Here is a 288,358-nt window from a genome sequence, read left to right on the forward strand (position 1 = left end):
AGTTATAGATTCCGATGCTTCACTTCAGGTTTACAATATCCCTTGGACCTTCTTATTGACGATGAAACACAGAAATTGCTTCGGAATTAAATACAAAAGGCAAAATGCCGACTTAACTACCAAAGGACTGACTCTTCTTACTGTCTATGATTTGAACCATTCCTGTGACACTAGTTATAGATTCCGATGCTACACTCCGGGTTTACTGTATCCCTTGGACCTTCTTATTGACGGTGAAACACAGAAATTGCATCGGAATTAAATACAAAATGCACAATGCCGACTTAAGGACAAGAAGACTGACTCTTCCTGCTGTCTATGTTTTGAACCATTCCTGTGACACTAGTTACAGATTCCGATGCTACACTCCAGGTTTACTGTATCCCTTGCACCTTCTTATTGACGATGAAACACAGAAATTGCATCGGAATTAAATACAAAAGGCACAATGCCGACTTAAGGACAAGAAGACTGACTCTTCCTACTGACTTTGTTTTGAACCATTAGTGTGACACTAGTTATAGATTCCGAAGCTTCACTTCAGGTTTACTGTATTCCTTGGACCTTTTTATTGATGATGAAACACAGAAATTGCATCGGAATGAAATACAAAATGCAAAATGCCGACTTAAGTACAAGAAGACTGACTCTTCCTACTGTCTATGTTTTGAACCATTCCTGTGACACTAGTTATAGATTCCGACGCTTCACTTCAGGTTTACTGTATCCCTTGGACCTTCTTATTCACGATGAAACACAGACATTGCATCGGAATTAAATACAAAAGGCACAATGCCGACATAAGTACATGAAGACCGACTCTTCCTACCGAATATGTTTTGAACCATTCCTGTGACACTAGTTATAGATTCCGATGCTTCACTTGAGGCTTACTGTATCCCTTGGAAGTTCTTGTTGACGATGAAACACACAAATTGCATCGGAATTAAATACAAAAGGCACAATGCCGACTTAAGTACAAGAAGACTGACTCTTCTTACTGTCTATGTTTTGAACCATTCCATTGACACTAGTTATAGATTCCGATGCTTCACTCCAGGTTTACTGTTTCCCTTGGACCTTGTTATTGACGATGAAACACAGAAATTGCATCGGAATTAAATACAAAAGGCTCAATGCCGACATAAGTACAAGAAGACTGACTCTTCTTACTGACTATGTTTTGTACCATTCCTGTGACACTAGTTATAGATTCCGATGCTTCACTTCAGGTTTACAATATCCCTTGGACCTTCTTATTGACGATGAAACACAGAAATTGCTTCGGAATTAAATACAAAAGGCAAAATGCCGACTTAACTACCAAAGGACTGACTCTTCTTACTGTCTATGATTTGAACCATTCCTGTGACACTAGTTATAGATTCCGATGCTACACTCCGGGTTTACTGTATCCCTTGGACCTTCTTATTGACGATGAAACACAGAAATTGCATCGGAATTAAATACAAAATGCACAATGCCGACTTAAGGACAAGAAGACTGACTCTTCCTGCTGTCTATGTTTTGAACCATTCCTGTGACACTCGTTATAGATTCCGATGCCTCACTTCAGGTTTACTGTATCCCTTGGATCTTCTTTTTGACGCTGAAACACAGAAATTGAATCGGAATTAAATACAAAAGGCACAATGCCGACTTAAGTACATGAAGACTGACTCTTCCTTCTGTCTATGTTTTGAACCATTCCTGTCACACTCGTAATAGATTACGATGCTTCACTTCAGGTTTACTGTTTCCCTTAGACCTTCTTATTGACGATGAAACACAGAAATTGAATCGGAATTAAATACAAAAGGCACAATGCCGACTTAAGTACACGAAGACTGACTCTTCTTACTGTCTATGATTTGAACCATTCCTGTGACACTAGCTATAGATTCCGATGCTTCACTTCAGGTTTAGTGTATCCCTCTGACTTTCTTATTGACGATGAAACACAGAAATGGCTTCGGAATTAAATACAAAAGGCACAATGCCGACTTAAGTACAAGAAGACTGATTCTTCTTACTGTCTATGTTTTGAACCATTCCTGTGACACTAGTTATAGATTCCGATGCTTCACTTGATTTTTACTGTATCCCTTGGACCTTCTTATTGACGATGAAACACAGAAATTGCATCGGAATTAAATACAAACGGCACAATGCCGATTTAAGTACAAGAGGACTGACTCTTCTTACTGTCAATTTTTTGAACCATTCCTGTGACACTAGTTATAGATTCCGATGCTTCACTTGAGGTTTACTGTATCCCTTGGACCTTCTTATTGACGATGAAACGGAGATATTGCATCGGAATTAAGTAGAAAAGGCACAATGCCGACTTAAGTACATGTAGACCGACTCTTCCTACTGACTATGTTTTGAACCATTCCTGTGACACTAGTTATAGATTGCGATGTATCACTTGAGGTTAACTGTATCCCTTGGACCTTCTTATTGACGATGAAACACAGAAAATGCCTCGGAATTAAATACAAAAGGCACAATGCCGACTTAAGTATAAGAAGACTGACTCTTCTTACTGTCTATGTTTTGAAAAATTCCTGTGACACTAGTTATAGATTCCGATGCTTCACTTCAGGTTTACTGCACCCCTTGGACCTTCTTATTGACGATGAATTATAGAAATTGCACCGGAATTAAATACAAAAGGCAAAATGCGGACTTAAGTACAAGAAGACTGACTCTTCCTACTGTCTATGTTTTGAACCATTCCTGTGACACTAGTTACAGATTCCGATGCTACACTCCAGGTTTACTGTATCCCTTGCACCTTCTTATTGACGATGAAACACAGAAATTGCATCGGAATTAAATACAAAAGGCACAATGCCGGCATAAGGACAAGAAGACTGACTCTTCCTACGGACTTTGTTTTGAACCATTAGTCTGACACTAGTTATAGATTCCGATGCTTCACTTGATTTTTACTGTATCCCTTGGACCTTCTTATAGACGATGAAATACAGAAATTGCATCGGAATTAAATACAAAAGGCACAATGCCGACATAAGTACATGAAGACCGACTCTTCCTACTGACTATGCTTTGAACCAATCCTGTGACACTAGTTATAGATTCCGATGCTTTACTTGAGGCTTACTGTATCCCATGGAACTTCTTGTTGACGATGAAACACACAAATTGCATCGGAATGAAATACAAAAGCACAATGCCGACGTAAGTACAAGAGGACTGACTCTTCTTACTGTCTATGTTTTGAACCATTCCATTGACACTAGTTATAGATTCCGATGCTTCACTCCAGGTTTACTGTTTCCCTTGGACCTTGTTATTAACGATGAAGCACAGAAATTGCATCGGAATTAAATAGAAAAGGCTCAATGCCGACTTAAGTGCAAGAAGACTGACTCTTCTTACTGACTCTGTTTTGAACCATTCCTGTGACACTAGTTATAGATTCCGATGCTTCACTTCAGGTTTACTGTATCCCTTGGACCTTCTTATTGACGATGAAACACAGAAATTGCTTCGGAATTAAATACAAATGGCAAAATGCCGACTTAAGTACCAGAAGACTGACTCTTCTTACTGTCTATGATTTGAACCAATCCTGTGACACTAGTTATAGTTTCCGATGCTACACTCCAGGTTTACTGTATCCCTTGGACCTTCTTATTGACGATGAAACACAGAAATTGCATCGGAATTAAATACAAAAGGCACAATGCCGACTTAAGGACAAGAAGACTGACTCTTCCTACTGTCTATGTTTTGAACCATTCCTGTGACACTCGTTATAGATTCCGATGCTTCACTTCAGGTTTACTGTATCCCTTGGACCTTCTAATTGACGCTGAAACACGGAAATTGAATCGGAATTAACTACAAAAGGCACAATGCCGACTTAAGTACATGAAGACTGACTCTTCCTACTGTTTATGTTTTGAACCATTCCTGTCACACTCGTTATAGATTACGATGCTTCACTTCAGGTTTACTGTATCCCTTGGACCTTCTTATTGACGATGAAACACAGAAATTGCATCGGAATTAAATACAAAAGGCACAATGCCGAATTAAGTACAAGAAGACTGACTCTTCTTACTGTCTATGTTTTGAACCATTCCTGTGACACTAGTTATAGATTCCGATGCTTCACTTCAGGTTTACTGTATCCCTTGGACCTTATTATTGACGACGAAACACAGAAATTGCTTCGGAATTAAATACAAAAGGGAAAATTCCGACTTAAGTACCAGAAGACTGACTCTTATTACTGTCTACGATTTGAACCATTCCTGTGACACTAGTTATAGATTCCGATGCTTTACTTGAGGCTTACTGTATCCCATGGACCTTCTTATTGACGATGAAACACAGAAATTGCATCGGAAATAAATACAAAAGGCACAATGCCGACTTAAGTACATGAAGACTGCCTCTTCCTACTGTCTATGTTTTGAACCATTCCTGTCACACTCGTTATAGATTACGATGCTTCACTTCAGGTTTACTGTATCCCTTGGACCTCCTTATTGACGATGAAACACAGAAATTGCATCGGAATTAAATACAAAAGGCACAATGCCGACTTAAGTACATGAAGACCGACTCTTCCTACTGACTATGTTTTGAACCATTCCTGTGACACTAGTTATAGATTCCGATGCCTTGCTTCACGTTTACTGTATCCCTTGGACCTTCTTATTGACGAAGAAACACAGAAATTGCATCGGAAATAAATACAAAAGGCACAATGCCGAATTAAGTACAAGAAGACTGACTCTTCTTACTGTCTATGTTTGAACCATTCCTGTGACACTAGTTATAGATTCTGATGCATCACTCCAGGTTTACTGTATCCCTTGGACCTTCTTATTGACGATGAAACACACAAATTGCATCGGTATTAAATACAAGAGGCACAATGCCGATTTAAGTACAAGAAGACTGACTCTTCTTACTGTCTATGTTTTGAACCATTCCTGTGACTCTAGTTATAGATTCCGATGTTTCACTTGAGGTTAACTGCACACCTTGGACCTTCTTACTAACGATGAAACACAGAAATTGCATCGGAATTAAATACAAAAGGCACAATGCCGACTTAAGTACAAGAAGACTGACTCTTCTTACTGCCTATGTTTTGAACCATTCCTGTGACACTAGTTATAGATTCCGATGCTTCGCTCCCGGTTTACTATATCCCTTGGACCTTCTTATTGACAATGAAACACAGAAATTGCATCGGAATTAAATACAAGAAAGCAGAATGCCGACTTAAGAACAAGAAGACTGACTCTTCTTACTGACTATGTTTGAACCATTCCTGTGAGACTAGCTATAGATTCCGATGCTTCACTTCAGGTTTACTGTATCCCTCTGAGCTTCGTGTTGACGATGAAACAGAGAAATTGCATCGGAATTAAATACAAAAGCACAATGCCGACGTAAGTACAAGAGGACTGACTCTTCTTACTGTCTTTGTTTTGAACCATTCCATTCACACTAGTTATAGATTCCGATGCTTCACTCCAGGTTTACTGTTTGCCTTGGACCTTGTTATTGACGATGAAACACAGAAATTGCATCGGAATTAAATAGAAAAGGCTCAATGCCGACTTAAGTACAAGAAGACTGACTCTTCTTACTGACTATGTTTTGAACCATTCCTGTGACACTAGTTATAGATTCCGATGCTACACTCCAGGTTTACTGTATCCCTTGGACCCTCTTATTGACGATGAAACACAGAAATTGCATCGGAATTAAATACAAAAGGCACAATGCCGACTTAAGGACAAGAAGACTGACTCTTCCTACTGTCTATGTTTTGAACCATTCCTGGGATACCCGTTATAGATTCCGATGCTTCACTTCAGGTTTACTGTATCCCTTGGACCTTCTTATTGACGCTGAAACACAGAAATTGAATCGTAATTAAATACAAAAGGCACAAAGCCGACTTAAGTACAAGAAGACTGACACTTCCTACTGTCTATGTTTTGAACCATTCCTGTGACACTCGTTATAGATTACAATGCTTTACTTCAGGTTTACTGTATCCCTTGGACCTTCTTATTGACGATGAAACACAGAAATTGTATCGGTATTAAATACAAAAGGCACAATGCCGACTTAAGTACATGAAGTCTGACTCTTCCTACTGACTATGTTTTTAACCACTCCTGTGACACTAGTTATAGACTCCGATGTTTTACCTGAGGATAACTGTATACCTTCGACCTTCTTATTAACGATGAAACACACAAATTGCATCGGAATTAAGTAGAAAAGGCACAATGCTGACTTAAGAACATGAAGTCTGACTCTTCCTCCTGACTTTGTTTTGAACCATTAGTGTGACACTAGTTATAGATACCGATGCTTCACTTGAGGTTAACTGTATCCCTAGGACCTTCTTATTGACGATGAAACACAGAAATTGTATCGGTATTAAATACAAAAGGCACAATGCCGACTTAAGTACATGAAGTCTGACTCTTCCTACTGACAATGTTTTTAACCATTCCTGTGACACTAGTTATAGATTCCGATGTTTCACTTGAGGTTTAGCCGTATACCTTGGACCTTCTTATTAACGATGAAACACAGAAATTGCATCGGAATTAAATACAAAAGGCACAATGCCGACTTAAGTACAAGAAGACTGACTCTTGTTACTGCCTATGTTTTGAACCATTCCTGTGACACTAGCTATAGATCCCGATGCTTCACTTCAGGTTTAGTGTATCCCTCTGTCTTTCTTATTGACGATGACACACAGAAATGGCTTCGGAATTAAATACAAAAGGCACAATGCCGATTTAAGTACAAGAAGACTGACTCTTCTTACTGTCTATGTTTTGAACCATTCCTGTGCTACTAGTTATAGATTCCGATGCTTCACTTGAGGTTTACTGTATCCCTTGGACCTCCATATTGACGATGAAACACTGAAATAGCATCGGAATCAAATACAAAAGGCACAATGCCGACTTAAGTACATGATGACCGACTCTTCCTACTGACTATGTTTAGAACCATTCCTGTGACACTAGTTATAGATACCGATGCTTCACTTGAGGTTTACTGTATCCCTTGAAGCTTCTTATTGACGATGAAACACAGAAATTGTATCGGTATTAAATACAAAAGGCACAATGCCGACTTAAGTACATGAAGTCTGACTCTTCCTACTGACTATGTTTTTAACCATTCCTGTGACACTAGTTATAGATTCCGATGTTTCACTTGAGGTTAACTGCATACCTTGGACCTTCTTATTAACGATGAAACACATTAATTGCATCGGAATTAAATACAAAAGGCACAATGCCGACTTAAGTACAAGAAGACTGACTCTTCTTATTGTCTATGTTTTGAACCATTCCTGTGACACTAGTTATAGATTCCGATGCTTCGCTCCAGGTTTACTATATCCCTTGGACCTTCTTATTGACTATGAAACACAGAAATTGCATCGGAATTAAATACAAAAAGCACAATGCCGACTTAAAAACAAGAAGACTGACTCTTCTTACTGACTATGTTTGAACCATTCCTGTGACACTAGCTATAGATTCCGATGCTCCACTTCAGGTTTACTGTATCCCTCTGAGCTTCGTGTTGACGATGAAACAGAGAAATTGCTTCGGAATTAAATACAAAAGCACAATGCCGACGTAAGTACAAGAGGACTGACACTTCTTACTGTCTATGTTTTGAACCATTCCATTGACACTAGTTATAGATTCCGATGCTTCACTCCAGGTTTACTGTTTCCCTTGGACCTTGTTATTGACGATGAAACACAGAAATTGCATCGGAATTAATTAGAAAAGGCTCAATGCCGACTTAAGTACAAGAAGACTGACTCTTCTTACTGACTATGTTTTGAACCATTCCTGTGACACTAGTTATAGATTCCGATGCTACACTCCAGGTTTACTGTATCCCTTGGACCTTCTTATTGACGATGAAACACAGAAATTGCATCGGAATTAAATACAAAAGGCACAATGCCGACTTAAGGACAAGAAGACTGACTCTTCCTACTGTCTATGTTTTGAACCATTCCTGGGACACCCGTTATAGATTCCGATGCTTCACTTCAGGTTTACTGTATCCCTTGGACCTTATTATTGACGCTGAAACACAGAAATTGAATCGGAATTAAATACAAAAGGCACAAAGCCAACTTAAGTACAAGAAGACTGACTCTTCCTACTGTCACTGTTTTGAACCATTCCTGTGACACTCGTTATAGATTACAATGCTTTACTTCAGGTTTAGTGTATCCCTTGGACCTTCTTATTGACGATGAAAGACAGAAATTGCATCGGAATTAAATACAAAATGCACAATGCCGACTTAAGTACATGAAGACCGACTCTTCCTACTGACAATGTTTTGAACCATTCCTGTGACACTAGTTATAGATTCCGATGCCTCGCTTCAGGTTTACTGTATCCCTTGGACCTTCTTATTGACGATGAAACACAGAAATTGCATCGGAATTAAGTACAAAAGGCACAATGCCGATTTAAGTACAAGAGGACTGACTCTTCTTACTGTCTATGATTTGAACCATTCCTGTGACACTAGTTATAGATTCCGATGCTTCACTTGCGGTTTACTGTATCCCTTGGACCTTCTTATTGACGATGAAACACAGATATTGCATCGGAATTAAGTAGAAAAGGCACAAAGCCGACTTAAGTACATGATGACCGACTCTTCCTACAGACTATGCTTTGAACCATCCCTGTGACACTAGTTATTGATACCGATGCTTCACTTGAGGTTTACTGTATCCCTTGGACCTTCTTAGTGACGATGAAACACAGAAATTGTATCGGTATTAAATACAAAAGGCACAATGCCGACTTAAGTACATGAAGACCGACTCTTCCTTCTGACTATGTTTGGAACCATTCCTGTGACACTAGTTATAGATTCCGATGTTTCACTTGAGGTTAACTGTATCCCTTGGACCTTCTTAGTGACGATGAAACACAGAAATTGCATCGAAATTAAATACAAAAGGCACAATGCCGAATTAAGTACCAAAGGACTGACTCTTCTTACTGTCTATGATTTGAACCATTCCTGTGACACTAGTTATAGATTCCGATGCTACACTCCGGGTTTACTGTATCCCTTGGACCTTCTTATTGACGATGAAACACAGAAATTGCATCGGAATTAAATACAAAATGCACAATGCCGACTTAAGGACAAGAAGACTGACTCTTCCTGCTGTCTATGTTTTGAACCATTTCTGTGACACTCGTTATAGATTCCGATGCTTCACTTCAGGTTTACTGTTTCCCTTAGACCTTCTTATTTACGATGAAACACAGAAATTGAATCGAAATTAAATACAAAAGGCACAATGCCGACTTAAGTACACGAAGACTGACTCTTCTTACTGTCTATGATTTGAACCATTCCTGTGACACCTAGCTATAGATTCCGATGCTTCACTTCAGGTTTAGTGTATCCCTCTGACTTTCTTATTGACGATGAAACACAGAAATGGCTTCGGAATTAAATACAAAAGGCACAATGCCGACTTAAGTACAAGAAGACTGACTCTTCTTACTGTCTATGTTTTGAACCATTCCTGTGACACTAGTTACAGATTCCGATGCTTCACTTGATTTTTACTGTATCCCTTGGACCTTCTTATTGACGATGAAACACAGAAATTGCATCGGAATTAAATACAAAAGGCACAATGCCGATTTAAGTACAAGAGGACTGACTCTTCTTACTGTCAATTTTTTCAACCATTCCTGAGACACTAGTTATAGATTCCGATGCTTCACTTGAGGTTTACTGTATCCCTTGGACCTTCTTATTGACGATGAAACGGAGATATTGCATCGGAATTAAGTAGAAAAGGCACAATGCCGACTTAAGTACATGTAGACCGACTCTTCCTACTGACTATGTTTTGAACCATTCCTGTGACACTAGTTATAGATTGCGATGTTTCACTTGAGGTTAACTGTATCCCTTGGACCTTCTTATTGACGATGAAACACAGAAATTGCCTCGGAATTAAATACAAAAGGCAAAATGCCGACTTAAGTACCAGAAGACTGACTCTTCTTACTGTCTATGATTTGAACCAATCCTGTGACACTAGTTATAGATTCCGATGCTACACTCCAGGTATACTGTATCCCTTGGACCTTCTTATTGACGATGAAACACAGAAATTGCATCGGAATGAAATACAAAAGCACAATGCCGACGTAAGTACAAGAGGACTGACTCTTCTTACTGTCTATGTTTTGAACCATTCCATTGACACTAGTTATAGATTCCGATGCTTCACTTCAGGTTTACTGTATCCCTTGGACCTTCTTATTGACGCTGAAACACGGAAATTGAATCGGAAATAACTACAAAAGGCACAATGCCGACTTAAGTACATGAAGACTGACTCTTCCTACTGTTTATGTTTTGAACCATTCCTGTCACACTCGTTATAGATTACGATGCTTCACTTCAGGTTTACTGTATCCCTTGGACCTTCTTATTGACGATGAAACACAGAAATTGCATCGGAATTAAATACAAAAGGCACAATGCCTAATTAAGTACAAGAAGACTGACTCTTCTTACTGTCCATGTTTTGAACCATTCCTGTGACACTAGTTATAGATTCCGATGCATCACTCCAGGTTTACTGTATCCCTTGGACCTTCTTATTGACGAAGAAACACACAAATAGCATCGGTATTAAATACAAAAGGCACAATGCCGACTTAAGTACAACAAGACTGACTCTTGTTACTGCCTATGTTTTGAACCATTCCTGTGACACTAGCTATAGATTCCGATGCTTCACTTCAGGTTTAGTGTATCCCTCTGACTTTCTTATTGACGATGACACACAGAAATGGCTTCGGAATTAAATACAAAAGGCACAATGCCGATTTAAGTACAAGAAGACTGACTCTTCTTACTGTCTATGTTTTGAACCATTCCTGTGACACTAGTTATAGATTCCGAGGCCTCACTCCAGGTTTACTGTTTCCCTTGGACCTTGTTATTGACGATGAAACACAGAAATAGCATCGGAATTAAATAGAAAAGGCTCAGTGCCGACTTAAGTACAAGAAGACTGACTCTTCTTACTGACTATGTTTTGAACCACTCCTGTGACACTAGTTATAGATTCCGATGCTTCACTTCAGGTTTACTGTATCCCTTGGACCTTATTATTGACGTCGAAACACAGAAATTGCTTCGGAATTAAATACAAAAGGGAAAATTCCGACTTAAGTACCAGAAGACTGACTCTTATTACTGTCTACGATTTGAACCATTCCTGTGACACTAGTTATAGATTCCGATGCTACACTCCAGGTTTACTGTATCCCTTGGACCTTCTTATTGACGATGAAACACAGAAATTGCATCGGAATTAAATACAAAAGGCACAATGCCGACTTAAGGACAAGAAGACTGACTCTTCCTACTGTCCATGTTTTGAACCATTCCTGTGACACTCGTTATAGATTCCGATTCTTCACTTCAGGTTTACTGTATCCCTTGGACCTTCTTATTGACGCTGAAACACAGAAATTGAATCGGAATTAAATACAAAAGGCACAATGCCGACTTAAGTACATGAAGACTGCCTCTTCCTACTGTCTATGTTTTGAACCATTCCTGTCACACTCGTTATAGATTACGATGCTTCACTTCAGGTTTACTGTATCCCTTGGACCTCCTTATTGACGATGAAACACAGAAATTGCATCGGAATTAAATACAAAAGGCACAATGTCGACTTAAGTACATGAAGACCGACTCTTCCCACTGACTATGTTTTGAACCATTCCTGTGACACTAGTTATAGATTCCGATGCCTTGCTTCAGGTTTACTGTATCCCTTGGACCTTCTTATTGACGAAGAAACACAGAAATTGCATCGGAATTAAATACAAAAGGCACAATGCCGAATTAAGTACAAGAAGACTGACTCTTCTTACTGTCTATGTTTGAACCATTCCTGTGACACTAGTTATAGATTCCGATGCATCACTCCAGGTTTACTGTATCCCTTGGACCTTCTTATTGACGAAGAAACACACAAATTGCATCGGTATTAAATACAAGAGGCACAATGCCGATTTAAGTACAAGAAAACTGACTCTTCTTACTGTCTATGTTTTGAACCATTCCTGTGACTCTAGTTATAGATTCCGATGTTTCACTTGAGGTTAACTGCATACCTTGGACCTTCTTACTAACGATGAAACACAGAAATTGCATCGGAATTAAATACAAAAGGCACAATGCCGACTTAAGTACAAGAAGACTGACTCTTCTTACTGCCTATGTTTTGAACCATTCCTGTGACACTAGTTATAGATTCCGATGTTTCGCTCCCGGTTTACTATATCCCTTGGACCTTCTTATTGACAATGAAACACAGAAATTGCATCGGAATTAAATACAAAAAGCACAATGCCGACTTAAGAACAAGAAGACTGACTCTTCTTACTGACTATGTTTGAACCATTCCTGTGACACTAGCTATAAATTCCGATGCTTCACTTCAGGTTTACTGTATCCCTCTGAGCTTCGTGTTGACGATGAAACAGAGAAATTGCATCGGAATTAAATACAAAAGCACAATGCCGACGTAAGTACAAGAGGACTGACTCTTCTTACTGTCTATGTTTTGAACCATTCCATTGACACTAGTTATAGATTCCGATGCTTCACTCCAGGTTTACTGTTTCCCTTGGACCTTGTTATTGACGATGAAACACAGATATTGCATCGGAATTAAATAGAAAAGGCTCAATGCCGACTTAAGTACAAGAAGACTGACTCTTCTTACTGACTATGTTTTGAACCATTCCTGTGACACTAGTTATAGATTCCGATGCTACACTCCAGGTTTACTGTATCCCTTGGACCTTCTTATTGACGATGAAACACAGAAATTGCATCGGAATTAAATACAAAAGGCACAATGCCGACTTAAGGACAAGAAGACTGACTCTTCCTACTGTCTATGTTTTGAACCATTCCTGGGACACCCGTTATAGATTCCGATGCTTCACTTCAGGTTTACTGTATCCCTTGGACCTTCTTATTGACGCTGAAACACAGAAATTGAATCGTAATTAAATACAAAAGGCACAAAGCCGACTTAAGTACAAGAAGACTGACTCTTCCTACTGTCTATGTTTTGAACCATTCCTGTGACACTCGTTATAGATTACAATGCTTTACTTCAGGTTTACTGTATCCCTTGGACTTTCTTATTGACGATGAAACACAGAAATTGTATCGGTATTAAATACAAAAGGCACAATGCCGACTTAAGTACATGAAGTCTGACTCTTCCTACTGACTATGTTTTTAACCACTCCTGTGACACTAGTTATAGACTCCGATGTTTTACCTGAGGTTAACTGTATACCTTGGACCTTCTTATTAACGATGAAACACAGAAATTGCATCGGAATTAAATACAAAAGGCACAATGACGACTTAAGTACAAGAAGACTGACTCCTCTTACTGTCTATGTTTTGAACCATTCCTGTGACACTAGTTATAGATTCCGATGCTTCGCTCCGGGTTTACTATATCCCTTGGACCTTCTTATTGACAATGAAGCACAGAAATTGCATCGGAATTAAATATAAAAAGCACAATGCCGACTTAAGAGCAAGAAGACTGACTCTTCTTACTGACTATGTTTGAACCATTCCTGTGACACTAGCTATAGATTCCGATGCTTCACTTCAGGTTTAGTGTATCCCTCTGACCTTCTTGTTGACGATGAAACACAGAAATAGCATCGGAATTAAATACAATAGGCACAATGAAGACTTAAGTACAAGACGACTGACTCTTCTTACTGTCTATGTTTTGAACCATTCCTGTGACACTAGTTATAGATTCCGATGCCTCGCTTCAGGTTTACTGTATCCCTAGGACCTTCTTATTGACGATGAAACACAGAAATTGCATCGGAATTAAATACAAAAGGCACAATGCCGAATTAAGTACAAGAAGACTGGCTCTTCTTACAGTCTATGTTTTGAACCATTCCTGTGACACTAGTTATATATTCCGATGCATCACTCCAGGCTTACTGTATCCCTTGGACCTTCTTATTGACGAAGAAACACACAAATTGCATCGGAATTAAGTAGAAAAGGCACAATGCTGACTTAAGTACATGAAGTCTGACTCTTCCTCCTGACTTTGTTTTGAACCATTAGTGTGACACTAGTTATAGATACCGATGCTTCACTTGAGGTTTACTGTATCCCTTGGACCTCCTTATTGACGATGAAACACTGAAATTGCATCGGAATCAAATACAAAAGGCACAATGCCGACTTAAGTACATGATGACCGACTCTTCCTACTGACTATGTTTTGAACCATTCCTGTGACACTAGTTATAGATACCGATGCTTCACTTGAGGTTTACTGTATCCCTTGAACCTTCTTATTGACGATGAAACACAGAAATTGTATCGGTATTAAATACAAAAGGCACAATGCCGACTTAAGTACATGAAGTCTGACTCTTCCTACTGACTATGTTTTTAACCATTCCTGTGACACTAGTTATAGATTCCGATGTTTCACTTGAGGTTAACTGCATACCTTGGACCTTCTTATTGACGATGAAACACAGAAATTTCATCGGAATGAAATACAAAAGGCACAATGCCGACTTAAGTACATGATGACCGACTCTGCCTACTGACTATGTTTTGAACCGTTCCTGTGACACTAGTTATAGATACCGATGCTTCAGTTGAGGTTTACTGTATCCCTTGGACCTTCTTATTGACGATGAAACACAGAAATTGTATCGGTATTAAATACAAAAAGCACAATGCCGACTTAAGTACATGAAGTATGACTCTTCCTACTGACTATGTTTTTAACCATTCCTGTGACACTAGTTATAGATTCCGATGTTTCACTTGAGGTTAATTGTATACCTTGGACCTTCTTATTAACGATGAAACACAGAAATTGCATCGGAATTAAATACAAAAGGAACAATGCCGACTTAAGTACAAGAAGACTGACTCTTCTTACTGTCTATGTTTTGAACCATTCCTGTGACACTAGTTATAGATTCCGATGCTTCGCTCCAGGTTTACTATATCCCTTGGACCTTCTTATTGACGATGAAACACAGAAATTGCATCGGAATTAATTAGAAAAGGCTCAATGCCGACTTAAGTACAAGAAGACTGACTCTTCTTACTGACTATGTTTTGAACCATTCCTGTGACACTAGTTATAGATTCCGATGCTACACTCCAGGTTTACTGTATCCCTTTGACCTTCTTATTGACGATGAAACACAGAAATTGCATCGGAATTAAATACAAAAGGCACAATGCCGACTTAAGGACAAGAAGACTGACTCTTCCTACTGTCTATGTTTTGAACCATTCCTGGGACACCCGTTATAGATTCCGATGCTTCACTTCAGGTTTACTTTATCCCTTGGACCTTATTATTGACGCTGAAACACAGAAATTGAATCGGAATTAAATACAAAAGGCACAAAGCCAACTTAAGTACAAGAAGACTGACTCTTCCTACTGTCACTGTTTTGAACCATTCCTGTGACACTCGTTATAGATTACAATGCTTTACTTCAGGTTTACTGTATCCCTTGGACCTTCTTATTGACGATGAAAGACAGAAATTGCATCGGAATCAAATACAAAATGCACAATGCCGACTTAAGTACATGAAGACCGACTCTTCCTACTGACAATGTTTTGAACCATTCCTGTGACACTAGTTATAGATTCCGATGCCTCGCTTCAGGTCTACTGTATCCCTTGGACCTTCTTATTGACGATGAAACACAGAAATTGCATCGGAATTAAATACAAAAGGCACAATGCCGATTTAAGTACAAGAGGACTGACTCTTCTTACTGTCTATGATTTGAACCATTCCTGTGACACTAGTTATAGATTCCGATGCTTCACTTGCGGTTTACTGTATCCCTTGGACCTTCTTATTGACGATGAAACACAGATATTGCATCGGAATTAAGTAGAAAAGGCACAAACCCGACTTAAGTACATGATGACCGACTCTTCCTACAGACTATGTTTTGAACCATTCCTGTGACACTAGTTATTGATACCGATGCTTCACTTGAGGTTTACTGTATCCCTTGGACCCTCTTAGTGACGATGAAACACAGAAATTGTATCGGTATTAAATACAAAAGGCACAATGCCGACTTAAGTACATGAAGACCGACTCTTCCTACTGACTATGTTTGGAACCATTCCTGTGACACTAGTTATAGATTCCGATGTTTCACTTGAGGTTAACTGTATCCCTTGGACCTTCTTAGTGACGATGAAACACAGAAATTGCATCGAAATTAAATACAAAAGGCACAATGCCGAATTAAGTACGAGAAGACTGACTCTTCTTACTGTCTATGTTTTGAACCATTCCTGTGACACTAGTTATAGATTCCGATGCATCACTCCAGGTTTACTGTATCTCTTGGACCTTCTTATTGACGAAGAAACACACAAATTACATCGGTATTAAGTACAAAAGGCACAATGCCGACTTAAGTACAAGAAGACTGACTCTTGTTACTGCCTATGTTTTGAACCATTCCTGTGACACTAGCTATAGATTCCGATGCTTCACCTCAGGTTTAGTGTATCCCTCTGACTATCTTATTGACGATGACACACAGAAATGGCTTCGGAATTAAATACAAAAGGCACAATGCCGATTTAAGTACAAGAAGACTGACTCTTCTTACTGTCTATGTTTTGAACCATTCCTGTGACTCTAGATATAGATTCCGATACTTCACTTGAGGTTTATTGTATCCCTTGGACCTTCTTATTGACGATGAAACACAGAAATTTCATCGGAATGAAATACAAAAGGCACAATGCCGACTTAAGTACATGATGACCGACTCTGCCTACTGACTATGTTTTGAACCGTTCCTGTGACACTAGTTATAGATACCGATGCTTCAGTTGAGGTTTACTGTATCCGTTGGACCTTCTTATTGACGATGAAACACAGAAATTGTATCGGTATTAAATACAAAAAGCACAATGCCGACTTAAGTACATGAAGTATGACTCTTCCTACTGACTATGTTTTTAACCATTCCTGTGACACTAGTTATAGATTCCGATGTTTCACTTGAGGTTAATTGTATACCTTGGACCTTCTTATTAACGATGAAACACAGAAATTGCATCGGAATTAAATACAAAAGGAACAATGCCGACTTAAGTACAAGAAGACTGACTCTTCTTACTGTCTATGTTTTGAACCATTCCTGTGACACTAGTTATAGATTCCGATGCTTCGCTCCGGGTTTACTATATCCCTTGGACCTTCTTATTGACGATGAAACACAGAAATTGCATCGGAATTAAATATAAAAAGCACAATGCCGACTTAAGAACAATAAGACTGACTCTTCTTACTGACTATGTTTGAACCATTCCTGTGACACTAGCTATAGATTCCGATGCTTCACTTCAGGTTTACTGTATCCCTCTGACCTTCTTGTTGACGATGAAACACAGAAATTGCATCGGAATTAAATACAAAAGCACAATGCCGACGTAAGTACAAGAGGACTGACTCTTCTTACTGTCTATGTTTTGAACCATTCCATTGACACTAGTTTTAGATTCCGATGCTTCACTTCAGGTTTACTGTATCCCTTGGACCTTCATATTGTCGTTGAAACACAGAAATTGAATCGGAAATAAATACAAAAGGCACAATGCCGACTTAAGTACAAGAAGACTGACTCATCCTACTGTCTATGTTTTGAACCGTTCCTGTGACACTCGTTATAGATTACGATGCTTCACTTGAGGTTTACTGTATCCCTTGGACCTTCTTATTCACGATGAAACACAGAAATTTCATCGGAATGAAATACAAAAGGCACAATGCCGACTTAAGTACATGATGACCGACTCTGCCTACTGACTATGTTTTGAACCGTTCCTGTGACACTAGTTATAGATACCGATGCTTCAGTTGAGGTTTACTGTATCCCTTGGACCTTCTTATTGACGATGAAACACAGAAATTGTATCGGTATTAAATACAAAAAGCTCAATGCCGACTTAAGTACATGAAGTATGACTCTTCCTACTGACTATGTTTTTAACCATTCCTGTGACACTAGTTATAGATTCCGATGTTTCACTTGAGGTTAATTGTATGCCTTGGACCTTCTTATTAACGATGAAACACAGAAATTGCATCGGAATTAAATACAAAAGGAACAATGCCGACTTAAGTACAAGAAGACTGACTCTTCTTACTGTCTATGCTTTGAACCATTCCTGTGACACTAGTTATAGATTCCGATGCTTCGCTCCGGGTTTACTATATCCCTTGGACCTTCTTATTGACGATGAAACACAGAAATTGCATCGGAATTAAATATAAAAAGCACAATGCCGACTTAAGAACAAGAAGACTGACTCTTCTTACTAACTATGTTTGAACCATTCCTGTGACACTAGCTATAGATTCCGATGCTTCACTTCAGGTTTACTGTATCCCTCTGACCTTCTTGTTGACGATGAAACACAGAAATTGCATCGGAATTAAATACAAAAGCACAATGCCGACGTAAGTACAAGAGGACTGACTCTTCTTACTGTCTATGTTTTGAACCATTCCATTGACACTAGTTATAGATTCCGATGCTTCACTCCAGGTTTACGGCTTCCCATGGACCTTGTTATTGACGATGAAACACAGAAATTGCATCGGAATTAAATACAAAAGGCTCAATGCCGACTTAAGTACAAGAAGACTGACTCTTCGTACTGACTGTGTTTTGAACCATTCCTGTGACACTAGTTATAGATTCCGATGCTTCACTTCATGTTTACTGTATCCCTTGGACCTTCTTATTGACGATGAAACACAGAAATTGCTTCGGAATTAAATACAAAAGGCAAAATGCCGACTTAAGTACCAGAAGACTGACTCTTCTTACTATCTATGATTTGAACCATTCCTGTGACACTAGTTATAGTTTCCGATGCAACACTCCAGGTTTACTGTATCCCTTGGACCTTCTTATTGACGATGAAACACAGAAATTGCATCGGAATTAAATACAAAAGGCACGATGCCGACCTAAGGACAACAAGACTGACTCTTCCTACTGTCTATGTTTTGAACCATTCCTGTGACACCCGTTATAGATTCCAATGCTTCACTTCAGGTTTACTGTATCCCTTGGACCTTCTTATTGTCGTTGAAACACGGAAATTGAATCGGAAATAAATACAAAAGGCACAATGCCGACTTAAGTACAAGAAGACTGACTCTTCCTACTGTCTATGTTTTGAACCGTTCCTGTGACACTCGTTATAGATTACGATGCTTTACTTCAGGTTTACTGTATCCCTTGGACCTTCATAGTGACGATGAAACACAGAAATTGCATCGGAATTAAATACAAAAGGCACAATGCCGACTTAAGTACATGAAGAACGACTCTTCCTACTGACTATGTTTTGAACCATTCCTGTGACACTAGTTATAGATTCCGATGCCTCGCTTCAGGTTTACTGTATCCCTTGGACCTTCTTATTGACGATGAAACACAGAAATTGCATCGGAATTAAATACAAAAGGCACAATGCCGAATTAAGTACAAGAAGACTGACTCTTCTTTCTGTCTATGTTTTGAATAATTCCTGTGACACTAGTTATAGATTCCGGTGCTTCGCTCCAGGTTTACTGTATCCCTTGGACCTTCTTATTGACAATGAAACACAGAAATTGCATCGGAATTAAATACAAAAAGCACAATGCCGACCTAAGAACAAGAAGACTGACTCTTCTTACTGACTATGTTTGAACCATTCCTGTGACACTAGCTATAGATTCCGATGCTTCACTTCAGGTTTACTGCACCCCTTGGACCTTCTTATTGACGACGAAACATAGAAATTGCATCGGAATTAAATGCAAAAGGCAAAATGCGGACTTAAGTACACGAAGACTGACTCTTCGTACTGTCTATGTTTTGAACCATTCCTGTGACACTAGTTACAGATTCCGATACTACACTCCAGGTTTATTGTATCCCTTGCACCTTCTTATTGACGATGAAACACAGAAGTTGCATCGGAATTAAATACAAAAGGCACAATGACGATTTAAGTACAAGTAGACTGACTCTTCTTACTGTCTATGTTTTGAACCATTCCTGTGACCCTAGTTATAGATTCCGATTCTTTACTTGAGGTTTACTGTATCCCTTGGACATTCTTATTGACGATGAAACACAGAAATTGCATCGGAATTAAATACAAAAGGCACAATGCCGACTGAAGTAGATGAAGACCGACTCTTCCTACTGACTATGCTTTGAACCATTCCTGTGACACTAGTTATAGATTCCGATGCCTCGCTTCAGGTTTACTGTATCCCTTGGACCTTCTTATTGACGATGAAACACAGAAATTGCATCGGAATTAAATACAAAAGGCACAATGCCGAATTAAGTACGAGAAGACTGACTCTTCTTACTGTCTATGTTTTGAACCATTCCTGTGACACTAGTTATAGATTCCGATGCATCACTCCAGGTTTACTGTATCCCTTGGGCCTTCTTATTGACGAAGAAACACACAAATTGCATCGGTATTAAATACAAAAGGCACAATGCCGACTTAAGTACAAGAAGACTGACTCTTGTTACTGTCTATGTTTTGAACCATTCCTGTGACACTAGCTATAGATTCCGATGCTTCACTTCAGGATTAGTGTATCCCTCTGACTATCTTATTGACGATGACACACAGAAATGGCTTCGGAATTAAATACAAAGGGCGCAATGCCGACTTAAGTACAAGAAGACTGACTCTTCTTACTGTCTATGTTTTGAACTATTACTGTGACTCTAGTTATAGATTCCGATGCTTCACTTGAGGTTTACTGTATCCCTTGGACCTTCTTAGTGACGATGAAACACAGAAATTGCATCGGAATCAAATACAAAAGGCACAATGCCGACTTAAGTACATGATGACCGACTCTTCCTACTGACTATGTTTTTAACCATTCCTGTGACACTAGTTATAGATACCGATGCTTCACTTGAGGTTTACTGTATCCCTTGGGCCTTCTTATTGACGAAGAAACACACAAATTGCATCGGTATTAAATACAAAAGGCACAATGCCGTCTTAAGTACAAGAAGACTGACTCTTGTTACTGTCTATGTTTTGAACCATTCCTGTGACACTAGTTATAGATTCCGATGCTTCGCTCCGGGTTTACTATATTCCTTGGACCTTCTTATTGACAATGAAACACAGAAATTGCATCCGAATTAAATATAAAAAGCACAATGCCGACTTAAGAACAAGAAGACTGACTCTTCTTACTGACTATGTTTGAACCATTCCTGTGACACTAGCTATAGATTCCGATGCTTCACTTCAGGTATACTGTATCCCTCTGACCTTCTTGTTGACGATGAAACACAGAAATTGCATCGGAATTAAATACAAAAGCACAATGCCGACGTAAGTACAAGAGGACTGACTCTTCTTACTGTCTATGTTTTGAACCATTCCATTGACACTAGTTATAGATTCCGATGCTTCACTCCAGGTTTACTGCTTCCCTTGGACCTTGTTATTGACGATGAAACACAGAAATTACATCGGAATTAAATAGAAAAGGCTCAATGCCGACTTAGGTACAAGAAGACTGACTCTTCTTACTGACTATGTTTTGAAATATTCCTGTGACACTACTTATAGATTTCGAAGCTTCACTTCAGGTTTACTGTATCCCTTGGACCTTCTAATTGACGATGAAACACAGAAATTGCTTCGGAATTAAATAAAAAAGGCAAAATGCCGACTTAAGTACCAGAAGACTGACTCTTCTTACTGTCTATGATTTGAACCATTCCTGTGACACTAGTTATAGATTCCAATGCTACACTCCAGGTATACTGTATCCCTTGGACCTTCTTATTGACGATGAAACACAGAAATTGCACCGGAATTAAATACAAAAGGCACGATGCCGACTTAAGTACAAGAAGACTGACTCTTCCTACTGTCTATGTTTTGAACCATTCCTGTGACACCCGTTATAGATTCCGATGCTTCACTTCAGGTTTACTGTATCCTTTGGACCTTCTTATTGACGCTGAAGCACAGAAATTGAATCGGACTTAAATACAAAAGGCACAATGCCGACTTAAGTACAAGAAGACTGACTCTACCTACTGTCTATGTTTTGAACCATTCCTGTGACACTCGTTATAAATTACGATGCTTTACTTCAGGTTTACTGTATCCCTTGGACCTTCTTATTGACGATGAAACACAGAAATTGCATCGGAATTAAATGCAAAAGGCACAATGCCGACTTAAGTACATGAAGACCGACTCTTCCTACTGACTATGTTTTGAACCATTCCTGTGACACTAGTTATAGATTACGATGCCTCGCTTCAGGTTTACTGTATCCCTTGGACCTTCTTATTGACGATGAAACACAGAAATTGCATCGGAATTAAATACAAAAGGCACAATGCCGAATTAAGTACAAGAAGACTGACTCTCCTTACTGTCTATGATTTGAACCATTCCTGTGACACTAGTTATATATTCCGATGCATCACTCCAGGTTTAATGTATCCCTTGGACCTTCGTATTGACGAAGAAACAAACAAATTGCATCGGTATTAAATACAAATGCCACAACGCGGACTTAAGTACAAGATGACTGACTCTTGTTACTGCGTATGTTTTGAACCATTCCTGTGACACTAGCTATAGATTCCGATGCTTCACTTCAGGTTTAGTGTATCCCTCTGACTTTCTTATTGACGATGAAACACAGAAATGGCTTCGGAATTAAATACAAAAGGCACAATGCCAATTTAAGTACAAGAAGACTGAAATTTCTTACTGTCTATGTTTTGAACCATTCCTGTGACACTAGTTATAGATTCCGATGCTTCACTTGAGGTTCACTGTATCCCTTGGACCTTCTTATTGACGATGAAACACAGAAATTGCATCGGAATCAAATACAAAAGGCACAATGCCGACGTAAGTACATGATGACCGACTCTTCCTACTGACTATGTTTTGAACCATTCCTGTGACAATAGTTATAGATACCGATGCTTCACTTGAGGTTTACTGTATCCCTTGGACCTTCTTATTGACGATGAAACACAGAATTTGTATCGGTACTAAATACAAAAGGCACAATGCCGACTTAAGTACATGAGGTCTGACTCTTCCTACTAACTATGTTTTTAACCATTCCTGTGACACTAGTTATAGATTCCGATGTTTCACTTGAGGTTAACTGTATACCCTGGACCTTCTTATTAACGATGAAACACAGAAATTGCATCGGAATTAAAAACAAAACGCACAATGCCGATATAAGTACAAGGAGACTGACTCTTCTTACTGTCTATGTTTTGAATAATTCCTGTGACACTAGTTATAGATTCCGATGCTTCGCTCCAGGTTTACTGTATCCCTTGGACCTTCTTATTGACAATGAAACACAGAAATTGCATCGCAATTAAATACAAAAAGCACAATGCCGACTTAAGAACAAGAAGACTGACTCTTCTTACTGACTATGTTTGAACCATTCCTGTGACACTAGCTATAGATTCCGATGCTTCACTTCAGGTTTACTGTATCCCTCTGACCTTCTTGTTGACATTGAAACACAGAAATAGCATCGGAATTAAATACAATAGGCACAATGCCGACTTAAGTACAAGACGACTGACTTTTCTTACTGTCTATGTTTTGAACAATTCCATTGACACTAGTTATAGATTCCGAAGCTTCACTCCAGGTTTACTGTATCCCTTGGACCTTGTTATTGACGATGAAACACAGAAATTGCATCGGAATTAAATAGAAAAGGCACAATGCCGACTTAAGTACAAGAAGACTGACTCTTCTTACTGACTATGATTTGAACCATTCCTGTGACACTAGTTATAGATTCCGATGCTTCACTTCAGGTTTACTGCACCCCTTGGACCTTCTTTTGACGATGAAACATAGAAATTGCATCGGAATTAAATAGAAAAGGCAAAATGCCGACTTAAGTACACGAAGACTGACTCTTCTTACTGTCTATGATTTGAACCATTCCTGTGACACTAGTTATAGATTCCGATGCTACACTCCAGGTTTACTGTATCCCTTGGACCTTCTTATTGACGATGAAACACAGAAATTGTATCGGTATTAAATACTAAAGGCACAATGGCGACTTAAGTACATGAAGTCTGACTCTTACTACTGACTATGTTTTTAACCATTCCTGTGACACTAGTTATAGATTCCGATGTTTCACTTGAGGTTAACTGTATACCTTGGACCTTCTTATTAACGATGAACACAGAAATTGCATCGGAATTAAATACAAAAGGAACAATGCCGACTTCAGTACAAGAAGACTGACTCTTCTTACTGTCTATGTTTTGAACCATTCCTGTGACACTAGTTATAGATTCCGATGCTTCGCTCCGGGTTTACTCTATCCCTTGGACCTTCTTATTGACAATGAAACACAGAAATTGCATCGGAATTAAATATAAAAAGCACAATGCCGACTTAAGAACAAGAAGACTGACTCTTCTTACTGACTATGTTTGAACCATTCCTGTGACACTAGCTATAGATTTCGAAGCTTCACTTCAGGTTTACTGTATCCCTTGGAGCTTCTTATTGACGATGAAACACAGAAATTGCTTCGGAATTAAATACAAAAGGCAAAATGCCGACTTAAGTACCAGAAGACTGACTCTTCTTACTGTCTATGATTTGAACCATTCCTGTGACACTAGTTATAGATTCCGCTGCTACACTCCAGGTTTACTGTATCCCTTGGACCTTCTTATTGACGATGAAACACAGAAATTGTATCGGTATTAAATACTAAAGGCACAATGGCGACTTAAGTACATGAAGTCTGACTCTTACTACTGACTATGTTTTTAACCATTCCTGTGACACTAGTTATAGATTCCGATGTTTCACTTGAGGTTAACTGTATACCTTGGACCTTCATATTAACGATGAACACAGAAATTGCATCGGAATTAAATACAAAAGGAACAATGCCGACTTAAGTACAAGAAGACTGACTCTTCTTACTGTCTATGTTTTGAACCATTCCTGTGACACCCGTTATAGATTCCGATGCTTCACTTCAGGTTTACTGTATCCCTTGGACCTTCTTATTGACGCTGAAACACAGAAATTGAATCGGAATTAAATACAAAAGGCACAATGCCGACTTAAGTACAAGAAGACTGACACTTCCTACTGTCTATGTTTTGAACCATTCCTGTGACACTCGTTATAGATTACGATGCTTTACTTCAGGTTTACTGTATCCCTTGGACCTTTTTATTGTCGATGAAACACAGAAAGTGCATCGGAATTAAATACAAAAGACACAATGCCGACTTAAGTATATGAAGACCGACTCTTCCTACTGACTATATTTTGAACCATTCCTGTGACACTAGTTATAGATTCCGATGCCTCGCTTCAGGTTTACTGTATCCCTTGGACCTTCTTATTGACGATGAAACACAGAAATTGCATCGGAATTAAATACAAAAGGCACAATGCCCAATTATGTACAAGATGACTGACTCTTCTAACTGTCTATCATTTGTACCATTCCTGTGACACTAGTTATATATTCCGATGCATCACTCCAGGTTTACTGTATCCCTTGGACCTTCTTATAGACGAAGAAACACACAAATTGCATCGGTATTAAATACAAAAGGCACAATGCCGACTTAAGTACAAGAAGACTGACACTTGTTACTGCCTATGTTTTGAACCATTCCAGTGACACTAGCTATAGATTCCGCTGCTTCACTTCAGGTTTAGTGTATCCCTCTGACTTTCTTATTGACGATGAAACACAGAAATGGCTTCGGAATTAAATACAAAAGGCACAATGCCGATTTAAGTACAAGAAGACTGAATCTTCTTACTGTCCATGTTTTGAACCATTCCTGTGACACTAGTTATAGATTGCGATGCTTCACTTGAGGTTACTGAATCCCTTTGACCTTCTTATTGACGATGAAACACAGAAATTGCATCGGAATCAAATACAAAAGGCACAATGCCGACTTAAGTACATGATGACCGACTCTTCCTACTGACTATGTTTCGAACCATTCCTGTGACAATAGTTATAGATACCGATGCTTCACTTGAGGTTTACTGTATCCCTTGGACCTTCTTATTGACGATGAAACACAGAAATTGTATCGGTATTAAATACAAAAGGCACAATGCCGACTTAAGTACATGAAGTCTGACTCTTCCTACTGACTATGTTTTTAACCATTCCTGTGACACTAGTTATAGATTCCGATGTTTCACTTGAAGTGAACTGTATACCCTGGACCTTCTTATTACCGATGAAACACAGAAATTGCATCGGAATTAAATACAAAAGGCACAATGCCGACTTAAGTACAAGAAGACTGACTCTTCTTACTGTCTATGTTTTGAATAATTCCTGTGACACTAGTTATAGATTCCGATGCTTCGCTCCAGGTTTACTGTATCCCTTGGACCTTCTTATTGACAATGAAACAGAGAAATTGCATCGGAATTAAATACAAAACCACAATGCCGACTTAAGAACAAGAAAACTGACTCTTCGTACTGACTATGTTTGAACCATTCCTGTGACACTAGCTATAGATTCCGATGCTTCACTTCAGGTTTACTGTATCCCTCTGACCTTCTTGTTGACGATGAAAAACAGAAATAGCATCGGAATTAAATACAATAGGCACAAAGCCGACTTAAGTACAAGATGACTGACTCTTCTTACTGTCTATGCTTTGAACCATTCCATTGACACTAGTTATAGATTCCGATGCTTCACTCCAGGTTTACTGTATCCCTTGGACCTTGTTATTGACGATGAAACACAGAAATTGCATCGGAATTAAATAGAAAAGGCACAATGCCGACTTAAGTACAAGAAGACTGACTCTTCTTACTGACTATGATTTGAACCATTCTTGTGACACTAGTTATAGATTCCGACGGTTCACTTCAGGTTTACTGCACCCCTTGGACTTTCTTATTGACGCTGAAACATAGAAATTGCATCGGAATTAAATACAAAAGGCAAAATGCGGACTTAAGTACACGAAGACTGACTCTTCTTACTGTCTATGTTTTGAACCATTCCTGTGACGCTAGTTACAGATTCCGATACTACATTCCAGGTTTACTGTATCCCTTGCACCTTCTTATTGACGATGAAACACAGAAATTGCATCGGAATTAAATACAAAAGGCACAATGACGACTTAACAACAAGAAGACTGACTCTTCCTCCTGACTTTGTTTTGAACCATTAGTGTGACACTAGTTATAGATACCGATGCTTCACTTGAGGTTTACTGTATCCCTTGGACCTTCTTATTGACGATGAAACACAGAAATTGTATCGGTATTAAATACAAAAGGCACAATGCCGACTTAAGTACATGAAGTCTGACTCTTCCTACTGACTATGTTTTTAACCATTCCTGTGACACTAGTTATAGATTCCGATGTTTCACTTGAGGTTAACTGTATACCTTGGACCTTCTTATTAACGATGAAACACAGAAATTGCATCGGAATTAAATACAAAAGGCACAATTCCGACTTAAGTACAAGAAGACTGACCCTGGTTACTGCCTATGTTTTGAACCATTCCTGTGACAGTAGCTATAGATTCCGATGCTTCACTTCATGTTTAGTGTATCCCTCTGACTTTCTTATTGACGATGACACACAGAAATGGCTTCGGAATTAAATACAAAAGGCACAATGCCGATTTAAGTACAAGAAGACTGACTCTTCTTACTGTCTATGTTTTGAACCATTCCTGTGACACTAGTTATAGATTCCGATGCTTCACTTGAGGTTTACTGTATCCCTTGGACCTTTTTATTGACGATGAAACACAGAAATTGCATCGGAATCAAATACAAAAGGCACAATGCCGACTTAAGTACATGATGACCGACTCTTCCTACTGACTATGTTTTGAACCATTCCTGTGACACTAGTTATAGATACCGATGCTTCACTGGAGGTTTACTGTATCCCTTGGACCTTCTTATTGACGATGAAACACAGAAATTGCATCGGTATTAAATACAAAAGGCACAATGCCGACTTAAGTACATGAAGTCTGACTCTTCCTACTGACTATGTTTTTAACCATTCCTGTGACACATGTTATAGATTCCGATGTTTCACTTGAGGTTAACTGTATACCTTGGACCTTCTTATTAACGATGAAACACAGAAATTGCATCGGAATTAAATACAAAAGGCACAATGCCGACTTAAGTACAAGAAGACTGACTCTTCTTACTGTCTATGTTTTGAACCATTCCTGTGACACTAGTTATAGATTCCGATGCTTCGCTCCAGGTTTACTATATCTCTTGGACCTTCTTATTGACAATGAATCACAGAAATTGCATCGGAATTAAATACAAAAAGCACGATGCCGACTTAAGAACAAGAAGACTGACTATTCTTACTGACTATGTTTGAACCATTCCTGTGACACTAGCTATAGATTCCGATGCTTCACTTCAGGTTTACTGTATCCGTCTGACCTTCTTCTTGACGATGAAACACAGAAATTGCATCGGAATTAAATACAAAAGCACAATGCCTACGTAAGTACAAGAGCACCGACTCTTCTTACTGTCTATGTTTTGAACCATTCCATTGACACTAGTTATAGATTCCGATGCTTCACTCCAGGTTTACTGTTTCCCTTGGACCCTGTTATTGACGATGAAACACAGAAATTGCATCGGAATTAAATAGAAAAGGCTCAATGCCGACTTAAGTACAAGAAGACTGACTCTTCTTACTGACTATGATTTGAACCATTCCTGTGACACTAGTTATAGATTCCGATGCTTCACTTGAGGTTTACTGTATCCCTTGGACCTTCTTATTGACGATGAAACACAGAAATTGTATCGGTATTAAATACAAAAGGCACAATGCCGACTTAAGTACATGAAGTCTGACTCTTCCTACTGACTATGTTTTTAACCATTCCTGTGACACTAGTTATAGATTCCGATGTTTCACTTGAGGTTAACTGTATACCTTGGACCTTCTTATTAACGAAGGAACACAGAAATTGCATCGGAATTAAATACAAAAGGCACAATGCCGACTTAAGTACAAGAAGACTGACTCTTGTTACTGCCTATGTTTTGAACCATTCCTGTGACACTAGTTATAGATTCCGATGCTTCACTTCAGGTTTAGTGTATCCCTCTGACTTTCTTATTGACGATGACACACAGAAATGGCTTCGGAATTAAATACAACTGGCACAATGCCGATTTAAGTACAACAAGACTGACTCTTCTTACTGTCTATGTTTTGAACCATTCCTGTGACACTAGTTATAGATTCCGATGCTTCACTTGAGGTTTACTGAATCCCTTGGACCTTCTTATTGACGATAAAACACAGAAATTGCGTCAGAATCAAATACAAAAGGCACAATGCCGACTTAAGTACATGTGACCGACTCTTCCTACTGACTATGTTATGAACCATTCCTGTGACACTAGTTATAGATACCGATGCTTCACTTGAGGTTTACTGTATCCCTTGGACCTTCTTATTGACGATGAAACACAGAAATTGTATCGGTATTAAATACAAAAGGCACATTGCCGACTTAAGTACATGAAGTCTGACTCTTCCTTCTGACTATGTTTTAAATTATTCCTGTGACACTAGTTATAGATTCCGATGTTTCACTTGAGGTTAACTGTATACCTTGGACCTTGTTATTAACGATGAAACACAGAAATTGCATCGGAATTAAATACAAAAGGCACAATGCTGACTTAAGTACAAGAAGACTGACTCTTCTTACTGTCTATGTTTTGAACCATTCCTGTGACACTAGTTATAGATTCCGATGCTTCGCTCCAGGTTTACTATATCCCTTGGACCTTCTTATTGACAATGAATCACAGAAATTGCATCGGAATTAAATACAAAAGCACAATGCCGACGTAAGTACAAGAGGACCGACTCTTCTTACTGTCTATGTTTTGAACCATTCCATTGACACTAGTTATAGATTCCGATGCTTCACTCCAGGTTTACTGTTTCCCTTGGACCTTGTTATTGACGATGAAACACAGAAATTGCATCGGAATTAAATAGAAAAGTCTCAATGCCGACTTAAGTACAAGAAGACTGACTCTTCTTACTGACTATGTTTTGAACCATTCCTGTGACACTTGTTATAGATTCCGATGCTTCACTTCAGGTTTACTGTATCCCTTGGACCTTCTTATTGACAATGAAACACAGAAATTGCTTCCGAATTAAATAAAAAAGGCAAAATGCCGACTTAAGTACAAGAAGACTGACTCTTCCTACTGTCTATGTTTTGAATCATTCCTGTGACACTAGTTATAGATTCCGATGCTTCACTTCAGGTTTACTGGATCCCTTGGACCTTCTTATTGACGATGAAACACAGAAATTGCATTGGAATTAAATACAAAAGGCACAATGCCGACTTAAGTACATGAAGACCGACTCTTCCTACCGTCTATGTTTTGAACCATTCCTCGACACTAGTTATAGATTCAGATGCCTCGCTTCTGATTTACTGTATCCCTTGGACCTTCTTATTGACGATGAAACACAGAAATTGCATCGGAAATAAATACAAAAGGCACAATGCCGAATTAAGTACAAGAAGACTGACTCTTCTTACTGTCTATGTTTTGAACCATTCCTATGACACTAGTTATATATTCCGATGCAACACTCCAGGTTTACTGTATCCCTTGGACCTTCTTCTTGACGAAGAAACACACAAATTGCATCGGTATTAAATCCAAAAGGCACAATGCCGACTTAAGTACAAGAAGACTGACTCTTGTTGCTGCGTATGTTTTGAACCATTCCTGTGACACTAGCTATAGATTCCGATGCTTCACTTCAGGTTTAGTGTATCCCTCTGACTTTCTTATTGACGATGAAACACAGAAATGGCTTCGGAATTAAATACAAAAGGCACAATGCCGAATTAAGTACAAGAAGAATGACTCTTCTTTGTGTCTATGTTTGAACCATTCCTGTGACACTAGTTATAGATTCCGATGCTTCACTTGAGGTTTACTGTATCCCTTGGATCTTCTTATTGACGATAAAACACAGAAATTGCATCGGAATCAAATACAAAAGGCACAATGCCGACTTAAGTACATGAAGACCGACTCTTCCTACTGACTATGTTTTGAACCATTCCTGTGACACTAGTTATAGATACCGATGCATCACTTGAGGTTTACTGTATCCCTTGGACCTTCTTATTGACGATGAAACACAGAAATTGTATCGGTATTAAATACAAAAGGCACATTGCCGACTTAAGAACATGAAGTCTGACTCTTCCAACTGACTATGTTTTTAACCATTCCTGTGACACTAGTTTTAGATTCCGATGTTTCACTTGAGGTTAACTGTATACCTTGGACCTTCTTATTAACGATGAAACACAGAAATTGCATCGGAATTAAATACAAAAGGCACAATGCCGACTTAAGTACAAGAAGACTGACTCTTCTTACTGTCTATGTTTAGAACCATTCCTGTGACACTAGTTATAGATTCCGATCCTTCGCTCCAGGTTTACTATATCCCTTGGACCTTCTTATTGAAAATGAATCACAGAAATTGCATCGGAATTAAACACAAAAAGCACAATGCCGACTTAAGAACTAGAAGACTGACTCTTCTTACTGACTATGTTTGAACCATTCCTGTGACACTAGCTATAGATTCCGATGCTTCACTTCAGGTTTACTGTATCCCTCTGACCTTCTTGTTGACGATGAAACATAGAAATTGCATCGGAATTAAATACAAAAGCACAATGCCGACGTAAGTACAAAAGGACCGACTCTTCTTACTGTCTATGTTTTGAACCATTCCATTGACACTAGTTATACATTCCGATGCTTCACTCCAGGTTTACTGTTTCCCTTGGACCTTGTTATTGACGATGAAACACAGAAATTGCATCGGAATTAAATACAAAAGGCACAATGCCGACTTAAGTACAAGAAGACTGACTCTTCCTACTGTCTATGTTTTGAACCATTCCTGTGACACTAGTTATAGATTCCGATGCTTCACTTCAGGTTTACTGTATCCCTTGGACCTTCTTATTGACAATGAAACTCAGAAATTGCTTCGGAATTTAATACAAAAGGCAAAATGCCGACTTAAGTACCAGAAGACTGACTCTTCTTACAGTCTATGACTTGAACCATTCCTGTGACACTAGTTATAGATTCCGATGCTACACTCCAGGTTTACTGTATCCCTTGGACCTTCTTATTGACGATGAAACACAGAAATTGCATCGGAATTAAATACAAAAGGCACAATGCCGACTTAAGTACAAGAAGACTGACTCTTCCTACTGTCTATGTTTTGAACCATTCCTGTGACACTAGTTATAGATTCCGATGCTTCACTTCAGGTTTACTGGATCCCTTGGACCTTCTTATTGACGATGAAACACAGAAATTGCATCGGAATTAAATACAAAAGGCACAATGCCGACTTAAGTACATGAAGACCGACTCTTCCTACTGTCTATGTTTTGAACCATTCCTCGACACTAGCTATAGATTCAGATGCCTCGCTTCTGGTTTACTGTATCCCTTGGACCTTCTTATTGACGATGAAACACAGAAATTGCATCGGAATTAAATACAAAAGGCACAATGCCGAATTAAGTACAAGAAGACTGACTCTTTTTACTGTCTGTGTTTTGAACCATTCCTGTGACACTAGTTATATATTCCGATGCATCACTCCAGGTTTACTGTATCCCTTGGACCTTCTTCTTGACGAAGAAACACACAAATTGCATCGGTATTAAATACAATAGGCACAATGCCGACTTAAGTACAAGAAGACTGACTCTTGTTACTGCCTATGTTTTGAACCATTCCTGTGACACTAGCTATAGATTCCGATGCTTCACTTCAGGTTTAGTGTATCCCTCTGACTTTCTTATTGACGATGAAACACAGAAATGGCTTCGGAATTAAATACAAAAGGCACAATGCCGAATTAAGTACAAGAAGACTGACTCTTCTTTCTGTCTATGTTTTGAACCATTCCTGTGACACTAGTTATAGATTCCGATGCTTCACTTGAGGTTTACTGTATCCCTTGGACCTTCTTATTGACGATAAAACACAGAAATTGCATCGGAATCACATACAAAAGGCACAATGCCGACTTAAGTACATGATGACCGACTCTTCCTACTGACTATGTTTTGAACCATTCCTGTGACACTAGTTATAGATACCGATGCATCTCTTGAGGTTTACTGTATCCCTTGGACCTTCTTATTGACGATGAAACACAGAAATTGTATCGGTATTTAATACAAAAGGCACAATGCCGACTTAAGAACATGAAGCCTGACTCTTCCTACTGACTATGTTTTTAACCATTCCTGTGACACTAGTTTTAGGTTCCGATGTTTCACTTGAGGTTAACTGTATACCTTGGACCTTCTTATTAACGATGAAACACAGAAATTGCATCGGAATTAAATACAAAAGGCACAATGCCGACTTAAGTACAAGAAGACTGACTCTTCTTACTGTCTATGTTTTGAACCATTCCTGTGACACTAGTTATAGATTCCGATCCTTCACTCCAGGTTTACTATATCCCTTGGACCTTCTTATTGACAATGAATCACAGAAATTGCATCGGAATTAAATACAAAAAGCACAATGCCGACTTAAGAACAAGAAGACTGACTCTTCTTACTGACTATGTTTGAACCATTCCTGTGACCATAGCTATAGATTCCAATGCTTCACTTCAGGTTTACTGTATCCCTCTGACCTTCTTGTTGACGATGAAACGCAGAAATTGCATCGGAATTAAATACAAAAGCACAATGCCGACGGAAGTACAAGAGGACCGCCTCTCCTTACTGTCTATGCTTTGAACCATTCCATTGACACTAGTTATAGATTCCGATGCTTCACTCCAGGTTTACTGTTTCCCTTGGACCTTGTTATTGACGATGAAACACAGAAATTGCATCGGAATTAAATACAAAAGGCACAATGCCGAATTAAGTACAAGAAGACTGACTCTTCTTACTGTCTATGTTTTGAACCATTCCTGTGACACTAGTTATATATTCCGATGCATCACTCCAGGTTTACTGTATCCCTTGGACCTTCTTCTTGACGAAGAAACACACAAATTGCATCGGTATTAAATACAAAAGGCACAATGCCGACTTAAGTACAAGAAGACTGACTCTTGTTACTGCCTATGTTTTGAACCATTCCTGTGACACTAGCTATAGATTCCGATGCTTCACTTCAGGTTTAGTGTATCCCTCTGACTTTCTTATTGACGATGAAACACAGAAATGGCTTCGGAATTAAATACAAAAGGCACAATGCCGATTTAAGTACAAGAAGACTGACTCTTCTTTCTGTCTATGTTTTGAACCATTCCTGTGACACTAGTTATTGATTCCGATGCTTCACTTGAGGTTTACTGTATCCCTTGGACCTTCGTATTGACGATAAAACACAGAAATTGCATCGGAATCAAATACAAAAGGCACAATGCCGACTTAGGTACATGATGACCGACTCTTCCTACTGACTATGTTTTGAACCATTCCTGTGACACTAGTTATAGATACCGATGCATCACTTGAGGTTTACTGTATCACTAGGACCTTCTTATTGACGATGAAACACAGAAATTGTATCGGTATTAAATACAAAAGGCACAATGCCGACTTAAGTACATGAAGTCTGACTCTTCCTACTGACTATGTTTTTAATCATTCCTGTGACACTAGTTTTAGTTTCCGATGTTTCACTAGAGGTTAACTGTATACCTTGGACCTTCTTATTACCGATGAATCACAGAAATTACATCGGAATTAAATACAAAAGGCACAATGCCGACTTAAGTACAAGAAGACTGACTCTTCTTAATGTCTATGTTTTGAATTATTCCTGTGACACTAGCTATAGATTCCGATGCTTCACTTCAGGTTTACTGTATCCCTCTGACCTTTTTGTTGGCGATGAAACACAGAAATAGCATCGGAATTAAATACAATAGGCACAATGCCGACTTAAGTACAAGACGACTGACTCTTCTTACTGTCTATGTTTTGAACCATTCCATTGACACTAGTTATAGATTCCGATGCTTCACTCCAGGTTTACTGTATCCCTGGGACCTTGTTATTGACGATGAAACACAGAAATTGCATCGGAATTAAATAGAAAAGGCACAATGCCGACTTAAGTACAAGAAGACTGACTCTTCTTACTGACTATGTTTTGAACCATTCCTGTGACACTAGTTATAGATTCCGATGCTTCACTTCAGGTTTACTGCACCCCTTGGACCTTCTTATTGACGATGAAACCTAGAAATTGCATCGGAATTAAATACAAAGGCAAAATGCGGACTTAAGTACACGAAGACTGACTCTTCTTACTGTCTATGTTTGAACCATTCCTGCGACACTAGTTACAGATTCCGATGCTACACTCCAGGTTTACTGTATCCCTTGCACCTTCTTATTGACGATGAAGCACAGAAATTGCATCGGAATTAAATACAAAAGGCACAATGCCGACTTAAGAACAAGAAGACTGACTCTTCCTCCTGACTTTGTTTTGAACCATTAGTGTGACACTAGTTATAGATTCCGATGCTTCACTTCAGGTTTACTGTATCTATTGGACCTTCTTATTGACGATGAAACACAGAAATTGCATCGGAATTAAATACAAAAGGCACAATGCCGACTTAAGTACAAGAAGACTGACTCTCCCTACTGTCTATGTTTTGAACCATTCCTGTTTCACTAGTTATAGATTCCGATGCTTCACTTCAGGTTACTGGATCCCTTGGACCTTCTTATTGACGATGAAACACAGAAATTGCATCGGAATTAAATACAAAAGGCACAATGCCGACATAAGTACATGAAGACCGACTCTTCTTACTGTCTATGATTTGAACCATTCCTGTGACACTAGTTATAGATTCCGATGCTACACTCCAGGTTTACTGTATCCCTTGGACATTCTAATTGACGATGAAACACAGAAATTGCATCGGAATTAAATACAAAAGGCACAATGCCGACTTAAGTACAAGAAGACTGACTCTTCCTACTGTCTATGTTTTGAACCATTCCTGTGACACTCGTTATGGATTCCGATGCTTCACTTCAGGTTTACTGTATCCCATGAACCTTCTTATTGACGCTGAAACACAGAAATTGAATCGGAATTAAATACAAAAGGCACAATGCCGACTTAAGTACAAGAAGACTGACTCTTCTCACTGTCTATGTTTTGAACCATTCCTGTGACACTCGTTATAGATTACGATGCTTCACTTCAGGTTTACTCTATCCCTTGGACCTTCTTATTGACGATGAAACACAGAAATTGCATCGGAATTAAATACAAAAGGCACAATGCCGACTTAAGTACATGAAGACCGACTCTTCCTACTGACTATGTTTTGAACCATTCCTGTGACACTAGTTATAGATTACGATGCCTCGCTTCAGGTTTTCTGTATCCCTTGGACCTTCTTATTGACGATGAAACACAGAAATTGCATCGGAATTAAATACAAAAGACACAATGCCGAATTAAGTACAAGAAGACTGACTCTTCTTACTGTCTATGTTTTGAACCATTCCTGTGACACTAGTTATAGATTCCGATGCATCACTCCAGGTTTACTGTATCCCTTGGACCTTCTTATTGACGAAGAAACACAAAAATTGCATCGGGATTAAATACAAAAGGCACAATGCCGACTTAAGTACAAGAAGACTGACTTTTGTTACTGCCTATGTTTTGAACCATTCCTGTGACATATAGTTATAGATACCGATGCTTCACTTCAGGTTTACTGGATCCCTTGGACCTTCTTATTGACGATGAAACACAGAAATTGCATCGGAATTAAATACAAAAGGCACAATGCCGACATAAGTACATGAAGACCGACTCTTCTTACTGACTATGATTTGAACCATTCCTGTGACACTAGTTATAGATTCCGATGCTACACTCCAGGTTTACTGTATCCCTTGGACATTCTTATTGACGATGAAACACAGAAATTACATCGGAATTAAATACAAAAGGCACAATGCCGACTTAAGTACAAGAAGACTGACTCTTCCTACTGTCTATGTTTTGAAACATTCCTGCGACACTAGTTACAGATTCTGATGCGACACTCCAGGTTTACTGTATCCCTTGCACCTTCTTATTGACGATGAAGCACAGAAATTGCATCGGAATTAAATACAAAAGGCACAATGCCGACTTAAGAACAAGAAGACTGACTCTTCCTCGTGACTTTGTTTTGAACCATTAGTGTGACACTAGTTACAGATTCCGAAGCTTCACTTCAGGTTTACTGTATCCCTTGGACCTTCTTATTGACGACGAAACACAGATATTGCATCGGAATTAAATACAAAAGGCACAATGCCGATTTAAGTACAAGAAGACTGACTCTCCCTACTGTCTATGTTTTGAACCATTCCTGTTACACTAGTTATAGATTCTGATGCTTCACTTCAGGTTTACTGGATCCCTTCGACCTTCTTATTGACGATGAAACACAGAAATTGCATCGGAATTAAATACAAAAGGTACAATGCCGACATAAGTACATGAAGACCGATTCTTCTTACTGTCTATGATTTGAACCTTTCCTGTGACACTAGTTATAGATTCCGATGCTACACTCCAGGTTTACTGTATCCCTTGGACATTCTTATTGACGATGAAACACAGAAATTGCATCGGAATAAAATACAAAATGCACAATGCCGACTTAAGTACAAGAAGACTGACTCTTCCTACTCTCCATGTTTTGAACCATTCCTGTGACACTCGTTATAGATTACGATCCTTCACTTCAGGTTTACTATATCCCTTGGACGTTCTTATTGACGATGAAACACAGAAATTGCATCGGAATTAAATACAAAACGCACAATGCCGACTTAAGTACATGAAGACCGACTCTTCCTACTGACTATGTTTTGCACCATTCCTGTGACACTAGTTATAGATTACGATGCCTCGCTTCAGGTTTACTGTATCCCTAGGGCCTTCTTATTGACGATGAAACACAGAAATTGCATCGGAATTAAATACAAAAGACACAATGCCGAATTAAGTACAAGAAGACTGACTCTTCTTACTGTCTATGTTTTGAACCATTCCTGTGACACTTGTTATAGATTCCGATGCATCACTAAAGGTTTACTGTATCCCTTGGACCTTCTTATGACGAAGAAACACAAAAATTGAATCGGTATTAAATACAAAAGGCACAATGAAGACTTAAGTACAAGAAGACTGACTTTTGTTACTGCCTATGTTTTGAACCATTGCTGTGACACTAGCTATAGATTCCGATGCTTCACTTCTGGTTTAGTGTATCCCTCTGACTTTCTTATTGACGATGAAACACAGAAATGGCTTCGGAATTAAATACAAAAGGCACAATGCCGACTTAAGTACAAGAAGACTGACTCTTCCTACTCTCTATGTTTTGAACCATTCCTGTGACACTCGTTATAGATTACGATGCTTCACTTCAGGTTTACTATATCCCTTGGACCTTCTTATTGCCGATGAAACACAGAAATTGCATCGGAATTAAATACAAAAGGCACAATGCCGACTTAAGTACATGAAGACCGACTCTTCCTACTGACTATGTTTTGCACCATTCCTGTGACACTAGTTATAGATTACGATGCCTCGCTTCAGGTTTACTGTATCCCTAGGGCCTTCTTATTGACGATGAAACACAGAAATTGCATCGGAATTAAATACAAAAGACACAATGCCGAATTAAGTACAAGAAGACTGACTCTTCTTACTGTCTATGTTTTGAACCATTCCTGTGACACTTGTTATAGATTCCGATGCATCACTCCAGGTTTACTGTATCCCTTTGACCTTCTTATGACGAAGAAACACAAAAATTGCATCGGTATTAAATACAAAAGGCACAATGCCGACTTAAGTACAAGAAGACTGACTTTTGTTACTGCCTATGTTTTGAACCATTGCTGTGACACTAGCTATAGATTCCGATGCTTCACTTCAGGTTTAGTGTATCCCTCTGACTTTCTTATTGACGATGAAACACAGAAATGGCTTCGGAATTAAATACAAAAGGCACAATGCCGATTTAAGTACAAGAAGACTGACTCTTCCTACTGTCTATGTTTTGAACCATTCCTGTGACACTAGTTATAGATTCCGATGCTTCACTTGAGGTTAATTGTATCCCTTGGACCTTCTTATTGACGATGAAACACAGAAATTGCATCGGAATCAAATACAAAAGGCACAATGCCGACTTAAGTACATGATGACCGACTCTTCCTACTGACTATGTTTTGAACCATTCCTGTGACACTAGTTATAGATACCGATGTTTCACTTCAGGTTTACTGGATCCCTTGGACCTTCTTTTTGACGATGAAACACAGAAATTGCATCGGAATTAAATACTAAAGGCACAATGCCGACATAAGTACATGAAGACCGACTCTTCTTACTGTCTATGATTTGAACCATTCCTGTGACACTAGTTATAGATTCCGATGCTACACTCCAGGTTTACTGTATCCCTTGGACATTCTTATTGACGATGAAACACAGAAATTGCATCGGAATTAAATACAAAAGGCACAATGCCGACTTAAGAACAAGAAGACTGACTCTTCCTACTGTCTATGTTTTGAACCATTCCTGTGACACTCGTTATAGATTCCGATGCTTCACTTCAGGCATACAGTATCCCTTGAACCTTCTTATTGACGCTGAAACACAGAAATTGAATCGGAATTAAATACAAAAGGCACAATGCCGACTTAAGTACAAGAAGACTGACTCTTCCTACTGTCTATGTTTTGAACCATTCCTGTGACACTCGTTATAGATTACGATGCTTCACTTCAGGTTTACTGTATCACTTGGACCTTCTTATTGACGATGAAACACAGAAATTGCATCGGAATTAAATACAAAACGCACAATGCCGACTTAAGTACATGAAGACCGACTCTTCCTACTGACTATGTTTTGAACCATTCCTGTGACACTAGTTATAGATTACGATGTCTCGCTTCAGGTTTACTGTATCCCTTGGACCTTCTTATTGACGATGAAACACAGAAATTGCATCGGAATAAAATACAAAAGGCACAATGCCGAATTAAGTACAACAAGACTGACTCTTCTTACTGTCTATGTTTTGAACCATTCCTGTGACACTAGTTATATATTCCGATGCATCACTCCAGGTTTACTGTATCCCTTGGACCTTCTTATTGACGAAGAAACACACAAATTGCATCGGTATTAAATACAAAAGGCACAATGCCGACTTAAGTACAAGAAGACTGACTCTTGTTACTGCCTATGTTTTGAACCATTCCTGTGACACTAGCTATAGATTCCGATGCTTCACTTCAGGTTTAGTGTATCCCTCTGACTTTCTTATTGACGATGAAACACAGAAATGGCTTCGGAATTAAATACAAAAGGCACAATGCAGATTTAAGTACAAGAAGACTGACTCTTCTTACTGTCTATGTTTTGAACCATTCCTGTGACACTAGTTATAGATTCCGATGCTTCACTTGAGGATTAGTGTATCCCTTGGACCTTCTTATTGACGATGAAACACAGAAATTGCATCGGAATTACATAGAAAAGGCACAATCCCGACTTAAGTACAAGAAGACTGACTCTTCTTACTGACTATGTTTTGAACCATTCCTGTGACACTAGTTATAGATTCCGATGCTTCACTTCAGGTTTACTGCACCCCTTGGACCTTCTTATTGACGATGAAACATAGAAATTGCATCGGAATTAAATACAAAAAGCAAAATGCGGACTTAAGTACACGAAGACTGACTCTTCTTACTGTCTATGATTTGAACCATTCCTGCGACACTAGTTACAGATTCCGATGCTACACTCCAGGTTTACTGTATCCCTTGCACCTTCCATATTGACGATGAAACACAGAAATTGCATCGGAATTAAATACAAAAGGTACAATGCCGACTTCAGTACAAGAAGACTGACTCTTCTTACTGTCTATGATTTGAACCATTCCTGCGACACTAGTTACAGATTCCGATGCTTCACTTCAGGTTTACTGTATCCCTTGAACCTTCTTATTGACGCTGAAACACAGAAATTGAATGGGAATTAAATACAAATGGCACAATGCCGACTTAAGTACAAGAAGACTGACTGTTCCTACTGTATATGTTTTGAACCATTTCTGTGACACTCGTTATAGATTCCGATGCTTCACTTCAGGTTTACTGTATCCCTTGGACCTTCTTATTGACGATGAAACACAGAAATTGCATCGGAATTAAATACAAAAGGCGCAGTGCCGACTTAAGTACATGAAGACCGACTCTTCCTACTGACTATGTTTTGAACCATTCCTGTGACACTAGTTATAGATTCCGATGCCTCGCTTCAGATTTACTGTATCCCTTGGACCTTCTTATTGACGATGAAACACAGAAATTGCATCGGAATTAAATACAAAAGGCACAATGCCGACTTAAGTACAAGAAGACTGACTCTTCTTACTGTCTATGTTTTGAACCATTCCTGTGACACTGGTTATAGATTCCGATGCTTCGCTCCAGGTTTACTATATCCCTTGCACCTTCTTATTGACGATGAAGCACAGAAATTGCATCGGAATTAAATACAAAAGGCACAATGCCGACTTAGGGAAAAGAAGACTGACTCTTCTTACTGACTATGTTTGAACCATTCCTGTGACACTAGCTATAGATTCCGATGCTTCACTTCAGGTTTACTGTATCCCTCTGACCTTCTTGTTGACGATGAAACACAGAAATAGCATCGGAATTAAATACAAAAGGCACAATGCCGACTTAAGTCCAAGAAGACTGACTCTTCTTACTGTCTATGTTTTGAACCATTCCTGTGACACTCGTTATAGATAACGATGCTTCACTTCAGGTTTACTGTATCCCTTGAACCTTCTTATTGACGCTGAAACACAGAAATTGAATCGGAATTAAATACAAAAGGCACAATGCCGACTTAAGTACATGAAGACTGACTCTTCCTACTGTCTATGTTTTGAACCATTCCTGTGACACACGTTATAGATTACGATGCTTCACTTCAGGTTTACTGTATCCCTTGGACCATCTTATTGACGATGAAACACAGAAATTGCATCGGAATTAAATACAAAAGGCACAATGCCGACTTAAGTACATGAAGACCGACTCTTCCTACTGACTATGTTTTGAACCATTCCTGTGACACTAGTTATAGATTACGATGCCTCGCTTCAGGTTTACTGTATCCCTTGGACCTTCTTATTGACGATGAAACACAGAAATTGCATCGGAATTAAATACAAAAGACACAATGCCGAATTAAGTACAAGAAGACTGACTCTTTCTACTGTCTATGCTTTGAAACATTCCTGCGACACTAGTTACAGATTCTGATGCTACACTCCAGGTTTATTGTATCCCTTGCACCTTCTTATTGACGATGAAGCACAGAAATTGCATCGGAATTAAATACAAAAGGCACAATGCCGACTTAAGAACAAGAAGACTGACTCTTCCTCCTGACTTTGTTTTGAACCATTAGTGTGACACTAGTTATAGATTCCGAAGCTTCACTTCAGGTTTACTGTATCCCTTGGACCTTCTTATTGACGACGAAACACAGATATTGCATCGGAATTAAATACAAAAGGCACAATTCCGATTTAAGTGCAAGAAGACTGACTCTCCCTACTGTCTATGTTTTGAACCATTCCTGTTACACTAGTTATAGATTCCGATGCTTCACTTCAGGTTTAATGGATCCCTTCGACCTTCTTATTGACGATGAAACACAGAAATTGCATCGGAATTAAATACAAAAGGTACAATGCCGACATAAGTACATGAAGACCGATTCTTCTTACTGTCTATGATTTGAACCATTCCTGTGACACTAGTTATAGATTCCGATGCTACACTCCAGGTTTACTGTATCCCTTGGACATTCCTATTGACGATGAAACACAGAAATTGCATCGGAATAAAATACAAAAGGCACAATGCCGACTTAAGTACAAGAAGACTGACTCTTCCTACTGTCTATGTTTTGAACCATTCCTGTGACACTCGTTATAGATTCCGATGCTTCACTTCAGGTTTACTGTATCCCTTGAACCTTCTCATTGACGCTGAAACACAGAAATTGAATCGGAATTAAATACAAAAGGCACAATGCCGACTTAAGTACAAGAAGACTGACTCTTCCTACCCTCTATGTTTTGAACCATTCCTGTGACACTCGTTATAGATTACGATGCTTCACTTCAGGTTTACTATATCCCTTGGACCTTCTTATTGACGATGAAACACAGAAATTGCATCGGAATTAAATACAAAAGGCACAATGCCGACTTAAGTACATGAAGACCGACTCTTCCTACTGACTATGATTTGCACCATTCCTGTGACACTAGTTATAGATTACGATGCCTTGCTTCAGGTTTACTGTATCCCTAGGACCTTCTTATTGACGATGAAACACAGAAATTGCATCGGAATTAAATACAAAAGACACAATGCCGAATTAAGTACAAGAAGACTGACTCTTCTTACTGTCTATGTTTTGAACCATTCCTGTGACACTTGTTTTAGATTCCGATGCATCACTCCAGGTTTACTGTATCCCTTGGACCTTCTTATGACGAAGAAACACAAAAATTGCATCGGTATTAAATACAAAAGGCACAATGCCGACTTAAGTACAAGAAGACTGACTTTTGTTACTGCCTATGTTTTGAACCATTGCTGTGACACTTAGCTATAGATTCCGATGCTTCACTTCAGGTTTAGTGTATCCCTCTGACTTTCTTATTGACGATGAAACACAGAAATGGCTTCGGAATTTAATACAAAAGGCACAATGCCGATTTAAGTACAAGAAGACTGACTCTTCTTACTGTCTATGTTTTGAACCATTCCTGTGACATTAGTTATAGATTCCGATGCTTCACTTGAGGTTAACTGTATCCCTTGGACCGTCTTATTGACGATGAAACACAGAAATTGCATCGGAATCAAATACAAAAGGCACAATGCCGACTTAAGTACATGATGACCGACTCTTCCTACTGACTATGTTTTGAACCATTCCTGTGACACTAGTTATAGATACCGATGCTTCACTTCAGGTTTACTGGAACCCTTGGACCTTCTTTTTGACGATGAAACACAGAAATTGCATCGGAATTAAATACTAAAGGCACAATGCCGACATAACTACATGAAGACCGACTCTTCTTACTGTCTATGATTTGAACCATTCCTGTGACACTAGTTATAGATTCCGATGCTACACTCCAGGTTTACTGTATCCCTTGGACATTCTTATTGACGATGAAACACAGTAATTGCATCGGAATTAAATACAAAAGGCACAATGCCGACTTAAGAACAAGAAGACTGACTCTTCCTACTGTCTATGTTTTGAACCATTCCTGTGACACTTGTTATAGATTCCGATGCTTCACTTCAGGCTTACAGTATCCCTTGAACCTTCTTATTGACGCTGAAACACAGAAATTGAATCGGAATTAAATACAAAAGGCACAATGCCGACTTAAGTACAAGAAGACTGACTCTTCCTACTGTCTATGTTTTGAACCATTCCTGTGACACTCGTTATAGATTACGATGCTTCACTTCAGGTTTACTGTATCCCTTGGACCTTCTTATTGACGATGAAACACAGAAATTGCATCGGAATTAAATACAAAACGCACAATGCCGACTTAAGTACATGAAGACCGACTCTTCCTACTGACTATGTTTTGAACCATTCCTGTGACACTAGTTATAGATTACGATGCCTCGCTTCAGGTTTACTGTATCCCTTGGACCTTCTTATTGACGATGAAACACAGAAATTGCATCGGAATAAAATACAAAAGGCACAATGCCGAATTAAGTACAACAAGACTGACTCTTCTTACTGTCTATGTTTTGAACCATTCCTGTGACACTAGTTATATATTCCGATGCATCACTCCAGGTTTACTGTATCCCTTGGACCTTCTTATTGACGAAGAAACACACAAATTGCATCGGTATTAAATACAAAAGGCACAATGCCGACTTAAGTACAAGAAGACTGACTCTTGTTACTGCCTATGTTTTGAACCATTCCTGTGACACTAGCTATAGATTCCGATGCTTCACTTCAGGTTTAGTGTATCCCTCTGACTTTCTTATTGACGATGAAACACAGAAATGGCTTCGGAATTAAATACAAAAGGCACAATGCCGATTTAAGTACAAGAAGACTGACTCTTCTTACTGTCTATGTTTTGAACCATTCCTGTGACACTAGTTATAGATTCCGATGCTTCACTTGAGGATTACTGTATCCCTTGGACCTTCTTATTGACGATGAAACACAGAAATTGCATCGGAATTAAATAGAAAAGGCACAATCCCGACTTAAGTACAAGAAGACTGACTCTTCTTACTGACTATGTTTTGAACCATTCCTGTGACACTAGTTATAGATTCCGATGCTTCACTTCAGGTTTACTGCACCCCTTGGACCTTCTTATTGACGATGAAACATAGAAATTGCATCGGAATTAAATACAAAAAGCAAAATGCGGACTTAAGTACACGAAGACTGACTCTTCTTACTGTCTATGTTTTGAACCATTCCTGCGACACTAGTTACAGATTCCGATGCTACACTCCAGGTTTACTGTATCCCTTGCACCTTCCATATTGACGATGAAGCACAGAAATTGCATCGGAATTAAATACAAAAGGCACAATGCCGACTTAAGAACAAGAAGACTGACTCTTCCTCCTGACTTTGTTTTGAACCATTAGTGTGACACTAGTTATAGATTCCGATGCTTCACTTCAGGTTTACTGTATCCATTGGACCTTGTTATTGACGATGAAACACAGAAATTGCATCGGAATTAAATACAAAAGGCACAATGCCAACTTAAGTACAAGAAGACTGACTCTTCTTACTGTCTATGTTTTGAACCATTCCTGTGACACTAGTTATAGATTCCGATGCTTCACTTCAGGTTTACTGGATCCCTTGGACGTTCTTATTGTCGATGAAATACAGAAATTGCATCGGAATTAAATACAAAAGGCACAATGCCAACATAAGTACATGAAGACCGACTCTTCTTACTGTCTATGATTTGAACCATTCCAGTGACACTAGTTATAGATTCCGATGCTACACTGCAGGTTTACTGTATCCCTTGGACATTCTTATTGACGATGAAACACAGAAATTGCATTGGAATTAAATACATAAGGCACAATGCCGACTTAAGTACAAGAAGACTGACTCTTCCTACTGTCTATGTTTTGAACCATTCCTGTGACACTCGTTATAGATTCCGATGCTACACTTCAGGTTTACTGTATCCCTTGAACCTTCTTATTGACGCTGAAACACAGAAATTGAATGGGAATTAAATACAAAAGGCACAATGCCGACTTGAGTACAAGAAGACTGACTGTTCCTACTGTATATGTTTTGAACCATTCCTGTGACACTCGTTATAGATTCCGATGCTTCACTTCAGGTTTACTGTATCCCTTGGACCTTCTTATTGACGATGAAACACAGAAATTGCATCGGAATTAAATACAAAAGGCACAGTGCCGACTTAAGTACATGAAGACCGACTCTTCCTACTGACTATGTTTTGAACCATTCCTGTGACACTAGTTATAGATTCCGATGCTTCACTTCAGGTTTACTGTATCCCTTGGACCTTCTTATTGACGATGAAACACAGAAATTGCATCGGAATTAAATACAAAAGGCACAATGCCGACTTAAGTACAAGAAGACTGACTCTTCTTACTGTCTATGTTTTGAACCATTCCTGTGACACTGGTTATAGATTCCGATGCTTCGCTCCAGGTTTACTATATCCCTTGCACCTTCTTATTGACGATGAAGCACAGAAATTGCATCGGAATTAAATACAAAAGGCACAATGCCGACTTAGGGAAAAGAAGACTGACTCTTCTTACTGACTATGTTTGAATCATTCCTGTGACACTAGCTATAGATTGCGATGCTTCACTTCAGGTTTACTGTATCCCTCTGACCTTCTTGTTGACGATGAAACACAGAAATAGCATCGGAATTAAATACAAAAGGCACAATGCCGACTTAGGTACAAGACGACTGACTCTTCTTACTGTCTATGTTTTGAACCATTCCATTGACACTAGTTATAGATTCCGATGCTTCACTCCAGGTTTACTGTATCCCTTGGACCTTGTTATTGACGATGAAACACAGAAATTGCATCGGAATTAAATAGAAAAGGCACAATGCCGACTTAAGTACAAGAAGACTGACTCTTCTTACTGACTATGTTTTGAACCATTCCTGTGACACTAGTTATAGATTCCGATGCTTCACTTCAGGTTTACTGCACCCCTTGGACCTTCTTATTGACGATGAAACATAGAAATTGCATCGGAATTAAATACAAAAGGCAAAATGCGGACTTAAGTACACGAAGACTGACTCTTCTTACTGTCTATGTTTTGAACCATTCCTGCGACGTTAGTTACAGATTCCGATACAACACTCCAGGTTTACTGTATCCCTTGCACCTTCTTATTGACGATGAAGCACAGAAATTGCATCAGAATTAAATACAAAAGGCACAATGCCGACTTAAGAACAAGAAGACTGACTCTTCCTCCTGACTTTGTTTTGAACCATTAGTGTGACACTAGTTATAGATTCCGATGCTTCACTTCAGGTTTACTGTATCCCTTGGACCTTCTTATTGACGATGAAACACAGAAATTGCATCGGAATTAAATACAAAAGGCACAATGCCGACTTAAGTACAAGAAGACTGACTCTTCTTACTGTCTATGGTTTGAACCAATCCTGTGACACTAGTTATAGATTCCGATGCTTCGTTTCAGGTTTACTGGATCCCTTGGACCTTCTTATTGCTGATGAAATACAGAAATTGCATCCGAATTAAATACAAAAGGCACAATGCCGACATAAGTACATGAAGACCGACTCTTCTTACTGTCTATGATTTGAACCATTCCTATGACACAATTTATAGATTCTGATGCCACACTGCAGGTTTACTGTATCCCTTGGACATTCTTATTGACGATGAAACACAGAAATTGCATCGGAATTAAATACAAAAGGCACAATGCCGACTTAAGTACAAGAAGACTGACTCTTCCTACTGTCTATGTTTTGAACCATTCCTGTGACACTCGTTATAGATTCCGATGCTTCACTTCTGGTTTACTGTATCCCTTGAACCTTCTTATTGACGATGAAACACAGAAATTGAATCGGAATTAAATACAAAAGGCACAATGCCGACTTAAGTACAAGAAGACTGACTGTTCCTACTGTCTATGTTTTGAACCATTCCTGTAACACTCGTTATAGATTCCGATGCTTCACTTCAGGTTTACTGTATCCCTTGGACCTTGTTATTGACGATGAAACACAGAAATTGCATCGGAATTAAATACAAAAGGCACAGTGCCGACTTAAGTACATGAAGACCGACTCTTCCTACTGACTATGTTTTGAACCATTCCTGTGACACTAGTTATAGATTCCGATGCCTCGCTTCAGGTTTACTGTATCCCTTGGACCTTCTTATTGACGATGAAACACAGAAATTGCATCAGAATTAAATACAAAAGGCACAATGCCCACTTAAGTACAAGAAGACTGACTGTTCCTACTGTCTATGTTTTGAACCATTCCTGTGACACTGGTTATAGATTCCGATGCTTCGCTCCAGGTTTACTATATCTCTTGGACCTTCTTATTGACAATGAATCACAGAAATTGCATCGGAGTTAAATACAAAAAGCACAATGCCGACTTAAGAACAAGAAGACTGACTCTTCTTACTGACTATGTTTGAACCATTCCTGTGACACTAGCTATAGGTTCCGATGCTTCACTTCAGGTTTACTGTATCCCTCTGACCTTCTTGTTGACGATGAAACACAGAAATTGCATCGGAATTAAATACAAAAGCACAATGCCGACGTAAGTACAAGAGGACTGACTCTTCTTACTGTCTATGTTTTGAACCATTCCATTGACACTAGTTATAGATTCCGATGCTTCACTCCAGGTTTACTGTTTCCCTTGGACCTTGTAATTGACGATGAAACACAGAAATTGCATCGGAATTAAATAGAAAAGGCTCAATGCCGACTTAAGAACAAGAAGACTGACTCTTCCTCCTGACTTTGTTTTGAACCATTAGTGTGACACTAGTTATAGATTCCGATGCTTCACTTCAGGTTTACTGTATCCCTTGCACCTTCTTATTAACGATGAAGCACAGAAATTGTATCGGAATTAAATACAAAAGGCACAATGCCGACTTAAGAACAAGAAGACTGACTCTTCTTACTGACTATGTTTGAACCATTCCTGTGACACTAGCTATAGATTCCGATGCTTCACTTCAGGTTTACTGTATCCCACTGACCTTCTTGTTGACGATGAAACACAGAAATAGCATCGGAATTAAATACAATAGGCACAATGCCGACTTAAGTACAAGACGACTGACTCTTCTTACTATGTTTTGAACCATTCCATTGACACTAATTATAGATTCCGATGCTTCACTCCAGGTTTACTGTATCCCTTGGACCTTGTTATTGACGATGAAACACAGAAATTGCATCGGAATTAAATAGAAAAGGCACAATGCCGGCTTAAGTACAAGAAGACTGACTCTTGTTACTGACTATGTTTTGAACCATTCCTGTGACACTAGTTATAGATTCCGATGCTTCACGTCAGGTTTACTGCACCCCTTGGACCTTCTTATTGACGATGAAACATAGAAATTGCATCGGAATTAAATACAAAAGGCAAAATGCGGACTTAAGTACACGAAGACTGACTCTTCTTACTGTCTATGTTTTGAACCATTCCTGCGACACTAGTTACAGATTCCAATGCTACACTCCAGGTTTACTGTATTCCTTGCACCTTCTTATTGGCGATGAAGCACAGAAATTGCATCAGAATTAAATACAAAAGGCACAATGCCGACTTAAGAACAAGAAGACTGACTCTTCCTCCAGCCTTTTTTGAACCATTAGTGTGACACTAGTTATAGATTCCGATGCTTCACTTGAGGTTTACTGTATCCCTTGGACCTTCTTATTGACGATGAAACACAGAAATTGCATCGGAATTAAATACAAAAGGCACAATGCCGACTTAAGTACAAGAAGACTGACTCTCCCTACTGTCTATGATTTGAACCATTCCTGTTACACTAGTTATAGATTCCGATGCTTCACATCAGGTTTACTGGATCCCTTGGACCTTCTTATTGACGATGAAACACAGAAATTGTATCGGAATTAAATAAAAAAGGCACAATGCCGACATAAGTACATGAAGACCGACTCTTCTTACTGTCTATGATTTGAACCATTCCTGTGACACTAGTTATAGATTCCGATGCTACACTCCAGGTTTACTGTATCCCTTGGACATTCTTTCTGACGATGAAACACAGAAATTGCATCGGAATTAAATACAAAATGCACAATGCCGACTTAAGTACAAGAAGACTGACTCTTCCTACTGTCTATGTTTTGAACCATTCCTGTGACACTCGTTATAGATTCCGATGCTTCACTTCAGGTTTACTGTATCCCTTGAACCTTCTTATTGACGCTGAAACACAGAAATTGAATCGGAATTAAATACAAAAGGTACAATGCCGACTTAAGTACAAGAAGACTGACTCTTCCTACTGTCTATGTTTTGAACCATTACTCTGACACTCGTTATAGATTCCGATGCTTCACTTCAGGTTATCTGTATCCCTTGGACCTTCTTATTGACGATGAAACACAGAAATTGCATCGGAATTAAATACAAAAGGCACAATGCCGACTTAAGTACAAGAAGACTGACTCTTCTTACTGTCTATGTTTGAACCATTCCTGTGACACTAGTTATAGATTCCGATGCATCACTCCAGGTTTACTGTATCCCTTGGACCTTCTTATTGACGAAGAAACACAAAAATTGCATCGGTATTAAATACAAAAGGCACAATGCCGACTTAAGTACAAGAAGTCTGACTTTTGTTACTGCCTATGTATTGAACCATTGCTGTGACACTAGCTATAGATTCCGATGCTTCACTTCAGGTTTAGTGTATCCCTCTGACTTTCTTATTGACGATGAAACACAGAAATGGCTTCGGAATTAAATACAAAAGGCACAATGCCGATTTAAGTACAAGAAGACTGACTTTTCTTACTGTCTATGTTTTGAACCATTCCATTGACACTAGTTATAGATTCCGATGCTTCACTCCAGGTTTACTGTTTCCCTTGGACCTTGTTATTGACGATGAAACACAGAAATTGCATCGGAATTAAATAGAAAAGACTCAATGCCGACTTAAGAACAAGAAGACTGACTCTTCCTGTTGTCTTTGCTTTGAACCATTAGTGTGACACTAGTTATAGATTCCGATGCTTCACTTCAGGTTTACTGTATCCCTTGGACCTTCTTATTGACGATGAAACACAGAAATTGCATCGGAATTAAATACAAAAGGCACAATGCCGACTTAAGAACAAGAAGACTGACTCTTCCTCCTGACTTTGTTTTGAACCATTAGTGTGACACTAGTTATAGATTCCGATGCTTCAGTTCAGGTTTACTGTATCCCTTGGACCTTCTTATTGACGATGAAACACAGAAATTGCATCGGAATTAAATACAAAAGGCACAATGCCGACTTAAGTTTAAGAAGACTGACTCTTCTTACTGTCTATGCTTTGAACCATTCCTGTGACACTAGTTATAGATTCCGATGCTTCGTTTCAGGTTTACTGGATCCCTTGGACCTTCTTATTGCTGATGAAATACAGAAATTGCATCGGAATTAAATACAAAAGGCACAATGCCGACTTAAGTACATGAAGACCGACTCTTCCTACTGACTATGTTTGAACCATTCCTGTGACACTAGTTATAGATTCCGATGCCTCGCTTCAGGTTTACTGTATCCCTTGGACCCTCTTATTGACGATGAAACACAGAAATTGAATCGGAATTAAATACAAAAGGCACAATGCCGACTTAAGTACAAGAAGACTGACTGTTCCTACTGTCTATGTTTTGAACCATTCCTGTGACACTCGTTATAGATTCCGATGCTTCACTTCAGGTTTACTGTATCCCTTGGACCTTGTTATTGACGATGAAACACAGAAATTGCATCGGAATTAAATACAAAAGGCACAGTGCCGACTTAAGTACATGAAGACCGACTCTTCCTACTGACTATGTTTTGAACCATTCCTGTGACACTAGTTATAGATTCCGATGCCTCGCTTCAGGTTTACTGTATCCCTTGGACCTTCTTATTGACGATGAAACACAGAAATTGCATCGGAATGAAATACAAAAGGCACAATGCCCACTTAAGTACAAGAAGACTGACTGTTCCTACTGTCTATGTTTTGAACCATTCCTGTGACACTGGTTATAGATTCCGATGCTTCGCTCCAGGTTTACTATATCTCTTGGACCTTCTTATTGACAATGAATCACAGAAATTGCATCGGAATTAAATACAAAAAGCACAATGCCGACTTAAGTACAAGAGGACTGACTCTTCTTACTGTCTATGTTTTGAACCATTCCATTGACACTAGTTATAGATTCCGATGCTTCACTCCAGGTTTACTGTTTCCCTTGGACCTTGTAATTGACGATGAAACACAGAAATTGCATGGGAATTAAATAGAAAAGGCTCAATGCCGACTTAAGAACAAGAAGACTGACTCTTCCTCCTGACTTTGTTTTGAACCATTAGTGTGACACTAGTTATAGATTCCGATGCTTCACTTCAGGTTTACTGTATCCCTTGGACCTTCTTATTGACGATGAAACACAGAAATTGCATCGGAATTAAATACAAAAGGCACAATGCCGACTTAAGTACACGAAGACTGACTCTTCTTACTGTCTATGTTTTGAACCATTCCTGCGACACTAGTTACAGATTCCGATGCTACACTCCAGGTTTACTGTATCCCTTGCACCTTCTTATTAACGATGAAGCACAGAAATTGTATCGGAATTAAATACAAAAGGCACAATGCACACTTAAGAACAAGAAGACTGACTCTTCTTACTGACTATGTTTGAACCATTCCTGTGACACTAGCTAAAGATTCCGATGCTTCACTTCAGGTTTACTGTATCCCACTGACCTTCTTGTTGACGATGAAACACAGAAATAGCATCGGAATTAAATACAATAGGCACAATGCCGACTTAAGTACAAGACGACTGACTCTTCTTACTATGTTTTGAACCATTCCATTGACACTAATTATAGATTCCGATGCTTCACTCCAGGTTTACTGTATCCCTTGGACCTTGTTATTGACGATGAAACACAGAAATTGCATCGGAATTAAATACAAAAGGCACAATGCCGACTTAAGTACAAGAAGACTGACTCTCCCTACTGTCTATGATTTGAACCATTCCTGTTACACTAGTTATAGATTCCGATGCTTCACTTCAGGTTTACTGTATCCCTTGGACCTTGTTATTGACGATGAAACACAGAAATTGCATCGGAATTAAATACAAAAGGCACAATGCCGACTTAAGAACAAGAAGACTGACTCTTCCTCCTGACTTTGTTTTGAACCATTAGTGTGACACTAGTTATAGATTCCGATGCTTCAGTTCAGGTTTACTGTATCCCTTGGACCTTCTTATTGACGATGAAACACAGAAATTGCATCGGAATTAAGTACAAAAGGCACAATGCCGACTTAAGTACAAGAAGACTGACTCTTCTTACTGTCTATGTTTTGAACCATTCCTGTGACACTAGTTATAGATTCCGATGCTTCGTTTCAGGTTTACTGGATCCCTTGGACCTTCTTATTGATGATGAAATACAGAAATTGCATCGGAATTAAATACAATAGGCACAATGCCGACTTAAGTACAAGACGACTGACTCTTCTTACTATGTTTTGAACCATTCCATTGACACTAATTATAGATTCCGATGCTTCACTCCAGGTTTACTGTATCCCTTGGACCTTGTTATTGACGATGAAACACAGAAATTGCATCGGAATTAAATACAAAAGGCACAATGCCGACTTAAGTACAAGAAGACTGACTCTTCTTACTGTCTATGTTTGAACCATTCCTGTGACACTAGTTATAGATTCCGATGCATCACTCCAGGTTTACTGTATCCCTTGGACCTTCTTATTGACGAAGAAACACAAAAATTGCATCGGTATTAAATACAAAAGGCACAATGCCGACTTAAGTACAAGAAGACTGACTTTTGTTACTGCCTATGTATTGAACCATTGCAGTGACACTAGCTATAGATTCCGATGCTTCACTTCAGGTTTACTGTATCCCTTGGACCTCCTTATTGACTATGAAACACAGAAATTGCATCGGAATTAAATACAAAAGGCACAATGCCGACTTAAGTACAAGAAGACTGACTCTTCCTACTGTCTATGTTTTGAACCATTCCTGTGACACTCGTTATAGATTCCGATGCTTCACTTCAGGTTTACTGTATCCCTTGAACCTTGTTATTGACGATGAAACACAGAAATTGAATCGGAATTAAATACAAAAGGCACAATGCCGACTTAAGTACAAGAAGACTGACTGTTCCTACTGTCTATGTTTTGAACCATTCCTGTGACACTCGTTATAGATTCCGATGCTTCACTTCAGGTTTACTGTATCCCTTGGACCTTGTTATTGACGATGAAACACAGAAATTGCATCGGAATTAAATACAAAAGGCACAGTGCCGACTTAAGTACATGAAGACCGACTCTTCCTACTGACTATGATTTGAACCATTCCTGTGACACTAGTTATAGATTCCGATGCCTCGCTTCAGGTTTACTGTATCCCTTGGACCTTCTTATTGACGATGAAACACAGAAATTGCATCGGAATTAAATACAAAAGGCACAATGCCGACTTAAGTACAAGAAGACTGACTCTTCTTACTGTCTATGTTTTGAACCATTCCTGTGACACTAGTTATAGATTCCGATGCTTCGTTTCAGGTTTACTGGATCCCTTGGACCTTCTTATTGCTGATGAAATACAGAAATTGCATCGGAATTAAATACAATAGGCACAATGCCGACTTAAGTACAAGACGACTGACTCTTCTTACTATGATTTGAACCATTCCATTGACACTAATTATAGATTCCGATGTTTCACTCCAGGTTTACTGTATCCCTTGGACCTTGTTATTGACGATGAAACACAGAAATTGCATCGGAATTAAATACAAAAGGCACAATGCCGACTTAAGTACAAGAAGACTGACTCCTCTTACTGTCTATGTTTGAACCATTCCTGTGACACTAGTTATAGATTCCGATGCATCACTCCAGGTTTACTGTATCCCTTGGACCTTCTTATTGACGAAGAAACACAAAAATTGCATCGGTATTAAATACAAAAGGCACAATGCCGACTTAAGTACAAGAAGACTGACTTTTGTTACTGCCTATGTATTGAACCATTGCTGTGACACTAGCTATAGATTCCGATGCTTCACTTCAGGTTTACTGTATCCCTTGGACCTCCTTATTGACTATGAAACACAGAAATTGCATCGGAATTAAATACAAAAGGCACAATGCCGACTTAAGTACAAGAAGACTGACTCTTCCTACTGTCTATGTTTTGAACCATTCCTGTGACACTCGTTATAGATTCCGATGCTTCACTTCAGGTTTACTGTATCCCTTGAACCTTTTTATTGACGATGAAACACAGAAATTGAATCGGAATTAAATACAAAAGGCACAATGCCGACTTAAGTACAAGAAGACTGACTGTTCCTACTGTCTATGTTTTGAACCATTCCTGTGACACTCGTTATAGATTCCGATGCTTCACTTCAGGTTTACTGTATCCCTTGGACCTTGTTATTGACGATGAAACACAGAAATTGCATCGGAATTAAATACAAAAGGCACAGTGCCGACTTAAGTACATGAAGACCGACTCTTCCTACTGACTATGATTTGAACCATTCCTGTGACACTAGTTATAGATTCCGATGCCTCGCTTCAGGTTTACTGTATCCCTTGGACCTTCTTATTGACGATGAAACACAGAAATTGCATCGGAATTAAATACAAAAGGCACAATGCCCACTTAAGTACAAGAAGACTGACTGTTCCTACTGTCTATGTTTTGAACCATTCCTGTGACACTGGTTATAGATTCCGATGCTTCGCTCCAGGTTTACTATATCTCTTTGACCTTCTTATTGACAATGAATCACAGAAATTGCATCGGAATTAAATACAAAAAGCACAATGCCGACTTAAGAACAAGAAGACTGACTCTTCTTACTGACTATGTTTGAACCATTCCTGTGACACTAGCTATAGATTCCGATGCTTCACTTCAGGTTTACTGTATCCCTCTGACCTTCTTGTTGACGATGAAACACAGAAATTGCATCGGAATTAAATACAAAAGCACAATGCCGACGTAAGTACTAGAGGACTGACTCTTCTTACTGTCTATGTTTTGAACCACTCCATTGACACTAGTTATAGATTCCGATGCTTCACTCCAGGTTTACTGTTTCCCTTGGACCTTGTAATTGACGATGAAACACAGAAATTGCATCGGAATTAAATAGAAAAGTCTCAATGCCGACTTAAGAACAAGACGACTGACTCTTCCTCCTGACTTTGTTTTGAACCATTAGTGTGACACTAGTTATAGATTCCGATGCTTCACTCCAGGTTTACTGTTTCCCTTGGACCTTGTTATTGACGATGAAACACAGAAATTGCATCGGAATTAAATAGAAAAGACTCAATGCCGACTTAAGAACAAGAAGACTGACTCTTCCTGTTGTCTTTGCTTTGAACCATTAGTGTGACACTAGTTATAGATTCCGATGCTTCACTTCAGGTTTACTGTATCCCTTGGACCTTCTTATTGACGATGAAACACAGAAATTGCATCGGAATTAAATACAAAAGGCACAATGCCGACTTAAGAACAAGAAGACTGACTCTTCCTCCTGACTTTGTTTTGAACCATTAGTGTGACACTAGTTATAGATTCCGATGCTTCAGTTCAGGTTTACTGTATCCCTTGGACCTTCTTATTGACGATGAAACACAGAAATTGCATCGGAATTAAATACAAAAGGCACAATGCCGACTTAAGTTTAAGAAGACTGACTCTTCTTACTGTCTATGCTTTGAACCATTCCTGTGACACTAGTTATAGATTCCGATGCTTCGTTTCAGGTTTACTGGATCCCTTGGACCTTCTTATTGCTGATGAAATACAGAAATTGCATCGGAATTAAATACAAAAGGCACAATGCCGACTTAAGTACATGAAGACCGACTCTTCCTACTGACTATGTTTGAACCATTCCTGTGACACTAGTTATAGATTCCGATGCCTCGCTTCAGGTTTACTGTATCCCTTGGACCTTCTTATTGACGATGAAACACAGAAATTGAATCGGAATTAAATACAAAAGGCACAATGCCGACTTAAGTACAAGAAGACTGACTGTTCCTACTGTCTATGTTTTGAACCATTCCTGTGACACTCGTTATAGATTCCGATGCTTCACTTCAGGTTTACTGTATCCCTTGGACCTTGTTATTGACGATGAAACACAGAAATTGCATCGGAATTAAATACAAAAGGCACAGTGCCGACTTAAGTACATGAAGACCGACTCTTCCTACTGACTATGTTTTGAACCATTCCTGTGACACTAGTTATAGATTCCGATGCCTCGCTTCAGGTTTACTGTATCCCTTGGACCTTCTTATTGACGATGAAACACAGAAATTGCATCGGAATGAAATACAAAAGGCACAATGCCCACTTAAGTACAAGAAGACTGACTGTTCCTACTGTCTATGTTTTGAACCATTCCTGTGACACTGGTTATAGATTCCGATGCTTCGCTCCAGGTTTACTATATCTCTTGGACCTTCTTATTGACAATGAATCACAGAAATTGCATCGGAATTAAATACAAAAAGCACAATGCCGACTTAAGTACAAGAGGACTGACTCTTCTTACTGTCTATGTTTTGAACCATTCCATTGACACTAGTTATAGATTCCGATGCTTCACTCCAGGTTTACTGTTTCCCTTGGACCTTGTAATTGACGATGAAACACAGAAATTGCATGGGAATTAAATAGAAAAGGCTCAATGCCGACTTAAGAACAAGAAGACTGACTCTTCCTCCTGACTTTGTTTTGAACCATTAGTGTGACACTAGTTATAGATTCCGATGCTTCACTTCAGGTTTACTGTATCCCTTGGACCTTCTTATTGACGATGAAACACAGAAATTGCATCGGAATTAAATACAAAAGGCACAATGCCGACTTAAGTACACGAAGACTGACTCTTCTTACTGTCTATGTTTTGAACCATTCCTGCGACACTAGTTACAGATTCCGATGCTACACTCCAGGTTTACTGTATCCCTTGCACCTTCTTATTAACGATGAAGCACAGAAATTGTATCGGAATTAAATACAAAAGGCACAATGCACACTTAAGAACAAGAAGACTGACTCTTCTTACTGACTATGTTTGAACCATTCCTGTGACACTAGCTAAAGATTCCGATGCTTCACTTCAGGTTTACTGTATCCCACTGACCTTCTTGTTGACGATGAAACACAGAAATAGCATCGGAATTAAATACAATAGGCACAATGCCGACTTAAGTACAAGACGACTGACTCTTCTTACTATGTTTTGAACCATTCCATTGACACTAATTATAGATTCCGATGCTTCACTCCAGGTTTACTGTATCCCTTGGACCTTGTTATTGACGATGAAACACAGAAATTGCATCGGAATTAAATACAAAAGGCACAATGCCGACTTAAGTACAAGAAGACTGACTCTCCCTACTGTCTATGATTTGAACCATTCCTGTTACACTAGTTATAGATTCCGATGCTTCACTTCAGGTTTACTGTATCCCTTGGACCTTGTTATTGACGATGAAACACAGAAATTGCATCGGAATTAAATACAAAAGGCACAATGCCGACTTAAGAACAAGAAGACTGACTCTTCCTCCTGACTTTGTTTTGAACCATTAGTGTGACACTAGTTATAGATTCCGATGCTTCAGTTCAGGTTTACTGTATCCCTTGGACCTTCTTATTGACGATGAAACACAGAAATTGCATCGGAATTAAGTACAAAAGGCACAATGCCGACTTAAGTACAAGAAGACTGACTCTTCTTACTGTCTATGTTTTGAACCATTCCTGTGACACTAGTTATAGATTCCGATGCTTCGTTTCAGGTTTACTGGATCCCTTGGACCTTCTTATTGATGATGAAATACAGAAATTGCATCGGAATTAAATACAATAGGCACAATGCCGACTTAAGTACAAGACGACTGACTCTTCTTACTATGTTTTGAACCATTCCATTGACACTAATTATAGATTCCGATGCTTCACTCCAGGTTTACTGTATCCCTTGGACCTTGTTATTGACGATGAAACACAGAAATTGCATCGGAATTAAATACAAAAGGCACAATGCCGACTTAAGTACAAGAAGACTGACTCTTCTTACTGTCTATGTTTGAACCATTCCTGTGACACTAGTTATAGATTCCGATGCATCACTCCAGGTTTACTGTATCCCTTGGACCTTCTTATTGACGAAGAAACACAAAAATTGCATCGGTATTAAATACAAAAGGCACAATGCCGACTTAAGTACAAGAAGACTGACTTTTGTTACTGCCTATGTATTGAACCATTGCAGTGACACTAGCTATAGATTCCGATGCTTCACTTCAGGTTTACTGTATCCCTTGGACCTCCTTATTGACTATGAAACACAGAAATTGCATCGGAATTAAATACAAAAGGCACAATGCCGACTTAAGTACAAGAAGACTGACTCTTCCTACTGTCTATGTTTTGAACCATTCCTGTGACACTCGTTATAGATTCCGATGCTTCACTTCAGGTTTACTGTATCCCTTGAACCTTGTTATTGACGATGAAACACAGAAATTGAATCGGAATTAAATACAAAAGGCACAATGCCGACTTAAGTACAAGAAGACTGACTGTTCCTACTGTCTATGTTTTGAACCATTCCTGTGACACTCGTTATAGATTCCGATGCTTCACTTCAGGTTTACTGTATCCCTTGGACCTTGTTATTGACGATGAAACACAGAAATTGCATCGGAATTAAATACAAAAGGCACAGTGCCGACTTAAGTACATGAAGACCGACTCTTCCTACTGACTATGATTTGAACCATTCCTGTGACACTAGTTATAGATTCCGATGCCTCGCTTCAGGTTTACTGTATCCCTTGGACCTTCTTATTGACGATGAAACACAGAAATTGCATCGGAATTAAATACAAAAGGCACAATGCCGACTTAAGTACAAGAAGACTGACTCTTCTTACTGTCTATGTTTTGAACCATTCCTGTGACACTAGTTATAGATTCCGATGCTTCGTTTCAGGTTTACTGGATCCCTTGGACCTTCTTATTGCTGATGAAATACAGAAATTGCATCGGAATTAAATACAATAGGCACAATGCCGACTTAAGTACAAGACGACTGACTCTTCTTACTATGATTTGAACCATTCCATTGACACTAATTATAGATTCCGATGTTTCACTCCAGGTTTACTGTATCCCTTGGACCTTGTTATTGACGATGAAACACAGAAATTGCATCGGAATTAAATACAAAAGGCACAATGCCGACTTAAGTACAAGAAGACTGACTCCTCTTACTGTCTATGTTTGAACCATTCCTGTGACACTAGTTATAGATTCCGATGCATCACTCCAGGTTTACTGTATCCCTTGGACCTTCTTATTGACGAAGAAACACAAAAATTGCATCGGTATTAAATACAAAAGGCACAATGCCGACTTAAGTACAAGAAGACTGACTTTTGTTACTGCCTATGTATTGAACCATTGCTGTGACACTAGCTATAGATTCCGATGCTTCACTTCAGGTTTACTGTATCCCTTGGACCTCCTTATTGACTATGAAACACAGAAATTGCATCGGAATTAAATACAAAAGGCACAATGCCGACTTAAGTACAAGAAGACTGACTCTTCCTACTGTCTATGTTTTGAACCATTCCTGTGACACTCGTTATAGATTCCGATGCTTCACTTCAGGTTTACTGTATCCCTTGAACCTTTTTATTGACGATGAAACACAGAAATTGAATCGGAATTAAATACAAAAGGCACAATGCCGACTTAAGTACAAGAAGACTGACTGTTCCTACTGTCTATGTTTTGAACCATTCCTGTGACACTCGTTATAGATTCCGATGCTTCACTTCAGGTTTACTGTATCCCTTGGACCTTGTTATTGACGATGAAACACAGAAATTGCATCGGAATTAAATACAAAAGGCACAGTGCCGACTTAAGTACATGAAGACCGACTCTTCCTACTGACTATGATTTGAACCATTCCTGTGACACTAGTTATAGATTCCGATGCCTCGCTTCAGGTTTACTGTATCCCTTGGACCTTCTTATTGACGATGAAACACAGAAATTGCATCGGAATTAAATACAAAAGGCACAATGCCCACTTAAGTACAAGAAGACTGACTGTTCCTACTGTCTATGTTTTGAACCATTCCTGTGACACTGGTTATAGATTCCGATGCTTCGCTCCAGGTTTACTATATCTCTTTGACCTTCTTATTGACAATGAATCACAGAAATTGCATCGGAATTAAATACAAAAAGCACAATGCCGACTTAAGAACAAGAAGACTGACTCTTCTTACTGACTATGTTTGAACCATTCCTGTGACACTAGCTATAGATTCCGATGCTTCACTTCAGGTTTACTGTATCCCTCTGACCTTCTTGTTGACGATGAAACACAGAAATTGCATCGGAATTAAATACAAAAGCACAATGCCGACGTAAGTACTAGAGGACTGACTCTTCTTACTGTCTATGTTTTGAACCACTCCATTGACACTAGTTATAGATTCCGATGCTTCACTCCAGGTTTACTGTTTCCCTTGGACCTTGTAATTGACGATGAAACACAGAAATTGCATCGGAATTAAATAGAAAAGTCTCAATGCCGACTTAAGAACAAGACGACTGACTCTTCCTCCTGACTTTGTTTTGAACCATTAGTGTGACACTAGTTATAGATTCCGATGCTTCACTTCAGGTTTACTGTATCCCTTGCACCTTCTTATTAACGATGAAGCACATAAATTGTATCGGAATTAAATACAAAAGGCACAATGCACACTTAAGAACAAGAAGACTGACTCCTCTTACTGACTATGTTTGAACCATTCCTGTGACACCAGCTATAGATTCCGATGCTTCACTCCAGGTTAACTGTATCCCTTGGACCTTGTTATTGACGATGAAACACAGAAATTGCATCAGAATTAAATACAAAAGGCACAATGCCGACTTAAGAACAAGAAGACTGATTCTTCCTCCTGCCTTTTTTTGAACCATTAGTGTGACACTAGTTATAGATTCCGATGCTTCACTTGAGGTTTTTCTGTATCCCTTGGACCTTCTTATTGACGATGAAACACAGAAATTGCATCGGAATTAAATACAAAAGGCACAATGCCGACTTAAGTACAAGAAGACTGACTCTCCCTACTGTCTATGATTTGAACCATTCCTGTTACACTAGTTATAGATTCCGATACTTCACTTCAGGTTTACTGGATCCCTTGGACCTTCTTATCGACGATGAAACACAGAAATTGTATCGGAATTAAATACAAAAGGCACAATGCCGACATAAGTACATGAAGACCGACTCTTCTTACTGTCTATGATTTGAACCATTCCTGTGACACTAGTTATAGATTCCGATGCTACACTCCAGGTTTACTGTATCCCTTGGACATTCTTTCTGACGATGAAACACAGAAATTGCATCGGAATTAAATACAAAATGCACAATGCCGACTTAGGTACAAGAAGACTGACTCTTCCTACTGTCTATGTTTTGAACCATTCCTGTGACACTCGTTATAGATTCCGATGCTTCACTTCAGGTTTACTGTATCCCTTGAACCTTCTTATTGACGCTGAAACACAGAAATTGAATCGGAATTAAATACAAAAGGCACAATGCCGACTTAAGTACAAGAAGACTGACTCTTCCTACTGTCTATGTTTTGAACCATTCCTGTGACACTCGTTATAGATTACGATGCTTCACTTCAGGTTTACTGTATCCCTTGGACCTTCTTATTGACGATGAAACACAAAAATTGCATCGGTATTAAATACAAAAGGCACAATGCCGACTTAAGTACAAGAAGACTGACTTCTGTTACTGCCTATGTATTGAACCATTGCTGTGACACTAGCTATAGATTCCGATGCTTCACTTCAGGTTTACTGTATCCCTTGGACCTTCTTATTGACGATGAAACACAGAAATTGCATCGGAATTAAATACAAAAGGCACAATGCCGACTGAAGTACAAGTAGACTGACTCTCCCTACTGTCTATGATTTGAACCATTCCTGTTACACTAGTTATAGATTCCGATGCTTCACTTCAGGTTTGCTGTATCCCTTGGACATTCTTATTGACGATGAAACACAGAAATTGCATCGGAATTAAATACAAAAGGCACAATGACGGCTTAAGTACAAGAAGACGGACTCTTCCTACTGTCTATGTTTTGAACCATTCCTGTGACACTCGTTATAGATTCCGATGCTTCACTTCAGGTTTACTGTATCCCTTGAACCTTCTTATTGACGCTGAAACACAGAAATTGAATCGGAATTAAATACAAAATGCACAATGCCGACTTAAGTACAAGAAGACTGACTCTTCCTACTGTCTATGTTTTGAACCATTCCTGTGACACTCGTTATAGATTACGATGCTTAACTTCAGGTTTACTGTATCCCTTGGACCTTCTTATTGACGATGAAGCACAGAAATTGCATCGGAATTAAATCCAAAAGCACAATGCCGACTTAAGAACAAGAAGACTGACTCTTCCTCCTGACTTTGATTTGAACCATTAGTGTGACACTAGTTATAGATTCCGAAGCTTCACTTCAGGTTTACTGTATCCCTTGGACCTTCTTACTGTCGATGAAACACAGAAATTGCATCGGAATTAAATACAAAAAGCACAATGCCGACTTAAGTACAAGAAGACTGACTCTTCTTACTGTCTATGTTTTGAACCATTCCTGTGACACTAGTTATAGATTCCGATGCTTCGTTTCAGGTTTACTGGATGCCTTGGACCTTCTTATTGTCGATGAAATACAGAAATTGCATCGGAATTAAATACAAAAGGCACAATGCCGACATAAGTACATGAAGAGCGACTCTTCTTACTGTCTATGATTTGAACCATTCCTGTGACACTAGTTACAGATTCCGATGCCACACTGCAGGTTTACTGTATCCCTTGGACATTCTTATTGACGATGAAACACAGAAATTGCATCGGAATTAAATACAAAAGGCACAATGCCGACTTAAGAACAAGAAGACTGACTCTTCTTACTGACTATGTTTGAACCATTCCTGTGACACTAGCTATAGATTCCGATGCTTCACTTCAGGTTTACTGTATCCCACTGACCTTCTTGTTGACGATGAAACACAGAAATTGCATCGGAATTAAATACAAAAGGCACAATGCCGACATAAGTACAAGAAGACTGACTCTCCCTACTGTCTATGATTTGAACCATTCCTGTTACACTAGTTATAGATTCCGATGCTTCACTTCAGGTTTACTGGATCCCTTGGACCTTCTTATTGACGATGAAACACAGAAATTGTATCGGAATTAAATACAAAAGGCACAATGCCGACATAAGTACATGAACACCGACTCTTCTTGCTGTCTATGATTTGAACCATTCCTGTGACACTAGTTATAGATTCCGATGCTACACTCCAGGTTTACTGTATCCCTTCCACATTCTTTCTGACGATGAAACACAGAAATTGCATCGGAATTAAATACAAAATGCACAATGCCGACTTAAGTACAAGAAGACTGACTCTTCCTACTGTCTATGTTTTGAACCATTCCTGTGACACTCGTTATAGATTCCGATGCTTCACTTCAGGTTTACTGTATCCCTTGAACCTTCTTATTGACGCTGAAACACAGAAATTGAATCGGAATTAAATACAAAAGGCACAATGCCGACTTAAGTACAAGAAGACTGACTCTTCCTACTGTCTATGTTTTGAACCATTCCTGTGACACTCGTTATAGATTACGATGCTTCACTTCAGGTTTACTGTATCCCTTGGACCTTCTTATTGACGATGAAACACAGAAATTGCATCGGAATTAAATACAAAAGGCACAATGCCGACTTAAGTACATGAAGACCGACTCTTCCTACTGACTATGTTTTGAACCATTCCTGTGACACTAGTTATAGATTACGATGCCTCGCTTCAGGTTTACTGTACCCCTTGGACCTTCTTATTGACGATGAAACACAGAAATAGCATCGGAATTAAATACAAAAGGCACAATGCCGAATTAAGTACAAGAAGACTGACTCTTCTTACTGTCTATGTTTGAACCATTCCTGTGACACTAGTTATAGATTCCGATGCATCACTCCAGGTTTACTGTATCCCTTGGACCTTCTTATTGACGAAGGAACACAAAAATTGCATCGGTATTGAATACAAAAGGCACAATGCCGACTTAAGTACAAGAAGACTGACTTTTGTTACTGCCTATGTTTTGAACCATTGCTGTGACACTAGCTATAGATTCCGATGCTTCACTTCAGGTTTAGTGTATCCCTCTGACTTTCTTATTGACGATGAAACACAGAAATGGCTTCGGAATTAAATACAAAAGGCACAATGCCGATTTAAGTACAAGAAGACTGACTCTTCTTACTGTCTATGTTTTGAACCATTCCATTGACACTAGTTATAGATTCCGATGCTTCACTCCAGGTTTACTGTTTCCCTTGGACCTTGTTATTGACGATGAAACACAGAAATTGCATCGGAATTAAATATAAATGGCTCAATGCCGACTTAAGAACAAGAAGACTGATTCTTCCTGTTGACTTTGTTTTGAACCATTAGTGTGACACTAGTTATAGATTCCGATGCTTCACTTCAGGTTTACTGTATCCCTTGGACCTTGTTATTGACGATGAAACACAGAAATTGCATCGGAATTAAATACAAAAGGCACAATGCCGACTTAAGTACACGAAGACTGACTCTTCTTACTGTCTATGTTTTGAACCATTCCTGCGACACTAGTAACAGATTTCGATGCTACACTCCAGGTTTACTGTATACCTTGCACCTTCTTATTGACGATGAAGCACAGAAATTGCATCGGAATTAAATACAAAAGGCACAATGCCGACTTAAGGACAAGAAGACTGACTCTTCTTACTGACTATGTTTGAACCATTCCTGTGACACTAGCTATAGATTCCGATGCTTCACTTCAGGTTTACTGTATCCCTCTGACCTTCTTGTTGACGATGAAACTCAGAAATAGCATCGGAATTAAATACAATAGGCACAATGCCGACTTAAGTACAAGACGACTGACTCTTCTTACTGTCTATGTTTTGAACCATTCCATTGACACTAGTTATAGATTCCGATGCTTCACTCCAAGTTTACTATATCCCTTGGACCTTGTTATTGACGATGAAACACAGAAATTGCATCGGAATTAAATATAAAAGGCTCAATGCCGACTTAAGTACAAGAAGACTGACTCTTCCTGTTGACTTTGTTTTGAACCATTAGTGTGACACTAGTTATAGATTCCGATGCTTCGCTTCAGGTTTACTGTATCCCTTGGACCTTCTTATTGACGATGAAACACAGAAATTGCATCGGAATTAAATACAAAAGGCACAATGCCGACTTAAGTACACGAAGACTGACTCTTCTTACTGTCTATGTTTTGAACCATTCCTGCGACACTCGTTACAGATTCCGATGCTACACTCCAGGTTTACTGTATACCTTGCACCTTCTTATTGACGATGAAGCACAGAAATTGCATCGGAATTAAATACAAAAGGCACAATGCCGACTTAAGAACAAGAAGACTGACTCTTCTTACTGACTATGTTTGAACCATTCCTGTGACACTAGCTATAGATTCCGATGCTTCACTTCAGGTTTACTGTATCCCTCTGACCTTCTTGTTGACGATGAAACACAGAAATAGCATCGGAATTAAATACAATAGGCACAATGCCGACTTAAGTACAAGACGACTGACTCTTCTTACTGTCTATGCTTTGAACCATTCCATTGACACTAGTTATAGATTCCGATGCTTCACTCCAGGTTTACTATATCCCTTGGACCTTGTTATTGACGATGAAACACAGAAATTGCATCGGAATTAAATAGAAAAGGCACAATGCCGACTTAAGTACAAGAAGACTGACTCTTCTTACTGACTATGTTTTGAACCATTCCTGTGACACTAGTTACAGATTCCGATGCCACACTGCAGGTTTACTGTATCCCTTGGACATTCTTATTGACGATGAAACACAGAAATTGCATCGGAATTAAATACAAAAGGCACAATGCCGACTTAAGAACAAGAAGACTGACTCTTCTTACTGACTATGTTTGAACCATTCCTGTGACACTAGCTATAGATTCCGATGCTTGACTTCAGGTTTACTGTATCCCACTGACCTTCTTGTTGACGATGAAACACAGAAATAGCATCGGAATTAAATACAATAGGCACAATGCCGACTTAAGTACAAGACGACTGACTCTTCTCACTATGTTTTGAACCATTCCATTGACACTAATTATAGATTCCGATGCTTCACTCCAGGTTTACTGTATCCCTTGGACCTTGTTATTGACGATGAAACACAGAAATTGCATCGGAATTAAATACAAAAGGCACAATGCCGACTTAAGTACAAGAAGACTGACTCTTCTTACTGACTATGTTTTGAACCATTCCTGTGACACTAGTTATAGATTCCGATGCTTCACGTCAGGTTTACTGCACCCCTTGGACCTTCTTATTGACGATGAAACATAGAAATTGCATCGGAATTAAATACAAAAGGCAAAATGCGGTCTTAAGTACACGAAGACTGACTCTTCTTACTGTCTATGTTTTGTACCATTCCTGCGACACTAGTTACAGATTCCAATGCTACACTCCAGGTTTACTGTATCCCTTGCACCTTCTTATTGACGATGAAGCACAGAAATTGCATCAGAATTAAATACAAAAGGCACAATGCCGACTTAAGAACAAGAAGACTGACTCTTCCTCCTGCCTTTTTTTGAACCATTAGTGTGACACTAGTTATAGATTCCGATGCTTCACTTGAGGTTTACTATATCCCTTGGACCTTCTTATTGACGATGAAACACAGAAGTTGCATCGGAATTAAATACAAAAGGCACAATGCCGACTTAAGTACAAGAAGACTGACTCTCCCTACTGTCTATGATTTGAACCATTCCTGTTACACTAGTTATAGATTCCGATGCTTCACTTCAGGTTTACTGGATCCCTTGGACCTTCTTATTGACGATGAAACACAGAAATTGTAACGGAATTAAATACAAAAGGCACAATGCCGACATAAGTACATGAAGACCGACTCTTCTCACTGTCTATGATTTGAACCATTCCTGTGACACTAGTTATAGATTCCGATGCTACACTCCAGGTTTACTGTATCCCTTGGACATTCTTTCTGACGATGAAACACAGAAATTGCATCGGAATTAAATACAATATGCACAATGCCGACTTATGTACAAGAAGACTGACTCTTCCTACTGTCTATGTTTTTAACCATTCCTGTGACACTCGTTATAGATTCCGATGCTTCACTTCAGGTTTACTGTATCCCTTGAACCTTCTTATTGACGCTGAAACACAGAAATTGAATCGGAATTAAATACAAAAGGCACAATGCCGACTTAAGTACAAGAAGACTGACTCTTCCTACTGTCTATGTTTTGAACCATTCCTGTGACACTCGTTATAGATTACGATGCTTCACTTCAGGTTTACTGTATACCTTGGACCTTCTTATTGACGATGAAACACAGAAATTGCATCGGAATTAAATACAAAAGGCACAATGCCGACTTAAGTACATGAAGACCGACTCTTCCTACTGACTATGTTTTGAACCATTCCTGTGACACTAGTTATAGATTACGATGCCTCGCTTCAGGTTTACTGTATCCCTTGGACCTTCTTATTGACGATGAAACACAGAAATAGCATCGGAATTATATACAAAAGGCACAATGCCGAATTAAGTACAAGAAGACTGACTCTTCTTACTGTCTATGTTTGAACCATTCCTGTGACACTAGTTATAGATTCCGATGCATCACTCCAGGTTTACTGTATCCCTTGGACCTTCTTATTGACGAAGGAACACAAAAATTGCATCGGTATTGAATACAAAAGGCACAATGCCGACTTAAGTACAAGAAGACTGACTTTTGTTACTGCCTATGTTTTGAACCATTGCTGTGACACTAGCCATAGATTCCGATGCTTCACTTCAGGTTTAGTGTATCCCTCTGACTTTCTTATTGACGATGAAACACAGAAATGGCTTCGGAATTAAATACTAAAGGCACAATGCCGATTTAAGTACAAGAAGACTGACTCTTCTTACTGTCTATGTTTTGAACCATTCCATTGACACTAGTTATAGATTCCGATGCTTCACTCCAAGTTTACTGTTTCCCTTGGACCTTGTTATTGACGATGAAACACAGAAATTGCATCGGAATTAAATATAAAAGGCTCAATGCCGACTTAAGAACAAGAAGACTGATTCTTCCTGTTGACTTTGTTTTGAACCATTAGTGTGACACTAGTTATAGATTCCGATGCTTCACTTCAGGTTTACTGTATCCCTTGGACCTTGTTATTGACGATGAAACACAGAAATTGCATCGGAATTAAATACAAAAGGCACAATGCCGACTTAAGTACACGAAGACTGACTCTTCTTACTGTCTATGTTTTGAACCATTCCTGCGACACTAGTAACAGATTCCGATGCTACACTCCAGGTTTACTGTATACCTTGCACCTTCTTATTGACGATGAAGCACAGAAATTGCATCGGAATTAAATACAATAGGCACAATGCCGACTTAAGAATAAGAAGACTGACGCTTCTTACTGACTATGTTTGAACCATTCCTGTGACACTAGCTATAGATTCTGATGCTTCACTTCAGGTTTACTGTATCCCTCTGACCTTCTTGTTGACGATGAAACACAGAAATAGCATCGGAATTAAATACAATAGGCACAATGCCGACTTAAGTACAAGACGACTGACTCTTCTTACTGTCTATGTTTTGAACCATTCCATTGACACTAGTTATAGATTCCGATGCTTCACTCCAAGTTTACTATATCCCTTGGACCTTGTTATTGACGATGAAACACAGAAATTGCATCGGAATTAAATATAAAAGGCTCAATGCCGACTTAAGTACAAGAAGACTGACTCTTCCTGTTGACTTTGTTTTGAACCATTAGTGTGACACTAGTTATAGATTCCGATGCTTCACTTCAGGTTTACTGTATCCCTTGGACCTTCTTATTGACGATGAAACACAGAAATTGCATCGGAATTAAATACAAAAGGCACAATGCCGACTTAAGTACACGAAGACTGACTCTTCTTACTGTCTATGTTTCGAACCATTCCTGCGACACTAGTTACAGATTCCGATGCTACACTCCAGGTTTACTGTATACCTTGCACCTTCTTATTGACGATGAAGCACAGAAATTGCATCGGAATTAAATACAAAAGGCACAATGCCGACTTAAGAACAAGAAGACTGACTCTTCTTACTGACTATGTTTGAACCATTCCTGTGACACTAGCTATAGATTCCGATGCTTCACTTCAGGTTTACTGTATCCCTCTGACCTTCTTGTTGACGATGAAACACAGAAATAGCATCGGAATTAAATACAATAGGCACAATGCCGACTTAAGTACAAGACGACTGACTCTTCTTACTGTCTATGCTTTGAACCATTCCATTGACACTAGTTATAGATTCCGATGCTTCACTCCAGGTTTACTATATCCCTTGGACCTTGTTATTGACGATGAAACACAGAAATTGCATCGGAATTAAATAGAAAAGGCACAATGCCGACTTAAGTACAAGAAGACTGACTCTTCTTACTGACTATGTTTTGAACCATTCCTGTGACACTAGTTACAGATTCCGATGCCACACTGCAGGTTTACTGTATCACTTGGACATTCTTATTGACGATGAAACACAGAAATTGCATCGGAATTAAATACAAAAGGCACAATGCCGACTTAAGAACAAGAAGACTGACTCTTCTTACTGACTATGTTTGAACCATTCCTGTGACACTAGCTATAGATTCCGATGCTTGACTTCAGGTTTACTGTATCCCACTGACCTTCTTGTTGACGATGAAACACAGAAATAGCATCGGAATTAAATACAATAGGCACAATGCCGACTTAAGTACAAGACGACTGACTCTTCTCACTATGTTTTGAACCATTCCATTGACACTAATTATTGATTCCGATGCTTCACTCCAGGTTTACTGTATCCCTTGGACCTTGTTATTGACGATGAAACACAGAAATTGCATCGGAATTAAATAGAAAAGGCACAATGCCAACTTAAGTACAAGAAGACTGACTCTTCTTACTGACTATGTTTTGAACCATTCCTGTGACACTAGTTATAGATTCCGATGCTTCACGTCAGGTTTACTGCACCCCTTGGACCTTCTTATTGACGATGAAACATAGAAATTGCATCGGAATTAAATACAAAAGGCAAAATGCGGTCTTAAGTACACGAAGACTGACTCTTCTTACTGTCTATGTTTTGAACCATTCCTGCGACACTAGTTACAGATTCCAATGCTACACTCCAGGTTTACTGTATCCCTTGCACCTTCTTATTGACGATGAAGCACAGAAATTGCATCAGAATTAAATACAAAAGGCACAATGCCGACTTAAGAACAAGAAGACTGACTCTTCCTCCTGCCTTTTTTTGAACCATTAGTGTGACACTAGTTATAGATTCCGATGCTTCACTTGAGGTTTACTATATCCCTTGGACCTTCTTATTGACGATGAAACACAGAAATTGCATCGGAATTAAATACAAAAGGCACAATGCCGACTTAAGTACAAGAAGACTGACTCTCCCTACTGTCTATGATTTGAACCATTCCTGTTACACTAGTTATAGATTCCGATGCTTCACTTCAGGTTTACTGGATCCCTTGGACCTTCTTATTGACGATGAAACACAGAAATTGTAACGGAATTAAATACAAAAGGCACAATGCCGACATAAGTACATGAAGACCGACTCTTCTCACTGTCTATGATTTGAACCATTCCTGTGACACTAGTTATAGATTCCGATGCTACACTCCAGGTTTACTGTATCCCTTGGACATTCTTTCTGACGATGAAACACAGAAATTGCATCGGAATTAAATACAATATGCACAATGCCGACTTATGTACAAGAAGACTGACTCTTCCTACTGTCTATGTTTTAACCATTCCTGTGACACTCGTTATACATTCCGATGCTTCACTTCAGGTTTACTGTATCCCTTGAACCTTCTTATTGACGCTGAAACACAGAAATTGAATCGGAATTAAATACAAAAGGCACAATGCCGACTTAAGTACAAGAAGACTGACTCTTCCTACTATCTATGTTTTGAACCATTCCTGTGACACTCGTTATAGATTACGATGCTTCACTTCAGGTTTACTGTATCCCTTGGACCTTGTTATTGACGATGAAACACAGAAATTGCATCGGAATTAAATATAAAAGGCTCAATGCCGACTTGAGAACAAGAAGACTGACTCTTCCTGTTGACTTTGTTTTGAACCATTAGTGTGACACTAGTTATAGATTCCGATGCTTCGCTTCAGGTTTACTGTATCCCTTGGACCTTCTTATTGACGATGAAACACAGAAATTGCATCGGAATTAAATACAAAAGGCACAATGCCGACTTAAGTACACGAAGACTGACTCTTCTTACTGTCTATGTTTTGAACCATTCCTGCGACACTAGTTACAGATTCCGATGCTACACTCCAGGTTTACTGTATACCTTGCACCTTCTTATTGACGATGAAGCACAGAAATTGCATCGGAATTAAATACAAAAGGCACAATGCCGACTTAAGAACAAGAAGACTGACTCTTCTTACTGACTATGTTTGAACCATTCCTGTGACACTAGCTATAGATTCCGATGCTTCACTTCAGGTTTACTGTATCCCTCTGACCTTCTTGTTGACGATGAAACACAGAAATAGCATCGGAATTAAATACATATAGGCACAATGCCGACTTAAGTACAAGACGACTGACTCTTCTTACTGTCTATGTTTTGAACCATTCCATTGACACTAGTTATAGATTCCGATGCTTCACTCCAGGTTTACTATATCCCTTGGACCTTGTTATTGACGATGAAACACAGAAATTGCATCGGAATTAAATAGGAAAGGCACAATGCCGACTTAAGTACAAGAAGACTGACTCTTCTTACTGACTATGTTTTGAACCATTCCTGCGACACTAGTTACAGATTCCGATGCTACACTCCAGGATTACTGTATCCCTTGGACATTCTTATTGACGATGAAGCACAGAAATTGCATCAGAATTAAATACAAAAGGCACAATGCCGACTTAAGGACAAGAAGACTGACTCTTCCTCCTGACTTTGCTTTGAACCATTAGTGTGACACTAGTTATAGATTCCGATGCTTCACTTCAGGTTTACTGTATCCCTTGGACCTTCTTATTGACGATGAAACACAGAAATTGCATCGGAATTAAATACAAAAGGCACAATGCCGACTTTAGTACAAGAAGACTGACTCTCCCTACTGTCTATGATTTGAACCATTCCTGTTACACTAGTTATAGATTCCGATGCTTCATTTCAGGTTTACTGTATCCCTTGGACATTCTTATTGACGATGTAACACAGAAATTGCATCGGAATTAAATACAAAAGGCACAATGACGACTTAAGTACAAGAAGACTGACTCTTCCTACTGTCTATGTTTTGAACCATTCCTGTGACACTCGTTATATATTCCGATGCTTCACTTCAGGTTTACTGTATCCCTTGAACCTTCTTATTGACGCTGAAACACAGAAATTGAATCGGAATTAAATACAAAATGCAAAATGCCGACTTAAGTACAAGAAGACTGACTCTTCCTACTGTCTATGTTTTGAACCATTCCTGTGACAGTCGTTATAGATTACGATGCTTCACTTCAGGTTTACTGTATCCCTTGGACCTTCTTATTGACGAAGAAGCACAGAAATTGCATCGGAATTAAATACAAAAGGCACAATGCCGACTTAAGAACAAGATGACTGACTCTTCCTCCTGACTTTGATTTGAACCATTAGTGTGACACTAGTTATAGATTCCGATGCTTCACTTCAGGTTTACTGTATCCCTTGGACCTTCTTATTGACGAAGGAACACAAAAATTGCATCGGTATTGAATACAAAAGGCACAATGCCGACTTAAGTACAAGAAGACTGACTTTTGTTACTGCCTATGTTTTGAACCATTGCTGTGACACTAGCCATAGATTCCGATGCTTCACTTCAGGTTTAGTGTATCCCTCTGACTTTCTTATTGACGATGAAACACAGAAATGGCTTCGGAATTAAATACAAAAGGCACAATGCCGATTTAAGTACAAGAAGACTGACTCTTCTTACTGTCTATGTTTTGAACCATTCCATTGACACTAGTTATAGATTCCGATGCTTCACTCCAGGTTTACTGTTTCCCTTGGACCTTGTTATTGACGATGAAACACAGAAATTGCATCGGAATTAAATATAAAAGGCTCAATGCCGACTTAAGAACAAGAAGACTGATTCTTCCTGTTGACTTTGTTTTGAACCATTAGTGTGACACTAGTTATAGATTCCGATGCTTCACTTCAGGTTTACTGTATCCCTTGGACCTTGTTATTGACGATGAAACACAGAAATTGCATCGGAATTAAATACAAAAGGCACAATGCCGACTTAAGTACACGAAGACTGACTCTTCTTACTGTCTATGTTTTGAACCATTCCTGCGACACTAGTAACAGATTCCGATGCTACACTCCAGGTTTACTGTATACCTTGCACCTTCTTATTGACGATGAAGCACAGAAATTGCATCGGAATTAAATACAAAAGGCACAATGCCGACTTAAGAATAAGAAGACTGACGCTTCTTACTGACTATGTTTGAACCATTCCTGTGACACTAGCTATAGATTCCGATGCTTCACTTCAGGTTTACTGTATCCCTCTGACCTTCTTGTTGACGATGAAACACAGAAATAGCATCGGAATTAAATACAATAGGCACAATGCCGACTTAAGTACAAGACGACTGACTCTTCTTACTGTCTATGTTTTGAACCATTCCATTGACACTAGTTATAGATTCCGATGCTTCACTCCAAGTTTACTATATCCCTTGGACCTTGTTATTGACGATGAAACACAGAAATTGCATCGGAATTAAATATAAAAGGCTCAATGCCGACTTAAGTACAAGAAGACTGACTCTTCCTGTTACCTTTGTTTTGAACCATTAGTGTGACACTAGTTATAGATTCCGATGCTTCACTTCAGGTTTACTGTATCCCTTGGACCTTCTTATTGACGATGAAACACAGAAATTGCATCGGAATTAAATACAAAAGGCACAATGCCGACTTAAGTACACGAAGACTGACTCTTCTTACTGTCTATGTTTTGAACCATTCCTGCGACACTAGTTACAGATTCCGATGCTACACTCCAGGTTTACTGTATACCTTGCACCTTCTTATTGACGATGAAGCACAGAAATTGCATCGGAATTAAATACAAAAGGCACAATGCCGACTTAAGAACAAGAAGACTGACTCTTCTTACTGACTATGTTTGAACCATTCCTGTGACACTAGCAATAGATTCCGATGCTTCACTTCAGGTTTACTGTATCCCTCTGACCTTCTTGTTGACGATGAAACACAGAAATAGCATCGGAATTAAATACAATAGGCACAATGCCGACTTAAGTACAAGACGACTGACTCTTCTTACTGTCTATGCTTTGAACCATTCCATTGACACTAGTTATAGATTCCGATGCTTCACTCCAGGTTTACTATATCCCTTGGACCTTGTTATTGACGATGAAACACAGAAATTGCATCGGAATTAAATAGAAAAATCACAATGCCGACTTAAGTACAAGAAGACTGACTCTTCTTACTGACTATGTTTTGAACCATTCCTGTGACACTAGTTACAGATTCCGATGCCACACTGCAGGTTTACTGTATCCCTTGGACATTCTTATTGACGATGAAACACAGAAATTGCATCGGAATTAAATACAAAAGGCACAATGCCGACTTAAGAACAAGAAGACTGACTCTTCTTACTGTCTATGTTTTGAACCATTCCTGCGACACTAGTTACAGATTCCAATGCTACACTCCAGGTTTACTGTATCCCTTGCACCTTCTTATTGACGATGAAGCACAGAAATTGCATCAGAATTAAATACAAAAGGCACAATGCCGACTTAAGAACAAGAAGACTGACTCTTCCTCCTGCCTTTTTTTGAACCATTAGTGTGACACTAGTTATAGATTCCGATGCTTCACTTGAGGTTTACTATATGCCTTGGACCTTCTTATTGACGATGAAACACAGAAATTGCATCGGAATTAAATACAAAAGGCACAATGCCGACTTAAGTACAAGAAGACTGACTCTCCCTACTGTCTATGATTTGAACCATTCCTGTTACACTAGTTATAGATTCCGATGCTTCACTTCAGGTTTACTGGATCCCTTGGACCTTCTTATTGACGATGAAACACAGAAATTGTAACGGAATTAAATACAAAAGGCACAATGCCGACATAAGTACATGAAGACCGACTCTTCTCACTGTCTATGATTTGAACCATTCCTGTGACACTAGTTATAGATTCCGATGCTACACTCCAGGATTACTGTATCCCTTGGACATTCTTTCTGACGATGAAACACAGAAATAGCATCGGAATTAAATACAATATGCACAATGCCGACTTATGTACAAGAAGACTGACTCTTCCTACTGTCTATGTTTTGAACCATTCCTGTGACACTCGTTATAGATTCCGATGCTTCACTTCAGGTTTACTGTATCCCTTGAACCTTCTTATTGACGCTGAAACACAGAAATTGAATCGGAATTAAATACAAAAGGCACAATGCCGACTTAAGTACAAGAAGACTGACTCTTCCTACTGTCTATGTTTTGAACCATTCCTGTGACACTCGTTATAGATTACGATGCTTCACTTCAGGTTTACTGTATCCCTTGGACCTTGTTATTGACGATGAAACACAGAAATTGCATCGGAATTAAATATAAAAGGCTCAATGCCGACTTGAGAACAAGAAGACTGACTCTTCCTGTTGACTTTGTTTTGAACCATTAGTGTGACACTAGTTATAGATTCCGATGCTTCGCTTCAGGTTTACTGTATCCCTTGGACCTTCTTATTGACGATGAAACACAGAAATTGCATCGGAATTAAATACAAAAGGCACAATGCCGACTTAAGTACACGAAGACTGACTCTTCTTACTGTCTATGTTTTGAACCATTCCTGCGACACTAGTTACAGATTCCGATGCTACACTCCAGGTTTACTGTATACCTTGCACCTTCTTATTGACGATGAAGCACAGAAATTGCATCGGAATTAAATACAAAAGGCACAATGCCGACTTAAGAACAAGAAGACTGACTCTTCTTACTGACTATGTTTGAACCATTCCTGTGACACTAGCTATAGATTCCGATGCTTCACTTCAGGTTTACTGTATCCCTCTGACCTTCTTGTTGACGATGAAACACAGAAATAGCATCGGAATTAAATACAATAGGCACAATGCCGACTTAAGTACAAGACGACTGACTCTTCTTACTGTCTATGTTTTGAACCATTCCATTGACACTAGTTATAGATTCCGATGCTTCACTCCAGGTTTACTATATCCCTTGGGCCTTGTTATTGACGATGAAACACAGAAATTGCATCGGAATTAAATAGGAAAGGCACAATGCCGACTTAAGTACAAGAAGACTGACTCTTCTTACTGACTATGTTTTGAACCATTCCTGCGACACCTGTTACAGATTCCGATGCTACACTCCAGGATTACTGTATCCCTTGGACATTCTTATTGACGATGAAGCACAGAAATTGCATCAGAATTAAATACAAAAGGCACAATGCCGACTTAAGGACAAGAAGACTGACTCTTCCTCCTGACTTTGCTTTGAACCATTAGTGTGACACTAGTTATAGATTCCGATGCTTCACTTCAGGTTTACTGTATCCCTTGGACCTTCTTATTGACGATGAAACACAGAAATTGCATCGGAATTAAATACAAAAGGCACAATGCCGACTTTAGTACAAGAAGACTGACTCTCCCTACTGTCTATGATTTGAACCATTCCTGTTACACTAGTTATAGATTCCGATGCTTCACTTCAGGTTTACTGTATCCCTTGGACATTCTTATTGACGATGTAACACAGAAATTGCATCGGAATTAAATACAAAAGGCACAATGACGACTTAAGTACAAGAAGACTGACTCTTCCTACTGTCTATGTTTTGAACCATTCCTGTGACACTCGTTATAAATTCCGATGCTTCACTTCAGGTTTACTGTATCCCTTGAACCTTCTTATTGACGCTGAAACACAGAAATTGAATCGGAATTAAATACAAAATGCAAAATGCCGACTTAAGTACAAGAAGACTGACTCTTCCTACTGTCTATGTTTTGAACCATTCCTGTGACACTCGTTATAGATTACGATGCTTCACTTCAGGTTTACTGTATCCCTTGGACCTTCTTATTGACGAAGAAGCACATAAATTGCATCGGCATTAAATACAAAAAGCACAATGCCGACTTAAGGACAAGAAGACTGACACATTTTACTGACTATGTTTGAACCATTCCTGTGACACCAGCTATAGATTCCGATGCTTCACTTGAGGTTTACTGTATCCCTCTGACCTTCTTGTAGACGATGAACACCAGAAATAGCATCGGAATGAAATACAATAGGCACAATGCCGACTTAAGTACAAGAAGACTGACTCTTCTTACTGTCTATGTTTTGAACCATTCCTGTGACACTAGTTATAGATTCCGATGCTTCACTTGAGGTTTAGTGTATCCCTTGGACCTTCTTATTGACGATGAAACACAGAAATTGCATCGGAATCAAATAGAAAAGGCACAATGCCGACTTAAGTACATGATGACCGACTGTTCCTACTGACTATGTTTTGAACCATTCCTGTGACACTAGTTATAGATACCGATGCTTCACTTCAGGTTTACTGTATCCCTTGGACCTTCTTATTGACGATGAAACACAGAAATTGCATCGGAATTAAATAGAAAAGCCACAATGCCGACTTAAGTACAAGAAGACTGACTCTTCTTACTGACTATGTTATGAAACATTCCTGTGACACTAGTTATAGATTCCGATGCATCACTTCAGGTTTACTGTATCCCTTGGACCTTCTTATTGACGATGAAACACATAAATTGCTTCGGAATTAAATACAAAAGGCACAATGCCGACTTAAGTACAAGAAGACTGACTCTTCTTACTGTCTATGATTTGAACCATTCCTGTGACACTCGTTATAGATTCCGATGCTTCACTTCAGGTTTACTGTATTCCTTGGACCTTCTTATTGACGATGAAACACAGAAATTGCATCGGAATTAAATACAAAAGGCACAGTGCCAACTTAAGTACATGAAGACCGACTCTTCCTACTGACTATGTTTTGAACCATTGCTGTGACACTAGTTATAGATACCGATGCTTCACTTCAGGTTTACTGTATCCCTTGGACCTTCTTATTGACGATGAAACACAGAAATTGCATCGGAATTAAATACAAAAGGCTCAATGCCGACATAAGTACATTAAGACCGACTCTTCTTACTGTCTATGATTTGAACCATTCCTGTGACACTAGTTATAGATTCCGATGCTACACTCCAGGTTTACTGTATCCCTTGGACATTCTTATTGACGATAAAACACAGAAATTGCATCGGATATAAATACAAAAGGCACAATGCCGACTTAAGTACAAGAAGACTGACTGTTCCTACTGTCTATGTTTTGAACCATTCCTGTGACACTCGTTATAGATTCCGATGCTTCACTTCAGGTTTACTGTATCCCTTGAACCTTCTTGTTGACGCTGAAACACAGAAATTGAATCGGAATTAAATACAAAAGGCACAATGCCGACTTAAGTACAAGAAGATTGACTCTTCTTACTGTCTATGTTTTGAACCATTCCTGTTACACTCGTTATAGATTACGATGCTTCACTTCAGGTTTACTGTATCCCTTGGACCTTCTTATTGACGATGAAACACAGAAATTGCATCGGAATTAAATACAAAAGGCACAATGCCGACTTAAGTACATGAAGACCGACTCTTCCTACTTACTATGTTTTGAACCATTCCTGTGACACTAGTTATAGATTACGATGCCTCGCTTCAGGTTTACTGTATCCCTTGGACCTTCTTATTGACGATGAAACACACAAATTGCATCGGAATAAAATACAAAAGGCACAATGCCGAATTAAGTACAAGAAGACTGACTCTTCTTACTGTATATTTGTTTTGAACCATTCCTGTGACACTAGTTATATATTCCGATGCATCACTCCAGGTTTACTGTATCCCTTGGACCTTCTTATTGACGAAGAAACACACAAATTGCATCGGTATTAAATACAAAAGGCACAATGCCGACTTAAGTACAAGAAGACTGACTCTTGTTACTGCCTATGTTTTGAACCATTCCTGTGACACTAGCTATAGATTCCGATGCTTCACTTCAGTTTTAGTGTATCCGTCTGACTTTCTTATTGACGATGAAACACAGAAATGGCTTCGGAATTAAATACATAAGGCGCAATGCCGATTTGAGTACAAGAAGACTGACTCTTCTTACTGTCTATGTTTTGAACCATTCCTGTGACACTAGTTATAGATTTAGATGCTTCACTTCAGGTTTACTGTATCCCTTGGACCTTCTTCTTGACGATGAAACACAGAAATTGCATCGGAATTAAATACAAAAGGCACAATGCCGACGTAAGTACAAGAAGACTGACTCTTCTTACTGTCTATGTTTTGAACCATTCCTGTGACACTAGTTATAGATTCTGATGCTTCACTTCAGGTTTACTGGATCCCTGGGACCTTCTTATTGTCGATTAAATACAGATATTGCATCGGAATTAAATACAAAAGGCACAATGCCGACATAAGTACATGAAGACCGATTTTTCTTACTGTCTATGATTTGAACCATTCCTGTGACACTAGTTATAGATTCCGATGCCACACTGCAGGTTTACTGTATCCCTTGGACATTCTTATTGACGCTGAAACACAGAAATTGAATCGGAATTAAATACAAAAGGCACAATGCCGACTTAAGTACAAGAAGACTGACTCTTCCTACTGTCTATGTTTTGAACCATTCCTGAGACACTCGTTATAGATTCTGATGCTTCACTTCAGGTTTACTGTATCCCTTGGACCTTCTTATTGACGATGAAACACAGAAATTGCATCGGAATTAAATACAAAAGGCACAGTGCCGACTTAAGTACATGAAGACGACTCTTCCTACTGACTATGTTTGAACCATTCCTGTGACACTAGTTATAGATTCCGATGCCTCGCTTCAGGTTTACTGTATCCCTTGGACCTTCTTATTGACGATGAAACACAGAAATTGCATCGGAATTAAATACAAAAGTCACAATGCCGACTTAAGTACAAGAAGACTGACTCTTCTTACTGTCTATGTTTTGAACCATTCCTGTGTCACTGGTTATAGATTCCGATGCTTCGCTCCAGGTTTACTATATACCTTGGACCTTCTTATTGACAATGAATCACAGAAATTGCATCGGAATTAAATACAAAAAGCACAATGCCGACTTAAGAACAAGAAGACTGACTCTTCTTACTGACTATGTTTGAACCATTCCTGTGACACTAGCTATAGATTCCGATGCTTCACTTCAGGTTTACTGTATCCCTCTGACCTTCTTGTTGACGATGAAACACAGAAATTGCATCGGAATTAAATACAAAAGCACAATGCCGACGTAAGTACAAGAGGACTGACTCTTCTTACTGTCTATGTTTTGAACCATTCCATTGACACTAGTTATAGATTCCGATGCTTCACTCCAGGTTTACTGTTTCCCTTGGACCTTGTTATTGACGATGAAACACAGAAATTGCATCGGAATTAAATAGAAAAGGCTCAATGCCGACTTAAGAACAAGATGACTGACTCTTCCTTCTGACTTTGTTTTGAACCACTAGTGTGACACTAGTTATAGATTCCGATGCTTCACTTCAGGTTTACTGTATCCCTTGGAACTTCTTATTGACGATGAAACACAGAAATTGCATCGGAATTAAATACAAAAGGCACAATGCCGACTTAAGTACACGAAGACTGACTCTTCTTACTGTCTATGTTTTGAACCATTCCTGCGACACTAGTTACAGATTCCGATGCTACACTCCAGGTTTACTGTTTATCTTGCACCTTCTTATTGACGATGAAGCACAGAAATTGCATCTGAATTAAATACAAAAGGCACAATGCCGACTTAAGAACAACAAGACTGACTCTTCCTCCTGACTTTGTTTTGAACCATTTGTGTGACACTAGTTATAGATTCCGATGCTTCACTTCAGGTTTACTGTATCCCTTGGACCTTCTTATTGACGATGAAACACAGAAATTGCATCGGAATTAAATACAAAAGGCACAATGCCGACTTAAGTACAAGAAGACTGACTCTTCTTACTGTCTATGTTTTGAACCATTCCGGTGACACTAGTTATAGATTCCGATGCTTCACTTCAGGTTTACTGGATCCCTTGGACCTTCTTATTGTCGATGAAACGCAGAAATTGCATCGGAATTAAATACAAAAGGCTCAATGCCGACTTAAGTACAAGAAGACTGACTCTTCTTACTGACTATGTTTTGAACCATTCCTGTGACACTAGTTATAGATTCCGATGCTTCACTTCAGGTTTACTGTATCCCTTGGACTTTCTTATTGACAATGAAACACAGAAATTGCTTCGGAATTAAATACAAAAGGCAAAATGCCGACTTAAGTACCAGAAGACTGACTCTTCTTACTGTCTATGATTTGAACCATTCCTGTGACACTAGTCATAGATTTCGATGCTACACTCCAGGTTTACTGTATCCCTTGGACCTTCTTATTGACGATGAAACACAGAAATTGCATCGGAATTAAATACAAAAGGCACAATGCCGACTTAAGGACAAGAAGACTGACAGTTCCTACTGTCTATGTTTTGAACCATTCCTGTGACACCCGTTATAGATTCCGATGCTTCACTTCAGGTTTACTGTATCCCTTGGACCTTCTTATTGACGATGAAACACAGAAATGGCTACGGAATTAAATACAAAACGCACAATGCCGATTTAAGTACAAGAAGACTGACTCTTCTTACTGTCTATGCTTTGAACCATTCCTGTGACACTAGTTATAGATTCCGATGCTTCACTTGAGGTTTACTGTATCCCTTGGACCTTCTTATTGACGATGAAACACAGAAATTGCATCGGAATCAAATACAAAAATCACAATGCGGACTTAAGAACAAGAAGACTGACTCTTCTTACTGACTATGTTCGAACCATTCCTGTGGCACTAGCTATAGATTCCGATGCTTCACTTCAGGTTTACTGTATCCCTCTGACCTTCTTGTTGACGATGAAACACAGAAATAGCATCGGAATTAAATACAATAGGCACAATGCCGACTTAAGTACAAGACGACTGACTCTTCTTACTGTCTATTTTTTGAACCATTCCATTGACACTAGTTATAGATTCCAATGCTTCACTCCAGGTCTACTGTATCCCTTGGACCTTGTTATTGACGATGAAACACAGAAATTGCATCGGAATTAACTAGAAAAGGCACAATGCCGACTTAAGTACAAGAAGACTGAGTCTTCTTACTGACTATGTTTTGAACCATTCCTGTGACACTAGTTATAGATTCCGATGCTTCACTTCAGGTTTACTGCACCCCTTGGACCTTCTTATTGACGATGAAACATAGAAATTGCATCGGAATTAAATACAAAAGGCAAAATGCGGACTTAAGTAGACGAAGACTGACTCTTCTTACTGTCTATGTTTTGAACCGTTCCTCCGACACTAGTTACAGATTCCGATGCTACACTCCAGGTTTACTGTATCCCTTGCACCTTCTTATTGACGATGAAACACAGAAATTGCATCGGAATTAAATACAAAAGGCACAATGCCGACATAAGTACATGAAGACCGACTCTTCTTACTGTCTATGATTTGAACAATTCCTGTGACAGTAGTTATAAATTCCGATGCTACACTCCAGGTTCACTGTATCCCTTGGACATTCTTATTGACGATGAAACACAGAAATTGCATCGGAATTAAATACAAAAGGCACAATGCCGACTTAAGTACAAGAAGACTGACTCTTCCTACTGTCTATGTTTTGAACCATTCCTGTGACACTCGATATAGATTCCGATGCTTCACTTCAGGTTTACTGTATCCCTTGAACCTTCTTATTGACGCTGAAACACAGAAATTGAATCGGAATTAAATACAAAAGGCACAATGCCGACTTAAGTACAAGAAGACTGACTCTACCTACTGTCTATGTTTTGAACCATTCCTGTGACTCTCGTTATAGATTACGATGCTTCACTTCAGGTTTACTGTATCCCTTGGACCTTCTTATTGACGATGAAACACAGAAATTGCATCGGAATTAATATCAAAAGGCACAATGCCGAATTAAGTACAAGAAGACTGACTCTTCATACTGTCTATGTTTTGAACCATTCCTGTGACACTAGTTATAGATTCCGATGCATCACTCCCGGTTTACTGTATCCCTTGGACGTTCTTATTGACGATGAAACACAGAAATTGCATCAGAATCAAATACAAAAAGCACAACGCCGACTTAAGTACATGATGACCGACTCATCCTACTGACTATGTTTGAACCATTCCTGTGACACTAGTTATAGATTCCGTTGCTTCACTTGAGGTTTACTGTATCCCTTGGACCTTCTTATTGACGATGAAACAGAGAAATTGTATCGGTATTAAATACAAAAGGCACAATGCCGACTTAAGTACATGAAGTGTGACTCTTCCTACTGACTATGTTTTGAACCATTCCTGTGAAACTAGTTACAGATTCCGATGTTTCATTGAGGTTAACTGTATACCTTGGACCTTCTTATTGACGATGAAACACAGAAATTGCATCGGAATTAAATACAAAAGGCACAATGCCGACTTAAGTACAAGAAGACAGACTCTTCTTACTGTCTATGTTTTGAACCATTCCTGTGACACTAGTTATAGATTCCGATGCTTCGCTCCAGGTTTACTGTATCCCTTGGACCTTCTTATTGACAATGAAACACATAAATTGCATCGGCATTAAATACAAAAAGCACAATGCCGACTTAAGGACAAGAAGACTGACACATTTTACTGACTATGTTTGAACCATTCCTCTGACACCAGCTATAGATTCCGATGCTTCACTTGAGGTTTACTGTATCCCTCTGACCTTCTTGTAGACGATGAACACCAGAAATTGCATCGGAATTAAATACAATAGGCACAATGCCGACTTAAGTACAAGAAGACTGACTCTTCTTACTGTCTATGTTTTGAACCATTCCTGTGACACTAGTTATAGATTCCGATGCTTCACTTGAGGTTTAGTGTATCCCTTGGACCTTCTTATTGACGATGAAACACAGAAATTGCATCGGAATCAAATAGAAAAGGCACAATGCCGACTTAAGTACATGATGACCGACTGTTCCTACTGACTATGTTTTGAACCATTCCTGTGACACTAGTTATAGATACCGATGCTTCACTTCAGGTTTACTGTATCCCTTGGACCTTCTTATTGACGATGAAACACAGAAATTGCATCGGAATTAAATAGAAAAGCCACAATGCCGACTTAAGTACAAGAAGACTGACTCTTCTTACTGACTATGTTATGAAACATTCCTGTCACACTAGTTATAGATTCCGATGCATCACTTCAGGTTTACTGTATCCCTTGGACCTTCTTATTGACGATGAAACACATAAATTGCTTCGGAATTAAATACAAAAGGCACAATGCCGACTTAAGTACAAGAAGACTGACTCTTCTTACTGTCTATGATTTGAACCATTACTGTGACACCAGTTATAGATTCCGATGCTTCACTCCAGGTTTACTGTATCCCTTGGACCTTCTTATTGACGATGAAACACAGAAATTGCATCGGAATTAAATACAATAGCACACTGCCGACGTAAGTACAAGAGGACTGACTCATCTTACTATCTATGTTTTGAACCATTCCATTGACACTAGTCATAGATTCCGATGCTTCACTCCAGGTTTACTGTTTCCCTTGGACCTTGTTATTGACGATGAAACACAGAAATTGCATCGGAATGAAATAGAAAAGGCACAATGCCGACTTAAGTACAAGAAGACTAACTCTTCTTACGGACTATGCTTTGAACCATTCCTGTGACACTAGTTATAGATTCCGATGCTTCACTTCAGGTTTACTGTATCCCTTGGACCTTCTTATTGAAGATGAAACACAGAAATTGCTTCGGAATTAAATACAAAAGGCAAAATGCCGACTTAAGTACACGAAGACTGACTCTTCTTACTGTCTATGATTTGAACCATTGCTGTGACACTAGTTATAGATTCCGATGCTACACTCCAGGTTTACTGTATCCCTTGGACCTTCTTATTGACGATGAAACACAGAAATTGCAGCGGAAATAAATACAAAAGGCACAATGCCGACTTAAGTACACGAAGACTGACTCTTCCTACTGTCTATGGTTTGATCCATTCCTGTGTCACTCGTTATTGATTCCGATGCTTCACTTCAGGTTTACTGTATCCCTTGGACCTTCTTATTGACGCTGAAACAAAGAAATTGAATCGGAATTAAATACAAAAGGCACAATGCCGACTTATGTACAAGAAGACTGACTCTTCCTACTGTCTATGTTTTGAACCATTCCTGTGACTCTCGTTATCGATTACGATGCTTCACTTCAGGTTTACTGTATCCCGTGGACCTTCTTATTGACGATGAAACACAGAAATTGCATCGGAATTAAATACAAAAGGCACAATGCCGACTTAAGTACAAGAAGACTGACTCTTGTTACTGACTATGTCTTGAACCATTCCTGTGACACTAGCTATAGATCCGATGCTTCACTTCAGGTTTAGTGTATCCCTCTAAAATTCTTATTGACGTTGAAACACAGAACTGGCTTCGGAATAAAATACAAAAGCCACAATGCCAACTTAAGTACAAGAAGACTGACTCTTCTTACTGTCTATGTTTTGAATCATTCCTGTGACACTAGTTATAGATTCCGATGCTTCACTTGAGGTTTACTGTATCACTTGGACCTTCTTATTGACGATGAAACACAGAAATTGCATCGGAATTAAATACAAAAGGCACAATGCCGACTTAAGTACAGGAAGACTGATTCTTCCTACTGTCTATGTTTTGAACCATTCCTGTGACACTCGTTATAGATTCCGATCCTTCACTTCAGGTTTACTGTATCCCTTGGACCTTCTTATTGACGCTGAATCACAGAAATTGAATCGGAATTAAATACAAAAGGCACAATGCCGACTTAAGTAGAAGAAGACAGACGCTTCCTACTGTCTATGTTTTGAACCATTCCTGTGACACTCGTTATAGATTACGATGCTTCACTTCAGGTTTCCTGTATCCCTTGGACCATCTTAATGACGATGAAACACAGAAATTGTATCGGAATTAAATACAAAAGGCACAAGGCCGTCTTAAGTACATGATGACTGACTCTTCCTACTGACTACGTTTTGAACCATTCCTGTGACACTAGTTATAGATTCCGATGCCTCGCTTCAGGTTTACTATATCCCTTGGACCTTCTTATTGACGATTAAACACAGAAATTGCATCGGAATTAAATACAAAAGCCACAAAGCCGAATTAAGTACAAGAAGACTGACTCTTCCTACTGTCTATGTTTTGAACCATTCCTGTGACACTCGTTATAGATTACGATGCTCTACTTCAGGTTTACTGTATCCCTTGGACCTTCTTATTGACGATGAAAGACAGAAATTGCATCGGAATTAAATACCAAAGGCACAATGCGAATTAAGTACAAGAAGACTGACTCTTCTTACTGTCTATGTTTTGAACCATTCCTGGGACACTAGTTATATATTCCGATGCATCACTCCAGGTTTACTGTATCCCTTGGACCTTCTTATTGACGAAGAAACACACAAATTGCATCGGTATTAAATACAAAAGGCACAATGCCGACTTAAGTTCAAGAAGACTGACTCTTGTTACTGCCTATGTTTTGAACCATTCCTGTGACACTAGCTATAGATTCCGATGCTTCACTTCAGGTTTAGTGTATCCCTCTGTCTTTCTTATTGACGATGAAACACAGAAATGGCTACGGAATTAAATACAAAAGGCACAATGCCGATTTAAGTACAAGAAGACTGACTCTTCTTACTGTCTATGCTTTGAACCATTCCATTGACACTTGTTATAGATTCCCATGCTTCACTACAGATTTACTGTATCCCTTGGACCTTGTTATTGACGATGAAACACAGAAATTGCATCGGAATCAAATACAAAAATCACAATGCGGACTTAAGAACAAGAAGACTGACTCCTCTTACTGACTATGTTTGAACCATTCCTGTGGCACTAGCTATAGATTCCGATGCTTCACTTCAGGTTTACTGTATCCCTCTGACCTTCTTGTTGACGATGAAACACAGAAATAGCATCGGAATTAAATACAATAGGCACAATGCCGACTTAAGTACAAGACGACTGACTCTTCTTACTGTCTATGTTTTGAACCATTCCATTGACACTAGTTATAGATTCCAATGCTTCACTCCAGGTCTACTGTATCCCTTGGACCTTGTTATTGACGATGAAACACAGAAATTGCATCGGAATTAAATAGAAAAGGCACAATGCCGACTTAAGTACAAGAAGACTGAGTCTTCTTACTGACTATGTTTTGAACCATTCCTGTGACACTAGTTATAGATTCCGATGCTTCACTTCAGGTGTACTGCACCCCTTGGACCTTCTTATTGACGATGAAACATAGAAATTGCATCGGAATTAAATACAAAAGGCAAAATGCGGACTTAAGTAGACGAAGACTGACTCTTCTTACTGTCTATGTTTTGAACCGTTCCTCCGACACTAGTTACAGATTCCGATGCTACACTCCAGGTTTACTGTATCCCTTGCACCTTCTTATTGACGATGAAACACAGAAATTGCATCGGAATTAAATACAAAAGGCACAATGCCAACATAAGTACATGAAGTCCGACTCTTCTTACTGTCTATGATTTGAACCATTCCTGTGACTGTAGTTATAGATTCCGATGCTACACTCCAGGTTCACTGTATCCCTTGGACATTCTTATTGACGATGAAACACAGAAATTGCATCGGAATTAAATACAAAAGGCACAATGCCGACTTAAGTACAAGAAGACTGACTGTACCTACTGTCTATGTTTTGAACCATTCCTGTGACTCTCGTTATAGATTACGATGCTTCACTTCAGGTTTACTGTATCCCTTGGACCTTCTTATTGACGATGAAACACAGAAATTGCATCGGAAATAAATACAAAAGGCACAATGCCGACTTAAGTACATGAAGACCGACTCTTCCTACTGACTATGTTTTCAACCATTCCTGTGACACTAGTTATAGAATCCGATGCCTCGCTTCAGGTTTACTGTATCCCTTGGACGTTCTTATTGACGATGAAACACAGAAATTGCATCGGAATTAATATCAAAAGGCACAATGCCGAATTAAGTACAAGAAGACTGACTCTTCATACTGTCTATGTTTTGAACCATTCCTGTGACACTAGTTATAGATTCCGATGCATCACTCCGGTTTACTGTATCCCTTGTACCTTCTTATTGACGAAGAAGCACACAAATTGCAACGGGATTAAATACAAAAGGCACAATGCCTACTTAACTACAAGAGGACTGACTCTTGTAACTGACTATGTTTTGAACCATTCCTGTGACTCTAGCTATAGATTCCGATGCTTCACTTCAGGTTTAGTGTATCCCTCTGAATTTCTTATTGACGATGAAACACAGAAATGGCTACGGAATTAAATACAAAATGCACAATGCCGACTTAAGGACAAGAAGACTGACCCTTCTTACTGTCTATGTTTTGAACCATTCCTGTGACATTAGTTAAAGATTCCGATGCTTCACTTGAGGTTTACTGTATCCCTTGGACGTTCTTATTGACGATGAAACACAGAAATTGCATCGGAATCAAATACAAAAAGCACAATGCCGACTTAAGTACATGATGACCGACTCATCCTACTGACTATGTTTGAACCATTCCTGTGACACTAGTTATAGATTCCGATGCTTCACTTGAGGTTTACTGTATCCCTTGGACCTTCTTATTGACGATGAAACAGAGAAATTGTATCGGTATAAAATACAAAAGGCACAATGCCGACTTAAGTACATGAAGTGTGACTCTTCCTACTGACTATGTTTTGAACCATTCCTGTGAAACTAGTTACAGATTCCGATGTTTCACTTGAGGTTAACTGTATACTTTGGACCTTCTTATTGACGATGAAACACAGAAATTGCATCGGAATTAAATACAAAAGGCACAATGCCGACTTAAGTACAAGAAGACAGACTCTTCTTACTGTCTATGTTTTGAACCATTCCTGTGACACTAGTTATAGATTCCGATGCTTCGCTCCAGGTTTACTGTATCCCTTGGACCTTCTTATTGACAATGAAACACATAAATTGCATCGGCATTAAATACAAAATGCACAATGCCGACTTAAGGACAAGAAGACTGACACATTTTACTGACTATGTTTGAACCATTCCTGTGACACCAGCTATAGATTCCGATGCTTCACTTCAGGTTTACTGTATCCCTCTGACTTTCTTGTAGACGATGAACAACAGAAATTGCATCGGGATTAAATACAATAGGCACAATGCCGACTTAAGTACAAGAAGACTGACTCTTCTTAGTGTCTATGTTTTGAACCATTCCTGTGACACTAGTTATAGATTCCGATGCTTCACTTGAGGTTTACTGTTTCCCTTGGACCTTCTGATTGACGATGAAACACAGAAATTGCATCGGAATGAAATAGAAAAGGCACAATGCCGACTTAAGTACAAGAAGACTGACTCTTCTTACGGACTATGCTTTGAACCATTCCTGTGACACTAGTTATAGATTCCGATGCTTCACTTCAGGTTTACTGTATCCCTTGGACCTTCTTATTGAAGATGAAACACAGAAATTGCTTCGGAATTAAATACAAAAGGCAAAATGCCGACTTAAGTACACGAAGACTGACTCTTCTTACTGTCTATGATTTGAACCATTCCTGTGACACTAGTTATAGATTCCGATGCTACAATCCAGGTTTACTGTATCCCTTGGACCTTCTTATTGACGATGAAACACAGAAATTGCATCGGAATTAAATACAAAAGGCACAATGCCGACTTATGTACATGAAGACTGACTCTTCCTACTGTCTATGTTTTGAACCATTCCTGTGACTCTCGTTATAGATTACGATGCTTCACTTCAGGTTTACTGTATCCCGTGGACCTTCTTATTGACGATGAAACACAGAAATTGCATCGGAATTACATACAAGAGGCACAATGCCGACTTAAGTACATGAAGACCGACACATCCTACTGACTATGTTTTGAACCATTCCTGTGACACTAGTAATAGATTGCGATGCCTCGCGTCAGGTTTACTGCATCCCTTGGACCTTCTCATTGACGATGAAACACAGAAATTGCATCGGAATTAAATACAAAAGGCACAATGCCGAATTAAGTACAAGACAACTGACTCTTCTTACTGTCTATGTTTTGAACTATTCCTGTGACACTAGTTATAGATTCCGATGCATCACTTCAGGTTTACTGTATCCCTTGGACCTACTTATTGACGAAGAAACACACAAATTGCATCGGTATTAAATACAAAAGGCACAATGCCGACTTAAGTACAAGAAGACTGACTCTTGTTACTGACTATGTCTTGAACCATTCCTGTGACACTAGCTATAGATCCGATGCTTCACTTCAGGTTTAGTGTATCCCTCTAAAATTCTTATTGACGTTGAAACACAGAACTGGCTTCGGAATAAAATACCAAAGGCACAATGCCAACTTAAGTACAAGAAGACTGACTCTTCTCACTGTCTATGTTTTGAATCATTCCTGTGACACTAGTTATAGATTCCGATGCTTCACTTGAGGTTTACTGTATCCCTTGGACCTTCTTATTGACGATGAAACACAGAAATTGCATCGGAATTAAATACAAAAGGCACAATGCCGAATTCAGTACATGAAGACCGACACATCCTACTGACTATGTTTTGAACCATTCCTGTGACACTAGTAATAGATTCCGATGCCTCGCATCGGGTTTACTGTATCCCTTGGACCTTCTTATTGACGAAGAAACACAAAAATTGCATCGGTATTAAATACAAAAGGCACAATGCCGACTTAAGTACAAGAAGACTGATTCTTGTTACTGACTATGTTTTGAACCATTCCTGTGACACTAGTTATAGATTCCGATGCATCACTTCTGGTTTACTGTATCCCTTGGACCTTCTTATTGACGATGAAACACAGAAATTGCTTCGGAATTAAATGCAAAAGGCAAAATGCCGACTTAAGTACACGAAGACTGACTCTTCTTACTGTCTATGATTTGAACCATTCCTGTGACACTAGTTATAGATTCCGATGCTACAATCCAGGTTTACTGTATCCCTTGGACCTTCTTATTAACGATGAAACACAGAAATTGCATCGGAATTAAATACAAAAGGCACAATGCCGACTTAAGTACAGGAAGACTGATTCTTCCTACTGTCTATGTTTTGAACCATTCCTGTGACACTCGTTATAGATTCCGATCCTTCACTTCAGGTTTACTGTATCCCTTGGACCTTCTTATTGACGCTGAAACACAGAAATTGAATCGGAATTAAATACAAAAGGCACAATGCCGACTTAAGTACAAGAAGACAGACGCTTCCTACTGTCTATGTTTTGAACCATTCCTGTGACACTCGTTATAGATTACGATGCTTCACTTCAGGTTTCCTGTATCCCTTGGACCATCTTAATGACGATGAAACACAGAAATTGTATCGGAATGAAATACAAAAGGCACAAGGCCGTCTTAAGTACATGATGACTGACTCTTCCTACTGACTACGTTTTGAACCATTCCTGTGACACTAGTTATAGATTCCGATGCCTCGCTTCAGGTTTACTATATCCCTTGGACCTTCTTATTGACGATTAAACACAGAAATTGCATCGGAATTAAATACAAAAGGCACAAAGCCGAATTAAGTACAAGAAGACTGACTCTTCTTACTGTCTATGTTTAGAACCATTTCTGTGACACTAGTTATAGATTCCGATGCATCACTCCAGGTTTACTGTATCCCTTGGACCTTGTTATTGACGATGAAACACAGAAATTGCATCGGAATTAAATAGAAAAGGCACAATGCCGACTTAAGTACAAGAAGACTGACTCTTCTTACTGACTATGTTTTGAACCATTCCTTTGACACTAGTTATAGATTCCGATGCTTCACTTCAGGTTTACTGTATCCCTTGGACCTTCTTATTGACGATGAAACACCGAAATTGCATCGGAATTAAATACAAAAGGCACAATGCCGACTTAAGTACAAGAAGACTGACTCTTCTTACTGTCTATGTTTTGAACCATTATTGTGACACTAGTTATAGATTCCGATGCTTCACTCCAGGTTTACTGTATCCCTTGGACCTTCTTATTGACGAAGAAACACACAAATTGCATCGGAATTAAATACAAAAGGCACAATGGCGACTAAAGTACAAGAAGACTGACTCTTCTTACTGACTATGTTTTGAACCATTCATGTGACACTAGTTATAGATTCCGGTGCTTCACTTCAGGTTTACTGTATCCGTTGGACCTTCTTATTGACGATGAAACACAGAAATTGCATCGGAATTAAATACAAAAGGCACAATGCCGACGTAAGTACAAGAAGACTGTCTCTTCTTACTGACTATGTTTTGAAACATTCCTGTGACACTAGTTATAGATTATGATGCTTCACTTCAGGTTTACTGCACCCCTTGGACCTTCTTATTGACGATGAAACATAGAAATTGCATCGGAATTAAATACAAAAGGCAAAATGCGGACTTAAGTAGACGAAGACTGACTCTTCTTACTGTCTATGTTTTGAACCGTTCCTCCGACACTAGTTACAGATTCCGATGCTACACTCCAGGTTTACTGTATCCCTTGCACCTTCTTATTGACGATGAAACACAGAAATTGCATCGGAATTAAATACAAAAGGCACAATGCCGACATAAGTACATGAAGACCGACTCTTCTTACTGTCTATGATTTGAACCATTCCTGTGACAGTAGTTATAGATTCCGATGCTACACTCCAGGTTCACTGTATCCCTTGGACATTCTTATTGACGATGAAACACAGAAATTGCATCGGAATTAAATACAAAAGGCACAATGCCGACTTAAGTACAAGAAGACTGACTCTACCTACTGTCTATGTTTTGAACCATTCCTGTGACTCTCGTTATAGATTACGATGCTTCACTTCAGGTTTACTGTATCCCTTGGACCTTCTTATTGACGATGAAACACAGAAATTGCATCGGAATTAAATACAAAAGGCACAATGCCGACTTAAGTACATGAAGACCGACTCTTCCTACTGACTATGTTTTCAACCATTCCTGTGACACTAGTTATAGAATCCGATGCCTCGCTTCAGGTTTACTGTATCCCTTGGACGTTCTTATTGACGATGAAACACAGAATTGCATCGGAATTAATATCAAAAGGCACAATGCCGAATTAAGTACAAGAAGACTGACTCTTCATACTGTCTATGTTTTGAACCATTCCTGTGACACTAGTTATAGATTCCGATGCATCACTCCGGTTTACTGTATCCCTTGTACCTTCTTATTGACGAAGAAGCACACAAATTGCAACGGGATTAAATACAAAAGGCACAATGCCGACTTAACTACAAGAAGACTGACTCTTGTAACTGACTATGTTTTGAACCATTCCTGTGACTCTAGCTATAGATTCCGATGCTTCACTTCAGGTTTAGTGTATCCCTCTGAATTTCTTATTGACGATGAAACATAGAAATGGCTACGGAGTTAAATACAAAATGCACAATGCCGACTTAAGGACAAGAAGACTGACTCTTCTTACTGTCTATGTTTTGAACCATTCCTGTGACACTAGTTATAGATTCCGATGCTTCACTTGAGGTTTACTGTATCCCTTGGACCTTCTTATTGACGATGAAACACAGAAATTGAATCGGAATCAAATAGAAAAGGCACAATGCCGACTTAAGTACATGATGACCGACTGTTCCTACTGACTATGTTTTGAACCATTCCTGTGACACTAGTTATAGATACCGATGCTTCACTTCAGGTTTACTGTGTCCCTTGGACCTTCTTATTGACGATGAAACACAGAAATTGCATCGGAATTAAATAGAAAAGCCACAATGCCGACTTAAGTACAAGAAGACTGACTCTTCTTACTGACTATGTTTTGAAACATTCCTGTGACACTAGTTATAGATTCCGATGCATCACTTCAGGTTTACTGTATCCCTTGGACCTTCTTATTGACGATGAAACACAGAAATTGCTTCGGAATTAAATACAAAAGGCACAATGCCGACTTAAGTACAAGAAGACTGACTCTTCTTACTGTCTATGATTTGAACCATTACTGTGACACCAGTTATAGATTCCGATGCTTCACTCCAGGTTTACTGTATCCCTTGGACCTTCTTATTGACGATGAAACACAGAAATTGCATCGGAATTAAATACAATAGCACACTGCCGACGTAAGTACAAGAGGACTGACTCATCTTACTTTCTATGTTTTGAACGATTCCATTGACACTAGTTATAGATTCCGATGCTTCACTCCAGGTTTACTGTTTCCCTTGGACCTTCTTATTGACGATGAAACACAGAAATTGCATCGGAATGAAATAGAAAAGGCACAATGCCGACTTAAGTACAAGAAGACTGACTCTTCTTACGGACTATGCTTTGAACCATTCCTGTGACACTAGTTATAGATTTCGATGCTTCACTTCAGGTTTACTGTATCCCTTGGACCTTCTTATTGAAGATGAAACACAGAAATTGCTTCGGAATTAAATACAAAAGACAAAATGCCGACTTAAGTACACGAAGACTGACTCTTCTTACTGTCTATGATTTGAACCATTGCTGTGACACTAGTTATAGATTCCGATGCTACACTCCAGGTTTACTGTAGCCCTTGGACCTTCTTATTGACGATGAAACACAGAAATTGCAGCGGAATTAAATACAAAAGGCACAATGCCGACTTAAGTACACGAAGACTGACTCTTAAACTGTCTATGCTTTGATCCATTCCTGTGTCACTCGTTATTGATTCCGATGCTTCACTTCAGGTTTACTGTATCCCTTGGACCTTCTTATTGACGCTGAAACACAGAAATTGAATCGGAATTAAATACAAAAGGCACAATGCCGAATTAAGTACAAGACAACTGACTCTTCTTACTGTCTATGTTTTGAACCATTCCTGTGACACTAGTTATAGATTCCGATGCATCACTTCAGGTTTACTGTATCCCTTGGACCTACTTATTGACGAAGAAACACACAAATTGCATCGGTATTAAATACAAAAGGCACAATGCCGACTTAAGTACAAGAAGACTGACTCTTGTTACTGACTATGTCTTGAACCATTCCTGTGACACTAGCTATAGATCCGATGCTTCACTTCAGGTTTAGTGTATCCCTCTAAAATTCTTATTGACGTTGAAACACAGAACTGGCTTCGGAATAAAATACCAAAGGCACAATGCCAACTTAAGTACAAGAAGACTGACTCTTCTTACTGTCTATGTTTTGAATCATTCCAGTGACACTAGTTATAGATTCCGATGCTTCACTTGAGGTTTACTGTATCCCTTGGACCTTCTTATTGACGATGAAACACAGAAATTGCATCGGAATTAAATACAAAAGGCACAATGCCGACTTAAGTACATGAAGACCGACACATCCTACTGACTATGTTTTGAACCATTCCTGTGACACTAGTAATAGATTCCGATGCCTCGCATCGGGTTTACTGTATCCCTTCGACCTTCTTATTGACGAAGAAACACAAAAATTGCATCGGTATTAAATACAAAAGGCACAATGCCGACTTAAGTACAAGAAGACTGACTCTTGTTACTGACTATGTTTTGAACCATTCCTGTGACACTAGTTATAGATTCCGATGCATCACTTCTGGTTTACTGTATCCCTTGGACCTTCTTATTGACGATGAAACACAGAAATTGCTTCGGAATTAAATACAAAAGGCAAAATGCCGACTTAAGTACACGAAGACTGACTCTTCTTACTGTCTATGATTTGAACCATTCCTGTGACACTAGTTATAGATTCCGATGCTACACTCCAGGTTTACTGTATCCCTTGGACCTTCTTATTGACGATGAAACACAGAAATTGCATCGGAATTAAATACAAAAGGCACAATGCCGACTTAAGTACAGGAAGACTGATTCATCCTACTGTCTATGTTTTGAACCATTCCTGTGACACTCGTTATAGATTCCGATCCTTCACTTCAGGTTTACTGTATCCCTTGGACCTTCTTATTGACGCTGAAACACAGAAATTGAATCGGAATTAAATACAAAAGGCACAATGCCGACTTAAGTACAAGAAGACAGACGCTTCCTACTGTCTATGCTTTGAACCATTCCTGTGACACTCGTTATAGGTTACGATGCTTCACTTCAGGTTTCCTGTATCCCTTGGACCATCTTAATGACGATGAAACACAGAAATTGTATCGGAATTAAATACAAAAGGCACAAGGCCGTCTTAAGTACATGATGACTGACTCTTCCTACTGACTACGTTTTGAACCATTCCTGTGACACTAGTTATAGATTCCGATGCCTCGCTTCAGGTTTACTATATCCCTTGGACCTTCTTATTGACGATTAAACACAGAAATTGCATCGGAATTAAATACAAAAGGCACAAAGCCGAATTAAGTACAAGAAGACTGACTCTTCTTACTGTCTATGTTTAGAACCATTCCTGTGACACTAGTTATAGATTCCGATGCATCACTCCAGGTTTACTGTATCCCTTGGACCTTCTTATTGACGAAGAATCACACAAATTGCATCGGTATTTAATACAAAAGGCACAATGCCGACTTAAGTACAAGAAGACTGACTCTTGTTACTGACTATGTTTTGAACCATTCCTGTGACACTAGTTATGGATTCCGATGCTTCACTTCAAGTTTAGTGTATCCCTCTGACTTTCTTATTGACGATGACACACAGAAATGGCTTCGGAATTAATTACAAAAGGCACAATGCCGACTTAAGTACAAGAAGACTGACTCTTCTTACTGTCTACGTTTTGAACCATTCCATTGACACTAGTTATAGATTCCTATGCTTCACTCCAGGTTTACTGTATCCCTTGGACCTTGTTATTGACGATGAAACACAGAAATTGCATCGGAAATAAATACAAAAGGCACAATGCCGACTTAAGTACAAGAAGACTGACTCTTCTTACTGTCTATGTTTTGAACCATTATTGTGACACTAGTTATAGATTCCGATGCTTCACTCCAGGTTTACTGTATCCCTTGGACCTTCTTATTGACGAAGAAACACACAAATTGCATCGGAATTAAATACAAAAGGCACAATGCCGACTTAAGTACAAGAAATCTTACTCTTCTTACTGACTATGTTTTAAACCATTCCTGTGACACTAGCTATAGATTCCGATGCTTCACTTCAGGTTTAGTGTATCCCTCTGACCATCTTATTGACGATGAAACACAGAAATGGATCGGAATTAAATACGAAAGGCACAATGCCGACTTAAGTACAAGAGGACTGACTCTTCTTACTGTCTATGTTTTGAACAATTCCTGTGACACTAGTTATAGATTCCGATGCTTCACTTGAGGTTTACTGTATCCCTTGGACCTTCTTATTGACGATGAAACACAGAAATTGCATCGGAATTAAATACAAAAGGCACAATGCCGACTTAAGTACATGATGACCTACTCCTCCTACTGAATATGTTTTGAACCATTCCTGTGGCACTAGTTATTGATACCGATGCTTCTCTTGATGTTTACTGAATCCCTTGGACCTTCTCATTGACGATGAAACACAGAAATTGTATCGGTATTAAATACAAAAGGCACAATGCCGACTTAAGTACAGGAAGACTGATTCTTCCTACTGTCTATGTTTTGAACCATTCCTGTGACACTCGTTATAGATTCCGATGCTTCACTTCAGGTTTACTGTATCCCTTGGACCTTCTTATTGACGCTGAAACACAGAAATTGAATCGGAATTAAATACAAAAGGCACAATGCCGACTTAAGTACAAGAAGACAGACTCTTCCTATTGTCTATGTTTTGAACCATTCCTGTGACACTCGTTATAGATTACGATGCTTCACTTCAGGTTTACTGTATCCCTTGGACCATCTTAATGACGATGAAACACAGAAATTGTATCGGAATTAAATACAAAAGGCACAAGGCCGACTTAAGTACATGAAGACTGACTCTTCCTACTGACAACGTTTTGAACCATTCCTGTGACACTAGTTATAGATTCCGATGCCTCGCTTCAGGTTTACTATATCCCTTGGACCTTCTTATTGACGATTAAACACAGAAATTGCATCGGAATTAAATACAAAAGGCACAATGCCGAATTAAGTACAAGAAGACTAACTCTTCTTACTGCCTCCGTTTTGAACCATTCCTGTGACACTAGTTATAGATTCCGATGCATCACTCCAGGTTTACTGTATCCCTTGGACCTTCTTATTGACGAAGAATCACACAAATTGCATCGGTATTAAATAATAAGGCACAATGCCGACTTAAGTACAAGAAGACTGACTCTTGTTACTGACTATGTTTTGAACCATTCCCGTGACACTAGTTATAGATTCCGATGCTTCACTTCAAGTTTAGTGTATCCCTCTGACTTTCTTATTGACGATGACACACAGAAATGGCTTCGGAATTAAATACAAAAGGCACAATGCCGACTTAAGTACAAGAAGACTGACTCTTCTTACTGTCTATGTTTTAACCATTCCTGTGACACTAGTTATAGATTCCGATGCATCACTCCAGGTTTACTGTATCCCTTGGACCTTCTTATTGACAATGAAACACATAAATTGCATCGGAATCAAATACAAAAGGCACAATGCCGACTTAAGTACATGATGACCGACTCTTCCTACTGACTGTGATTTGAACCATTCCTGTGACACTAGTTATAGATACCGATGCTTCACTTGCGGTTTACTGTATCCCTTGGACCTTCGTATTGACGATGAAACACAGAAATTGCATCGGAATTAACTAGAAAAAGCACAATGCCGACTTAAGTACAAGAAGACTGACTCTTCTTACTGACTATGTTTTGAACCATTCCTGTGACACTAGTTATAGATTCCGATGCATCACTTCAGGTTTACTGTATCCCTTGGACTTTCTTATTGACGATGAAACATAGAAATTGCTTCGGAATTAAATACAAAAGGCAAAATGCCGACTTAAGTACACGAAGACTGACTCTTCTTACTGTCTATGATTTGAACCATTCCTGTGACACTAGTTATAGATTCCGATGCTACACTCCAGGTTTACTGTATCCCTTGGACCTTGTTATTGACGATGAAACACAGAAATTGCATCGGAATTAAATACAAAAGGCACAATGCCGACTTAAGTACAGGAAGACTGATTCTTCCTACTGTCTATGTTTTGAACCATTCCTGTGACACTCGTTATAGATTCCGATCCTTCACTTCAGGTTTACTGTATGACTTGGACCTTCTTATTGACGCTGAAGCACAGAAATTGAATCGGAATTAAATACAAAAGGCACAAGGCCGACTTAAGTACATGATGACTGACTCTTCCTACTGACTACGTTTTGAACCATTCCTGTGACACTAGTTATAGATTCCGATGCCTCGCTTCAGGTTTACTATATCCCTTGGACCTTCTTATTGACGATTAAACACAGAAATTGCATCGCAATTAAATACAGAAGGCACAATGCCGAATTAAGTGCAAGAAGACTGACTCTTCTTACTGTCTATGTTTTGAACCATTCCTGTGACACTAGTTATAGATTCCGATGCATCACTCCAGGTTTACTGTATCCCTTGGACCTTCTTATTGACGAAGAATCACACAAATTGCATCGGTATTAAATACAAAAGGCACAATGCCGACTTAAGTACAAGAAGACTGACTCTTCTTACTGTCTACGTTTTGAACCATTCCATTGACACTAGTTGTAGATTCCGATGCTTCGCTCCAGGTTTACTGTATCCCTTGGACCTTCTTATTGACAATGAAACACATAAATTGCATCGGCATTAAATACAAAAAGCACAATGCCGACTTAAGGACAAGAAGACTGACACATTTTACTGACTATGTTTGAACCATTCCTGTGAGACCAGCTATAGATTCCGATGCTTCACTTCAGGTTTACTGTATCCCTTGGACCTTCTTATTGACGAAGAAACACACGAATTGCATCGGAATTAAATACAAAAGACACAATGCCGACTTAAGTACAAGAAGTCTTACTCTTCTTACTGACTATGTTTTAAACCATTCCTGTGACACTAGCTATAGATTCCGATGCTTCACTTCAGGTTTAGTGTATCCCTCTAACCTTCTTATTGACGATGAAACACAGAAATGGATCGGAATTAAATACAGAAGGCACAATGCCGACTTAAGTACAAGAGGACTGACTCTTCTTACTGTCTATGTTTTGAACAATTCCTGTGACACTAGTTATAGATTCCGATGCTTCACTTGAGGTTTACTGTATCCCTTGGACCTTCTTATTGACGATGAAACACAGAAATTGCATCGGAATTAAATACAAAAGGCACAATGCCGACTTAAGTACATGATGACCTACTCCTCCTACTGAATATGTTTTGAACCATTCCTGTGGCACTAGTTATTGATACCGATGCTTCTCTTGATGTTTACTGAATCCCTTGGACCTTCTCATTGACGATGAAACACAGAAATTGTATCGGTATTAAATACAAAAGGCACAATGCCGACTTAAGTACAGGAAGACTGATTCTTCCTACTGTCTATGTTTTGAACCATTCCTGTGACACTCGTTATAGATTCCGATGCTTCACTTCAGGTTTACTGTATCCCTTGGACCTTCTTATTGACGCTGAAACACAGAAATTGAATCGGAATTAAATACAAAAGGCACAATGCCGACTTAAGTACAAGAAGACAGACTCTTCCTATTGTCTATGTTTTGAACCATTCCTGTGACACTCGTTATAGATTACGATGCTTCACTTCAGGTTTACTTTATCCCTTGGACCATCTTAATGACGATGAAACACAGAAATTGTATCGGAATTAAATACAAAAGGCACAAGGCCGACTTAAGTACATGAAGACTGACTCTTCCTACTGACAACGTTTTGAACCATTCCTGTGACACTAGTTATAGATTCCGATGCCTCGCTTCAGGTTTACTATATCCCTTGGACCTTCTTATTGACGATTAAACACAGAAATTGCATCGGAATTAAATACAAAAGAGACAATGCCGAATTAAGTACAAGAAGACTAACTCTTCTTACTGCCTACGTTTTGAACCATTCCTGTGACACTAGTTATAGATTCCGATGCATCACTCCAGGTTTACTGTATCCCTTGGACCTTCTTATTGACGAAGAATCACACAAATTGCATCGGTATTAAATACAAAATGCACAATGCCGACTTAAGGACAAGTAGACTGACACATTTTACTGACTATGTTTGAACCATTCCTGTGACACCAGCTATAGATTCCGATGCTTCACTTCAGGTTTACTGTATCCCTTGGACCTTCTTATTGACGAAGAAACACACGAATTGCATCGGAATTAAATACAAAAGACACAATGCCGACTTAAGTACATGAAGACCGACACATCCTACTGACTATGTTTTGAACCATTCCTGTGACACTAGTAATAGATTCCGATGCCTCGCATCGGGTTTACTGTATCCCTTCGACCTTCTTATTGACGAAGAAACACAAAAATTGCATCGGTATTAAATACAAAAGGCACAATGCCGACTTAAGTACAAGAAGACTGACTCTTGTTACTGACTATGTTTTGAACCATTCCTGTGACACTAGTTATAGATTCCGATGCATCACTTCTGGTTTACTGTATCCCTTGGACCTTCTTATTGACGATGAAACACAGAAATTGCTTCGGAATTAAATACAAAAGGCAAAATGCCGACTTAAGTACACGAAGACTGACTCTTCTTACTGTCTATGATTTGAACCATTCCTGTGACACTAGTTATAGATTCCGATGCTACACTCCAGGTTTACTGTATCCCTTGGACCTTCTTATTGACGATGAAACACAGAAATTGCATCGGAATTAAATACAAAAGGCACAATGCCGACTTAAGTACAGGAAGACTGATTCATCCTACTGTCTATGTTTTGAACCATTCCTGTGACACTCGTTATAGATTCCGATCCTTCACTTCAGGTTTACTGTATCCCTTGGACCTTCTTATTGACGCTGAAACACAGAAATTGAATCGGAATTAAATACAAAAGGCACAATGCCGACTTAAGTACAAGAAGACAGACGCTTCCTACTGTCTATGTTTTGAACCATTCCTGTGACACTCGTTATAGATTACGATGCTTCACTTCAGGTTTCCTGTATCCCTTGGACCATCTTAATGACGATGAAACACAGAAATTGTATCGGAATTAAATACAAAAGGCACAAGGCCGTCTTAAGTACATGATGACTGACTCTTCCTACTGACTACGTTTTGAACCATTCCTGTGACACTAGTTATAGATTCCGATGCCTCGCTTCAGGTTTACTATATCCCTTGGACCTTCTTATTGACGATTAAACACAGAAATTGCATCGGAATTAAATACAAAAGGCACAAAGCCGAATTAAGTACAAGAAGACTGACTCTTCTTACTGTCTATGTTTAGAACCATTCCTGTGACACTAGTTATAGATTCCGATGCATCACTCCAGGTTTACTGTATCCCTTGGACCTTCTTATTGACGAAGAATCACACAAATTGCATCGGTATTTAATACAAAAGGCACAATGCCGACTTAAGTACAAGAAGACTGACTCTTGTTACTGACTATGTTTTGAACCATTCCTGTGACACTAGTTATGGATTCCGATGCTTCACTTCAAGTTTAGTGTATCCCTCTGACTTTCTTATTGACGATGACACACAGAAATGGCTTCGGAATTAATTACAAAAGGCACAATGCCGACTTAAGTACAAGAAGACTGACTCTTCTTACTGTCTACGTTTTGAACCATTCCATTGACACTAGTTATAGATTCCTATGCTTCACTCCAGGTTTACTGTATCCCTTGGACCTTGTTATTGACGATGAAACACAGAAATTGCATCGGAATTAAATACAAAAGGCACAATGCCGACTTAAGTACAAGAAGACTGACTCTTCTTACTGTCTATGTTTTGAACCATTATTGTGACACTAGTTATAGATTCCGATGCTTCACTCCAGGTTTACTGTATCCCTTGGACCTTCTTATTGACGAAGAAACACACAAATTGCATCGGAATTAAATACAAAAGGCACAATGCCGACTTAAGTACAAGAAGTCTTACTCTTCTTACTGACTATGTTTTAAACCATTCCTGTGACACTAGCTATAGATTCCGATGCTTCACTTCAGGTTTAGTGTATCCCTCTGACCATCTTATTGACGATGAAACACAGAAATGGATCGGAATTAAATACAAAAGGCACAATGCCGACTTAAGTACAAGAGGACTGACTCTTCTTACTGTCTATGTTTTGAACAATTCCTGTGACACTAGTTATAGATTCCGATGCTTCACTTGAGGTTTACTGTATCCCTTGGACCTTCTTATTGACGATGAAACACAGAAATTGCATCGGAATTAAATACAAAAGGCACAATGCCGACTTAAGTACATGATGACCTACTCCTCCTACTGAATATGTTTTGAACCATTCCTGTGGCACTAGTTATTGATACCGATGCTTCTCTTGATGTTTACTGAATCCCTTGGACCTTCTCATTGACGATGAAACACAGAAATTGTATCGGTATTAAATACAAAAGGCACAATGCCGACTTAAGTACAAGAAGACAGACTCTTCCTATTGTCTATGTTTTGAACCATTCCTGTGACACTCGTTATAGATTACGATGCTTCACTTCAGGTTTACTGTATCCCTTGGACCATCTTAATGACGATGAAACACAGAAATTGTATCGGAATTAAATACTAAAGGCACAAGGCCGACTTAAGTACATGAAGACTGACTCTTCCTACTGACAACGTTTTGAACCATTCCTGTGACACTAGTTATAGATTCCGATGCCTCGCTTCAGGTTTACTATATCCCTTGGACCTTCTTATTGACGATTAAACACAGAAATTGCATCGGAATTAAATACAAAAGGCACAATGCCGAATTAAGTACAAGAAGACTAACTCTTCTTACTGCCTCCGTTTTGAACCATTCCTGTGACACTAGTTATAGATTCCGATGCATCACTCCAGGTTTACTGTATCCCTTGGACCTTCTTATTGACGAAGAATCACACAAATTGCATCGGTATTAAATACAAAAGGCACAATGCCGACTTAAGTACAAGAAGACTGACTCTTGTTACTGACTATGTTTTGAACCATTCCCGTGACACTAGTTATAGATTCCGATGCTTCACTTCAAGTTTAGTGTATCCCTCTGACTTTCTTATTGACGATGACACACAGAAATGGCTTCGGAATTAAATACAAAAGGCACAATGCCGACTTAAGTACAAGAAGACTGACTCTTCTTACTGTCTATGTTTTAACCATTCCTGTGACACTAGTTATAGATTCCGATGCATCACTCCAGGTTTACTGTATCCCTTGGACCTTCTTATTGACAACGAAACACAGAAATTGCATCGGAATTAAATACAAAAGGCACAATGCCGACTTAAGTACACGAAGACTGTCTCTTCTTACTGACTATGTTTTGAACCATTCCTGTGACACTAGTTACAGATTCCGATGCTACACTCCAGGTTTACTGTATCCCTTGGACCTTCTTATTGACGATGAAACACAGAAATGGTATCGGTATTAAATTCAAAAGGCACAATGCCGACTTAAGTACATGAAGTCTGACTCTTCCTACTGACTATGTTTTGAACCATTCCTGTGACACTAGTTATAGATTCCGATGTTTCACTTGAGGTTAACTGTATACCTTGGACCTTCTTGTTGACGATGAAACACAGAAATTGCATCGGAATTAAATACATAAGGCACAATGCCGACTTAAGTACAAGAAGACTGACTCTTCTTACTGTCTATGTTTTGAACCATTCCTGTGACACTAGTTATAGATTACGGTGCTTCGCTCCAGGTTTACTGTATCCCTTGGACCTTCTTATTGACAATGAAACACATAAATTGCATCGGAATCAAATACAAAAGGCACAATGCCGACTTAAGTACATGATGACCGACTCTTCCTACTGACTGTGATTTGAACCATTCCTGTGACACTAGTTATAGATACCGATGCTTCACTTGCGGTTTACTGTATCCCTTGGACCTTCGTATTGACGATGAAACACAGAAATTGCATCGGAATTAACTAGAAAAAGCACAATGCCGACTTAAGTACAAGAAGACTGACTCTTCTTACTGACTATGTTTTGAACCATTCCTGTGACACTAGTTATAGATTCCGATGCATCACTTCAGGTTTACTGTATCCCTTGGACTTTCTTATTGACGATGAAACACAGAAATTGCATCGGAATTAAATACAAAAGGCACAATGCCGACTTAAGTACAGGAAGACTGATTCTTCCTACTGTCTATGTTTTGAACCATTCCTGTGACACTCGTTATAGATTCCGATCCTTCACTTCAGGTTTACTGTATGACTTGGACCTTCTTATTGACGCTGAAGCACAGAAATTGAATCGGAATTAAATACAAAAGGCACAAGGCCGACTTAAGTACATGATGACTGACTCTTCCTACTGACTACGTTTTGAACCATTCCTGTGACACTAGTTATAGATTCCGATGCCTCGCTTCAGGTTTACTATATCCCTTGGACCTTCTTATTGACGATTAAACACAGAAATTGCATCGCAATTAAATACAGAAGGCACAATGCCGAATTAAGTGCAAGAAGACTGACTCTTCTTACTGTCTATGTTTTGAACCATTCCTGTGACACTAGTTATAGATTCCGATGCATCACTCCAGGTTTACTGTATCCCTTGGACCTTCTTATTGACGAAGAATCACACAAATTGCATCGGTATTAAATACAAAAGGCACAATGCCGACTTAAGTACAAGAAGACTGACTCTTCTTACTGTCTACGTTTTGAACCATTCCATTGACACTAGTTGTAGATTCCGATGCTTCGCTCCAGGTTTACTGTATCCCTTGGACCTTCTTATTGACAATGAAACACATAAATTGCATCGGCATTAAATACAAAAAGCACAATGCCGACTTAAGGACAAGAAGACTGACACATTTTACTGACTATGTTTGAACCATTCCTGTGACACCAGCTATAGATTCCGATGCTTCACTTCAGGTTTACTGTATCCCTTGGACCTTCTTATTGACGAAGAAACACACGAATTGCATCGGAATTAAATACAAAAGACACAATGCCGACTTAAGTACAAGAAGTCTTACTCTTCTTACTGACTATGTTTTAAACCATTCCTGTGACACTAGCTATAGATTCCGTTGCTTCACTTCAGGTTTAGTGTATCCCTCTGACCTTCTTATTGACGATGAAACACAGAAATGGATCGGAATTAAATACAGAAGGCACAATGCCGACTTAAGTACAAGAGGACTGACTCTTCTTACTGTCTATGTTTTGCACAATTCCTGTGACACTAGTTATAGATTCCGATGCTTCACTTGAGGTTTACTGTATCCCTTGGACCTTCTTATTGACGATGAAACACAGAAATTGCATCGGAATTAAATACAAAAGGCACAATGCCGACTTAAGTACATGATGACCTACTCCTCCTACTGAATATGTTTTGAACCATTCCTGTGGCACTAGTTATTGATACCTATGCTTCTCTTGATGTTTACTGAATCCCTTGGACCTTCTCATTGACGATGAAACACAGAAATTGTATCGGTATTAAATACAAAAGGCACAATGCCGACTTAAGTACAGGAAGACTGATTCTTCCTACTGTCTATGTTTTGAACCATTCCTGTGACACTCGTTATAGATTCCGATGCTTCACTTCAGGTTTACTGTATCCCTTGGACCTTCTTATTGACGCTGAAACACAGAAATTGAATCGGAATTAAATACAAAAGGCACAATGCCGACTTAAGTACAAGAAGACAGACTCTTCCTATTGTCTATGTTTTGAACCATTCCTGTGACACTCGTTATAGATTACGATGCTTCACTTCAGGTTTACTTTATCCCTTGGACCATCTTAATGACGATGAAACACAGAAATTGTATCGGAATTAAATACAAAAGGCACAAGGCCGACTTAAGTACATGAAGACTGACTCTTCCTACTGACAACGTTTTGAACCATTCCTGTGACACTAGTTATAGATTCCGATGCCTCGCTTCAGGTTTACTATATCCCTTGGACCTTCTTATTGACGATTAAACACAGAAATTGCATCGGAATTAAATACAAAAGGCACAATGCCGAATTAAGTACAAGAAGACTAACTCTTCTTACTGCCTACGTTTTGAACCATTCCTGTGACACTAGTTATAGATTCCAATGCATCACTCCAGGTTTACTGTATCCCTTGGACCTTCTTATTGACGAAGAATCACACAAATTGCATCGGTATTAAATACAAAATGCACAATGCCGACTTAAGGACAAGAAGACTGACACATTTTACTGACTATGTTTGAACCATTCCTGTGACACCAGCTATAGATTCCGATGCTTCACTTCAGGTTTACTGTATCCCTTGGACCTTCTTATTGACGAAGAAACACACGAATTGCATCGGAATTAAATACAAAAGACACAATGCCGACTTAAGTACAAGAAGTCTTACTCTTCTTACTGACTATGTTTTAAACCATTCCTGTGACACTAGCTATAGATTCCGATGCTTCACTTCAGGTTTAGTGTATCCCTCTGACCTTCTTATTGACGATGAAACACAGAAATGGATCGGAATTAATTACAAAAGGCACAATGCCGACTTAAGTACAAGAGGACTGACTCTTCTTACTGTCTATGTTTTGAACAATTCCTGTGACACTAGTTATAGATTCCGATGCTTCACTGGAGGTTTACTGTATCCCTTGGATCGTCTTATTGACGATGAAACACAGAAATTGCATCGGAATTAAATACAAAAGGCACAATGCCGACTTAAGTACATGATGACCTACTCCTCCTACTGAATATGTTTTGAAACATTCCTGTGGCACTAGTTATTGATACCGATGCTTCTCTTGATGTTTACTGAATCCCTTGGACCTTCTCATTGACGATGAAACACAGAAATTGTATCGGTATTAAATACAAAAGGCACAATGCCGACTTAAGTACAGGAAGACTGATTCTTCCTACTGTCTATGTTTTGAACCATTCCTGTGACACTCGTTATAGATTACGATGCTTCACTTCAGGTTTACTGTATCCCTTGGACCATCTTAATGACGATGAAACACAGAAATTGTATCGGAATTAAATACAAAAGGCACAAGGCCGACTTAAGTACATGAAGACTGACTCTTCCTACTGACAACGTTTTGAACCATTCCTGTGACACTAGTTATAGATTCCGATGCCTCGCTTCAGGTTTACTATATCCCTTGGACCTTCTTATTGACGATTAAACACAGAAATTGCATCGGAATTAAATACAAAAGGCACAATGCCGAATTAAGTACAAGAAGACTAACTCTTCTTACTGCTTACGTTTTGAACCATTCCTGTGACACTAGTTATAGATTCCGATGCATCACTCCAGGTTTACTGTATCCCTTGGACCTTCTTATTGACGAAGAATCACACAAATTGCATCGGTATTAAATACAAAAGGCACAATGCCGACTTAAGTACAAGAAGACTGACTCTTGTTACTGACTATGTTTTGAACCATTCCTGTGACACTAGTTATAGATTCCGATGCTTCACTTCAAGTTTAGTGTATCCCTCTGACTTTCTTATTGACGATGACACACAGAAATGGCTTCGGAATTAAATACAAAAGGCACAATGCCGACTTAAGTACAAGAAGACTGACTCTTCTTACTGTCTATGTTTTAACCATTCCTGTGACACTAGTTATAGATTCCGATGCATCACTCCAGGTTTACTGTATCCCTTGGATCTTCTTATTGACAACGAAACACAGAAATTGCATCGGAATTAAATACAAAAAGCACAATGCCGACTTAAGTACAAGAAGACAGACTCTTCCTATTGTCTATGTTTTGAACCATTCCTGTGACACTCGTTATAGATTACGATGCTTCACTTCAGGTTTACTGTATCCCTTGGACCATCTTAATGACAATGAAACACAGAAATTGTATCGGAATTAAATACAAAAGGCACAAGGCCGACTTAAGTACATGAAGACTGACTCTTCCTACTGACAACGATTTGAACCATTCCTGTGACACTAGTTATAGATTCCGATGCCTCGCTTCAGGTTTACTATATCCCTTGGACCTTCTTATTGACGATTAAACACAGAAATTGCATCGGAATTAAATACAAAAGGCACAATGCCAAATTAAGTACAAGAAGACTAACTCTTCTTACTGCCTACGTTTTGAACCATTCCTGTGACACTAGTTATAGATTCCGATGCATCACTCCAGGTTTACTGTATCCCTTGGACCTTCTTATTGACGAAGAATCACACAAATTGCATCGGTATTAAATACAAAAGGCACAATGCCGACTTAAGTACAAGAAGACTGACTCTTGTTACTGACTATGTTTTGAACCATTCCTGTGACACTAGTTATAGATTCCGTTGCTTCACTTCAAGTTTAGTGTATCCCTCTGACTTTCTTATTGACGATGACACACAGAAATGGCTTCGGAATTAAATACAAAAGGCACAATGCCGACTTAAGTACAAGAAGACTGACTCTTCTTACTGTCTATGTTTTAACCATTCCTGTGACACTAGTTATAGATTCCGATGCATCACTCCAGGTTTACTGTATCCCTTGGACCTTCTTACTGACAACGAAACACAGAAATTGCATCGGAATTAAATACAAAAAGCACAATGCCGACTTAAGTACACGAAGACTGTCTCTTCTTACTGACTATGTTTTGAACCATTCCTGTGACACTAGTTACAGATTCCGATGCTACACTCCAGGTTTACTGTATCCCTTGGACCTTCTTATTGACGATGAAACACAGAAATTGTATCGGTATTAAATTCAAAAGGCACAATGCCGACTTAAGTACATGAAGTCTGACTCTTCCTACTGACTATGTTTTGAACCATTCCTGTGACACTAGTTATAGATTCCGATGTTTCACTTGAGGTTAACTGTATACCTTGGACCTTCTTGTTGACGATGAAACACAGAAATTGCATCGGAATTAAATACATAAGGCACAATGCCGACTTAAGTACAAGAAGACTGACTCTTCTTACTGTCTATGTTTTGAACCATTCCTGTGACACTAGTTATAGATTACGGTGCTTCGCTCCAGGTTTACTGTATCCCTTGGACCTTCTTATTGACAATGAAACACATAAATTGCATCGGAATCAAATACAAAAGGCACAATGCCGACTTAAGTACATGATGACCTACTCCTCCTACTGAATATGTTTTGAACCATTCCTGTGGCACTAGTTATTGATACCGATGCTTCTCTTGATGTTTACTGAATCCCTTGGACCTTCTCATTGACGATGAAACACAGAAATTGTATCGGTATTAAATACAAAAGGCAAAATGCCGACTTAAGTACAGGAAGACTGATTCTTCCTACTGTCTATGTTTTGAACCATTCCTGTGATACTCGTTATAGATTCCGATGCTTCACTTCAGGTTTACTGTATCCCTTGGACCTTCTTATTGACGCTGAAACACAGAAATTGAATCGGAATTAAATACAAAAGGCACAATGCCGACTTAAGTACAAGAAGACAGACTCCTCCTATTGCCTATGTTTTGAACCATTCCTGTGACACTCGTTATAGATTACGATGCTTCACTTCAGGTTTACTGTATCCCTTGGACCATCTTAATGACGATGAAACACAGAAATTGTATCGGAATTAAATACAAAAGGCACAAGGCCGACTTAAGTACATGAAGACTGACTCTTCCTACTGACAACGTTTTGAACCATTCCTGTGACACTAGTTATAGATTCCGATGCCTCGCTTCAGGTTTACTATATCCCTTGGACCTTCTTATTGACGATTAAACACAGAAATTGCATCGGAATTAAATACAAAAGGCACAATGCCGAATTAAGTACAAGAAGACTAACTCTTCTTACTGCCTACGTTTTGAACCATTCCTGTGACACTAGTTATAGATTCCGATGCATCACTCCAGGTTTACTGTATCCCTTGGACCTTCTTATTGACGAAGAATCACACAAATTGCATCGGTATTGAATACAAAAGGCACAATGCCGACTTAAGTACAAGAAGACTGACTCTTGTTACTGACTATGTTTTGAACCATTCCTGTGACACTAGTTATAGATTCCGATGCTTCACTTCAAGTTTAGTGTATCCCTCTGACTTTCTTATTGACGATGACACACAGAAATGGCTTCGGAATTAAATACAAAAGGCACAATGCCGACTTAAGTACAAGAAGACTGACTCTTCTTACTGTCTATGTTTTAACCATTCCTGTGACACTAGTTATAGATTCCGATGCATCACTCCAGGTTTACTGTATCCCTTGGACCTTCTTATTGACAACGAAACACAGAAATTGCATCGGAATTAAATACAAAAGGCACAATGCCGACTTAAGTACACGAAGACTGTCTCTTCTTACTGACTATGTTTTGAACCATTCCTGTGACACTAGTTACAGATTCCGATGCTACACTCCAGGTTTACTGTATCCCTTGGACCTTCTTATTGACGATGAAACACAGAAATTGTATCGGTATTAAATTCAAAAGGCACAATGCCGACTTAAGTACATGAAGTCTGACTCTTGCTACTGACTATGTTTTGAACCATTCCTGTGACACTAGTTATAGATTCCGATGTTTCACTTGAGGTTAACTGTATACCTTGGACCTTCTTATTGACGATGAAACACAGAAATTGCATCGGAATTAAATACAAAAGGCACAATGCCGACTTAAGTACAAGAGGACTGACTCTTCTTACTGTCTATGTTTTGAACAATTCCTGTGACACTAGTTATAGATTCCGATGCTTCACTTGAGGTTTACTGTATCCCTTGGACCTTCTTATTGACGATGAAACACAGAAATTGCATCGGAATTAAATACAAAAGGCACAATGCCGACTTAAGTACATGATGACCTACTCCTCCTACTGAATATGTTTTGAACCATTCCTGTGGCACTAGTTATTGATACCGATGCTTCTCTTGATGTTTACTGAATCCCTTGGACCTTCTCATTGACGATGAAACACAGAAATTGTATCGGTATTAAATACAAAAGGCACAATGCCGACTTAAGTACAGGAAGACTGATTCTTCCTACTGTCTATGTTTTGAACCATTCCTGTGACACTCGTTATAGATTCCGATGCTTCACTTCAGGTTTACTGTATCCCTTGGACCTTCTTATTGACGCTGAAACACAGAAATTGAATCGGAATTAAATACAAAAGGCACAATGCCGACTTAAGTACAAGAAGACAGACTCCTCCTATTGTCTATGCTTTGAACCATTCCTGTGACACTCGTTATAGATTACGATGCTTCACTTCAGGTTTACTGTATCCCTTGGACCATCTTAATGACGATGAAACACAGAAATTGTATCGGAATTAAATACAAAAGGCACAAGGCCGACTTAAGTACATGAAGACTGACTCTTCCTACTGACAACGTTTTGAACCATTCCTGTGACACTAGTTATAGATTCCGATGCCTCGCTTCAGGTTTACTATATCCCTTGGACCTTCTTATTGACGATTAAACACAGAAATTGCATCGGAATTAAATACAAAAGGCACAATGCCGAATTAAGTACAAGAAGACTAACTCTTCTTACTGCCTACGTTTTGAACCATTCCTGTGACACTAGTTATAGATTCCGATGCATCACTCCAGGTTTACTGTATCCCTTGGACCTTCTTATTGACGAAGAATCACACAAATTGCATCGGTATTAAATACAAAAGGCACAATGCCGACTTAAGTACAAGAAGACTGACTCTTGTTACTGACTATGTTTTGAACCATTCCTGTGACACTAGTTATAGATTCCGATGCTTCACTTCAAGTTTAGTGTATCCCTCTGACTTTCTTATTGACGATGACACACAGAAATGGCTTCGGAATTAAATACAAAAGGCACAATGCCGACTTAAGTACAAGAAGACTGACTCTTCTTACTGTCTATGTTTTAACCATTCCTGTGACACTAGTTATAGATTCCGATGCATCACTCCAGGTTTACTGTATCCCTTGGACCTTCTTATTGACAACGAAACACAGAAATTGCATCGGAATTAAATACAAAAGGCACAATGCCGACTTAAGTACACGAAGACTGTCTCTTCTTACTGACTATGTTTTGAACCATTCCTGTGACACTAGTTACAGATTCCGATGCTACACTCCAGGTTTACTGTATCCCTTGGACCTTCTTATTGACGATGAAACACAGAAATTGTATCGGTATTAAATTCAAAAGGCACAATGCCGACTTAAGTACATGAAGTCTGACTCTTGCTACTGACTATGTTTTGAACCATTCCTGTGACACTAGTTATAGATTCCGATGTTTCACTTGAGGTTAACTGTATACCTTGGACCTTCTTATTGACGATGAAACACAGAAATTGCATCGGAATTAAATACATAAGGCACAATGCCGACTTAAGTACAAGAAGACTGACTCTTCTTACTGTCTATGTTTTGAACCATTCCTGTGACACTAGTTATAGATTACGGTGCTTCGCTCCAGGTTTACTGTATCCCTTGGACCTTCTTATTGACAATGAAACACATAAATTGCATCGGAATCAAATACAAAAGGCACAATGCCGACTTAAGTACATGATGACCGACTCTTCCTACTGTCTATGATTTGAACCATTCCTGTGACACTAGTTATAGATACCGATGCTTCACTTGAGGTTTACTGTATCCCTTGGACCTTCGTATTGACGATGAAACACAGAAATTGCATCGGAATTAACTGGAAAAAGCACAATGCCGACTTAAGTACAAGAAGACTGACTCTTCTTACTGACTATGTTTTGAACCATTCCTGTGACACTAGTTATAGATTCCGATGCATCACTTCAGGTTTACTGTATCCCTTGGACTTTCTTATTGACGATGAAACACAGAAATTGCTTCGGAATTAAATACAAAAGGCAAAATGCCGACTTAAGTACACGAAGACTGACTCTTCCTACTGTCTATGTTTTGAACCATTCCTGTGACACTCGTTATAGATTCCGATCCTTCACTTCAGGTTTACTGTATCCCTTGGACCTTCTTATTGACGCTGAAACACAGAAATTGAATCGGAATTAAATACAAAAGGCACAAGGCCGACATAAGTACATGATGACTGACTCTTCCTACTGACTACGTTTTGAACCATTCCTGTGACACTAGTTATAGATTCCGATGCCTCGCTTCAGGTTTACTATATCCCTTGGACCTTCTTATTGACGATTAAACACAGAAATTGCATCGCAATCAAATACAAAAGGCACAATGCCGAATTAAGTACAAGAAGACTGACTCTTCTTACTGTCTATGTTTTGAACCATTCCTGTGACACTAGTTATAGATTCCGATGCATCACTCCAGGTTTACTGTATCCCTTGGACCTTCTTATTGACGAAGAATCACACAAATTGCATCGGTATTAAATACAAAAGGCACAATGCCGACTTAAGTACAAGAAGACTGACTCTTCTTACTGTCTACGTTTGAACCATTCCATTGACACTAGTTGTAGATTCCGATGCTTCACTCCAGGTTTACTATATCCCTTGGACCTTGTTATTGACGATGAAACACAGAAATTGCATCGGAATTAAATAGAAAAGGCACAATGCCGACTTAAGTACAAGAAGACTGACTCTTCTTACTGACTATGTTTTGAACCATTCCTGTGACACTAGTTATAGATTCCGATGCTTCAGTTCAGGTTTACTGTATCCCTTGGACCTTCTTATTGACGATGAAACACCGAAATTGCATCGGAATTAAATACAAAAGGCAAAAGGCCGACATAAGTACAAGAAGACTGACTCTTCATACTGTCTATGTTTTGAACCATTCCTGTGACACTCGTTATAGATTCCGATGCTTCACTCCAGGTTTACTGTAACCCTAGGACCTTTATATTGACGAAGAAACACACAAATTGCATCGGAATTAAATACAAAAGGCACAATGCCGACTTAAGTACAAGAAGTCTTACTCTTCTTACTGACTATATTTTGAACCATTCCTGTGACACTAGTTATAGATTCCGATGCCTCGCTTCAGGTTTACTATATCCCTTGGACCTTCTTATTGACGATTAAACACAGAAATTGCATCGCAATTAAATACAAAAGGCACAATGCCGAATTAAGTACAAGAAGACTGACTCTTCTTACTGTCTATGTATTGAACCATTCCTGTGACACTAGTTATAGATTCCGATGCATCACTGCAGGTTTACTGTATCCATTGGACCTTCTTATTGACGAAGAATCACACAAATTGCATCGGTATTAAATACAAAAGGCACAATGCCGGTTTAAGTACAAGAAGACGGACTCTTGTTACTGACTATGTTTTGAACCATTCCTGTGACACTAGTTATAGATTCCGATGCTTCACTTCAAGTTTAGTGTATCCCTCTGACTTTCTTATTGACGATGACACACAGAAATTGCTTCGGAATTAAATACAAAAGGCACAATGCCGCTTAAGTACAAGAAGACTGACTCTTCTTACTGTCTATGTTTTGAACCATTCCTGTGACACTAGTTATAGATTACGATGCTTCATTAAGGTTTACTGTATCCCTTGGACCTTCTTATTGACAACGAAACACAGAAATTGCATCGGAATTAAATACAAAAGGCACAATGCCGACTTACGTACAAGAAGACTGACTCTTCTTACTGTCTACGTTTTGAACCATTCCATTGACACCAGTTGAAGATTCCGATGCTTCACTCCAGGTTTACTGTATCCCTTGGACCTTGTTATTGACGATGAAACGCAGAAATTGCATCGGAATTAAATAGAAAAGGCACAATGCCGACTTAAGTACAAGAAGACTGACTCTTCTTACTGACTATGTTTTGAACCATTCCTGTGACACTAGATTCCGATGCTTCACTTCAGGTTTACTGTATCCCTTGGACCTTCTTATTGACAATGAAACACCGAAATTGCATCGGAATTAAATACAAAAGGCACAAGGCCGACTTAAGTACAAGAAGACTGACTCTTCATACTGTCTATGTTTTGAACCATTATTGTGACACTAGTTATAGATTCCGATGCTTCACTCCAGGTTTACTGTAACCCTAGGACCTTTATATTGACGAAGAAACACACAAATTGCATCGGAATTAAATACAAAAGGCACAATGCCGACTTAAGTACATGATGACCTACTCCTCCTACTGAATATGGTTTGAACCATTAGTGTGGCACTAATTATTGATACCGATGCTTCTCTTGAGGTTTACTGAATCCCTTGGACCTTCTCATTGACGATGAAACACAGAAATTGTATCGGTATTAAATACAAAAGGCACAATGCCGACTTAAGTACAGGAAGACTGATTCTTCCTACTGTCTATGTTTTGAACAATTCCTGTGACACTCGCTATAGATTCCGATGCTTCACTTCAGGTTTACTGTATCCCTTGGACCTTCTTATTGACGCTGAAACACAGAAATTGAATCGGAATTAAATACAAAAGGCACAATGCCGACTTAAGTACAAGAAGACAGACTCTTCCTACTGTCTATGTTTTGAACCATTCCTGTGACACTAGTTATAGATTCCGATGCTTCATTAAGGTTTACTGTATCCCTTGGACCTTCTTATTGACAACGAAACACAGAAATTGCATCGGAATTAAATACGAAAGGCACAATGCCGACTTAAGTACACGAAGACTGTCTCTTCTTACTGTCTATGTTTTGAACCATTCCTGTGACACTAGTTACAGATTCCGATGCTACACTCCAGGTTTACTGTATCCCTTGGACCTTCTTATTGACGATGAAACACAGAAATTGTATCGGTATTAAATACAAAAGGCACAATGCCGACTTAAGTACATGAAGTCTGACTCTTCCTACTGACTATGTTTTGAACCATTCCTTTGACACTAGTTATAGATTCCGATGTTTCACTTTAGGTTAACTGTATACCTTGGACCTTCTTATTGACGATGAAACACAGAAATTGCATCGGAATTAAATACATAAGGCACAATGCCGACTTAAGTACAAGAAGACTGACTCTTCTTACTGTCTATGTTTTGAACCATTCCTGTGACACTAGTTATAGATTACGGTGCTTCGCTCCAGGTTTACTGTATCCCTTGGACCTTCTTATTGACAATGAAACACATAAATTGCATCGGAATCAAATACAAAAGGCACAATGCCGACTTAAGTACATGATGACCGACTCTTCCTACTGTCTATGATTTGAACCATTCCTGTGACACTAGTTATAGATACCGATGCTTCACTTGAGGTTTACTGTATCCCTTGGACCTTCGTATTGACGATGAAACACAGAAATTGCATCGGAATTAACTGGAAAAAGCACAATGCCGACTTAAGTACAAGAAGACTGACTCTTCTTACTGACTATGTTTTGAACCATTCCTGTGACACTAGTTATAGATTCCGATGCATCACTTCAGGTTTACTGTATCCCTTGGACTTTCTTATTGACGATGAAACACAGAAATTGCTTCGGAATTAAATACAAAAGGCAAAATGCCGACTTAAGTACACGAAGACTGACTCTTCTTACTGTCTATGATTTGAACCATTCCTGTGACACTAGTTATAGATTCCGATGCTACACTCCAGGTTTACTGTATCCCTTGGACCTTGTTATTGACGATGAAACACAGAAATTGCATCGGAATTAAATACAAAAGGCACAATGCCGACTTAAGTACAGGAAGACTGATTCTTCCTACTGTCTATGTTTTGAACCATTCCTGTGACACTCGTTATAGATTCCGATCCTTCACTTCAGGTTTACTGCATCCCTTGGACCTTCTTATTGACGCTGAAACACAGAAATTGAATCGGAATTAAATACAAAAGGCACAAGGCCGACATAAGTACATGATGACTGACTCTTCCTACTGACTACGTTTTGAACCATTCCTGTGACACTAGTTATAGATTCCGATGCCTCGCTTCAGGTTTACTATATCCCTTGGACCTTCTTATTGACGATTAAACACAGAAATTGCATCGCAATCAAATACAAAAGGCACAATGCCGAATTAAGTACAAGAAGACTGACTCTTCTTACTGTCTATGTTTTGAACCATTCCTGTGACACTAGTTATAGATTCCGATGCATCACTCCAGGTTTACTGTATCCCTTGGACCTTCTTATTGACGAAGAATCACACAAATTGCATCGGTATTAAATACAAAAGGCACAATGCCGACTTAAGTACAAGAAGACTGACTCTTCTTACTGTCTACGTTTGAACCATTCCATTGACACTAGTTGTAGATTCCGATGCTTCACTCCAGGTTTACTATATCCCTTGGACCTTGTTATTGACGATGAAACACAGAAATTGCATCGGAATTAAATAGAAAAGGCACAATGCCGACTTAAGTACAAGAAGACTGACTCTTCTTACTGACTATGTTTTGAACCATTCCTGTGACACTAGTTATAGATTCCGATGCTTCAGTTCAGGTTTACTGTATCCCTTGGACCTTCTTATTGACGATGAAACACCGAAATTGCATCGGAATTAAATACAAAAGGCAAAAGGCCGACATAAGTACAAGAAGACTGACTCTTCATACTGTCTATGTTTTGAACCATTCCTGTGACACTCGTTATAGATTCCGATGCTTCACTCCAGGTTTACTGTAACCCTAGGACCTTTATATTGACGAAGAAACACACAAATTGCATCGGAATTAAATACAAAAGGCACAATGCCGACTTAAGTACAAGAAGTCTTACTCTTCTTACTGACTATATTTTGAACCATTCCTGTGACACTAGTTATAGATTCCGATGCCTCGCTTCAGGTTTACTATATCCCTTGGACCTTCTTATTGACGATTAAACACAGAAATTGCATCGCAATTAAATACAAAAGGCACAATGCCGAATTAAGTACAAGAAGACTGACTCTTCTTACTGTCTATGTATTGAACCATTCCTGTGACACTAGTTATAGATTCCGATGCATCACTGCAGGTTTACTGTATCCATTGGACCTTCTTATTGACGAAGAATCACACAAATTGCATCGGTATTAAATACAAAAGGCACAATGCCGGTTTAAGTACAAGAAGACGGACTCTTGTTACTGACTATGTTTTGAACCATTCCTGTGACACTAGTTATAGATTCCGATGCTTCACTTCAAGTTTAGTGTATCCCTCTGACTTTCTTATTGACGATGACACACAGAAATTGCTTCGGAATTAAATACAAAAGGCACAATGCCGCTTAAGTACAAGAAGACTGACTCTTCTTACTGTCTATGTTTTGAACCATTCCTGTGACACTAGTTATAGATTACGATGCTTCATTAAGGTTTACTGTATCCCTTGGACCTTCTTATTGACAACGAAACACAGAAATTGCATCGGAATTAAATACAAAAGGCACAATGCCGACTTACGTACAAGAAGACTGACTCTTCTTACTGTCTACGTTTTGAACCATTCCATTGACACCAGTTGAAGAGTCCGATGCTTCACTCCAGGTTTACTGTATCCCTTGGACCTTGTTATTGACGATGAAACGCAGAAATTGCATCGGAATTAAATAGAAAAGGCACAATGCCGACTTAAGTACAAGAAGACTGACTCTTCTTACTGACTATGTTTTGAACCATTCCTGTGACACTAGATTCCGATGCTTCACTTCAGGTTTACTGTATCCCTTGGACCTTCTTATTGACAATGAAACACCGAAATTGCATCGGAATTAAATACAAAAGGCACAAGGCCGACTTAAGTACAAGAAGACTGACTCTTCATACTGTCTATGTTTTGAACCATTATTGTGACACTAGTTATAGATTCCGATGCTTCACTCCAGGTTTACTGTAACCCTAGGACCTTTATATTGACGAAGAAACACACAAATTGCATCGGAATTAAATACAAAAGGCACAATGCCGACTTAAGTACATGATGACCTACTCCTCCTACTGAATATGGTTTGAACCATTAGTGTGGCACTAATTATTGATACCGATGCTTCTCTTGAGGTTTACTGAATCCCTTGGACCTTCTCATTGACGATGAAACACAGAAATTGTATCGGTATTAAATACAAAAGGCACAATGCCGACTTAAGTACAGGAAGACTGATTCTTCCTACTGTCTATGTTTTGAACAATTCCTGTGACACTCGCTATAGATTCCGATGCTTCACTTCAGGTTTACTGTATCCCTTGGACCTTCTTATTGACGCTGAAACACAGAAATTGAATCGGAATTAAATACAAAAGGCACAATGCCGACTTAAGTACAAGAAGACAGACTCTTCCTACTGTCTATGTTTTGAACCATTCCTGTGACACTAGTTATAGATTCCGATGCTTCATTAAGGTTTACTGTATCCCTTGGACCTTCTTATTGACAACGAAACACAGAAATTGCATCGGAATTAAATACGAAAGGCACAATGCCGACTTAAGTACACGAAGACTGTCTCTTCTTACTGTCTATGTTTTGAACCATTCCTGTGACACTAGTTACAGATTCCGATGCTACACTCCAGGTTTACTGTATCCCTTGGACCTTCTTATTGACGATGAAACACAGAAATTGTATCGGTATTAAATACAAAAGGCACAATGCCGACTTAAGTACATGAAGTCTGACTCTTCCTACTGACTATGTTTTGAACCATTCCTTTGACACTAGTTATAGATTCCGATGTTTCACTTTAGGTTAACTGTATACCTTGGACCTTCTTATTGACGATGAAACACAGAAATTGCATCGGAATTAAATACATAAGGCACAATGCCGACTTAAGTACAAGAAGACTGACTCTTCTTACTGACTATGTTTTGAACCATTCCTGTGACACTAGTTATAGATTCCGATGCTTCACTCCAGGTTTACTGTAACCCTAGGACCTTTATATTGACGAAGAAACACACAAATTGCATCGGAATTAAATACAAAAGGCACAATGCCGACTTAAGTACATGATGACCTACTCCTCCTACTGAATATGGTTTGAACCATTCCTGTGGCACTAGTTATTGATACCGATGCTTCTCTTGAGGTTTACTGAATCCCTTGGACCTTCTCATTGACGATGAAACACAGAAATTGTATCGGTATTAAATACAAAAGGCACAATGCCGACTTAAGTACAGGAAGACTGATTCTTCCTACTGTCTATGTTTTGAACAATTCCTGTGACACTCGTTATAGATTCCGATGCTTCGCTCCAGGTTTACTGTATCCCTTGGACCTTCTTATTGACAATGAAACACATAAATTGCATCGGAATCAAATACAAAAGGCACAATGCCGACTTAAGTACATGATGACCGACTCTTCCTACTGACTATGATTTGAACCATTCCTGTGAAACTAGTTATAGATACCGATGCTTCACTTGAGGTTTACTGTATCCCTTAGTTCTTCGTATTGACGATGAAACACAGAAATTGCATCGGAATTAATTAGAAAAAGCACAATGCCGACTTAAGTACAAGAAGACTGACTCTTCTTACTGACTATGTTCTGAACCATTCCTGTGACACTAGTTATAGATTCCGATGCATCACTTCAGGTTTACTGTATCCCTTGGACCTTCTTATTGACGATGAAACACAGAAATTGCTTCGGAATTAAATACAAAAGGCAAAATGCCGACTTAAGTACACGAAGACTGACTCTTCTTACTGTCTATGATTTGAACCATTCCTGTGACACTAGTTATAGATTCCGATGCTACACTCCAGGTATACTGTATCCCTTGGACCTTCTTATTGACGATGAAACACAGAAATTGCATCGGAATTAAATACAAAAGGCACAATGCCGACTTAAGTACAGGAAGACTGATTCTTCCTATTGTCTATGGTTTGAACCATTCCTGTGACACTCGTTTTAGATTCCGATCCTTCACTTCAGGTTTACTGTATCCCTTGGACCTTCTTATTGACGCTGAAACACAGAAATTGATTCGGAATTAAATACAAAAGGCACAATGCCGACTTAAGTACAAGAAGACAGACTCTTCCTACTGTCTATGATTTGAACCATTCCTGTGACACTCGTTATAGATTACGATGCTTCACTTCAGGTTTCCTGTAACCCTTGGACCATCTTAATGACGATGAAACACAGAAATTGTATCGGAATTAAATACAAAAGGCACAAGGCCGACTTAAGTACATGATGACTGACTCTTCCTACTGACTACGTTTTGAACCATTCCTGTGACACTAGTTATAGATTCCGATGCCTCGCTTCAGGTTTACTATATCCCTTGGACCTTCTTATTGACGATTAAACACAGAAATTGCATCGGAATTAAATACAAAAGGCACAATGCCGAAATAAGTACAAGAAGACTGACTCTTCTTACTGTCTATGTTTTGAACCATTCCTGTGACACTAGTTATAGATTCCGATGCATCACTCCAGGTTTACTGTATCCCTTGGACCTTCTTATTGACGAAGAATCACACAAATTGCATCGGTATTAAATACAAAAGGCACAATGCCGACTTAAGTACAAGAAGACTGACTCTTGTTACTGACTATGTTTTGAACCATTCCTGTGACACTAGTTATAGATTCCGATGCTTCACTCCAGGTTTACTGTATCCCTTGGACCTTCATATTGACGAAGAAACACAGAAATTGCATCGGAATTAAATACAAATGGCACAATGCCGACTTAAGTACAAGAAGACTGATTCTTGTTACTGACAATGCTTTGAACCATTCCTGTGACACTAGCTATAGATTCCGATGTCTCACTTCAGGTTTAGTGTTTCCCTGTGACTTTCTTATTGACGATGAAACACAGAAATGGCTTCGGAATTAAATACAAAAGGCACAATGCCGACTTAAGTACAAGAAGACTGACTCTTCTTACTGTCTATGTTTTGAACCATTCCTGTGACACTAGTTATAGATTCCGATGCTTCGCTCCAGGTTTACTGTATCCCTTGGACCTTCTTATTGACAATGAAACACAGAAATTGCATCGGAATTAAATACAAAAGGCACAATGCTGACTTAAGTACAAGAAGACTGACTCTTCTTACTGTCTATGTTTTGAACCATTCCATTGACACTTGTTATAGATTCCCATGCTTCACTACAGATTTACTGTATCCCTTGGACCTTGTTATTGACGATGAAACACAGAAATTGCATCGGAATTAAATAGAAAATGCACAATGCCGACTTAAGTACAAGAAGACTGACTCTTCTTACTGACTATGTTTTGAACCATTCCTGTGACACTAGTTATAGATTCCGATCCTTCACTCCAGGTTTACTGTATCCCTTGGACCTTCTTATTGACGAAGAAACACACAAATTGCATCGGAATTAAATACAAAAGGCACAATGCCGACTTAAGTACAAGAAGTCTTACTCTTCTTACTGACTATGTTTTGAACCATTTCTGTGACACTAGCTATAGATTCCGATGCTTCACTTCAGGTTTAGTGTATCCCTCTGACTTTCTTATTGACGACGAAACACAGAAATGGCTTCGGAATTAAATACAAAAGGCACAATGCCGACTTAAGTACAAGAAGACAGATTCTTGTTACTGACTATGTTTTGAACAATTCCTGTGACACTAGCTATAGATTCCGATGCTTCATTAAGGTTTACTGTATCCCTTGGACCATCTTATTGACAACGTAACACAGAAATTGCATCGGAATTAAATACAAAAGGCACAATGCCGACTTAAGTACACGAAGACTGTCTCTTCTTACTGTCTATGTTTTGAACCATTCCTGTGACACTAGTTATAGATTCCGATGCTTCATTAAGGTTTACTGTATCCCTTGGACCTTCTTATTGACAACGAAACACAGAAATTGCATCGGAATTAAATACGAAAGGCACAATGCCGACTTAAGTACACGAAGACTGTCTCTTCTTACTGTCTATGTTTTGAACCATTCCTGTGACACTAGTTACAGATTCCGATGCTACACTCCAGGTTTACTGTATCCCTTGGACCTTCTTATTGACGACGAAACACAGAAATTGTATCGGTATTAAATACAAAAGGCACAATGCCGACTTAAGCACATGAAGTCTGACTCTTCCTACTGACTATGTTTTGAACCATTCCTTTGACACTAGTTATAGATTCCGATGTTTCACGTTAGGTTAACTGTATACCTTGGACCTTCTTATTGACGATGAAACACAGAAATTGCATCGGAATTAAATACATAAGGCACAATGCCGACTTAAGTACAAGAAGACTGACTCTTCTTACTGACTATGTTTTGAACCATTCCTGTGACACTAGTTATAGATTCCGATGCTTCACTTCAGGTTTACTGTATCCCTTGGACCTTCTTATTGACGATGAAACACCGAAATTGCATCGGAATTAAATACAAAAGGCACAAGGCCGACTTAAGTACAAGAAGACTGACTCTTCATACTGTCTATGTTTTGAACCATTATTGTGACACTAGTTATAGATTCCGATGCTTCACTCCAGGTTTACTGTAACCCTAGGACCTTTATATTGACGAAGAAACACACAAATTGCATCGGAATTAAATACAAAAGGCACAATGCCGACTTAAGTACAAGATGACCTACTCCTCCTACTGAATATGGTTTGAACCATTCCTGTGGCACTAGTTATTGATACCGATGCTTCTCTTGAGGTTTACTGAATCCCTTGGACCTTCTCATTGACGATGAAACACAGAAATTGTATCGGTATTAAATACAAAAGGCACAATGCCGACTTAAGTACAGGAAGACTGATTCTTCCTACTGTCTATGTTTTGAACAATTCCTGTGACACTCGTTATAGATTCCGATGCTTCGCTCCAGGTTTACTGGATCCCTTGGACCTTCTTATTGACAATGAAACACATAAATTGCATCGGAATCAAATACAAAAGGCACAATGCCGACTTAAGTACATGATGACCGACTCTTCCTACTGACTATGATTTGAACCATTCCTGTGAAACTAGTTATAGATACCGTTGCTTCACTTGAGGTTTACTGTATCCCTTAGACCTTCGTATTGACGATGAAACACAGAAATTGCATCGGAATTAATTAGAAAAAGCACAATGCCGACTTAAGTACAAGACGACTGACTCTTCTTACTGACTATGTTCTGAACCATTCCTGTGACACTAGTTATAGATTCCGATGCATCACTTCAGGTTTACTGTATCCCTTGGACCTTCTTATTGACGATGAAACACAGAAATTGCTTCGGAATTAAATACAAAAGGCAAAATGCCGACTTAAGTACACGAAGACTGACTCTTCTTACTGTCTATGATTTGAACCATTCCTGTGACACTAGTTATAGATTGCGATGCTACACTCCAGGTTTACTGTATCCCTTGGACCTTCTTATAGACGATGAAACACAGAAATTGCATCGGAATTAAATACAAAAGGCACAATGCCGACTTAAGTACAGGAAGACTGATTCTTCCTACTGTCTATGGTTTGAACCATTCCTGTGACACTCGTTTTAGATTCCGATCCTTCACTTCAGGTTTACTGTATCCCTTGGACCTTCTTATTGACGCTGAAACACAGAAATTGATTCGGAATTAAATACAAAAGGCACAATGCCGACTTAAGTACAAGAAGACAGACTCTTCCTACTGTCTATGATTTGAACCATTCCTGTGACACTCGTTATAGATTACGATGCTTCACTTCAGGTTTCCTGTATCCCTTGGACCATCTTAATGACGATGAAACACAGAAATTGTATCGGAATTAAATACAAAAGGCACAAGGCCGACTTAAGTACATGATGACTGACTCTTCCTACTGACTACGTTTTGAACCATTCCTGTGACACTAGTTATAGATTCCGATGCCTCGCTTCAGGTTTACTATATCCCTTGGACCTTCTTATTGACGATTAAACACAGAAATTGCATCGGAATTAAATACAAAAGGCACAATGCCGAATTAAGTACAAGAAGACTGACTCTTCTTACTGTCTATGCTTTGAACCATTCCTGTGACACTAGTTATAGATTCCGATGCATCACTCCAGGTTTACTGTATCCCTTGGACCTTCTTATTGACGAAGAATCACACAAATTGCATCGGTATTAAATACAAAAGGCACAATGCCGACTTAAGTACAAGAAGACTGACTCTTCTTACTGACTATGTTTTGAACCATTCCTGTGACACTAGTTATAGATTCCGATGCTTCACTCCAGGTTTACTGTATCCCTTGGACCTTCATATTGACGAAGAAACACAGAAATTGCATCGGAATTAAATACAAATGGCACAATGCCGACTTAAGTACAAGAAGACTGATTCTTGTTACTGACAATGCTTTGAACCATTCCTGTGACACTAGCTATAGATTCCGATGTCTCACTTCAGGTTTAGTGTTTCCCTGTGACTTTCTTATTGACGATGAAACACAGAAATGGCTTCGGAATTAAACACAAAAGGCACAATGCCGACTTAAGTACAAGAAGACTGACTCTTCTTACTGTCTATGTTTTGAACCATTCCTGTGACACTAGTTATAGATTCCGATGCTTCGCTCCAGGTTTACTGTATCCCTTGGACCTTCTTATTGACAATGAAACACAGAAATTGCATCGGAATTAAATACAAAAGGCACAATGCCGACTTAAGTACAAGAAGACTGACTCTTCTTACTGTCTATGTTTTGAACCATTCCATTGACACTTGTTATAGATTCCGATGCTTCACTACAGATTTACTGTATCCCTTGGACCTTGTTATTGACGATGAAACACAGAAATTGCATCGGAATTAAATGGAAAATGCACAATGCCGACTTAAGTACAAGAAGACTGACTCTTCTTACTGACTATGTTTTGAACCATTCCTGTGACACTAGTTATAGATTCCGATCCTTCACTCCAGGTTTACTGTATCCCTTGGACCATCTTATTGACGAAGAAACACACAAATTGCATCGGAATTAAATACAAAAGGCACAATGCCGACTTAAGTACAAGAAGTCTTACTCTTCTTACTGACTATGTTTTGAACCATTCCTGTGACACTAGCTATAGATTCCGATGCTTCACTTCAGGTTTAGTGTATCCCTCTGACTTTCTTATTGACGACGAAACACAGAAATGGCTTCGGAATTAAATACAAAAGGCACAATGCCGACTTAAGTACAAGAAGACTGATTCTTGTTACTGACTATGTTTTGAACAATTCCTGTGACACTAGCTATAGATTCCGATGCTTCATTAAGGTTTACTGTATCCCTTGGACCATCTTATTGGCAACGAAACACAGAAATTGCATCGGAATTAAATACAAAAGGTACAATGCCGACTTAAGTATACGAAGACTGTCTCTTCTTACTGTCTATGTTTTGAACCATTCCTGTGACACTAGTTACAGATTACGATACTACACTCCAGGTTTACTGTATCCCTTGGACCTTCTTATTGACGATGAAACACAGAAATTGCATCGGAATTAAATACAAAAGGCACAATGCCGACTTAAGTACAAGAAGACTGATTCTTGTTACTGACAATGCTTTGAACCATTCCTGTGACACTAGCTATAGATTCCGATGCCTCACTTCAGGTTTAGTGTATCCCTGTGACTTTCTTATTGACGATGAAACACAGAAATGGCTTCGGAATTAAATACAAAAGGCACAATGCCGACTTAAGTACAAGAAGACTGACTCTTCTTACTGTCTATGTTTTGAACCATTCCTGTGACACTAGTTATAGATTCCGATGCTTCGCTCCAGGTTTACTGTATCCCTTGGACCTTCTTATTGACAATGAAACACAGACATTGCATCGGAATTAAATACAAAAGGCACAATGCCGACTTAAGTACAAGAAGACTGACTCTTCTTACTGTCTATGTTTTGAACCATTCCATTGACACTAGTTATAGATTCCGATGCTTCACTACAGATTTACTGTATCCCTTGGACCTTGTTATTGACGATGAAACAGAGAAATTGCATCGGAATTAAATAGAAAATGCACAATGCCGACTTAAATACAAGAAGACTGACTCTTCTTACTGACTATGTTTTGAACCATTCCTGTGACACTAGTTATAGATTCCGATGCTTCACTTCAGGTTTACTGTATCCCTTGGACCTTCTTATTGACGATGAAACACCGAAATTGCATCGGAATTAAATACAAAAGGCACAAGGCCGACTTAAGTACAAGAAGACTGACTCTTCATACTGTCTATGTTTTGAACCATTATTGTGACACTAGTTATAGATTCCGATGCTTCACTCCAGGTTTACTGTAACCCTAGGACCTTTATATTGACGAAGAAACACACAAATTGCATCGGAATTAAATACAAAAGGCACAATGCTGACTTAAGTACAAGAAGTCTTACTCTTCTTACTGACTATGTTTTGAACCATTCCTGTGACACTAGTTATAGATTCCGATGCCTCGCTTCAGGTTTACTATATCCCTTGGACCTTCTTATTGACGATTAAACACAGAAATTGCATCGCAATTAAATACAAAAGGCACAATGCCGAATTAAGTACAAGAAGACTGACTCTTCTTACTGTCTATGTATTAAACCATTCCTGTGACACTAGTTATAGATTCCGATGCATCACTCCAGGTTTACTGTATCCATTGGACCTTCTTATTGACGAAGAATCACACAAATTGCATCGGTATTAAATACAAAAGGCACAATGCCGACTTAAGTACAAGAAGACGGACTCTTGTTACTGACTATGTTTTGAACCATTCCTGTGACACTAGTTATAGATTCCGATGCTTCACTTCAAGTTTAGTGTATCCCTCTGACTTTCTTATTGACGATGACACACAGAAATTGCTTCGGAATTAAATACAAAAGGCACAATGCCGCTTAAGTACAAGAAGACTGACTCTTCTTACTGTCTATGTTTTGAACCATTCCTGTGACACTAGTTATAGATTACGATGCTTCATTAAGGTTTACTGTATCCCTTGGACCTTCTTATTGACAACGAAACACAGAAATTGCATCGGAATTAAATACAAAAGGCACAATGCCGACTTACGTACAAGAAGACTGACTCTTCTTACTGTCTACGTTTTGAACCATTCCATTGACACTAGTTGTAGATTCCGATGCTTCACTCCAGGTTTACTGTATCCCTTGGACCTTGTTATTGACGATGAAACACAGAAATTGCATCAGAATTAAATAGAAAAGGCACAATGCCGACTTAAGTACAAGAAGACTGACTCTTCTTACTGACTATGTTTTGAACCATTCCTGTGACACTAGTTATAGATTCCGATGCTTCACTTCAGGTTTACTGTATCCCTTGGACCTTCTTATTGACGATGAAACACCGAAATTGCATCGGAATTAAATACAAAAGGCACAAGGCCGACTTAAGTACAAGAAGACTGACTCTTCATACTGTCTATGTTTTGAACCATTATTGTGACACTAGTTATAGATTCCGATGCTTCACTCCAGGTTTACTGTAACCCTAGGACCTTTATATTGACGAAGAAACACACAAATTGCATCGGAATTAAATGCAAAAGGCACAATGCCGACTTAAGTACATGATGACCTACTCCTCCTACTGAATAAGTTTTGAACCATTCCTGTGGCACTAGTTATTGATACCGATGCTTCTCTTGAGGTTTACTGAATCCCTTGGACCTTCTCATTGACGATGAAACACAGAAATTGTATCGGTATTAAATACAAAAGGCACAATGCCGACTTAAGTACAGGAAGACTGATTCTTCCTACTGTCTATGTTTTGAACAATTCCTGTGACACTCGTTATAGATTCCGATGCTTCACTTCAGGTTTACTGTATCCCTTGGACCTTCTTATTGACGCTGAAACACAGAAATTGAATCGGAATTAAATACAAAAGGCACAATGCCGACTTAAGTACAAGAAGACAGACTCTTCCTACTGTCTATGTTTTGAACCATTCCTGTGACACTAGTTATAGATTCCGATGCTTCATTAAGGTTTACTGTATCCCTTGGACCTTCTTATTGACGATGAAACACCGAAATTGCATCGGAATTAAATACAAAAGGCACAAGGCCGACTTAAGTACAAGAAGACTGACTCTTCATACTGTCTATGTTTTGAACCATTATTGTGACACTAGTTATAGATTCCGATGCTTCACTCCAGGTTTACTGTAACCCTAGGACCTTTATATTGACGAAGAAACACACAAATTGCATCGGAATTAAATACAAAAGGCACAATGCCGACTTAAGTACATGATGACCTACTCCTCCTACTGAATATGGTTTGAACCATTCCTGTGGCACTAGTTATTGATACCGATGCTTCTCTTGAGGTTTACTGAATCCCTTGGACCTTCTCATTGACGATGAAACACAGAAATTGTATCGGTATTAAATACAAAAGGCACAATGCCGACTTAAGTACAGGAAGACTGATTCTTCCTACTGTCTATGTTTTGAACAATTCCTGTGACACTCGTTATAGATTCCGATGCTTCGCTCCAGGTTTACTGTATCCCTTGGACCTTCTTATTGACAATGAAACACATAAATTGCATCGGAATCAAATACAAAAGGCACAATGCCGACTTAAGTACATGATGACCGACTCTTCCTACTGACTATGATTTGAACCATTCCTGTGAAACTAGTTATAGATACCGATGCTTCACTTGAGGTTTACTGTATCCCTTAGACCTTCGTATTGACGATGAAACACAGAAATTGCATCGGAATTAATTAGAAAAAGCACAATGCCGACTTAAGTACAAGAAGACTGACTCTTCTTACTGACTATGTTTTGAACCATTCCTGTGACACTAGTTATAGATTCCGATGCATCACTTCAGGTTTACTGTATCCCTTGGACCTTCTTATTGACGATGAAACACAGAAATTGCTTCGGAATTAAATACAAAAGGCAAAATGCCGACTTAAGTACACGAAGACTGACTCTTCTTACTGTCTATGATTTGAACCATTCCTGTGACACTAGTTATAGATTCCGATGCTACACTCCAGGTTTACTGTATCCCTTGGACCTTCTTATTGACGATGAAACACAGAAATTGCATCGGAATTAAATACAAAAGGCACAATGCCGACTTAAGTACAGGAAGACTGATTCTTCCTACTGTCTATGGTTTGAACCATTCCTGTGACACTCGTTTTAGATTCCGATCCTTCACTTCAGGTTTACTGTATCCCTTGGACCTTCTTATTGACGCTGAAACACAGAAATTGATTCGGAATTAAATACAAAAGGCACAATGCCGACTTAAGTACAAGAAGACAGACTCTTTCTACTGTCTATGATTTGAACCATTCCTGTGACACTCGTTATAGATTACGATGCTTCACTTCAGGTTTCCTGTATCCCTTGGACCATCTTAATGACGATGAAACACAGAAATTGTATCGGAATTAAATACAAAAGGCACAAGGCCGACTTAAGTACATGATGACTGACTCTTCCTACTGACTACGTTTTGAACCATTCCTGTGACACTAGTTATAGATTCCGATGCCTCGCTTCAGGTTTACTATATCCCTTGGACCTTCTTATTGACGATTAAACACAGAAATTGCATCGCAATTAAATACAAAAGGCACAATGCCGAATTAAGTACAAGAAGACTGACTCTTCTTACTGTCTATGTATTAAACCATTCCTGTGACACTAGTTATAGATTCCGATGCATCACTCCAGGTTTACTGTATCCATTGGACCTTCTTATTGACGAAGAATCACACAAATTGCATCGGTATTAAATACAAAAGGCACAATGCCGACTTAAGTACAAGAAGACGGACTCTTGTTACTGACTATGTTTTGAACCATTCCTGTGACACTAGTTATAGATTCCGATGCTTCACTTCAAGTTTAGTGTATCCCTCTGACTTTCTTATTGACGATGACACACAGAAATTGCTTCGGAATTAAATACAAAAGGCACAATGCCGCTTAAGTACAAGAAGACTGACTCTTCTTACTGTCTATGTTTTGAACCATTCCTGTGACACTAGTTATAGATTACGATGCTTCATTAAGGTTTACTGTATCCCTTGGACCTTCTTATTGACAACGAAACACAGAAATTGAATCGGAATTAAATACAAAAGGCACAATGCCGACTTACGTACAAGAAGACTGACTCTTCTTACTGTCTACGTTTTGAACCATTCCATTGACACTAGTTGTAGATTCCGATGCGTCACTCCAGGTTTACTGTATCCCTTGGACCTTGTTATTGACGATGAAACACAGAAATTGCATCAGAATTAAATAGAAAAGGCACAATGCCGACTTAAGTACAAGAAGACTGACTCTTCTTACTGACTATGTTTTGAACCATTCCTGTGACACTAGTTATAGATTCCGATGCTTCACTTCAGGTTTACTGTATCCCTTGGACCTTCTTATTGACGATGAAACACCGAAATTGCATCGGAATTAAATACAAAAGGCACAATGCCGACTTAAGTACAAGAAGACTGACTCTTCATACTGTCTATGTTTTGAACCATTATTGTGACACTAGTTATAGATTCCGATGCTTCACTCCAGGTTTACTGTAACCCTAGGACCTTTATATTGACGAAGAAACACACAAATTGCATCGGAATTAAATGCAAAAGGCACAATGCCGACTTAAGTACATGATGACCTACTCCTCCTACTGAATATGTTTTGAACCATTCCTGTGGCACTAGTTATTGATACCGATGCTTCTCTTGAGGTTTACTGAATCCCTTGGACCTTCTCATTGACGATGAAACACAGAAATTGTATCGGTATTAAATACAAAAGGCACAATGCCGACTTAAGTACAGGAAGACTGATTCTTCCTACTGTCTATGTTTTGAACAATTCCTGTGACACTCGTTATAGATTCCGATGCTTCACTTCAGGTTTACTGTATCCCTTGGACCTTCTTATTGACGCTGAAACACAGAAATTGAATCGGAATTAAATACAAAAGGCACAATGCCGACTTAAGTACAAGAAGACAGACTCTTCCTACTGTCTATGTTTTGAACCATTCCTGTGACACTAGTTATAGATTCCGATGCTTCATTAAGGTTTACTGTATCCCTTGGACCTTCTTATTGACGATGAAACACCGAAATTGCATCGGAATTAAATACAAAAGGCACAAGGCCGACTTAAGTACAAGAAGACTGACTCTTCATACTGTCTATGTTTTGAACCATTATTGTGACACTAGTTATAGATTCCGATGCTTCACTCCAGGTTTACTGTAACCCTAGGACCTTTATATTGACGAAGAAACACACAAATTGCATCGGAATTAAATACAAAAGGCACAATGCCGACTTAAGTACATGATGACCTACTCCTCCTACTGAATATGGTTTGAACCATTCCTGTGGCACTAGTTATTGATACCGATGCTTCTCTTGAGGTTTACTGAATCCCTTGGACCTTCTCATTGACGATGAAACACAGAAATTGTATCGGTATTAAATACAAAAGGCACAATGCCGACTTAAGTACAGGAAGACTGATTCTTCCTACTGTCTATGTTTTGAACAATTCCTGTGACACTCGTTATAGATTCCGATGCTTCGCTCCAGGTTTACTGTATCTCTTGGACCTTCTTATTGACAATGAAACACATAAATTGCATCGGAATCAAATACAAAAGGCACAATGCCGACTTAAGTACATGATGACCGACTCTTCCTACTGACTATGATTTGAACCATTCCTGTGAAACTAGTTATAGATACCGATGCTTCACTTGAGGTTTACTGTATCCCTTAGACCTTCGTATTGACGATGAAACACAGAAATTGCATCGGAATTAATTAGAAAAAGCACAATGCCGACTTAAGTACAAGAAGACTGACTCTTCTTACTGACTACGTTTTGAACCATTCCTGTGACACTAGTTATAGATTCCGATGCTACACTCCAGGTTTACTGTATCCCTTGGACCTTCTTATTGACGATGAAACACAGAAATTGCATCGGAATTAAAGACAAAAGGCACAATGCCGACTTAAGTACAGGAAGACTGATTCTTCCTACTGTCTATGGTTTGAACCATTCCTGTGACACTCGTTTTAGATTCCGATCCTTCACTTCAGGTTTACTGTATCCCTTGGACCTTCTTATTGACGCTGAAACACAGAAATTGATTCGGAATTAAATACAAAAGGCACAATGCCGACTTAAGTACAAGAAGACAGACTCTTCCTACTGTCTATGATTTGAACCATTCCTGTGACACTCGTTATAGATTACGATGCTTCACTTCAGGTTTCCTGTATCCCTTGGACCATCTTAATGACGATGAAACACAGAAATTGTATCGGAATTAAATACAAAAGGCACAAGGCCGACTTAAGTACATGATGACTGACTCTTCCTACTGACTACGTTTTGAACCATTCCTGTGACACTAGTTATAGATTCCGATGCCTCGCTTCAGGTTTACTATATCCCTTGGACCTTCTTATTGACGATTAAACATAGAAATTGCATCGGAATTAAATACAAAAGGCACAATGCCGAATTAAGTACAAGAAGACTGACTCTTCTTACTGTCTATGTTTTGACCCATTCCTGTGACACTAGTTATAGATTCCGATGCATCACTCCAGGTTTACTGTATCCCTTGGACCTTCTTATTGACGAAGAATCACACAAATTGCATCGGTATTAAATACAAAAGGCACAATGCCGACTTAAGTACAAGAAGACTGACTCTTGTTACTGACTATGTTTTGAACCATTCCTGTGACACTAGTTAAAGATTCCGATGCTTCACTCCAGGTTTACTGTATCCCTTGGACCTTCATATTGACGAAGAAACACAGAAATTGCATCGGAATTAAATACAAATGGCACAATGCCGACTTAAGTACAAGAAGACTGATTCTTGTTACTGACAATGTTTGAACCATTCCTGTGACACTAGCTATAGATTCCGATGTCTCACTTCAGGTTTAGTGTTTCCCTGTGACTTTCTTATTGACGAAGAAACACAGAAATGGCTTCGGAATTAAATACAAAAGGCACAATGCCGACTTAAGTACAAGAAGACTGACTCTTCTTACTGTCTATGTTTTGAACCATTCCTGTGACACTAGTTATAGATTCCGATGCTTCGCTCCAGGTTTACTGTATCCCTTGGACCTTCTTATTGACAATGAAACACAGAAATTGCATCGGAATTAAATAAAAAAGGCACAATGCCGACTTAAGTACAAGAAGACTGACTCTTCTTACTGTCTATGTTTTGAACCATTCTATTGACACTTGTTATAGATTCCGATGCTTCACTACAGATTTACTGTATCCCTTGGACCTTGTTATTGACGATGAAACACAGAAATTGCATCGGAATTAAATACAAAAGGCACAAGGCCGACTTAAGTACAAGAAGACTGACTCTTCTTACTGACTATGTTTTGAACCATTCCTGTGACACTAGTTATAGATTCCGATCCTTCACTCCAGGTTTACTGTATCCCTTGGACCTTCTTATTGACGAAGAAACACACAAATTGCATCGGAATTAAATACAAAAGGCACAATGCCGACTTAAGTACAAGAAGTCTTACTCTTCTTACTGACTATGTTTTGAACCATTCCTGTGACACTAGCTATAGATTCCGATGCTTCACTTCAGGTTTAGTGTATACCTCTGACTTTCTTATTGACGACGAAATACAGAAATGGCTTCGGAATTAAATACAAAAGGCACAATGCCGACTTAAGTACAAGAAGACTGATTCTTGTTACTGACTATGTTTTGAACAATTCCTGTGACACTAGCTATAGATTCCGATGCTTCATTAAGGTTTACTGTATCCCTTGGACCATCTTATTGACAACGAAACACAGAAATTGCATCGGAATTAAATACAAAAGGCACAATGCCGACTTAAGTACACGAAGACTGTCTCTTCTTACTGTCTATGTTTTGAACCATTCCTGTGACACTAGTTACAGATTACGATACTACACTCCAGGTTTACTGTATCCCTTGGACCTTCTTATTGACGATGAAACACAGAAATTGCATCGGAATTAAATACAAAAGGCACAATGCCGACTTAAGTACAAGAAGACTGACTCTTCTTACTGTCTATGTTTTGAACCATTCCTGTGACACTAGTTATAGATTCCGATGCTTCGCTCCAGGTTTACTGTATCCCTTGGACCTTCTTATTGACAATGAAACACAGAAATTGCATCGGAATTAAATACAAAAGGCACAATGCCGACTTAAGTACAAGAAGACTGACTCTTCTTACTGTCTATGTTTTGAACCATTCTATTGACACTTGTTATAGATTCCGATGCTTCACTACAGATTTACTGTATCCCTTGGACCTTCTTATTGACGAAGAATCACACAAATTGCATCGGTATTAAATACAAAAGGCACAATGCCGACTTAAGTACAAGAAGACTGACTCTTGTTACTGACAATGCTTTGAACCATTCCTGTGACACTAGCTATAGATTCCGATGCCTCACTTCAGGTTTAGTGTATCCCTGTGACTTTCTTATTGACGATGAAACACAGAAATGGCTTCGGAATTAAATACAAAAGGCACAATGCCGACTTAAGTACAAGAAGACTGACTCTTCTTACTGTCTATGTTTTGAACCATTCCTGTGACACTAGTTATAGATTCCGATGCTTCGCTCCAGGTTTACTGTATCCCTTGGACCTTCTTATTGACAATGAAACACAGAAATTGCATCGGAATTAAATACAAAAGGCACAATGCCGACTTAAGTACAAGAAGACTGACTCTTCTTACTGTCTATGTTTTGAACCATTCCGTTGACACTAGTTATAGATTCCGATGCTTCACTACAGATTTACTGTATCCCTTGGACCTTGTTATTGACGATGAAACACAGAAATTGCATCGGAATTAAATAGAAAATGCACAATGCCGACTTAAGTACAAGAAGACTGACTCTTCTTACTGACTATGTTTTGAACCATTCCTGTGACTCTAGTTATAGATTCCGATCCTTCACTCCAGGTTTACTGTATCCCTTGGACCTTCTTATTGACGATGAAACACAGAAATTGCATCGGAATTAAATACAAAAGGCACAATGACGACTTAAGTACATGATGACCTACTCTTCCTACTGACTATGTTTTGAACCATTCCTGTGGCACTTGTTATTGATACCGATGCTTCCCTTGAGGTTTACTGTATCCCTTGGACCTTCTTATTGACGATGAAACACAGAAATTGTATCGGTATTAAATACAAAAGCACAATGCCGACTTAAGTAGAAGTAGACTGACTCTTCTTACTGTCTATGTTTTGAACCTTTCCTGTGACACTAGTTATGGATTCCGATGCTTCACTCCAGGTTTACTGTTTCCCTTGGACCTTGTTATTGACGATGAAAAACAGAAATTGCATCGGAATTAAATAGAAAAACACAATGCCGACTTAAGTACAAGAAGACTGACTCTTCTAACCGACTATGTTTTGAACCATTCCTGTGACACTAGTTATAGATTCCGATGCTTTACTTCAGGTTTACTGTATCCCTTGGACCTTCTTATTGACGATGAAACACAGAAATTGCATCGGAATTAAATACAAAAGGCAAAATGCCGACTTAAGTACACGAAGACTGATTCATCTTACTGTCTATGATTCGAACCATTCCTGTGACACTAGTTATAGATTCCGATGCTACACTCCAGGTTTACTGTATCCCTTGGACCTACTTATTGACGATGAAACACAGAAATTGCATCGGAAAAAAATACAAAAGGCACAATGCCGACTTAAGGACTAGAAGACTGACTCTTCCTACTGTCTCTGTTTTGAACCATTCTATTGACACTTGTTATAGATTCCGATGCTTCACTACAGATTTACTGTATCCCTTGGACCTTCTTATTGACGAAGAATCACACAAATTGCATCGGTATTAAATACAAAAGGCACAATGCCGACTTAAGTACAAGAAGACTGACTCTTGTTACTGACAATGCTTTGAACCATTCCTGTGACACTAGCTATAGATTCCGATGCCTCACTTCAGGTTTAGTGTATCCCTGTGACTTTCATATTGACGATGAAACACAGAAATGGCTTCGGAATTAAATACAAAAGGCACAATGCCGACTTAAGTACAAGAAGACTGACTCTTCTTAATGTCTATGTTTTGAACCATTCCTGTGACACTAGTTATAGATTCCGATGCTTCGCTCCAGGTTTACTGTATCCCTTGGACCTTCTTATTGACGATGAAACACCGAAATTGCATCGGAATTAAATACAAGAGCCACAGTGCCGAATTAAGGACAAGAAGACTGACTCTTCTTACTGACTACGTTTTGAACCATTCCTGTGACACTAGCTATAGATTCCGATGCTTCACTTCAGGTTTAGTGTATCCCTCTGACTTTCTTAATGACGATGAAACACAGAAATGGCTTCGGAATTAAATACAAAAGGCACAATGCCGACTTAAGTACAAGAAGACTGACTCTTCTTAGTATCTATCTTTTGAACCATTCCTGTGACACTAGTTATAGATTCCGATGCTTCACTTGAGGTTTACTGTATCCCTTGGACCTTCTTATTGACGATGAAAACACAGAAATTGCATCGGAATTAAATACAAAAGGCACAATGCCGACTTAAGTACAAGAAGACTGACTCTTCTTACTGTCTATGTTTTGAACCATTCCATTGACACTAGTTATAGATTCCGATGCTTCACTTCAGGTTTACTGTATCCCTTGGACCTTGTTGTTGACGATGAAACACAGAAATTGCATCGGAATTAAATAGAAAAGGCACAATGCCGACTTAAGTACAAGAAGACTGACTCTTCTTACTGATTATGTTTTGAACCATTCCTGTGACACTAGTTATAGATTCCGATGCTTCACTCCAGGTTTACTGTACCCCTTGGACCTTCTTATTGACGAAGAAACACACAAATTGCATCGGAATTAAATACAAAAGGCACAATGCCGACTTTAGTACAAGAATTCTTACTCTTCTTACTGACTATGTTTTGAACCATTCCTGTGACACTAGCTATAGATTTCGATGCTTCACTTCAGGTTTAGTGTATCCCTCTGACTTTCTTGTTGACGATGAAACACAGAAATGGCTTCGGAATGAAATACAAAAGGCACAATGCCGACTTAAGTACAAGAGGACTGACTCTTCTTACTGTCTATGTTTTGAACAATTCCTGTGACACTAGTTATAGATTCCGATGCTTCACTTGAGGTTTACTGTATCCCTTGGACCTTCTTATTGACGATGAAACACAGAAATTGCATCGGAGTTAATTACAAAAGGTACAATGCCGACTTAAGTACATGATGACCTACTCTTCCTACTGACTATGTCTTGAACCATTCCTGTGGCACTAGTTATTGATACCGATGCTTCTCTTGAGGTTTACTGTATCCCTTGGACCTTCTTATTGACGATGAAACACCGAAATTGCATCGGAATTAAATACAAAAGGCACAAGGCCGACTTAAGTACAAGAAGACTGACTCTTCATACTGTCTATGTTTTGAACCATTATTGTGACACTAGTTATAGATTCCGATGCTTCACTCCAGGTTTACTGTAACCCTAGGACCTTTATATTGACGAAGAAACACACAAATTGCATCGGAATTAAATGCAAAAGGCACAATGCCGACTTAAGTACATGATGACCTACTCCTCCTACTGAATATGTTTTGAACCATTCCTGTGGCACTAGTTATTGATACCGATGCTTCTCTTGAGGTTTACTGAATCCCTTGGACCTTCTCATTGACGATGAAACACAGAAATTGTATCGGTATTAAATACAAAAGGCACAATGCCGACTTAAGTACAGGAAGACTGATTCTTCCTACTGTCTATGTTTTGAACAATTCCTGTGACACTCGTTATAGATTCCGATGCTTCACTTCAGGTTTACTGTATCCCTTGGACCTTCTTATTGACGCTGAAACACAGAAATTGAATCGGAATTAAATACAAAAGGCACAATGCCGACTTAAGTACAAGAAGACAGACTCTTCCTACTGTCTATGTTTTGAACCATTCCTGTGACACTAGTTATAGATTCCGATGCTTCATTAAGGTTTACTGTATCCCTTGGACCTTCTTATTGACGATGAAACACCGAAATTGCATCGGAATTAAATACAAAAGGCACAAGGCCGACTTAAGTACAAGAAGACTGACTCTTCATACTGTCTATGTTTTGAACCATTATTGTGACACTAGTTATAGATTCCGATGCTTCACTCCAGGTTTACTGTAACCCTAGGACCTTTATATTGACGAAGAAACACACAAATTGCATCGGAATTAAATACAAAAGGCACAATGCCGACTTAAGTACATGATGACCTACTCCTCCTACTGAATATGGTTTGAACCATTCCTGTGGCACTAGTTATTGATACCGATGCTTCTCTTGAGGTTTACTGAATCCCTTGGACCTTCTCATTGACGATGAAACACAGAAATTGTTTCGGTATTAAATACAAAAGGCACAATGCCGACTTAAGTACAGGAAGACTGATTCTTCCTACTGTCTATGTTTTGAACAATTCCTGTGACACTCGTTATAGATTCCGATGCTTCGCTCCAGGTTTACTGTATCCCTTGGACCTTCTTATTGACAATGAAACACATAAATTGCATCGGAATCAAATACAAAAGGCACAATGCCGACTTAAGTACATGATGACCGACTCTTCCTACTGACTATGATTTGAACCATTCCTGTGAAACTAGTTATAGATACCGATGCTTCACTTGAGGTTTACTGTATCCCTTAGACCTTCGTATTGACGATGAAACACAGAAATTGCATCGGAATTAATTAGAAAAAGCACAATGCCGACTTAAGTACAAGAAGACTGACTCTTCTTACTGACTATGTTTTGAACCATTCCTGTGACACTAGTTATAGATTCCGATGCATCACTTCAGGTTTACTGTATCCCTTGGACCTTCTTATTGACGATGAAACACAGAAATTGCTTCGGAATTAAATACAAAAGGCAAAATGCCGACTTAAGTACACGAAGACAGACTCTTTCTACTGTCTATGATTTGAACCATTCCTGTGACACTCGTTATAGATTACGATGCTTCACTTCAGGTTTCCTGTATCCCTTGGACCATCTTAATGACGATGAAACACAGAAATTGTATCGGAATTAAATACAAAAGGCACAAGGCCGACTTAAGTACATGATGACTGACTCTTCCTACTGACTACGTTTTGAACCATTCCTGTGACACTAGTTATAGATTCCGATGCCTCGCTTCAGGTTTACTATATCCCTTGGACCTTCTTATTGACGATTAAACACAGAAATTGCATCGCAATTAAATACAAAAGGCACAATGCCGAATTAAGTACAAGAAGACTGACTCTTCTTACTGTCTATGTATTAAACCATTCCTGTGACACTAGTTATAGATTCCGATGCATCACTCCAGGTTTACTGTATCCATTGGACCTTCTTATTGACGAAGAATCACACAAATTGCATCGGTATTAAATACAAAAGGCACAATGCCGACTTAAGTACAAGAAGACGGACTCTTGTTACTGACTATGTTTTGAACCATTCCTGTGACACTAGTTATAGATTCCGATGCTTCACTTCAAGTTTAGTGTATCCCTCTGACTTTCTTATTGACGATGACACACAGAAATTGCTTCGGAATTAAATACAAAAGGCACAATGCCGCTTAAGTACAAGAAGACTGACTCTTCTTACTGTCTATGTTTTGAACCATTCCTGTGACACTAGTTATAGATTACGATGCTTCATTAAGGTTTACTGTATCCCTTGGACCTTCTTATTGACAACGAAACACAGAAATTGAATCGGAATTAAATACAAAAGGCACAATGCCGACTTACGTACAAGAAGACTGACTCTTCTTACTGTCTACGTTTTGAACCATTCCATTGACACTAGTTGTAGATTCCGATGCGTCACTCCAGGTTTACTGTATCCCTTGGACCTTGTTATTGACGATGAAACACAGAAATTGCATCAGAATTAAATAGAAAAGGCACAATGCCGACTTAAGTACAAGAAGACTGACTCTTCTTACTGACTATGTTTTGAACCATTCCTGTGACACTAGTTATAGATTCCGATGCTTCACTTCAGGTTTACTGTATCCCTTGGACCTTCTTATTGACGATGAAACACCGAAATTGCATCGGAATTAAATACAAAAGGCACAAGGCCGACTTAAGTACAAGAAGACTGACTCTTCATACTGTCTATGTTTTGAACCATTATTGTGACACTAGTTATAGATTCCGATGCTTCACTCCAGGTTTACTGTAACCCTAGGACCTTTATATTGACGAAGAAACACACAAATTGCATCGGAATTAAATGCAAAAGGCACAATGCCGACTTAAGTACATGATGACCTACTCCTCCTACTGAATATGTTTTGAACCATTCCTGTGGCACTAGTTATTGATACCGATGCTTCTCTTGAGGTTTACTGAATCCCTTGGACCTTCTCATTGACGATGAAACACAGAAATTGTATCGGTATTAAATACAAAAGGCACAATGCCGACTTAAGTACAGGAAGACTGATTCTTCCTACTGTCTATGTTTTGAACAATTCCTGTGACACTCGTTATAGATTCCGATGCTTCACTTCAGGTTTACTGTATCCCTTGGACCTTCTTATTGACGCTGAAACACAGAAATTGAATCGGAATTAAATACAAAAGGCACAATGCCGACTTAAGTACAAGAAGACAGACTCTTCCTACTGTCTATGTTTTGAACCATTCCTGTGACACTAGTTATAGATTCCGATGCTTCATTAAGGTTTACTGTATCCCTTGGACCTTCTTATTGACGATGAAACACCGAAATTGCATCGGAATTAAATACAAAAGGCACAAGGCCGACTTAAGTACAAGAAGACTGACTCTTCATACTGTCTATGTTTTGAACCATTATTGTGACACTAGTTATAGATTCCGATGCTTCACTCCAGGTTTACTGTAACCCTAGGACCTTTATATTGACGAAGAAACACACAAATTGCATCGGAATTAAATACAAAAGGCACAATGCCGACTTAAGTACATGATGACCTACTCCTCCTACTGAATATGGTTTGAACCATTCCTGTGGCACTAGTTATTGATACCGATGCTTCTCTTGAGGTTTACTGAATCCCTTGGACCTTCTCATTGACGATGAAACACAGAAATTGTATCGGTATTAAATACAAAAGGCACAATGCCGACTTAAGTACAGGAAGACTGATTCTTCCTACTGTCTATGTTTTGAACAATTCCTGTGACACTCGTTATAGATTCCGATGCTTCGCTCCAGGTTTACTGTATCCCTTGGACCTTCTTATTGACAATGAAACACATAAATTGCATCGGAATCAAATACAAAAGGCACAATGCCGACTTAAGTACATGATGACCGACTCTTCCTACTGACTATGATTTGAACCATTCCTGTGAAACTAGTTATAGATACCGATGCTTCACTTGAGGTTTACTGTATCCCTTAGACCTTCGTATTGACGATGAAACACAGAAATTGCATCGGAATTAATTAGAAAAAGCACAATGCCGACTTAAGTACAAGAAGACTGACTCTTCTTACTGACTATGTTTTGAACCATTCCTGTGACACTAGTTATAGATTCCGATGCATCACTTCAGGTTTACTGTATCCCTTGGACCTTCTTATTGACGATGAAACACAGAAATTGCTTCGGAATTAAATACAAAAGGCAAAATGCCGACTTAAGTACACGAAGACTGACTCTTCTTACTGTCTATGATTTGAACCATTCCTGTGACACTAGTTATAGATTCCGATGCTACACTCCAGGTTTACTGTATCCCTTGGACCTTCTTATTGACGATGAAACACAGAAATTGCATCGGAATTAAAGACAAAAGGCACAATGCCGACTTAAGTACAGGAAGACTGATTCTTCCTACTGTCTATGGTTTGAACCATTCCTGTGACACTCGTTTTAGATTCCGATCCTTCACTTCAGGTTTACTGTATCCCTTGGACCTTCTTATTGACGCTGAAACACAGAAATTGATTCGGAATTAAATACAAAAGGCACAATGCCGACTTAAGTACAAGAAGACAGACTCTTCCTACTGTCTATGATTTGAACCATTCCTGTGACACTCGTTATAGATTACGATGCTTCACTTCAGGTTTCCTGTATCCCTTGGACCATCTTAATGACGATGAAACACAGAAATTGTATCGGAATTAAATACAAAAGGCACAAGGCCGACTTAAGTACATGATGACTGACTCTTCCTACTGACTACGTTTTGAACCATTCCTGTGACACTAGTTATAGATTCCGATGCCTCGCTTCAGGTTTACTATATCCCTTGGACCTTCTTATTGACGATTAAACACAGAAATTGCATCGGAATTAAATACAAAAGGCACAATGCCGAATTAAGTACAAGAAGACTGACTCTTCTTACTGTCTATGTTTTGACCCATTCCTGTGACACTAGTTATAGATTCCGATGCATCACTCCAGGTTTACTGTATCCCTTGGACCTTCTTATTGACGAAGAATCACACAAATTGCATCGGTATTAAATACAAAAGGCACAATGCCGACTTAAGTACAAGAAGACTGACTCTTGTTACTGACTATGTTTTGAACCATTCCTGTGACACTAGTTATAGATTCCGATGCTTCACTCCAGGTTTACTGTATCCCTTGGACCTTCATATTGACGAAGAAACACAGAAATTGCATCGGAATTAAATACAAATGGCACAATGCCGACTTAAGTACAAGAAGACTGATTCTTGTTACTGACAATGTTTGAACCATTCCTGTGACACTAGCTATAGATTCCGATGTCTCACTTCAGGTTTAGTGTTTCCCTGTGACTTTCTTATTGACGAAGAAACACAGAAATGGCTTCGGAATTAAATACAAAAGGCACAAAGCCGACTTAAGTACAAGAAGACTGACTCTTCTTACTGTCTATGTTTTGAACCATTCCTGTGACACTAGTTATAGATTCCGATGCTTCGCTCCAGGTTTACTGTATCCCTTGGACCTTCTTATTGACAATGAAACACAGAAATTGCATCGGAATTAAATAAAAAAGGCACAATGCCGACTTAAGTACAAGAAGACTGACTCTTCTTACTGTCTATGTTTTGAACCATTCTATTGACACTTGTTATAGATTCCGATGCTTCACTACAGATTTACTGTATCCCTTGGACCTTGTTATTGACGATGAAACACAGAAATTGCATCGGAATTAAATACAAAAGGCACAAGGCCGACTTAAGTACAAGAAGACTGACTCTTCTTACTGACTATGTTTTGAACCATTCCTGTGACACTAGTTATAGATTCCGATCGTTCACTCCAGGTTTACTGTATCCCTTGGACCTTCTTATTGACGAAGAAACACACAAATTGCATCGGAATTAAATACAAAAGGCACAATGCCGACTTAAGTACAAGAAGTCTTACTCTTCTTACTGACTATGTTTTGAACCATTCCTGTGACACTAGCTATAGATTCCGATGCTTCACTTCAGGTTTAGTGTATACCTCTGACTTTCTTATTGACGACGAAATACAGAAATGGCTTCGGAATTAAATACAAAAGGCACAATGCCGACTTAAGTACAAGAAGACTGATTCTTGTTACTGACTATGTTTTGAACAATTCCTGTGACACTAGCTATAGATTCCGATGCTTCATTAAGGTTTACTGTATCCCTTGGACCATCTTATTGACAACGAAACACAGAAATTGCATCGGAATTAAATACAAAAGGCACAATGCCGACTTAAGTACACGAAGACTGTCTCTTCTTACTGTCTATGTTTTGAACCATTCCTGTGACACTAGTTACAGATTACGATACTACACTCCAGGTTTACTGTATCCCTTGGACCTTCTTATTGACGATGAAACACAGAAATTGCATCGGAATTAAATACAAAAGGCACAATGCCGACTTAAGTACAAGAAGACTGACTCTTCTTACTGTCTATGTTTTGAACCATTCCTGTGACACTAGTTATAGATTCCGATGCTTCGCTCCAGGTTTACTGTATCCCTTGGACCTTCTTATTGACAATGAAACACAGAAATTGCATCGGAATTAAATACAAAAGGCACAATGCCGACTTAAGTACAAGAAGACTGACTCTTCTTACTGTCTATGTTTTGAACCATTCTATTGACACTTGTTATAGATTCCGATGCTTCACTACAGATTTACTGTATCCCTTGGACCTTCTTATTGACGAAGAATCACACAAATTGCATCGGTATTAAATACAAAAGGCACAATGCCGACTTAAGTACAAGAAGACTGACTCTTGTTACTGACAATGCTTTGAACCATTCCTGTGACACTAGCTATAGATTCCGATGCCTCACTTCAGGTTTAGTGTATCCCTGTGACTTTCTTATTGACGATGAAACACAGAAATGGCTTCGGAATTAAATACAAAAGGCACAATGCCGACTTAAGTACAAGAAGACTGACTCTTCTTACTGTCTATGTTTTGAACCATTCCTGTGACACTAGTTATAGATTCTGATGCTTCGCTCCAGGTTTACTGTATCCCTTGGACCTTCTTATTGACAATGAAACACAGAAATTGCATCGGAATTAAATACAAAAGGCACAATGCCGACTTAAGTACAAGAAGACTGACTCTTCTTACTGTCTATGTTTTGAACCATTCCGTTGACACTAGTTATAGATTCCGATGCTTCACTACAGATTTACTGTATCCCTTGGACCTTGTTATTGACGATGAAACACAGAAATTGCATCGGAATTAAATAGAAAATGCACAATGCCGACTTAAGTACAAGAAGACTGACTCTTCTTACTGACTATGTTTTGAACCATTCCTGTGACTCTAGTTATAGATTCCGATCCTTCACTCCAGGTTTACTGTATCCCTTGGACCTTCTTATTGACGATGAAACACAGAAATTGCATCGGAATTAAATACAAAAGGCACAATGACGACTTAAGTACATGATGACCTACTCTTCCTACTGACTATGTTTTGAACCATTCCTGTGGCACTTGTTATTGATACCGATGCTTCCCTTGAGGTTTACTGTATCCCTTGGACCTTCTTATTGACGATGAAACACAGAAATTGTATCGGTATTAAATACAAAAGCACAATGCCGACTTAAGTAGAAGTAGACTGACTCTTCTTACTGTCTATGTTTTGAACCTTTCCTGTGACACTAGTTATGGATTCCGATGCTTCACTCCAGGTTTACTGTTTCCCTTGGACCTTGTTATTGACGATGAAAAACAGAAATTGCATCGGAATTAAATAGAAAAACACAATGCCGACTTAAGTACAAGAAGACTGACTCTTCTAACCGACTATGTTTTGAACCATTCCTGTGACACTAGTTATAGATTCCGATGCTTTACTTCAGGTTTACTGTATCCCTTGGACCTTCTTATTGACGATGAAACACAGAAATTGCATCGGAATTAAATACAAAAGGCAAAATGCCGACTTAAGTACACGAAGACTGATTCATCTTACTGTCTATGATTCGAACCATTCCTGTGACACTAGTTATAGATTCCGATGCTACACTCCAGGTTTACTGTATCCCTTGGACCTACTTATTGACGATGAAACACAGAAATTGCATCGGAAAAAAATACAAAAGGCACAATGCCGACTTAAGGACTAGAAGACTGACTCTTCCTACTGTCTCTGTTTTGAACCATTCTATTGACACTTGTTATAGATTCCGATGCTTCACTACAGATTTACTGTATCCCTTGGACCTTCTTATTGACGAAGAATCACACAAATTGCATCGGTATTAAATACAAAAGGCACAATGCCGACTTAAGTACAAGAAGACTGACTCTTGTTACTGACAATGCTTTGAACCATTCCTGTGACACTAGCTATAGATTCCGATGCCTCACTTCAGGTTTAGTGTATCCCTGTGACTTTCATATTGACGATGAAACACAGAAATGGCTTCGGAATTAAATACAAAAGGCACAATGCCGACTTAAGTACAAGAAGACTGACTCTTCTTACTGTCTATGTTTTGAACCATTCCTGTGACACTAGTTATAGATTCCGATGCTTCGCTCCAGGTTTACTGTATCCCTTGGACCTTCTTATTGACGATGAAACACCGAAATTGCATCGGAATTAAATACAAGAGCCACAGTGCCGAATTAAGGACAAGAAGACTGACTCTTCTTACTGACTACGTTTTGAACCATTCCTGTGACACTAGCTATAGATTCCGATGCTTCACTTCAGGTTTAGTGTATCCCTCTGACTTTCTTAATGACGATGAAACACAGAAATGGCTTCGGAATTAAATACAAAAGGCACAATGCCGACTTAAGTACAAGAAGACTGACTCTTCTTAGTATCTATCTTTTGAACCATTCCTGTGACACTAGTTATAGATTCCGATGCTTCACTTGAGGTTTACTGTATCCCTTGGACCTTCTTATTGACGATGAAAACACAGAAATTGCATCGGAATTAAATACAAAAGGCACAATGCCGACTTAAGTACAAGAAGACTGACTCTTCTTACTGTCTATGTTTTGAACCATTCCATTGACACTAGTTATAGATTCCGATGCTTCACTTCAGGTTTACTGTATCCCTTGGACCTTGTTGTTGACGATGAAACACAGAAATTGCATCGGAATTAAATAGAAAAGGCACAATGCCGACTTAAGTACAAGAAGACTGACTCTTCTTACTGATTATGTTTTGAACCATTCCTGTGACACTAGTTATAGATTCCGATGCTTCACTCCAGGTTTACTGTACCCCTTGGACCTTCTTATTGACGAAGAAACACACAAATTGCATCGGAATTAAATACAAAAGGCACAATGCCGACTTTAGTACAAGAATTCTTACTCTTCTTACTGACTATGTTTTGAACCATTCCTGTGACACTAGCTATAGATTTCGATGCTTCACTTCAGGTTTAGTGTATCCCTCTGACTTTCTTGTTGACGATGAAACACAGAAATGGCTTCGGAATTAAATACAAAAGGCACAATGCCGACTTAAGTACAAGAGGACTGACTCTTCTTACTGTCTATGTTTTGAACAATTCCTGTGACACTAGTTATAGATTCCGATGCTTCACTTGAGGTTTACTGTATCCCTTGGACCTTCTTATTGACGATGAAACACAGAAATTGCATCGGAGTTAATTACAAAAGGTACAATGCCGACTTAAGTACATGATGACCTACTCTTCCTACTGACTATGTCTTGAACCATTCCTGTGGCACTAGTTATTGATACCGATGCTTCTCTTGAGGTTTACTGTATCCCTTGGACCTTCTTATTGACGATGAAACACAGAAATTGTATCGGTATTAAATGCAAAAGGCACAATGCCGACTTAAGTACATGAAGACCGACTCTTCCTACTGACTATGTTTTGAACCATTCCTCTGACACTAGTTATAGATTCCGATGTTTCACTTGATGTTAACTGTCTCCCTTGGACCTTCTTATTGACGATGAAACACAGAAATTGCATCGGAATTAAATACAAAAGGCACAATGCCGACTTATGGACAAGAAGACAGACTTTTCCTACTGACTTTGTTTTGAACCATTAGTGTGACACTAGTTATAGATTCCGATACTTCACTTCAGGTTTACTGTATCCCTTGGACCTTCTTATTGACGATGAAACACAGAAATTGCATCGGAATTAAATACAAAATGCACAATGCCGACTTAAGGACAAGAAGACTGACTCTTCGTACTGTCTCTGTTTTGAACCATTCCTGTGACACTCGTTATAGATACTGATGCTTCACTTCTGGTTTACTGTATCCCTTGGACCTTCTTATTGACGCTGAAACACAGAAATTGAATCGGAATTAAATACAAAAGGCACAATGCCGACTTAAGTACATGAAGACCGACTCTTCCTACTGACTATGTTTTGAACCATTCCTGTGACTCTAGTTATAGATTCCGACGCCTCACTTCAGGTTTACTGTATCCCTTGGACCTTCTTATTGACGATGAAACACAGAAATTGCATCGGAATTAAATACAAAAGGCACAATGCCGAATTAAGGACAAGAAGACTGACTCTTCTCACTGACTATGTTTGAACCATTCCTGTGACACTGGTTATAGATTCCGATGCTTCACTCCAGGTTTACTGTATCCCTTGGACCTTCTTATTGACGAGGAAACACACAAATTGCATCGGAATTAAATACAAACGGCACAATGCCGACTTAAGTACAAGAAGACTGACTCTTCTTACTGTCTATGATTTGAACCATTCCTGTGACACTAGTTATAGATTCTGATGCTACACTACAGGTTTACTGTATCCCTTGGACCTTCTTATTGACGATGAAACACAGAAAGTGCATTGGAAATAAATACAAAAGACACAATGCCGACTTAAGGACAAGAAGACTGACTCTTCTTACTGTCTCTGTTTTGAACCATTCCTGTGACACTCGTTATAGATTCCGATGCTTCACTTCTGGTTTACTGTATCCCGTGGACCTTCTTATTGACACTGAAACACAGAAATTGAATCGGAATTAAATACAAAAGGCACAATGCCGGCTTAAGTACATGAAGACCGACTCTTCCTACTGACTATGTTTTGAACCATTCCTGTGACACTAGTTATAGATTCCGATGCCTCACTTCATGTTTACTGTATCCCTTGGACCTACTTATTGACGATGAAACACCGAAATTGCATCGGAATTAAATACAAAAGGCACAGTGCCGAATTAAGGACAAGAAGACTGACTCTTCTTACTTACTATGTTTTGAACCATTCCTGTGACACTAGTTATAGATTCCAATGCTTCACTCCAGGTTTACTGTATCCCTTGGACCTTCTTATTGACGAAGAAACACACAAATTGCATCGGAATTAAATACAAAAGGCACAATGCCGACTTAAGTACAAGAAGACTGACTCTTCTTACTGACTATGTTTTGAACCATTCCTGTGACACTAGCTATAGATTCCGATGCTTCACTTCAGGTTTAGTGTATCCCTCTGACTTTCTTAATGACGATGAAACACAGAAATGGCTTCGGAATTAAATACAAAAGGAACAATGCCGACTTAAGTACAAGAAGACTGACTCTTCTTACTATCTATGTTTTGAACCATTCCTGTGACACTAGTTATAGATTCCGATGCTTCACTTGAGGTTTACTGTATCCCTTGGACCTTCTTATTGACGATGAAACACAGAAATTGCATCGGAATTAAATACAAAAGGCACAATGGCGACTTAAGTACAAGAAGACTGACTCCTCTTACTGTCTATGATTTGAACCATTGCATTGACACTAGTTATAGATTCCGATGCTTCACTTCAGGTTTACTGTATCCCTTGGACCTTCTTACTGACGATGAAACACAGAAATTGCATCGGAATTAAATAGAAAAGGCACAATGCCGACTTAAGTACAAGAAGACTGACTCTTCTTACTGACTATGTTTTGAACCATTCCTGTGACACTAGTTATAGATTCCGACGCTTCAGTTCAGGTTTACTGTGTCCCTTGGACCTTCTTATTGACGATGAAACACCGAAATTGCATTGGAATTAAATACAAAAGGCACAATGCCGACTTAAGTACAAGAAGACTGACTCTTCTTACTGTCTATGTTTTGAACCATTATTGTGACGCTAGTTATAGATTCCGATGCTTCACTCCAGGTTTCCTGTATCCCTTGGACCTTCTTATTGACGAAGAAACACAAATTGCATCGGAATTAAATACAAAAGGCACAATGCCGAATTTAGTACAAGAAGTCTTACTCTTCTTACTGACTATGTTTTGAACCATTCCTGTGACACTAGCTATAGATTCCGATGCTTCCCTTCAGGTTTAGTGTATCCCTCTGACTTTCTTATTGACGATGAAACACAGAAATTGCATCGGAATTAAATACAAAAGGCACAATGCCGACTTAAGTACAAGAGGACTGACTCTTCTTACTGTCTATGTTTTGAACAATTCCTGTGACACTAGTTATAGATTCCGATGCTTCACTTGAGGTTTACTGTATCCCTTGGAACTTCTTATTGACGATGAAACACAGAAATTGCATCGGAATTAAATACAAATGGCACAATGCCGACTTAAGTACAAGAAGACTGACACTTCCCACTGTCTATGTTTGGATCCATTCCTGTGACACTAGTTATAGATTCCGATGCTTCACTTCAGGTTTTCTGGATCCCTTGGACCTTCTTATTGACGATGAAACACAGAAATTGCATCGGAAATAAATACAAAAGGCACAATGCCGACTTAAGTACATGAAGACAGACTCTTCCTATTGACTATGTTTTGACCCATTCCTGTGACACTAGTTATAGATTCCGATGCTTCACTTGAGGCTTACTGTATCCCTTGTACCTTCTTATTGACGATGAAACACAGTTATTGCATCGGAATTAAATACAAAAAACACAATGCCGACTTAAGTACAAGATGAATGACTCTTCTTACTGTCTATGTTTTGAACCATTCCATTGACATTAGTTATAGATTCCGATGCTTCACTCAAGGTTTACTGTTTCCCTTGGACCTTGTTATTGACGATGAAACACAGAAATTGAATCGGAATTAAATAGATAAAGCACAATGCCGACTTAAGTACAAGAAGACTGACTCTTCTTACTGACTATGTTTTGATCCATTCCTGTGACACTAGTTATAGATTCCGATGCTTTTCTTCAGGTTTACTGTATCCCTTGGACCTTCTTATTGACGATGAAACACAGAAATTGCATCGGAATTAAATACAAAAGGCAAGATGCCGACTTAAGTACACGAAGACTGACTCTTCTTACTGTCTATGATTTGAACCATTCCTGTGACACTATTTATAGATTCCGATGCTACACTCCAGGTTTATTGTATCCCTTGGACCTTCTTATTGACGATGAAACACAGAAATTGCATCGGAATTAAATACAGAAGGCACAATGCCGACTTAAGGACAAGAAGACTGACTCTTCTTACTGTCTATGTTTTGAACCATTATTGTGACACTAGTTATAGATTCCGATGCTACACTCCAGGTTTACTGTATCCCTTGGACCTTCATATTGACGAAGAAACACAGAAATTGCATCGGAATTAAATACAAATGGCACAATGCCGACTTAAGTACAAGAAGACTGATTCTTGTTACTGACAATGTTTTGAACCATTCCTGTGACACTAGCTATAGATTCCGATGTCTCACTTCAGGTTTAGTGTATCCCTGTGACTTTCTTATTGACGATGAAACACAGAAATGGCTTCGGAATTAAATACAAAAGGCACAATGCCGACTTAAGTATAAGAAGACTGACTCTTCTTACTGTCTATGTTTTGAACCATTCCTGTGACACTAGTTATAGATTCCGATGCTTCGCTCCAGGTTTACTGTATCCCTTGGACCTTCTTATTGACAATGAAACACAGATATTGCATCGGAATTAAATACAAAAGGCACAATGCCGACTTAAGTACAAGAAGACTGACTCTTCTTACTGTCTATGTTTTGAACCATTCCATTGACACTAGTTATAGATTCCGATGCTTCACTACAGATTTACTGTATCCCTTGGACCTTGTTATTGACGATGAAACACAGAAATTGCATCGGAATTAAATACAAAAGGCACAATGCCGACTTAAGTATAAGAAGACTGACTCTTCTTACTGTCTATGATTTGAACCATTCCTGTGACACTGGTTATAGATTCCGATGCTTCACTCCAGGTTTACTGTATCCCTTGGACCTTCTTATTGACGAGGAAACACACAAATTGCATCGGAATTAAATACAAACGGCACAATGCCGACTTAAGTACAAGAAGACTGACTCTTCTTACTGTCTATGATTTGAACCATTCCTGTGACACTAGTTATAGATTCTGATGCTACACTCCAGGTTTACTGTATCCCTTGGACCTTCTTATTGACGATGAAACACAGAAAGTGCATCGGAAATAAATACAAAAGACACAATGCCGACTTAAGGACAAGAAGACTGACTCTTCTTACTGTCTCTGTTTTGAACCATTCCTGTGACACTCGTTATAGATTCCGATGCTTCACTTCTTGTCTACTGTATCCCGTGGACCTTCTTATTGACGCTGAAACACAGAAATTGAATCGGAATTAAATACAAAAGGCACAATGCCGGCTTAAGTACATGAAGACCGACTCTTCCTACTGACTATGTTTTGAACCATTCCTGTGACACTAGTTATAGATTCCGATGCCTCACTTCATGTTTACTGTATCCCTTGGACCTACTTATTGACGATGAAACACCGAAATTGCATCGGAATTAAATACAAAAGGCACAGTGCCGAATTAAGGACAAGAAGACTGACTCTTCTTACTTACTATGTTTTGAACCATTCCTGTGACACTAGTTATAGATTCCAATGCTTCACTCCAGGTTTACTGTATCCCTTGGACCTTCTTATTGACGAAGAAACACACAAATTGCATCGGAATTAAATACAAAAGGCACAATGCCGACTTAAGTACAAGAAGACTGACTCTTCTTACTGACTATGTTTTGAACCATTCCTGTGACACTAGCTATAGATTCCGATGCTTCACTTCAGGTTTAGTGTATCCCTCTGACTTTCTTAATGACGATGAAACACAGAAATGGCTTCGGAATTAAATACAAAAGGAACAATGCCGACTTAAGTACAAGAAGACTGACTCTTCTTACTATCTATGTTTTGAACCATTCCTGTGACACTAGTTATAGATTCCGATGCTTCACTTGAGGTTTACTGTATCCCTTGGACCTTCTTATTGACGATGAAACACAGAAATTGCATCGGAATTAAATACAAAAGGCACAATGCCGACTTAAGTACAAGAAGACTGACTCCTCTTACTGTCTATGATTTGAACCATTGCATTGACACTAGTTATAGATTCCGATGCTTCACTTCAGGTTTACTGTATCCCTTGGACCTTCTTACTGACGATGAAACACAGAAATTGCATCGGAATTAAATAGAAAAGGCACAATGCCGACTTAAGTACAAGAAGACTGACTCTTCTTACTGACTATGTTTTGAACCATTCCTGTGACACTAGTTATAGATTCCGACGCTTCAGTTCAGGTTTACTGTATCCCTTGGACCTTCTTATTGACGATGAAACACCGAAATTGCATTGGAATTAAATACAAAAGGCACAATGCCGACTTAAGTACAAGAAGACTGACTCTTCTTACTGTCTATGTTTTGAACCATTATTGTGACGCTAGTTATAGATTCCGATGCTTCACTCCAGGTTTCCTGTATCCCTTGGACCTTCTTTTTGACGAAGAAACACAAATTGCATCGGAATTAAATACAAAAGGCACAATGCCGAATTTAGTACAAGAAGTCTTACTCTTCTTACTGACTATGTTTTGAACCATTCCTGTGACACTAGCTATAGATTCCGATGCTTCCCTTCAGGTTTAGTGTATCCCTCTGACTTTCTTATTGACGATGAAACACAGAAATTGCTTCGGAATTAAATACAAAAGGCACAATGCCGACTTAAGTACAAGAGGACTGACTCTTCTTACTGTCTATGTTTTGAACAATTCCTGTGACACTAGTTATAGATTCCGATGCTTCACTTGAGGTTTACTGTATCCCTTGGAACTTCTTATTGACGATGAAACACAGAAATTGCATCGGAATTAAATACAAATGGCACAATGCCGACTTAAGTACAAGAAGACTGACACTTCCCACTGTCTATGTTTGGATCCATTCCTGTGACACTAGTTATAGATTCCGATGCTTCACTTCAGGTTTTCTGGATCCCTTGGACCTTCTTATTGACGATGAAACACAGAAATTGCATCGGAAATAAATACAAAAGGCACAATGCCGACTTAAGTACATGAAGACCGACTCTTCCTATTGACTATGTTTTGACCCATTCCTGTGACACTAGTTATAGATTCCGATGCTTCACTTGAGGCTTACTGTATCCCTTGTACCTTCTTATTGACGATGAAACACAGAAATTGCATCGGAATTAAATACAAAAAACACAATGCCGACTTAAGTACAAGATGAATGACTCTTCTTACTGTCTATGTTTTGAACCATTCCATTGACATTAGTTATAGATTCCGATGCTTCACTCAAGGTTTACTGTTTCCCTTGGACCTTGTTATTGACGATGAAACACAGAAATTGAATCGGAATTAAATAGATAAAGCACAATGCCGACTTAAGTACAAGAAGACTGACTCTTCTTACTGACTATGTTTTGATCCATTCCTGTGACACTAGTTATAGATTCCGATGCTTTTCTTCAGGTTTACTGTATCCCTTGGACCTTCTTATTGACGATGAAACACAGAAATTGCATCGGAATTAAATACAAAAGGCAAGATGCCGACTTAAGTACACGAAGACTGACTCTTCTTACTGTCTATGATTTGAACCATTCCTGTGACACTATTTATAGATTCCGATGCTACACTCCAGGTTTACTGTATCCCTTGGACCTTCTTATTGACGATGAAACACAGAAATTGCATCGGAATTAAATACAGAAGGCACAATGCCGACTTAAGGACAAGAAGACTGACTCTTCTTACTGTCTATGTTTTGAACCATTATTGTGACACTAGTTATAGATTCCGATGCTACACTCCAGGTTTACTGTCACCCTTGGACCTTCATATTGACGAAGAAACACAGGAATTGCATCGGAATTAAATACAAATGGCACAATGCCGACTTAAGTACAAGAAGACTGAATCTTGTTACTGACAATGTTTTGAACCATTCCTGTGACACTAGCTATAGATTCCGATGTCTCACTTCAGGTTTAGTGTTTCCCTGTGACTTTCTTATTGACGATGAAACACAGAAATGGCTTCGGAATTAAATACAAAAGGCACAATGCCGACTTAAGTACTAGAAGACTGACTCTTCTTAATGTCTATGTTTTGAACCATTCCTGTGACACTAGTTATAGATTCCGATGCTTCGCTCCAGGTTTACTGTATCCCTTGGACCTTCTTATTGACAATGAAACACAGATATTGCATCGGAATTAAATACAAAAGGCACAATGCCGACTTAAGTACAAGAAGACTGACTCTTCTTACTGTCTATGTTTTGAACCATTCCATTGACACTTGTTATAGATTCCGATGCTTCACTACAGACTTACTGTATCCCTTGGACCTTGTTATTGACGATGAAACACAGAAATTGCATCGGAATTAAATAGAAAATGCACAATGCCGACTTAAGTACAAGAAGACTGACTCTTCTTACTGACTATGTTTTGAACCATTCCTGTGACAATAGTTATAGATTCCGATCCTTCACTCCAGGTTTACTGTATCCCTTGGACCTTCTTATTGACGAAGAAACACACAAATTGCATCGGAATTAAATACAAAAGGCACAATGCCGACTTAAGTACAAGAAGTCTTACTCTTCTTACTGACTATGTTTTGAACCATTCCTGTGACACTAGCTATGGATTCCGATGCTTCACTTCAGGTTTAGTGTATCCCTGTGACTTTCTTATTGACGACGAAACACAGAAATGGCTTCGGAATTAAATACAAAAGGCACAATGCCGACTTAAGTACTAGAAGACTGATTCTTGTTACTGACTATGTTTTGAACAATTCCTGTGACACTAGCTATAGATTCCGATGCTTCATTAAGGTTTACTGTATCCCTTGGACCATCTTATTGACAACGAAACACAGAAATTGCATCGAAATTAAATACAAAAGGCACAATGCCGACTTAAGTACACGAAGACTGTCTCTTCTTACTGTCTATGTTTTGAACCATTCCTGTGACACTAGTTACAGATTACGATACTACACTCCAGGTTTACTGTATCCCTTGGACCTTCTTATTGACGATGAAACACAGATATTGCATCGGAATTAAATACAAAAGGCACAATGCCGACTTAAGTACAAGAAGACTGATTCTTGTTACTGACAATGCTTTGAACCATTCCTGTGACACTAGCTATAGATTCCGATGCCTCACTTCAGGTTTAGTGTATCCCTGTGACTTTCTTATTGACGATGAAACACAGAAATGGCTTCGGAATTAAATACAAAAGGCACAATGCCGACTTAAGTATAAGAAGACTGACTCTTCTTACTGTCTATGTTTTGAACCATTCCTGTGACACTAGTTATAGATTCCGATGCTTCGCTCCAGGTTTACTGTATCCCTTGGACCTTCTTATTGACAATGAAACACAGAAATTGCATCGGAATTAAATACAAAAGGCACAATGCCGACTTAAGTACAAGAAGACTGACTCTTCTTACTGTCTATGTTTTGAACCATTCCATTGACACTAGTTATAGATTCCGATGCTTCACTACAGATTTACTGTATCCCTTGGACCTTGTTATTGACGATGAAACACAGAAATTGCATCGGAATTAAATAGAAAATGCACAATGCCGACTTAAGTACAAGAAGACTGACTCTTCTTACTGACTATGCTTTGAACCATTCCTGTGACACTAGTTATAGATTCCGATGCTTCACTTCAGGTTTACTGTATCCCTTGGACCTTCTTATTGACGATGAAACACCGAAATTGCATCGGAATAAAATACAAAAGGTACAATGCCGACTTAAGTACAAGAAGACTGACTCTTCTTACTGTCAATGTTTTGAACCATTATTGTGACTCTAGTTATAGATTCCGATCCTTCACTCCAGGTATACTGTATCCCTTGGACCTTCTTATTGACGATGAAACACAGAAATTGCATCGGAATTAAATACAAAAGGCACAATGCCGACTTAAGTACATGATGACCTACTCTTCCTACTGACTATGTTTTGAACCATTCCTGTGGCACTTGTTATTGATACCGATGCTTCCCTTGAGGTTTACTATATCCCTTGGACCTTCTTATTGACGATGAAACACAGAAATTGTATCGGTATTAAATACAAAAGGCACAATGCCGACTTAAGTAGAAGTAGACTGACTCTTCTTACTGTCTATGTTTTGAACCATTCCTGTGACACTAGTTATGGATTCTGATGCTTCACTCCAGGTTTACTGTTTCCCTTGGACCTTGTTATTGACGATGAAACACAGAAATTGCATCGGAATTAAATAGAAAAAGCACAATGCCGACTTAAGTACAAGAAGACTGATTCTTCTAACCGACTATGTTTTGAACCATTCCTGTGACACTAGTTATAGATTCCGATGCTTCACTTCAGGTTTACTGTATCCCTTGGACCTTCTTATTGACGATGAAACACAGAAATTGCATCGGAATTAAATACAAAAGGCAAAATGCCGACTTAAGTACACGAAGACTGATTCTTCTTACTGTCTATGATTCGAACCATTCCTGTGACACTAGTTATAGATTCCGATGCTACACTCCAGGTTTACTGTATCCCTTGGACCTACTTATTGACGATGAAATACAGAAATTGCATCGGAAATAAATACAAAAGGCACAATGCCGACTTAAGGACAAGAAGACTGACTCTTCCTACTGTCTCTGTTTTGAACCATTCCTGTGACACTCGTTATAGATTCCGATGCTTCACTTCTGGTTTACTGTATCCCGTGGAACTTCTTATTGACGTTGAAACACAGAAATTGAATCGGAATTAAATACAAAAGGCACAATGCCGGCTTAAGTACATGAAGACCGACTCTTCCTACTGACTATGTTCTGAACCATTGCTGTGACACTAGTTATAGATTCCGATGCCTCACTTCAGGTTTACTGTATCCCTTGGACCTACTTATTGACGATGAAACACCGAAATTGCATCGGAATTAAATACAAGAGCCACAGTGCCGAATTAAGGACAAGAAGACTGACTCTTCTTACTGACTATGTTTTGAACCATTCCTGTGACACTAGCTATAGATTCCGATGCTTCACTTCAGGTTTAGTGTATCCCTCTGACTTTGTTAATGACGATGAAACACAGAAATGGCTTCGGAATTAAATACAAAAGGCACAATGCCGACTTAAGTACAAGAAGACTGACTCTTCTTAGTATCTCTGTTTTGAACCATTCCTGTGACACTAGTTATAGATTCCGATGCTTCACTTGAGGTTAACTGTATCCCTTGGACCTTCTTATTGACGATGAAAACACAGAAATTGCATCGGAATTAAATACAAAAGGCACAATGCCGACTTAAGGACAAGAAGACTGACTCTTCTCACTGACTATGTTTGAACCATTCCTGTGACACTGGTTATAGATTCCGATGCTTCACTCCAGGTTTACTGTATCCCTTGGACCTTCTTATTGACGAGGAAACACACAAATTGCATCGGAATTAAATACAAAAGGCACAATGCCGACTTAAGTACAAGAAGACTGACTCTTCTTACTGTCTATGATTTGAACCATTCCTGTGACACTAGTTATAGATTCCGATGCTACACTCCAGGTTTAATGTATCCCTTGGACCTTCTTATTGACGATGAAACACAGAAAGTGCATCGGAAATAAATACAAAAGGCACAATGCCGACTTAAGGACAAGAAGACTGACTCTTCTTACTGTCTCTGTTTTGAACCATTCCTGTGACACTCGTTATAGATTCCGATGCTTCACTTCTGGTTTACTGTATCCCGTGGACCTTCTTATTGACGCTGAAACACAGAAATTGAATCGGAATTAAATACAAAAGGCATAATGCCGGCTTAAGTACATGAAGACCGACTCTTCCTACTGACTATGTTTTGAACCATTCCTGTGACACTAGTTATAGATTCCGATGCCTCACTTCATGTATACTGTATCCCTTGGACCTACTTATTGACGATGAAACACCGAAATTGCATCGGAATTAAATACAAAAGGCACAGTGCCGAATGAAGGACAAGAAGACTGACTCTTCTTACTGACTATGTTTTGAACCATTCCTGTGACACTAGTTATAGATTCCAATGCTTCACTCCAGGTTTACTGTATCCCTTGGACCTTCTTATTGACGAAGAAACACACAAATTGCATCGGAATTAAATACAAAAGGCACAATGCCGACTTAAGTACAAGAAGACTGACTCTTCTTACTGACTATGTTTTGAACCATTCCTGTGACACTAGCTATAGATTCCGATGCTTCACTTCAGGTTTAGTGTATCCCTCTGACTTTCTTAATGACGATGAAACACAGAAATGGCTTCGGAATTAAATACAAAAGGAACAATGCCGACTTAAGTACAAGAAGACTGACTCTTCTTACTATCTATGTTTTGAACCATTCCTGTGACACTAGTTATAGATTCCGATGCTTCACTTGAGGTTTACTGTATCCCTTGGACCTTCTTATTGACGATGAAACACAGAAATTGCATCGGAATTAAATACAAAAGGCACAATGGCGACTTAAGTACAAGAAGACTGACTCCTCTTACTGTCTATGATTTGAACCATTGCATTGACACTAGTTATAGATTCCGATGCTTCACTTCAGGTTTACTGTATCCCTTGGACCTTCTTACTGACGATGAAACACAGAAATTGCATCGGAATTAAATAGAAAAGGCACAATGCCGACTTAAGTACAAGAAGACTGACTCTTCTTACTGACTATGTTTTGAACCATTCCTGTGACACTAGTTATAGATTCCGACGCTTCAGTTCAGGTTTACTGTGTCCCTTGGACCTTCTTATTGACGATGAAACACCGAAATTGCATTGGAATTAAATACAAAAGGCACAATGCCGACTTAAGTACAAGAAGACTGACTCTTCTTACTGTCTATGTTTTGAACCATTATTGTGACACTAGTTATAGATTCCGATGCTTCACTCCAGGTTTCCTGTATCCCTTGGACCTTCTTATTGACGAAGAAACACAAATTGCATCGGAATTAAATACAAAAGGCACAATGCCGACTTAAGTACAAGAGGACTGACTCTTCTTACTGTCTATGTTTTGAACAATTCCTGTGACACTAGTTATAGATTCCGATGCTTCACTTGAGGTTTACTGTATCCCTTGGAACTTCTTATTGACGATGAAACACAGAAATTGCATCGGAATTAAATACAAAAGGCACAATGCCGACTTAAGTACAAGAAGACTGACACATCCTACTGTCTATGTTTGGATCCATTCCTGTGACACTAGTTATAGATTCCGATGCTTCACTTCAGGTTTTCTGGATCCCTTGGACCTTCTTTTTGACGATGAAACACAGAAATTGCATCGGAAATAAATACAAAAGGCACAATGCCGACTTAAGTACATGAAGACCGACTCTTCCTATTGACTATCTTTTGTTCCATTCCTGTGACACTAGTTATAGATTCCGATGCTTCACTTGAGGCTTACTGTATCCCATGTACCTTCATATTGACGATGAAACACAGAAATTGCATCGGAATTAAATACAAAAAACACAATGCCGACTTAAGTACAAGATGAATGACACTTCTTACTGTCTATGTTTTGAACCATTCCATTGACATTAGTTATAGATTCCGATGCTTCACTCAAGGTTTACTGTTTCCCTTGGACCTTGTTATTGACGATGAAACACAGAAATTGCATCGGAATTAAATAGATAAAGCACAATGCCGACTTAAGTACAAGAAGACTGACTCTTCTTACTGACTATGTTTTGATCCATTCCTGTGACACTAGTTATAGATTCCGATGCTTTTCTTCAGGTTTACTGTATCCCTTGGACCTTCTTATTGACGATGAAACACAGAATTTGCATCGGAATTAAATACTAAAGGCAAGATGCCGACTTAAGTACACGAAGACTGACTCTTCTTACTGTCTATGATTTGAACCATTCCTGTGACACTATTTATAGATTCCGATGCTACACTCCAGATTTACTGTATCCCTTGGACCTTCTTATTGACGATGAAACACAGAAATTGCATCGGAATTAAATACAGAAGGCACAATGCCGACTTAAGGACAAGAAGACTGACTCTTCGTACTGTCTCTGTTTTGAACCATTCCTGTGACACTCGTTATAGATTTGATGCTTCACTTCTGGTTTACTGTATCCCTTGGACCTTCTTATTGACGCTGAAACACAGAAATTGAATCGGAATTAAATACAAAAGGCACAATACCGACTTAAGTACATGAAGACCGACTCTTCCTACTGACTATGTTTTGAACCATTCCTGTGACACTAGTTATAGATTCCGACGCCTCACTTCAGGTTTACTGTATCCCTTGGACCTTCTTATTGACGATGAAACACAGAAATTGCATCGGAATTAAATACAAAAGACACAATGCCGAATTAAGGACAAGAAGACTGACTCTTCTTACTGTCTATGTTTTGAACCATTATTGTCACACTAGTTATAGATTCCGATGCTTCACTCCAGGTTTACTGTACCCCTTGGAACTTCTTATTGACGAAGAAACACACAAATTGCATCGGAATTAAATACAAAAGCCACAATGCCGACTTTAGTACATGATGACCTACTCTTCCTACTGACTATGTTTGGATCCATTCCTGTGACACTAGTTATAGATTCCGATGCTTCACTTCAGGTTTTCTGGATCCCTTGGACCTTCTTTTTGACGATGAAACACAGAAATTGCATCGGAAATAAATACAAAAGGCACAATGCCGACTTAAGTACATGAAGACCGACTCTTCCTATTGACTATCTTTTGTTCCATTCCTGTGACACTAGTTATAGATTCCGATGCTTCACTTGAGGCTTACTGTATCCCATGTACCTTCATATTGACGATGAAACACAGAAATTGCATCGGAATTAAATACAAAAAACACAATGCCGACTTAAGTACAAGATGAATGACTCTTCTTACTGTCTATGTTTTGAACCATTCCATTGACATTAGTTATAGATTCCGATGCTTCACTCAAGGTTTACTGTTTCCCTTGGACCTTGTTATTGACGATGAAACACAGAAATTGCATCGGAATTAAATAGATAAAGCACAATGCCGACTTAAGTACAAGAAGACTGACTCTTCTTACTGACTGTGTTTTGATCCATTCCTGTGACACTAGTTAGAGATTCCGATGCTTCACTCGAGGTTTACTGTTTCTCTTGGACCTTGTTATTGACGATGAAACACAGAAATTGCATCGGAATTAAATAGAAAGGCACAATGCCGACTTAAGTACAAGAAGACTGACTCTTCTTACTGACTATGTTTTGAACCATTCCTGTGGCACTAGTTATTGATACCGATGCTTCTCTTGAGGTTTACTGTATCCCTTGGACCTTCTTATTGACGATGAAACACAGAAATTGCATCGGAATTAAATACAAAAGGCACAATGCCGACTTAAGTACAAGAAGACTGACTCTCCCTACTGTCTATGTTTGGATCCATTCCTGTGACACTAGTTATAGATTCCGACGCCTCACTTCAGGTTTACTGTATCCCTTGGACCTTCTTATTGACGATGAAACACAGAAATTGCATCGGAATTAAATACAAAAGACACAATGCCGAATTAAGGACAAGAAGACTGACTCTTCTTACTGTCTATGTTTTGAACCATTCCTGTGACACTAGCTATAGATTCCGATGCTTCACTTCAGGTTTAGTGTATCCCTCTGACTTTCTTATTGACGATGAAACACAGAAATGGCTTCGGAATTAAATACAAAAGGCACAATGCCGACTTAAGTACAAGAGGACTGACTCTTCTTACTGTCTATGTTTTGAACAATTCCTGTGACACTAGTTATAGATTCCGAAGCTTCACTTGAGGTTTACTGTATCCCTTGGACCTTCTTATTGACGATGAAACACAGAAATTGCATCGGAGTTAAATACAAAAGGTACAATGCCGACTTAAGTACATGATGACCTACTCTTCCTACTGACTATGTCTTGAACCATTCCTGTGGCACTAGTTATTGATACCGATGCTTCTCTTGAGGTTTACTGTATCCCTTGGACCTTCTTATTGACGATGAAACACAGAAATTGTATCGGTATTAAATGCAAAAGGCACAATGCCGACTTAAGTACATGAAGACCGACTCTTCCTACTGACTATGTTTTGAACCATTCCTCTGACACTAGTTATAGATTCCGATGTTTCACTTGATGTTAACTGTCTCCCTTGGACCTTCTTATTGACGATGAAACACAGAAATTGCATCGGAATTAAATACAAAAGGCACAATGCCGACTTACGGACAAGATGACTGACTCTTCCTACTGACTTTATTTTGAACCATTAGTGTGACACTAGTTATAGATTCCGATACTTCACTTCAGGTTTACTGTATCCCTTGGAACTTCTTATTGACGATGAAACACAGAAATTGCATCGGAATTAAATACAAAAGGCACAATGCCGACTTAAGTACAAGAAGACTGACTCTCCCTACTGTCTATGTTTGGATCCATTTTTATGACACTAGTTATAGATTCCGATGCTTCACTTCAGGTTTACTGGATCCCTTGGACCTTCTTATTGACGATGAAACACAGAAATTGCATCGGAAATAAATACAAAAGGCACAATGCCGACTTAAGTACATGAAGACCGACTCTTCCTACTGACTATGTTTTGACCCATTCCTGTGACACTAGTTATAGATTCCGATGCTTCACTTGAGGCTTACTGTATCCCTTGGACCTTCTTATTAACGATGAAACACAGAAATTGCATCGGAATTAAATAGAAAAGGCACAATGACGACTTAAGTACAAGATGAATGACTCTTCTTACTGTCTATGTTTTGAACCATTCCGTTGACATTAGTTATAGATTCCGATGCTTCACTCAAGGTTTACTGTTTCCCTTGGACCTTGTTATTGACGACGAAACACAGAAATTGCATCGGAATTAAATAGATAAAGCACAATGCCGACTTAAGTACAAGCAGACTGACTCTTCTTACTGACTATGCTTTGATCCATTCCTGTGACACTAGTTATAGATTCCGATGCTTTTCTTCAGGTTTACTGTATCCCTTGGACCTTCTTATTGACGATGAAACACAGAAATTGCACCGGAATTAAATACAAAAGGCAAGATGCCGACTTAAGTACACGAAGACTGACTCTACTTACTGTCTATGATTTGAACCATTCCTGTGACACTAGTTATAGATTCCGATGCTACACTCCAGGTTTACTGTATCCCTTGGACATTCTTATTGACGATGAAACACAGAAATTGCATCGGAATTAAATACAAAATTCACAATGCCGGCTTAAGTACAAGAAGACTGACTCTCCCTACTGTCTATGTTTGGATCCATTTTTGTGACACTAGTTATAGATTCCGATGCTTCACTTCAGGTTTACTGGATCCCTTGGACCTTCTTATTGACGATGAAACACAGAAATTGCATCGGAAATAAATACAAAAGGCACAATGCCGACTTAAGTACATGAAGACCGACTCTTCTTACTGTCTATGTTTGAACCATTATTGTGACACTAGTTATAGATTCCGATGCTTCACTCCAGGTTTACTGTACCCCTTGGACCTTCTTATTGACGAAGAAACACACAAATTGCATCGGAATTAAATACAAAAGGCACAATGCCGACTTCAGTACAAGAAGTCTTACTCTTCTTACTGACTATGTTTTGAACCATTCCTGTGACACTAGCTATAGATTCCGATGCTTCACTTCAGGTTTAGTGTATCCCTCTGACTTTCTTATTGACGATGAGACACAGAAATGGCTTCGGAATTAAATACAAAAGGCACAATGCCGACTTAAGTACAAGAGGACTGACTCTTCTTACTGTCTATGTTTTGAACAATTCCTGTGACACTAGTTATTGATTCCGAAGCTTCACTTGAGGTTTACTGTATCCCTTGGACCTTCTTATTGACGATGAAACACAGAAATTGCATCGGAGTTAAATACAAAAGGTACAATGCCGACTTAAGTACATGATGACCTACTCTTCCTACTGACTATGTCTTGAACCATTCCAGTGGCACTAGTTATTGATACCGATGCTTCTCTTGAGGTTTACTGTATCCCTTGGACCTTCTTATTGACGCTGAAACAGAGAAATTGCATCGGAATTAAATACAAAAGGCACAATGCCGACTTACGGACAAGAAGACTGACTCTTCCTACTGACTTTGTTTTGAACCATTAGTGTGACACTAGTTATAGATTATGATGCTTCACTTCTGGTGTACTGTATCCCTTGGACCTTCTTATTGACGCTGAAACTCAGAAATTGAATCGGAATTAAATACAAAAGGCACAATGCCGACTTAAGTACATGAAGACCGACTCTTCCTACTGACTATGTTTTTAACCATTCCTGTGACACTAGTTATAGATTCCGAAGCTTCACTTCAGGTTTACTGTATCCCTTGGACCTTCTTATTGACGATGAAACACAGAAATTGCATCGGAATTAAATACAAAAGGCAAGATGCCGACGTTAGTACACGAAAACTGACTCTTCTTACTGTCTATGATTTGAACCATTCCTGTGACACTAGTTATAGATTCCGATGCTACACTCCAGGTTTACTGTATCCCTTGGACCTTCTTATTGACGATGAAACACAGAAATTGCATCGGAATTAAATACAAAATGCACAATGCCGACTTAAGGACAAGAAGACTGACTCTTCGTACTGTCTCTGTTTTGAACCATTCCTGTGACACTCGTTATAGATTCTGATGCTTCACTTCTGGTGTACTGTATCCCTTGGACCTTCTTATTGACGCTGGAACACAGAAATTGAATCGGAATTAAATACAAAAGGCACAATGCCGACTTAAGTACATGAAGACCGACTCTTCCTACTGACTATGTTTTGAACCATTCCTGTGACACTAGTTATAGATTCCGACGCCTCACTTCAGGTTTACTGTATCCCTTGGACCTTCGTATTGACGATGAAACACAGAAATTGCATCGGAATTTAATACAAAAGGCACAATGCCGAATTAAGGACAAGAAGACTGACTCTTCTCACTGACTATGTTTGAACCATTCCTGTGACACTGGTTGTAGATTCCGATGCTTCACTCCAGGTTTACTGTATCCCTTGGACCTTCTTATTGACGAGGAAACACACAAATTGCATCGGAATTAAATACAAAGGCACAATGCCGACTTAAGTACAAGAAGACTGACTCCTCTTACTGTCTATGATTTGAACCATTCCTGTGACACTAGTTATAGATTCCGATGCTACACTCCAGGTTTACTGTTCATTTGGACATTCTTATTGACGATGAAACACAGAAAGTGCATCGGAAATATATACAAAAGGCACAATGCCGACCTAAGGACAAGAAGACTGACTCTTCTTACTGTCTCTGTTTTGAACCATTCCTGTGACACTCGTTATAGATTCCGATGCTTCACTTCTGGTTTACTGTATCCCGTGGACCTTCTTATTGACGCTGAAACACAGAAATTGAATCGGAATTAAATACAAAAGGCACAATGCCGGCTTAAGTACATGAAGACCGACTCTTCCTACTGACTATGTTTTGAACCATTCCTGTGACACTAGTTATAGATTCCGATGCCTCACTTCAGGTTTACTGTATCCCTTGGACCTACTAATTGACGATGAAACACCGAAATTGCATCGGAATTAAGTACAAAAGGCACAGTGCCGAATTAAGGACAAGAAGACTGACTCTTCTTACTGACTATGTTTTGAACCATTCCTGTGACACTAGTTATAGATTCCAATGCTTCACTCCAGGTTTACTGTATCCCTTAGACCTTCTTATTGACGAAGAAACACACAAATTGCATCGGAATTAAATACAAAAGGCACAATGCCGACTTAAGTAGAAGAAGACTGACTCTTCTTACTGACTATGTTTTGAAACATTCTTGTGACACTAGCTATTGATTCCGATGCTTCACTTCAGGTTTAGTGTATCCCTCTGACTTTCTTAATGACGATGAAACACAGAAATGGCTTCGGAAATAAATACAAAAGGAACAATGCCGACTTAAGTACAAGAAGACTGACTCTTCTTACTATCTATGTTTTGAACCATTCCTGTGACACTAGTTATAGATACCGATGCTTCACTTGAGGTTTACTGTATCAATTGGACCTTCTTATTGACGATGAAACACAGAAATTGCTTCGGAATTAAATACAAAAGGCACAATGCCGACTTAAGTACAAGAAGACTGACTCTTCTTACTGTCTATGATTTGAACCATTCCATTGACACCAGTTATAGATTCCGATGCTTCACTTCAGGTTTACTGTATCCCTTGGACCTTCTTATTGACGATGAAACACAGAAATTGCTTCGGAATTAAATAGAAAAGGCACAATGCCGACTTAAGTACAAGAAGACTGACTCTTCTTACTGACTATGTTTTGAACCATTCCTGTGACACTAGTTATAGATTCCGATGCTTCACTTCAGGTTTACTGTATCCCTTGGACCTTCTTATTGACGATGAAACACAGAAATTGCATCGGAATTAAATACAAATGGCAAGATGCCGACTTAAGTACACGAAGACTGACTCTTCTTACTGTCTATGATTTGAACCATTCCTGTGACACTAGTTATAGATTCCGATGCTACGCTCCAGGTTTACTGTATCCCTTGGACGTTCTTATTGACGAAGAAACACAGAAATTGCATCGGAATTAAATACAAAAGGCACAATGCCGACTTTAGTACAAGAAGTCTTACTCTTCTTACTGACTCTGTTTTGAACCATTCCTGTGACACTAGTTATAGATTCCGATGCCTCACTTCAGGTTTACTGTATCCCTTGGACCTACGTATTGACGATGAAACACCGAAATTGCATCGGAATTAAATACAAAAGGCACAGTGCCGAATTAAGGACAAGAAGACTGACTCTTCTTACTGACTATGTTTTGAACCATTCCTGTGACACTAGCTATAGATTCCGATGCTTCACTTCAGGTTTAGTGTATCCCTCTGACTTTCTTAATGACGATGAAACACAGAAATGGCTTCGGAATTAAATACAAAAGGAACAATGCCGACTTAAGTACAAGACGACTGACTCTTCTTACTGACTATGTTTTGAACCATTCCTGTGACACTAGTTATAAATTCCGACGCTTCACTTCAGGTTTACTGTATCCCTTGGACCTTCTTATTGACGATGAAACACCGAAATTGCATCGGAGTTAAATACAAAAGGCACAATGCCGACTTAAGTACAAGAAGACTGACTCTTCTTACTGTCTATGTTTTGAACCATTATTGTGACACTAGTTATAGATTCCGATGCTTCACTCCAGGTTTACTGTATCCCTTGGACCTTCTTATTGACGAAGAAACACAGGAATTGCATCGGAATTAAATACGAAAGGCACAATGCCGACTTTAGTACAAGAAGTCTTACTCTTCTTACTGACTATGTTTTGAACCATTCCTGTGACACTAGCTATAGATTCCGATGCTTCCCTTCAGGTTTAGTGTATCCCTCTGACTTTCTTATTGACGATGAAACACAGGAATGGCTTTGGAATTAAATACAAAAGGCACAATGCCGACTTATGTACAAGAGGACTGTCTCTTCTTACTGTCTAAGTTTTGAACAATTCCTGTGACGCTAGTTATAGATTCCGATGCTTCACTTGAGGTTTACTGTATCCCTTGGAAATTCTTATTGACGATGAAACACAGAAATTGCATCGGATTTAAATACAAAAGGCACAATGCCGACTTAAGTACAAGAAGACTTACTCTTCCTACTGTCTATGTTTGGATCCATTCCTGTGACACTAGTTATAGATTCCGATGCTTCACTTCAGGTTTACTGGATCCCTTGGACCTTCTTATTGACGATGAAACACAGAAATTGCATCGGAAATAAATACAAAAGGCACAATGCCGACTTAAGTACATGAAGACCGACTCTTCCTATTGACTATGTTTTGACCCATTCCTGTGACACTAGTTATCGATTCCGATGCTTCACTTGAGGCTTACTGTATCCCTTGGACCTTCTTATTGACGATGAAACACAGAAATTGCATCGGAATTAAATACAAAAGGCACAATGACGACTTAAGTACAAGATGAATGACTCTTCTTACTGTCTATGCTTTGAACCATTCCATTGACATTAGTTATAGATTCCGATGCTTCACTCAATGTTTACTGTTTCCCTTGGACCTTGTTATTGACGATGAAACACAGAAATTGCATCGGAATTAAATAGATAAAGCACAATGCCGACTTAAGTACAAGAAGACTGACTCTTCTTACTGACTATGTTTTGAACCATTCCTGTGACACTAGTTATAGATTCCGATGCTTTTCTTCAGGTTTACTGTATCCCTTGGACCTTCTTATTGACGATGAAACACAGAAATTGCATCGGAATTAAATACAAAAGGCACAATGCCGACTTAAGAACAAGAAGACTGACTCTTCGTACTGTCTCTGTTTTGAACCATTCCTGTGACACTCGTTATAGATTCTGATGCATCACTTCTGGTTTACTGTATCCCTTGGACCTTCTTATTGACGCTGAAACACAGAAATTGAATCGGAATTAAATACAAAAGGCACAATGCCGACTTAAGAACATGAAGACCGACGCTTCCTACTGACTATGTTTTGAACCATTCCTGTGACACTAGTTATAGTTTCCGACGCCTCACTTCAGGTTTACTGTATCCCTTGGACCTTCTTATTGACGATGAAACACAGAAATTGCATCGGAATTAAATACAAAAGACACAATGCCGAATTAAGGACAAGAAGACTGACTCTTCTTACTGACTATGTTTGAACCATTCCTGTGACACTGGTTATAGATTCCGATGCTTCACTCCAGGTTTACTGTATCCCTTGGACCTTCTTATTGACGAAGAAACACACAAATTGCATCGGAATTAAATACAAAAGGCACAATGCCGACTTAAGTACAAGAAGACTGACTCTTCTTACTGACTATGTTTTGACCCATTCCTTTGACACTAGCTATAGATTCCAATGCTTCACTTCAGGTTTAGTGTATCCCTCTGACATTCTTAATGACGATGAAACACAGAAATGGCTTCGGAATTAAATACAAAAGGCACAATGCCGACTTAAGTACAAGAAGACTGACTCTTCTTACTGTCTATGTTTTGAACCATTCCTGTGACACTAGTTATAGATTCCGATGCTTCACTTGAGGCTTACTGTATCCCTTGGACCTTCTTATTGACGATGAAACACAGAAATTGCATCGGAATTAAATACTAAAGGCACAATGCCGACTTAAGTACAAGAGGACTGACTCTTCTTACTGTCTATGATTTGAACCATTCCTGTGACACTAGTTATAGATTCCGATGCTTCACTTGAGGTATACTGTATCCCTTGGACCTTCTTATTGACGATGAATCACAGAAATTGCATCGGAATGAAATACAAAAGTCACAATGCCGACTTAAGTACAAGAAGACTGACTCTTGTTACTGTCTATGTATTGAACCATTCCATTGACACTAGTTAGAGATTCCGATGATTCACTCCAGGTTTACTGTTTCCCTTGGACCTTGTTATTGACGATGAAACACAGAGATTGCATCGGAATTAAATAGAAAGGCACAATGCCGACTTAAGTACAAGAAGACTGACTCTTCTTACTGACTATGTTTTGAACCATTACTGTGACACTAGTTATAGATTCCGATGCTTCACTTCAGGTTTACTGTATCCCTTGGACCTTCTTATTGACGATGAAACACAGATATTGCATCGGAATTAAATACAAAAGGCACAATGCCGACTTAAGTACAAGAAGACTGACTCTTCTTACTGTCTATGTTTTGAACCATTCCTGTGACACTAGTTATAGATTCCGATGCTTCACTCCAGGTTTACTGTATCCCTTGGACCTTCTTTTTGACGATGAAACGCAGAAATTGCATCGGAATTAAATACAAAAGGCACAATGCCGAATTAAGTACAAGAAGACTGACTCTTCTTACTGTCTATGTTTTGAACCATTCCTCTGACACTAGTTATAGATTCCGATGCTTCACTCCAGGTTTACTGTATCCCTTGGACCTTGTTATTGACGATGAAACACAGAAATTGCATCGGAATTTAATAGAAAAGGCACAATGCCGACTTAAGTACAAGAAGTCTGACTCTTCTTACTGACAATGTTTTAATCCATTCCTGTGACACTAGTTATAGATTCCGATGCTTCACTTCAGGTTTACTGCACACTTTGGACCTTCTTATTGACGATGAAACATAGAAATTGCATCGGAATTAAATACAAAAGGCAAAATGCAGACTTAAGTACACGAAGACTGACCCTTCTTACTGTCTATGTTTTGAACCATTCGTGTGACACTAGTTACAGAATCCGATGCTACACTATAGGTTTACTGTATCCCTTGGACCTTCTTATTGACGATGAAACACAGAAATTGCATCGGAGTTAAATACAAACGGCACAATGCCGACTTAAGTACAAGAAGACTGACTCTTCCTACTGTCTATGTTTGAACCATTCCTGTGACACTAGTTATAGATTCCGATGCTTCACTTCAGGTTTACTCGATCCCTTGGACCTTCTTATTGACGATGAAACACAGAAATTGCATCCGAAATTAATACAAAAGGCACAATGCCGACTTAAGTACATGAAGACCGACTCTTCCTACAGACTATGTTTTGAACCATTCCTGTGACACTAGTTATAGATTCCGATGCCTCACTTCAGGTTTACTTTATCCCTTTGACCTTCTTATTGACGATGAAACACAGAAATTGCATCGGAATTAAATACAAAAGGCACAATGCCGAATTAAGTAAAAGAAGACTGACTCTTCTTACTGTCTATGTTTTGAACCATTCCTGTGACACTAGTTATAGATTCCGATGCTTCACTTCAGGTTTACTTTATCCCTTGGACCGTCTTATTGACGAAGAAACACACAAATTGCAACGGAATTAGATACAAAAGGCACAATGCCGACTTAAGTACAAGAAGAATGACTCTTCTTACTGACTATGTATTGAACCATTCCTGTGACACTAGTTATAGATTCCGATGCTTCACTTGAGGTTTACTGTATCCCTTGGACGTTCTTATCGACGATGAATCACAGAAATTGCATCGGAATGAAACAAAAAAGTCACAATGCCGACTTAAGTACATGATGACCGACTCTTCCTACTGACTAAGTTTTGAACCATTCCTGTGACACTAGTTATTGATACCGATGCTTCACTTGAGGTTTACTGTATCCCTTGGACCTTCGTACTGACGATGAAACACAGAAATTGTATCGGTATTAAATACAAAAGGCACAATGACGACTTAAGTACATGAAGACCGACTCTTCCTACTGACTAAGTTTTGAACCATTCCTGTGACACTAGTTATAGATTCCGATGTTTCACTTGCGGTTAACTGTATCCCTTGGACCTTCTTATTGACGATGAAACACAGAAATTGCATCGGAATTAAATACAAAATGCACAATGCCGACTTAAGTACAAGAAGACTGACCCTTCTTACTGTCTATGTTTTGAACCATTCGTGTGACACTAGTTACAGAATCCGATGCTACACTCCAGGTTTACTGTATCCCATGGACCTTCTTATTGACGATGAAACACAGAAATTGCATCGGAGTTAAATACAAACGACACAATGCCGACTTCAGTACAAGAAGACTGACTCTTCCTACTGTCTATGTTTTGAACCATTCTTGTGACTCTAGTTATAGATTCCGTTGCTTCACCTCAGGTTTACTAGACCCTTGGACCTTCTTATTGACGATGAAACACAGAAATTGCATCGGAAATTAATACAAAAGGCACAATGCCGACTTAAGTACATGAAGACCGACTCATCCTACAGACTATGTTTTGAACCATTCCTGTGACACTAGTTATAGATTCCGATGCCTCACTTCAGGTTTACTTTATCCCTTTGACCTTCTTATTGACGATGAAACACAGAAATTGCATCCGAATTAAATACAAAAGGCACAATGCCGAATTGAGTAAAAGAAGACTGACTCTTCTTACTGTCTATGTTTTGAACCATTCCTGTGACACTAGTTACAGAATCCGATGCTACACTATAGGTTTACTGTATCCCATGGACCTTCTTATTGACGATGAAACACAGAAATTGCATCGGAGTTAAATACAAACGGCACAATGCCGACTTAAGTACAAGAAGACTGACTCTTCCTACTGTCTATGTTTGAACCATTCCTGTGACACTAGTTATAGATTCCGATGCTTCACTTCAGGTTTACTCGATCCCTTGGACCTTCTTATTGACGATGAAACACAGAAATTGCATCCGAAATTAATACAAAAGGCACAATGCCGACTTAAGTACATGAAGACCGACTCTTCCTACAGACTATGTTTTGAACCATTCCTGTGACACTAGTTATAGATTCCGATGCCTCACTTCAGGTTTACTTTATCCCTTTGACCTTCTTATTGACGATGAAACACAGAAATTGCATCCGAATTAAATACAAAAGGCACAATGCCGAATTGAGTAAAAGAAGACTGACTCTTCTTACTGTCTATGTTTTGAACCATTCCTGTGACACTAGTTATAGATTCCGATGCTTCACTTCAGGTTTACTTTATCCCTTGGACCTTCTTATTGACGAAGAAACACACAAATTGCAACGGAATTAGATACAAAAGGCACAATGCCGACTTATGTACAAGAAGACTGACTCTTCTTACTGTCTATGTATTGAACCACTCCTGTGACACTAGTTATAGATTCCTATGCTTCACTTGAGGTTTACTGTATCCCTTGGACCTTCTTATCGACGATGAATCACAGAAATTACATCGGAATGAAACAAAAAAGTCACAATGCCGACTTAAGTACATGATGACCGACTCTTCCTACTGACTAAGTTTTGAACCATTCCTGTGACACTAGTTATTGATACCGATGCTTCACTTGAGGTTTACTGTATCCCTTGGACCTTCGTACTGACGATGAAACACAGAAATTGTATCGGTATTAAATACAAAAGGCACAATGCCGACTTAAGTACATGAAGACCGACTCTTCCTACTGACTATGTTTTGAACCATTCCTGTGACACTAGTTATAGATTCCGATGTTTCACTTGCGGTTAACTGTATCCCTTGGACCTTCTTATTGACGACGAAACACAGAAATTGCATCGGAATTAAATACAAAAGGCACAATGCCGACTTAAGTACAAGAAGACTGACTCTTCTTACTGTCTATGTCTTGAACCATTCCTGTGACACTAGTTATATATTCCGATGCTTCGCCGCAGGTTTACTGTATCCCTTGGACCTTATTGTTGACAATGAAACACAGAAATTGCATCGGAATTATATACAAAAAGCACAATGCCGACTTAAGAGCAAGAAGACTGACTCTTCTAACTGACTATGTTTGAACCATTCCTGTGACACTAGCTATAGATTCCGATGCTTCACTTCAGGTTTACTGTATCCCTCTGACCTTCTTGTTGACGATGAAACACAGAAATTGCATCGGAATTGAATACAATAGGCACAATGCCGACTTAAGTAAAAGAAGACTGACTCTTCTTACTGTCTTTGCTTTGAACCTCTCCATTGTCACTAGTTATAGATTCCGATGCTTCACTCCAGGTTTACTGTATCCCTTGGACCTTGTTATTGACGATGAAACACAGAAATAGCATCGGAATTAAATAGAAAAGGCACAATGCCGACTTAAGTACAAGAAGTCTGACTCTTCTTACTGACTATGTTTTGAACCATTCCTGTGACACTAGTTATAGATTCCGATGCTTCACTTCAGGTTTACTGCACCCCTTGGAACTTCTTATTGACGATGAAACACAGAAATTGCATCGGAATTAAATACAAATGGCACAATGCCGACTTAAGTACATTAAGACCGACTCTTCGTACTGACTATGTTTTGAACCATTCCTGTGACACTAGTTATAGATTCCGATGCCTCGCTTCAAGTTTACTGTATCACTTGGACCCTATTATTGACGATGAAACACAGAAATTGCATCGGAATTAAATACAAAAGGCACAATGCCGACTTAAGTACAAGAAGACTGACTCTTCTTACTGTCTTTGTTTTGAACCATTCCTGTGACACTAGTTATAGATTCCGATGCTTCACTTCAGGTTTACTGTATCCCTTGGACCTTCTTATTGACGAAGAAACACACAAAATGCATCGGAATTAGATACAAAGGGCACAATGCCGACTTAAGTACAAGAAGACTGACTCTTCTTACTGACTATGTATTGAACCATTCCTGTGACACTAGCTATAGATTCCGATGCTTCACTTCAGGTTTAGTGTATCCCTCTGACTTTCTTAATGACGATGAAACACAGAAATGGCTTCGGAATGAAATACAAAAGTCACAATGCCGACTTAAGTACATGAAGATCGACTCTTCCTACTGACTATGTTTTGAACCATTCCTGTGACACTAGTTATAGATTCCGATGTTTCACTTGAGGATAACTGTTTCCCATGGACCTTCTTATTGACGAGGAAACACACAGATACTGCATCGGAATTAAATACCAAAGGCACAATGCCGACTTATGTACAAAAAGACTGACTCTTCTTACTGCCTATGTTTTGAACCATTCCTATAACACTAGTTATAGATTCCGATGCATCGCTCCAGGTTTACTGTATCCCTTGGACCTTCTTGTTGACAATGAAACACAGAAATTGCATCGGAATTAAATACAAAAAGCACAATGCCGACTTAAGAGCAAGAAGACTGACTCTTCTAACTGACTATGTTTGAACCATTCCTGTGACACTAGCTATAGATTCCGATGCTTCACTTCAGGTTTACTGTATCCCTCTGACCTTCTTGTTGACGATGAAACACAGAAATTGCATCGGAATTGAATACAATAGGCACAATGCCGACTTAAGTACAAGAAGACTGACTCTTCTTACTGTCTTTGTTTTGAACCTCTCCATTGTCACTAGTTATAGATTCCGATGCTTCACTCCAGGTTTACTGTATCCCTTGGACCTTGTTATTGACGATGAAACACAGAAATAGCATCGGAATTAAATAGAAAAGGCACAATGCCGACTTAAGTGCAAGAAGTCTGACTCTTCTTACTGACTATGCTTTGAACCATTCCTGTGACACTAGTTATAGATTCCGATGCTTCACTTCAGGTTTACTGCACCCCTTGGAACTTCTTATTGACGATGAAACACAGAAATTGCATCGGAATTAAATACAAAAGGCACAATGCCGACTTAAGTACATTAAGACCGACTCTTCCTACCGACTATGTTTTGAACCATTCCTGTGACACTAGTTATAGATTCCGATGCCTCGCTTCAGGTTTACTGTATCACTTGGACCCTATTATTGACGATGAAACACAGAAATTGCATCGGAATTAAATACAAAAGGCACAATGCCGACTTAAGTACAAGAAGACTGACTCTTCTTACTGTCTTTGTTTTGAACCATTCCTGTGACACTAGTTATAGATTCCGATGCTTCACTTCAGGTTTACTGTATCCCTTGGACCTTCTTATTGACGAAGAAACACACAAATTGCATCGGAATTAAGTACAAAAGGCACAATGCCGACTTAAGTACAAGAAGACTGACTCTTCTTACTGACTATGTATTGAACCATTCCTGTGACACTAGCTATAGATTCCGATGCTTCACTTCAGGTTTAGTGTATCCCTCTGACTTTCTTAATGACGATGAAACACAGAAATGGCTTCGGAATTAAATACAGAAGGCACAATGCCGACTTAAGTACAAGAAGACTGACTCTTCTTACTGTCTATGTTTTGAGCCTTCCTGTGACACTAGATATAGATTCCGATGCTTCACTTGAGTTTTACTGTATCCCTTGGACCTTCTTATTGACGATGAAACACAGAAAATCCATCGGAATTAAATACAAAAGGCACATTGCCGACTTAAGTACAAGAGGAATGACTCTTCTTACTGTCTATGTTTTGAACCATTCCTGTGACACTAGTTATTGAATCCGATGCTTCACATGAGGTTTACTGTATCCCTTGGACCTTCTTATTGACGATGAAACACAGAAATTGCATCGGAATGAAATACAAAAGTAACAATTCCGAATTAAGTACATGATGACCGACTCTTCCTACTGACTAAGTTTTGAACCATTCCTGTGACACTAGTTATTGATACCGATGCTTCACTTGAGGTTTACTGTATCCCTTGGACCTTCTTATTGACGATGAAACACAGAAATTGTATCGGTATTAAATACGAAATTCACAATGCCGACTTAAGTACACGAAGACCGACTCTTCCTACTGACTATGCTTGGAACCATTCCTGTGACACTAGTTATAGATTCCGATGCTCACTTCAGGTTTACTGGATCCCTTAGACCTTCTTATTGACGAAGAAACACAGAAATTGCATCGGAATTAAATACAAACGGCACAATGCCGACTTAAGTACAAGAAGACTGACTCTTCCTACTGTCTATGTTATGAACCATTCCTGTGACACTAGTTATAGATTCCGATGCTTCACTTCAGGTTTACTGGATCCCTTGGAACTTCTTATAGAGGATGAAACACAGAAATTGCATCGGAATTAAATACAAAAGGCACAATGCCGACTTAAGTACATGAATACCGACTCTTCCTACTGACTATGTTTTGAACCATTCCTGTGACACTAGTTATAGATTCCGATGCCTCACTTCAGGTTTACTGTATCACTTGGACCCTCTTATTGACGATGAAACACAGAAATTGCATCGGAATTAAATACAAAAGGCACAATGCCGACATAAGTACAAGAAGACTGACTCTTCTTACTGTCTTTGTTTTGAACCATTCCTGTGACACTAGCTATAGATTCCGATGCTTCACTTCAGGTTTAATGTATCCCTCTGACCTGCTTATTGTCGGTGAATCACAGAAATTGCATCGGAATGAAATACAAAAGTCACAATGCCTACTTAAGTACATGAAGATCGACTCTTCCTACTGACTATGTTTTGAACCATTCCTGTGACACTAGTTATAGATTCCGATGTTTCACTTGAGGATAACTGTTTCCCATGGACCTTCTTATTGACGATGAAACACACAGATATTGCATCGGAATTAAATACCAAAGGCACAATGCCGACTTAAGTACAAGAAGACTGACTCTTCCTACTGTCTATATTGTGAACCATTCCTGTGACTCTAGTTATAGATTCCGATGCTCCACTTCAGGTTTACTAGACCCTTGGACCATCTTATTGACGATGAAACACAGAAATTGCATCGGAATTAAATACAAAAGGCACAATGCCGAATTAAGTAAAAGAAGACTGACTCTTCTTACTGTCTATGCTTTGAACCATTCCTGTGACACTAGTTATATATTCCGATGCTTCGCTGCAGGTATACTGTATCCCTTGGACCTTATTGTTGACAATGAAACACAGAAATTGCATCGGAATTAAATACAAAAAGCACAATGCCGACTTAAGAGCAAGAAGACTGACTCTTCTAACTGACTATGTTTGAACCATTCCTGTGACACTAGCTATAGATTCCGATGCTTCACTTCATGTTTACTGTATCCCTCTGACCTTCTTGTTGACGATGAAACACAGAAATTGCATCGGAATTGAATACAATAGGCACAATGCCGACTTAAGTACAAGAAGACTGACTCTTCTTACTGTCTATGTTTTGAACCACTCCATTGTCACTAGTTATAGATTCCGATGCTTCACTCCAGGTTTACTGTATCCCTTGGACCTTGTTATTGACGATGAAACACAGAAATAGCATCGGAATTAAATAAAAAAGGCACAATGCCGACTTAAGTACATTAAGACCGACTCTTCCTACTGACTATGTTTTGAACCATTCCTGTGACACTAGTTATAGATTCCGATGCCTCGCTTCAGGTTTACTGTATCACTTGGACCCTCTTATTGACGATGAAACACAGAAATTGCATCGGAATTAAATACAAAAGGCACAATGCCGACTTAAGTACAAGAAGACTGAGTCTTCTTACTGTCTTTGTTTTGAACCATTCCTGTGACACTAGTTATAGATTCGGATGCTTCACTTCAGGTTTACTGTATCCCTTGGACCTTCTTATTGACGAAGAAACACACAAATTGCATCGGAATTAGATACAAAAGGCACAATGCCGACTTAAGTACAAGAAGACTGACTCTTCTTACTGACTATGTATTGAACCATTCCTGTGACACTAGCTATAGATTCCGATGCTTCACTTCAGGTTTAGTGTATCCCTCTGACTTTCTTAATGACGATGAAACACAGAAATGGCTTCGGAATTAAATACAGAAGGCACAACGCCGACTTAAGTACAAGAAGACTGGCTCTTCTTACTGTCTATGTTTTGAGCCTTCCTGTGACACTAGATATAGATTCCGATGCTTCACTTGAGGTTTACTGTATCCCTTGGACCTTCTTATTGACGATGAAACACAGAAAATCCATCGGAATTAAATACAAAAGGCACAATGCCGACTTAAGTACAAGAGGACTGACTCTTCTTACTGTCTATGTTTTGAACCATTCCTGTGACACTAGTTATTGATTCCGATGCTTCACTTGAGGTTCACTGTATCCCTTGGACCTTCTTATTGACGATGAAACACAGAAATTGCATCGGAATGAAATACAAAAGTAACAATGCCGAATTAAGTACACGAAGACCGACTCTTCCTACTGACTATGCTTTGAACCATTCCTGTGACACTAGTTATAGATTCCGATGCTCACTTCAGGTCTACTGGATCCCTTGGATCTTCTTATTGACGATGAAACACAGAAACTGCATCGGAATTAAATACAAACGGCACAATGCCGACTTAAGTACAAGAAGACTGACTCTTCCTACTGTCTATGTTTTGAACCATTCCTGTGACACTAGTTATAGATTCCGATGCTTCACTTCAGGTTTATTGGATCCCTTGGAACTTCTTATAGACGATGAAACACAGAAATTGCATCGGAATTGAATACAAAAGGCACAATGACGACTTAAGTACATGAAGACCGACTCTTCCTACTGACTATGTTTTGAACCATTCCTGTGACACTAGTTATAGATTCCGATGCCTCACTTCAGGTTTACTGTATCACTTGGACCCTCTTATTGACGATGAAACACAGAAATTGCATCGTAATTAAATAGAAAAGGGACAATGCCGACTTAAGTACAAGAAGACTGACTCTTCTTACTGTCTTTGTTTTGAACCATTCCTGTGACACTAGTTATGGATTCCGATGCTTCACTTCAGGTTTACTGTATCCCTTGGACCTTCTTATTGACGAAGAAACACACAAATTGCTTCGGAATTAGATACAAAAGGCACAATGCCGACTTAAGTACAAGAAGACTGACTCTTCTTGCTGACTATGTATTGAACCATTCCTGTGACACTAGCTATAGATTCTGATGCTTCACTTCAGGTTTAGTGTATCCCTCTGACTTTCTTAATGACGATGAAACACAGAAATGTCTTCGGAATTAAATACAAAAGGCACAATGCCGACTTAAGTACAAGAAGACTGACTCTTCTTACTGTCTATGTTTTGAGCCTACCTGTGACACTAGTTATAGATTCCGATGCTTCACTTGAGGTTTACTGTATCCCTTGGACCTTCTTATTGACGATGAAACACAGAAATTGCATCGGAATTAAATACAAAAGGCACAATGCCGACTTAAGTACAAGAGGACTGACTCTTCTTACTGTCTATGTTTTGAACCATTCTTGTGTCACTAGTTATAGATTCCGATATTTCACTTGAGGTTTACTGTATCCCTTGGACCTTCTTATTGACGATGAAACACAGAAATTGCATCGGAATGAAATACAAAAGTCACAATGCCGAATTAAGTACATGATGACCGACTCTTCCTACTGATTAAGATTTGAACCATTCCTGTGACACTAGTTATTGATACCGATGCTTCACTTGAGGTTTACTGTATACCTTGGACCTTCTTATTGACGATGAAACACAGAAATTGTATCGGTATTAAATACAAAATACACAATGCCGACTTAAGTACACGAAGACCGACTCTTCCTACTGACTATGTTTTGAACCATTCATGTGACACTAGTTATAGATTCCGATGCTTCACTTCAGGTTTACTGGATCCCTTGGACCTTCTTATTGACGATGAAACACAGAAATTGCATCGGAATTAAATACAAAAGGCACAATGCCGACTTAAGTACATGAAGACCGACTCTTCCTACTGACTATGTTTTGAACCATTCCTGTGACACTAGTTATAGATTCCGATGCCTCACATCAGGTTTGCTGTATCCCTTGGACCTTCTTAATGACGATGAAACACAGAAATTGCATCGGAATTAAATACAAAAGGCACAATGCCGAATTAGGTAAAAGAAGACTGACTCTTCTTACTGTCTATGTTTTGAACCATTCCTGTGACACTAGTTATAGATTCCGATGCTTCAATTCAGGTTTACTGTATCCCTTGGACCTTCATATTGACGAAGAAACACACAAATTGCATCGGAATTAGATACAAAAGGCACAATGCCGACTTAAGTACAAGAAGACTGACTCTTCTTACTGACTATGTATTGAACCTTTCCTGTGACACTAGCTATAGATTCCGATGCTTCACTTCAGGTTTACTGTATCCCTCTGACCTTCTTGTTGACGATGAAACACAGAAATTGCATCGGAATTAAATACAAAAGGCACAATGCCGAAATAAGTACAGGAAGACCGACTCTTCCTACTGACTATGTTTTCAACCATTCCTGTGACACTAGTTATAGATTCCGATGTTTCACTTGATGTTAACTGTATCCCTTGGACCTTCATATTGACGATGAAACACAGAAATTGCATCGGAATGAAATACAAAAGGCACAATGCCGACTTAAATACAAGAAGACTGAGTCTTCGTACTGTCTATGTTTTGAACCATTCCTGTGACACTAGTTATAGATTCCGATGCTTCGCTCCAGGTTTACTGTATCCCTTGGACCTTCTTGTTGACAATGAAACACAGAAATTGCATCGGAATTAAAAAAAAAAGCACAATGCCGACTTAAGAGCAAGAAGACTGACTCTTCTTACTGACTATGTTTGAACCATTCCTGTGACACTAGCTATAGATTCCGATGCTTCACTTCAGGTTTACTGTATCCCTCTGACCTTCTTGTTGACGATAAAACACAGAAAATGCATCGGAATTAAATACAATAGGCACAATGCCGACTTAAGTACAAGAAGACTGACTCTTCTTACTGTCTATGTTTTGAACCACTCCATTGACACTAGTTATAGATTCCGATGCTACACTCCAGGTTTACTGTATCCCTTGGACCTTCTTATTGATGATGAAACACAGAAATTGCATCGGAATTAAATACTAACGGCACATTGCCGACTTAAGTACAAGAAGACTGACTCTTCCTACTGTCTATGTTTTGAACCATTCCTGTGACACTAGTGATAGATTCCGATGCATCGCTCCAGGTTTACTGTATCCCTTGGAACTTCTTATTGACGATGAAACACAGAAATTGCATCGGAATTAAATACAAAAGGCACAATGCCGACTTAAGTACAAGAAGACTGACTCTTCTTACTGTCTTTGTTATGAACCATTCCTGTGACACTAGTTATAGATTACGATGCTTCACTTCAGGTTTACTGTATCCCTTGGACCTTCTTATTGACGAAGAAACACACAAATTGCATCGGAATTAGATACAAAAGGCACAATGCCGACATAAGTACAAGAAGACTGACTCTTCTTACTGACTATGGTTTGAACCATTCCTGTGACACTAGCTATAGATTCCGATGCTTCACTTCAGGTTTAGTGTATCCCTCTGACTTTCTTAATGACGATAAAACACAGAAAATGCATCGGAATTAGATACAAAAGGCACAATGCCGACTTAAGTACAAGAAGACTGACCCGTCTTACTGACTATGTATTGAACCATTCCTGTGACACTAGCTATAGATTCCGATGCTTCACTTCAGGTTTAGTGTATCCCTCTGACTTTCCTAATGACGATGAAACACAGAAATGGCTTCGGAATTAAATACAAAAGGCACAATGCCGACTTAAATACAAGAAGACTGACTCTTCTTACTGTCTATGTTTTGAACCACTCATGTGACACTAGTTACAGATTCCGATGCTACACTCCAGGTTTACTGTATCCCTTGGACCTGCTTATTGATGATGAAACACAGAAATTGCATCGGAATTAAATACAAAAAGCACAATGCCGGCTTAAGAGCAAGAAGACTGACTCTTCTTTCTGACTATGTTTGAACCATTCCTGTGACACTAGCTATAGATTCCGATGCTTCACTTCAGGTTTACTGTATCCCTCTGACCTTCTTGTTGACGATAAAACACAGAAAATGCATCGGAATTAAATACAATAGGCACAATGCCGACTTAAGTACAAGAAGACTGACTCTTCTTACTGTCTATGTTTTGAACCACTCCATTGACACTAGTTATAGATTCCGATGCTACACTCCAGGTTTACTGTATCCCTTGGACCTTGTTATTGACGATGAAACACAGAAATTGCATCGGAATTAAATAGAAAACTCACAATGCCGACATAAGTACAAGAAGTCTGACTCTTCTTACTGACTATGTTTTGAACCATTCCTGTGACACTAGTTATAGATTCCGATGCTTCACTTCAGGTTTACTGCACCACTTGGACCTTCTTATTGACGATGAAACATAGAAATTGCATCGGAATTAAATACAAAAGGCCAAATGCCGACTTAAGTACACGAAGACTGACGCTTCTTACTGTCTATGTTTTGAACCATTCGTGTGACACTAGTTACAGATTCCGATGCTACACTCCAGGTTTACTGTATCCCTTGGACCTTCTTATTGATGATGAAACACAGAAATTGCATCGGAATTAAATACTAACGGCACATTGCCGACTTAAGTACAAGAAGACTGACTCTTCCTACTGTCTATGTTTTGAACCATTCCTGTGACACTAGTTATTGATTCCGATGCTTCACTTCAGGTTTACTGGATCCCTTGGAACTTCTTATTGACGATGAAACACAGAAATTGCATCGGAATTAAATACAAAAGGCACAATATCGACTTAAGTACATGAAGACCGACTCTTCCTACTGAATATGTTTTGAACCATTCCTGTGACACTAGTAATAGATTCCGATGCCTCACTTCAGGTTTACTGTATCCCTTGGACCTTCTTATTGACGATGAAACACAGAAATTGCATCGGAATTAAATACAAAAGGCACAATGCCGACTTAAGTACAAGAAGACTGACTCTTCTTACTGTCTTTGTTTTGAACCATTCCTGTGACACTAGTTATAGATTAGGATGCTTCACTTCAGGTTTACTGTATCCCTTGGACCTTCTTATTGACGAAGAAACACACAAATTGCATCGGAATTAGATACAAAAGGCACAATGCCGACTTAAGTACAAGAAGACTGACCCTTCTTACTGACTATGTATTGAACCATTCCTGTGACACTAGCTATAGATTCCGATGCTTCACTTCAGGTTTAGTGTATCCCTCTGACTTTCCTAATGACGATGAAACACAGAAATGGCTTCGGAATTAAATACAAAAGGCACAATGCCGACTTAAGTACAAGAAGACTGACTCTTCTTACTGTCTATGTTTTGAGCCTTCCTGTGACACTAGTTATAGATTCCGATCTTTCACTTGAGGTTAACTGTATCTCTTGGACCTTCTTATTGACGATGAAACACAGAAATTGCATCGGTATTAAATACAAAAGGCACAATGCCGACTTAAGTACAAGAAGACTGACTCTTCTTACTGTCTATGTTTTGAACCATTCCTGTGACACTAGTTATAGATTCCGATGCATCGCTCCAGGTTTACTATATCCCTTGGACCTTGTTATTGACAATGAAACACAGAAATTGCATCGGAATTAAATACAAAAAGCACAATGCCGACTTAAGAAAAGAAGACTGACTCTTCTTACTGACTATGTTTGAACCATTCCTGTGACACTAGCTATAGATTCCGATGCTTCACTTCAGGTTTAGTGTATCCCTTGGACCTTCTTATTGATGATGAAACACAGAAATTGCATCGGAATTAAATACAAATGGCGCAATGCCGACTTAAGTACAAGAAGACTGACTCTTCCTACTGACTAAGTTTGGAACCATTCCTGTGACACTTGTTATAGATTCCGATGCCTCACTTCAGGTTTACTGTATCCCTTGGACCTTCTTATTGACGATGAAACACAGAAATTGCATCGGAATTACATACAAAAGTCACAATGCCGAATTAAGTACAATAAGACTGACTCTTCTTACTGTCTTTGTTTTGAACCATTCCTGTGACACTAGTTATAGATGCAGATTCTTCACTTCAGGTTTACTGTATCCCTTGGACCTCCTTATTGACGAAGAAACACACAAATTGCATCGGAATTAGATACAAAAGGCACAATACCGACTTAAGTACAAGAAGACTGACTCTTCTTACTGTCTGTGTTTGAACCATTCCATTGACACTAGTTATAGATTCCGATGCTTCACTCCAGGTTTACTGTATCCCTTGGTCCTTGTTATTGACGATGAAACAGAGAAATTGCATCGGAATTAAATAGAAAAGGCACAATGCCGACTTATGTACAAGAAGATTGACTCTTCTTACTAACTATGTTTTGAACCATTCCTGTGACACTAGCTATAGATTATGATGCTTCACTTGAGGTTTACTGTACCCCTTGGACCTTCTTATTGACGATGAAACACAGAAATTGCATCGGAATGAAATACAAAAGTGACAATGCCGAATTAAGTACATGATGACCGACTCTTCCTACTGACTAAGTTTGAACCATTCCTGTGACACTAGTTATTGATACCGATGCTTCACTTGGGGTTTACTGTATCCCTTGGACCTTCTTATTGACAATGAAACACAGAAATTGCATCGGAATTAAATACAAAAAGCACAATGCCGACTTAAGTACATGAAGACCGACTCTTTCTACTGACTATGCTTGCACCATTCCTGTGACACTAGTTATAGATTCCGATGATTCACTTGAGGCTTACTGTATCCCTTGGAATTTCTTAATGACGATGAAACACAGAAATTGCATCGGAATTAAATACAAAAGGCACAATGCCGACTTAAGTACAAAAGACTGACTCTTCTTAATGTCTATGTTTTGAACCATTCCTGTCACACCAGTTATAGATTCCGATGCTTCACTCCAGGTTTACTGTATCCCTTGGACCTTCCTATTGACGATGAAACACAGAAATTGCATCGGAATGAAATACAAGAGGCACAATGCCGACTTAAGTACAAGAAGACTGACTCTTCTTACTGTCTGTGTTTGAACCATTCCATTGACACTAGTTATAGATTCCGATGCTTCACTCCAGATTTACTGTTTCCCTTGGTCTTTGTTATTGACGATGAAACACAGTAATTGCATCGGAATTAAATAGAAAAGGCACAATGCCGACTTATGTACAAGAAGACTGACTCTTTTTACTGGCTATGGTTTGAACCATTCCTATGACACTAGTTATAGATTCTGATGCTTCACTTCAGGTTTACTGTATCCCTTGGACCTTCTTATTGACGATGAAACGCAGAAAATGTATGGGAATTAAAAACAAAAGGCAAAATGCCGAGTTAAGAACACGAAGACTGACTCTTCTTACTGTCTATGATTTGAACCATTCCTGTGACACTAGTTATATATTCCGATGCTACACTCCAGGTTTACTGTATCCCTTGGACCTTCTGATTGACGATGAAACACAGAAATTGCATCGGTATTAAATACAAAAGGCACAATGCCGACTTAAGTACAAGAAGACTGACTCTTCTTACTGTCTATGTTTTGAACCAATCCTGTGACACTAGTTATAGATTCCGATGCATCGCTCCAGGTTTACTGTATCCCTTGGACCTTGTTATTGACAATGAAACACAGAAATTGCATCGGAATTAAATACAAAAAGCACAATGCCGACTTAAGAACAAGAAGACTGACTCTTCTTACTGACTATGTTTGAACCATTCCTGTGACACTAGCTATAGATTCCGATGCTTCACTTCAGGTTTACTGTATCCCTCTGACCTTCTTGTTGACGATGAAACACAGAAATTGCATCGGAATTAAATACAAAAGGCACAATGCCGAATTAAGTACAAGAAGACTGACTCTTCTTACTGTCTATGTTTTGAACCATTCCTGTGACACTAGTTATAGATTCCGATGCTTCACTCCAGGTTTACTGTATCCCTAGGACCTTCTTATTGACGAAGAAACACACAAATTGCATCGGAATTAAATACAAAAGGCACAATGCCGACTTAAGTACAAGAAGACTGACTCTTCTTACTGACTATGGTTTGAACCATTCCTGTGACACTAGCTATAGATTCCGATGCCTCATTTCTGCTTTACTGTATCCCTTGGACCTTCTTATTGACGATGAAACACAGAAATTGCATCGGAATTAAATACAAATGTCACAATGCCGAATTAAGTACAATAAGACTGACTCTTCTTACTGTCTTTGTTTTGAACCATTCCTGTGACACTAGTTATAGATTCCGATGCTTCACTTCAGGTTTACTGTATCCCTTGGACCTTCTTATTGACGAAGAAACACACAAATTGCATCGGAATTAGATACAAAAGGCACAATGCCGACTTAAGTACAAGAAGACTGACTCTTCTTACTGTCTGTGTTTGAACCATTCCATTGACACTAGTTATAGATTCCGATGCTTCACTCCAGGTTTACTGTATCCCTTGGTCCTTGTTATTGACTATGAAACAAAGAAATTGAATCGGAATTAAATAGAAAAGGCACAATGCCGACTTATGTACAAGAAGACTGACTCTTCTTACTAACTATGTTTTGAACCATTCCTGTGACACTAGCTATAGATTATGATGCTTCACTTGAGGTTTACTGTATCCCTTGGACCTTCTTATTGACGATGAAATACAGAAATTGCATCGGAATGAAACACAAAAGTCACAATGCCGAATTAAGTACATGATGACCGACTCTTCCTACTGACTAAGTTTTGAACCATTCCTGTGACACTAGTTATTGATACCGATGCTTCACTTGAGGTTTACTGTATCCCTTGGACCTTCTTATTGACAATGAAACACAGAAATTGCATCGGAATTAAATACAAATAGCACAATGCCGACATATGTACAAGAAGACTAACTCTTCTTACTGACTATGTTTGAACCATTCCTGTGACACTAGCTATAGATTCCGATGCTTCACTTCAGGTTTAGTGTATCCCTCTGACCTTCTTGTTGACGATGAAACACAGAAATTGCATCGGAATTAAATACAAAAGGCACAATGCCGACTTAAGTACAAGAAGACTGACTCCTCTTACTGTATATGTTGTGAACTATTCCATTGACACTAGTTATAGATTCCGATGGTTCACTTCAGGTTTACTGTATCCCTCTGACCTTCTTGTTGACGATGAAACACAGAAATTGCATCGGAATTAAATACAAAAGGCACAATGCCGAATTAAGTACAAGAAGACTGACTCTTCTTACTGTCTATGTTTTGAACCATTCCTGTGACACTAGTTATAGATTCCGATGCTTCACTCCAGGTTTACTGTATCCCTTGGACCTTCTTATTGACGAAGAAACACAGAAATTGCATCGGTATTAAATACAAAAGGCACAATGCCGACTTAAGTACAAGAAGACTGACTCTTCTTACTGTCTATGTTTTGAACCAATCCTGTGACACTAGTTATAGATTCCGATGCATCGCTCCCGGTTTACTGTATCCCTTGGACCTTGTTATTGACAATGAAACACAGAAATTGCATCGGAATTAAATACAAAAAGCACAATGCCGACTTAAGAACAAGAAGACTGACTCTTCTTACTGACTATGTTTGAACCATTCCTGTGACACTAGCTATAGATTCCGATGCTTCACTTCAGGTTTACTGTATCCCTCTGACCTTCTTGTTGACGATGAAACACAGAAATTGCATCGGAATTAAATACAAAAGGCACAATGCCGAATTAAGTACAAGAAGACTGACTCTTCTTACTGTCTATGTTTTGAACCATTCCTGTGACACTAGTTATAGATTCCGATGCTTCACTCCAGGTTTACTGTATCCCTAGGACCTTCTTATTGACGAAGAAACACACAAATTGCATCGGAATTAAATACAAAAGGCACAATGCCGACTTAAGTACAAGAAGACTGACTCTTCTTACTGACTATGGTTTGAACCATTCCTGTGACACTAGCTATAGATTCCGATGCCTCACTTCTGCTTTACTGTATCCCTTGGACCTTCTTATTGACGATGAAACACAGAAATTGCATCGGAATTAAATACAAATGTCACAATGCCGAATTAAGTACAATAAGACTGACTCTTCTTACTGTCTTTGTTTTGAACCATTCCTGTGACACTAGTTATAGATTCCGATGCTTCACTTCAGGTTTACTGTATCCCTTGGACCTTCTTATTGACGAAGAAACACACAAATTGCATCGGAATTAGATACAAAAGGCACAATGCCGACTTAAGTACAAGAAGACTGACTCTTCTTACTGTCTGTGTTTGAACCATTCCATTGACACTAGTTATAGATTCCGATGCTTCACTCCAGGTTTACTGTATCCCTTGGTCCTTGTAATTGACTATGAAACAAAGAAATTGAATCGGAATTAAATAGAAAAGGCACAATGCCGACTTATGTACAAGAAGACTGACTCTTCTTACTAACTATGTTTTGAACCATTCCTGTGACACTAGCTATAGATTATGATGCTTCACTTGAGGTTTACTGTATCCCTTGGACCTTCTTACTGACGATGAAATACAGAAATTGCATCGGAATGAAATACAAAAGTCACAATGCCGAATTAAGTACATGATGACCGACTCTTCCTACTGACTAAGTTTTGAACCATTCCTGTGACACTAGTTATTGATACCGATGCTTCACTTAAGGTTTACTGTATCCCTTGGACCTTCTTATTGACAATGAAACACAGAAATTGCATCGGAATTAAATACAAAAAGCACAATGCCGACATACGTACAAGAAGACTAACTCTTCTTACTGACTATGTTTGAACCATTCCTGTGACACTAGCTATAGATTCCGATGCTTCACTTCAGGTTTAGTGTATCCCTCTGACCTTCTTGTTGACGATGAAACACAGAAATTGCATCGGAATTAAATACAAAAGGCACAATGCCGACTTAAGTACAAGAAGACTGACTCCTCTTACTGTATATGTTGTGAACTATTCCATTGACACTAGTTATAGATTCCGATGGTTCACTTCAGGTTTACTGTATCCCTCTGACCTTCTTGTTGACGATGAAACACAGAAATTGCATCGGAATTACATACAAAAGGCACAATGCCGAATTAAGTACAAGAAGACTGACTCTTCTTACTGTCTATGTTTTGAACCATTCCTGTGACACTAGTTATAGATTCCGATGCTTCACTCCAGGTTTACTGTATCCCTTGGACCTTCTTATTGACGAAGAAACACACAAATTGCATCGGAATTAAATACAAAAGGCACAATGCCGACTTAAGTACAAGAAGACTGACTCTTCTTACTGACTATGGTTTGAACCATTCCTGTGACACTAGCTATAGATTCCGATGCCTCACTTCTGGTTTACTGTATCCCTTGGACCTTCTTATTGACAATGAAACACAGAAATTGCATCGGAATTAAATACAAAAGTCACAATGCCGAATTAAGTACAATAAGACTGACTGTTCTTACTGTCTTTGTTTTGAACCATTCCTGTGACACTAGCTATAGATTCCGATGCTTCACTTCAGGTTTACTGTATCCCTCTGACCTTCTTGTTGACGATGAAACACAGAAATTGCATCGGAATTAAATACAAAAGCACAATGCCGACTTAAGTACAAGAAGACTGACTCTTCTTACTGTCTATGCTTTGAACCAATCCTGTGACACTAGTTATAGATTCCGATGCATCGCTCCAGGTTTACTGTATCCCTTGGACCTTGTTATTGACAATGAAACGCAGAAAATGCATGGGAATTAAAAACAAAAGGCAAAATGCCGAGTTAAGAACACGAAGACTGACTCTTCTTACTGTCTATGATTTGAACCATTCCTGTGACACTAGTTATAGATTCCGATGCTACACTCCAGGATTACTGTATCCCTTGGACCTTCTGATTGACGATGAAACACAGAAATTGCATCGGTATTAAATACAAAAGGCACAATGCCGACTTAAGTACAAGAAGACTGACTCTTCTTACTGTCTATGTTTTGAACCAATCCTGTGACACTAGTTATAGATTCCGATGCATCGCTCCAGGTTTACTGTATCCCTTGGACCTTGTTATTGACAATGAAACACAGAAATTGCATCGGAATTAAATACAAAAAGCACAATGCCGACTTAAGAACAAGAAGACTGACTCTTCTTACTGACTATGTTTGAACCATTCCTGTGACACTAGCTATAGATTCCGATGCTTCACTTCAGGATTACTGTATCCCTCTGACCTTCTTGTTGACGATGAAACACAGAAATTGCATCGGAATTAAATACAAAAGGCACAATGCCGAATTAAGTACAAGAAGACTGACTCTTCTTACTGTCTATGTTTTGAACCATTCCTGTGACACTAGTTATAGATTCCGATGCTTCACTCCAGGTTTACTGTATCCCTTGGACCTTCTTATTGACGAAGAAACACACAAATTGCATCGGAATTAAATACAAAAGGCACAATGCCGACTTAAGTACAAGAAGACTGACTCTTCTTACTGACTATGGTTTGAACCATTCCTGTGACACTAGCTATAGATTCCGATGCCTCACTTCTGCTTTACTGTATCCCTGGGACCTTCTTATTGACGATGAAACACAGAAATTGCATCGGAATTAAATACAAATGTCACAATGCCGAATTAAGTACAATAAGACTGACTCTTCTTACTGTCTTTGTTTTGAACCATTCCTGTGACACTAGTTATAGATTCCGATGCTTCACTTCAGGTTTACTGTATCCCTTGGACCTTCTTATTGACGAAGAAACACACAAATTGCATCGGAATTAGATACAAAAGGCACAATGCCGACTTAAGTACAAGAAGACTGACTCTTCTTACTGTCTGTGTTTGAACCATTCCATTGACACTAGTTATAGATTCCGATGCTTCACTCCAGGTTTACTGTATCCCTTGGTCCTTGATATTGACTATGAAACAAAGAAATTGAATCGGAATTAAATAGAAAAGGCACAATGCCGACTTATGTACAAGAAGACTGACTCTTCTTACTAACTATGTTTTGAACCATTCCTGTGACACTAGCTATAGATTATGATGCTTCACTTGAGGTTTACTGTATCCCTTGGACCTTCTTATTGACGATGAAACACAGAAATTGCATCGGAATGAAATACAAAAGTCACAATGCCGAATTAAGTACATGATGACCGACTCTTCCTACTGACTAAGTTTTGAACCATTCCTGTGACACTAGTTATTGATACCGATGCTTCACTTGAGGTTTACTGTATCCCTTGGACCTTCTTATTGACAATGAAACACAGAAATTGCATCGGAATTAAATACAAAAAGCACAATGCCGACATAAGTACAAGAAGACTAACTCTTCTTACTGACTATGTTTGAACCATTCCTGTGACACTAGCTATAGATTCCGATGCTTCACTTCAGGTTTAGTGTATACCTCTGACCTTCTTGTTGACGATGAAACACAGAAATTGCATCGGAATTAAATACAAAAGGCACAATGCCGACTTAAGTACAAGAAGACTGACTCCTCTTACTGTCTATGTTGTGAACTATTCCATTGACACTAGTTATAGATTCCGATGCTTCACTTCAGGTTTACTGTATCCCTCTGACCTTCTTGTTGACAATGAAACACAGAAATTGCATCGGAATTAAATACAAAAAGCACAATGCCGACATAAGTACAAGAAGACTAACTCTTCTTACTGACTATGTTTGAACCATTCCTGTGACACTAGCTATAGATTCCGATGCTTCACTTCAGGTTTAGTGTATCCCTCTGACCTTCTTGTTGACGATGAAACACAGAAATTGCATCGGAATTAAATACAAAAGGCACAATGCCGACTTAAGTACAAGAAGACTGACTCCTCTTACTGTCTATGTTGTGAACTATTCCATTGACACTAGTTATTGATTCCGATGCTTCACTTCAGGTTTACTGTATCCCTCTGACCTTCTTGTTGACGATGAAACACAGAAATTGCATCGGAATTAAATACAAAAGGCACAATGCCGAATTAAGTACAAGAAGACTGACTCTTCTTACTGACTATGTTTTCAACCAATCCTGTGACACTAGTTATAGATTCCGATGCTTCACTTCAGGTTTACTGTACCCCTTGGACCTTCTTATTGACGATGAAACATAGAAATTGCATCGGAATTAAATACAAAATTCACAATGCCGACTTAAGTACACGAACACTGACTCTTCTTACTGTATATGTTTTGAACCATTCCTGTGACACTAGTTACAGATTCCGATACTACACTCCAGGTTTACTGTATCACTTGGACCTTATTATTGACGATGAAACAAAGAAATTGCATCGGAATGAAATACAAAAGGCACAATGCCGACTTAAGTACATGAAGACCGACTCTTCCTACTGACTATGTTTTGAACCATTCCTGTGACACTAGTTATAGATTCCGATGCTTCACTTGAGGCTTACTGTATCCCTTGGAATTTCTTATTGACGATGAAACACAGAAATTGCATCGGAATTAAATACAAAATGCACAATGCCGACTTAAGTACAAGAGGACTGACTCTTCTTAATGTCTATGTTTTGAACCATTCCTGTCACACCAGTTATAGATTCCGATGCTTCACTCCAGGTTTACTGTATCCCTTGGACCTTCTTATTGACGATGAAACACAGAAATTGCATCGGAATTAAATACAAGAGGCACAATGCCGACTTAAGTACAAGAAGACTGACTCTTCTTACTGTCTGTGTTTGAACCATTCCATTGACACTAGTTATAGATTCCGATGCTTCACTCCAGGTTTACTGTTTCCCTTGGTCTTTGTTATTGACGATGAAACACAGAAATTGCATCGGAATTAAATAGAAAAGGCACAATGCCGACTTATGTACAAGAAGACTGACTCTTCTTACTGACTATGGTTTGAACCATTCCTGTGACACTAGTTATAGATTCTGATGCTTAACTTCAGGTTTACTGATTCCCTTGGACCTTCTTATTGACGATGAAACGCAGAAAATGCATGGGAATTAAAAACAAAAGGCAAAATGCCGAGTTAAGAGCACGAAGACTGACTCTTCTTACTGTCTATGATTTGAACCATTCCTGTGACACTAGTTATAGATATCGATGCTTCACTTGAGGTTTACTGAATCCCTTGGACCTTCTTATTGACGATGAATCACAGAAATTGTATCGGAATTAAATACAAAAGGCACAATGCTGACTTAAGGACTAGAAGACTGACTCTTCCTACTGTCTATGTTTTGAACCATTCCTGTGACACTCGTTATAGATTCCGATGATTCACTTCAGGTTTACTGTATCCCTTGGACCTTCTTATTGACGCTGAAACACAGAAATTGAATCGGAATTAAATACAAAAGGCACAATGCCGACTTAAGTACAAGAAGACTGACTCTTCCTACTGTCTATGTTTTGAACAATTCCTGTGACACTCTTTATAGATTACGATGTTTCACTTCAGGTTTACTGTATCCCTTGGACCTTCTTATTGACGATGAAACACAGAAATTGCATCGGAATTAAATACAAAAGGCACAATGCCGACTTAAGTACATGAAGACCGACTCTTCCTTCTGAATATGTTTGTACCATTCCTGTGACACTAGTTATAGATTCTGATGCCTCACTTCAGGTTTACTGTATCCCTTGGACCTTCTTATTGACGATGAAACACAGAAATTGCATCGGAATTAAATACAAAAGGCACAATGCCGAATTAAGTACAAGAAGACTGACTCTTCTTACTGTCAATGCTTTGAACCATTCCTGTGACACTAGTTATAGATTCCGATGCTTCACTCCAGGTTTACTGTATCCCTTGGACCTTCTTATTGACGAAGAAACTCACAAATTGCATCGGAATTAAATACAAAAGGCACAATGCCGACTTAAGTACAAGAAGACTGACTCTTCTTACTAACTATGTTTTGAACCATTCCTGTGACACTAGCTATAGATTATGATGCTTCACTTCAGGTTTAGTGTATCCCTCTGACTTTCTTATTGACGATGAAACACAGAAATGGCTTCGGAATTAAATACAAAAGTCACAATGCCGACTTAAGTACAAGAAGACTGACTCTTCTTACTGTCTATGTTTTGTACCATTCCTGTGACACTAGTTATAGATTCCGATGCTTCACTGGAGGTTTACTGTATCCCTTAGACCCTCTTACTTACGATGACACACAGAAATTGCATCGGAATTAAATACAAAAGGCACAATGCCGACTTAAGTACATGATGACTGACTCTTCTTACTGACTATGTTTGAACCATTCCTGTAAGTTATAGATATCGATGCTTCACTTGAGGTTTACTGAATCCCTTGGACCTTCTTATTGACGATGAATCACAGAAATTGTATCGGTATTAAATACAAAAGGCACAACGCCGACTTAAGTACATGAAGATCGACTCTTCCTACTGACTATGTTTTGAACCATTCCTGTGACACTAGTTATGGATTCCGATGTTTCCCTTGAGGTTAACTGTATCCCTTCGACCTTCTTATTGACAATGAAACACAGAAATTGCATCGGAATTAAATACAAAAAGCGCAATGCCGACTAAAGAACAAGAAGACTGACGCTTCTTACTGACTATGTTTGAACCATTCCTGTGACACTACCTATCGATTCCGATGCTTCACTTCAGGTTTACTGTATCCCTCTGACTTTCTTGTTGACGATGAAACACAGAAAGTGCATCGGAATTAAATACAATAGGCACAATGCCGACTTAAGTACATGAAGACTGACGCTTCTTACTGTCTATGTTTTGAACCATTCCATTGACACTAGTTATAGATTCCGATGCTTCACTCCAGGTTTACTGTATCCCTTGGACCTTGTTATTGACGATGAAACACAGAAATTGCATCGGAATTAAATATAAAAGGATCAATGCCGACTTAAGGACAAGAAGACTGACTGTTCCTACTGACTTTGTTTTGAACCATTAGTGTGACACTAGTTATAGATTCCGATGCTTCACTTCAGGTTTACTGTATCCCTTGGACCTTCTTATTGACGATGAAACACAGAAATTGCGTTCTTAATTAAATACAAAAGGCACAATGCTGACTTAAGTACAAGAAGACTGACTCTTCTTACTGACTATGTTTTGAACCATTCCTGTGACACTGGTTTTAGATTCCGATGCTTCACTTCAGGTTTACTGTATCCCTCTGACTTTCTTATTGACGATGAAACACAGAAATGGCATCGGAATTAATAAAAAAGGCACAATGCCGACTTAAGTTCAAATGGCTCTGAGCACTATGGGACTCAACTGCTGAGGTCATTAGTCCCCTAGAACTTAGAACTAGTTAAACCTAACTAACCTAAGGACATCACAAACATCCATGCCCGAGGCAGGATTCGAACCTGCGACCGTAGCGGTCTTGCGGTTCCAGACTGCAGCGCCTTTAACCGCACGGGCCGACTTAAGTAAAAGAAGACTGACTCTTCTACTGTCTATGTTTTGAACCATTCCATTGACACTAGTTATAGATTCCGATGCTTCACTCCACGTTTACTGTATCCCTTGGACCTTGTAATTTACGATGAAACACAGAAATTGCATCGGAATTAAATACAAATGGCACAATGCCGACTTAACCACAAGAAGACTGACTTTTCTTACTGTCTATATTTTGAACCATTCCAGTGGCACTAGTTATAGATTCCGATGCTTCACTTTAGGTTAACTGTATCCCTTGGACCTTCTTATCGACGATGAAACACAGATATTCCATCGGAATTAAATACAAAAGGCACAATGCCGACTTAAGTTCAAGAAGACTGACTCTTCCTACTGTCTATGTTTGAACCATTACTGTGACTCTAGTTACAGATTCCGATACTTCACTCCAGGTTTACTGTATCCATCTTACCGTCTTTTTAACGATGAAACACAGAAATTGCATCGGAATTAAATACAAAAGGCACAATCCCGACTTAAGTACAAGAATACTGACTCCTCTGACTGTCTGCGTTTGAACCATTCCTGTGACACTAGTTTAGATTCCGATGCTTCACTTCAGGTTTTCTGTATCCCTCTGACCTTCTTATTGACGGTGAAACACAGAAATTGCATCGGAATTAAATACGAAAGGCATAATGCAGGCTTAAGTACAAGAAGACTGACACTTCTTACTGACTATGATTTGAACCATTCCTGTGACACTAGTTATAGATTCCGATGCTTCACTTCAGGTTTACTGTATCCCTCTGACCTTCTTATTGACGATGAAACACAGAAATTGCATCGGAATAAAATAGAAAAGGCACAATGCCAACTTAATTACAAGAAGACTGACCCTTCTTTCCGTCCATGTTTTGAACCAATCCTGTGACAGTAATTGTAGATTCCGAAGCTTCACTTCAGGATTTCTGTATCTCTTGGACTATCTTATTGACGATGAAACACAGAAATTGCATCGGGATTAAATACAAAAGGCACAATGCCGACTTAAGTACAAGAACACTGACTCTTCCTACTGTCTATGTTTTGAACCATTCCTGTGACACTAGTTATAGATTCCGTGTGCTTCACTTCAGCTTTACTGGATCCCTTGTATCTTCTTATTGACGATGAAACACAGTAATTGCATCGGAATAAAATAGAAAAGGCACAATCCCGACTTAAGTACAACAAGACTGACTCTTCTTACCGTCCATGTATTGAACCAATCCTGTGACAGTAATTGTAGATTCCGAAGCTTCACTTCAGGTTTACTGTATCCCTCTGACCTTCTTATTGACGATGAAACACAGAAATTGCATCGGAATTAAATACAAAAGGCACAATGCCGACTTAAGTACAAGAAGACTTACTCTTCCTACTATCTATGTTTTGAACCATTCCTGTGACACTAGTTTTAGATTCCGATGCTTCACTTCAGGTTTACTGGATCCCTTGGACCTTCTTATTGACGATGAAACACAGAAATTGCAACGGAATTAAATACAAAAGGCACAATGCCGACTTAAGTACATGAAGACCGACTCTTCCTACTGACTATGTTTTGAACCATTCCTGTGACACTAGTTATAGATTCCGATGCATCACTTCAGGTTTACTGTATCCCTTGGACCTTCTTATTGACGATGAAACACAGAAATTGCATCGGAATTAAATACAAAAGGCACAATGCCGAATTAAGTACAAGAAGACTGACTCTTCTTACTGTCTATGTTTTGAACCATTCCTGTGACACTAGTTATAGATTCCGATGCTTCAGTCCAGGTTTACTGTATCCCTAGGACCTTCTCATTGACGAAGAAACACACAAATTGCATGGGAATTAAATACAAAAGGCACAATTCCGACTTAAGTACAAGAAGACTGACTCTTCTTACTGACTATGTATTGAACCAATCCTGTGACACTAGTTATAGATTCCGATGCCTCACTTCAGGTTTACTGTATCCCTTGGACCTTCTTATTGACGATGAAACACAAAAATTGCATCGGAATTAAATACAAAAGGCACAATGCCGAATTAAGTACAAGAACACTGACTCTTCTTACTGTCTATGTTTTGAACCATTCCTGTGACACTAGTTATAGATTCCGATGCTTCACTCCAGGTTTACTGTATCCCTTGGACCTTCTTATTGACGAAGAAACACACAAATTGCATCGGAATTAAATACAAAAGGCACAATGCCGACTTAAGTACAAGAAGACTGACTCTTCTTACTGACTATGGTTTGAACCATTCCTGTGACACTAGCTATAGATTCCGATGCCTCACTTCTGGTTTACTGTATCCCTTGGAACTTCTTATTGACGATGAAACACAAAAATTGCATCGGAATTAAATACAAAAAGCACAATGCCGACATAAGTACAAGAAGACTAACTCTTCTTACTGACTATGTTTGAACCATTCCTGTGACACTAGCTATAGATTCCGATGCTTCACTTCAGGTTTAGTGTATCCCTCTGACCTTCTTGTTGACGATGAAACACAGAAATTGCATCGGAATTAAATACAAAAGGCACAATGCCGACTTAAGTACAAGAAGACTGACTCCTCTTACTGTATATGTTGTGAACTATTCCATTGACACTAGTTATAGATTCCGATGGTTCACTTCAGGTTTACTGTATCCCTCTGACCTTCTTGTTGACGATGAAACACAGAAATTGCATCGGAATTAAATACAAAAGGCACAATGCCGAATTAAGTACAAGAAGACTGACTCTTCTTACTGTCTATGTTTTGAACCATTCCTGTGACACTAGTTATAGATTCCGATGCTTCACTCCAGGTTTACTGTATCCCTTGGACCTTCTTATTGACGAAGAAACACACAAATTGCATCGGAATTAAATACAAAAGGCACAATGCCGACTTAAGTACAAGAAGACTGACTCTTCTTACTGACTATGGTTTGAACCATTCCTGTGACACTAGCTATAGATTCCGATGCCTCACTTCTGGTTTACTGTATCCCTTGGACCTTCTTATTGACGATGAAACACAGAAATTGCATCGGAATTAAATACAAAAGTCACAATGCCGAATTAAGTACAATAAGACTGACTCTTCTTACTGTCTTTGTTTTGAACCATTCCTGTGACACTAGCTATAGATTCCGATGCTTCACTTCAGGTTTACTGTATCTCTCTGACCTTCTTGTTGACGATGAAACACAGAAATTGCATCGGAATTAAATACAAAAGCACAATGCCGACTTAAGTACAAGAAGACTGACTCTTCTTACTGTCTATGCTTTGAACCAATCCTGTGACACTAGTTATAGATTCCGATGCATCGCTCCAGGTTTACTGTATCCCTTGGACCTTGTTATTGACAATGAAACGCAGAAAATGCATGGGAATTAAAAACAAAAGGCAAAATGCCGAGTTAAGAACACTAAGACTGACTCTTCTTACTGTCTATGATTTGAACCATTCCTGTGACACTAGTTATAGATTCCGATGCTACACTCCAGGATTACTGTATCCCTTGGACCTTCTGATTGACGATGAAACACAGAAATTGCATCGGTATTAAATACAAAAGGCACAATGCCGACTTAAGTACAAGAAGACTGACTCTTCTTACTGTCTATGTTTTGAACCAATCCTGTGACACTAGTTATAGATTCCGATGCATCGCTCCAGGTTTACTGTATCCCTTGGACCTTGTTATTGACAATGAAACACAGAAATTGCATCGGAATTAAATACAAAAAGCACAATGCCGACTTAAGAACAAGAAGACTGACTCTTCTTACTGACTATGTTTGAACCATTCCTGTGACACTAGCTATAGATTCCGATGCTTCACTTCAGGATTACTGTATCCCTCTGACCTTCTTGTTGACGATGATACACAGAAATTGCATCGGAATTAAATACAAAAGGCACAATGCCGAATTAAGTACAAGAAGACTGACTCTTCTTACTGTCTATGTTTTGAACCATTCCTGTGACACTAGTTATAGATTCCGATGCTTCACTCCAGGTTTACTGTATCCCTTGGACCTTCTTATTGACGAAGAAACACACAAATTGCATCGGAATTAAATACAAAAGGCACAATGCCGACTTAAGTACAAGAAGACTGACTCTTCTTACTGACTATGGTTTGAACCATTCCTGTGACACTAGCTATAGATTCCGATGCCTCACTTCTGCTTTACTGTATCCCTGGGACCTTCTTATTGACGATGAAACACAGAAATTGCATCGGAATTAAATACAAATGTCACAATGCCGAATTAAGTACAATAAGACTGACTCTTCTTACTGTCTTTGTTTTGAACCATTCCTGTGACACTAGTTATAGATTCCGATGCTTCACTTCAGGTTTACTGTATCCCTTGGACCTTCTTATTGACGAAGAAACACACAAATTGCATCGGAATTAGATACAAAAGGCACAATGCCGACTTAAGTACAAGAAGACCGACTCTTCTTACTGTCTGTGTTTGAACCATTCCATTGACACTAGTTATAGATTCCGATGCTTCACTCCAGGTTTACTGTATCCCTTGGTCCTTGTTATTGACTATGAAACAAAGAAATTGAATCGGAATTAAATAGAAAAGGCACAATGCCGACTTATGTACAAGAAGACTGACTCTTCTTACTAACTATGTTTTGAACCATTCCTGTGACACTAGCTATAGATTATGATGCTTCACTTGAGGTTTACTGTATCCCTTGGACCTTCTTATTGACGATGAAACACAGAAATTGCATCGGAATGAAATACAAAAGTCACAATGCCGAATTAAGTACATGATGACCGACTCTTCCTACTGACTAAGTTTTGAACCATTCCTGTGACACTAGTTATTGATACCGATGCTTCACTTGAGGTTTACTGTATCCCTTGGACCTTCTTATTGACAATGAAACACCGAAATTGCATCGGAATTAAATACAAAAAGCACAATGCCGACATAAGTACAAGAAGACTAACTCTTCTTACTGACTATGTTTGAACCATTCCTGTGACACTAGCTATAGATTCCGATGCTTCACTTCAGGTTTAGTGTATACCTCTGACCTTCTTGTTGACGATGAAACACAGAAATTGCATCGGAATTAAATACAAAAGGCACAATGCCGACTTAAGTACAAGAAGACTGACTCCTCTTACTGTCTATGTTGTGAACTATTCCATTGACACTAGTTATAGATTCCGATGCTTCACTTCAGGTTTACTGTATCCCTCTGACCTTCTTGTTGACAATGAAACACAGAAATTGCATCGGAATTAAATACAAAAAGCACAATGCCGACATAAGTACAAGAAGACTAACTCTTCTTACTGACTATGTTTGAACCATTCCTGTGACACTAGCTATAGATTCCGATGCTTCACTTCAGGTTTAGTGTATCCCTCTGACCTTCTTGTTGACGATGAAACACAGAAATTGCATCGGAATTAAATACAAAAGGCACAATGCCGACTTAAGTACAAGAAGACTGACTCCTCTTACTGTCTATGTTGTGAACTATTCCATTGACACTAGTTATAGATTCCGATGCTTCACTTCAGGTTTACTGTATCCCTCTGACCTTCTTGTTGACGATGAAACACAGAAATTGCATCGGAATTAAATACAAAAGGCACAATGCCGAATTAAGTACAAGAAGACTGACTCTTCTTACTGACTATGTTTTCAACCAATCCTGTGACACTAGTTATAGATTCCGATGCTTCACTTCAGGTTTACTGTACCCCTTGGACCTTCTTATTGACGATGAAACATAGAAATTGCATCGGAATTAAATACAAAATTCACAATGCCGACTTAAGTACACGAACACTGACTCTTCTTACTGTATATGTTTTGAACCATTCCTGTGACACTAGTTAGAGATTCCGATACTACACTCCAGGTTTACTGTATCACTTGGACCTTATTATTGACGATGAAACATAGAAATTGCATCGGAATGAAATACAAAAGGCACAATGCCGACTTAAGTACATGAAGACCGACTCTTCCTACTGACTATGTTTTGAACCATTCCTGTGACACTAGTTATAGATTCCGATGCTTCACTTGAGGCTTACTGTATCCCTTGGAATTTCTTATTGACGATGAAACACAGAAATTGCATCGGAATTAAATACAAAATGCACAATGCCGACTTAAGTACAAGAGGACTGACTCTTCTTAATGTCTATGTTTTGAACCATTCCTGTCACACCAGTTATAGATTCCGATGCTTCACTCCAGGTTTACTGTATCCCTTGGACCTTCTTATTGACGATGAAACACAGAAATTGCATCGGAATTAAATACAAGAGGCACAATGCCGACTTAAGTACAAGAAGACTGACTCTTCTTACTGTCTGTGTTTGAACCATTCCATTGACACTAGTTATAGATTCCGATGCTTCACTCCAGGTTTACTGTTTCCCTTGGTCTTTGTTATTGACGATGAAACACAGAAATTGCATCGGAATTAAATAGCAAAGGCACAATGCCGACTTATGTACAAGAAGACTGACTCTTCTTACTGACTATGGTTTGAACCATTCCTGTGACACTAGTTATAGATTCTGATGCTTAACTTCAGGTTTACTGATTCCCTTGGACCTTCTTATTGACGATGAAACGCAGAAAATGCATGGGAATTAAAAACAAAAGGCAAAATGCCGAGTTAAGAGCACGAAGACTGACTCTTCTTACTGTCTATGATTTGAACCATTCCTGTGACACTAGTTATAGATATCGATGCTTCACTTGAGGTTTACTGTATCCCTTGGACCTTCTTATTGACGCTGAAACACAGAAATTGAATCGGAATTAAATACAAAAGGCACAATGCCGACTTAAGTACAAGAAGACTGACTCTTCCTACTGTCTATGTTTTGAACAATTCCTGTGACACTCTTTATAGATTACGATGTTTCACTTCAGGTTTACTGTATCCCTTGGACCTTCTTATTGACGATGAAACACAGAAATTGCATCGGAATTAAATACAAAAGGCACAATGCCGACTTAAGTACATGAAGACCGACTCTTCCTTCTGAATATGTTTGTACCATTCCTGTGACACTAGTTATAGATTCTGATGCCTCACTTCAGTCTTACTGTATCCCTTGGACCTTCTTATTGACGATGAAACACAGAAATTGCATCGGAATTAAATACAAAAGGCACAATGCCGAATTAAGTACAAGAAGACTGACTCTTCTTACTGTCTATGCTTTGAACCATTCCTGTGACACTAGTTATAGATTCCGATGCTTCACTCCAGGTTTACTGTATCCCTTAGAACTTCTTATTGACGAAGAAACTCACAAATTGCATCGGAATTAAATACAAAAGGCACAATGCCGACTTAAGTACAAGAAGACTGACTCTTCTTACTAACTATGTTTTGAACCATTCCTGTGACACTAGCTATAGATTATGATGCTTCACTTCAGGTTTAGTGTATCCCTCTGACTTTCTTATTGACGATGAAACACAGAAATGGCTTCGGAATTAAATACAAAAGTCACAATGCCGACTTAAGTACAAGAAGACTGACTCTTCTTACTGTCTATGTTTTGTACCATTCCTGTGACACTAGTTATAGATTCCGATGCTTCACTGGAGGTTTACTGTATCCCTTAGACCCTCTTACTTACGATGACACACAGAAATTGCATCGGAATTAAATACAAAAGGCACAATGCCGACTTAAGTACATGATGACTGACTCTTCTTACTGACTATGTTTGAACCATTCCTGTAAGTTATAGATATCGATGCTTCACTTGAGGTTTACTGAATCCCTTGGACCTTCTTATTGACGATGAATCACAGAAATTGTATCGGTATTAAATACAAAAGGCACAACGCCGACTTAAGTACATGAAGATCGACTCTTCCTACTGACTATGTTTTGAACCATTCCTGTGACACTAGTTATGGATTCCGATGTTTCCCTTGAGGTTAACTGTATCCCTTCGACCTTCTTATTGACAATGAAACACAGAAATTGCATCGGAATTAAATACAAAAAGCGCAATGCCGACTAAAGAACAAGAAGACTGACGCTTCTTACTGACTATGTTTGAACCATTCCTGTGACACTACCTATCGATTCCGATGCTTCACTTCAGGTTTACTGTATCCCTCTGACCTTCTTGTTGACGATGAAACACAGAAAGTGCATCGGAATTAAATACAATAGGCACAATGCCGACTTAAGTACATGAAGACTGACGCTTCTTACTGTCTATGTTTTGAACCATTCCATTGACACTAGTTATAGATTCCGATGCTTCACTCCAGGTTTACTGTATCCCTTGGACCATGTTATTGACGATGAAACACAGAAATTGCATCGGAATTAAATATAAAAGGATCAATGCCGACTTAAGGACAAGAAGACTGACTGTTCCTACTGACTTTGTTTTGAACCATTAGTGTGACACTAGTTATAGATTCCGATGCTTCACTTCAGGTTTACTGTATCCCTTGGACCTTCTTATTGACGATGAAACACAGAAATTGCGTTCTTAATTAAATACAAAAGGCACAATGCTGACTTAAGTACAAGAAGACTGACTCTTCTTACTGACTATGTTTTGAACCATTCCTGTGACACTGGTTTTAGATTCCGATGCTTCACTTCAGGTTTACTGTATCCCTCTGACTTTCTTATTGACGATGAAACACAGAAATGGCATCGGAATTAATAAAAAAGGCACAATGCCGACTTAAGTAAAAGAAGACTGACTCTTCTACTGTCTATGTTTTGAACCATTCCATTGACACTAGTTATAGATTCCGATGCTTCACTCCACGTTTACTGTATCCCTTGGACCTTGTAATTTACGATGAAACACAGAAATTGCATCGGAATTAAATCCAAATGGCACAATGCCGACTTAACCACAAGAAGACTGACTTTTCTTACTGTCTATATTTTGAACCATTCCAGTGGCACTAGTTATAGATTCCGATGCTACACTTTAGGTTTACTGTATCCCTTGGACCTTCTTATCGACGATGAAACACAGATATTCCATCGGAATTAAATACAAAAGGCACAATGCCGACTTAAGTTCAAGAAGACTGACTCTTCCTATTGTCTATGTTTGAACCATTACTGTGACTCTAGTTACAGATTCCGATACTTCACTCCAGGTTTACTGTATCCATCTTACCGTCTTTTTAACGATGAAACACAGAAATTGCATCGGAATTAAATACAAAAGGCACAATACCGACTTAAGTACAAGAATACTGACTCCTCTGACTGTCTGCGTTTGAACCATTCCTGTGACACTAGTTTAGATTCCGATGCTTCACTTCAGGTTTTCTGTATCCCTCTGACCTTCTTATTGACGGTGAAACACAGAAATTGCATCGGAATTAAATACGAAAGGCATAATGCAGGCTTAAGTACAAGAAGACTGACACTTCTTACTGACTATGATTTGAACCATTCCTGTGACACTAGTTATAGATTCCGATGCTTCACTTCAGGTTTACTGTATCCCTCTGACCTTCTTATTGACGATGAAACACAGAAATTGCATCGGAATAAAATAGAAAAGGCACAATGCCGACTTAAGTACAAGAAGACTGACTCTTCTTTCCGTCCATGTTTTGAACCAATCCTGTGACAGTAATTGTAGATTCCGAAGCTTCACTTCAGGATTTCTGTATCTCTTGGACTATCTTATTGACGATGAAACACAGAAATTGCATCGGGATTAAATACAAAAGGCACAATGCCGACTTAAGTACAAGAACACTGACTCTTCCTACTGTCTATGTTTTGAACCATTCCTGTGACACTAGTTATAGATTCCGTGTGCTTCACTTCAGCTTTACTGGATCCCTTGTATCTTCTTATTGACGATGAAACACAGTAATTGCATCGGAATAAAATAGAAAAGGCACAATCCCGACTTAAGTACAACAAGACTGACTCTTCTTACCGTCCATGTATTGAACCAATCCTGTGACAGTAATTGTAGATTCCGAAGCTTCACTTCAGGTTTACTGTATCCCTCTGACCTTCTTATTGACGATGAAACACAGAAATTGCATCGGAATTAAATACAAAAGGCACAATGCCGACTTAAGTACAAGAAGACTTACTCTTCCTACTATCTATGTTTTGAACCATTCCTGTGACACTAGTTTTAGATTCCGATGCTTCACTTCAGGTTTACTGGATCCCTTGGACCTTCTTATTGACGATGAAACACAGAAATTGCAACGGAATTAAATACAAAAGGCACAATGCCGACTTAAGTACATGAAGACCGACTCTTCCTACTGACTATGTTTTGAACCATTCCTGTGACACTAGTTATAGATTCCGATGCCTCACTTCAGGTTTACTGGATCCCTTGGACCTTCTTATTGACGATGAAACACAGAAATTGCATCGGAATTAAATACAAAAGGCACAATGCCGAATTAAGTACAAGAAGACTGACTCTTCTTACTGTCTATGTTTTGAACCATTCCTGTGACACTAGTTATAGATTCCGATGCTTCACTCCAGGTTTACTGTATCCCTAGGACCTTCTCATTGACGAAGAAACACACAAATTGCATGGGAATTAAATACAAAAGGCACAATTCCGACTTAAGTACAAGAAGACTGACTCTTCTTACTGACTATGTATTGAACCAATCCTGTGACACTAGTTATAGATTCCGATGCCTCACTTCAGGTTTACTGTATCCCTTGGACCTTCTTATTGACGATGAAACACAAAAATTGCATCGGAATTAAATACAAAAGGCACAATGCCGAATTAAGTACAAGAACACTGACTCTTCTTACTGTCTATGTTTTGAACCATTCCTGTGACACTAGTTATAGATTCCGATGCTTCACTCCAGGTTTACTGTATCCCTTGGACCTTCTTATTGACGAAGAAACACACAAATTGCGTGGGAATTAAATACAAAAGGCACAATTCCGACATAAGTACAAGAAGACTGACTCCTCTTACTGACTATGTATTGAACCAATCCTGTGACACTAGCTATAGATTCCGATGCTTCACTTTGGGTTTAGTGTATCCCTCCGACTTTCTCAATGACGATGAAACACAGAAATGACTTCGGAATTAAATACAAAAGATACAATGCCGACTTAAGTACAAGAAGACTGACTCTTCTTACTGTCTATGTTTTGAACAATTCCTATGACACTAGTTATAGATTCCGATGCTTCACTTGAGGTTTACAGTATCCCTTGGACCTTCTTATTGACGATGAAACACGGAAATTGCATCGGAATTAAATAGAAAAGGCACAATGCCGACTTAAGTGCAAGAAGACTGACTCTTCTTACTGACTATGTTTTGAACCATTCCTGTGACACTAGTTATAGATTCCGATGCTTCACATCAGGTTTACTGTACCCCTCGGACCTTCTTATTGACGATGAAACATAGAAATTGCATCGGAATTAAATACAAAAGGCAAAATGCCGACTTAATTACACGAAGACTGACTTTTCTTACTGTCTATGTTATTAACCATTCCTGTGACACTAGTTACAGATTCCGATGCTACACTCCAGGTTTACTGTATCCCTTGGACCTTCTCATTGACGTTGAAACACAGAAATTGCATCGGAATTAAATACAAAAGGCACAATTCCGACTTAAGGACAAGAAGACTGACTCTTCCTACTGACTTTGTTTTGAACCATTAGTGTGACACTAGTTATAAGTTCCGATGCTTCACTTGAGGTTCACTGTATCCCTTGGACCTTCTTATTGACGATGAAACACAGAAATTGCATCGGAATTAAATACAAAAGGCACAATGCCGACTTAAGTACAAGAAGACTGACTCTTCCTACTGTCTATGTTTTGAACCAATCCTGTGACACTAGTTATAGATTCCGATGCTTCGCTTCAGGTTTACTGGATCCCTTGGACCTTCTTATTGAAGATGAAACACAGAAATTGCATCGGAATTAAATACAAAAGGCACAATGCCGACTTAAGTACATGAAGACCGACTCTTCCCACTGACTATGTTTTGAACCTTTCCTGTGACACTAGTTATAGATTCCGATGCTTCACTTGAGGCTTACTATATCCTTTGGAACTTCCAGTTGACGATGATACACAGAAATTGCATCGGAATTAAATACAAAAGGCACAATGCCGACTTAAGTACAAGAAGACTGACTCTTCTTACTGTCTATGTTTGAACCATTCCATTGACACTAGTTATAGATTCCGAAGCTTCACCCCAGGTTTACTGTTTCCCTTGGACCTTCTTAAAGACGATGACACACAGAAATTGCTTCGGAATTAAATACAAAAGGCTCAATGCCGACTTAAGGACAAGAAGACTGACTCTTCCTACTGTCTATGTTTTGAACCATTCCTGTGACTCTCGTTATAGATTCCGATGCTTCACTCTAGGTTTACTGTATCCCTTGGACCTTCTAATTGACGCTGAAACACAGAAATTGAATCGGAATTAAATACAAAAGGCACAATGCCGACTTAAGTATAAGAAGACTGACTCTTCCTACTGTCTATGTTTTGAAGCATTCCTGCGACACTCGTTATAGATTACGATGCTTCACTTCAGGTTTACTGTATCCCTTGGACCTTCTTATTTACGATTAAACACAGAAATTGCATCGGAATTAAATTCAAAAGGCACAATGCCGACTTAAGTACATGAAGACCGACTCTTCCTAATGACTATGTTTTGAACCATTCCTGTGACACTAGTTATAGATTCCGATGCCTCACTTCAGGTTTACTGTGTCCCTTGGACGTTCTTATTGACGATGAAACACAGAAATTGCATCGGAATTAAATACAAAAGGCACAATGCCGACTTACGTACAAGAAGAATGACTCTTCTTACGGACTATGTTTTGAACCATTCCTGTGACACTAGCTATAGATTCCGATGCTTCACTCCAGGTTTACTGTATCCCTTGGACCTTCTTATTGACGAAGAAACACACAAATTGCATCGGAATTAAATACAAAGGCACAATTCCGACTTAAGTACAAGAAGACTGACTCTTCTTACTGACTATGTATTAAACCATTCCTGTGACACTAGTTATAGATTCCGATGCTACACTCCAGGTTTACTGTATCCCTTGGACCTTCTCATTGACGATGAAACACAGAAATTGCATCGGAATTAAATACAAAAGGCACAATGCCGACTTAAGGACAAGAAGGCTGACTCTTCCTACTGACTTTGTTTTGAACCATTAGTGTGACACTAGTTATACGTTCCGATGCTTCACTTGAGGTTCACTGTATCCCTTGGACCTTCTTATTGACGATGAAACACAGAAATTGCATCGGAATTAAATACAAAAGGCACAATGCCGACTTAAGTACAAGAAGACTGACTCTTCCTACTATCTATGATTTGAACCAATCCTGTGACGCTAGTTATAGATTCCGATGCTTCTCTTCAGGTTTACTGGATCCCTTGGACCTTCTTATTGACGATGAAACACAGAAATTGCATCGGAATTAAATACAAAAGGCACAATGCCGACTTAAAGACAAGAAGACTGACTCTTCCTACTGACTTTGTTTTGAACCATTAGTGTGACACTAGTTATACGTTCCGATGCTTCACTTGAGGTTCACTGTATCCCTTGGACCTTCTTATTGACGATGAAACACAGAAATTGCATCGGAATTAAATACAAAAGGCACAATGCCGACTTAAGTACAAGAAGACTGACTCTTCTTAATGTCTATGTTTTGAACCATTCCTGTGACACTAGTTATAGATTCCGATGCTTCACTCCAGGTTTACTGTATCTCTTGGACCTTCTTATTGACGATGAAACACAGAAATTGCATCGGAATTAAATACAAAAGGCACAATGCCGACTTAAGTACAAGAAGACTGACTCTTCTTACTGTCTATGTTTGAACCATTCCATTGACACTAGTTATAGATCCCGATGCTTCACTCCAGGTTTACTGTATCCCTTGGTCCTTGTTATTGACGATGAAACACAGAAATTGCATCGGAATTAAATAGAAAAGGCACAATGCCGACCTAAGTACAAGAAGACTGACTCTTCTTACTGACTATGTTTTGAACCATTCCTGTGACACTAGTTATAGATTCCGATGCTGCACTTCAGGTTTACTGTATCCCTTGGACCTTCTTATTGACGATGAAACACAGAAATTGCATCGGAATTAAATACAAAAGGGAAAATGATGACATAAGTACACGAATACTTGCTCTTCTTACTGTCTATGTTTTGAATCATTCCTGTGACACTAGTTATAGATTCCGATGCATCCCATCAGTTTTACTGTACCCCTTGGACCTTCTTATTGACGATGAAACATAGAAATTGCATCGGAATTAAATACAAAAGGCAAAATGCCGTCTTAATTACACGAAGACTGACTTTTCTTACTCTCTATGTAATTAACCATTCCTGTGACACTAGTTACAGATTCCGATGCTACACTCCAGGTTTAGTGTATCCCTCTGACTTTCTTATTGACGATGAAACACAGAAATTGCATCGGAATTGAATACAAAAGGCACAATGCCGACTTAAGTACAAGAAGACTGACTCTTCTTACTGACTATGTTTTGAACCATTCCTGTGACACTAGTAATAGATTCCGATGCTTCACTCCAGGTTTACTGTATCCCTTGGACCTTGTAATTGGCCCATGAAACACAGAAATTGCATCGGAATTAAATAGAAAAGGCACAATGCCGACTTAAGTACAAGAAGAAAGACTCATCTTACTGACTATGTTTTGAGCCATTCCTGTGGCACTAGTTATAGATTCCGATGCTGCACTTCAGGTTTACTGTATCCCTTGGACCTTCTTATTGACGATGAAACACAGAAATTGCATCGGAATTAAATACAAAAGGCAAAATGATGACATAAGTACATAAAGACTTACTCCTCTTACTGTCTATGCTTTGAATCATTCCCGTGACACCAGTTATAGATTCCGATGCTTCATTCCAGGTTTATTGTATCCCTCTGACCTTCTTATTGACGATGAAACACAGAAAATGGATCGGAATTAAATAGAACAGGCACAATGCCGACTTAAGTACACGAACACAGACTCTTCTTACTGTCTATGTTTTGAACCATTCCTGTGACACTAGTTATAGATTCCGATGCTTCACTTCAGGTTTACTGTATCGCTCTGACCTTCTTATTGACGATGAAACACAGAAATTGCATCGGAATTAAATACAAAAGCCACAATGCCGACTTAAGGACAAGAAGCCTAACACCTCCTACTGTCTATGCTTTGAACCATTCCTGTGACACTAGTTATAGATTCCGATGCTTCACTTCAGGTTTACTGTATCCCTCTGACCTTATTGCCGATGAAACACAGAAATTGCATCGGAATGAAACACAAAAGGCACGATGCCGACTTAAGAACAAGAAGACTGACTCTTCTTACTGACTATGTTTTGAACCATTCCTGTGACACTAGTTATAGATTCCGATGCCTCTCTTCAGGTTTACTGTTTCCCTTGGACCTTCTTATTGACGATGAATCACAGAAATTGCATCGGAATTAAATACAAAAGGCACAATGCCGACTTTACTACAAGAAGACTGACTCTTCTTACTGTCTATATTTTGAACCATTCCAGTGGCACTAGTTATAGATTCCGATGCTTCACTTTAAGTTTACTGTATCCCTTGGACCTTCTTAATGACGATGAAACACAGAAATTGCATCGCAATTAAATACAAAAGGCACATTGCCGACTTAAGTACAAGAATACCGACTCCTCTTACTGTCTGTGTTTGAACAATTCCTGTGACACTAGTTTAAATTCCGATGCTTCACTTCAGGTTTACTGTATCCCTTTGACCTTCTCAATAACGGTGAAACACAGAAATTGCATCGGAATTAAATACGAAAGGCAAAATGCCGACATAAGAACACGAAGACTGACTCTTCTCACTGTCTATGTTTTGAACCATTCCTGTGACACTAGTTATAGATTCCGATGCTACACTCCAGGTTTACTGTATCCCTTGGACCTTCTTATTGACGATGAAACACAGAAATTGCATCGGAATTAAATACAAAATGCACAATGCCGACGTAAGAACAAGAAGACTGACTCTTCTTACTGACTTTGTTTTGAACCATTAGTGTGACACTAGTTATAGATTCCGATGCTTCACTTCAGGTTTACTGTATCCCTTGGACCTTCTTATTCACGATGAAACACAGAAATTGCTACGGAATTAAATACAAAAGGCACAATGCCGACTTAAGTAAAAGAAGACCGACTCCTCTTACTGTCTATGTTTTGAACCATTCCATTGACACTAGTTATAGATTCAGATGCTTCACTCCTGGTTTACTGTATCCTTTGGATCTTGTTATTGACGATGAAACACAGAAATTGCATCGGAATTAAATAGAAAAGGCAAAATGCCGACTTAAGTACAAGAAGACTAACTCTTCGTACTGACTATGTTTTGAACCATTCCTGTGACACTAGTTATAGAATCCGATGCTTCACTTCAGGTTTACTGTATCCCTTGGACCTTCTTATTGACGATGAAACACAGAAATTGCGTCGGAATTAAATACAAAATGGAAAATGCCGACTTAAGTACACGAAGACTGACTCGTCTTACTGTCTATGTTTTGAACCATTCCTGTGATCCTAGTTATAGTTTCCGATGCTTCACTTCAGGTTTATTGTATCCCTCTGACCTTCTTACTGACGATGAAACACAGAAATTGCATCGGAAATAAATAGAAAAGGCACAATTTCGACTTAAGTACAAGAAGACTGACTGTTCTTACTGTCTATGTTTTGAACCATTCCTGTGACAATAGTGATAGATTCCGGTGCTTCACTCCAGGTTCACTGTATCCCTTGGACCTTCGTGTTTACGATGAAACACAGAAATTGCATCGCAATTAAATAGAAAAAGCACAATGCCGACTTAAGTACAAGAAGACTGACTCTTCTTACTGACTTTGTTTTGAACCATTCCTGTGACACTAGTTATAGATTCCGATGCTTCACTTCAGGTTTGCTGTATACCTTGGACCTTCTTATTGACGATGAAACACAGAAATTGCAGGGGAATTAAATACAAAAGGCACAATGCCGACTTACGTACAAGAAGACTGATTCTTCCTACTGTCTATGATTTGAACCATTCCTGTGACACTAGTTTTGGATTCCGATGCTTCACTTCAGGTTTACTGTATCCCTCTGACCCTCTTATTGACGATGAAACACAGAAATTGCATCGGAATTAAATACAAAATGCAAAATGCCGACTTAAGTACACGAAGTCTGACTCGTCTTACTGTCTATGTTTTGAACCATTCCTGTGATCCTAGTTATAGATTCCGATGCTTCACTTCAGGTTTATTGTATCCCTCTGACCTTCTTACTGACGATGAAACACAGAAATTGCATCGGAAATAAATAGAAAAGGCACAATTTCGACTTAAGTACAAGAAGACTGACTGTTCTTACTGTCTATGTTTTGAACCATTCCTGTGACAATAGTGATATATTCCAGTGCTTCACTCCAGGTTTACTGTATCCCTTGGACCTTCGTGTTTACGATGAAACACAGAAATTGCATCGCAATTAAATAGAAAAAGCACAATGCCGACTTAAGTACAAGAAGACTGACTCTTCTTACTGGCTATGTTTTGAACCATTCCTGTGACACTAGTTATAGATTCCGATGCTTCACTTCAGGTTTGCTGTATACCTTGGACCTTCTTATTGACGATGAAACACAGAAATTGGAGGGGAATTAAATACAAAAGGCACAATGCCGACTTACGTACAAGAAGACTGATTCTTCCTACTGTCTATGATTTGAACCATTCCTGTGACACTAGTTTTGGATTCCGATGCTTCACTTCAGGTTTACTGTATCCCTCTGACCCTCTTATTGACGATGAAACACAGAAATTGCATCGGAAATAAATACAAAAGGCACAATGCCGACTTAAGTACAAGAAGACTGACTCTTCTTGCTGACTATGTTTTGAACCATTCCTGTGGCACTAGTTATAGATTCCGATGCTCCACTTCAGGTTTACTGTATCCCTCTGACCTTCTTATTGGCGATGAAACACAGAAATTGCATCGGAATTAAATACAAAAGCCACAATGCCGCCTTAAGTACAAGAAGACTGACTTTTCGTACTGTCTATGTTTGGAACCATTCTCGTGACCCTAGTTATAGATTCCGATGCTTCACTTCAGGTTTACTGTTTCCCTGGGACCTTCTTATTGACGATGAAACACAGAAATTGCATCGCAATTAAATAGAAATAGCACAATGCCGACTTAAGTACAAGAAGACTGACTCTTCTAACTGACTATGTTTGAACCATTCCTGTGACACTAGTTATAGATTCCGATGCTTCACTTCAAGTTTGCTATATACCTTGGACCTTCTTAATGACGATGAAACACAGACATTGCATCGGAATTAAATAGAAAATGCACAATTCCGAGTTACGTACAAGAAGACTGACTCTTCCTACTGTCTATGTTTTGAACCATTTCTGTGACACTAGTTTTGGATTTCGATGCTTCACTTCAGGTTTACTCTATCCCTCTGACCTCCTTATTGACGATGAAACACAGAAATTGCATCGGAATTAAATACAAAAGACACAATGCCGACTTAAGTACAAGAAGACTGAGTCTTCCTACTGTCTATGTTTTGAAATATTCCTGTGACACTAGTTATAGATCCCGATGCTTCAATTGAGGTTTACTGTATCCCTCTGACCTTATTGCCGATGAAACACAGAAATTGCATCGGAATTAAATAGAAAAGGCACAATGCCGACTTAAGCACAAGAAGACCTACTCTTCTTACTGTCTATGTTTTGAACAAATCCTGTGACACTAGTTGTAGAGTCCGTCGCTTCACTTCAGGTTTACTGTATCCCTTGTACCTTCTTATTGACGATGAAACACAGATATTGCATCAAAATTAAATACAAAGGCACAATGCCGACTTAAGTACATGAAGACCGACTCTTCTTATTGACAATGATTTGAACCATTCCTGTGATACTAGTTATAGATTCCGATGCTTCACTTCAGGTTTACTGTATCCCTTCGACATACTTATTGACGATGAAACGAAGAAATAGCATCATTATTAAACACAAAAGGCACAATACCGACTTAAGTACCAGAAGACTGACTCTTCTTACTGTCTATGTTTTGATCCTTTCCTGTGACACTAGTTATAGATTCCGATGCTTCACTCCAGGTTTACTATATCCCTTGGACCTTCTTAGTGACGATGAAACACAGAAAGTGCATCGGAATTATATACAAAAGGCACAATGCCGACTTAAGGACAAGAAGACTGGCTCTTCTTACTGACTATGTATTGAACCATTCCTGTGACACTAGTTATAGATTCCGATGCTTCACTTCAGGTTTACTGAATCCCTCTGACCTTCTTATTGACGATGAAACTCAGAAATAGCAACGGAATTAAATACAAAAGGCACAATGCCGACTTAAGTACAAGAAGACTGACTCTTCTTACTGTCTAAGTTTCGAACCATTCCATTGACACTAGTTACAGATTCCGATGCTTCACTCCAGGTTTACTGTATCCCTTGGACCTTCTTATTGACGATGAAACACAGAAATTGAATCGGAATTAAATAGAAAAGGCACAATGCCGAGTTAAGTACAAGAAGACTGACTCTTCTTACTGACTATGTTTTGAACCATTCCTGTGACACTAGTTATAGATTCCGATGCTTCACTTTAGGTTTGCTGTATACCTTGGACCTTCTTATTGACGATAAAACACAGAAATTGCATTGGAATTAAATAGAAAAGGCACAATGCCGACTTAAGTACAAGAAGACTGACTCTTCTTACTGACTATGTTTTGAACCATTCCTGTGACACTAGTTATAGTTTCCGATGCTTCACTTCAGGTTTGCTGTATACCTTGGACCTTCTTATTGACGATGAAACACAGATATTGCATCGGAATTAAATACAAAAGGCACAATGCCGACTTACGTAGAAGAAGACTGACTCTTCATACTGTCTATGTTTTGAACCATTCCTGTGACACTAGTTTTGGATTACGATGCTTCACTTCAGGTTTACTGTATCCCTCTGACCTTCTTATTGAGGATGAAACACAGAAATTGCATCGGAATTAAATACTAAAGGCACAATGCCGACTTAAGTACAAGAAGACTGACCCTTCCTACTGTCTATGTTTTGAACCATACCTGTGACACTAGTTATAGATCCCGATGCTTCACTTCAGGTTTACTGTATCCCTCTGACCTTATTGCCGATGAAACACAGAAATTGCATCGGAATGAAATACAAAAGGCACAATGCCAACTTAAGTACAAGAACACTGACTCTTCCAACTGTCTATGTTTTGAACCATTCCTGTGACACTAGTTATAGATTCCGACGCTTCACTTCAGGTTTACTGTATCCCTTGTACCTTCTTATTGACGATGAAACACAGAAATTGCATCAAAATTAAATACAAAAGGCACAATGCCGACTTAAGTACATGAAGACCGACTCTTCTTATTGACAATGATTTGAACCATTCCTGTGATACTAGTTATAGATTCCGATGCTTCACTTCAGGTTTACTGTATCCCTTCGACATTCTTATTGACGATGAAACAAACAAATTGCATCGGAATTAAATACAAAAGGCACAATGCCGACTTAAGGACAAGAAGACTGACTCTTCTTACTGACTATGTTTTGATCCTTTCCTGTGACACTAGTTATAGATTCCGATGCTTCACTCCAGGTTTACTATATCCCTTGGACCTTCTTATTGACGATGAAACACAGGAATTGCATCGGAATTAAATACAAATGGCACAATGCCGACTTAAGGACAAGAAGACTGACTCTTCTTACTGACTATGTTTTGAACCATTCCTGTGACACTACTTATAGATTCCGATGGTTCACTTCAGGTTTACTGTATCCCTCTGACCTTCTTAATGACGATGAAACTCAGAAATAGCATCGGAATTAAATACAAAAGGCACAATGCCGACTTAAGTACTAGAAGACTGACTTTTCTTACTGACTATGTTTTGAACCATTCCTGTGACACTAGTTATAGATTCCGATGCTTCACTTCAGGTTTGCTGTATCCCTCTGACCTTCTAATTGACGATGAAACACAGAAATTGCATCGGAATTATATACAAAAGGCACATTGCCGACTTAAGTACAAGAAGACCGACTCTTCTTATTGACAATGATTTGAACCATTCCTGTGATACTAGTTATAGATTCCGATGCTTCGCTTCAGGTTTACTGTATCCCTTCGACATACTGATTGACGATGAAACAAAGAAATTGCATCATAATTAAATACAAAAGGCACAATACCGACTTAAGTACCAGAAGACTGACTCTGCATACTGTCTATGTTTTGATCCTTTCCTGTGACACTAGTTATAGATTCCGAAGCTTCACTCCAGGTTTACTATATCCCTTGGACCTTCTTAGTGACGATGAAACACAGAAATTGCATCGGAATTATATACAAAAGGCACAATGCCGACTTAAGGACAAGAAGACTGACTCTTCTTACTGACTATGATTTGAACCATTCCTGTGACACTAGTTACAGATTCCGATGCTTCACTCCAGGTTTACTGTATCCCTTGGACCTTCTTATTGACGATGAAACACAGAAATTGCATCGGAATTAAATAGAAAAGGCACAATGCCGACTTAAGTACAAGAAGACTGACTCTTCTTACTGACTATGATTTGAACCATTCCTGTGACACTAGTTACAGATTCCGATGCTTCACTCCAGGTTTACTGTATCCCTTGGACCTTCTTATTGACGATGAAACACAGAAATTGCATCGGAATTAAATAGAAAAGGCACAATGCCGACTTAAGTACAAGAAGACTGACTCTTCTTACTGACTATGTTTTGAACCATTCCAGTGACACTAGTTATAGATTCCAATGCTTCACTTCAGGTTTGCTGTATACCTTGTGTGGTGTCACCGCCAGACACCACACTTGCTAGGTGGTAGCTTAAATCGGCCGCGGTCCATGTAGTACATGTCGGACCCGCGTGTCGCCACTGTGATCGCAGACCTAGCGCCACCACCAAGGCAGGTCTCGTGATACGAGAGTGGACTCGCCCCAGTTGTACGAGAACCTAGCTATCGCCCAGTTGTACGAGAACGTAGTTACCGCCCAGTTGTACGAGAACCTAGCTATCGCCCAGTTGTTCGAGAACCTAGCTACCGCCCAGTTGTACGAGAACCTAGCTACCGACCAGATGTACGAAGCCTTTCTCTCTCATTAGCCGAGAGACAGAATAGCCATCAGTTAAGTTAATGGCTACGAACTAGCAAGGCGCCATTTGTATCAGTGCCTATAGCTTACAAGTATTCAAGAGAGATGTATTCCAAGGACTAATAAAAAGATAAGTAATAAGCATCTACATACTTTTCTTCTTATTCATTTATAAGTTCTCATGTTCCAGACTTCACGCCCGTCTGCTTTAGCCGTGCGTGCCCTATCGGCTACAGCGTTAGTCTAGAGTTCATTTTCAGCCATCTCCGCTTCACGGTGTCGGCCCAGCTACCGACACAACACCTTGGACCTTCTTATTGACGATGAAACACAGAAATTGCATCGGAATTAAACAGAAAAGGCACAATGCCGACTTAAGTACAAGAAGACTGACTCTTCTTACTGACTATGTTTTGATTCATTCCTGTGACACTAGTTATAGTTTCCGATGCTTCACTTCAGGTTTACTATATCCCTCTGACCTTCTTATTGCCGATGGAACACAGAAATTGCATCGGAATTAAATACAAAAGGCACAATGCCGACTTAAGGACAATAAGACTGACTCTTCTTACTGACTATGTTTTGAACCATTCGTGTGACACTAGTTATAGATTTCGATGCTTCACTTGAGGTTTACTGTATCCCTCGGACCTTCTTATTGACGATGAAACACAGATATTGCATCGGAATCAAATACAAAATGCTCAATGCCGACTTAAGTACAAGAAGACTGACTCTTCCTACTGTCTATGATTTGAACCATTCCTTTGACACTAGATATAGATTCCGATGCTTCACTTCAGGTTTACTGTATCCCTCTGACCTTATTGCCGATGAAACACAGAAATTGCATCGGAATTAAATACAAAAGGCACAATACCGACTTAAGGACAAGAAGACTGACTCTTCTTACTGACTATGTTTGAACCATTCCTGTGACACTAGTTACAGATTCCGATGCTTCTTTTCAGGTTTACTGTATCCCTCTGACCTTCTTATTGACGATGAAACACAGAAATTGCATCGGAATTAAATACAAAAGCCACAATGCCGACTTAAGTACAAGAAGACTGACTCTTCTTACTGACTATGTTTTGAACCATTACTGTGACACTAGATATAGATTCCGATTCTTCACTTCAGGTTTACTGTATCCCTCTGACCTTATTGCCGATGAAACACAGAAGTTGCATCGGAATTAAATACAAAAGGCACAATGCCGACTTAAGGACAAGAAGACTGACTGTTCTTACTGACTACGTTTTGAACAATTCCCTTGACACTAGTTATAGATTCCGATGCTTCACTTCAGGTTTGCTGTATACCTTGGACCTTCTTATTGACGATAAAACACAGAAATTGCATCGGAATGAAATAGAAAATGCACAATGCCGACTTAAGTACAAGAAGACTGACTCTTCTTATTGACTATGCTTTGAACCATTCCTGTGACACTAGTTATAGTTTCCGATGCTTCACTTCAGGTTTGCTGTATACCTTGGACCTTCTTATTGACGATGAAACACAGAAATTGAATCGGAATTAAATAGAAAAGGCACAATGCCGACTTAAGTACAAGAAGACCTACTCTTCTTACTGTCAATGTTTTGAACGAATCCTGTGACACTAGTTATAGATTCCGATGCTTCACTTCAGGTTTACTATATCCCTTGGACCTTCTTATTGACGATGAAACACAGAAATTGCATCGGAATTAAATATAAAAGGCACAATGCCGACTTAAGCACAAGAAGACTGACTCTTCTTACTGACTATGCTTTGAACCATTCCTGTGACACTAGTTATAGATTCCGATGCTTCACTTCAGGTTTACTGTATCCCTTGGACCTTCTCATTGACGATGAAACACAGAAATTGCATCGGAATTAAATAGAAAAGGCACAATGCCGACTTAAGTACAAGAAGACTGACTTTTCTTACTGACTATGTTTTGAACCATTCCTGTGACACTAGTTATAGATTCCGATGCTTCACTTCAGGTTTGCTGTATACCTTGGACTTTCTTATTGACGATGAAACACAGAAATTGCATCGGAATTAAATAGAAAAAGCACAATGCCGACTTAAGTACAAGAAGACTGACTCTTCTTACTGACTATGTTATGAACCATTCCTGTGACACTAGTTATAGATTCCGATGCTTCACTTCAGGTTTGCAGTTTCCCTTGGACCTTCTGATTGACGATGAAACACAGAAATTGCATCGGAATTAAATACAAAAGGCACAATGCCGACTTACATACAAGAAGACTGACTCTTCCTACTGTCTATGTTTTGAACCATTCCTGTGACACCAGATATAGATTCCGATGCTTCACTTCAGGTTTACTGTATCCCTCTGACCTTATTGCCGATGAAACACAGAAATTGCATCGGAATTAAATACAAAAGGCACAATGCCGATTTAAGGACAAGAAGACTGACTCTTCTTACTGACTATGTTTGAACCATTCCTGTGACACTAGTTATAGATTCCGATGCTTCTTTTCAGGTTTACTGTATCCCTCTGACCTTCTTACTGACGATGAAACACAGAAATTACATCGGAATTGAATACAAAAGGCACAATGCCAACTTAAGGACAAGAAGACTGACTCTTCTTACTGACTACGTTTATAACCATTCCTGTGACACTAGTTATTGATTCCGATGCTTCACTTCAGGTTTGCTGTATACCTTGGACCTTCTTATTGACGATAACACACAGAAATTGCATCGGAATTAAATAGAAAATGCACAATGCCGACTTAAGTACAAGAAGACTGACTCTTCTTACTGACTATGCTTTGAACCATTCCTGTGACACTAGTTATAGTTTCCGATGCTTCACTTCAGGTTTGCTGTATACCTTGGACCTTCTTAATGACGATGAAACTTAGAAATTGCATCGGAATTAAATAGAAAAGGCACAATGCCGACTTAAGTTTAAGAAGACTGACTCTTCCAACTGTCTATGCTTTGAACCATTCCTTTGACACTAGTTATAGATTCCGACGCTTCACTTCAGGTTTACTGTATCCCTTGTACCTCCTTATTGACGATGAAACACAGAAATTGCATCAAAATTAAATACAAAAGGCACAATGCCGACTTAAGTACAAGAAGACCGACTCTTCTTATTGACAATGATTTGAACCATTCCTGTGATACTAGTTATAGATTCCGATGCTTCACTTCAGGTTTACTGTATCCCTTCGACATTCTTATTGACGATGAAACAAAGAAATTGCATCGGAATTAAATACAAAAGGCACAATGCCGACTTAAGGACAAGAAGACTGACTCGTCTTACTGACTATGTTTTGAACCATTCCTGTGACACTAGTTATAGAATCCGATGCTTCACTTCAGGTTTACTGTATCCTTCTGACCTTCTTATTGACGATGAAACTCAGAAATAGCATCCGAATTAAATACAAAAGGCACAATGCCGACTTAAGTACAAGAAGACTGACTCTTCTTACTGTCTATGTTTTGAACCATTCCATTGACACTAGTTACAGATTCCGATGCTTCACTCCAGGTTTACTGTATCCCTTGGACCGTCTTAATGACGATGAAACACAGAAATTGCATCGGAATTAAATAGAAAAGGCACAATGCTGACTTAAGTACAAGAAGACTGACTTTTCTTACTGACTATGTTTTGAACCATTCCTGTGACACTAGTTATAGATTCCGATGCTTCACTTCAGGTTTGCTGTATACCTTGGACCTTCTTATTGACGCTGAAACACAGAAATTGCATCGGAATTAAATAGAAAAAGCACAATGCCGACTTAAGTACAAGAAGACTTACTCTTCTTACTGACTATGTTATGAACCATTCCTGTGACACTAGTTATAGATTCCGATGCTTCACTTCAGGTTTGCTGTTTCCCTTGGACCTTCTGATTGACGATGAAACACAGAAATTGCATCGGAATTAAATACAAAAGCCACAATGCCGACTTAAATACAAGAAGACAGACTCTTTGTACTGTCTATGTTTGGAACCATTCCTGTGACCGTAGTTACAGATTCCGATGCTTCACTTCAGGTTTACTGTTTCCCTTGGACCTTCTTATTGACGATGAAACACAGAAATTGCATCGGAATTAAATACAAAAGGCACAAAGGCGACTTAAGGACAAGAAGACTGACTCTTCTTACTGACTATGTTTTGAACCATTCCATTGACACTAGTTATAGATTCCGATGCTTCACTTCAGGTTTACTGTATCCCTTGGACCTTCTTATTGACGATGAAACACAGAAATTGCATTGGAATTAAATAGAAAAGGCACAATGCCGACTTAAGTACAAGAAGACTCACTCTTCTTACTGACTATGTTTTGAACCATTCCTGTGACACTAGTTATAGATTCCGATGCTTCACTTCAGGTTTGCTGTATACCTTGGTCCTTCTTATTGACGATGAAACACAGAAATTGCATCGGAATTAAATAGAAAAGGCACAATGCCGACTTTAGTACAAGAAGACTGACTCTTCTTACTGACTATGTTTTCAACCATTCCTGTGACACTAGTTATAGTTTCCGATGCTTCACTTCAGGTTTGCTGTATACCTTAGACCTTTTTATTGACGATGAAACACAGAAATTGCATCGGAATCAAATACAAAAGGCACAATGCCGACTTACGTAGAAGAAGACTGATTCTTCATACTGTCTATGTTTTGAACCAATCCTGTGACACTAGTTATAGATCCCGATGCTTCACTTCAGGTTTATTGTATCCCTCTGACCTTATTGCCGATGAAACACAGAAATTGCATCGGAATTAAATACAAAAGTCACAATGCCGACTTAAGGACAAGAAGACTGACTCTTCTTACTGACTATGATTTGAACCATTCCTGTGACACTAGTTATAGATTCCGATTCTTCACTTCAGGTTTACTGTATCCCTCTGACCTTCTTATTGTCGATGAAACACAGATATTGCATCGGAATCAAATACAAAATGCTCAATGCCAACTTAAGTACAAGAAGACTGACTCTTCCTACTGTCTATGTTTTGAACCATTCCTGCGACACTAGATATAGATTCCAATGCTTCACTTCAGGTTTACTGTATCCCTCTGACCTTATTGCCGATGAAACACAGAAATTGCATCGGAATTAAATACAAAAGGCACAATGCCGACTTAAGGACAAGAAGACTGACTCTTCTTACTGACTATGTTTGAACCATTCCTGTGACGCTAGTTAAAGATTCCGATGCTTCTTTTCAGGTTTACTGTATCCCTCTGACCTTCTTATTGACGATGAAACACAGAAATTGCATCGGAATTAAATACAAAAGCCACAATGCCGACTTAAGTACAAGAAGACTGACTCTTCCTACTGTCTATGTTTTGAACCATTCCTGTGACACTAGATATAGATTCCGATGTTTCACTTCAGGTTTACTGTATCCCTCTGACCTTATTGCCGATGAAACACAGAAATTGCATCGGAATTAAATACAAAAGGCACAATGCCGACTTAAGGACAAGAAGACTGACTCTTCTTACTGACTATGTTTGAACCATTCCTGTGACACTAGTTATAGATTCCGATGCTTCTTTTCAGGTTTACTGTATCCCTCTGACCTTCTTATTGACGATGAAACACAGAAATTACATCGGAATTAAATACAAAAGGCACAATGCCAACATCAGGACAAGAAGACTGACTCTTCTTACTGACTACGTTTATAACCATTCCTGTGACACTAGTTATAGTTTCCGATGCTTCACTTCAGGTTTGCTGTATACCTTGGACCTTCTTAATGACGATGAAACACAGAAATTGCATCGGAATTAAATAGAAAAGGCACAATGCCGACTTAAGTTTAAGAAGACTGACTCTTCCAGCTGTCTATGTTTTGAACCATTCCTGTGACTCTAGTTATAGATTCCGACGCTTCACTTCAGGTTTACTGTATCCCTTGTACCTCCTTATTGACGATGAAACACAGAAATTGCATCAAAATTAAATACAAAAGGCACAATGCCGACTTAAGTACATGAAGACCGACTCTTCTTATTGACAATGATTTGAACCATTCCTGTGATACTAGTTATAGATTCCGATGCTTCACTTCAGGTTTACTGTATCCCTTGGACCTACTTATTGACGATGAAACACAGAAATTGCATCGGAATTAAATAGAAAAGTCACAATGCCGACTTAAGTACAAGAAGACTAACTCTTCTTACTGACTATGTTTTGAACCAATCCTGTGACACTAGTTGTAGATTCCGATGCTTCACTTCAGGTTTTTCTGTATCCCTTGGACCTTCTTATTGACGATGAAACACAGAAATTGCATCGGAATTAAATACAAAAGGCACAATGCCGACTTAAGTACAAGAACACTGACTCTTCCAACTGTCTATGTTTGAACCATTCCTGTGACACTAGTTATAGATTCCGACGCTTCACTTCAGGTTTACTGTATCCCTTGTACCTTCTTATTGACGATGAAACACAGAAATTGTTCAAAATTAAATACAAAAGGCACAATGCCGACTTAAGTACATGAAGACCGACTCTTCTTATTGACAATGATTTGAACCATTCCTGTGATACTAGTTACAGATTCCGATGCCTCACTTCAGGTTTACTGTATCCCTTTGACATTCTTATTGACGACGATACACAGAAATTGCATCTGAATTAAATACAAAAGGCACAATACTGACTTAAGTACAAGAAGACTGACTCTTCTTTCTGTCTATGTTTTGAACCATTCCATTGACACTAGTTACAGATTCCGATGCTTCACTCCAGGTTTACTCTATCCCTTGGACCTTCTTATTGACGATGAAACACAGAAATTGCATCGGAATGAAATAGAAAACCCACAATGCCGACTTAAGTAAAGGAAGACTGACTCTTCTTACTGACTATGTTTTGAACCAATCCTGTGACACTAGTTATAGTTTCCGAAGCTTCACATCATGTTAGCTGTATACCTTGGACCTTCTTATTGACGATGAAACACAGAAATTGCATCGGAATTAAATACAAAAGGCACATTGCCGACTTACGTAGAAGAAGACTGACTCTTCATACTGTCTATGGTTTTAACCATTCCTGTGACATTAGTTTTGGATTCCGATGCTTCACTTCAGGTTTACTGTATCCCTCTGACCCTCTTATTGACAATGAAACACGGAAATTGCATCGGAATTAAATACAAAAGGCACAATGCCGACTTAAGTACAAGAAGACTGACTCTTCCTACTGTCTATGTTTTGAACCATACCTGTGACACTAGTTATAGATCCCGATGCTTCACTTCAGGTTTACTGTATCCCTCTGACCTTATTGCCGATGAAACACAGAAATTGCATCGGCATTAAATACAAAAGGCACAATGCCGACTTAAGGACCAGAAGACTGACTCTTCTTACTGACTATGTTTTGAACCATTCCTGTGACACTAGTTATAGTTTCCGATGCTTCACTTCAGGTTTACTGTATCGCTCTGACCCTCTTATTGACGATGAAACACAGAAATTGCATCGGAATTAAATACAAAAGCCACAATGCCGACTTAAGTACAAGAAGACTGACTCTTCTTACTGTCTATGACTTGAACCATTACTGTGACTCTAGTTATAGATTCCGATGCTTCACTCCAGGTTTACTGTATCCCTCTGACCGTCTTATTGACGATGAAACACAGAAATTGCATCGGAATTAAATACAAAAGGCACAATGCCGACTTAAGTACACGAAGACTGACTCTTTATACTGTCTATGTTTTGAACCATTCCTGTGACACTAGTTATCGATTCCGATGCTTCACTTCAGGTTTACTGTATCCCTCTGACCTTCTTATTGACGATGATACTCAGAAATAGCATCGGAATTAAATACATAAGGCAAAATGCGGACTTAAGTACACGAAGACTGACTCTTCTTACTGTCTATGTGTTGAACCATTCCTGTGACACTAGTTATTGATTCCGATGCTTCACTTCAGCTTTACCGTATCCCTTGTACCTTCTTATTGACGATGAAACACAGAATTTGCATCGGAATTAAATACAAAAGGCACAATGCCGACTTAAGTACATGAAGACCGACTCTTCGTATTGACAATGATTTGAACCATTCCTGTGACAGTAGTTATGGATTCCGAAGCTTCACTTCAGGTTTACAGTATCCCTTGGACATTCTTATTGACGATGAAACACAGGAATTGCACCGGAATTAAATACAAAAGGCACAATGCCGACTTAAGTACATGAAGACCGACTCTTCCTATTGACAACGATTTGAACCATCCCTGTGACACTAGTCATGGATTCCGAAGCTTCACTTCAGTATTACTGTATCCCTTGGACATTCTTATTGACGATGAAACACAGGAATTGCATCGGAATTAAATACAAAAGGCACAATGCCGACTTACGTACACGAAGACTGACTCTTCTTACTGTCTATGTTTTGAACCATTCCTGTGACACTAGTTATAGATTCCGATGCTTCACTTCAGGTTTACTGTATCCCTCTGACCTTCTTATTGACGATGAAACTCAGAAATAGCATCGGAATTAAATACAAAATGCACAATGCCGACTTAAGGACAAGAAGACTGACTCTTCTTACTGACTATGTTTTGACCATTCCTGTGACACTAGTTATAGATCCCGATGCTTCACTTCAGGTTTGCTGTATACCTTGGACCTTCTTATTGACGATGAAACACAGAAATTGCATCGGAATAAAATAGAAAATGCACAATGCCGACTTAAGTACAAGAAGACTGACTCTTCCTACTGTCTATGTTTTGAACCATTCCTGTGACACTAGTTATAGATTCCGATGCTTCACTTCAGCTTTACCGTATCCCTTGTACCTTCTTATTGACGATGAAACACAGAAATTGCATCGGAATTAAATACAAAAGGCACAATGCCGACTTAAGTACATGAAGACTGACTCTTCGTACTGACAATGATTTGAACCATTCCTGTGACACTAGTTATAGATTCCGAAGCTTCACTTCAGGTTTACAGTATCCCTTGGACATTCTTATTGACGATGAAACACAGGAATTGCACCGGAATTAAATACAAAATGCACAATGCCGACTTAAGTACAAGACGACTGACTCTTCTTACTGACTATGTTTTGAACCATTCCTGTGACACCAGTTATAGATTCCGATGCTTGACTTCAGGTTTACTGAATCCCTTGGACCTTCTTATTGACGATGAAACACAGAAATTCCATCGGAATAAAATACAAAAGGCACAATACCGACTTAAGTACAAGAAGTTTGACTCTTCTTACTGTCTATGGTTTGAACCATTCCATTGACACTAGTTACAGATTCCGATGCTTCACTCCAGGTTTACTGTATCCCTTGGACCTTCTTATTGACGATGAAACACAGAAATTGCATCGGAAATAAAATGAAAATGCACAACGCCGACTTAAGTACAAGAAGACTGACTCTTCTTACTGTCTATGTTTTGAACCATTCCTGTGACACTAGTTATAGATTCCGATGGTACACACCAGGTTTACTGAATCCCTCTGACCTTATTGCCGATGAAACACAGAAATTGCATCGGAATTAAATACAAAAGGCACAATGCCGACTTATGGGCAAGAAGACTGGCTCTTCTTACTGACTATGTTTTGAACCATTCGTGTGACACTAGTTATAGATTCCGATGCTTCACTTCAGGTTTACTGTATCCCTCTGACCTTCTTATTGACGATGAAACACAGATATTGCATCGGAATGAAATACAAAAGGCTCGATGCCCACTTAAGTACATGAAGACCGACTCTTCTTACTGACTATGTTTGAACCATTCGTGTGACACTAGTTATAGATTCCGATGCTTCACTTCAGGTTTACTGTATCCCTCTGACCTTCTTATTGACGATGAAACTCAGAAATTGCATCAGAATTAAATACAAAATGCACAATGCCGACTTAAGTACACGAAGACTGACTCTTCTTACTGTCTATGTTTGAACCATTACTGTGACACTAGTTATTGATTCCGATGCTTCACTTCAGGTTTACTGTATCCCTCTGACCTTCTTATTGACGACGAAACACAGATATTGCATCGGAATAAAATAGAAAAGGCACAATGCCGACTTAAGTACAAGAAGACTGACTCTTCTTACTGTCTATGTTTTGAACCAATCCTGTGACACTAGTTGTTGATTCCGATGCTTCACTTCAGGTTTACTGTATCCCGTGGACCTTCTTATTGACGATGAAACACAGTAATTGCATCGGAATTAAATACAAAAGGCACAATGCCGACTTAAGTACATGAAGACAGACTCTTCTTATTGACAATGATTTGAACCATTCCTGTGACACTAGTTATACATTCAGAAGCTTCACTTCAGGTTTGCTGTATCCCTTGGACATTCTTATTGACGGTGAAACACAGGAATTGCGTCGGAATTAAATACAAGAAGCACAATGCCGACTTAAGTACAAGAAGACTGACTCTTCTTACTGACTATGTTTTGAACCATTCCTGTGACACTAGTTATAGATTCCGATGCTTCACTTCAGGTTAACTGTATCCCTTGGACCTTGTTATTGACGATGAAACACAGAAATTGCATCGGAATTATATACAAAAGGCAAAATGCCGACTTAAGTACACGAAGACTGACTCTTCTTACTGTCTATGTTTTGAACCATTCCTGTGACACTAGTTATAGATTCCGATGCTACACTCCAGGTTTAGTGTATCCCTTGGATCTTCTTATTGACGATGAAACACAGAAATTGCATCGGAATTAAATACAAAAGGCACTATGCCGACTTATGGACAAGAAGACTGACTCTTCTTACTGACTTTGTTTTGAACCATTAGTGTGACACTAGTTATAGATCCCGATGCTTCACTTCAGGTTTACTGTATCCCTCTGACTTTATTGCCGATGAAACACAGAAATTGCATCGGAAATAAATACAAAAGGCACAACGCCGACTTAAGTATTAGAAGACTGACTCTTCCTACTTTCTATGCTTTGAACCATTTCTGTGACACTAGTTATAGAGTCCGATGCTTCACTTCAGGTTTACTGTATCCCTTGGACCTTCTTATTGACGATGAATCTCAGAAATTGCATCGGAATTAAATACGAAAGGTAAAATGCCGACTTAAGTACAAGATGACTGACTCTTCTTACTGACTATGTTTTGAACCATTCCTGTGACACTAGTTATAGATTCCGATGCTTCACTTCAGGTTTACTGTATCCCTTGTACCTTCTTATTGACGATGAATCACAGAAATTGCATCGGAAGTAAATACAAAAGGCACAATGCCGAATAAGTACATGAAGACCGACTCTTTTTATTGACAGTGTTTTGAACCATTCCTGTGACACTAGTTATAGATTCCCAAGCTTCACTTCAGGTTTACTGTATCCCTTGGACATTCTTATTGACGATGAAACACAGGAATTGCATCGGAATTAAATACAAAAGGCACAATGCCGACTTAAGTACAAGAAGACTGACTCTTCTTACTGACTATGTTTTGAGCCACTCCTGGGACACTAGTTATAGATTCCGATGCTTCACTTCAGTTTTACTGTATCCCTTGGACCTTCTTATTGACGATGAAACACAGAAATTGCATCGGAATTAAATACAAAAGGCAAAATGCCGACTTAAGTACACGAAGACTGACTCTTCTTACTGTCTATGCTTTGAACCATTCCTGTGACACTAGTTATAGATTCCGATGCTACACTCCAGGTTTACTGTATCCCTTGGACCTTCTTATTGACGATGAAACACAGAAATTGCATCGGAATGAAATAGAATAGGCACAATGCCGACTTAAGGACAAGAAGACTGACTCTTCTAACTGACTTTGTTTTGAACCATTAGTGTGACAATAGTTAGAGATCCCGATGCTTCACTTCAGGTTTACTATATCCCTCTGACCTTATTGCTGATGAAACACAGAAATTGCATCGGAATTAAATACAAAAGGCACAATGCCGACTTAAGGACAATAAGACTGACTCTTCTTACTGACTATGTTTGAACCATTCCTGTGACACTAGTTATAGATTCCGATGCTTCTTTTCAGGTTTACTGTATCCCTCTGACCTTCTTATTGACGATGAAACACAGAAATTGCATCGGAATTAAATACAAAAGCCAAAATGCCGACCTAAGTACAAGAAGACTGTTTCTTCTTACTGTCTATGTTTTGAACCATTACTGTGACTCTAGTTATAGATTCCGATGCTTCACTTCAGGTTTACTGTATCCCTATGACCGTCTTTTTGACGATGAAACACAGAAATTGCATCGGAATGACATACAAAAGGCACAATGCCGACTTATGTACAAGAAGACTGACTCTTCGTACTGTCTATGTTTTGAACCAATCCTGTGACACTAGTTGTAGATTCCGATGCTTCACTTCAGGTTTACTGTATCCCTTAGACCTTCCTATTTACAATGAAACACAGAAATTGCATCGGAATTAAATAGAAAAGTCACAATGCCGACTTAAGTACAAGTAGACTGCCTTTTCTTACTGACTATGTTTTGAACCATTCCTGTGACACTAGTTATAGATTCCGATGCTTCACTTCAGGTTTACTGTATCCCTCTGACCTTCTTATTGACGATGAAACACAGATATTGCATCGGAATGAAATACAAAAGGCTCGATGCCGACTTAAGTACATGAAGACCGACTCTTCTTACTGACTATGTTTGAACCATTCGTGTGACACTAGTTATAGATTCCGATGCTTCACTTCAGGTTTACTGTATCCCTCTGACCTTCTTATTGACGACGAAACACAGATATTGCATCGGAATAAAATAGAAAAGGCACAATGCCGACTTAAGTACAAGAAGACTGACTCTTCTTACTGTCTATGCTTTGAACCAATCCTGTGACACTAGTTGTTGATTCCGATGCTTCACTTCAGGTTTACTGTATCCCGTGGACCTTCTTATTGACGATGAAACACAGGAATTGCGTCGGAATTAAATACAAAAGGCACTATGCCGACTTAAGGACAAGAAGACTGACTCTTCTTACTGACTTTGTTTTGAACCATTAGTGTGACACTAGTTATAGATTCCGATGCTTCACTTCAGGTTAACTGTATCCCTCGGACCTTGTTATTGACGATGAAACACAGAAATTGCATCGGAATTATATACAAAAGGCAAAATGCCGACTTAAGTACACGAAGACTGACTCGTCTTACTGTCTATGTTTTGAACCATTCCTGTGACACTAGTTATAGATTCCGATGCTACACTCCAGGTTTAGTGTATCCCTTGGACCTTCTTATTGACGATGAAACACAGAAATTGCATCGGAATTAAATACAAAAGGCACTATGCCGACTTAAGGACAAGAAGACTGACTCTTCTTACTGACTTTGTTTTGAACCATTAGTGTGACACTAGTTATAGATCCCGATGCTTCACTTCAGGTTTACTGTATCCCTCTGACCTTATTGCCGATGAAACACAGAAATTGCATCGGAATTAAATACAAAAGGCACAATGCCGACTTAAGTATTAGAAGACTGACTCTTCCTACTGTCTATGCTTTGAACCATTTCTGTGACACTAGTTATAGAGTCCGATGCTTCACTTCAGGTTTACTGTATCCCTTGGACCTTCTTTTTGACGATGAAACACAGAAATTGCATCGGAATTAAATACAAAAGGCACAATGCCGTCTTAAGTACAAGAAGACCGACTCTTCTTATTGTCTATGTTTTGAACCATTACTGTGACTCAAGTTATAGATTCCGGTGCTTCACTCCAGGTTTACTGCATCCCTTGGACCTACTTATTGCCGATGAAACACAGAAATTGCATCGTAATTAAATACAAAAGGCACAATGCCGACTTAAGGACAAGAAGACTGACTCTTCTTACTGACTATGTTTTGAACCATTCCTGTAACACTAGTTATTGATTCCGATGCTTGACTTCATATTTACTGTATCCCTCTGACCCTCTTATTGACGATGAAACACAGAAATTGCATCGGAATTAAATACAAAAGGCACAATGCCGACTTAAGCACAAGAAGACTGACTCTTCTTATTGTATATGTTTGAACCGTTCCTGTGACGCCAGTTATAGATTCCGTTGCTTCACTTCAGGTTTCCTGCATCCCTCTGACCTCCTTATCGACGGTGAAACACAGAAATTGCATCGGAATTAAATACGAAAGGTAAAATGCCGACTTAAGTACAAGATGACTGACTCTTCTTACTGACTATGTTTTGAACCATTCCTGTGACACTAGTTATAGATTCCGATGCTTCACTTCAGCTTTATCGTATCCCTTGTACCTTCTTATTGACGATGAATCACAGAAATTGCATCGGAAGTAAATACAAAAGTCACAATGCCGAATAAGTACATGAAGACCGACTCTTTTTATTGACAGTGTTTTGAACCATTCCTGTGACACTAGTTATAGATTCCCAAGCTTCACTTCAGGTTTACTGTATCCCTTGGACATTCTTATTGACGATGAAACACAGGAATTGCATCGGAATTAAATACAAAAGGCACAATGCCGAATTAAGTACAAGAAGACTGACCCTTCTTACTGACTATGTTTTGAACCATTCCTGTGACACTAGTTATGGATTCCGATGCTTCTTTTCAGGTTTACTGTATCCCTCTGACCTTCTTATTGACGATGAAACACAGAAATTGCATCGGAATTAATACAAAAGCCAAAATGCCGACCTAAGTACAAGAAGACTGTTTCTTCTTACTGTCTATGTTTTGAACCATTACTGTGACTCTAGTTATAGATTCCGATGCTTCACTTCAGGTTTACTGTATCCCTCTGACCTTCTTATTGACGATGGAACTCAGAAATAGCATCGGAATTAAATACAAAAGGCAAAATGCCGAATTAAGTACACGAAGACTGACTCTTCTTACTGTCTATGTCTTGAACCATTCCTGTGACACTAGTTATAGATTCCGATGCTTCACTTCAGCTTTACCGTATCCCTTGTACCTTCTTATTGACGATGAAACACAGAAATTGCATCGGAATTAAATACAAAAGGCACAATGCCGACTTAAGTACATGAAGACCGACTCTTCGTATTGACAATGATTTGAACCATTGCTGTGACACTAGTTATAGATTCCGAAGCTTCACTTCAGGTTTACAGTATCCCTTGGACATTCTTATTGACGATGAAACACAGGAATTGCACCGGAATTAAATACAAAAGGCACAATGCCGACTTAAGTACAAGAAGACTGACCTTTCTTACTGACTATGTTTTGAACCATTCCTGTGACACCAGTTCTAGATTCCGATGCTTCACTTCAGGTTTACTGAATCCCTTGGACCTTCTTATTGACTATGAAACACAGAAATTGCATCGGAGATAAATACAAAAGGCAAAATGCCGACTTAAGTACACGAAGACTGACTCTTCTTACTGTCTATGTTTTGAACCATTCCTGTGACACTAGTTATAGATTCCGATGCCTCACTTCAGGTTTACTGGATCCCTTGGACCTTCTTATTGACGATGAAACACAGAAATTGCATCGTAAATACAAAAGGCACAATGCCGACATAAGAACATGAAGACAGACTCTTCGTATTGACAATGATTTGAACCATTCCTGTGACACTAGTCATGGACTCCGAAGCTTCAGTTCAGGTTTACAGTATCCCTTGGTTATTCTTATTGACGATGAAACACAGGAATTGCACCGGAATTAAATACAAAAGGCACAATGCCGACTTAAGTACATGAAGACTGACTCTTCGTATTGACAATGATTTGAACCATTCCTGTGACACTAGTTATAGATTCCGATGCTTCACTTCAGGTTTACTGTATCCCTCTGACCTTCTTATTGACGATGAAACACAGGAATTGCACCGGAGTTAAATACAAAATGCACAATGCCGACTTAAGTACAAGAAGACTGACTCTTCTTACTGACTATGTTTTGAACCATTCCTGTGACACCAGTTATAGATTGCGATGCTTCACTTCAGGTTTACTGAACCCCTTGGACCTTCTTATTGACGATGAAACACAGAAATTGCATCGGAATTAAATACAAAAGGCAAAATGCCGACTTAAGTACACGTAGACTGACTCTTCTTACTGTCTATGTTTTGAACCATTCCTGTGACAATAGTTATAGATTCCGATGCTACACACCAGGTTTACTGTATCCCTTGGACCTTCTTATTGACGATGAAACACAGAAATTGCATCGGATTTAAATACAAAAGGCACAATGCCGACTTAAGGACAGGAAGACTGACTCTTCTTACTGACTTTGTTTTGAACCATTAGTGTGACGCTAGTTATAGATTCCTTTGCGTCACTTCAGGTTTACTGTATCCCTCTGACCTTCTTATTGACGATGAAACTCAGAAATAGCATCGGAATTAAATACAAAAGGCACAATGCCTACTTAAGTACAAGAAGACTGACTCTTCTTACTGTCTATGTTTTGAACCATTCCATTGACACTAGTTACAGATTCCGATGCTTCACTCCAGGTTTACTGTATCCCTTGGACCTTCTTATTGAGGATGAAACTCAGAAATTGCATCGGAAATAAAATGAAAAGGCACAATGCCGACTTAAGTACAAGAAGACTGACTCTTCTTACTGTCTATGTTTTGAACCATTCCTGTGACACTAGTTATACATTCCGATGGTACACACCAGGTTTACTGAATCCCTCTGACCTTATTGCCGATGAAACACAGAAATTGCATCGGAATTAAATACAAAAGGCACAATGCCGACTTATGGACAAAAAGACTGGCTCTTCTTACTGACTATGTTTTGAACCATTCGTGTGACACTAGTTATAGATTCCGATGCTTTACTTCAGGTTTACTGTATCCCTCTGACCTTGTTATTGACGATGAAACACAGATATTGCATCGGAATGAAATACAAAAGGCTCAATGCCGACTTAAGTACATGAAGACCGACTCTTCTTACTGACTATGTTTTGAACCATTCGTGTGACACTAGTTATAGGTTCCGATGCTTCACTTCAGGTTTACTGTATCCCTCTGACCTTCTTATTGACGGTGAAGCACAGAAATTGCATCAGAATTAAATACGAAAGGCAGAATGCAGACTTAAGTACAAGAAGACTGACAATTCTTACTGAATATGTTTTGAACCATTCCTGTGACACTAGTTATAGATTCCGATGCTTCACTTCAGGTTTACTGTATCCCTCTGACCTTCTTATTGACGACGAAACACAGAAATTGCATCGGAATAAAATAGAAAAGGCACAATGCCGACTTAAGTACAAGAAGACTGACTCTTCTTACTGTCTATGTTTTGAACCAATCCTGTGACACTAGTTGTTGATTCCGATGCTTCACTTCAGGTTTACTGTATCCCGTGGACCTACTTATTGAAGATGAAACACAGAAATTGCATTGGAATTAAATACAAAAGACACAATGCCGACTTAAGTACATGAAGACAGACTCTTCTTATTGACAATGATTTGAACCATTCCTGTGACACTAGTTATAGATTCAGAAGCTTCACTTCAGGTTTACTGTATCCCTTGGACATTCTTATTGACGACGAAACACAGGAATTGCATCGGAATTAAATACAAAAAGCACATTGCCGACTTAAGTACAAGAAGACTGACTCTTCTTACTGACTATGTTTTGAACCATTCCAGTGACACTAGTTATAGATTCCGATGCTTCACTTCAGGTTAACTGTATCCCTTGGACCTTGTTATTGACGATGAAACACAGAAATTGCATCGGAATTAAATACAAAAGGCTAAATGCCGACTTAGGTACACGAAGACTGACTCTTCTTACTGTCTATGTTTTGAACCATTCCTGTGACACTAGTTATAGATTCCGATGCTACACTCCAGGTTTAGTGTATCCCTTGGACCTTCTTATTGACGATGAAACACAGAAATTGCATTGGAATTAAATACAAAAGGCACTATGCCGACTTAAGGACAAGAAGACTGACTCTTCTTACTGACTTTGTTTTGAACCATTAGTGTGACACTAGTTATAGATCCCGATGCTTCACTTCAGGTTTACTGTATCCCTCTGACCTTATTGCCGATGAAACACAGAAATTGCATCGGAATTAAATACAAAACGCACAATGCCGACTTAAGGACAAGAAGACTGACTCTTCTTACTGTCTATGCTTTGAACCATTCCCGTGACACTAGTTATAGATTCCGATGCTTGACTCCATGTTTACTGTATCCCTCTGACCCTCTTATTGACGATGAAACACAGAAATTGCATCGGCATTAAATACAAAAGGCACAATGCCGACTTAAGTACAAGAAGACTGACTCTTCTTATTGTATATGTTTGAACCGTTCCTGTGACGCCAGTTATAGATTCCGTTGCTTCACTTCAGGTTTACTGTATCCCTCTGACCTTCTTATTGACGGTGAAATACAGAAATTGCATCGGAATTAAATACGAAAGGCAAAATGCCGACTTAAGTACAAGATGACTGACTCTTCTTACTGACTATGTTTTGAACCATTCCTGTGACACTAGTTATAGATTCCGATGCTTCACTTCAGCTTTACCGTATCCCTTGTACCTTCTTATTGACGATGAAACACAGAAATTGCATCAAAAGTAAATACAAAAGGCACAATGCCGACTTCAGTACATGAAGACGGACTCTTTTTATTGACAATGATTTGAACCATTCCTGTGACACTAGTTATAGATTCCCAAGCTTCACTTCAGGTTTACTGTATCCCTTGGACATTCTTATTGACGATGAAACACAGGAATTGCATCGGAATTAAATACAAAATGCACAATGCCGACTTAAGTACAAGAAGACTGACTCTTCTTACTGTCTATGTTTGAACCATTACTGTGACACTAGTTATTGATTCCGATGCTTCACTTCAGGTTTACTGTATCCCTCTGACCTTCTTATTGACGGTGAAACACAGAAATTGCATCAGAATTAAATACGAAAGGCAGAATGCAGACTTAAGTACAAGAAGACTGAAACTTCGTACTGACTATGTTTTGAACCATTCCTGTGACACTAGTTATAGATTCCGATGCTTCACTTCAGGTTTACTGTATCCCTCTGACCTTCTTATTGACGACGAAACACAGAAATTGCATCGGAATAAAATAGAAAAGGCACAATGCCGACTTAAGTACCAGAAGACTGACTCTTCCTACTGTCTATGTTTTGAACCAATCCTGTGACACTAGTTGTAGATTCCGATGCTTCACTTCAGGTTTACTGTATCCCGTGGACCTTCTTATTGACGATGAAACACAGAAATTGCATCGGAATTAAGTACAAAAGGCACAATGCCGACTTAAGGACAAGAAGACTGAATCTTCTTACTGAATTTGTTTTGAACCATTAGTGTGACACTAGTTATAGATCCCGATGCTTCACTTCAGGTTTACTGTATCCCTCTGACCTTATTGCCGATGAAACACAGAAATTGCATCGGAATTAAATACAAAAGGCACAATGCCGACTTAAGGACAAGAAGACTGACTCTTCTTACTGACTATGTTTTGAACCATTCCTGTGACACTAGTTATAGATTCCGATGCTTCACTTCAGGTTTACTGTATCCCTCTGACCTTCTTATTGACGCTGAAACAATGAAATTGCATCGGATTTAATTACAAAAGCCACAATGCCGACTTAAGTACAAGAAGACTGACTCTTCGTACTGTCTATGTTTGGAACCATTCCTGTGACACTAGTTATAGATTCCGATGCTTAATTCAGGTTTACTGTATACCTTGGACCTTTTTATTGACGATGAAACACAGAAATTGCATCGGAATTAAATACAAAAGGCACAATGCCAACTTAAGTATAAGAAGACTGACTCTTCCTACTGTCTATGCTTTGAACCATTTCTGTGACACTAGTTACAGAGTCCGATGCTTCACTTCAGGTTTACTGTATCCCTTGGACCTTCTTGTTGACGATGAATCTCAGAAATTGCATCGGAATAAATTAGAAATGGCACAATGCCGACATGAGTACAAGAAGACTGACTCTTCTTACTGTCTATATTTTGAACCATTCCAGTGACAATAGTTATAGATTCAGATGCTTCACTTCAGGTTTACTGTATCCGTTGGACCTTCTTATTGACGATGAAACACTGAAATTGCATCGGAATTAAACACAAAAGGCACAATGCCGACTTAAGGACAAGAAGACTGACTCTTCTTACTGACTATGTTTTGAACCATTCCTGTGACACTAGTTATAGATTCTGATGCTTGACTTCATGTTTACTGTATCCCTCTGACCCTCTTATTGACGATGAAACACAGAAATTGCTTCGGAATTAAATACAAATGGCACAATGCCGACTTAAGTACAAGAAGACTGACTCTTCTTATTGTATATGTTTGAACCATTCCTGTGACGCTACTTATAGATTCCGTTGCTTCACTTCAGGTTTACTGCATCCCTCTGACCTTCTTATTGACGGTGAAACACAGAAATGGCATCGGAATTAAATACGATAGGCAAAATGCCGACTTAAGAACAAGAAGACTGACTCATCTTACTGACTATGTTTTGAACCATTCCAGTGACACTAGTTATAGATTCCGATGCTTCACTTCAGCTTTACCGTATCCCTTGTACCTTCTTGTTGACGATGAAACACAGAAATTGCATCGGAATTAAATACAAAAGGCGCAATGCTGACTTAAGTACATGAAGACCGACTCTTCCTATTGACAATGATTTGAACCATTCCTGTGACACTAGTTATAGATTCCGATGCTTCACTTCAGGTTTACTGTATCCCATGGACATTCTTATTGACGATGAAACACAGGAATTGCATCGGAATTAAATACAAAAGGCACAATGCCGAATTAAGTACAAGAAGACTGACCCTTCTTACTGACTATGTTTTGAACCATTTATGTGTCACTAGTTATAGACTCCGATGCTTCACTTCAGGTTTACTGTATTCCTATGACGTTCTTTTTGACGATGAAACACAGAAATTGCATCGGAATTAAATACAAAAGCCACAATGCCGACTTAAGTACAAGAAGACTGACTCTTCGTACTGTCTATGTTTGGAACCATTCCTGTGACACTAGTTATAAATTCCGATGCTTTACTTCAGGTTTATTGTATACGTTGGACCTTCTATTTGACGCTGAAACACAGATATTGCATCGGAATTAAATACAAAAGGCACAATGCTGACTTAAGTATAAGAAGACTGACTCTTCCTACTGTCTATGTTTTGAACCATTTCTGTGACACTAGTTATAGAGTCCGATGCTTCACTTCAGGATTACTGTATCCCTTGGACCTTCTTATTGACGATGAATCTCAGAAATTGCATCGAAATGAAATAGAAAAGGCACAATGCCGACTTAAGTACAAGAAGACCGACTCTTCTTATTGTCTATGCTTTGAACCATTACTGTGACTCTAGTTATAGATTCCGGTGCTTCACTCCAGGTTTACTGTATCCCTTGGACCTACTTATTGACGATGAAACACAGAAATTGCATCGGAATTAAACACAAAAGGCACAATGCCGACTTAAGGACAAGAAGACTGACTCTTCTTACTGACTAAGTTTTGAACCATTCCTGTGACACTAGTTATAGATTCCGATGCTTGACTTCATGTTTACTGTATCCCTCTGACCCTCTTATTGACGATGAAACACAGAAATTGCTTCGGAATTAAATACAAATGGCACAATGCCGACTTAAGTACAAGAAGACTGACTGTTCTTATTGTATATGTTTGAACCATTCCTGTGACGCTAGTTATAGATTCCGTTGCTTCACTTCAGGTTTACTGCATCCCTCTGACCTTCTTATTGACGGTGAAACACAGAAATGGCATCGGAATTAAATACGATAGGCAAAATGCCGACTTAAGAACAAGAAGACTGACTCATCTTACTGACTATGTTTTGAACCATTCCAGTGACACTAGTTATAGATTCCGATGCTTCACTTCAGCTTTACCGTATCCCTTGTACCTTCTTGTTGACGATGAAACACAGAAATTGCATCGGAATTAAATACAAAAGGCGCAATGATGACTTAAGTACATGAAGACCGACTCTTCCTATTGACAATGATTTGAACCATTCCTGTGACACTAGTTATAGATTCCGATGCTTCACTTCAGGTTTACTGTATCCCATGGACATTCTTATTGACGATGAAACACAGGAATTGCATCGGAATTAAATACAAAAGGCACAATGCCGAATTAAGTACAAGAAGACTGACCCTTCTTACTGACTATGTTTTGAACCATTTATGTGTCACTAGTTATAGACTCCGATGCTTCACTTCAGGTTTACTGTATCCCTATGACCTTCCTTTTGACGATGAAACACAGAAATTGCATCGGAATTAAATACAAAAGCCACAATGCCGACTTAAGTACAAGAAGACTGACTCTTCGTACTGTCTATGTTTGGAACCATTCCTGTGACACTAGTTATAAATTCCGATGCTTTACTTCAGGTTTATTCTATACGTTGGACCTTCTATTTGACGCTGAAACACAGATATTGCATCGGAATTAAATACAAAAGGCACAATGCTGACTTAAGTATAAGAAGACTGACTCTTCCTACTGTCTATGTTTTGAACCATTTCTGTGACACTAGTTATAGAGTCCGATGCTTCACTTCAGGATTACTGTATCCCTTGGACCTTCTTATTGACGATGAAACACTGAAATTGCATCGGAGTTAAATACAAAAGGCACAATGCCGATTTAAGTACAAGAAGACCGACTCTTCTTATTGTCTATGTTTTGAACCATTACTGTGACTCTAGTTATAGATTCCGGTGCTTCACTCCAGGTTTACTGTATCCCTTGGACCTACTTATTGACGATGAAACACAGAAATTGCATCGGAATTAAATACATAAGGCACAATGCCGACTTATGGACAAGAAGAATGACTCTTCCAACTGTCTATGTTTTGAACCATTCCGGTGTCACTAGTTATAGATTCCGACGCTTCACTTCAGGTTTACTGTATCCCTTGACCTTCTTATTGACGATGAAACACAGAAACTGCATCTAAATTAAATACAAAAGGCACAATGCCGAATTAAGTACATGAAGACCGAACCTTCTTATTGACAATGATTTGAACCATTCCTGTGACACTAGTTATAGATTCCGATGCTTCACTTCAGGTATACTGTATCCCTCTGACCTTCTAATTGACGATGAAACTCAGAAATAGCATCGGAATTAAATACAAAAGGCACAATGCTAACTTAAGTACAAGAAGACTGACTCTTCTTACTGTCTATGTTTTGAACCATTCCATTGACACTAGTTACAGATTCCGATGCGTCACTCCAGGTTTACTGTATCCCTTGGACCTTCTTATTGACGATGAAACACAGAAATTGCATCGGAATTAAATAGAAAAGGCACAATGCCGACTTAAGTACAAGAAGACTGACTCTTCTTACTGACTATGTTTTGAACCATTCCTGTGACACTAGTTATAGATTCCGATGCTTCACTTCAGGTTTACAGTATCCCTTGGACCTTCTTATTAACGATTAAACACAGAAATTGCATCGGAATTAAATACAAAAGGCAAAAAGCCGACATAAGTACACGAAGACTGACTCTTCTTACTAACTATGTTTTGAACCATTCCTGTGACACTAGTTACAGATTCCGATGATTCACTCCTCGTTTATTGTATCCCTCTGACCTTCGTATTGACGATGAAACACAGAAATTGCATCTGAATTAAATAGAAAAGGCACAATGTCGACCTAAGTACTAGAAAACTGCCTCTTCTTACTGTCCATGTTTTGAACCATTCCTGTGACACTAGTTATAGATTCCGATGCTTCACTCCTGGTTTACTGTATCGCTTGGACTTTCTTATTGACGATGAAACACAGAAATTGCATCGGAATTAAATAGAAAATGCACAATGCCGACTTAAGTACAAGAAGACTGACTCTTCTTACTGACTATGTTTGAACCATTCCTGTGACACTAGTTATAGATTCCGATGCTTCTCTTCAGGTTTACTGTATTCCTCTGACCTTCTTATTGACGATGAAACACAGAAACTGTATCGGAATTAAATACTGAAGCCACAATGCCGACTTAAGTACAAGAAGACTGACTCTTCTTAATGTCTATGCTTTGAACCATTACTGTGACTCTAGTTATAGATTCCGATGCTTCACTTCAGGTTAACTTTATCCCTCTGACCTTCTTAGTGACGAGGAAACACAGAAATTGCATCGGAATTAAATAGAAAAGGCACAATGCCGACTTAAGTACAAGAAGACTGACTCTTCTTACTGACTATGTTTTGAACCATTCCTGTGACACTAGTTATAGATTCCGATGCTTCACTTCAGGTTTACTGTATCCCTTGGACCTTCATATTGACGATGAAACACAGAAATTGCATCGGAATGAAATACAAAAGGCAAAATGCCGACTTAACTACACGAAGACTGACTCTTCGTACTGTCTATGTTTGGAACCATTCCTGTGACACTAGTTATAGATTCCGATGCTTTACTTCAGGTTTACGGTATACCTTGGACCTTCTTATTGACGATGATACACAGAAATTGCATCGGAATAAAATACAAAAGGCACAATGCCGACTTAAGTAAAAGAAGACTGACTCTTCCTACTGTCTATGTTTTGAACCATTTCTGTGACACTAGTTATAGAGTCCGATGCTTCACTTCAGGTTTACTGTATCCCTTGGACCTTCGTATTGACGATGAATCTCAGAAATTGCATCGGAATTAAATAGAAAAGGTACAATGCCGACTTTAGTACAAGAAGACTGACTCTTCATACTGTCTATTATTTGAACCGTTCCAGTGACACTAGTTATAGATTCCGATGCTTCACTTCAGGTTTACTGTATCCCTTGGACCTTCTTATTGACGATGAAACACTGAAATTGCATCGGAATTAAATACAAAAGGCAAAATGCCGACTTAAGTACTCGAAGACTGACTCTTCTTACTGTCTATGTTTTGAACCATTCTTGTGACACTAGTTATAGATTCCGATGCTACACTCCAGGTTTACTGTATCCCTTGGACCTACTTATTGACGATGAAACACAGAAATTGCATCGGAATTATATACATAAGGCACAATGCCGATTTAAGGACAAGAAGACTGACTCTTCTTACTGACTATGTTTTGAACCATTCCTGTGACACTAGTTATAGATTCCGATGCTTGACTTCATGTTTACTGTATCCCTCTGACCCTCTTATTGACGATGAAACACAGAAATTGTATCGGAATTAAATACAAAAGGCACAATGCCCACTTAAATACAAGAAGACTGACTCTTCTTACTATATATGTTTGAACCATTCCTGTGACACTAGTTATAGTTTCCGATGCTTCACTTCAGGTTTACTGCATCCCTCTGACCTTCTTATTGACGGTGAAACACAGAAATTGCATCGGAATTAAATACGAAAGGCAAAATGCCGACTTAAGTACAAGAAGACTGACTCTTCTTACTGACTATGTTTTGAACCATTCCTGTGACACTAGTTATAGATTCCGTTGCTTAACTTCAGGTTTACTGTATCCCTCTGACATTCTTAGTGGCGATGAAACACAGAAATTGCATCGGAATTAAATAGAAAATGCACAATGCCGACTTAAGTACAAGAAGACTGACTCTTCTTACTGTCTATATTTTGAACCATTCCTGTGACAATAGTTGTAGATTCCGATGCTTCACTTCAGGTTTACTGTATCCCGTGGACCTTCTTATTGACGATGAAACACAGAAATTGCATCGGAATTAAATACAAATGTTACAATGCCGACTGAAGTAGAAGAACACTGACTCTTCCAACTGTCTAAGTTTTGAACCATTCCTGTGATACTAGTTATAGATTCCGACGCTTCACTTCAGGTTTACTGTATCCCTTGTACCTTCTTATTGACGATGAAACACAGAAATTGCATCAAAATTAAATACAAATGGCACAATGCCGACTTAAGTACATGAAGACCGACTCTTCTTATTGACAATGATTTGAACCATTCCTGTGACACTAGTTATAGATTCCGATGCTTCACTTCAGGTTTGCTATATCCCTTGGACATTCTTATTGACGATGAAACACAGAAATTGCATCGGAATTAAATACAAAAGGCACAATGCCGACTTAAGTACAAGAAGACTGACTCTTCTTACTGTCTATGTTTTGATCCATTCCTGTGACACTAGTTATAGATTCCGATGCTTCACTACAGGTTTACTATATCCCTTGGACCTTCTTATTGACGATGAAACACAGAAATTGCATTGGAACTAAATACAAAAGGCACAATGCCGACTTAAGGACAAGAAGACTGACTCTTCTTACTGACTATGGTTTGAACCATTCCTGTGACACTAGTTAGAGATTCCGATTCTTCACTTCAGGTTTACTGTATCCCTCTGACATTCTTATTGACGATGAAAATCAGAAATAGCATCGGAATTAAATACAAAAGGCACAATGCCGATTTAAGTACATGAAGACTGACTCCTCTTACTGTCTATGTTTTGAACCATTCCATTGACACTAGTTACAGATTCCGATGCTTCACTCCAGGATTACTGTATCCTTTGGACCTTCTTATTGACGATGAAACACAGAAATTTTATCGTAATTAAATAGAAAAGGCACAATGCCGACTTAAGTACAAGAAGTCTTACTCTTCTTACTGACTATGATTTGAACCATTCCTGTGATACTAGTTATAGATTCCGATGCTTCACTATTGGTTTATTCTATCCCTCTGACCTTCTTATTGACGATGAAACACAGAAATTGCATCGGAATTCAACACAAAAGGCACAATGCCAACTTACGTACAAGAAGACTAACTCTTCTTACTGTCTATGTTTGAACCATTACTGTGGCTCTAGTTATAGATTCCGATGCTTCACTTCAGGTTAACTGCATCCCTCTGACCTTCGTAGAGACGATGAAACACAGAAATTGCATCGGAATTAAATAGAAAAGGCACAATGCCGACGTAAGTACAAGAAGACTGACTCTTCTTACTGACTATGTTTAGAACCATTCCTGTGACACTAGTTATAGATTCCGATGCTTCACTTCAGGTTTACTGTATCCCTTGGACCTTCTTATTGACGATGAAACACAGAAATTGCATCGGAATTAAATAGAAAAGGCAAAATGCCGACTTAACCACACGAAGACTGACTCTTCTTACTGTCTATGTTTTGAAACATTCCTGTGACACTAGTTATAGATACCGATGCTACACTCCAGGTTTACTGTATCCCTTGGACCTTCTTATTGACGATGAAACACAGAAATTGCATCGGAATTAAATACAAAAGGCACAATGCCGACTTAAGGACAAGAAGACTGACTCTTCTTACTGACTTAGTTTTGAACCATTCCTGTGACACTAGTTATAGATTCCGATGCTTCACTTCAGGTTTACTGTATCCCTCTGACCTTCTTATTGACGATGAAAAACAGAAATTGCATCGGAATTAAATACAAAAGCCACAATGCCGACTTAAGTACAAGAAGACTGACTCTTCGTACTGTCTATGTTTGGAACCATTCCTGTGACACTAGTTATAGATTACGATGCCTTAGTTCAGGTTTACTGTCTACCTTGGACCTTCTTATTGACGATGAAACACAGAAATTGGATCGGAATTAAATACAAAAGGCACAATGCCGACTTAAGTATAAGAAGACTGACTCTTCCTACTGTCTATGTTTTGAACCATTTCTGTGACACTAGTTATAGAGTCCGATGCTTCACTTCGGGTTTACTGTATCCCTTGGACCTTCTTATTGACGATGAATCTCAGAAATTGCATCGGAACTAAATAGAAAAGGCACAATGCTGACTTAAGTACAATAAGACTGACTCTTCATATTGTCTATATTTTGAACCATTCCAGTGACACTAGTTATAGATTCCGATGCTTCACTTCAGGTTTACTGTATCCCATGGACCTTCTTATTGACGATGAAATACTGAAATTGCATCGGAATTAAACTCAAAAGGCACAATGCCGACTTAAGTACAAGAAGACCGACTCTTCTTATTGTCTATGCTTTGAACCATTTCTGTGACTCTAGTTACCGATTCCGGTGCTTCACTCCAGGTTTACTGTATCCCTTGGACCTACTTATTGACGATGAAACACAGAAATTGCATCGGAATTATATACATAAGGCACAATGCCGACTTAAGGACAATAAGACTGACTCTTCTTACTGACTATGTTTTGAACAATTCCTGTGACACTAGATATAGATTCCGATGCTTGACTTCATGTTTACTGTATCCCTCTGACCCTCTTATTGACGATGAAACACAGAATTTGCATCGGAATTAAATACAAAAGGCACAATGTCCACTTAAGTACAAGAAGACTGACTCTTCTTACTATATTTGTTGAACCATTCCTCTGACACGAGTTATAGTTTCCGATGCTTCACTTAGGTTTACTGTATCCCTCTGACTTTCTAATTGAATGTGAAACACAGAAATTGCATCGGAATTAAATACGAAAGGCAAAATACCGACTTAAGTACAAGAAGACTGACTCTTCTTACTGACTATGTTTTGAACCATTCCTGTGACACTAGTTATAGATTCTGATGTTTCACTTCAGGTTTACTGTATCCCCCTGACCTTCTTAGTGACGATGAAACACAGAAATTCCATCGGAATTAAATACAAAAGGCACAATGCCGACTTAAGTACAAGAAGACTGACTGTTCTTACTGTCTATGTTTTGAACCAATCCTGTGACACTAGTTGTAGATTCCTATGCTTCACTTCAGGTTTACTGTATCCCTTGGACCTTCTTATTGACGATGCAACACAGAAATTGCATCGGAATTTAATACAAAAGGCACAATGCCGACTGAAGTACAAGAACACTGACTCTTCCAACTGTCTATGTTTTGAACCATTCCTGTGATACTAGTTATAGATTCCAATGCTTCACTTCAGGTTTACTGTATCCCTTGTACCTTCTTATTGACGATGAAACACAGAAATTGCATCAAAATTAAATACAAATGGCACAATGCCGACTTAAGTACATGAAGACCGGCTCTTCTTATTGACAATGATTTGAACCATTCCTGTGATACTAGTTATAGATTCCGATGCTTCACTTCAGGTTTACTATATCCCTTGGACATTCTTATTGACGATGAAACACAGAAATCGCATAGGAATTGAATACAAAAGGCACAATGCCGACTTAAGTACAAGAAGACTGACTCTTCTTACTGTCCATGTTTTGAACCATTCCATTGACACTAGTTACAGATTCCGATGCTTACTCCAGGTTTACTGTATCCCTTGGACCTTCTTATTGACGATGAAACACAGAAATTGCATCGGAGTTAAATGCAAAAGGCACAATGCCGACTTAAGTACAAGAATACTGACTCTTCTTACTGTCTATGTTTTGAACAATTCCTGTGACATTAGTTATAGATTCCGATGCTTCACTCCAGGTTTACTGTATCGCTTTCACCTTCTTATTGACGATGAAACACAGAAATTGCATCGGAATTAAATACAAAAGGCACAATGCCGACTTAAGTACAAGAAGACTGACTCTTCCTACTGACTTTGTTTTGAACCATTATTGTGACACTAGTTATAGATTCCGATGCTTCACTTCAGGTTTACTGTATCCCTTGGACCTTCTTATTGACGATGAAACACAGAAATTGCATCGGAATTAAACACAAAAGGCAAAATGCCGACTTAAGTACATGAGGACTGAGTCTACTTACTGTCTGTGTTTTGAACCATTCTTGTGACACTAGTTATTGATTCCGATGCTACACTCCAGGTTTACTGTATCCCTTGGACCTTCTTATTGACGATGAAACACAGAAATAGCATCGGAAATAAATAGAAAAGTCACAATGCCGACTTAAGGACAAGAAGACTGACTCTTCTTACTGACTTTGTTTTGAACCATTAGTGTGACACTAGTTATAGATTCCGATGCTTCACTTCAGGTTTACTGTATCCCTTGGACCTTCTTATTGACGATGAAACACAGAAATTGCATCGGAATTAAATACAAAAGGCACAATGCCGACTTACGTACAAGAAGACTGACTCTTCCTACTGTCTATGTTTTGAACCATTCCCGTGACACTAGTGATAGATTCCGATGCTTCACTTCAGGTTTACTGTATCCCTCTCACCTTATTGCCGATGAAACACAGAAATTGCATCGGAATTAAATACAAAAGGCACAATGCCGACTTAAATACATGAAGACCGACTCTTCTTATTGACAATGATTTAAACTATTCCTGTGACACTAGTTATAGATTCCGAAGCTTCACCTCAGGTTTACTGCATCCCTCGGACATTCTTATTGACGATGAAACACAGAAATTGCATCGGAATTAAATACAAAAGCCACAATTCCGACTTAAGTACAAGAAGACTGACTCTTCTTACTGACTTTGTTTTGAACCATTCCTGTGACACTAGTTATAGATTCCGATGCTTCACTTCAGGTTTACTGTATCCCTTGGACCTTCTTATTGACGATGAAACACAGAAATTGCATCGGAATTAAATACAAAAGGCAAAATGCCGACTTAAGTACTCGAAGACTGACTCTTCTTACTGTCTATGTTTTGAACCATTCTTGTGACACTAGTTATAGATTCCGATGCTACACTCCAGGTTTGCTGTATCCCTTGGACCTTCTTATTGACGATGAAACACAGAAATTGCATCGGAGTTAAATGCAAAAGGCACAATGCCGACTTAAGTACAAGAATACTGACTCTTCTTACTGTCTATGTTTTGAACAATTCCTGTGACATTAGTTATAGATTCCGATGCTTCACTCCAGGTTTACTGTATCGCTTTGACCTCCTTATTGACGATGAAACACAGAAATTGCATCGGAATTAAATACAAAAGGCACAATGCCGACTTAAGTACAAGAAGACTGACTCTTCTTACTGACTTTGTTTTGAACCATTATTGTGACACTAGTTATAGATTCCGATGATTCACTTCAGGTTTACTGTATCCCTTGGACCTTCTTATTGACGATGAAACACAGAAATTGCATCGGAATTAAACACAAAAGGCAAAATGCCGACTTAAGTACACGAGGACTCAGTCTTCTTACTGTCTGTGTTTAGAACCATTCTTGTGACACTAGTTATTGATTCCGATGCTACACTCCATGTTTACTGTATCCCTTGGACCTTCTTATTGACGATGAAACACAGAAATAGCATCGGAATTAAAAAGAAAAGGCACAATGCCGACTTAAGGACAAGAAGACTGACTCTTCTTACTGACTTTGTTTTGAACCATTAGTTTGACACTAGTTATAGATTCCGATGCTTCACTTCAGGTTTACTGTATCCCTTGGACATTCTTATTGACGATGAAACACAGAAATTGCATCGGAATTAAATACAGAAGGCACAATGCCGACTTACGTACAAGAAGACTGACTCTTCCTACTGTCTATGTTTTGAACCATTCCTGTGACACTAGTGATAGATTCCGATGCTTCACTTCAGGTTTACTGTATCCCTCTCACCTTATTGCCGATGAAACACAGAAATTGCATCGGAATTAAATACAAAAGGCACAATGCCGACTTAAATACATGAAGACCGACTCTTCTTATTGAGAATGATTTGAACCATTCCTGTGACACTAGTTATAGATTCCGAAGCTTCACCTCAGGTTTACTGCATCCCTCGGACATTCTTATTGACGATGAAACACAGAAATTGCATCGGAATGAAATACAAAAGCCACAATGCCGACTTAATTACAAGAAGACTGACTCTTCTTACTGACTATGTTTTGAACCATTCCTGTGATACTAGTTATAGATTCCGATGCTTCATTTCAGGTTTACTGTATCCCTTGGACCTTCTTATTGACGATGAAACACAGAAATTGCATCGGAATTAAATACAAAAGGCACAATGCCGACTTAAGGACAAGAAGACTAACTCTTCTTACTGACTTAGTTTTGAACCATTCCTGTGACACTAGTTATAGATTCCGATGCTTCACTTCAGGTTTACTGTATCCCTCTGACCTTCTTATTGACGATGAAAAACAGAAATTGCATCGGAATTAAATACAAAAGCCTCAATGCCGACTTAAGTACAAGAAGACTGACTCTTCGTACTGGCTATGTTTGGAACCATTCCTGTGACACTAGTTATAGATTACGATGCTTTAGTTCAGGTTTACTGTCTACCTTGGACCTTCTTATTGACGATGAAACACAGAAATTGCATCGGAATTAAATACAAAAGGCACAATGCCGACTTGAGTATAAGAAGACTGACTCTTCCTACTGTCTATGTTTTGAACCATTTCTGTGACACTAGTTATAGAGTCCGATGCTTCACTTCGGGTTTACTGTATCCCTTGGACCTTCTTATTGACGATGAATCTCAGAAATTGCATCGGAATTAAATAGAAAAGGCACAATGCCGACTTAAGTACAAGAAGACTGACTCTTCATATTGTCTATATTTTGAACCATTCCAGTGACACTAGTTATAGATTCCGATGCTTCACTTCAGGTTTACTGTATCCCTTGGACCTTCTTATTGACGATGAAATACTGAAATTGCATCGGAATTAAACTCAAAAGGCACAATGCCGACTTAAGTACAAGAAGACCGACTCTTCTTATTGTCTATGCTTTGAACCATTACTGTGACTAGTTATAGATTCCGGTGCTTCACTCCAGGTTTACTGTATCCCTTGGACCTACTTATTGACGATGAAACACAGAAATTGCATCGGAATTATATACATAAGGCACAATGCCGACTTAAGGACAATAAGACTGACTCTTCTTACTGACTATGTTTTGAACAATTCCTGTGACACTAGATATAGATTCCGATGCTTGACTTCATGTTTACTGTATCCCTCTGACCCTCTTATTGACGATGAAACACAGAATTTGCATCGGAATTAAATACAAAAGGCACAATGTCCACTTAAGTACAAGAAGACTGACTCTTCTTACTATATATGTTTGAACCATTCCTTTGACACGAGTTATAGTTTCCGATGCTTCACTTAGGTCTACTGTATCCCTCTGACTTTCTAATTGAGTGTGAAACACAGAAATTGCATCGGAATTAAATACGAAAGGCAAAATGCCGACTTAAGTACAAGAAGACTGACTCTTCATACTGACTATGTTTTGAACCATTCCTGTGACACTAGTTATAGATTCTGATGTTTCACTTCAGGTTTACTGTATCCCCCTGACCTTCTTAGTGACGATGAAACACAGAAATTGCATCGGAATTAAATAGAAAAGGCACAATGCCGACTTAAGTACAAGAAGACTGACTCTTCTTACTGTCTATGTTTTGAACTAATCCTGTGACACTAGTTGTAGATTCCTATGCTTCACTTCAGGTTTACTGTATCCCTTGGACCTTCTTATTGACGATGCAACACAGAAATTGCATCGGAATTAAATACAAAAGGCACAATGCCGACTGAAGTACAAGAACACTGACTCTTCCAACTGTCTATGTTTTGAACCATTCCTGTGATACTAGTTATAGATTCCGACGCTTCACTTCAGGTTTACTGTATCCCTTGTACCTTCTTATTGACGATGAAACACAGAAATTGCATCAAAATTAAATACAAATGGCACAATGCCGACTTAAGTACATGAAGACCGGCTCTTCTTATTGACAATGATTTGAACCATTCTTGTGATACTAGTTATAGATTCCGATGCTTCAATTCAGGTTTACTATATCCCTTGGACATTCTTATTGACGATGAAACACAGAAATCGCATCGGAATTGAATACAAAAGGCACAATGCCGAATTAAGTACAAGAAGACTGACTCTTCTTACTGTCCATGTTTTGAACCATTCCATTGACACTAGTTACAGATTCCGATGCTTACTCCAGGTTTACTGTATCCCTTGGACCTTCTTATTGACGATGAAACACAGAAATCGCATCGGAGTTAAATGCAAAAGGCACAATGCCGACTTAAGTACAAGAATACTAACTCTTCTTACTGTCTATGTTTTGAACAATTCCTGTGACATTAGTTATAGATTCCGATGCTTCACTCCAGGTTTACTGTATCGCTTTGACCTTCTTATTGACGATGAAACACAGAAATTGCATCGGAATTAAATACAAAAGGCACAATGCCGACTTAAGTACAAGAAGACTGACTCTTCCTACTGACTTTGTTTTGAACCATTATTGTGACACTAGTTATAGATTCCGATGCTTCACTTCAGGTTTACTGTATCCCTTGGACCTTCTTATTGACGATGAAACACAGATATTGCATCGGAATTAAACACAAAAGGCAAAATGCCGACTTAAGTACATGAGGACTGAGTCTTCTTTCTGTCTGTGTTTTGAACCATTCTTGTGACACTAGTTATTGATTCCGATGCTACACTCCAGGTTTACTGTATCCCTTGGACCTTCTTATTGACGATGAAACACAGAAATAGCATCGGAAATAAATAGAAAAGGCACAATGCCGACTTAAGGACAAGAAGACTGACTCTTCTTACTGACTTTGTTTTGAACCATTAGTGTGACACTAGTTATAGATTCCGACGCTTCACTTCAGGTTTACTGTATCCCTTGGACCTTCTTATTGACGATGAAACACAGAAATTGCATCGGAATTAAATACAAAAGGCACAATGCCGACTTACGTACAAGAAGACTGACTCTTCCTACTGTCTATGTTTTGAACCATTCCTGTGACACTAGTGATAGATTCCGATGCTTCACTTCAGGTTTACTGTATCCCTCTCACCTTATTGCCGATGAAACACAGAAATTGCATCGGAATTAAATGCAAAAGGCACAATGCCGACTTAAATACATGAAGACCGACTCTTCTTATTGACAATGATTTAAACTATTCCTGTGACAGTAGTTATAGATTCCGAAGCTTCACCTCAGGTTTACTGCATCCCTCGGACATTCTTATTGACGATGAAACACAGAAATTGCATCGGAATTAAATACAAAAGCCACAATTCCGACTTAAGTACAAGAAGACTGACTCTTCTTACTGACTTTGTTTTGAACCATTCCTGTGACACTAGTTATAGATTCCGATGCTTCACTTCAGGTTTACTGTATCCCTTGGACCTTCTTATTGACGATGAAACACAGAAATTGCATCGGAATTAAATACAAAAGGCAAAATGCCGACTTAAGTACTCGAAGACTGACTCTTCTTACTGTCTATGTTTTGAACCATTCTTGTGACACTAGTTATAGATTCCGATGCTACACTCCAGGTTTGCTGTATCCCTTGGACCTTCTTATTGACGATGAAACACAGAAATTGCATCGGAGTTAAATGCAAAAGGCACAATGCCGACTTAAGTACAAGAATACTGACTCTACTTACTGTCTATGTTTTGAACAATTCCTGTGACATTAGTTATAGATTCCGATGCTTCACTCCAGGTTTACTGTATCGCTTTGACCTTCTTATTGACGATGAAACACAGAAATTGCATCGGAATTAAATACAAAAGGCACAATGCCGACTTAAGTACAAGAAGACTGACTCTTATTACTGACTTTGTTTTGAACCATTATTGTGACACTAGTTATAGATTCCGATGATTCACTTCAGGTTTACTGTATCCCTTGGACCTTCCTATTGACGATGAAACACAGAAATTGAATCGGAATTAAACACAAAAGGCAAAATGCCGACTTAAGTACACGAGGACTGAGTCTTCTTACTGTCTGTGTTTAGAACCATTCTTGTGACACTAGTTATTGATTCCGATGCTACACTCCAGTTTTACTGTATCCCTTGGACCTTCTTATTGACGATGAAACACAGAAATAGCATCGGAATTAAATAGAAAAGGCACAATGCCGACTTAAGGACAACAAGACTGACTCTTCTTACTGACTTTGTTTTGAACCATTAGTTTGTCACTAGTTATAGATTCCGATGCTTCACTTCAGGTTTACTGTATCCCTTGGACCTTCTTATTGACGAAGAAACACAGAAATTGCATCGGAATTAAATACAAAAGGCACAATGCCGACTTACGTACAAGAAGACTGACTCTTCTTACTGTCTATGTTTTGAACCATTCCTGTGACACTAGTGATAGATTCCGATGCTTCACTTCAGGTTTACTGTATCCCTCTCACCTTATTGCCGATGAAACACAGAAATTGCATCGGAATTAAATACAAAAGGCACAATGCCGACTTAAATACATGAAGACCGACTCTTCTTATTGACAATGATTTGAACCATTCCTGTGACACTAGTTATAGATTCCGAAGCTTCACCTAAGGTTTACTGCATCCCTCGGACATTCTTATTGACGATGAAACACAGAAATTGCATCGGAATTAAATACAAAAGCCACAATGCCGACTTAAGTACAAGAAGACTGACTCTTCTTACTGACTTTGTTTTGAACCATTCCTGTGACACTAGTTATAGATTCCGATGCTTCACTTCAGGTTTACTGTATCCCTTGGACCTTCTTATTGACGATGAAATACTGAAATTGCATCGGAATTAAACTCAAAAGGCACAATGCCGACTTAAGTACAAGAAGACCGACTCTTCTTATTGTCTATGCTTTGAACCATTTCTGTGACTCTAGTTATAGATTATGGTGCTTCACTCCAGGTTTACTGTATCCCTTGGACCTACTTATTGACGATGAAACACAGAAATTGCATCGGAATTATATACATAAGGCACAATGCCGACTTAAGGACAATAAGACTGACTCTTCTTACTGACTATGTTTTGAACAATTCCTGTGACACTAGATATAGATTCCGATGCTTGACTTCATGTTTACTGTATCCCTCTGACCCTCTTATTGACGATGAAACACAGAATTTGCATCGGAATTAAATACAAAAGGCACAATGTCCACTTAAGTACAAGAAGACTGACTCTTCTTACTATATTTGTTTGAACCATTCCTCTGACACGAGTTATAGTTTCCGATGCTTCACTTAGGTTTACTGTATCCCTCTGACTTTCTAATTGAATGTGAAACACAGAAATTGCATCGGAATTAAATACGAAAGGCAAAATGCCGACTTAAGTACAAGAAGACTGACTCTTCTTACTGACTATGTTTTGAACCATTCCTGTGACACTAGTTATAGATTCTGATGTTTCACTTCAGGTTTACTGTATCCCCCTGACCTTCTTAGTGACGATGAAACACAGAAATTGCATCGGAATTAAATACAAAAGGCACAATGCCGACTTAAGTACAAGTGGACTGACTGTTCTTACTGTCTATGTTTTGAACCAATCCTGTGACACTAGTTGTAGATTCCTATGCTTCACTTCAGGTTTACTGTATCCCTTGGACCTTCTTATTGACGATGCAACACAGAAATTGCATCGGAATTTATTACAAAAGGCACAATGCCGACTGAAGTACAAGAACACTGACTCTTCCAACTGTCTATGTTTTGAACCTTTCCTGTGATACTAGTTATAGATTCCAACGCTTCACTTCAGGTTTACTGTATCCCTTGTACCTTCTTATTGACGATGAAACACAGAAATTGCATCAAAATTAAATACAAATGGCACAATGCCGACTTAAGTACATGAAGACCGGCTCTTCTTATTGACAATGATTTGAAGCATTCCTGTGATACTAGTTATAGATTCCGATGCTTCACTTCAGGTTTACTATATCCCTTGGACATTCTTATTGACGATGAAACACAGAAATCGCATAGGAATTGAATACAAAAGGCACAATGCCGACTTAAGTACAAGAAGACTGACTCTTCTTACTGTCCATGTTTTGAACCATTCCATTGACACTAGTTACAGATTCCGATGCTTACTCCAGGTTTACTGTATCCCTTGGACCTTCTTATTGACGATGAAACACAGAAATTGCATCGGAGTTAAATGCAAAAGGCACAATGCCGACTTAAGTACAAGAATACTGACTCTTCTTACTGTCTATGTTTTGAACAATTCCTGTGACATTAGTTATAGATTCCGATGCTTCACTCCAGGTTTACTGTATCGCTTCGACCTTCTTATTGACGATGAAACACAGAAATTGCATCGGAATTAAATACAAAAGGCACAATGCCGACTTAAGTACAAGAAGACTGACTCTTCTTACTGACTTTGTTTTGAACCATTATTGTGACACTAGTTATAGATTCCGATGCTTCACTTCAGGTTTACTGTATCCCTTGGACCTTCTTATTGACGATGAAACACAGAAATTGCATCGGAATTAAACACAAAAGGCAAAATGCCGACTTAAGTACATGAGGACTGAGTCTACTTACTGTCTGTGTTTAGAACCATTCTTGTGACACTAGTTATTGATTCCGATGCTACACTCCATGTTTACTGTATCCCTTGGACCTTCTTATTGACGATGAAACACAGAAATAGCATCGGAATTAAAAAGAAAAGGCACAATGCCGACTTAAGGACAAGAAGACTGACTCTTCTTACTGACTTTGTTTTGAACCATTAGTTTGACACTAGTTATAGATTCCGATGCTTCACTTCAGGTTTACTGTATCCCTTGGACATTCTTATTGACGATGAAACACAGAAATTGCATCGGAATTAAATACAGAAGGCACAATGCCGACGTACGTACAAGAAGACTGACTCTTCCTACTGTCTATGTTTAGAACCATTCCTGTGACACTAGTGATAGATTCCGATGCTTCACTTCAGGTTTACTGTATCCCTCTCACCTTATTGCCGATGAAACACAGAAATTGCATCGGAATTAAATACAAAAGGCACAATGCCGACTTAAATACATGAAGACCGACTCTTCTTATTGACAATGATTTGAACCATTCCTGTGACACTAGTTATAGATTCCGAAGCTTCACCTCAGGTTTACTGCATCCCTCGGACATTCTTATTGACGATGAAACACAGAAATTGCATCGGAATTAAATACAAAAGCCACAATGCCGACTTAATTACAAGAAGACTGACTCTTCTTACTGACTATGTTTTGAACCATTCCTGTGATACTAGTTTTAGATTCCGATGCTTCACTTCAGGTTTACTGTATCCCTTGGACCTTCTAATTGACGATGAAACACAGAAATTGCATCGGAATTAAATACAAAAGGCACAATGCCGACTTACGTACAAGAAGACTGACTCTTCCTACTGTCTATGTTTTGAACCATTCCTGTGACACTAGTTATAGATACCGATGCTACACTCCAGGTTTACTGTATCCCTTGGACCTTCTTATTGACGATGAAACACAGAAATTGCATCGGAATTAAATACAAAAGGCACAATGCCGACTTAAGGACAAGAAGACTAACTCTTCTTACTGACTTAGTTTTGAACCATTCCTGTGACACTAGTTATAGATTCCGATGCTTCACTTCAGGTTTACTGTATCCCTCTGACCTTCTTATTGACGATGAAAAACAGAAATTGCATCGGAATTAAATACAAAAGCCTCAATGCCGACTTAAGTACAAGAAGACTGACTCTTCGTACTGTCTATGTTTGGAACCATTCCTGTGACACTAGTTATAGATTACGATGCTTTAGTTCAGGTTTACTGTCTACCTTGGACCTTCTTATTGACGATGAAACACAGAAATTGCATCGGAATTAAATACAAAAGGCACAATGCCGACTTAAGTATAAGAAGACTGACTCTTCCTACTGTCTATGTTTTGAACCATTTCTGTGACACTAGTTATAGAGTCCGATGCTTCACTTCGGGTTTACTGTATCCCTTGGACCTTCTTATTGACGATGAATCTCAGAAATTGCATCGGAATTAAATAGAAAAGGCACAATGCCGACTTAAGTACAAGAAGACTGACTCTTCATATTGTCTATATTTTGAACCATTCCAGTGACACTAGTTATAGATTCCGATGCTTCACTTCAGGTTTACTGTATCCCTTGGACCTTCTTATTGACGATGAAATACTGAAATTGCATCGGAATTAAACTCAAAAGGCACAATGCCGACTTAAGTACAAGAAGACCGACTCTTCTTATTGTCTATGCTTTGAACCATTACTGTGACTCTAGTTATAGATTCCGGTCCTTCACTCCAGGTTTACTGTATCCCTTGGACCTACTTATTGACGATGAAACACAGAAATTGCATCGGAATTATATACATAAGGCACAATGCCGACTTAAGGACAATAAGACTGACTCTTCTTACTGACTATGTTTTGAACAATTCCTGTGACACTAGATATAGATTCCGATGCTTGACTTCATGTTTACTGTATCCCTCTGACCCTCTTATTGACGATGAAACACAGAATTTGCATCGGAATTAAATACAAAAGGCACAATGTCCACTTAAGTACAAGAAGACTGACTCTTCTTACTATATATATTTGAACCATTCCTTTGACACGAGTTATAGTTTCCGATGCTTCACTTAGGTTTACTGTATCCCTCTGACTTTCTAATTGAATGTGAAACACAGAAATTGCATCGGAATTAAATACGAAAGGCAAAATGCCGACTTAAGTACAAGAAGACTGTCTCTTCATACTGACTATGTTTTGAACCATTCCTGTGACACTAGTTATAGATTCTGATGTTTCACTTCAGGTTTACTGTATCCCCCTGACCTACTTAGTGACGATGAAACACAGAAATCGCATCGGAATTGAATACAAAAGGCACAATGCCGACTTAAGTACAAGAAGACTGACTCTTCTTACTGTCCATGTTTTGAACCATTCCATTGACACTAGTTACAGATTCCGATGCTTACTCCAGGTTTACTGTATCCCTTGGACCTTCTTATTGACGATGAAACACAGAAATCGCATCGGAGTTAAATGCAAAAGGCACAATGCCGACTTAAGTACAAGAATACTGACTCTTCTTACTGTCTATGTTTTGAACAATTCCTGTGACATTAGTTATAGATTCCGATGCTTCACTCCAGGTTTACTGTATCGCTTTGACCTTCTTATTGACGATGAAACACAGAAATTGCATCGGAATTAAATACAAAAGGCACAATGCCGACTTAAGTACAAGAAGACTGACTCTTCTTACTGACGTTGTTTTGAACCATTATTGTGACACTAGTTATAGATTCCGATGCTTCACTTCAGGTTTACTGTATCCCTTGGACCTTCTTATTGACGATGAAACACAGATATTGCATCGGAATTAAACACAAAAGGCAAAATGCCGACTTAAGGACAAGAAGACTGACTCTTCTTACTGACTTTGTTTTGAACCATTAGTGTGACACTAGTTATAGATTCCGATGCTTCACTTCAGGTTTACTGTATCTCTTGGACCTTCTTATTGACGATGAAACACAGAAATTGCATCGGAATTAAATACAGAAGGCACAATGCCGACTTACGTACAAGAAGACTGACTCTTCTAACTGTCTATGTTTTGAACCATTCCTGTGACACTAGTGATAGATTCCGATGCTTCACTTCAGGTTTACTGTATCCCTCTCACCTTATTGCCGATGAAACACAGAAATTGCATCGGAATTAAATACAAAAGGCACAATGCCGACTTAAATACATGAAGACCGACTCTTCTTATTGACAATGATTTAAACTATTCCTGTGACACTAGTTATAGATTCCGAAGCTTCACCTCAGGTTTACTGCATCCCTCGGACATTCTTATTGACGATGAAACACAGAAATTGCATCGGAATTAAATACAAAAGCCACAATTCCGACTTAAGTACAAGAAGACTGACTCTTCTTACTGACTTTGTTTTGAACCATTCCTGTGACACTAGTTATAGATTCCGATGCTTCACTTCAGGTTTACTGTATCCCTTGGACCTTCTTATTGACGATGAAACACAGAAATTGCATCGGAATTAAATAAAAAAGGCAAAATGCCGACTTAAGTACTCGAAGACTGACTCTTCTTACTGTCTATGTTTTGAACCATTCTTGTGACACTAGTTATAGATTCCGATGCTACACTCCAGGTTTGCTGTATCCCTTGGACCTTCTTATTGACGATGAAACACAGAAATTGCATCGGAGTTAAATGCAAAAGGCACAATGCCGACTTAAGTACAAGAATACTGACTCTTCTTACTGTCTATGTTTTGAACAATTCCTGTGACATTAGTTATAGATTCCGATGCTTCACTCCAGGTTTACTGTATCGCTTTGACCTTCTTATTGACGATGAAACACAGAAATTGCATCGGAATTAAATACAAAAGGCACAATGCCGACTTAAGTACAAGAAGACTGACTCTTCTTACTGACATTGTTTTGAACCATTATTGTGACACTAGTTATAGATTCCGATGATTCACTTCAGGTTTACTGTATCCCTTGGACCTTCTTATTGACGATGAAACACAGAAATTGCATCGGAATTAAACACAAAAGGCAAAATGCCGACTTAAGTACACGAGGACTGAGTCTTCTTACTGTCTGTGTTTAGAACCATTCTTGTGACACTAGTTATTGATTCCGATGCTACACTCCAGGTTTACTGTATCCCTTGGACCTTCTTATTGACGATGATACACAGAAATAGCATCGGAATTAAATAGAAAAGGCACAATGCCGACTTAAGGACAACAAGACTGACTCTTCTTACTGACTTTGTTTTGAACCATTAGTTTGACACTAGTTATAGATTCCGATGCTTCACTTCAGGTTTACTGTATCCCTTGGACCTTCTTATTGACGAAGAAACACAGAAATTGCATCGGAATTAAATACAAAAGGCACAATGCCGACTTACGTACAAGAAGACTGACTCTTCCTACTGTCTATGTTTTGAACCATTCCTGTGACACTAGTGATAGATTCCGATGCTTCACTTCAGGTTTACTGTATCCCTCTCACCTTATTGCCGATGAAACACAGAAATTGCATCGGAATTAAATACAAAAGGCACAATGCCGACTTAAATACATGAAGACCGACTCTTCTTATTGACAATGATTTGAACCATTCCTGTGACACTAGTTATAGATTCCGAAGCTTCACCTCAGGTTTACTGCATCCCTCGGACATTCTTATTGACGATGAAACACAGAAATTGCATCGGAATTAAATACAAAAGCCACAATGCCGACTTAAGTACAAGAAGACTGACTCTTCTTACTGACTTTGTTTTGAACCATTCCTGTGACACTAGTTATAGATTCCGATGCTTCAGTTCAGGTTTACTGTATCCCTTGGAGCTTCTTATTGACGATGAAACACAGAAATTGCATCGGAATTAAATACAAAAGGCAAAATGCCGACTTAAGTAAAAGAAAACTGACTCTTCTTACTGACTTTGTTTTGAACCATTAGTGTGACACTAGTTATAGATTCCGATGCTTCACTTCAGGCTTACTGTATCCCTTGGACCTTCTTATTGACGATGAAACACAGAAATTGCATCGGAATTAAATACAAAAGGCACAATGCCGACTTACGTACAAGAAGACTGACTCTTCCTACTGTCTATGTTTTGAACCATTCCTGTGACACTAGTTATAGATTACGATGCTTCACTTCAGGTGTACTGTATCCCTCTGGCCTTATTGCCGATGAAACACAGAAATTGCATCGGAATTAAATACATAAGGCACAATGCAGACTTAAGGACAAGAAGACTGACTCTTCTTACTGACTATGTTTGGAACCATTCCTGAGACACTAGTTATAGATTCCGATGCGTCACTTCAGGTTACTGTTTCCCTTGGACCTTCTTATTGACGATGAAACACAGAAATTGCATCGGAATTAAATACAAAAGGCACAATGCCGATTTTAGTATAAGAAGACTGACTCTTCCTACTGTCTATGTTTTGAACCATTTCTGTGACACTAGTTATTGAATCCGATGCTTCACTTCAGATTTACTGTATCCCTTGGACCTTCTTATTGACGATGAAACATTGAAATTGCATCGGAATTAAATAAAAAGGCACAATGCCGACTTAAGTACAAGAAGACCGACTCTTCTTACTGTCTATGCTTTGGACCATTACTGTGACTGTAGTTATAGATTCCGGTGCTTCACTCCAAGTTTACTGTATCCCTTGGACGTACTTATTGACGATGAAACACAGAAATTTCATCGGAAAGAAATACAAAAGGCACAATGCCGACTTAAGTACAAGAAGACTGACTCTTCTTACTGACTATGTTTGAACCATTCCTGTGACACTATTTATAGATTCCGATGCTTCACTTCAGGTTTACTGTATCCCTCTGACCTTCTTATTGACGATGAAACTCAGAAATAGCATCCGAATTTAATACAAGAGGCACAATGCCGACTTAAGCACAAGAAGAGTGACTCTTCTTACTGTCTATGTTTTGAACCATTTCTGTGACACTAGTTATAGAATCCGATGCTTCACTTCAGGTTTACTGTATCTCTTGAACCTTCTTATTGACGATGAATCACAGAAATTGCATCGGAATTAAAGAGAAAAGGCACAATGCCGACTTAAGTACAAGAAGACTGACTCTTCTTACTGTCTATATTTTGAACCATTCGAGTGACACTAGTTATAGATTCCGATGCTTCACTTCAGGTTTACTGTATCCCTTGGACCTTCTTATTGACGATGAAACACAGAAATTGCATCGGAATTAAATACAAAATGCACAATGCCGACTTAAGTACAAGAAGACCGACTCTTCTTACTGTCTATGTTTTGGACCATTACTGTGACTCTAGTTATAGATTCCGGTGCTTCACTCCAGGTTTACTGTATCCCTTGGACGTACTTATTGACGATGAAAAACAGAAATTGCATCGGAATGAAATACAAAAGGCACAATGCCGGCTTAAGGACAAGAAGACCGACTCTTCTTACTGACTATGTTTTGAACCGTTCCTGTGACACTAGTTACAGGTTCCGATGCTTGACTTCATGTTTACTGTATCCCTCTGACCCTCTTATTGACGTTGAAACACAGAAATTACATCGGAATTCAATACAAAAGGCACAATGCCGACTTAAGTACAAGAAGACTGACTCTTCATACAGTATATGTTTGAACCATTCCTGTGACACTGGTTATAGATTCCGATGCGTCACTTCAGGTTTACTGTATCCCTCTGACCTTCTTATTGACGATGAAACACAGAAATTGCATCGGAATTAATTAGAAAAGGCACAATGCCGACTTAAGCACAAGAAAACTGACTCTTCTTACTGATTATAGTTTGAACCATTCCTGCGACACTAGTTATAGATTCCGATGCTTTACATCTGGTTTACTGTATACCTTGGACCTTCTTATTGACGATGAAACATAGAAATTGAATCGGAATTAAATACAAAAGTCACAATGGCGACTTAAGTACAAGAATACTGACTCTTCCTACTGTCTATGGTTTGAAACATTCCTGTGACACTAGTTATAGATTCCGATGCTTCACTTCAGGTTTACTGTATCCCTTGGACCTTCTTATTGACGATGAAACACAGAAATTGCATCGGAATTAAACACAAAAGGCAAAATGCCGACTTAAGTACATGAGGACTGAGTCTTCTTACTGTCTGTGTTTTGAACCATTCTTGTGACACTAGTTATTGATTCCGATGCTACACTCCAGGTTTACTGTATCCCTTGGACCTTCTTATTGACGATGAAACACAGAAATAGCATCGGAAGTAAATACAAAAGGCACAATGCCGACTTAAATACATGAAGACCGACTCTTCTTATTGACAATGATTTAAACTATTCCTGTGACACTAGTTATAGATTCCGAAGCTTCACCTCAGGTTTACTGCATACCTCGGACATTCTTATTGACGATGAAACACAGAAATTGCATCGGAACTAAATACAAAAGCCACAATTCCGACTTAAGTACAAGAAGACTGACTCTTCTTACTGACTTTGTTTTGAACCATTCCTGTGACACTAGTTATAGATTCCGATTATTCACTTCAGGTTTACTGTATCCCTTGGACCTTCTTATTGACGATGAAACACAGAAATTGCATCGGAATTAAATACAAAAGGCAAAATGCCGACTTAAGTACTCGAAGACTGACTCTTCTTACTGTCTATGTTTTGAACCATTCTTGTGACACTAGTTATAGATTCCGATGCTACACTCCAGGTTTGCTGTATCCCTTGGACCTTCTTATTGACGATGAAACACAGAAATTGCATCGGAGTTAAATGCAAAAGGCACAATGCCGACTTAAGTACAAGAATACTGACTCTTCTTACTGTCTATGTTTTGAACAATTCCTGTGACATTAGTTTTAGATTACGATGCTTCACTCCAGGTTTACTGTATCGCTTTGTCCTTCTTATTGACGATGAAACACAGAAATTGCATCGGAATTAAATACAAAAGGCACAATGCCGACTTAAGTACAAGAAGACTGACTCTTCTTACTGACTTTGTTTTGAACCATTATTGTGACACTAGTTATAGATTCCGATGATTCACTTCAGGTTTACTGTATCCCTTGGACCTTCTTATTGACGATGAAACACAGAAATTGCATCGGAATTAAACACAAAAGGCAAAATGCCGACTTAAGTACACGAGGACTGAGTCTTGTTACTGTCTGTGTTTAGAACCATTCTTGTGACACTAGTTATTGATTCCGATGCTACACTCCAGCTTTACTGTATCCCTTGGACCTTCTTATTGACGATGAAACACAGAAATAGCATCGGAATTAAATAGAAAAGGCACAATGCCGACTTAAGGACAAGAAGACTGACTCTTCTTAGTGACTTTGTTTTGAACCATTAGTTTGACACTAGTTATAGATTCCGAAGCTTCACTTCAGGTTTACTGTATCCCTTGGACCTTCTTATTGACGATGAAACACAGAAATTGCATCGGAATTAAATACAGAAGGCACAATGCCGACTTACGTACAAGAAGACTGACTCTTCCTACTGTCTATGTTTTGAACCATTCCTGTGACACTAGTGATAGATTCCGATGCTTCACTTCAGGTTTACTGTATCCCTCTCACCTTATTGCCGATGAAACACAGAAATTGCATCGGAAATAAATACAAAAGGCACAATGCCGACTTAAATACATGAAGACCGACTCTTCTTATTGACAATGATTTGAACCATTCCTGTGACACTAGTTATAGATTCCGAAGCTTCACCTCAGGTTTACTGCATCCCTCGGACATTCTTATTGACGATGAAACACAGAAATTGCATCGGAATTAAATACAAAAGCCACAATGCCGACTTAAGTACAAGAAGACTGACTCTTCTTACTGACTTTGTTTTGAACCATTCCTGTGACACTAGTTATAGATTCCGATGCTTCACTTCAGGTTTACTGTATCCCTTGGACCTTCTTATTGACGATGAAACACAGAAATTGCATCGGAATTAAATACAAAAGGCAAAATGCCGACTTAAGTACTCGAAGACTGACTCTTCTTACTGTCTATGTTTTGATCCATTCTTGTGACACTAGTTATAGATTCCGATGCTACACTCAAGGTTTACTGTATCCCTTGGACCTTCTTATTGACGATGAGACATTGAAATTGCATCGGAATTAAATAGAAAAGACACAATGCCGACTTAAGTAAAAGAAAACTGACTCTTCTTACTGACTTTGTTTTGAACCATTAGTGTGACACTAGTTATAGATTCCGATGCTTCACTTCAGGCTTACTGTTTCCCTTGGACCTTCTTATTGACGATGAAACACAGAAATTGCATCGGAATTAAATACAAAAGGCACAATGCCGACTTACGTACAAGAAGACTGACTCTTCCTACTGTCTATGTTTTGAACCATTCCTGTGACACTAGTTATAGATTACGATGCTTCACTTCAGGTTTACTGTATCCCTCTGACCTTATTGCCGATGAAACACAGAAATTGCATCGGAATTAAATACATAAGGCACAATGCAGACTTAAGGACAAGAAGACTGACTCTTCTTACTGACTATGTTTGGAACCATTCCTGAGACACTAGGTATAGATTCCCATGTGTCACTTCAGGTTACTGTTTCCCTTGGACCTTCTTATTGACGATGAAACACAGAAATTGCATCGGAATTAAATACAAAAGGCACAATGCCGATTTTAGTATAAGAAGACTGACTCTTCCTACTGTCTATGTTTTGAACCATTTCTGTGACACTAGTTATTGAATCCGATGCTTCACTTCAGGTTTACTGTATCCCTTGGACCTTCTTATTGACGATGAAACATTGAAATTGCATCGGAATTAAATACAAAAGGCACAATGCCGACTTAAGTACAAGAAGACCGACTCTTCTTACTGTCTATGCTTTGGACCATTACTGTGACTGTAGTTATAGATTCCGGTGCTTCACTCCAAGTTTACTGTATCCCTTGGACGTACTTATTGACGATGAAACACAGAAATTGCATCGGAAAGAAATACAAAAGGCACAATGCCGACTTAAGTACAAGAAGACTGACTCTTCTTACTGACAATGTTTGAACCATTCCTGTGACACTATTTATAGATTCCGATGCTTCACTTCAGGTTTACTGTATCCCTCTGACCTTCTTATTGACGATGAAACTCAGAAATAGCATCCGAATTTAATACAAGAGGCACAATGCCGACCTAAGTACAAGAAAAGTGACTCTTCTTACTGTCTATGTTTTGAACCATTCCATTGACACTAGTTACAGATTCCGATGTTTCACTCAAGGTGTACTGTATCCCTTGGACCTTCTTATTGATGATGAAACACAGAAATTGCATCGGAACTAATTACAAAAGGCACAATGCCGACTTAAATACATGAAGACCGGCTCTTCTTATTGACAATGATTTGAACCATTCCTGTGACACTAGTTATAGATTCCGAAGCTTCACCTCAGGTTTAATGTATCCCTTGGACAATCTTATTGACGATGAAACACAGTAATTGCATCGGAATTAAATACAAAAGCCACAATGCCGACTTAAGTACAAGAAGACTGACTCTTCTTACTGACTTTTCTTTGAACCATTCCTGTGACACTAGTTATAGATTCCGATGCTTCACTTCAGGTTCACTGTATCCCTTGGACCTTCTTATTGACGATGAAACACAGAAATTGCATCGGAATTAAATACAAAAGGCAAAATGCCGACTTAAGTACTCGAAGACTGACTCTTCTTACTGTCTATGTTTTGAACCATTCTTGTGACACTAGTTATAGATTCCGATGCTACACTCCAGGTTTCCTGTATCCCTTAGTCTTTCTTATTGACGATGAAACACAGAAATTGCATCGGAATTAAATAGAAAAGGCACAACGCCGACTTAAGGAAAAGAAGACTGACTCTTCTTACTGACTTTGTTTGAACCATTAGTGTGACACTAGTTATAGATTCCGATGCTTCACTTCAGGTTTACTGTATCCCTTGGACATTCTTAATGACGATGAAACACAGAAATTGCATCGGAATTAGATACAAAAGGCACAATGCCGACTTACGTACAAGAAGACTGACTCTTCCTACTGTCTATGTTTTGAACCATTCCTGTGACACTAGTTTTAGATTCCTATGCTTCACTTCAGGTTTACTGTATCCCTCTGACCTTATTGCCGATGGAACACAGAAATTGCATCGGAATTAAATACATAAGGCACAATGCAGACTTAAGGGCAACAAGACTGACTCTTCTTACTGACTATGTTTGGAACCATTCCTGTGACACTAGTTATAGATTCCGATGCGTCACTTCAGGTTACTGTTTCCCTTGGACCTTCTTATTGACGATGAAACACAGAAATTGCATCGGAATTAAATACAAAAGGCACAATGCCGACTTTAGTATAAGAAGACTGACTCTTCTTACTGTCTATGTTTTGAACCATTTCTGTGACACTAGTTATAGAATCCGATGCTTCACTTCAGGTTTACTGCATCTCTTGGACCTTCTTATTGACGATGAATCACAGAAATTGCATCGGAATTAAAGAGAAAAGGCACAATGCCGACTTAAGTACAAGAAGACTGACTCTTCTTACTGTCTATATTTTGAACCATTCGAGTGACACTAGTTATAGATTCCGATGCTTCACTTCAGGTTTACTGTATCCCTTGGACCTTCTTATTGACGATGAAACACAGAAATTGCATCGGAATTAAATACAAAATGCACAATGCCGACTTAAGTACAAGAAGACCGACTCTTCTTACTGTCTATGTTTTCGACCATTACTGTGACTCTAGTTATAGATTCCGGTGCTTCACTCCAGGTTTACTGTATCCCTTGGACGTACTTATTGACGATGAAAAACAGAAATTGCATCGGAATGAAATACAAAAGGCACAATGCCGGCTTAAGGACAAGAAGACCGACTCTTCTTACTGACTATGTTTTGAACCGTTCCTGTGACACTAGTTATAGATTCCGATGCTTGACTTCATGTTTACTGTATCCCTCTGACCCTCTTATTGACGTTGAAACACAGAAATTACATCGGAATTCAATACAAAAGGCACAATGCCGACTTAAGTACAAGAAGACTGACTCTTCTTACTGTATATGTTTGAACCATTCCTGTGACACTGGTTATAGATTCCGATGCTTCACATCAGGTTTACTGTCTCCCTATGACCTTCTTATTGACGGTGAAACACAGAAATTGCATCCGAATTAAAAACGAAAGGCACAATGCCGACTTAAGTACAAGAAGACTGACTCTTCTTACTGACTATGTTTTGAACCATTCCTGTGACACTAGTTATAGATTCCGATGCTTCACCTCAGTGTTACTGTATCCCTCTGACCTTCTTATTGACGATGAAACACAGATATTGCATCAGAATTAAATAGAAAAGGCACAATGCCGCCTTAAGCACAAGAAAACTGACTCTTCTTACTGATTATAGTTTGAACCATTCCTGCGACACTAGTTATAGATTCCGATGCTTTACATCTGGTTTGTGTATACCTTGGACCTTCGTATTGAAGATGAAACACAGAAATTGCATCGGAATTAAATACAAAAGTCACAATGGCGACTTAAGTACAAGAATACTGACTCTTCCTACTGTCTATGGTTTGAAACATTCCTGTGACACTAGTTATAGATTCCGATGCTTCACTCCAGGTTTACTATATCCCTTGGACCTTCTTATTGACGAACACACACAGAAATTGCATCGGAATGAAATACAAAAGGCACAATGCCGACTTAAGGACAAGAAAACTGACTCTTCTTACTGACTATGTTTGAACCAATCCTGTGACACTATTTATAGATTCCGATGTTTCACTTCAGGTTTACTGTATCCCTCTGACCTTCTTATTGACGATGAAACTCAGAAATAGCATCCGAATTTAATACAAGAAGCACAATGCCGACTTCAGTACAAGAAGAGTGACTCTTCTTACTGTCTATGTTTTGAACCATTCCATTGACACTAGTTACAGATTCCGATGCTTCATTCAAGGTTTACTGTATCCCTTGGACCCTCTTATTGACGATGAAACACAGAAATTGCATCGGAATTAAATAGAAAAGGCACAATGCCGACGTAAGTAAAAGAAGACTTACTCTTCTTACTGACTATGTTTTGAATCATTCCTGTGCCACTAGTTATAGATTCCGATGCTTCACTTCAGTGTTACTGTATCCCTCTGACCTTCTTATTGACGATGAAACACAGATATTGCATCGGAATTAAATAGAAAAGGCACAATGCCGACTTAAGCACAAGAAAACTGACTCTTCTTACTGATTATAGTTTGAACCATTCCTGCGACACTAGTTATAGATTCCGATGCTTTACATCTGGTTTACTGTATACCTTGGACCTTCTTATTGACGATGAAACACAGAAATTGCATCTGAATTAAATACAAAAGGCACAATGCCGACATAAGTACATGAAGACTGACCCTTCCTACTGCCTATGTTTTGAACCATTCCTGTGACACTAGTTGTGGATTCCGATGCTTCACTTCAGGTTTACTGTATCCGTCTGACCTTCTTATTGACGATGAAACACAGAAATTGCATCGGAATTAAATAGAAAAGGCACAATGCCGACCTAAGTACAAGAAGACTGACTCTTCTTACTGACTATGTTTTGAACCATTCCTGTGACACTAGTTATAGATTCCGATGCTTCACTTCAGGTTTGCTGTATACCTTGGACCTTCTTATTGACGATGAAACACAGAAAATGCATCGGAATTAAATACAAAAGGCACAATGCTGACTTACGTACAAGAAGACTGACTCTTCCTACTGTCTATGTTTTGAACCATTCCTGTGACACTAGTTTTGGATTCCGATGCTTCACTTCAGGTTTACTGTATCCCTCTGACCTTATTGCCGATGAAACACAGAAATTGCATCGGAATTAAATACAAAAGGCACAATGCCGACTTAAGTACATGAAGACCGCCTCTTCTTATTGACAATGATTTGAACCATTCCTGTGTTACTAGTTATAGATTCGGATGCTTCACTTCAGGTTTACTGTATCCCTTGGACATTCTTATTGATGATGAAACACAGAAATTGCATCGGAATTAAATACAAAAGGCACAATGCCGACTTAAGTACAAGAAGACAGACACTTCTTACTGTCCTTGTTTTGAACCTTTCCTGTGACACTTGTTATTGATTCCGATGCTTCACTCCAGGTTTACTGATTCCCTTGGACCTTCTTATTGACGATGAAACACAGAAATAGCATCGGAATTAAATAGAAAAGGCACAATGCCGACTTAAGTACAAGTAGACTGACACTTCTTACTGTCCTTGCTTTGAACCATTCCTGTGACACTTGTTATAGATTCCGATGCTTCACTCCAGGTTTACTGTATCCCTTGGTCCTTCTTATTGACGATGAAACACAGATATTTCATCGGAATTACATACAAAAGGCACAATGCCGACTTAAGTACACGAAAACTGACTCTTCTTACTGATTATAGTTTGAACCATTCCTGAGACACTAGTTATAGATTCCGATGCTTTTCGTCAGGTATACTGTTTACCTTGGACCTTCTAATTGACGATGAAACACAGAAATTGCATCGGAATTAAATACAAAAGGCACAATGCCGACTTAAGTACAAGAAGACTGACTCTTCCTACTGTCTATGTTTTGCACCATTCCTGTGACACTAGTTGTGGATTCCGATGCTTCACTACAGGTTTACTGTATCCCTCTGACCTTCTTATTGACGATGAAACACAGAAATTGCATCGGAATTAAATACAATAGTCACAACGCCGACTGAAGTACAAGAAGATTGACTCTTCTTACTGACTATGTTTTGAACCATTCCTGTAACACTAGTTATAGATTCCAATGCTTCACTTCAGGTTTGCTGTATACCTTGGACCTTCTTATTGACGATGAAACACAGAAATTGCATCGGAATTAAATACAAAAGGCACAATGCCGACTTACGTACTAGAAGACTGACTCTTCCTACTGTCTAAGTTTGGAACCATTCCTGTGACACTAGTTTTGGATTCCGATGCTTCACTTCAGGTTTACTGTATCCCTCTGACCCTCTTAATGCCAATGAAACACAGAAATTGCAACGGAATTAAATACAAAAGGCACAATGCCGACTTAAGGGCAAGAAGTCTGACTATTCTTACTGTATATGTTTGAACCATTCCTGTGGCACTGGTTATAGATTCCGATGCTTCACTTCAGGTTTACTGTATCCCTCTGACCTTCTTATTGACGGTGAAACACAGAAATTGCATCGGAATTAGATACGAAAGGCACAATGCCGACTTAAGTACAAGAAGACTGACTCTTCTTACTGACTTTGATTTGAACCATTCCTGTGACACTAGTTACAGATTCCGATGCTTCACTTCAGGTTTACTGTATCCCTCTTACCTTCTTAGTGACGATGAAACACAGTAATTGCATCGGAATTAAATAGAAAAGGCACAATGCCGATTTAAGTACAAGAAGACTGACTCTTCTTACTGCCTATGTTTTGAACCAATCCTGTGACACTAGTTGTAGCTTCCGATGCTTCACTTCAGGTTTACTGTATCCCTTGGACCTTCTTATTGACGATGAAACACAGAAATTGCATCGGAATTAAATACAAAAGGCACAATGCCGACTTAAGTACAAGAACACAGACTCTTCCTACTGTTTATGTTTTGAACCGCTCCTGTGACACTAGTTATAATTTCGGACGCTTCACTTCAGGTGTACTGCATCCCTTGTACCGTCGTATTGACGATGAAACACTGAAATTGCATCGGAATTAAATACAAAAGACACAATGCCGACTTAAGTACATGAAGACCGCCTCTTCTTATTGACAATGATTTGAACCATTCCTGTGTTACTAGTTATAGATTCCGATGCTTCACTTCAGGTTTACTTTATCCCTTGGACATTCTTATTGACGATGAAACACAGAAATTGCATCGGAATGAAATGCAAAAGGCACAATGCCGACTTAAGTACAAGAAGACTGACACTTCTTACTGTCCCTGTTTTGAACCTTTCCTGTGACACTTGTTATAGATTCCGATGCTACACTCCAGGTTTACTGTATCCCATGGACCTTCTTATTGACGATGAAACACAGATATTGCATCGGAATTAAATAGAAAAGGCACAATGCCGACTTAAGTATAAAAAAACTGACCCTTCTTACTGATTATAGTTTGAACCAGTCCTGAGACACTAGTTATAGATTCCGATGCTTTACGTCAGGTTTACTGTATACCTTGGACCTTCTTATTGACGATGAAACACAGAAATTGTATTGGAATTAAATACAAAAGGCACAATGCCGACTTAAGTACAAGAAGACTGACTCTTCCTACTGTCTATGTTTTGAACCATTCCTGTGACACTAGTTGTGGATTCCGATGCTTCACTACAGGTTTACTGTATCCCTCTGACCTTCTTATTGACGATGAAACACAGAAATTGCATAGGAACTAAATGCAAAAGGCACAATGCCGACTTACGAACAAGAAGACTGACTCTTCCTAATGTCTATGGTTGAACCATTCCTGTGACACTAGTTTTGGATTTCGATGCTTCACTTCAGGTTTACTGTATCCCTCAGACCTTCTTATTAACGATGAAACACAGAAATTGCATTGGAATTAAATACAAAAGGCACAATGCCGACTTAAGTACAAGAAGACTGACTCTTCCTACTCTCTATGTTTTGAACCTTTCCTGTGACACTGGTTATAGATTTCGATGCTTCACTTCAGGTTTACTGTATCCCTCTGACCTTATTGCCGATGAAACACAGAAATTGCATCGGAATTAAATACAAAAGGCACAATGCCGACTTAAGGACAAGAAGACTGACTCTTCTTATCGTCTATGCTTTGAACCATTACTGTGACTCTAGTTATAGATTCCGGTGCTTCACTCCATGTTTACTGTATCCCTTGGACCTACTTATTGACGATGAAACACAGAAATTGCATCGGAATTAAACACAAAAGGCACAATGCCGACTTAAGGACAAGAAGACTGACTCTTCCTACTGACTATGGTTTGAACCATTCCTGTGACACTAGTTATAGATTCCGATGCTTCACTTCAGGTTTACTGTATCCCTTGGACCTTCTTATATGACGATGAAACACAGAAATTGCATCGAAATTAAATACAAAAGGAACAATGCCGACTTAAGTACAAGAACACTGACTCTTCCTACTGTCTATGTTTTGAACCATTCCTGTGACACTAGTTATAAATTCCGACGCTTCACTTCAGGTTTACTGTATCCCTCGTACCGTCTTATTGACGATGAATCACTGAAATTGCATCGGAATTAAATACAAAAGGCACAATGCCGACTTAAGTACATGAAGACCGCCTCTTCTTATTGACAATGATTTGAACCATTCCTGTGTTACTAGTTATAGATTCGGATGCTTCACTTCAGGTTTACTGTATCCCTTGGACATTCTTATTGACGATGAAACACAGAAATTGAATCGGAATTAAATACAAAAGGCACAATGCCGACTTAAGTACAAGAAGACAGACGCTTCTTACTGTCCTTGCTTTGAACCTTTCCTGTGACACTTGTTATAGATTCCGATGCTTCACTCCAGGTTTACTGAATCCCTTGGACCTTCTTATTGACGATGAAACACAGAAATAGCATCGGAATTAAATAGAAAAGGGACAATGCCGACTTAAGTACAAGTAGACTGACACTTCTTACTGTCCTTGTTTTGAACCTTTCCTGTGACACTTGTTATAGATTCCGATGCTTCACTCCAGGTTTACTGTATCCCTTGGACCTTCTTATTGACGATGAAACGCAGATATTGCATCGGAATTAAGTAGAATAGGCACAATGCCGTCTTAAGTACAAGAAAACTGACTCTTCTTACTGATTATAGTATGAACCATTCCTGAGACACTAGTTATAGATTCCGATGCTTTTCGTCAGGTTTACTGTAAACCTTAGTCCTTCTTATTGACGATGAAACACAGAAATTGCATCGGAATTAAATACAAAAGGCACAATGCCGACTTAAGTACAAGAAGTCTGACTCTTCCTATTGTCTATGTTTTGAACCATTCCTGTGACACAAGTTGTGGATTCCGGTGCTTCACTACAGGTTTACTGTATCCCTCTGACCTTCTTATTGACGATGAAACACAGAAATTGCATCGGAATTAAATACAAAAGGCACAATGCCGACATAAGTACAAGAAGACTGACTCTTCCTACTGTCTATGTTTTGAACCATTCCTATGACACTAGTTGTGGATTCCGATGCTTCACTTCAGGTTTACTGTATCCCTTGGACCTTCTTATATGACGATGAAACACAGAAATTGCATCGGAATTAAATACAAAAGGCACAATGGCGACTTAAGTACAAGAACACTGACTCTTCCTACTGTCTATGTTTTGAACCATTCCTGTGACACTAGTTATAAATTCCGACGCTTCACTTCAGGTTTACTGTATCCCTCGTACCGTCTTATTGACGATGAAACACTGAAATTGCATCGGAATTAAATACAAAGGCACAATGCCGACTAAAGTACAAGTAGACTGACACTTCTTACTGTCCTTGTTTTGAACCTTTCCTGTGATACTTGTTATAGATTCCGATGCTTCACTCCAGGTTTACTGTATCCCTTGGACCTTCTTATTGGCGATGAAACACAGATATTGCATCGGAATTAAGTAGAATAGGCACAATGCCGACTTAAGTACAAGAAGACTGACTCTTCTTACTGATTATAGTTTGAACCATTCCTGAGACACTAGTTATAGATTCCGATGCTTTTCGTCAGGTTTACTGTATACCTTGGAACTTCTTATTGACGATGAAAGACAGAAATTGCATCGGAATTAAATACAAAAGGCACAATGCCGACTTAAGTACATGAAGACCGACTCTTCTTATTGACAATGATTTGAATCATTCCTGTGACACTAGTTATAGATTCCGATGCTTCACTTCAGGTTTACTGTATCCCTTGGACCTTCTTATTGACGATAAAACACAGAAATTGCATCGGAATTAAATAGAAAAGGCACAATGCCGACTTAAGTACAAGAAGACTGACTCTTGTTACTGACTATGTTTTGAACCATTCCTGTGACACTAGTTATAGTTTCCGATGCTTCACTTCAGGTTTGCTGTATGCCTTGGACCTTCTTATTGACGATGAAACACAGAAATTGCATCGGAATTAAATACAAAAGGCACAATGCCGACTTACGTACAAGAAGACTGACTCTTCCTACTGTCTATGATTTGAACCATTCCTGTGAAACTAGTTTTGGATTCCGATGCTTCACTTCAGGTTTACTGTATCCCCCTGACCCTCTTATTGACGATGAAATACAGAAATTGCATCGGAATTAAATAGAAAAGGTACAATGCCGACATTAGTACTAGAAGACTGACTCTTCCTACTGTCTATGTTTTGAACCATTCCTGTGACACTAGTAATAGATTTCGATGCTTCACTTCAGGTTTACTGTATCCCTCTGACCTTATTGCCGATGAAACACAGAAATTGCAACGGAATTAAATACAAAAGGCACAATGCCGACTTAAGGACAAGAAGACTGACTATTCCTACTGTTTATGTTTTGAACCACTCCTGTGACACTAGTTATAAATTCGGACGCCTCACTTCAGGTTTACTGCATCCCTTGTACCGTCGTATTGACGATGAAACACTGAAATTGCATCGGAATTAAATACAAAAGGCACAATGCCGACTTAAGTACATGAAGACCGACTCTTCTTATTGACATTCATTTGAACCATTCCTGTGTTACTAGTTATAGATTCCGATGCTTCACTTCAGGTTTACTGTATCCCTTGGACATTCTTATTGACGATGAAACACAGAAATAGCATCGGAATTAAATAGAAAATGCACAATGCCGACTTAAGTACAAGTAGACTGACACTTCTTACTGTCCTTGTTTTGAACCTTTCCTGTGACACTTGTTATAAATTCCGATGCTTCACTCCAGGTTTACTGTATCCTTTGAACCTTCTTATTGACGATGAAACACAGATATTGCATCGGAATTTAATAGAAAAGGCACAATGCCGACTTAAGTACAAGAAAACTGACCCTTCTTACTGATTATAGTTTGAACCATTCCTGAGACACTAGTTATAGATTCCGATGCTTTACGTCGGGTTTACTGTATACCTTGGACCTTCTTATTGACGATGAAACACAGAAATTGCATTGGAATTAAATACAAAAGCACAATGCCGACTTAAGTACAAGAAGACTGACTCTTCCTACTGTCTATGTTTTGAACCGTTCCTGTGACACTAGTTGTGGATTCCGATGCTTCACTACAGGTTTACTGTATCCCTCTGACCTTCTTATTGACGATGAAACACAGAAATTGCATCGGAATTAAATACAATAGTCACAACGCCGACTTAAGTACAAGAAGACCGACTCTTCTTACTGACTATGTTTTGAACCATTCCTGTGACACTAGTTATAGATTCCGATGCTCCACTTCAGGTTTGCTGTATACCTTGGACCTTCTTATTGACGATGAAACACAGAAATTGCATCGGAATTAAATACAAAAGGCACAATGCCGACTTACGAACAAGAAGACTGACTCTTCCTAATGTCTATGTTTGAACCATTCCTGTGACACTAGTTTTGGATTTCGATGCTTAACTTCAGGTTTACTGTATCCCTCAGACTTTCTTATTGACGATGAAACACAGACATTGCATTGGAATTAAATACAAAAGGCACAATGCCGACTTAAGTACAAGAAGACTGACTCTTCGTACTGTCTATGTGTGGAACCATTCGTGTGACACTAGTTATAGATTCCGATGCTTCACTTCAGGTTTACTGTATCCCTTGGACCTTCGTATTGACGATGAAACACAGAAATTGCATCGGAATTAAATACAAAAGGCACAATTCCGACTTAAGTACAAGAAGACCGACTCTTCTTACTGTCTATGTTTGAACCATTACTGTGACACTAGTTATAGATTCCGGTGCTTCACTCCAGGTTTACTGTATCCCTTGGACCTACTTATGGACGATGAAACACAGAAATTGCATCGGAATTAAATACAAAAGGCACAATGCCGACTTAAGTACAAGAAGACTGACTCTTCCTACTGTCTATGTTTTGAACCAGTCCTGTGACACTAGTTATAGATTCCGATTCTTCACTTCAGGGTTACTGTATCCCTCTGACCTTATTGCCGATGAAACACTGAAATTGCATCCGAATTAAATACAAAAGGCACAATGCCGACTTAAGGACATGAAGACTGACTCTTCTTACTGACTATGTTTTGACCCATTCCTGTGACTCTAGTTATAGATTCCGATGCTTCACCTCAGGTTTACTGTAACCCTCTAACCTTCTTATTGACGATGAAACACAGAAATTGCATCGGAATAACTACAAAAGCCACAATGCCGACTTAAGTACAAGAATACTGACTCTTCGTACTGTCTATGTGTGGAACCATTCCTGTGACACTAGTTATAGATTCCGATGCTTCACTTCAGGTTTACTGTTTCCCTTAGACCTTCCTACTGGCGATGAAACACAGAAATTGCATCGGAAATAAATACAAAGGGCACAATGCCGACTTAAGTACAAGAAGACTGACTCTTCTTACTGTCTATATTTTTAACCATTCCAGTGACACTAATTATAGATTCTGATGCTTCACTTCAGATTTACTGTATCCCTTGGACCTTCTTATTGATGATGAAACACAGAAATTGCATCGGAATTATATACAAAAGGCACAATGCCGACTTAAGTACAAGAATACCGACTCTTCTTACTGTCTATGTTTGAACCATTACTGTGACACTAGTTATAGATTCCGGTGCTTCACTCCAGGTTTACTGTATCCCTTGGACCTACTTATGGACGATGAAACACAGAAATTGCATCGGAATTAAATACAAAAGGCACAATGGTGACTTAAGGACAAGAAGACTGAATCTTCTTACTGACTATGTTTTGAACCATTCCTGTGACACTAGTTATAGATTCCGATGCTTGACTTCATGTTTACTGTATCCCTCTGACCCTCTTATTGACGATGAAACACAGAAATTGCATCGGAATTAAATACAAAAGGCACAATGCCGACTTAAGTACAAGAAGACTGACTCTTCTTACTGTATATGTTTGAACCATTCCTGTGACACTAGTTATAGATTCCGATCTTCACTTCAGGTTTACTGTATCCCTTGGAACTTCTTATTGACGAAGAAACACAGAAATTGCATCGGAATAAAATACGAAAGGCACAATGCCGACTTAAGTACAAGAAGACGGTATCTTCTCACTGACTATGTTTTGAACCATTCCTGTGACACTAGTTATAGATTCCCATGCATCACTTCAGGTTTACTGTATCCCTCTGACCTTCTTATTGACGATGAAACACAGAAATTGCATCGGAATTAAATAGAAAAGGCACAATGCCGAATTAAGTACAAGAAGACTGACTCTTCTTACTGTCTATGATTTGAACCATTCCTGTGACACTAGTTATAGATTCCGATGCTTCACTTCAGGTTTACTGTATCCCTTGGACCTTCTTATTGACAATGACACACAGAAATTGCATCGGAATTAAATAGAAAATGCACAATGCCGACTTAAGTACAAGGAGACTGACTCTTCTTACTGACTAAGTTATTAACCATTCCTGTGACACTAGTTATAGATTCCGATGCTTCACTTCAGGTTTACTGTATACTTTGGACCTTCGTATTGACGATGAAATCAGAAATTGCATCGGAATTAAATAAAAAAGGCACAATGCCGACTTACGTACAAGAAGACTGACTCTTCTTACTGTCTATGTTTGAACCATTCCTGTGACACTAGTTTTGGATTCCGATGCTTAACTTCAGGTTTACTGTATCCCTCTGACCGTATTGCCGATGAACCACAGAAATTGCATAGGAATTAAATACAAAAGGCACAATGCCGACTTAGGGACAGGAAGAATGACTCTTCTTACTGACTATGTTTTGAACCATTCCTGTGACATTAGTTATAGATTCCGATGCTTCTCTTCAGGTTTACTGTATCCCTCTGGCCTTCTTATTGACGATGAAACACAGAAATTGCATCGGAATTAAATACAAATGGCACAATGCCGACTTAAGTACAAGAAGACCGACTCTTCTTACTGTCTATGTTTTGAACCATTACTGTGACTCTAGTTATAGATTCCGGTGCTTCACTCCAGGTTTACTGTATCCGGTGGACCTACTAATTGACGATGAAACACAGAAATTGCATCGGAATTAAATAAAAAGGCACAATGCCGACCTACGGACAAGATGGCTGATCTTCTTACTGACCATGTTTTGAAACATTCCTGTGACACTAGTTATAGATTCCGATGCTTCACATCATGTTAACTGTATCCCTCTGACCCTCTTATTGACGATGAAACACAGAAATTGCATCGGAATTAAATACAAAAGGCACAATGCCGACTTAAGTACAAGAAGACTGACTCTTCTTACTGTATATGTTTCTACCATTCCTGTGACACTAGTTATAGATTCCGATGCTTCACTTCAGGTTTACTGTATTCCTCTGACCGTCTTATTGACGGTGAAACACAGAAATTGCATCGGAATTAAATACGAAAGGCAAAATGCCGACTTAAGTACAAGAAGACGGTCTCTTCTTACTGACTATGTTTTGAACCATTCCTGTGACACTAGTTATAGATTCCCATGCTTCACTTCCGGTTTACTGTCTCCCTCTGACCTTCTTATTGACGATGAAACACAGATATTGCATCGGAATTAAATACAAGAGGCACAATGCCGACTTAAGTACAAGAAGACTGACTCTTCTTCCTGTCTATGTTTTGAACCAATCCTGTGACACTAGTTGTAGATTCCGATGCTTCACTAGAGGTTTACTGTATCCCTTGGACCTTCTTATTGACCATGAAACACAGAAATTGCATCGATATTAAATAGAAAATGCACAATGCGGACTTAAGTACAAGGAGACTGACTCTTCTTGCTGACTATGTTATTAAAAATTCCTGTGACACTAGTTATAGAATCCGATGCTTCACTTCAGGTTTACTGTGTACTTTGGACCTTCTTATTGGCGATGAAACACAGAAATTGCATCGGAATTAAATACAAAAGGCACAATGCCGACTTACGTACATGAAGATTGACTCCTCATACTGTCTATGATTTGAACCATTCCTGTGACACTAGTTTTGGATTCCGATGCTTAACTTCAGGTTTACTGTATCCCTCTGACCTTATTTCCGATGAAACACAGAAATTGCATCGGAATTAAATACAAAAGTCACAATGCCGACTTAACGACAGAAAGACTGACTCTTCCTACTGACTATGTTTTGAACCATTTCTGTGACACTAGTTATAAATTCCGATGCTTCTCTTCAGGTTCACTGTATCCCTCTGACCTTCTTATTGACGATGAAACACAGATATTGCATCGGAATTAAATACAAAAGCCACAATGCCGACTTAAGTACAAGAAAACTGACTCTTCGTACTGTCTATGTTTTGAACCATTCCTGTGACAGGAGTTATAGATTCCGATGCTTCACTTCAGGTTTACTGTTTCGTTTGGACCTTCTTATTGAGGATGAGACACAGATATTGCGTCGGAATTAAATACAAAAGGCACAATGCCGACTTAAGTACAAGAAGACTGACTCTTCTTACTGTCTATGTTTTGAACCATTACTGTGACTCTAGTTATAGATTCCGATGCTTCACTCCAGGTTTACTGTATCCCTCTGACCGTCTTATTGACGATGAAACACAGAAATTGCATCGGAATTAAATACAAAAGGCACAATGCCGACTTAAGTACAAGAAGACCGACTTTTCTTACTGTCTATGTTTGAGCCATTACTGTGACACTAGTTAAGATTCCGATGCTTCTCTTCAGGTTTACTGTATCCCTCTGACCTTTTTATTGACAGTGAAACACAGAAATTGCATCGGAATTAAATACGAAAGGCAGAATGCAGACTTAAGTACAAGAAGACTGGCACTTCGTACTGACTATGTTTGAACCATTCCTGTGACACTAGTTATAGATTCCGATGCTTCGCTTAAGGTTTACTGTATACCTCTGACCTTCGTATTGACGATGAAACACAGAAATTGCATCGGAATAAAATACAAAATGCACAATGCCGACTTAAGTACAATCAGACTGACTCTTCTTACTGTCTATGTTTTGAACCAATCCTGTGACACTAGTTGTAGATTCCGATGCTTCACTTCAGGTTTGCTGTATCCCTTGGACCTTCTTATTGACGAT

The sequence above is a fragment of the Schistocerca serialis genome, unplaced genomic scaffold (assembly GCF_023864345.2).
Source record: "Schistocerca serialis cubense isolate TAMUIC-IGC-003099 unplaced genomic scaffold, iqSchSeri2.2 HiC_scaffold_1370, whole genome shotgun sequence".
Taxonomy (NCBI): domain Eukaryota; kingdom Metazoa; phylum Arthropoda; class Insecta; order Orthoptera; family Acrididae; genus Schistocerca; species Schistocerca serialis.